Source organism: Canis lupus, chromosome 10 (genome assembly GCF_048164855.1).
Source record: "Canis lupus baileyi chromosome 10, mCanLup2.hap1, whole genome shotgun sequence".
Taxonomy (NCBI): Eukaryota; Metazoa; Chordata; class Mammalia; order Carnivora; family Canidae; genus Canis; species Canis lupus.
In genome coordinates, this window is record NC_132847.1 from 66,304,065 (window position 1) to 66,562,616 (window position 258,552).

The 258,552-nt window shown below is 45.5% G+C and overlaps 1 protein-coding gene, 2 long non-coding RNA genes and 1 pseudogene across 15 annotated transcripts; 2 read left to right on the forward strand and 2 right to left on the reverse strand.

Annotated features, from left to right (window-relative positions):
- Positions 1-1,090: 1,090 nt before the first annotated feature.
- LOC140641843 (uncharacterized) lies at positions 1,091-26,584 on the reverse strand. Of its 2 annotated transcripts, XR_012038462.1 has the most exons (4): positions 26,519-26,584; positions 9,984-10,445; positions 9,046-9,279; positions 1,091-4,854 (listed from the first exon to the last, which is right to left on the reverse strand). It is a non-coding gene; the product is annotated as an uncharacterized lncRNA (long non-coding RNA). The 2 variants fall into 2 exon arrangements; XR_012038461.1 differs by having other exon boundaries at positions 9,046-10,445.
- An 11,696-nt stretch (positions 26,585-38,280) lies between these two features.
- PTPN3 (protein tyrosine phosphatase non-receptor type 3) lies at positions 38,281-179,718 on the reverse strand. Of its 11 annotated transcripts, none has more exons than XR_012038463.1 (27): positions 179,697-179,718; positions 111,916-112,070; positions 106,489-106,596; positions 106,370-106,412; positions 103,779-103,857; positions 99,315-99,359; positions 95,954-96,006; positions 89,544-89,664; positions 88,342-88,429; positions 85,469-85,557; positions 84,340-84,403; positions 82,651-82,823; positions 78,778-78,912; positions 75,881-76,057; positions 66,115-66,301; positions 65,866-65,943; positions 64,584-64,640; positions 63,392-63,548; positions 61,609-61,769; positions 50,331-50,421; positions 49,945-50,006; positions 47,743-47,889; positions 43,226-43,354; positions 42,175-42,320; positions 41,539-41,674; positions 40,447-40,756; positions 38,281-39,705 (listed from the first exon to the last, which is right to left on the reverse strand). XR_012038463.1 is itself a non-coding variant. In XM_072842274.1 (27 exons), the coding sequence occupies exons 3-27, from the start codon at positions 112,051-112,053 to the stop codon at positions 39,628-39,630; spliced, it is 2,742 nt and encodes a 913-aa protein (XP_072698375.1). In that variant the 5' UTR covers positions 112,054-112,070; positions 141,629-141,768; positions 144,825-145,049; the 3' UTR covers positions 38,281-39,627. The 11 variants fall into 11 exon arrangements, 10 of the variants coding, with proteins under 10 accessions (XP_072698375.1, XP_072698374.1, XP_072698376.1 ...); XM_072842274.1 differs by lacking the exons at positions 40,447-40,756; positions 179,697-179,718 and adding exons at positions 141,629-141,768; positions 144,825-145,049; XM_072842273.1 differs by lacking the exons at positions 40,447-40,756; positions 179,697-179,718 and adding exons at positions 141,629-141,768; positions 143,602-143,724.
- Positions 119,817-120,124, forward strand: LOC140641060 (ragulator complex protein LAMTOR5 pseudogene; annotated as a pseudogene).
- LOC140641845 (uncharacterized) lies at positions 143,851-145,695 on the forward strand. Of its 2 annotated transcripts, XR_012038465.1 has the most exons (4): positions 143,851-144,058; positions 144,145-144,429; positions 144,789-144,865; positions 145,521-145,695. It is a non-coding gene; the product is annotated as an uncharacterized lncRNA (long non-coding RNA). The 2 variants fall into 2 exon arrangements; XR_012038464.1 differs by having other exon boundaries at positions 143,851-144,429.
- Positions 179,719-258,552: the final 78,834 nt, after the last annotated feature.

Below are 258,552 nucleotides of genomic sequence, written 5' to 3' on the forward strand. Positions count from 1 at the left end.
CCAGGGGAGGACAGGGACCCCAAGCCTTGGGCATGGAAGTGGAAGTGAAGTCTGTGGCCCCGGGCCTTGGGCCTGGGGGTTGGCAGGGACTGTACAGGGCCTGGGAGAGAGGAGAGAAGAGAAAGGAAAAGAGAATTTAAGAATAGACCAGAAAGAAAGGGAGAGAGAGGAAGCCGCCAAGGTGGCCCCGGGAACCAGCTCCCAGTAACAGAAACCCTGCAAACCGGTCTGGGCGGTCCTGAGCCGGAGCCAGGCCCGTCAGCTGGTGTGGCCCCATCCAGAGGGAGCAGCCCGGCCCCAGTAGCACTGCCCTCGGGCCTTGCCTGAGGCCCACTCACCCCACGGGGAGGCAGGGCAGGGGCTCTCCAGGCCTGGCCGCTGACAGCCTTTCCGGGTCTGGGACAGAAAGACTGGAGAAAACTGGGGCACACACTCTACTACAAAAACGCCATAGCACTTGAAGTGTGACAGAGCTGGGTTTCAGACTCTGCTCCTACCAGGGTGCCGAGACCATTCAGATAGGAAAGCCAGTGTCTTTAATCACTGGGGCTGGGAAAACTGGGTATCTGCATGCAAAAGAATGAAGTTGGACCCTATGTTATATCATAAATCAAAAATTAATTAAAAATGGACCAAAGGGACCACCTGGCTGGCTCAGTGGTTGAGCGTCTGTCTGCCTTTGGCACAGGTCGTGATCCCGGGGTCTTGGGATCAAGTCCCACATCAGGTTCCCCACAGGGAGCCTGCTTCTCCCTCTGCCTGTGTTTCTGCCTCTCTCTCTCTCTCTCTCTCTCTCTGTCTCTCATGAATAAATAAATAAAACCTTTAAAAACAAAACAAAAATGGACCAAGGACCTAAATCTAAAAACCCAAACTATAAACCTCTTTGCAAGCCTTTATATGCCAATCCACCCCCCCCCCCAATATATTCTCCTACCTTCCCACCGGCAAACTCTTATTCACCCTTCAAAACCCAAATTGCCCCCCTTGGTAAAGCCTTTCTGAGCCTCTCTCGATAGACTGGTTATTTCCCTCAATGTCGTCTTACAGCATCGTACTCATTGTGAAAACAGTACTCTCAGGCAATATCTAACAGAGGGAGTCGGTTTAATAATAAAGTTAATTTAACAATAAGTTTTTAAAAGTTTAATAGTTTAATAATAACCTTCTTAAGTAAACAACATTCTTTATTTCACAGAAGTGTAACACAAAGACATTTTAAAACAAAAGATAAAGCGTGATATGACGGTGCAATCAGCACACACGATAGTCTGTCAATATGAATATATCCTAAAATTTTAAGCAGACTTAGAATGGTCTGTATGACTTGACCTTCTTGCTGTTGGAAAGCTACTCAAGTGACAGTAAGGGTTGGTTGGAGGTGACAAGTCATCAGTAAGATATTTTTTTCTAAACAAAAATGGGATCCTCTTCCACATGTCATGTTGTTGCTTCCTTTTTCAAGCCACAAAATATCTTTCCAGCAGCCTCACTGATTTTTCAAATATATTATTTAAAATATTTCTTAAGATATGTCAGGGTTTATGGGTGCCTGGGTGGCTTAGTCGGTTAAGTGTCTGTTGATTTCGGCCCCGGTCACGATCTCAGGGTCTTGAGACGGAGCCCTGGGTCAGGCTCCCCTCTCAGCAGGGAGTCTGCTTGGGGATTCTCTCCCTCTCCCTCTGCCCCTACCCTGCTTGTGCACACACAGCCTCCTCCCTCTCTCAAAATAAATAAATATTTAAAAAGAAAGATATGGGGGTGCCTGGGTGACTCGGTTAGTTAAGTGTCCGCCTTCAGGTCATGATCCTGGAGCCCTGGGATTGAGCCCCACATTGGGCTCCCTGCTCAGTGGGGAGTCTGCTTTTCCCCTCTCCCTTTGTCCCTTCCCCTGCTTGTGCTCTCTCTCTTTCTCTAATAAATAAATAAAATCTTTAAAATAAGTAAAAATAAAAAGAAAGATATGGCTGTGTTTCATCACTGTGTATTGGTGTCCAAAGTGGAGTGACTGAGGGATGCCATGTTTTTGCCCACTTTGGGCAGCCTGCTGACTTTAGTGTGGGCATGACCTCTAGGCCAGGGCGGGGCTTCTCGAAGTACCTCCTCCAGGTCACCATTCCTTCGGCATGCTTGGGCACACAAGGATCATAAGGCTGGCCAAATAGGTGTGAAATTCTCTTGGAAGTTCACCAAGCATTTGTTAAAGGAGTACTGAAGGCTCTGAGAAGCCCTGCAGTTAAGAAATGGGCTTGATTTTCTTTAATCCGGTTGCCTTGTCTTTATAAGGACATGGTGCCTGGACAAGTATGCGTCCCAGTCATTGCGTGCAGAACAGCCCTGTAAAACACAATAGGGACTTGGCTACAATGGAAAAAGACTGCTTTTCGGGCGGGGGAGGAGGGTAGGGGTCGGGGATGCTGCCGCTGGAAATATCAAAAGCTGGGGCGTGCTTTCAAAAATGGGAGACAAGGAGAAAAATAGTAGGAGAAGGGGGTGTCTAGATGACATTACTTTGGGAAACGCAGGGAGAAAACACAGGTAGTAACTGCACCGATGGGACACATTATCTTAATGATTATCTTAACTATAATTAAACACAACGTAAATTAAAGCAGACTTTAGGCACTTTCAAACCTTTACTAAAGAAATGCAGGGGATTAGGAGGGAAATGCAAAATAATATTGTCGGTGCTGGCAAGGTTGTGGTAAAACTGACACGCTCAGTTAATCAACGATGCGGTGAAGTCACACAACCAGTTGGGAGGTAACCTGTGGCGAGAACCGCAAAGATAAGTATCTCCTTGACGATTAACCCCACTAGGAGCAATCTATCCTAAGGAAATATTAAATGGAAAGCCTTACACTGAATTACTACCAACAAGAGCAAAATACCGGCGGTCTCTTAGGTTAAAGTTTCAAACGGGAGGTGTGAGGTTAGGTACAAGTGTCCTGTGGGAGGTGACTAAGTACCTATGGAATTAAAACACACTGGATAGGAGTGCGTTGGAGTCTCCGGAGGAATTTTAAAAACACAGATTCCGAGGCTCTCCCCCATTTATGCAAAATCTCAGTCTCTGGCTGAGAGGGCTCTCTCGCTGAGCCACTCCGTTTAGCTCCTCTTCTCTCAACCCCCATCTGCCATTTCTGCTTCCAGTTTAGAGTCCAGAGAAAGGAAATCTCCATGGAGGGCATTCTTTTTTTTTTTCTTTTTTCTTTTTTTTAAGATTTTATTTATTTATTCCTGAGAGACACAGAGAGAAAGAGAGAGAGAGGGAGGGAGAGAGGCAGAGACATAGGCAGAGGGAGAAGCAGGCTTCATGCGGGAGTCAGATGCAGGACTCGATCCTGGGACTCCAGGATCACACCCTGGGCTGAAGGTGGGCACCAAACCGCTGAGCCAGCTGGGGATCCCCCCATGGAGGGCATTCTTTTGTGCAAGGTCATAGGTCACTGTCCAGCCTATGAAGCCAGGGGCTCTGGGGTCAATGCCCAGCCCTGATCCAGCCAACGGCAGGCGGTTGACCAGAATAGTACAAAACACAGTCCCCTGTGTCCGCCTGTCTGTCTCTGCTCAGCAGGACCTCTGCACGGGACAATCTGCCTGGACTGCAAAGGCTACCATGAACACATCTGCAGCTCCTGAGGGTGGGGGGAGGGCAGGCGCAGGGAGCTGATTATGTAATTCCAAATTTCCAGTTGATAAGAAATCAGGCTGAGTCCTTGGATTGGGCCACGATAGAAAACCTCAGCAAGGGAGCCTGCCTTTCTGGGCCAAGTGCTCTGACAGAGAGAAACAAATATTCTATAGCCATTTCATAAACAACCACTGAGACAATTAGCACGTGTAACCTCCAGTAGCATGGACTTTTGCCTCCTACAAATTGCAGAGAGGTTGCTTTCGTTCATGTCGGGGTTTTAAAGTAGCACTTTCCCAAATTATTTTAGCAAATTAGCAGTTTGGAACATGACGCCCAGCTTCAGCCATCCTTGCCAACCTCATCCTGCTCAGAGAAAGCCACACTCAGTCTTTTCAAAGCAGATAGCGTAACGTTGCTTCTTGCTGAAGTTTGGCCAGTGGGGTAGGGTTAGCCGAGGAGAGGCTTTGGCCGTGGAGCTGCTAGAGACTGATGAACCAACAAGGAGAAGCTGAATGTGAGGGAAGCAAGAAAACAGAGAAGTCCAGGAGGATTGAAGCTGGTCCCGTGCGAGTGCTCAAGGCCGCATGAGTCCCGTGGCCGTGGGCTGCCTGCAGATGCAGACCGCTCCTCTTACTGCAGAAAGTTCTGTTGGGCAGGGCTGTAGAGCAAGCCCTGGTCTCTTCCCACCACCCCATCGCTGAACACTGGTCACACCGGGCCCACCTGCTGGGTACCGATGTCACAAAGCCAGCTTGGCAATCTCTTAATGGGTTAGCATTTGTGCTTGGAAATCCGAAGAGCCAGGGCCACGTGATAAAGGTCATCTGAGTAGGGACACTTGACCCTGTCAAGTCACCGCTCACAGGTTTCTTGGATGGAGAGCTTCCCTGGATTTTCTCTCATTTTGCCAAGAGGGAGGGTCAACTGGGTCCTCCTTTCCTTCTTTCCTAGCAACACAACCATTGCTATAATTTCAACAAGGTGGTGATTGGTTTTTGTGTCCCTATAAAGGGAGAGGAACCTTGAAAGAGGGAAGGAGTTTGGGGTCTGAATGTTATGAAGGAATGGGGGACACCTGGAAAGTTGTAGCTTAAAAATAAACCAAACCTGGAATCGAGTCTCACGTCAGGCTCCCTGCATGGAGCTTGCTTCTTCCTCTGCCTGTGTCTCTGCCTCTCTCTCTCTCTCTCTCTGTGTCTCTTATGAATAAATAAAATCTAAAAAAAAAAAAAAGGAAACAAAATTTAAAAAAAATAAATAAACCAAACTTCCCACTCCCACTGGGTCAACTACTACTAAGTACCAGGCTGCCCTGGGAGGTCTTGTGGGGGGATCATGTGAACCCCTGTCCCATCAGGATAAGCCTCAGGAGAGAGTTCCACTCAGCAGAGCTGAGCCCTCACTGGCAGATTACTGGCACATGCCCTAGAGGTGCCTGAGGCCTCACTTTCAGCTGAGTCTCCCCTTATTCGGGTCCCACTTCTGGAGACACAGGCCTAGCGGTTCCACTGCAGGGATGTGGGGCCTGGGACATTGGCTTGCTAGATGCTGCAGGTGCCTGCTTGCTTGCTTGCTTTTTTTTTTTTTTTTAATTTTATTTATTTGAAAGAGAGAGAGAGAATATGAGCAGGGGGAGGGCCAGAGGGAGAGGCAGAGAGAGAATCTTTAACCACTCTCCCCACTGAGCTGGGAGCCCCAAGTGGGACTCGATCCCGGGACCCCAAGGTCACAACCTGAACCAAAGTTAGACCCTTAAAGGACTGAGCCACCCAGGTACCCCACTGCAGGGCCCCTTCTGCTTAATAGCTCCAAACCCAACTGCTCCCTCTTTTGCATTCCCAGCCTGCGTGAAACCTCAGAACGTGCTGAGCAGAGACCTTCTGATTGGTCTGGAGCAATCGAGCCAGCCCTGTTACAAAACACACTGATGATATCGACCAAGGTTTCTCATCTGAAAGGTTTGACTTTTTTCCAAGAGAAGCCTTAATAGATTAATTAGATCTTTGCCTCTCAGGGATTTGGCAAATAAACAATGATGCATTTATACCAATAATAGGTATAAAGAACTAGTGTTTTATCATCAAAATTAGCCAACTGGGGTTTAATATGAAGGGCAACAGGGAGTTAAAAAGTATGCATCGTGGGGAGGGTGGACAATGTTAGGCAGGGAGGTGAATTTACTGCATTTTTAACCCCCAGCCCTTCAGGTAAAATGTGGTCGAGGATAAATCTAAAGGCTTTTTATGCTTGGCCTCAAAGTGAGCCCATATTTCTTGCTCTTAAGGAAGCATAATGCTGCCCTGGATGGCCAAACAGACCTTGTTTCTCAGAGTTACAGCCCTCTCTAGCATTTGAATACATTGAAAATATTTATAAAATTCATTTGTTCTTGACATCTTAAGTCTCCAGTAATTTTTTTTTAAAGATTTTATTTATTTATTTGAGCGAGAGAGTGAGCAAGAGAGCAAGCTAGCAGAGGGTCACAGGGGGAGGGAGAGGGACAAGCAGACTCTGTGCCGAGCATAAGCCTGACGCGGGACTGGATCTCACAACCCTGAGATCATGACCTGAGCCAAAAATCAGAGTCGGACCCTCAACCGACTGAGCCACCCAGGCGCCCCCAGGAATGTTTTTTAATAGTAATTTTCCACTATGTGTTACTAGAACTAAGTGGAATGCCAAAATCGTCAGATGAAATTTCTGTGATTGAAAAATAAATTTTGTTTCTTATTACATTTTTATTTCTGATTATTTAAATAATGAAAGAGGGGATCCCTGGGTGGCGCAGCGGTTTGGCGCCTGCCTTTGGCCCAGGGCGCGATCCTGGAGACCCAGGATCGAATCCCACATCGGGCTCCCGGTGCATGGAGCCTGCTTCTCCCTCTGCCTGTGTCTCTGCCTCTCTCTCTCTCTCTCTCTATCATAAATGAATAAAAATTAAAATAAATAAATAAACAAAGAAAGAAAGAAAGAAAGAAAGAAAGAAAGAAAGATAGGAAAGAAGAAAGAAAGGAAGAAAAGAAAGAGAGAAAATGCAAGCAGCAAGAGGTCCAGCCCCTACATGGGTTAAACATTCCTTAACATGTGGTAACCAATATGAAAAATCTCCTAAAGTTTGTAGGAAATGAGAGTTTTCTAATGAGAAGGAAATTGTATTACGGTCTTAAGTGCATTTTGCTCTGTGATCCATGAAGGCCCAGCAAAGGGCTCTGGGGCCGATTCAGTATGGCCCCACTGTCTCCCCACCACCCCTGGCTCATTGTCTCACTCGCTGTCCTTTGACACATCACCTCCTCAGTGCCTCCAGCCCTTTGCACACAACAGTCCCTGTGCTTGTGGTGTCCCCTTGGCCCAGCCCTATTTTTTGACAGCTTGGCATACTCTTACTTACTGTTTAAAATGCAGACAGTAAGTGGGTGCTTTCAAAGTACGAAGTAGATCCACTAGCAAATATGACATACATAGCAGAGTGAACCTGTTCAGCTGGTTCCAACAGCTTCTCCAGGAAGCCTGGCTTCTCTGAGTCCTCAAGGGCTGAATCCCAGATGGGCCAGCTCCCTCCTCCCCCTGCCCCTTCCCCTGGCCCTCAGGAAAGCACTCCTGGGTTTCTGGGTACCATTCCTGAGCTTAGGCCAAGGTACCTCTGCAGATAGCTGTCAGGGTCTCCAAGGTGGCTGCTTTACCCTCCCTGTGGATTCCCACCCTGGAAATCTCTCTCCACAGGTCTTGCCGGATCCCTGGATGCACATAGAAGGCCTTGGTTCCTGGAGCCCTGCCCTAAGACTGCCTCTCCCTAGAGCCACTTCAGAAGGGGCCACAGACTTCCTGGTTGGCATTATAGCCACTCTTTGGGCCACAGTTAACTGTGGGATCTGGGCTTAACTCTCAACCTTGGATTGGCCTCTCAGTGGAAAGGCCTGAGGGCATGTTAACCCCAGTAAGTCAACATTGCATGAACTGCATTCTAGAACCAGAAATGAGGAAAGTGGTGGCCTACCTAGAGAAGGATTCTCTCCTGTAATTTCATTTTTTTTTTAAAGATTTCATTTATTTATTCATGAGACACACACACAGAGAGGCAGAGTCACAGGCAGAGGGAGAAGCAGGCTCCATGCAGGGAGCCCGATGTGGGACTCGATCCCAGGACTGCGGGATCATGACCTGAGCTAAAGGCAGATGCTCAATCACTGAGCCCTCCCAGGTGCCCCTGTAACTTCATCTTTTGAGTGACATCGACGAGCCAGAAGGAAAAGGGTATAATCCTTATTGAGCACCTATCTACTCTGTACTGATACAATTTTTTTTTTTTTTTTTTTTTTTTTGCATTTAATCCTCACAACCACCTAACTGATAGGATTGCTTCCCCCAGGCCTGCCTGTCACATTGGCAGGGCCAGTGTAAGTCCACATACCGCATACCACATGCTTCAATGTTTCAAAATTAAAAATCAAGCTAAGAAGTTGCTGAAATAAGTGCTAATCTCCTAAATTGACAAATATTTTCATAATGACCTGGGAGGCCAAGTTCCAATTTAGAATCCATAGCCTCATTAGAGTTCTGAGCTGAAGTGTGGGGAGGTGGGGAGAACCGCCCCTTCTCTTCTCAACCCGGACTCTGTCCTAAGCCACTAGGAGGACACAGCTGTGTGGAAACCAGATGTCTCTGTTCTGCCCACCTCCATCCCCGTCTCCTGCTCCCCAACAGCTGCCCTTGGCTTCCACCGGGCTTCACACAGGCAGCGTAGCATATCCTCATGAGCAGGGATCTGGGGAGCAGCCCCTACAGATCCTAAAAATGGGTACAAGCCATTTGGACAAGGGGATTTGGGGGATCTGGCTCCTTCTGTGTAGTCTAGATGGGGAGCATGGGTTTTAAGCAACAGGTCCTTTTGGTCTTATTAACCGCTCACCCAGCAGGGTGGCATTGAGGCAAAGGAACACCAGACCAGGACCCTATAGACTGAGAGGACCAGAGCAGGGAACCCTCTTGCCTTAGTCTAAAGAGTTTTTCTGACTTTATTAATCTCCTGCCCAAATGAGCGAGTCAACTATATAGCTGGCCAGGAGGGGGCCGATCCCTGGGAGGATGAACCCAGGTGCAAGAGGCAAATTCCCTAATCCAAGGGGAACACAAGATCTCATCTCAAGCCATGCAGGGTTGACAAAGCAGCACTCTGTACTCTTGATCACCCGCTGAGTCCCTAGATGAGAAACAGAACTCTGAAGGGTTGAACATTTCATGACTGTCCCGTGGCTAGTAAGTGATGGAGCTTGAACCCAGGAACCCACGCTGATCTAACCCCGGGTCCCTGCTCCTGCTGTGCCCTACACTACAGTGTCTGTGGTTGACAAGAGGAAAGGATGCAGAAAACAGAGGGCAGCATTTTGAGGCTCTGGGATGTGACGAACCTGGGCTTTCCTGCTTGCGAGGCGAACAAAAGTCCAGTCCAAGGGGCTCCTGGATGCTGGTGCCGCTGCCCAGGTAAGCTCCTGTTCTTGTCTTCCCGGCTATCCTACTGCATCTAAAATTCAGCCTCTTCCCCGAGGGTGCATATCTGATGTCCATCCAGCTTCTCGATCTGCTATCTTCCAGTTTTTGCTTTGATGCACTTTGACTTCGTCTCTCAGTCTTCCAAGCCAAGCCTGTTTAGTGAAAAAAGGGTGGCCCCAGATGTGCCAGCTCACAAAGCCTTTCTCAGATGGGGGTAGCTCACAGAGCACAGTGACTCAAGGTATTTTTTTCCCTCATTAATTCCAACTATTAACATTTTAACTTGTTTATAGATCTCTAATTGGCTTTGTCAGTGAAGGCCAGAGTACATTATAAAGCAAGATTTAAAGAAATCAGATACCTAAGTACAGACTAGAAATATGGCCATTAAATTTATATGGCCATCAATCCATTAAAGCCTTGGCCTTCTTTCATTATTCTTTTAAGCTCAATGGTTCTCAATCTGGGCTATGCACTGGGATCACCTTGGTTGCTCCAAGAACCATTGATGAATGGGTCCCACCCCCAGGCATTTTGATATGATTGTTCTGGGAGTGGGAATTTCATTTTTTTTATTTAAAAATTTTCCAGGTGATTTTAGGCAGTTAAGATTGAGAACCACAGATTATTATTATTATTTTATTTATTTATGATAGTCACACACACACACACCCAGAGAGAGAGAGAGAGAGAGGCAGAGACATAGGCAGAAGGAGAAGCAGGCTCCATGCACCGGGAGCCCGACGTGGGATTCGATCCCGGGTCTCCAGGATCGCGCCCTGGGCCAAAGGCAGGCGCCAAACCGCTGCGCCACCCAGGGATCCCCACAGATTATTTTTTTAAGGGAAATTCTTACCTGAACCCCATCTGTGTTGCTTTTAGCATTTAAAAGTGTGGGTCCTTGAGCTTGGCTAGATCCACCTTTCCCAAAGCTTCCTATTTCTGCCTACTATAAACATCCACTGTCTTCCTAGGTACCTGCGAGTACTCTAGCACACAGTCAAAACTTCCTATATTTATAGTTTAAGGAAAGGAGGTCTTAGTTTATCGCCTGCACAAATGAGCACATCAAGGCTGGTGACCCAGGAGGGGCCAATCCCTGAGGAGATGGAGTGGCAGGGAAGAGGAGGCAAAGTCCGTGGTCCCAGGGCAACAGACCATGCCATCCTAATTCTCGGGGGATGTCGGGTTGCCACAGCGGTATTCCACATTCCCAGGGCACTTTCTTTCTCTTCTCATCTGCATTTGCCCAGCCACTGTTGGCTGCATGGGTCTGGCAGGCTTTCCTTGTGTTGGACTCTTCTGCTATAAGAACCATCTAGAAAAGGTGGGAGGGGAAAAAAAAAAAAAAAAGAAAAGGTGGGAGGGATCGCAGAGGATCTAAAGCCTGGGGAGCCCCTGCCTCCACCTCCTCCAAGTAGGTCAAGAGTCCTAGTCACATGGCTTGCCACCCACTTGTTGGCTGGTGACCCTGAGCCTTGGGCTGAGGACAGTTACCCCCAACAGTCTCTCTAATACAGTCATTACAACTGCAGAGAACTAGTACAACAAGTTCCACAAGATCTGGCCTGGGGCTCTGGGAGCTCACGGGGACTGTGGCTCCCTGGGGCTGGGGTGGGGCCTGCTTCCATAGCCCTCTTCACCGGCTGAGCTTGGCCTTTGTGGTCACCCATTGGTCATCTAAAGATCTAAAGATTCATGACCACACTTGTCAAAATTACCAACTGAGCTCTGCTCCTGACCCAAGATGGGACCAGGCCTGAGAAGAAAATGCTCACATTGTTTCCTCATGAGATCAAGCATAGCTTTGCCAGTGGTGAGGGGAAGCCCTCAGATGCCTTTAATATTTCTTCCAGTCTTGGCAGGTTATTTTCATTCTTCACCAGGACACAGAAAACTATTGTTTTTGAGAACTCTCAAGCTCCCTCTAGTGTGTACAATATATTGGGCATTACTTGAGCGTAAAAACTTTGAAGGACCTAAGGAAGTAATTAGAAATTTGAATGAAGACTTACGAATTATAATAACCATTGCCATGCCAGTTATGATAGCAAAAACATAGAAATCACCTAAATAAGGGCAGGGGAAAAATAATCATGCCACATTACGGTATAGAACTTTGAAATATGATTTTTAAGAAAGACTTTAAAAACACAGGGAGGTCGGGGCAAGATGGAGGAGGAGTAGGGTCCCCAAGTCACCTGTCCCCACCAACTTATCTAGATAACTTTCAAATCATCCTGAAAACCTATGAATTCGACCAGAATACATAGCTGGAATGCTACAGAGAGAAGAGTTTGCACTTCTAACAAGTAAAACTAATTTTTAGCCACTCTGCACTGAGTAAAATGACTAGAAAGAACTCACCACAAAAGAAAGAATCAGAAACAGTGCTCTCTGCCACAGAGTTACAGAATTTGGATTACAATTTGATGTCAGAAAGCCAATTCAGAAGCATAATTACAAAGCTACTGGTGACTCTGGAAAAAAGCATAAAGGATTCAAGAGACTTCATGACTGTAGAATTTAGATCTAATCAGGCCGAAATTAAAAATCAATTAAATGAGATGCAATCCAAACTGGAGGTCCTAACGACGAGGGTTAATGAGGTAGAAGAAAGAGTGACATAGAAAACAAGTTGATGGCAAGGAAGGAAGCTGAGGAAGAAAGAGAAAAACAATTAAAAGACCATGAGGAAAGGTTAAGGGAAATAAATGACAGCCTCAGAAAGAAAAATCTACATTTAACTGGGGTCCCAGAGGGTGCTGAGAGGGACAGAGGACCATAAAGCATATTTGAACAAATCATAGCTGAGAACTTCCCTAATTTGGGAAGGGAAACAGGCATTCAGATCCAGGAGATAGAGAGGTCCCCCCCCTAAAATCAATAAAAACCATTCGATATTTAATGAAACTTGCAAATTCCAAAGATAAAGAGAAAATCCTTAAAGCAGCAAGAGACAAGAGATCCCTAATTTATATGGGGAGAAATATTAGATTAACAGCAGACCTCTCCACAGAGACCTGGCAGGCCAGAAAGGGCTGGCAGGATATATTAAGGGTCCTAAATGAGAAGAACATGCAGCCAAGAATACTCTATCCAGCAAGGCTCTCATTCAGAATAGAAGGAGAGATAAAGCACTTCCAAGATAGGCAGAAACTGAAAGAATATGTGACCACCAAACCAGCTCTGCAAGAAATATTAAGGGGGACTCTGTAAAAGAGAGAGGACGCCCAAAGAAATAATCCACAAAAAGAGGGACTGAATAGGTATTATGATGACACTAAATTCAAATCTTTCAAAAGTAACTCTGAACGTGAATGGGCTTAATGATCCCATCAAAAGATGCAGGGTTTCAGACTGGATAAAAAAGCAAGACCCATCTATTTGCTGTCTACAAGAGACTCATTTTAGACATAAGGACACCTACAGCCTGAAAATGAAAGGTTGGAGAACCATTTACCATTCAAATGGTCCTGCAGGGGTAGCCATCCTCATATCAGATAAATTAAAGTTTATCCCAAAGACTGTAGTAAGAGATGAAGAGGGACACTATATCATACTTAAAGGATCTATCCAACAAGAAGACCTAGCAATCATGAAAATTTATGCCCCTAATGTGGGAGCTGCCAAGTATATCAATCAATTAATAACCAAAGTAAAGACAATACTTAGATAATACACTAATGCTGGAAGACTTCAACATGGCACTTTCTACAAATCACAGATCTTCTAAGCACAACATCTCCAAAGAAACAAGAGCTTTAAATGTTACACTGGACCAGATGGATTTCAGATATTTACAGAACTTTACATCCAAAAGCAACTGAATACACATTGTTTTCAAGTGCACATGGAACTTTCTCCAGAATAGACCACATACTGGGTCACAGATCAGGTCTCAACCAATAACAAAAGATTGGGATTGTCCCCTGCATGTTTTCAGACCATAATGCTTTGAAACTCGAACTCAATCACAAGAAGAAATTTGGAAGAAACTCAAACACGTGGAGGTTAAAGAGCATCCTGCTAAAATATGAAAGGGTCAACCATAAAATTGGAGAAGAATTAAAAAGATTCATGGAAACTAATGAGAATGAAGATACAACCGTTCAAAATCTTTGGGATACAGCAAAAGCAGTCCTGAGAGGGAAATACATCGCAATACAAGCATCCCTCAAAAAACTGGACAAAACTCAAATACACAAGCTAACCTTGCATCTAAAGGAACTGGAGAAAGAACAGCAAATAAAACCTACACCCAGCAGAAGAAGAGAGTTAATAAAGATTCGAGCAGAACTCAAATGAAATAGAGACCAGAAGAACTGTGGAATAGATCAACAAAACCAGGAGTTGGTTCTTTGAAAGAATTAATAAGAAAGATAAACCATTAGCCAGCCTTATTAAAAACAAAAAAGGGGATCCCTGGGTGGCGCAGCGGTTTGGCGCCTGCCTTTGGCCCAGGGCGCGATCCTGGAGACCTGGGATCGAATCCCACATCGGGCTCCCGGTGCATGGAGCCTGCTTCTCCCTCTGCCTATGTCTCTGCCTCTCTTTCTCTCTCTCTCTGTGACTATCATAAATAAATAAAAAATTAAAAAAAAAAAAAAAAAAAAAACAAAAAAAACAAAAAAGACTCATTTGTAAAATCATGAATGGAAAAGGAGAGATCACCACCAATACCAAGGAAATACAAACGATTTTAAAAACCTATTATGAGCAGCTATACACCAATAAATTAGGAAATCTAGAAGAAATGGATGCATTTCTGGAAAACCACAAACTACCAAAACTGGAACAGGAAGAAACAGAAAACCTGAACAGCCAGGGAGGAAATTGAAGCAGTCATCAAAAACCTTCCAAGACACAAAAGTCCAGGGCCAGAAGGCTTCCCAGGGGAATTCTATCAAACATTTAAAGAAGAAACAATACCTATTCTACTAAAGCTGTTCCGAAAGATAGAAAGAGCTGGAATACTTCCAAACTTGTTTTATGAGGCATCACCTTAATTCCAAAACCAGACAAAGACCCCACGAAAAAGGAGAATTATAGACTAATATCCCTGATGAACATGGATGCAAAAATTCTCAAGATACTAGCCAATAGGATCCAACAGTATATTAAGATGATTATTCACCATGACCAAGTGGGATTTATCCCCAGTATGCAAGGCTGGTTCAACACTCGTAAAGCAATCAACATGATAGATCATATCACAAGAGAAAAAACAAGAACCATTTGATCCTCTCAGTTGATGCAGAGAAAGTGTTTGACAAAATACAGCATCCATTCCTGATCAAAATTCTTCAGAGTGTAGGGATAGAGGGAACATTCCTCAGCATCTTAAAAACCATTTATGAAAAGCCCACAGCAAATATCATTCTCAATGGGGAAACACTGGGAGCCTTTCCCCTAGGATCAGGAGCACGACAGGGATGTCCACTCTCACCACTGCTATTCAACATAGTACTAGAAGTCCTAGCCTCAGCAATCAGGCAACAAAAAGAAATAAAAGGCATTCAAATTGGCAAAGAAGAAGTCAAACTCTCCCTCTTTGCAGATGACATGATACTCTACATAGAAAACCCAAACGACTCCACCCCAAGATTGCGAGAACTCATACAGCAATTCGGCAGTGCAGCAGGATACAAAATCAATGCCCAGAAATCAGTGGCATTTCTATATACTAACAATGAGACTGAAGAAAGAGAAATTAAGGAATCAATCCCATTTATAATTGCACCCAAAAGCATAAGATACCTAGGAATAAACCTAACCAAAGAGGGAAGGGATCTATACCCTAAAAACTACAGAACACTTCTGAAAGAAATTGAGGAAGACACAAAGAGATGGAAAAATATTCCATGCTCATGGATTGGCAGAATTAATTTTGTGAAAATGTCAATGCTACCCAGGGCAATTTACACGTTTAATACAATCCCTATCAAAATACCATGGACTTTCTTCAGAGAGTTGGAACAAATCATCTTAAGATTTGTGTGGAATCAGAAAAGACCCCGAATAGCCAGGGGAATATTATAAAAGAAAACCAGAGCCAGGGGCATCACAATGCCAGATTTCAGGTTGTACTACAAAGCTGTGGTCATCAAGACAGTGTGGTACTGGCACAAAAACAGACACATAGATCAGTGGAACAGAACAGAGAACCCAGAAGTGGACCCTCAACTCTATGGTCAACTAATATTCGACAAAGGAGGAAAGACTATCCACTGAAAAAGGACAGTCTCTTTAATAATTTGTGCTGGGAAAATTGGACATCCACGTGCAGAAGAATGAAACTGAACCATTCTCTTACACTGACACAAAGATAAACTCAAAATGATGAAAGATCTAAATTTGAGACAAGATTCCATCAAAATCCTAGAGGAGGATCTATGAAGGCAAGGGAAACAAAAGCAAAAATGAGTTATTGGGATTTAATCAAGATAAAAAGCTTCTGCACAGCATAAGAAATAGTCAACAAAACTAAAAGACAACCTACAGAATGGGAGAAGATATTTGCAAATGACCTATCAGATAAAGGGCTAGTTTCCAAGATCTATAAAGAACTTATTAAACTCAACACCAAAGAAACAAACAATCCAATCATGAAATGGGCAAAAGACATGAACAGAAATCTCACAGTGGAAGACATAGACATGGCCAACAAGCACATGAGAAAATGCTCTGCATCACTGGCCATCAGGGAAATACAAATCAAAACCACAATGAGATACCACCTCACACCAATGAGAATGGGAAAATTAACAAGGCAGGAAACCACAAATGTTGGAGGGGATGTGGAGAAAGGGGAACCCTCTTGCAACGTTGGTGGGAATGTGAACTGGTGCAGCCACTCTGGAAAACTGTGTGGAGGTTCCTCAAAGAGTTAAAAATAGACCTGCCCTACGATCCAGCAATTGCACTGCTGGGGATTTACCCCAAAGATACAGATGCAGTGAAACAGCAGGACACCTGCACCCCGATGTTTCTAGCAGCAATGGCCACAATAGCCAAACTGTGGAAGGAGCCTCGGTGTCCATCGAAAGATGAATGGATAAAGAAGATGTGGTCTCTGTATACAATGGAATATTACTCAGCCATTAGAGACGACAAATACCCACCATTTGCTTCAACGTGGATGGAACTGGAGGGTATTATGCTGAGTGAGGTAAGTCAATCAGAGAAGGACAAACATTATATGGTCTCATTCATTGGGGAATATAAAAAATAGTGAAAGGGAATAAAGGGGAAAGGAGAGAAAATGAGTGGGAAATATCAGAGAGGGAGACAGAACAGGAGAGACTCCTAACTCTGGGAAAATAACGGGTGGTAGAAAGGGAGGTGGGCGGGGGATTGGGGTGATTGGGTGACAGGCACTGAGGGGGGTACTTGACGGATGAGCACTTGGTGTTATGCTATATGTTGGCAAATCGAAATCCAATAAAAAATATACAAAAAAATAAAAATGACTTGTAAAAAAAAAGACACAGGGAAATGTTCGTGATGCAAGGGTGTTAATGAAATTATATATACACTGAGATACAAATAGTGTAAAAAAACATAAGTAAGATGGGGAGGTACAAATAGGGGGAATGCAGAGGATTTTTAGGAAAGTGAAAAATATTCTGTACACTATTATATTGATGGGTACAGGCCATTATACATTTGTCCAAACCCATAGAATGTACAACACGAAGAGTAAACCCTCATGTAAACTATGAACTTAGGTGTTTATGATGTGTCAATGTGGGTTCATCAAATGGTAACGAATGTACCTCTGGGGGGGATGTTGATGATGGGGGGACCGGGGTATATGGGAAATCTTTGTACCTTCCTCTCCATTTTGCTGTGAATCTAAAATTGCTCTAAAACAAGGAAAGTATTGGGGCAGCTGGCGGCTCAGTTGGTAGAGCCTGCAGCTCTTGATCTTGGGGTTGTGAGTCTGAGCCCCATGTTGGATGTAGAGATCGCTTAAAAATAAGATCTTTAAGAAAAAAAAAGTATTTTTAAAAGTTCTGGAAGAAGATAAAGGTGATGCTTATACAACATTGTGAATGTATTTAGTGCCACTGAATCATATACTTAAAAAAATTGTTAAAATGGTGGGGCACGTGGGTGGCTCAGTGGTTTAGCGTATGTCTTTGGCTCACTCAGGTCATGATCCCAGCGTCCTGGGATCGAGTCCCACATCGGGCTCCCTGCAGGGAGCCTGCTTCTCCCTCTGCCTGGGTCTCTGCCTCTCTCTGTGTGTCTCTCATGAATAAATAAATAAAATCTTTAAAAACTTGTTAACATGGTAAATTTTATGTTGTTTATATTTCACCACAATTAAGAAGAAAACCCGTGTAACGTGTGCTCAGAAAAATCTTGGAAAGAAATCCTCCAAAAATGTTAGATATCTTTAGGAGTAGCATTATGGATGATGTTTATTTTTCTTCTTCAATCTCTGTCTGAAGGGCCCACACTATGCATGTAAAAATGTAATCAGGATATGGAATCTGTAATCTGGAAAAAGTTATTCTATCAGGGTCTCAGTAAGAAACAGATGATACACTCATATCAGAATAGTTGGGGGAAGGTTCCCTGATAAAGGGGTTAGCTACAAAGGTACAAGGGAACCTCAAGGGATGCTGTGAGACCTGAGGTACAGGAACAGTGAAGCTGGGGCACCTGGTGGCTCAGGGGCAGAGCTCTGCCTGAGCCTTTGGCTCAGGGTGTGATCCCAGGGTTCTGGAATCGAGTCCTGCATCAGGATCCTCACAGGGAGCCTGCTTCTCCCTCTGCCTGTGTCTCTGCCTCTATGTCTCTCATGAATAATAAATTAAAAATTTTAAAAACCTTAAAAAAAAGAAGAAACAGTAGAGCTGGTACCATCTCTAGGCTGAAAAGAAGGGGCAAAAAAGGAGTTAACAGAGAGCAGGAACCTTCAGTTGGGGCAAAAGCCCACTAAAGAGTCACGCACCTCCCTCCTGAGCTCCTGCTAGAGATCCCCGCTAGACAGGGCCCGCTCCTGGAGGCCAGGGCCCGCTCCTGGAGGCCAGGGCCCTAGACCGCAGCGCATACTGGTTGGCATTATGAAGCTCAGAGCAGAAAGGTAGAGTGACCGGAGGGGCACGTTGAAGACAGACAGTAGTAGAGTTTTTAATAGGAATGTTGAAGTTTTGGAAAGGACAGATGCTCCTCTGTCCCCTAGGAAGCTTCTGACTTGCGTTGTTTTCAGAGTTTCATGACCAGAGCAACAGAAGCAGTCAATGTTTAAAGAAGTCTTTCTCCTTTGCTGTGCATAAATTCTTGGGCCCTTTCCCAGAAAAGACTTTCCAGAATAATTGTCCTAGAAAGCTGCACATAGACTGCCTGTCTCTGAATTGCCACACATTGGCGTTAATTCACAGTTCCCATCACCTACCCGCAATGACGACGGCTAGTCACAAAAAAGCCCTTGGCGTGGAGTTAGAAGATTCTAGGCTCAATTTCCAGCTCTAGAAGGTTCTCTCCGGTTACTAGTGTTTACTTGAGGTGTTAAAACATCAGGTGGAATGACTCATTCACTCGTAAGTTGCCTAACACACATTTAACACACTTGTCCCAGGCTCTGTAGGGGCGGGTGCTAGAGCGATACAACAAACACTTACTAATGACCTCAAATGGATCACGTTCTAATGAAAGAGATCGGTAACACAGAGCTATAATTTAAGGATGGAATAGTGTAATTAATGGTAGCTGCTGCATCAAACAAACTTGCCAAGAATAGTGGCCGATCATGAAACAAAGCCAGGTTTTTTTGTGTTTTTTTGCCCATGCAAAGTCCAATGCCGGTTAAGAAGCCCCCTTCCGTCTCATAGCCACACCATATAGGACACATTACGGTCGCAGTCGGATAAGGAGAGGTGAAGGGGTACCTTGGCTCTTAACTGCCTTCACCCAGAAATAACACACATCACTTCTGTCCATAGCTCACTGTCTAGACCTGGGTCACCTGACCACCCCTAAATTACCATCTGTGGAGGTTGGGAAATGCAGGGGAGCTCACAGACACCTCGTGGGTGGGTCTTTGTCCCCGCGGGTAATGCGACGATACCAGTGAGCAAGGAATCATGTATTAACCAGGATTCTTTGGATTCAAGTAACAGAAACCGGCTTGAGTTAGCATAAACAAAAAGGGAAGTTTATTATAAGAGTTTTAAGGATTTGGGGTGGTCCTCAAGAACCAAATGGCAGAAATGCAACTGAACGTCAGGCAGGGATTAGAATCAGGAGATGCAGAGCCACTGCAAGATTTCTCTTGCTCTGGTACCATTTTGTGAAGAGAAAAGGGAGTAAGCTGGCTGTTCGCTTCATGGACAATCCATTAGGTAGGTGAGCTTTGCAGGGAGTTCGGGCATTCCTGATGGTGGATATTTAATCCACGTTAGGGAGAGAGAGAGAGAAAGGCATTCCAAAGGAGATGATGTCTGCCCAGTTGTTTTTTGTCATTTTAATATGTATTTTTATCGTGGTAAAATTGCCCTGAATTTTGAAGGCTAAGAAGGCATTTGTTGGGTGAAGACAAAGAGCAAGGTCTTTCCAGGCAGCAGATGCAAAGAAATGGACACACAAAAGAGCTTGGAATATATGGGAAAGTACAAGCTTATGGCTAGAGTTTAGGGTAAAGTGACAGCACTACTAAGTTGACTCCCAATATATGGTCACCCTTCTTTTTCCTTGCTGATAAGGATCCTTGATTTTAGATCCTAGAGGCATCTGTAGTACCATTTCCAAGGTGATCATGACAAGGAGATCTAGGCCAATTATGACCATTTTGTTCCTCACTTTTTAGATCCCTTTGGAGCTAGTGATGGCCATGTGATTTTTCTCCTGGCCAGTGAGATCTCAGCAGACTTCAGCTAAAGAAAGGGTGCTTCTGGAAAAGTCTTTTATTGCCATGACAAAAGAAAAGAGATGCAGCAGGGATGGCTCCTTGTCTTTTTTTCCTCTTTCCTGCTTTATGTGATGAAGCATTGACTGGAACCATGGCAGCTATCTTGAGTAATGAAGCAAGAAACGTGAGGATAAAGACGTCATGCCAGTAATAGCACAGAGAAAAAAGAAGGAGCCAGTGTCTCTGACAGCATCGTTGAGAGGCCAAACCATTGCCATCTATTTCTCACCTCTAGATTTTTGGTTGTGTGAGAAAAATAAACCCTCATCTGTTTAAGCTCTGTATTTCAGGTACTTGTGGATCACATCATGTCTCTAAATCGCTGATTCCCATCACATATATGTTTTGCAAATACTTTCTCCCAGTCTCTGGTTTGTCTTTGGTTTTCTTAACAATATCTTCCGAAGATCAAAAGCTTACATTTTGACGAAGTCCATTTTATCAATTTTATTTTTAAAGTTTGTGTTCTTTGCCTACACCCAAGGTCACAAGCATTTTTCTCTTTTTCTTTTTCCTAGGAGAGTTATAGTTTTAGCTTTTATATTTAGAACTGTGAATGCTTTTTTTTTTTTTAAAGATTTTATTTATTTATTCATGATAGTCACACAGAGAGAGACAGAGAGGCAGAGACACAGGCAGAGGGAGAAGCAGGCTCCATGCAGGGAGCCCGACGTGGGACTCGATCCCGGGTCTCCAGGATTGCGCCCCGGGCCAAAGGCAGGCGCCAAACCGCTGCGCCACCCAGGGATCCCTGTGAATGCTTTTGAGTTAATTTCTTACGTGGTTTGATATATGGGTCAAAGTTAAATTTTTCCATATGGATACCCAGTTGTTCCAGCACCGCTCGTTGAAAAGTCTATCCTTTCTCCATTTAAAATGCCTTGGCTTCTTTGTCTAATCAATTGACCACATTAGAATGGGGCTATTTCTAAAATCTCTATTTTTTCCATTGATTTTTGTGTCTACCTTTATGCTAGGGTCTCAGTGACTTGATTATAGTACATTAGAGTGTATTATACATGCAGTTGATTTCTTAATTTTATTTTCCAATTGCTCGTCTCAGTATAGTAATGCAATTAGGTTTTGTATCTTGGCCTTGACTCCTTTAATCTTGATGGATTCACTTATTATTCTATAGCTTTTTTTCTTCTTTTGTATATTCCTTAGGATGTTCTGTGCATACTTTCATGATGCCCACAGACACAATTTTTCCTGTATGTAACCTGCTGTTATCCTTGTCACTGTCAGGATTTATTCCTTATCACTGGCTTTAGTTGACTATAATGTAGCTCAGCATAGCCTTCTTCATGTTCATCCTGTTTCATGTCCACTGAGTATCTTAAATCTTGAAATTTATGCTTTTAACCAAATTTGGAGAAATTTCAGCCATTATTTTTTCAAATATTTTCTCTGCTCCACTTCCTTCTCTCCTGTCCTGGCACTCCAATTATATATGACAGACCACTTGATAGTATCTAACAAGCCCTGAGTCTCTTCTTTATTTTTAAAGATTCTATTTATTATTTATTTGACAAAGAGAGAGTGCACAAGTGGGCAGAGCCACAGGAAGTGGGAGAGAGAGAAACAGGTTTCCCGGTGAGCAGGGAGCCTGACGTGGGGCTGGATCCCAGGACCCTGAGATCATGACCTGAGCTGAAGGCAGATGTTTAATTGACTGAGCCACCCAGGTGCTCCCTGAGTCTCTTCTTAAAAAAACAAAAAAACAAAACCAAACCCACACAACCTCTTTTTCTCTGTGTTCTTCATATTATATAACTTTTGTTGCTCTACGTTCAAGTTCACTTACTCTTCCCTCTATTATTTTCACTTGGCTTTTAAATCTATCCATTACATTTAAAAAAATTAAAATAGTGTGTGTTTAATTTCTAGAATGTCCATTTCATTGAAAAAATCATTTTGATTTTTCTTTCCCTATTGAGATTTTCTAGCTTTTCATCCATCAGAAGTATATTTTCTTTTATTCCATTGTGAATAGTTGTAACAGCCATTGAAAAATCCTCATCTTCTAGTTCTAACATCTGGATTATCTTGGGGCTGTTTCCAGTTACTTTTGTCTTGAGAATGTGTTCCATTTTCCTTGTTCATTACACACTGGGTTATTTTACATTGTAAATTGGACATTATGAAAATGGGAAGTCATGTTGTACGATTTCCCTGCCCCAGAATCTGCCTGATTTCTGGTCCCCCTTCTAGTGATTTCAGGGAGCTGTTCATTGCATCATGCCCAGATTTTATAGCTGTGGTCTGTAGGATTATTCATCTAGCAAGATCTTATTTAATCAGATTTTTAATTCATTCATTTCGCCCTGACAGATCTCACCTCAAGGACAAGCTCTACAGTTTTCATGTTCTGCCACTTGGCTTCTCCAATGCTCCTGGGAAGGATGGTTTACACATGTGCAGCCCAGAAGGGTGGGGGAGTGTGGGCCTTCTGGGGCAGCCATCATATAGTGGGGGATGGGAGTCAATGGATAAATACTTCTCCATGTTGATTTTAGAGTAGATAATTCCTGTGTGCTCCTCAGGGGGGGCCATAGCAAGACTGAGGTCCAATGGCCCCAGTGGTGACTAACATAACATACTCTTCAACTGTCTTTTCCCACTTTCCCTGTTTCACTTTGTCTGGTACCTCTCACTTTTGGGGTCAACTCCCAAATAAACTATCTGCACTCAAGTTCTTGTTTCCCTTTCTGGAGGGATCCCAGGCTAATGCTCAGTTGTCAATCACGTTACTCCTCCTGTAGCCCAGAGCAACAGTATCTGATACAGATTCATATCAGAAGAAGATGAAGTACAAGAGCTAGGTGGGATTCTGGTTTTAAAGGCTTGCAATGCCATCTAAGAAGTTTGGATTCTATTTGGTCCAGAAGAAAGAGCCGAAGGATACTTGCTATGAAATGGACGTGATCCAACTATTTACAGTCTCTTATTGTCCCAAGATCTGAAGACTCTCTGACTTGCTATCTCTGAATTTCAGTTTCTCTCATTAATACATTGAGAAGAGTAGCACTTTCCTGTCTATTTTGCACAGTTGTTACAAAGACCAAATTAGATAATGCATATTCCACAAGGAGCTAAATGAAAGTAGGGTGTTACTACTATTACTTCGATCTGGTGTTATATGTTAGTGTGGGAAATAAACATTGCAATATTAAAAAAAAAAAACAACAACCCATATTTACCTAATAGAATTTCCAACTGGGGCAAAAGTAAATTTTGAGGGACTGTGCAATCCAAATATAATTTTAGGTTGTATCTACAAGACAACAGAATAATAAGCAAACTCTAATATACCTGTAAGGAATTGTGGATTCTACAACCAGGGGCTTAAACAGATAGCGGTGGGCCTTCTAAGACTGGCATGGCAACTCTCTGATGTCCCAGACTTCTATCGTTCTGCTGCCAACTTGAGAGCATGGCTTCTATCTTCCAAGTCCCAAGATGGTTATTGCAGCTTCAGGTCTCGTGTCGACTTTCAGGCAGGAGGAAGGGAGTGGGAATGGACAAGTGTGAGTCTTCAAGTTGAGTCAATGCTTTTGCTCCAAAAACTTTCTCAAAGTCTCAGCTAAGGATTTCTGTTTGTGTCACACTGGCCACCCTTTAAACAATGAATGCTGGGAAATATAGCCTTTTAGCTGATAACAAGTCATCCCCAAATAAAATTAAGGTTCCCTCAGTAAGAGAAAAGAAGAGAATGGGTACTGGGCGGGCAGTTACCTGTCTTGGTCATAGATGGTGTCTCAGAAAGAGCCCTGGGGGCAGCCCGGGTGGCTCAGCGGTTTAGTGCCACCTTCGGCCCAGGGCGCGTTCCTGGAGACCCGGGATCAAGTCCCATGTCAGGCTCCCTGCATGGAGCCTGCTTCTCCCTCTGCCCGTGTCTCTGCCTCTCTCTCTCTCTCTCTCTCTCTCTCTCTCTCTGTGTGTGTCTCTCATGGATAAATAAATACAATCTTAAAAAAGAAAGAAGGAAAGAGGCTTGGGTCAAATCCTGTATTCAAATGCTACTTTTGCTCTTATTTGTTGGCTGACAGGGCACATTGCTTTTTGAGATTCGATTTCTGCTTCTGTAAGATGCTGTTAACAACTTGTACTTTGGAAAGATTTGCACCATACAGAATCATTTCGGGGATTCTGCGAGTATTCCATGTAATGTGCCCAGAACGACGCCTGGCACAGGAGAGATGCTCAATGTTTCTGTTGACTCTAACAATACTCTGCGCCAGGTGCTAGGCTAGAAGTGAAAAAACACAACAGCACATAATCTCTGCCCTCCAGGAATTCTAAGTGCGTGTGTGTGTGCGTACGTGTGTGTGAAGACGTGTCGCACCGTGCCATGCTACTCCACGCAGATTCTTTCTTCAGTGTCCCTGCTCCTGTACCCCAGTCGCTGGGAAGAGTTGCTGCTGATGGCTCCCAGCTGTGCACTTCAGGGGACATTGCCTTCAGCTGCTGGGGACCACCTGCCCCCCATTAGGCACCCTCCTATGGGGTGGTCCATGGCCAAGGACTGGCTGATGCACGGATCAAAAGCCCAGCCCCTTTGTCTTGATTTTGGGACAACTCTCAAGGGCCATCCTGGCTCTGGAATTCCCTGGAGGATCAACTGAGGCTCAGTGGCAGCTGCATTTCATCGTTTTTCCCTCAACGCAGTCCTTCTTCCTTCACTTCTCCCTGGCCTACCTCCCGGAAGCTTCTCCAATACCTCTTGGGCACACAGCCTGCCTCAGAGCCCGTTTCCTGGAAACCCGACTGTGCTACATGACAAGGTACCCACAAGAGATTTCTCAGGTGTCTTCATTACAGGGGCCGGGCCTCGAGCTGGAGAGGCATGAGCCACCTGCTCTGGTCTCTCTCACCACCCCTCGCAGCTCCTGCGCACTGCCGCTTCCGAGAGCCAGGCTGGCCCGTGACCTCTGGTAGTCCTGGTGCCATCTCAGAACTTCTTTTACTTGACCTCCCACCGCTAACTCCCTCATTCTCTGGGCATTTCTGTACGAGTCCCTGCAAGAAAGCACCAGCTAGGCTCGGCCCACCTTTGCAGGTCAAGCACCCCACAGGCTGTCGGGGGGCCTCTAGATTGGCTGGTTGAGGGGTCATGCACTCACCACTGGTCAATCAACTGTGGTTGGGGGGAGCAGGGGGTGCAGAAGGGACCGTGGCCCAGGGCCTCCCCCTGAGCAGGGCTCAGCGGGGAAGGTAGGTGTCGTGGGAAAGGTGTCCAGTATATTATAAAGGGTGCTCCCGGAGCAAGTGAGGCCCCTGAGAGCCCGGGAAAGGGTGACAGCACCGTGCCAGGCAAAGCAAGAAGGCGGGGCTGCTGCCCCTGTGTTCTCGGCTAAGGAGAAAACCGGCTTGATCTGGAATGAAGGGGTGAGGGTGGCAGAGGGAAGAGCAGGTGTGTGTGGAATGAAGCCACGTGGGCTGGCATGGCCCATCTCAAGGGCAGTTGAACTGCAGATAGGGGACAACGGGGACGGAGGCAGAGGGGGGACCCAGGGCCACTGCAGGAGCGAGCTGGAGCCAGCGGGCAGTCGGATGTCCCTGGGACGGATGCGGTTCCCTGTTGTCACATACAGAACGCCTTGTGCCCCGGGGGGCCCCCGCTGGCCCGGGGAGCAGGTGATCGCAGTCCATGCGCCACCACTTTGCGTGTTTTCTTCCCCTGCCCGAGCTCACAGCAGCAGCCTCCTGCTCTGCAAGATCCCCGCCGTGGAGGTTTCTCCGCTGATACATCCCCACGTCCCAGGATGCTTGCGGCCCCATTTATACATTGCTTTGATCCTCTTACAGACTAGGAGAGAGGGTGATAGGTGTCATCTGCTCTTCCAGGCACAGTCTGTCGAGGTGGCCACCTGCCTCACGTGGCTGTTTGCATTTAATTCCTAACGGTCTGCCCCTCAGGAGCGCTCACATTCCAAGTGCTCAGCAGCCCCATGTGTCAGTGGCCTGGATGGTAGAGACAGAGCACATGTTCATCATCCTGCCCAGTGCTCCTGGGTGGTGCTGCCCTTGGCTGGGAACTTGAGCGTGTGTCTGTCCAGCTCCTTGCGGCAGGCCTCGACCTCACAGCAGGGCCAAGGACCTGGCATGTCATCAGTGAACCATTGTGGGACAACTGAGTTGACTGACAGTCTCCACTGACAAGGGGGGAAAGAAGATTCGGAGAGATGCTACTTTCAGGGGTGGTGGAGCAGATATGCGACCGAGCAGGGACTCCGGCCCATCCTTCCCCGGCCAGCACACTGCTTGTTCAGTCTCTCCCTGCCCCTGCTTTATTGGCCCCCAGGCTCTGACAGGAGAAGGTGGGTCCTCCGTTGTCACCCCAGCAACCTCCCACCACCTGATTGGAAAACCACTTCTAAAAAAATGGCTTATGATGTTTTCCCCTAAGGTGAAGGGAATAGAGAATGTGGCAAATACAGACAAGGAGAAAGAAAAGTTACTCATACCTGTTAACGCAAAAACTGGCTCAGTTAACATTTTGGTACATGTCCTCCAAATGTCTTTTCAGTACTGTTAAAAAACAAAATTCAAAGCAGTAAATTTACACATCTGGGGCGCCTGGAAGCGTCTGATTCCTGGTTTTGGCTCAGGTCTTGATCTCGGGCTGAGATCACAGCCTGAGGTTGGTCTCCACACTCAGTGTGGAATCTGCTTGGGATTCTTCTCCCTCTCCCTCTGCCCCTCCTGCTTGTGCTCTCTCTCTAAAATAAATAAATAAATCTTTTTAAAAAGCTGGCTTTATTAAATGACCCATGAATTGGACAGCATCCCATCTAGCAAGTAGAGAGATGCTCCGAGGAGTTGCACAAAATGGAAGGTTTTTATAGGAAGGAGGCTGGGCCAAGGAAGTTATTAGCAAGGGAACAGGATTGTATCCAGGGAAGGTCACTTGCCTTTAGGGGGAAGAGCAGAGGGTCCTCTCATGCAGATGACCTCATCTTCATTTAGGGGAAAGAGAGAGCTCCTGTGGCTGGTCCCCTCATTGGTGCTGATCAGAAAATTTCTGACTGGCTGGTTCAGACTCACCCCCTGGGGAATGTTGAAACTGCAATTAGATTAGATATTAAGCCCCCGGTTTGGGGATTTGGTCTAAATGATGCCATTTGGGGCACGTGGTTTTAACAATATAGAGGTGTATTGTTAAAAAGAGGTTTTCCACGAGTCTATGTCATTTGCTTTTGAAAACATATTTTTTAAAAGATTTTATTTATTCATGAGAGACGCCAGAGAGAGGCAGAGACAAAGGCAGAGGGAGAAGCAGGCTCCATGCAGGAAACCCAAAGCGGGACTCGATCCCGGGACCCTGGGATCACGACCCGAGCTGAAGGCAGATGCTCCACCACTGAGCCACCCGAGCGTCCCAAAACCTGATTTTCCAAGAGGTTTGTGGGGCCAGACACTTACGGCTTTCTTCTCCCAGCCTTTCTCAAGCTCCTGGGCCTATTTCTCTCTTCAGATGTCAGTGTAGTCCTGGATTCACGGAGGTTCTCCGTCCCTGTGAAGTGTGCCACGACCACTACACGGTGAAGCTCAAGGCAGGAGCTAATAAGATATCAAACCTGGGTGGTGGGTGCTGGAGATCTCAGGCCCGCCTGCGTGGGGAGTCCCGCCTGGGGCTCTGTGCTTGCAGGCAGATGAAAATGCGTTGCCTGCCTGAAAAAAGCTACGAGGCACAAAGGCTGCCTGGCTAAGGAAGCGGACCCTCAACAACTCGGCCTCTTGCTCTGGCCCTCGGGGAGACGTGGGGTGCCCCTCACCTATCCAAGTGGAGAGATGATTGTAAAAACTTGTCCAGAACGGGAGGGGGACATGAAGGTCCTTTATGAAGCCAAGGGACAGGGACACTTGTATAGTCGGAGGCACAGGGCACTCAGACACCCAATAAAGATGGGTTTGCAACACATTTCCAAACCCAAGTGAGGAAATCAGCCACATGCAGTGGGCTGCTGCAACGAATGGAGAATTTGTAACCCAAGAACTAAAGATAATAAGACGATGTGAAAAAAAACCTCTAAAGCAAGCAGGTTTACAGTTGGAGTGATAAAGAAGCAGATATGTTGAACCTTAAAACCAGAGCAGAACAGTAAGGGAAAAATAATGGGCAGGTTTGAAAAGTGTCTACATAGAAAAAAATTTTTTTTTAAAGTTTTAAGATTTATTATTATTTTTTTTAAAGATTTTATTGATTTATTCATGAGAGACACAGAGAGAGAGAGAGGGGCAGAGACACAGGCAGAGAGAGAAGCAGGCTCCATGCAGGGAGCCTGGTGTGGGACTCGATCCCAGGACCCCAGGATCAGGCCCTGGGCTGCAGGCGGCGCTAAACCGCTGCACCACTGGGGCTGCCCAGATTTATTATTTTAGAGAGAGAGAGAGAGAGAGAGAGAGCGTGTGTGCGTGAGCAAGCAGGGGTAGGGACAAAAGGAGAGAGGGAGAATCTTGAAGCCGACTCCAAGCTGAGTGTGGAGCCTGACACAGGGCTCGACCCCAGGACCCTGAGATCACGATCTGAGCCGAAATCAAGAGCAGGCTGCTCAACTGACCGAGCCACCCAGGCGCACTTCTACATAGAGATTCTAGGGAAGATACAATTATTGAAATACAGGGAGCCCATGAGTTCAGAGATGTGAGGAAAGAATGGGAACGGCCTTTTAAAGGACGGTTCTGTTCATAACAATCGTTGGCCTTCCCTATGGCCCAGGCACTGTTTCGGGGATTTCAATTGTATTAATTCACTTAATCTGCTCAGTCTTTTGAAGCGGGTGATAACCATTCCACACTGGGGAGGCAGGGAAGATTCCAGTGGGCCTGTGAACCAGCCATGCCCAGCACAGTCAAGGAATAATAATAGGGTGTATTGTATGTAAACAATAAAGCACTTTGCATGGATTATCTCATTTAATCCTCACTTAGTAATTTCATTAATCCCTCTAACAATCCCTCAAGGCTGGTGTTACTGTCACCTCTATTTCTTGACGGAGGCTGAGCTTACAGCCATTAAGAAATCTCCCTAATGTTTACACCTGTCACCAGGCAGTGTAGTTGGGATTTTAAAATGAGGCAAGCTGAATCCACAGTTCGAGCTCTGAACAACGATGCTAGGGAACCAGCGGTTGTTCATTTTGCCTTTAATTTTGTGTGTTACTTATTATTGAATGGGCAATACAGTTGGTGATCGGATGTTAGTCCTACGGAAACAAAAAATATAAAAATGACAAAAAAAAAGGTACAGAATCGTCTAGAGTGCAACATGTCTGTTTTTTGAAAACCAGTGTTCCAAGTTTCTTGGGTGAACTTCCAGTTATTTCATGCCGACAGAAGCAGGCGTCTCTACGTGCACGTATATACAAATCTATCTGCCCACATAGATGGATGTTTTTTCAACTTTTTTATGTAATTGGAAGTTTCCTCTACACTTGGTTCTTATCTTGCTGTTTTCATTTAACACTATCCTGGAGAGCATTCTGTATTAGTACAGAAGAATAATAAAAGAGCAATATGGAATATTTAGGATTACCAGTAATGTATGACTACAGAGTGATGACGATAAAGGGCTTCCTCTTTGTGCCTGCTGAATATCCCATTGTAAGTCTGTATTATAATTTCCTTAGACCTCGATGCTGGGCATGCAGGTTATTTTCGGCTTTTGGCCATTAGAGTGCTGTAGTGAATAATCGGGTACACGGGCTACTTCACACACGTGAGGAACACACTCAAGAGGTTGAAAGTGCCAGGCCAAAGCGATGTGCCTTTGTGATGTTAAGTTGTACTACTAAGCAACCTGTGACCAGTTAAAAGTCCTGGGGACCTTTTAGAAAATGATTTTTTTTCCCTGATTATAAAAACATACATGGTAGTTGTGGAAAAACCCTAAAAGCACCTTTAATTCATAAACCTAGAGAATATGGTGGCTCAGCGGTTTAGCGCCTGCCTTCAGCCCAGGGTGCGATCCTGGAGACCCGGGATTGAGTCCCATGTCGGGCTCCCTGCATGGAGCCTGCTTCTCCCTCCTCCTGTGTCTCTGCCTCTCTCTCTCTCTCTCTCTCATAAATAAAAAAATCTTTAAAAAAAAAAACAAAACCTAGATAATATTCCCTGTTAACCTACTGGTATAATCCTTGGAACCTCTTTTTATGCACGCACACGCACACACATACACAGCTTGAAGATCATGCTACTTACCTAGTTTGTATTGAGCCTTTTACCCTGAACATTATTACATCATCATTGTTTTTAATTTTATTTAAGTGTTCTTTACAAATGGCATTTTCCGTGATTGCATATTCTATATTATATGGCCATACCATAATTTATTTAACTTATATCCTTGATATTGGACACTTATTTGTTTCCAATTTTTCTATGTTTTAGAAGCCTCTGCAATGGGTAATACTGTATATAAATTGATCCCATTTCTGTTTGATTTCAGACACTTTTTATTCTAATCATCAGAATCAATGACTGGAAGTGGAATTTAGATAAAAGAATATCCATATTTTTCAAGATCTTAATACATGCTGTTAAACTGGTAGCCCTCCTGGAAGCTTGTACCCGTTTATGATCCAACACCTTCATCACACGACCCTCTTACCATAGAGGCTTATCCTATAGGAAAGTCAGCAAAACGTGGCATCTGTTGCTTTGCCCTTATGATTATACAGATTATGCTCATTTATTATAAACAAGTGGAAAAGAGTGAAACCTAACAAAAAATTCCCCTCCGGGCAATCCCACAATTATGGTCTAATCATGATTAAAATGTTGACTTTCTTTCTTTCTAGGCTTTTCTCTATTCAAATATCTCCCATAAGATTGTCATTAAATATGCTTAAAAACAAGACTTTTATTTTTGCCAAGTGGGAGCTGCAAATGGCATCTCTTATTTGAAAATTTTGTCATATTTGTTACAAATATTTTTCTCAGTTTATTGATTGCCTTTTTCTTGTGTTTATGGTGTCCTAAATTTTTATGTGGTCAGATCTAGAGATCTTTTTTCTTTCATCTCTCCTCCCAGCCCCTTTATAAACTTCTTGCCAGGGCAGCCTGGGTGGCTCAGCGGTTTAGCACTGCTTTCAGCCCAGGGCCTGATCCTGGGATCAAGTCCCACGTCAGGCTCCCTGCGTGGAGCCTGCTTCTCCCTCTGCCTGTGTCTCTGCATCTCTCTCTGCATCTCTCTGTGTCTCTCATGAATAAATAAATAAAATCTTAAAAAAAAAAAAAAACAACTTCTCGCCAGAGGGATATGGGTGAGAGGCGGTGTTAAGTGACATAAAAAAGGCAGCATGTTAGGGGGAACAGGGTCCTATCTGAGACCAGCAACATAAGGGAGAGGGCACTGGCTCGTGTTCATTCAACAGGCGCTTACCGACACCCACTTGTGCTGTGATTCTCTCGGGCGGGGAGAGAAGGTAAGCGTCACCAGGGGCTAACACAGCAGAGGGGGACATATTCCCAGCCATCAGAGGGCCACACAAAGGGAACCCACACTCACTAGCTGTCACTCCCCAGCCCTCTTCCTCCCAGCCCCTGGGATCTACTTGGTCTCTACGAACTCGCCTTTTCTGGATCATTCCTACACACAGAATCCTAACAATCTGTGACCTTCCACGTCTGGCTGCGCTCACTTGTCATGTTCTCAAAGTTCACCCATGGTGTCATGTGTGTCAGCACTTCATTCCTCTTCGTGGCCGAATAATATTCCACCGCAAGGACAGAGCAGGCGTTGGGTCTCTAGGCATCAGCTGAGGACGTCTGGCTGGTTTCCTGGGAGGCAGGCCACTGTGAAGATCTTTTGCAGTTCTCGGTGGGATGAAGCAAAGGCAGGAGAGCCTACCTGGGAGAGCGAGGCAGGAAGGGGACGATAAGGAATCCGCGGGCGCAGGCCTGCTGAGACCAGGCTCCTTTCGGCCTGAGCCCACCGGAGGCTGCTGGGCGCCGTCTGCAGGCTGGGGAGCAGCAGGGCGGCCTCCGGGACCCCTCGTGGCCACAGTGCCTGCAAAATACGGACACAGGGGACACAGGGGGCCCACAGGGCCCGGTAGGTGGCACCACCCAGGTTTGCTCCCAGAGAGGACTGGCCACCGGAGGGCTCTACCCTTAGCGTTTACCTTAGACTGTTTCTAGGCATTGCTCAGTTGTTTCTGTTTCCATTTTCTTGAGTTTTTATGGGTGACTTGGGCAGCCCAGGTGCCTCTCAGCACCACCTTCAGCCCAGGGCGTGATCCCGGAGACCCGGGATCGAGTCCCACGTCGGGCTCCCTGCATGGAGCCTGCTTCTCCCTCTGCCTGTGTCTCTGCCTCTCTTTCTGTGTGTCTCTCATGAATAAATAAATAAAATCTTAAAAAAAAAATTTTATGGGTGACTTGACGTCCCGGCCTCGATCACTATGAGGCCTGCTCTCATGTGCACACGTCTGGCCGTGGCCAGGTTGGTGTCTCGCTGCTGCCGAGGCTGCGCCCGGTTCCTCGCTGGAGCCCCAGAGGCCCAGGCCACGGTGACTCCACACCCGGGATAGAGTCCAGCCAGCGTGCCTCCGGGGCCAGGTCCCTTCACACCAGGCAGTTGTACTTTGTCCTGGCCGCATCAATACATATTATATATGTTTTAAAGATTTTATTTATTTGCTCATTACAGACACAGAGAGAGAGGCAGAGACACAGGCAGAGGGAGAAGCAGGATCCCTGCAGGGAGCCCCATGCAGGACTCGATCCCAGGACCCCGGGGTCATGCCCTGGGCCGAAGGCAGACGCTCAACCGCTGAGCCACCCGGGCACCCCTGCCGCATCAATATTTAGAGATATTTTACCTTGCTTTTCTTCTCTCACTTCTCCCTTTACCGCTTTACATCCTGTCTGTGCTCTTCTGCTACCGCAGCCTGACGCGCCCAGGACAACGGCGGATCACTGCGGACGGCTGCCTTCGTAACTGAGCGACCTGGAGAGCTTTAGAGCAGATCAGAATGTGAGCACCAATGGTACCAAACAAAAAGCATCTACTGTGGCCAACGGGGGTGGCCGGGACCCAGGGGGTCTACGTCAGGTAACAACGAACCTCTGTGCTCAGACACTGCTGAGACTCCTCAGGCTGGCTACGTGTGTCCCTAATGTTAGGCGCTTCAGACCCAAACAACAATCTCACCCCCTACTCCACACCTAGTCCCCCTGGCTGGTGGCACCCGCCCCCGCCCCCACCCCGCTGCCCAACCCTAGACGCTGGCCCATCCTGGGCTCCTGGGCAGACCCACTGGTTACAGAGTCCCCTCTCCTTCCTCTTACATATGTTGGGGCTGTGACCACGCACCTCATCCTCGCCATCTCTCTCCCGGACCTCTGCCATCACAGGTCCCAACGGGTCTTTCCTGGCTCTTCCTCTGGTTTGGACGACGATGCTGGAAGTCCTGGGGGCAGCCTCAGGAGAAATCCTGGAGCCTTTCTTGACCACGAGAGGAATCCAGAGGTTTAGGGACTGATGAGCATTGGATACAAGTGGGGGGGTGGGCGCTGCACAGGAAGACTGACTTGCTTAATTCAGGGGTGGGGCTCTGGGGTTTCTACAAAAGAGGTGAAGTTTGGGTTATCAGTTTACTCCTATTGCAATGACTTCTGCATGTAATGGGTGGGTGCTGATCTTGTCAGTGGGTGAGTGCTGTACTCCTGGGTGCTGGATCGGCCTCGCTTAAATGACATCATTACATCTGTTCCTGTGTGCTGGGGCTGGAGCAGGGTAATGCCTCCTAAGTCAGCTCTTCAGTAGACCTGCAGTCAAGAAATCTGCAGGGGAGCTGCTAATGTGCCCTAAGAATCATCTCCCCTTCTTCAGTCCAAAAACTCCTGAATTTTGTTTGAGTGCAATCCAAAATAAAGACTTCACTTCCTCTTTCTTTCCAGCTAGAATGCAGATATGATGACTGCAGCTGGAGCAGTCATATTGGACCATGAGGTGGAAAGTTGGAAGGTGTCAGCTGAGGCGAGGGGAGGAACCAGATGGGAGAGGCACAGAGAATGGCAACCACGCAGCCACTATACTAGCTCTGAACACCTGCGTTGATCTGAGAGAGAAAGAAACTTCTGTTTTGCTCCAGTCCACTTCACTTTGGTTTTTGGGATTCGGAATCTGGTCCTCAAAAGTGGGATGCTGCAAATAACATCTAAAATGTGGCATTGGCTTAGTGGAATTGGCAGGCCAGCAGATGGCAAAGACAGATATTGCCCTTTATCGAGTGATTAATGTGTCACTTTGATGAAAGTGTCATCTGTGGTACTTTGGAGGAGGGACCTCATGCTGACCAAGGCCACGATAATGGAGAAAATGGTGGGAGCGTACAGAAAGTGTGGGTGTTGCTCCCTCTTGCTGTTTGCAAAGTCCCCTAGAAGTGAGATTGCCTGGGGCTAGAGCCCTGCTGGGCGGGGGCGGGGGTGGGGGGAGTGCTGCAGCAGAGACGGAAGGGAGCCTGGCTTGCCAAGGGAGGCAATCTAGAGCCTGTGCTCAAAACTGATGGTCTTCAAGTACAGTAAATGCCAACTGCTGCTGTTCTTCAAAATGCAGCTACACAAAGTGGTGACCTTCAAGCAGGGGACAAGGCTAGGGGCAGCAAGCCATCTTCAAGACTTTTCCGCTAGGAAATAGGAACCAGGTAGCTCCAATGGTCAGCTGAAGGGTCTTGCCTTCCCACCCAAGCTTCTCTTTCTGGTCGCCTCTAGGTAGCCACATTTTAAGTTAAGACGTACGGGCAGAGCGCAGAACATCATTCTAGGCCAGACCTTCAGCTGTGGGTACTTGCTGGAATTCTGTTGACAAAGAAGTCACAACCTTGGGGCCCCTGCCAAGACTGCCCCAGGAGCAGATAGGCTACAAAAGCTGTCCCCAAGAACGCTGCCCACCGTGGTCCCACCTTGGATGTGGCCATGGAGGCCCACGGATGAGGAGGTCCTCCCAGGGAGCAGGACCTGGTTGTGAGGCAGCTATCGAAGGGACTTACTGGCGTGCCAGAAGTGATTTCATTCTTCCTGTGCAGTGGGCTTGGATAATCGCTGGGGGTAGCGTTTGCTGTTCTTCCCTCTTATGAGGGAATGGTTTTCCTCTTTCTACTTCACTGCTGTTTATGCGCTGTGCTGAGCGATCACTTGTCTCAAATTTATAGGTTATTAGACAAGAAGCCACCCAGAGTTGGAGATGGAGAAGTCCACAGAACACCTGAAGGTGATCTTAGCTTTAGCTTCACACCACAGGTGGCTGGTGAGTGGGTTGTCTACCTTGGGGAGAATGGAATGGCGGAACCAAAGAGTTGAACTATGGCAGAGATCATTAATTGTCCCTCAAACTCTTTCTTCTCAGAAACAGAACTCCTGAATTTGTTAGATACATGTTTGTTGGAATAAAAACCTTCCCTAGGCTCTCTTGCAGTAATTATAGCCCTGCCACTAAGTTCTGATCGATGTGATGTACAACATCCAGACGACACACCCCAGGGAAGCGGTTTTGTTTTCTCCTTCCTCTTTCCACCATCCTGCTGGCTGGAGCCATCATCGTGGACCTCAGCATCAGAGCCGCATACTGGGGTTGGCAGGGCACCAAGTGAAAAGGAACCTGGGACCCCAGGGATCATGGAGCCCCCCTGACAGCCCTGTGCGATAGAAAATACAGAAACTTCTTTCTGTAAAAGCTACTGTTGTCAATGACAATTGAACCTAATTCAGATCTAGAATTTGCCCCACAAAGTCAAGACAGAAACAGGGACTGTGCGTGGTCATTCGTGCTCCTGACCAGAGGGAAGGGAGGGATGGGCAGAGAGCACTCTCGTCCGTGAGAGGTAATATTTACTTAAAACAAAACAAAACAAAACAAAAAAAAGAGTGAAAAACCCTTTCAGAAATCAAGACAATTACTAGAATAAAAATGTCAACACACCGTAAGTGTTGCATAGCTTGAATGTCTTTATATTGATTAAACTTTTCCAGTAGTCACTGACAGAGCGCAAAACATCCTCGATTTACAGAAAAAAAAATATTGCTCGTTAAGATACTTTTCAAAACTACATAATACCAATCTTTCCGTTGCTCCAAACAGAATGGGTTATAAAGATGGTGGACAGTCAGCCATTGGACTCTCACGTGTTTGGCTCCTCAGAGTTAGGCTGAGGTCAGGGTCTTTGCGGATTCCAATCTCAGTGTAGAATGGCGAGAACCAGATGGTGGCAATCCTGGTCATTCTCGGCATTCAACCCTGCTAAGGTTGGAGGGACAATCTCTTGGAGACAGGTCATGGAAGTGGGATACCTCTCTAATAGCTATATGGCTTTGATTTGGGGGCTAACTTCAATTCTCTGGAACAATGACTCCCAGAATGATAAACATTCAAAGAACTCATTTAGTCCAGCCCAACCTCTTCCTTTTTTACACATAAGGAAATGGAGGCCTGAGGGCGACACATCTCACCAAATCTAGGTCTAGACCCCAGTGAGCTTCATCTGAGCTCCTCTGAGCCTTTCCTATTGATCCTGCCTCTCTGTTTGCCTTTGAAGGATGAAGCAGCCTGTTGTTTCCCACTCAAATGATCATTTCTGAGGAACAACAACAAAATATCAGGCAGCAACACAGGAGCAATGGCAACTAACCTAAAAGCATTTTTAATGTTAACTATCTGGAATTAAAACAAAAAAAAACTTAATTAAAACACATTTTAAAGTATAAATTACGATGGTAGGAATTACAGACCAGCATGTCCGTGATAGAACCCTCCCCATCCTGCCCCACCCAAATTGTGTTCAAGCTTTCTTTCTTATAAAGTCAAAACACCAAGTGCAGGTACTATAGTGACACAGGGAGGAGTGTCCCATCTTAAGTCAGCACATCAATGGGTCCCAGCAGATTTTCCAGAGAACAAAACACAGATGTAAAATGTCCTCTCTATTCACTCCCCGCCAAATTTCCCAGGCAAAGTATTCCCTGTGGTCTTGATGCTTTTCACTTACGACTAAAAAAAGGCTTAAGTGTAATTGCCTACATGTACAAGGTATTGAAGCACGAATGTTGAGGCACAGAATTTAATCGGCTGTATCTGTAGTAATAACTTATTTGTGTATTTCGCCCCTTTAGATAATTCTCTTGTCCTGTTCTTCCTCTGCATTTCATGAATTGTGTTCCCTGCTGGGTCTGAACTACTGGCCTGCATGATGGCAGAAAAAGGCTCGTGGCCAGCTTTTTAGAAATTTATGTACGATAATGACAGCATTTCCGCAACTATATTGAATAATTTGCTTTTTTAAGGAAAAAAAAACAACACTCCAAACGCATTTAGACTTCTTAAGCTTCTTGTACACAGGGTAAGGATGCATTTTTATGAAATAGCAGTGATTTGCTAGGCATCCTGATGACATTTAAATTTAGGTCAGCTTTCCACCTTCCCCTCTTTTTTTGGGACATAACTGATAGAATGTTTTGAGTCCAGATTGAAGAAAGGCACTGGTACGAGGATATTCCTTTGTGCTTCTGTTCTCGGCAAAAGAAATTTTCTTTTGTGGAAAGAGCCATATGATCATACTTCTATTTCATGGGTTTCTGGGCTAATGGCTGGTAAATTAACTTTTCCAAGTAACGCACCTGTGGCAGTGTCAGATCGCTACCCGCTGATGACAACTCCCGCTGAGAGCATTTTATTCAGTCCTCATATTCAGCCCATAGCCTCAGTATTATTTCTCCTGTTTTACAGGAAATAGATGAAAGGGAGGTCATGCTCTCAAGTGACCAGGCCAGGAGACAGTTAATCGATGAGTGGGACCAGGAACCAGATCTCCAACTGCGTTAATTCCAAGCTTTCCCGGCTCATTCTGCTAGCTTAGCACGAATTGGACAACGATGGGGCTTCAGGGTCCCCGGTCACGGTAGCGCTATGGCACTGCGTAACACTTCCCTCCCACCACTGCCGGTGAGCAGTAAAATATTAGTGGGCAAAAGATGGGAAGTATGCAACTAAATGTGCTAAGTCTGGAGATAAAGAACCTTTAGAAACCCGGCTCCCATCATCTAGGTCTTTATCCAGCCTGCAACCAGGAAACTACTCGATTGGTCCAGAGTTTGCAAGGCATCAAAATGGCTTCACTTCTGTGCACTATGATATAAAAGCATCCTTTTTCTATAAGTCCCATTGAGAAACTGGCTTAGCTTCCTCTTCCTTCGGGACACATAAAAGCCGCTATTTAAAAATACCACGTTAAAATTTTTATGTAATTTATTTTCCTTAAATAATAATTTGCTACAATCCTGTCACAAATTTTTAAAAAATTTAACACAGTATGAACAAAGGCAGAATTCTTTAGGAAAATCAAAATTAGGGTGCACTTAGAATAAATTAACATCAAATTGTGTTTATATTCAGATAGCCTGATCCTCTCCTTTGAAATGAAATGGAGACCATTCTAACCGAGGGTGAATGCACACATTTGTTCTTCTATACAGAGACTCATTCTTTATAGAAACTCAACTGTAATTTGAATCAAGTTAGGAATCCTGAGAAACACTTACCATGGGCGCACACACACACATCCACACACATCCACGGACAACCCTCTAGAAGCTGGGGTTCCCATGGTTCCATGACTAGATCTTTCCTCAGAAGGGCCAAAGATTCTGAATAGTTAGATGATATCCCATCTCCCCTCAGGAAAATCGTAATGTTTCAAGTTTAATAGCTTGAAGTAGCAGCAATCCATGTAGTAGATTCAGTAGTCGATAATTCCAGTCTTGGGTTCTGCAGGTGCAGCAAGAGGCAGGCGGAGGCGAGAAGCACCCACTCCTAAAACTAGCGACGGATGACAAGACGCACTGGGAGTCTTCGTTCTGAGTCTCAACTGAAAACTCGCCCGAACCTACGTTACTAATCCGGTCCAGGCCCTGTGTGAGCCCCCGAAGAGGGTCGCTGATGCAGGGAGCAAGCGGGGCGTTTCAGACAGGATTCTCAGAAACACCAGTATGGGAAGTGGGAGGGAGTGGGGATAGAGGAACGCAGGGCAGAAAGGGTACTGCCCGCCCTGCAGCCTGAATTCCCCCCACCCTGCCACTTAGTACATGCAGCAGGGTGCCCTTAGCATCGGCAGGTGAACGCCAATGCTTCCAGCTCCGCCCTGAAGCCCAGAAAGCTCAGCCCTTAGAGTCCTATACACATATACACACAAAACATCCAAGCAACTCCGAAGCGCCGCACCCTCTTGTTTCTGGAAGGTCAGCAGCATCGCTGGCATCCCCTCTCAACTGCCCAAGGATGGTTTACAGGAACATAGTAATGTCTAGGGAGGAAGGCAAATAGGACAGGCCCCAAACTGAGATCCCCTTTTGCTTATTTCTGAGGAATAACAGGCCTAAATGTTGCTGTAACTGCATGCGTATCTACACAGTTCCTATGTACACGATACCTCTTCTACAGAACTTTAAAGTGCCCGGCTTCAAATGTGCTCATTCCTCCCCCACAGCCTACAAATCCCTCTTGCTGCTTCCAGAGAGAAGGTCTGTCCTTAAGGAGGATGCCCTTGGGAAAGAGGAATGAACGTTTTTCACAGTTGTCTTAACTGGGATCCAGCATTTGGACTAAGCCCTCTTCATAAACACGAAGAATCGCTTCACATACAAACTTGTACTGGCTCTGGAAAAGAAGAGAAAAGCAAGCTGTCGGTCCACCCACAGCTCCATGAACACTGCACCGTTTCGCATCTATGCCCACTCTTTCACATCGCTCATAAATATGCCCTGAGGTCCAGCTCTGGGCCAGGCCACACCCTGTGCTACACGCCAGGGAAGCACCCGTGGAGCAGATACACCCGTGAAGCCGTCAGGCCTACATGTGAGGGCTGGGCAATGGATGGCGGAAACCACAGTGTAGGGAGGGACCAGGGGTCTGGGGGGGCGGGTCGGGGACACAACCCTGCAGGGTGACCATTCTAGTGTACGCTCAAGTGTGGAGACTCCGACAGCCCGTTCCGCGTGGCACAGTCAGGGCTCAGAGCCCCTGCCTGGAACCCCAGGGCCTGGGAGGCAGGGCTTGCATAGGTGGCTGGGACGTGGTTGTGCAGGGCCTTGTGCCGGGGTAAGGGGTCTGGACTTTGTCTTAAGGAGGGCCATTGAAAGCTGCTCTGTAGGATACGGTTCTTTCTATTCACCAACACCTAAGGAACTTACTTAGTGACGTGTACAGGCTGAAAGAAAGCATTTAGACCATGCTTCAGCAGCTAGGAAGATCTACCAGGATGCACTGTAAACATTTTTAACCAGCCGTCCCCATAACATGAAACAGGGCAGAGAACAATAGTGTCTGATTTTTTCCTCTTAACCATATTTCCAGAGTATAATATAAAACAAGAGCTCACAATTATTAGAGAAATCTTACACGCTCTGTCCATGAGCTTGTGCGGACACAGAGCTGGCTGTAACGTGGAATTTCCGCTCCTTTCTTTGCTGACTCCACCTCCTTCATCTGGAGTCACTCCTCCAGAAAGCCTTCCTTGACTTTCCAAAGTCGGCTTTCGCTGCTCTCCATTGAGTTCTCAGACTCCCCCCTGGACTTCCTCCATTACCGTTGACATTTATAACGGACTAATCCAGTTTTCCCACCACATACAAGCCCGGGTCTTTCCAACGTGTGCAATCCTCTAGACGAATGTGGGCTGGTCCCCATTTTGCAGATGCGGAAGTTGAGGCTTGGAGAGAGGTTAAGGGACCATCCAAAGGTCACCCAATATGTGGGGTAGCCGGAATCATGCTCTTTTTTTTCTACATCACCCCCCCCTCCCCCCGCTTCTCTTGAAGTTCCAGGGGGAAAACCACAAGATCTCCTCTTGAGGACACTTGCAGTGTCCATTACCCAGATGTGACACACCCGGGAGACGGCCCAAGGAGGAGAGGGTAGGGCCGTGTGAAACATCCATTAAGCCAAAAGGCTCACCCACAGACAGGCAGGTGGGGTAAAATCTTCGGGTGATTCTGCTTACTTCTGATGGATAAATGATGGGCCAGGGGCTTGACGATGTAGAATGCAACCAGGGGATATCCCTGGGTGGCTCAGTGGTTTGATGCCTGCCTTTGGCCCAGGGCATGATCCTGGAGTCCCGGGATCGAGACCCATGTCGGGCTCCCTGCATGGAGCCTCCTTCTCCCTCTGCCTGTGTCTCTGCCTCTGTGTGTGTGTGTGTGTGTGTGTGTGTGTGTGTGTGTATGTCTTTCATGAATAAATAAAAATCTTAAAAAAAGAAAATGCAACCAGGGCTGCTGCCTGGCTATGGGGTTGGCAGGAAACACGTCATGGAGGGAGGGAAACGGGAAGGACAGTGAAGGGGTGGGCTTTGGGGATCGCTCAGCCACTGACAAGCTCTGTGGCCTTGGTCTCTTGACCTGCAAAACCCTTCGGCAGGTCCAGCCCACGGCAAGGGCTCAGAAGGCGTCGCCCATCGTTACTACTTTTATCAAATGGCTTTCTACTCACTGATGTCTGCACCATCATGGCGCGCTGGTCTCGCATCTTCCGGACAATATCCAGTGGGTAAACAGGCAGGTTTCTCTCAATTAGGCACATGGCTGTTTCCATGGTGACCAGCACACCGGTCCGACCTATTCCAGCACTGGGGGGACAGAAGCGGAGACTTGGGATTTGCTCAGGTCGTATTTCTGCACGGCCCAGCTTAACTCCTAGCCAGTTCCCACGTTTACTCAAACAGAGCTTTCCTCCCCTGACCTTCAAGAATACAAAACACACATTCAGGGCGTGCTCTCCAACAGGCTGAGAAGGCCTCTCCTCATATATTCTGAGGCCAGGGGCTCAAACACCAATGAAAAGAAACCCACCTTTCAGTGCAGGCTGCACCCCACTCTCACATCTCACGTGAGGCGACCCAAGGAGAGAGGGAAAGCGGAGGGTGGGGCTTTCCTCCTCTGGTCTACATCCAGAGACTTACGCTTTCGTAAAATCCCGAATCTTTTGAAATAGTGAAGAAATAAAGTAAACAGAGCCTTCTGGTAAAAGCATATGGTCTCGGGGGATTGAGGGTGATCCTTGCCAACTCTCTCCAGGTCTTTCCCTACGGAGTCTGTGGATTCAAACAAACAAGACCAGCCACGGTACCTGCAGTGAACTAACATGGGTTCGCCATCCGCTCTCAGGGACCTCACATAGTTTACGAACTCCAGAAAGTCCGAGGAGTCATCAGGAACGCCGTGGTCGGGCCACGCGACGTACTGGAGATGCGTGACCGTGTGCTCCTCCCCGGTCTGCGGAAGATGCAGGGCGGCCTTGGTGAGTCAATCTGGAAGGCGGGCGGCAGCTCCGGGCCTGGCCCCAGCTCCGGTGGTGCGGTCTCCTGCTGCCCTTGCGCCCACTGTGCACAACCCTGCCGAGGCCCCTGCAAGCTCCCACTCACCCTCCACGGCTACTCTCCCACGCGCCCATCTTCTAGGACTCGGCTCGGGCCTGCCCCCCTCAGGACCTCTTGCTTCTCCTCTTGCACCCACTATGATTTCTCCCCTTCCACTCCTACAGTACTTGCCATCAGTGGGGCAAAATATACATAACGTGAAGTCTGCCATTAACTATTAAGAGTACAGCTCAGTGGCATTACATACGTTCCCAGTGTTGTGCAACCATCACCACTATTTCCAGAACTTTTTCATCTTCTCAAGCCGAAACTCTGTACCCACAAAGCACTAACTCTTCATGCGCTGCTCCCCGCAGCCAACCACCCTTCCACTTCCTGTCTCTGATTTTGACTACTTCAAGTACTCCACAGTCACACAGTACTTTCCTCTCACGACGGGCTAACTTGACCTCGTATGATGCCTTCAAGGTTTACCCCTGCTATAAATGCATCAGAAGGGCCTTCCTTCGAAAGGCTGAATTGATCCCACTGTATAAATATACCGCATCTTGTTCACCGGTTCACCCGTCAATGTCCATCGCATGTTCCCACCTGCGGGCTAGTGTCAACAGTGGTGCTGTGAACAAGGATGCTGGTTCTTTCACAAGTCGGCTTGTACGTTTACCGAAATGTGCACCAGGTAAAAATGGGGAACAGACCTGGAAGCACTGCCCTATCATCCGGGACCATGGTGGATGCTGATGTGGCACCTGCCTCTAAGCTGGGCTGTGCCCGACCAGTCCCTGCAGGGGCGCTGCTTACCTCAGTGTTGGTGACCAGCATTTCTCGGAACACGTAAGCGAGGGTGCAGTCCTCTGACTGACATCGGATGTGAAAGTTGCCATGTTCCATGACATCGGGAGGATCGGGCCAGTACTGGTGACATTTGGTCTGCAAGGGAACCACTGGGGGTGAGCTGACCTCCGCTGTGGGGGGTGCACATGAGCAGTCACCTGGACGGCCAGGTGGGGTGTTTGGCCAGAGCCCTCACACTCACACCAGGGACCGTGAGAGCTCCAGGTGGAGAGAGACTCAGGCAAAGCCAATCTGCTCTGTGCCTGTCTCCTGAGGGCAGCAGAGGAGCCTCCCCTCCTCCCCTGGAGAGCAGGGTGGGGGTGGGCCTGCCAGGGCTGGGGCTGGAGCCTGGAGGAGGAGTCCAGAGCTCATCCTCTTCATTACGCGGGTCCCGTTGCTGGAAGAACTGGAGAGGTCTCAGACAGGGTGTCTTTTTATTTTTATTTTTATTTATTTTTATTTATTTATTTTTTTTCAGACAGGGTGTCTTGATACAGGAGCGACCTCTCCTCCTCATTCATCCCCATCCCCCATCAAGCCCACTCCAGGCCACAGGCCCCACCTTCTCTGCTCTCCACACCCCCTTTCGCCTCACCCTCCTTCACCATCCATCCCCTGCCTCTTCGAGTAGGAGGCCTCAAGGCATAGCCGTTAAGAGCACACAGGGGGAAGTCAGAGCGCCCCTGGACTCATCTCCTCTACTGGTTAGCCTTGTGACTTTGAACCTGCTACTTGACCTCTCAGATTTTCACCGTCTTTGCCTGATAGATGGGGACTGCACCTGCTTCCCAGGTGGTGACAGAGGCGGGAGGTTAACAGTGTGCAGTACTAGGCTTACCCGGGGGTGCGGTGGGGGTGGGGGGCAGGTTATCATTGTTGCTACGGGCCCCACATCAACTTCACTAAGGATGATCAGAAATTCCTCAGAAATCTCAGTGAAAGAAGTCTCCAAACTGAGATGAACATCCCGTTACATTCAAGCCATATCCCCTAGACCCTCAGATGCCATTGTCCGTGACTCACGGAGCTGACGCATCTCCCAGATGGCAGACAGGGAACCTCGGCCTCACAGGGGGTAAGCGACTTGCCCAGGGTCGTAGGGCCTGCTGTGGCTTCCCCACCGGCTCCCTGAGCCCACAGCCTCTCCCTCTGTTTGATCCTCCCTTCCAAATCCTGACGCTTGGGCCACAGCTGTTTCAGCTCTTGCCTCCGGCTTCAAAGCAAAACTCAGGACCAAGCTGTCCATCCCATCATAGTTCCATCAAATTCTGACTCATTCAAATTTTTTTTCCTCCAAGCCTATAGTTGCAACATCTTACATAAAAATTATATTTGTGTACAGCTAAAAGGGGCTATAAACCAACAGATGCACGTAATTTGTCTAGAACAGCTTTTCTATTCTTATTTCTGAACGTCACAGTGAATATCTGAAATTAAAATATGCGGCTGGAGAGCTGGAGTTAAGAATTAACTTGTAAACCTTAAATATGGGTGTGTTTTGGTTAGTGGCCATTTCCCAACTTCCCTTAGACATGAAGGGGCGGCTGCGCCCCCAACCCAAGGCAGAGTCGACACCCACTGGTCTACACCTGCCTCATCCTCACAGGGTGTTTGAAAACATCATCAAAAGGCTGTGACTGCGCTGTGGCCCGTGAACTGGCCCTGAGCACTCAGAGGCATCTCACCCTCTCAACCCTCCGCCGTCCCCTGACCGGAGAATGTGGGTTCTGCTTGCCAGAGGCTGCTCCAAGGGCACAGCCTTAAGACAGTAAGTAATGTGGTGCTGAAGACACCCATACCACATACATAGATAGGGTCTCTCTCGTTATAAACTTTTAAGATTTATCGGGAATCGCAGGGATCCATGTGTCTTGCTGCTGCCCAAGACTAGACTTGGAAGTTCCCTTTGCTTATTACAACTGCCACCTGCCAACCTGGGGTGGCCTGCCTTCAGTTTCTCCCCACCCCCTGCATAGAGGGGTGGGGGTGCAGAGCACACCTGGGCAGCCCCCGGGAGGGTAGGACCAATATGAGGTGGCGTAGCTCTCTGCTACAGACTCCCGAGTGTCCTGCCCACAGGACAGCTGATGGGAAGGGTCTCTGAAGTGATCAGCCCATACAAGGCAGAGATGCAAATACCTACTTCCAGAGACTCCCAGTGAATGTGACCAGAACTAGACTCTACCCTTTGGTCCAATTTAGATTTTAGGTCTGTTTGCATCTCAAAGCACTGAGGGTGTAGTAGAAAGAGCAAGGCGTCTGTGGAATCCCGGAGTTTCTAATAATAAGCTCCACTAACCAACTGTGTGATCCTGGGCAAGTCACCAGACTTCTTTTGAGTCTCCGTCTCCATGTTAATGCTGGCTGTGGGGGGTGAGGATGCTAGAGCCTACCAGCTATTGAACAGGGCATGCCCAGCGCTAAATGGCACTTTTTAAGGACATTAGCTGGGCCTCAAAAAACCCTACGAGGTAGGCAGCATTGGTGTCTCTACTTTGCATATGAGTAAATGGAGGCTCTGAGTGTGAATCTGCCGCCGATCATACGTATCAGAAGTGGTGCACACATAGATCTAAGAAATAATTTTCACTCAAAGGAAGCATCCCTGATGGAAGGTTCGGGAGAATGCTTTTTCAGTAGAAAAGCCGTATCTCCATAGGTCTTTTTTTCTCTAGGAGGAAACCTGTGAACCTGAAGAGAGACTATAATGAAAAACATTTTGGGTGGGCATGAGAAAAGGCAGAACTCAAAGTGATGCTGCAGTGGGAGCCCCTCACAGGCTACAGGGCGACACAGGCGCTAGAGGAGACCCTGCACCAGCAGACATGCCTGCTGGGCGCAGCCGTGAGAGGGGACTCCGGCCAGCCCCATGCCTGTGGGGGGGCCCGCTCTGCTAAATGCACGGGTGGGGGGTGAAAGCACATGGGGCATGCTGAAAGCCTCATCTCTCAGAACAAGGACGGGGTGAAGCTGCTGACCTGGAGAGAACCCATGGGTGGTGGTGAGGACCAGATAAGGGACCTCAAGATAAAGGGCTCAGGTCAGCCGAGGGTGTGTAACAGCAGGAGGAGGAAACGTGCAGCCTGGATTTTAGAAGAACAGGTTTCTCATGATCGATAAACAGGAGGGCTAAGTCCCCAGGGCCCCAGATGGTGAAGGGAATGCTGACTCAGGACCGGGGGCCGGCTGGGATGCGCTCAGTCAGGTAGATGGCTGGGAGACAAAGCCCACGGTCACAGGGAGACCTCACAGGGGCTCAGGCTCAGGGCAGATGCCAACAAAAGGCAGGGAGGTGGGACGTCAGTAGGCAGGGCAGGACCCACAAGGGCAGGTGGAGGAAGCAGGGCCTGTGGGTTATAAGCTTTCACAAAGTCTGAGATTATTTTCAGATACCTAAAAGGCCAGTTACGAGAAGACAGGGGTAACTTATTCTGCATCTTCCAAGTGGGAGAAGCACATGGGGTAAAGGTCCAAAGTCATGTGGATTTCAGCTAGTTGTAAGGAAGAATTTTTTTTTTTTTTTTTTTAATTAGAGCTGAATACCCACAGGATGGACCCTGGAGGTGTTTTTGCAAGAGTCGGGAGCCCTCTGCCTGGGACAATGCACTGAAGTCCTTTGCAATCCACAGGGCTCTGCAGAATAAGTAGGAATCCTTATTTTGCTGTTTCAGGTGAGAGTGTAGACTGTTCTCAAACATACTAGTCGTTCTATCCTGCATAATTTGATTTTCAGCCTGGATCAATTTGGTATTCCGAACTATGTACCAAGGAGAAAGGCCTCGGAGGAAGCTGCACACAAATCATTCAAAGCAGGTGGCTCAAAGTTAATTTATATCTGATTTTGGAATGGGTTTCTGAATAAATGTTTCATAATGAAGTTATGTTGATGCATGCACAAGTTAGAGGATGCACAACACAGGTATCCCTTGCACAGTGACTTCTGTTATACAACCAGCGATCTGCTCCTCTGGAAATGCCTGCCCGCTAAGCACAGTGTGGTGCCCATCACTCTCCTAATCAAGCCCTTATTCCTCTTTGTGCATCGGGTTTTGAGGCAACCCAAGTGAAGGCTGACAGAGGTTACAACTTCTCCTACTTTTTTATGGCCACTGTGGCACCCCACACTGTTCTTTTCAGGACCAGCGCTTGTCCTAGGTGGCTGAGAATATAGTCAACACAGGGGTTCTGGGGCAGGTGAGGGGAGGGGAGGCAAGGGGAATTGCCTTCTGGCTTGTTATGATGGATCTAAGCTAGGAGTGAGGGGCTGTTGGATCACTCGTGAGCTCAGGGAAGGCCAGGGAGGGAGCAGGAGTGCTGAGGTGCCCATCACTGGAGGTGCCTATCAGTAGCTCTGTAAAGGAGTCTTATGGGTCATTTACAGGCTGGACCAGAGGACATTTAAGACCCTTTCCAGGTCTGAGATTCAGGTTCCACAGAGCACAGTGTGACATGGCCACACTGGAACTGGAAATCAAGCCACTTACCCGTCCTCGCTCTGTGAGAGTCGTCAACATGACAATGAGTGACAACTTCTGATCCCAGACGACTTGCCAAAATTGTGCACAGGTGTGTGGCAGGGGACCCTGAGCAGCAATGTACTTGTTCACAAGGTTAGCAGCAGGAATTTCCATCTGGCAAGAGATTGTTAAGGCATTAGTACCTGTCACTGCGACAAGGTGGACACGGAACTGGATCTTAAAGACTCTTCAAGTTGATCATTGATGTCAGTCACATCAGAATATCCTATCAATTTACAGCCAATAAGGAAAATCAAAGAAAAGGCTATTTCTAAAAATCCTTGAAAGACCCTTGGCGTAACACTAGCATTAAGCACTTATGCTGTTTGACACTCAGGAGGCAATAATCAAGAAATGTGCCTACAAGAGGGCAAGAATTTTAATGACCTTTACTGCTGTATCCTAAATATAATCCATAGTGGCCATCTGTATTTTCAGCAATACATACCAGCCCTCATGCTCCAAATCTTTCCCCAGACAGGGCTTTCTATCAAAATCCATTTACTTTTCTTTGAAGCACAGCCCATACAGGTTTATGCCACCGCAAATGCTGCACTTAGCTCTCTGCGGGGCCGCCAACGCTTGTGTCACTGAGTTGACCTCCACCCAGCCTTCCTGATGTAGGATCGACACAAAACTGCATGTGTTTAAGGTCTACAACACGACGCTCTGATAGACGCATATGTTGTGAAATGATCACCACAATCTAGCTAATGAACACATCTACCACCTCAGTTACCACTCGAGTTGATTAACGTTAAACGTCAAAATGTTTTCAACTGTCCTCAGTGTCTCTCCCCCATCCTGGTTGGTCTGCTTTGACTTCTTCCCTCTGAACTGAGTCATTTCTATGAAAAACGACGCAGAACCTGCTGAGCTTTGAAGTGACACTGTGATTCACTCATTCTTAGGTGGGGAAGGCAAACAGAGGCGCCTAATTCATGGTTTGGTTGATGCTTGGGTAAATGGCTTCATCAACCCTTAGTGTCCCTACATCCCCATGATCAGAGAGATTGGATCACCTGACCTTGCTGACCTCACCAATTCTGATGCTCTGCTGTCAAGACACCAGGAATGGTGAAGTGAGGATCAATGAATTCCATAGGTGTTTTGGAATAAATGGAATCACTGATAAGACCCATTTTTTTAGGGTAGTTCTTGATACTTTGCTGTAACTTAAGAACTTGAGAAATCCTCTGTTCATTTAGAGCAGGGGTTGGCAAACTGTGGCCTGAGGGCCAAATGTAACTGCCACTTTGCAAGCTCAGAGTCTTTCTTTTTTCAAAGATTTAACTTGTTTACTCAGAGAGTGTGAGCAGGGGAGGGAACAGAGGCAGAAGGAGAGAGAGAGAAGCTCAAGCAGACCCCATGTGAGATGTGGAGCCTGATGCAGCGCTCCATCTCATGACCTTGAGGATCACAACCGGAGATGAAATCAAGAGTCATACACCTATTTGAGCCACCCAGGTGCCCTGCAAGCTCAGAGTGTGTAAAACATATTTTTACATGGTGGTGTTTTAAATGGTCATGTTAGTACCTAAGTAATACCCTCCATTTTGCCACGGCTTGCAAAAACCAAAATATTTATCACTTGGCCCTCTACAGAAAAAGTGTACTGACCCTGGTTTAAATGAAGAAACTGAGATTCAGAGAGCCCAAGTAAGCTGCACACGATGCATTTTCAGGGTGAAATGAATGCCCTTCCTACAACATGTGATATCCTGTACCTTTTCTGTTGAGATTATATGCACAAGCAGATTTTTTACCCCTTATTTTTAGGTGGGATGTACGGTAATAATGTGGGAGGGGGGTGGAAACACAAAGTTACAAGCATAGCACTGGCAAGGGCCAAAAGAAAACAAAAAAAACCAAAACCCCAGAACAACAGAAAAAATAAAAAAGCCCAAAATGTCCACAGCTGAGGCCAGAAGGCATGTGAACTTTGGGGATCCGGGTTCTGGTCTCACCTTCCGTGAGCTTTGTGACTTTTCAAATTATTTAATCTCTGAACCTTAGTCTTGCCCTCCGTAAAATGGGACTACGCTGCCTTCCCTCAGTGGCTGCTGAGGGGCTGAAATGAGGGGGTTCGTCCACGGCAAGCCCCACCCGTGCCACGATCGCGCTCGTGACAGTGATCAACGTGCTCCGGGGTCCAGGTTCTTGACTTACGTTCACAGAACTCGCATTAATATAATCCTCATTTCCCTGCAACAAGACCCGGGTGGTGTCATCTGCGGGGGAGAAAAACAACAACAAAAAAATTTGCCGATTATCCCGAGCGTTATTTTTATCCTGCCAAGTAAACAAGAGTTCAGTGCGCAACCCCATCTGCAGCTCTCGCCTCATTAGCATCAACACGATTCCCCAACTGTTCCGAGTCTGACATGGCGGCAATAAAGACGGTGGTGTTTACAGACACAGTGAGAATCGTTCCAGAATACCAGACAATCTGTTTTAAAAAGGGAAACATTATCTCAGCGTGTTGGGGGGGCGGGGGGAGGCCTGGGCTGGTGGCGGTGGAGGAGGGGAGGGAGGCATTCACACTGGGTACTCACAAGGCAGCACATCTTTATAGCGGTTTTTGTCCAAATTTTGAGGCAGCTTTGCAAACGTGATGGCCAGACCGGGCTTCTTTCTATAGAGTTGCTATATAACAAATACAGAAGTGAGAAAAAAAAACAAAAAACAAAAAAAAAAAACCCAAACCCAAAACACCAACAACCCAACACTGCAAAAGACAGCTATGGAGGGAGTGAGGAAACCTACTTTAACAATAAAGTCTACCACTCCTGGCACTAGATCTTAGCACTTAAAAGCGATTAGATGCTTTAATTAATTAGTTGAGAGAGTGGGGGACGGGGGAGGCAGAAAATCTCACAGAGCCTGACAGGGGGCTCGATCTTACAACTCTGAGATCACGAACTGAGATAAAATCAAGAGTGAGATGCTCAACCGACTGAGCTACCCAGGTGCCCGTGGGTACTAGATTTTAAAAGAAAACTCTTCCTAATGAGGAATTTTACACTCCCATGAGAAACAGACTAGATTCACTTTTTTTTTTTTTTTTTTAAACCTAAGGATCTTTGGGGAAAAGGAAGTCATAGGAAGGGGTCTGAGTCATAGATAATGGAACGTTGGTAAGTAAAACCTCGCCTTTATGACAGTTATTTGACAAATGCTAGGAGCAAGTAGAGAAAGGAAAGGATCCTGACTCAAAGTTGCATGGAAACCATTTACATTAGTCTAGGAACATTTCCCTCTGGTTCAATGGAAGGAACCAGCTTCTTAACTAAAGAACAAGAGCATTTCATTCATCATTTCAGAAGTCTGTTTCTACAGCAAAAAACGGTAAACTTCATTTAAACAGGCATTTCCCTGTGCATGTAATAGCTAGCAAAAAAAAAAAAAATGCAATTCAAACCACCTTTGCACATCTCTAAGCACCTATGGGCACACTGGTGCGGCACCTGATAGGATTCTGGCAACGGCTCGTGGAGGTACCCTTACTTTGCAAGCAAGACACAGAGATCAAATATCTTGCTCACAATCACGAATGACAGGCTGAATTCAGATCTGACTCAAAGCTTGAGTTTTCTTTTTCTTTGAAACCAGACTATGGAGGTGTGGTTGTCATGTACGATGTAGTACATACTTCATGTATACAACTTGCTGAGTCGGGTGGGGATAAGTATATACCAGTGAAACCACCACCACCACAAAGGCCACAGACACATCCATTCCTTACCAGTTTCCCCTGCTCTTGGGTTTTCTTTTTTTAAAAACATTTTTATCTATTTATTTGAGACAGAGCATGAGTGAGGAGGAGGAGCAGAGGGAGAAGTAAACTCCCCACGGAGCAGAGAGCTCCATGTGGGGCTCAATCCCAGGACTTTGGGATCATGACCTGTGCTGAAGGCAGATGCTTAACCAACTGAATCACCCAGGCGCCCCTAGAGTTTTTTTTTATACAACTGTTTCTCATTCTTTGAACTAGAGAGTGAAAAAGCCTGAGTGAGCAGAGAAGAGAGGCAGAGATGGAGAGAGAGAATCTTAAGCTGATTCTGCGCTGAGGGTGGAGCCCCACCTGGGGCTCGATCTCATGACCCTGAGATCATGATCTGAGCTGAAGCCAAGAGTTGGGCACTCAACTAACTGAGCCACCCAGATGCCCCTTGCCAGTGGTTTTTTTTTTTTTTTTGGCCAGTGTTTTTTTTTTTAAATTAACTTTATGAAAGTTTAAAAACAATGCGATTTTTTTTTCAATATTGGAAGTGTTCTTTTCTTCCCCCTAGAAAATCTGGGAAATTCAGACAGGTTTAAAGAAAAAAATATTACCAGTAATTTCACAACCCCCAAAACAACCCTTTTCATATGTTTTCTCTAATTTTCTATGCATACATGCATACAAATAAACATAAGTACACATGTAAACATGTAAGACAGACGTGCTACATTTTTAAAAATAAAAAATGAGACTCAACTACATATTAGCACCTCCTATACTATGTTCCATGGAACCTGAGCATTTTGAAAGACGCTAATAAGTATTTTAGAGAGGGATCCCTGGGTGGCGCAGCGGTTTGGCGCCTGCCTTTGGCCCAGGGCACGATCCTGGAGATCTGGGATCAAATCCCATGTCGGGCTCCCAGTGCATGGAGCCTGCTTCTCCCTCTGCCTGTGTCTCTGCCTCATTCTCTCTCTCTCTCTCTGTGACTATCACAAATAAATAAAAATTAAAAAAAAAATAAGTATTTTAGAGAAAGTTTCAAGGTCAAAGAAATTTGGGAAATACAAGCCACCTGTAGGTTCTATGACTCTCCAAGAAGGCCAGCCCTAAAGTACTTTATCTTAATTCTGATTACCTGAGCATTTCTCAAGCTAATTTGGAGGCCATGGAGGAACTCACATCTCCTAAGAGGTATTCTGGGAAATACCACCATAATTTTGAAGGCTGTTTTTTCCTCCTTATTACAGTGGCTACTTCCCTGTGCCATTAAATCTTCTAAATATTCTCGATATAAAATGATGTTTTCCCTGTATTAATTTATATTCTCATAATTGAACTCTTTTTCTTTTTAAAGATTTTTATTTATTTATTCAGGAGAGACACAGAGAGAAGCAGAGACATAGACAGAGGGAGAAGCAGGCTCCTTGCAGGGAGCACGACGTGGGACTCGATCCCCCAACTGGGATCACACACTGAGCCAAAGGCAGACACTCAACCACCGAGCCACCCCGGCGTCTCTTATAACTTAACTTTGACTCTACTTTTTTGATTGGGCTGTTTTCAATGTTCTTATTCTTATAAATTTCCTGGAGAATTACTTCAAAACATATTTTTAGGGACTTTGATACGTATAACTAAGTTGCCCTACAGGGATGAATGAGAATGGTTAGTCCATCAAATTGTGGCCAAAATCATCAATGTGTTTACAATTTGAAGAAGGCTGAAGAGTATTTTCCCCCCAGTGTTTTTGCAAATTGTATTTCTTGTTTTGTAAACTGACCTCTGGGAGTCTGCGTTTCTCTTATTAGTTTTTTTTTTCACTAAATAAACAAGCTGCATAGAAATCACCAGGAGAGGATTAGCACTGAGTTTTGGCAACAGTAATTGTTTCAGGTCTCATGCATTTACCAAATGTTTAGAATTTGCAATCTCTCCCCCAGCTCAGCTACTGAACTTCACCATTCAGGTTCATAACCATCAAGTAGCCACTGAACAACTTCTTACACATTTGCCAGCTTTAATGGACAGAGACCATTCTAGAAATAAATTTATGATTTATGAGAAGGTTTGGTCTGATACTGTAAGGAGAATATCTGAGTCAAATTTCCCAAAATGACTTTTTGGTTCTAACTGCATGGAGGTAAAATCCAATTAAGTGAATATAATCAGTAAAGCTAAGCCGGAGGTTGAAAGATTTTTTTCCCCCCAAATAAAAAACCATAAATGTAATCAACTTGAGATGGTCTAACAGAAAAGCACAGATGTAACAAAAGGTGTTAAGTACAGTACATGAATAAATATATCTTAGCAATAATGATCTGTTGATAAGATTAAGGTACTAAAATAAAATAGCAGTGTTTAGACATTTTTAAATGTGCATACCCTGGGTTTATCTGACAGGAATGCATAAAGATTCATATCAAAGAAACTTCTTCACAGCAAAGTATTTTTTTATTAGCAGAATACTGGAAACAGCCTGAAAATTTCCCAATAGGGAGAAAGAAGTGTTGCATTAAATTATGGTACCGTCATACCACAAAACGATGGGCAATGAAAAGAATAAGATTAAAGTGCAGATTTGGAATGATATGCATTCATCTATTTTTAAGCGAAGAATGCAAATCACAGAATAAAGTGGTGATCCCTTCTGTGTACAACAGCACACACACATAACGCATATATAATGTATATACGTGTGCACTTTTGTGTATAAAACATATTTGCAAGAGCACCAGAACAAGTATGGAAGGACAGGCACCGAATTGTTTTTTGTAAATTGTAACAAACAGAGGTAAACAAGAAGGGAGTCAGGAGACAATTCTACTTTGGCTATTCCTGAATTGCCTGAATTATTACAATGCAAATTCTTTTTTAAAAAGTCTTAAAATTTAGTTAACATATAGTGTCATATTGGTTTCAAGTGTAGAATTTAATGATTCATCACGTACATACCACAGCCAATGCTCATCACAAGTGTCCTCCTTAATACTCATCATGCATTTATCCCATCGCCCACTCCTCCCCTCCGGCCGAATTCTTTCTTTTTATGATTTTTTTTTCTTTTCTTTTTATGATTTTAGAGAGAGAGAGTGTGTGTGTGTGCATAAGAGTGCAAGTGACTGGGGAGAGGGAGAGAATCTCTGCTGACTGCTGAGCATGAAGCCTGATGCAGGCAGGGCTCGATCCTACCGCTGTGAGATCACCACCTGAACGGAAACCAAGAGCTGGATGTCCAACTGACTGAACCACCCAGGAGGCCCAGCCAAAATAGTTCTTAAATTCAAATGACTAAATGAGGAAAAAAAAAAAAAACTAGAATAAATCTATACATAAAATTTTAAAATTCAACCAAAAGCTGGGTGAACAGGGAGATGATTTTGGGGGGCCTTTAGAAAGTAGGACAACACACTCATATTCATGTCTGCCTCGCCAAGATGAACACTGAACCCCATTTCTACTGAACTGCTTCCTAGTCATCCACTTAGCTTCTGAAGGTGTTAAGAGTTGGATTTCCACTTCCTTTAATTTATTGGCCTTTTCTCGAGATCTTGTGAGTTGCTCAGTAGGCTATGCAAACACTACTCTGAAAAGGGTGGTCCGGGGTGGAGAGTGAGGGGTTGGAAACCCAGATGTGTCTTCCCAGAATGGTGAGGGATGGAGGGAAAGAAATTAAAGTCCCACAGCCCCCTGTCTGGAGGCGACCTTTAGAGCAGGCTCTTTCAACTACTACTCATTATAAAAGTATACTTGGCTTCGGTTATTCCCAGGCTGAAGGTATGTGAGGCAAGCAAGAGCTCCCAGTCACGGCACCCTTCAATTGTGCCCTAAGACAAGAGCAACCGGGAGGCTGGAAAGGGAGTCTCAGGGGCAGAGGGTTAGAAGTTTTATAAAAAACTATTATTTTTTAAATCCTATAGTGCTTTGTTCTCATCTTACCGGACTGTAGTTCTAAGAAGCTGTGAAACCAAGGGTGAATGATAAAAACATCAGCTGAGAAAGGGTTGCCGTGGAACAACCATATTTAAGTTAGCACCAATATCAGTGGCCCTGGCCTCCAAAGACAGAAAGCTGAGCAGCGGAAACTAGATGTCTCCAACACAGTATCGCAGGGATGGGTAGGATGTGTGGCTTTCCAGCCTAAACATTTCTTCTTCTTCCAAAGATCCTCTAATATTAGAGAGAGGCCATCAGGAGAGGATTCTGATCTCCCCAGACTACTGGCCCAAGCAAAAGTGTGAAATGTGGTCGCCATCCTCGGACGAAGGCTTCAGACACCCCACAGGCTCTGATCCGTGGATGCTGGCAAGGCCCCGCACGGGGCAAGAGAACATTTTGTCAGCTCTCTCACGGGAGAAAAGGAGAATTCTCGAAGGCTGAGAACCCAAGGGGGTGGGGCTGGGGGTAGGGAGAAAAAAAAGGAGGGGGAGTTGAAGGGGCAACAGGCAAGGAGAGCTCAAACAGTAGAAAGGTTCCTTTCACACCCTCAGCAACGACCAGGATCTACTGAAGGGCAAGGATTTTTCAAACAGCTGCTTACAGCCTACTTCCCGTATCAAGCAACCAACAGCGGTCTTCATGGAGGCAGCATCTTGTTTGCTTTGTCCATTGCCATAAACCCTAGGCCAGGAATCCCTGGGTGGCGCAGCGGTTTAGCGCCTGTTTTTGGCCCAGGGCGCGATCCTGGAGACCCGGGATCGAATCCCACATCAGGCTCCCGGTGCATGGAGCCTGCTTCTCCCTCTGCCTGTGTCTCTGCCTCTCTCTCTCTCTCTCTCTCTCTCTGTGTGACTATCATAAAAAAAAAAAAAAAAACCCTAGGCCAGCACTGGACCTGGCACACGGTAGGTGCTTCATCAAAATGTGTAGAGCGATGGAGCAGTGGGATCTGCAGCTTGAACAGAGGGTGCAGACCACTGAGTAAAGCATGACAAGAGGCGTCACGGAGCCATACAGGGAAGCCGAGGGTGCGGGTCTTGAGAGGCTGTTTCCCTTGTAGTACTTTGTAGACATAATTCGCTACTCAGGGGTGATCTGTCTACACTGGGGACTTCCCCTCTCTTTCCCTTGGTAAGAGAAAGATGGTACCTGACCCAGCCAGAGGGCAAGGGACGCTGTCTGGAGGGGACCTGAAGCCTCCCCTTATATTCCCATAAAGGTTTGCTGAAATAAACACTATTGCTAGTAATTTGGGGACCTCCAAAAGCGCTACACAGTCCCAGATGTAGATCCCCCCAGCCTGGGATTAAGCATTCCTTTGAGTCCTTTTCACACATAAATACAGGATAATGAGTTGGGGTGACACTGCCTTTAAAGGGCTTCCGGAATTTCAAACGCAAAGCCCTCCCACTTGCTTTCTGTATTCTACAATTATGAAACATTTTCCTTAAAGAAAAAAAACCAGGAAAATTCTTAAATGCTTTTTTTTTTAAGGTATGAATTCTAATTGTAATTGCCTTCACTAATTCCTACGTGTGTCAATTTGAACCTCTCATTAAGTCTTCAGCTACCTCAGTCCTTCCAAATCGACTTTTATAGTAGTCATAGGAGCCAGTGAGTCACTAGTTTTCACACTAATGGATGTTTCCTGTAAGGGGGATGTAGGAGGGGCTTCAGGAAAAATGGGTCGGGAGAGAAAAAGCTCTGGGTTTCGTAGAGGAGGACAATGATGCTGAAGTGCAATGGGTGGGGGTTTCTGAGCTGGAGTCCTGAGGTCTCTGCTGTATCAGTGCAGAAAGGGAGGAGCACAGAGGTTCATTTCCTATTGTCCTCACTCCAAATGTCCAAAAAGAAGTCTTCACTGGACAAGAAAGAGGCAGAGAAGTTACACATCACTTGGTCACCGCATGGGAACGGGCGCAAAAGTCCTTTGCTGGGAAGCTGGTTCTCAAAGGACACCCCTCCCCTTGCTTAAATAGGTCAACCCAGGGAAAGCATGAAACGAGCCACAGAGTTTCCTTTGCAAAGAAATGAACCTGGGGCCGACTTAATGAGTTCCTTAACAAAAGAGCACCCTGGAGATGGTAAGACTTGGAGCGTGCAAACCCCAAATCTTCCCCTTTAACGTGAGACAGAGCGACGCCCTCGCTTGGCTGAACCAGGTAGAGTACTGAGGCAGTTAGATGCCAATCTGTAGCTCCCGGAGGGAAGGGCTCCGATTGGAGGCTGGGTGAGGAGCTGGGGGAGCACCCAGCAGTGGTGAGTTCGGACACTCGCTAGACGTTAACAGGTTCTAACCCTACCTCTGTCCCACCGGCCACTTGACACGAGGCAAGTCCCCACCCCCCCAGCCTCATTTTCTCCATCTACAAAGGTGCCCTCCTAAAGTTGCGAGAATCAACAGAGACAACATATGTGCAACATACTTGGCAGATTCCAAAGTGCTACAGAAATGCTAATAATTATTAAGCGTGATTTTATCGCAGCTGGGACCGAATGCTTTCTGGAACACATTAGTAATTGTTTACCAAAAGCCACGGGAGGGATGGGGAATTCCCCTAATGAAAAAAATGCTTCCAAACAAGCTTTGCTGAAAACCAGCTAGCCATCACAGGGGGTATTGCATCCACGGCCCGGCTACACCAGGGCAGGCCCTTAGCTGACGCTAAGGGGGTGGGTAGTGCGGGCACCTGCTAGGGACCAGCCCCCCCCACCCTGCTCCTGCCAAGAGCACAGCCCCCATCAGATATGCTGCCACCATCTGCCAATGGTACTGGAGAAACAGGTGGAAAACCAGAAAAGCCAAGACGCTGGAGTCAGATAGCCCAGAGTTCCAAACCCAGGAGACACGACCACTTCTTATATGGAGACTAAACGTGTTGTTTATAAATAATAATAGTTGTTACTCTTTATTGCATTCTTATCATGTGCTAAACCATGCGTTGAGTATGTATCTCATCTAACCCTTATAGCCAACTCATGAGCTCCCCAATTTATAGACAGGGAAGTAGAGGGTACAGAGAGGTGAAGGGACATGCTGCCTGAGGTCACGCCGGGAGTGAGCGACAGAGCCAGGATTTAAAGCCTGGCTCTGTGTGGCTAGATTGCTTCTCAGATCTTTTCTAGGTCTGATGCTGCTGGACTATTCTAATAACAACTCCCACACGTAAATGCCACTTTGTTGTTTCCAAAGTTGTATACTTGTTAAGAGAACAAGCTCCTGAATTAGCTTGTCTGGTTCTAATCGGGCTGAACCATTTACTGTGCAGTAAGCTCTCTGAGACTCTGATCGCTCATCAATACAGTGGGGAGAACAGTTCTGTGAGGCGATGCCCCCCACAAGGTGCTTGGCACATGCACTAAGTGCTCAATTAAAGGTTTCCCTTTGTAGTCATTTCCTGTTTGATCTGGTTTCCTTGAGCATTCCTCCCCTCTAAGGAGGTGTGGGAGACATCTTCCTCCTTCTATAACAGGGGTCGTTATATTATGTTCCACACTCTAGGGTTCCTTGGTTGGGGGGGGGTAGTGTGGGGAGATCAAGAAGGCAGGGCTCCAGGTACCCCACCAGCTCCATCAGGGAGCAGCTCTGGTGTTACCTATTTTGCAAAAGACCATAGTTAAAAAGAGGGTTTTTCCCCCACTTGATTTCTAGGAAACGTATAGACTGAACGAAACGTGCACATCCTAAAATGTAACCCTAAAATTTCTAAGGTCTCCATTTCTCATGCTGCTGTCCAACTGTAAGCTCTAAAGAGGACACTTGACATGGGCAGCAGTGGTACAGTCCCCACTCTGTGGTCCCCCTGGGGCAGCGTGTCCATCAGAAATCTCCCGCCAATCTTGTGAGGAGGATCAACAGCCAGGCCCCATCCCCATGCGTGCGGCTCATCCAGCAGCTGTGGGCTGAGCCCCATTTCACAAGCACCTGGGGGTATATTCCATGCAGGCGGTGGGTCAGTGGGTCACCCTTGGAGAGACACTACTCAAAACTGCAGGGGATGGCGGGTACTTGTCTCTCAAGTATTTTTGAACCTCTCAGTGAAGGTCGGTTGAACAGTGCTCAAGGAAAATCTTACGTGGGATTCCCATATGTAAAACCAAAGCGGAGCTGGCCGCATGGAGGGGGTTTCCCGGAGCACTGTGGAAGACCACGGTTAAGCTCTTTTTCCCTCTTTGAGGACCCACAGTGCCTCCTTGTGGACAATCCGATCGAGGACAGAGGTGCGCCATTCAAGGACTCCCAACACCTGGAGACTCCTCCCAGGACTCCTTGTGGCACTGCTCAACCCAGGTAGGTACGTGTGTTTCCCTGTACTACCTGACACCTTAGGAACTTAGTCTGCCTTCAGGCTGTGACCCTCCTGGCATGACCTTCCCTCCACACTTAATCCCATCCATCCTCTTAATACATCTCACCCCGGAGGACCTCCTGGAACCACCCCCGCCCCACCTCCATTTCCTAGGGAACATACGTCCTACGTAAGGAAATCTTGCCCTATCCTTGGTCTGTAGCTGTTTCAGGGACTCGTGATACATCCCCCAGATACACCAATTTTAGACCATTAGCTCCTTGGGGCCAGAAATCCTCTCTTCCCCTGTGTTCCTGACCCAATGTTTGGCATGTGGTGAATACCTAACACAGGCTCGCTGAATGAGCCCCTCCAAAGTGTCTCCCCGCCTTTCCGAACCATCCCCTCCAATGCCAAGTATTTATTCATATTCTGCAACCAGCTTTTATCTTCTCGTTTCAATGATTTTTGGAGAGTGTTTAAAAAGTTGAGTTTTACAGTGTTTACAATGTATATTTCAATTTTGAACTTTTTTGCAGTGCAGGGCCCGACAACATAACCTCTACGTTTTTGTCCTTCAAAATCTTCAATCAGTGTAGCCTCCTGCAGGACACTGGAAAGAGGGGCTGCTCCTCTTTGTAGATACTCAGTGCCTGTCTACTACTTCTACCAAGTAATGGTAGTACTCCTACCCTCTTACCCTGATTTCATTTCCACAAGATAGGAGGTTATTTTTTGTTTTTTGTTTTTCTCGGGGTGGGGTTAATTCTCATCTTTTATTTCTAGTTTTTTTTTTTTATACTTTCTACTATTGTTTGGATACACATTGCTCTAGTAACGCACATTATCTACATGCTACTCCTTAAGCCATTATAAACCTTTCTTTCACTTAAGAGTCTTTGCTTTATGGTGTTTGCTCTTCAATATTGAGGTCACTTATGCTTTCCTGAATCCATATGGGACCACATGCATTTGACAAACTTCTCAGTTTTGCTTTTGTGACTTTTCCCTTTCTGTAGCTTTCCAAATACAAATGGCATTGCTGACATCTGCGCTTGAACCGAATCTGGACTCTTTCCTAATTTATGAATCCTGACTCTGTAAGTAGTCGCTAATCACGATCTATTTTCTTTTAATGGTCTATGTTAGGTTATCCTCTTCTGTTATCCTTTATGGCATGAACTACTCTTCTTCTACCTTTAAAAAATTTAGAAGATACACACACTCCATTTTCATTCTGCTAGCAATCCATCCGTGGACTTAAAAACCGAATCTCCTGTGTTCCCACTTTGTTCTGGGAGGGCCCTGAACTGAGCTGTGTCACAGGCTCAATTCTATGACTAGAGGTTCCTCCTGCAGAAGGAAGACAGGGTCTGCCTCTGGATTCTACTTCCGTTCACACGGTTCTGGGGGACCCGGGCAGGCCGGCTGCTCCGCCCTTATGGGATGATGCTACCTACCTGCTCCAAACTACAGAGGGTGTCTGGTGGGGTCAGGGACTGGCTGGCTCCTCCGCCACCCTCCGGGGCTCACCCACACTGCCTCTCCAGCACCTTCCACTGCCGAGCATTCTGAGCTTTTGTGTTGGCAGCTAAATACGCTCAGAGTCCCTCCTCCTCAATTTCTGACACGTTTCTCCATGGCTACGGAGCATTACTAGGTAAGAGGGTGAGGCTGAGTTCAGCACCAGGCTGTGGTCCCGTTCCCGGTGTTCTGGGCCTGCTCTGCTGCCCTGTGCTCTGAGTCCCCTGCTGTGTTCCCATGACGAGCACAGGCTGCCTGGAGACTTGGGTCACTCAGCAGCATCCGAGCAGCCCACGGAGACATTGGGCTGCTGTGGCTTCCCCACAGGCCCAGGACATGGCCCTTGTGGCCTCTTACCTCAAACTGGATCAGCACCGTCCCGCTTTCAAGGCCCTTCTTTAGCTGGTCCATGGATCCCTCCAAGGTATCCCCACCCTCTGGGCAAATGGGGAAAATGGCCTCTGGGAAAAGCTGGTTCAGCTCATCGTCGGATTTGATGTCAGTGAATGAGTGGACAGCTGTAGTGAACAAGAAAGAGTGTGTCTGGCAGGGGTAGAAACGTTCTGGTTGATCGGTTTCCTCAAAAAGAATTATACTTACGACACCTGAATGCAGATGGTTTAAAACAGCTTATTAAACGATTAAGCTCATGGTAATCACTTTCACCAAAGACACTACTTCTTGAATGATTCAGTAAGTGCTAATTATACAAAATGACATACTAATCTTTCTGGTTAGTCTTAAATGATGGTGTTTTGTACTTAGAGCCTTTTGACAAAGGTAAGAGAAAGGGAAAGTTTTTTTTTTTTTTTTTTTTTTTTGAGAGCGAGAGCAAGAGAGAACACAAGCAGGGGAGGGGCAAAGGGAGAAGTGGGCTCAACCAACTGAACCACCCAGGTGCCTGGAAAGAATGCTTTTAAAGTGGGGTGACTGGGTGGCTCAGTGGTTGAGCGTCTGCCTTTGGCTCAGGGTGTGATCCTGGGGTCCTGGGATCAAGTCCTGCATCGGGCTCCCTGCAGGGAGCCTGCTTCTCCCTCTGTGTCTCTCCCTCTCTGTTTCTCTCATGAATAAATTAAATATACATATATATATATATATATATGTATATTTTAATGTTTTTAAAGAGACCTCACTTTTTTTGCTTTTGTTCTGACCTGGTTACTCTTCCACCCACCTGTCTCTCCTTCTATTAACAACATGGTCCCACAGAGCCCAGGCGACCTCTACCTCAAGGCCATTGTCAGGTGGGAGGCTGTGGCATCAAGGTTTGGGGGGCACGGGAAGGGATCTGGAGAGATCTGGTGAGGCCTCACACATGCAGCACAGCTCTGGGCTTGGAGATTTATGGAAGCAGAGGGAAAGCAGGTATGAGGGGGACCGGGGGCTGTACGTACACCTGTGCAACCAGAACAGAGATGTGGCAGGGCCTCGAGTTACACACACATTTACCTTCAGTATTTTTAACCTGGGCAGAAGGATCCAAGGACTCGGCTTGTTTTACAACAACAACAACAACACAAATAATTGTATTTAACAGCGGCCATCCTTCAAATGCCCACCAGGTATCAGGAAGCACTCTAGGTGCTTTCCAAGTATAAGCATCATTCCATCTTTGCTAGAACCCTGTGACAGAGTGGTTATCGTGCCCTTATTCTACATCGGAGGGAACCGACGCACATACTTGGGTAAAAACTTGCTCGAGATCCCTCAACCCAACAGAGGTGGAGGCAGGATCACCCCGGGGACAGCCAGGCTCCTGCCCCACTTCTGCTTTACCGACGTCAACAGAACCCAACACTTTACGAAGGGGCTGAAAAAGCAAACATGTGCAGGGCCAGACGGCGAAGGGAGGGGCGTAATGTGGGGGGAGTGGGCCTGGGAGGAATCAGGGCTCGTGTCCTGGCTAGAGGGGGTGGGTAGGTGCTGCCTACCTCCAGAGCACTGGCCCTGAGGGGCTGGGCCCCGCGTGGGCGCATCTTCACATTTTTCAAGTGAGAAGTCCCACATCCTGGTTGTCAGGCGAAAGGTCTCCATTTTCCAGTGCTGGCTACGAGCTCAACATTTTCAAAACCACGGAATGGGCCAGAGAGGGCCCTGCTTCCCTGAGGCCCCGTGGCTCCTCCCCTGCGGTGGCTGTTACCTTTCCTCCGGATCACCAGGGCCAGCTCCCGCGTGTGGGACTCCCGGCTGGCTTTGATGAACATCACCACCTGGTCATGGGTGTGCTCTGAGATGTCCCGGCCATTGATTAAGACGATTTGATCCCCTTCGTTCAGCTTAGGAATGCAGGTGTCCGCCTGGGTGGAGAGGAAGAGCGAGTTTCTTCGGTTACCATAACACAATCCTCAAGGGCAGGACGCGGGCGCTCTCGGAGCCCAGACACCTGAGACCAGGTGCGGGTTCTGGTCTCCCTCGGGGGCGGCCGGGCCATTATTTTTACATCCGCTGCTACGCGGACGTGGTCGCTGGTTGTGGGAGTCTAAAGAAGTGCTGCTCACGACCTAAGTCATGCGGCATTTCGGAATAAAGCTACGCAACGTACTGAAGCCATTTCTCTACGAGAGCCAACCTTCACCTATTACTGTAATGTCGTCACCGCGAGGCTTCTGATCTTTTGTTTTCTCGATGTGCTGCTAGAAAATGGCTTGTCAGCCGAACGTGAGCGTTTGTCTATCTTGCGGTGGAGAAAGCCTCTGTCAGCATAAATAACCCCAAAGGCAGAAGCCAGCACGGAGAGAAGAGTGCACTGAACAGTGTAGGAATGGAAGCCCTCCTGACCTGTGGGGCCATAAGCAGTAGGAGAAAGCAAACTACGTGCTGAAGGACCACTTACGAGTAAAACCCCCGAACTAGTTCCTCCTTAGGAGACGCAGTGAGTGACTCTTGGCTGCTCATCTGCTCCAGAAAAGCAAATCCTCTGAGGAGGCCTACACGGAGCGCAGAGGGCAGGGTGCTGCTGGTGGGACGGTGGGTGCACGTGCACAGAGTGAGCAGAGCAACACACTCTGCGCCTCAGTTTCCTTTTCTTGAGAGTACTTCTGAATGTTAAAGTGCACACCAATCACTCAGGAATCTTGTTAAAAATGCAGACTCTGGTTTGGGAGGTCTAGGGTGGGGCCTGAGATTCCGCATTTCTAATGAGTTCCCAGGTGATGCAGGTGCTACCCTGACTAGCAAAGTTCTGGAAAAACATGGGTTCCACACTTTCTTTCCATCTATATGCATGCATTTACACACCCCCTTTGTTGCTGGCAGAGAAACAGGACACAGAAATAGGAACGTTAGATTTAATAGAAAACAAACGTAGGCGAGAACGAAATATGTTCACTTACAGGTGACTCTGGGTTTATCCTTGATACCACAAGAGGCATCTTTTGATCCACTCCTCCCTATAAACATGTTAAATTAAAAAAAAAAAAACAACAGAAACACTTGAATAGCTCATAGCAACAAAGACATGCAGATACTGCTGACACATGGAGGGTTCAAATTCCACTTTACCCTATTCTAAGCCCAGGGAATCCTTTCAGAATTACAAGTTTCCTGACTCCTTGGGGTCTAGTGGGATAACCAGAAGCCTCTCACTGCCACCCCTACGATTCCATGAACTAAAGATGAGCTCGGAGGGGTCAACGTTCTTTTTAAAAATGCAAACGTGCTTAGAGGACTCTAAAAGCACAGCCTAGAAGTACTGCTGGGAAGGGAGTTTCCAGCATCATTGGAGAGAGAAGCTGTAGGAAGTCGTCACATGCCTGAGGGCAGGTTCCCAGCACGGGGCTGGGTACAGCACAGGGACTCCGTGGTGGCAGCGGAGACCACCTGCCCTCATTCTGCTCTAACTTTGTAAAGGGCCTGAGGGTACCCAACATTTTAGGTAAGGGAGTGAGGGCTCTGGTGCAACTACTGACCTCTGCCACCACGAGGCCAAGAGAGCCACAGACCATTTGTAAATGAATGGGTGTGGCCACGTTCCAATAAAACTTTATTTTCAGAAACAGATAGGATGAGGCTTGTGGGCCAAAGCAGGCAGATGTAGGTGAAGGCCCTGGAAATGGCCCTGCAACTTGAGCTGTTTCTCTCTCTCATCGGCTTTAGTGATGCCAACAGGTTCCCTCAAAAACCCCTCTTCTGGCCAACTGTGTGTCATCTCTGAGCCCTAGTACATATTTCTAAAACGGGTTTAAAAATACCACCTTCACCGATTATAAGCACTCAGTAAGGCGACATAAAGAAGCACACAGCATGGGGCGCCTGGGTGGCTCAGTTGGTTAAGCGTCTGCCTTTGGCTCTGGTCATGATCCCAGGGTCCTGGGACCGAGCCCCACATTGGGCTCCCTGCTCAGCGGGGAGTATGCTTCTCCCTCTGCCTCTGCTGCTGGCTGCTGCCTCCTCTCTCTCTCAAATAAATAAATAACATCTTTAAGAAAAAAAAAAAAAAAGAAGTACACAGCAAGTACCAAACACAGAGTAGGTCCTTGGTGTGAGGCAGCATTCCGGCCACTTTAAAACCTCCCCAGTTCTGAGGGCTGAGCCAGTTTCCTACTGTAGACTTAGGCACGCAACACACTCCTAATGGAAATTTAAAAGCCACCCTTAAAAAGACACACAACTTACCTTCAGATTAAATCCAAATTTTCCATCTTCATCTGGTGTGATGCGGATCAAAACTAGGTAGCCGTCACCATTATCATTCTGGAAAACATTGCAAAAATGATTAATTATGTTACTTCTCTCTCCAACGGGTGGTGAGGAGGTATTTTCTCTTGGTCCTAACCACGTAAGTTGCCCATGAGGCACCTCGGCACAGGAAAGCCTGAGTGGTCGCCTGGCCGCTCAGGTGCCACAGGACCCGAGCTCACCCACCTTGTCACAGTAGTACTGGCTGGAGTCCTCGGTGGAGCCCCCTTTGGTCACCCTGTGGAAGTCCTCTAAGAACTGCTGATCGACGCCCTCTGGTGAGCAGGAGCCTGGAGCATTTGAAGATGGAGACACAGAACTGGATGACTTCTGGGTCAGGCAGCTTTGTGCTGGATTGTTCTCGGATATACTCCTTCATTATGGGGAAGGAGGAGATATCTTAATAACTGGATTGACATTTTAGCAGAGCAAGCATTACTGACTTTTGGGGCCTGGCATCCCAGGGCTGTCATGAATCCCTGCAACCATAGAAGAGCTCCAAAGGTCAAGCCGAGGGCTCTGGCACACGTGGGGGCCCACTGGCCACCCTTCCCCTTGTCTGGCCAAATATCATCACATTTCGGGGAAAAGGAACAGGAGAGCAGGGAGGATCCAGGAGCTGCTGAAAACTCAGCTCCGTTCCCAGCTGCTCTGAAGGTGACAGGGAAATGTGCCAGCTACTTTGGTGGCTTAATTACTGAAGCTCACTCAGATGCATGCCTCCATCCCTTCTGAAAGCTTTTACCTTCCATTTCATTCCTGCTGTTAGCTCTGTTTCAGTAGGACTCTTGGCTGCCCCCCCCCCCCACGCCCAAATAGGACTAATGTTCCACATCCAAGATTTACATTAATCCTAGTTTGCATTACTTGCTGTGACCTCCATGAATTGTCTACAATGAGGTTATACTTTCTCGCCCTCTCATTTATGTCCTCCCGTGTCTCAGAGCCCACACGGGGTCCGATATGGTAGCCCCTAGTCATATGTGGCCATTTAAATTTAAATGAAGATCAGGAAGTTCCTTGGTTGTATCAGTCTCATTTCAAAAATGCTCAAGAGCCACAGACGGCTTGCGGCTCCTGTTTTGGACACATCATTTATAGAAAAATTTTCATCAGCATGGGAAGTTCTATGAGACGGTGCTGTCTTCGAGGATTACAGACTATCAGAACTGAACACACCTCTGAGGTCCTCGGTCCAACTCCCATTTCACAGATGAAGAAACTGTGGTCTAGAGAGGCAGTGACTCACCCAAAGGCACTCAGCTTTCCCCTCATTTCTCATACAGAATCTGATGGACTGGGGTCCCCAAGCATCGCTCTCTTCCAGGCCACGCCAAGTCTGTTCCTAGGGACCCCCTCCCTCTCCACCACAGAGGGCTACGGGATTAACCATCTCAGCTGTCACTGTGTAGGACACTCGACTTCTCTGCATCACACACACCTACACTATCTCCCTTCCAGAACCACAAGCCTAGCAGAAGATGCCTTAAAATGCCTACAGCCTATAGGGTTTTCCTTACCTTCTACCGACTCTGCCACATTCTAACCTCATATGGACTCAGGAGATGACTGAGGTCAGTAGACAAGGCATTCAGTGACACATAATAGGCAAAAGACGGTTGCTGCTGCCTCATTAAATTTTTATCTCCAACCCTTCTCCATGGATTTCTCATTAAATTGGGGCTTCTCGGTTTCCTAGCAAGTTCAAATTATCTCACTCTAAATATAAAATCTGTATCATATTCACACGATAAATCACAATCTCAATTTATGTGGATATAAAAATTCAGTGACAGACCAGTGTGGAAATTACACTGCAACATGCTAGAAAAGAGTTTGGCCTTATGGCTTTCCAGTTGCTGGGCGAGGGAAGGGGTGCAACGGATGGGAAGGCATTTCAGAGACAGGATATTTGTTAAGTAAAGCTATCTCCCAGTGGTAAGTTTTCAGAGTGAAAAGGAACAAATCTTTAATTTACGTAAAGCTTTAAAAAAAACTTAAAAAATTACCCCCAGGTAGGGTAACTCCACCGTTTTAATGTTGCTAAGAGCACCCCCTGGTGGCAAGAGGGGCAACTGCTTTGACAGTCGCTAGACCAACACCAGGCCAAACCCGGTTTAGGAAACACTATTTCCAGTTCTAGGGGTGGAGCTGAACCTTTAACATGAAGTTGCGAATAGCAAACACACTATTAGCAAACGTTTGGAAGACTCTGGAGGCTGATAGTCACAGAACGGGTGAAGGGCGTATCAACAAGGAAGCAGAAGAGCAGGGTGACAAAGCAGAAGAGAACAGACTGATTTCAGTAAAATTCTAATTTTATAGTCATTATATTTAATTCCTACATTTTGGATGTATGGCTTACATCACATAAAGTTTTGAAGTATTTTTCCTTTCCAGTATAAAATGTAACAGGTCTATCTAACGCAGCCCACAGTGCTAAAAATAGTATGTTCAAAGCCATTATGCGCCCAATCCTATTTTCTGAGTAGGGATAGAGAGGTTACTTTTGGAGAGCAATTTATTAAACATATGACGATTTTTTTTCTTGGCTGATCAGCTATGTGCAGACGTTCCCTGTAGGCTGCAGTAACGTTCTGCTCAGCGTGGAGGCTGGACAGACAGATGGTGAGGAGGACATCAAACGAGAAGCAACAAGAACGTGGCAGCTGGATGGATGCCAGGAGTGAAGAGACCAAACCAAGTGGGCTTCCTCGTTCCTTGGGGCAGAGTGTGAGGTGCTAGTGAGGGGGGGATGAGGGACGAGGGGAGCTGCCGGGGGTACCTGGGTTCTAGGGAAAGGAGTAGGGTGAGCCGGAGCAAGAAGACAGTGTGGGCTGACAAAGCCAGTATCGGGGAAGTGGTCTGTCCCCGAGGCAGGAAGGGAGCACTCTTCAGAGTGCTCAGGGGACTCAGGAGGGACTGTCACTGAGGTCTGGGAGCCAGAGCAGCCAGGGGGGGACTGACCACCTCCAGCTCCCTGGGGAGAAAGGGGCAAGGACAGACCGATGGGCAGACCAGGGGGTAGTCACCCTGAGGAAGCAGATGCTTCAGAACTGCAAGTGCCATCGACAGGTATCAGGAAGAGAAGCCATGCCAGAAGTCATTTCTCAGAAGAGAAGCAAAGCCAAAGAAGTTATAAATGGCAGGACTGTCCACGAAAGGAAGCCTCCTGCGTGATGCTTCTCTACACTTCCCTAAAGCCTACGAAAGGACGATGACCTCTACCCTCAAGCAGTGCTCCACGGAGGGTGTCCGGCTCTAACCGGGTGCCCGGGGAGGAGGCGTGTGCTGTGTCATGTGATGGGACAGGGGCCATTGGTGTCACATTGGTGTCACATTTCTCTCTCGAGCCTATGAGCTTCTTCAGGTTGGAACAGACCTTCATCCTCTTTCTCTTTTTCTCCTAGTACATATGACAGCCAGGCACGCGGCAAGTGCTCAAGCCAGGTGCTGAGTGCATGAAGGTGCTGAAGCATCTGGGCTTGGCCAAGTTACTCTAGAAGAGCACAGAACTCACTCGGTCCCCTGGAAGCAGAGGTGGAAAGGTGGGCTAGAAAGTTCCCCGCTCCTGCGAGCTCAGAGCTTCTGAGAGTGGCACATTCCTATAGGTCCCCTGAGGCTCTTGTTAAAATGCAGACTCTGATTCAGCAGGCCTGTGGTGGGCCTGAGGTTCACATTTCTTTTCTTTCTTTTTCTTTAAAGATTTTATTTATTTATGCATGAGAGACGCAGAGAGAGGGGCAGGGGCAGAAGGAGAGGCAGGGAGGCAGGCTCCCTGCGGGGAGCCTGATGCGGGACCCAATCCCCAGACCTGGGATCATACCCTGAGCTGAAGGCAGAGGCTCAACCGCTGAGCCACCCAGATGCCCCCTGAGGTTCACATTTCCAGGGAGCACTTAGGAGATGCTGATGTCCTGGCGCTGTGGCCAGAACAGGAGTACGAGGGACTAGAAGAAGGGACACTGGCTCACTCCCAATGCCATGTTTGTGTTGAATGGGATTCCTGGAGAAATTTTTCATGTGGATTCTTATCTTCACATCAGGGTCACTGAATGGCAAACAGAATACTCTTTTCAAGTGTGGGTTATGACTTGGAGACATTCTTCATGTGATAAATGCCAAGAGCCCAAGATCAAAATGCACGAAGTTGCTGAAGTGGCTCAGGGGGTATGGTGCACATGGGTTGCTTGCTGGGCTCTCCATCTCCTCACTAACGGAATCATGGGGTATGCATTCATCCCGCACCTCAGGCTGCCCCTCAGACATTAAGACATCTCAACAGCAAGAGAGCACTTGTTACACTTCTGTCAATTCATGCTTTAGTTGTCAGATAAGAGTTTCCTGCCATGTGCCCTGCAGCAGCACCCACCGCATGGCTCTGCTCACCGATGACAGCATCAAAGTAGATCTGTTTGCTCTCCTCGTGGCATATAAATCCCGGGTGATGCTGTTCCTAGGCTATGGGTACCTAGCATGGAGGCGGCAGACGGGGCGTCCCACTGTGAAGACGCAGGAGTTTGCCCTGTGACCATCTGTACATCTGTCTGTCCAACCATAGCAAGTACTCACTGAATATATACCAAATGCCAGGCATCATGCCAGGTCTGGGGGAAGGAGAGGTGAACAGGGCACTATCCTTGCCCTCAAAGAGCTCAATCGAATAAAATCCTCATGCTGTAACTGAGACGCTCAGACATCTGGGGAAGAGCGGGGAGCCAGGAGAGCCTTCACAGAGGAGGGGAGCACTGGACCCGGCCTTTGAAAGACGCATCAGCAGGAGTCTTAAGAGGTATAGGGAAGAGGGAAGGAGAAGGTGGTTGAGGCAGATTACTAAGAACAAAAAAGACAAAACAGCAGCACGTGCAGAGGCATGAAACTCTGAAAAAGCATGGGGTGGGGAGGGGGGGGCGGTGATGTGCGGGGGCACAGATTTCACAAAGAGAAGCCCGTCAGCTCGTGAAGGAGGAGAAACCCAAGACAGGAGGACACTAATGGGGCACTGTCGCGACAATCCTGTGATAGATGATGGTGGCTGACCCCGGGCAGTGTGGTGGCATGGGGCAGGGGTCCGATTCAAGGCAGGTCTGGGAGGAAGATTACCAAGGTGAGAGCCTAGCTGAGGAAGGGCAAAGAAAAGGGAGTCGAGGACGACTGAAGCTCCTGATATGGGCGCAAACAGGGTGGTAGCGAAACGTGGCCCCCCTCGCCAAGGTCAGGAGGAGCCACAGGTAAGGACAGAGAGATGACAGGTGGAGACGGGGGCCCTGGGGTTTAAAGTATCAGTCATATGGGATCCCTGGGTGGCTCAGCGGTGACTTTGGCCCAGGGTGTGATCCTGGAGACCCAGGATCAAATCCCGCATCGGGCTCCCTGCACAGAGCCTGCTTCTCCCTCTGCCTGTGTCTCTGGCCTTTCTCTCTAGGTCTCTCATGAATAAAAAAAAAAGTATCAGTCATACGTCCCAGCGGGAAGGGGTCCCCCAGATCAACGTGGTAGGGGCCACTATTTTTCAATTGTTCACCCCACTTGCAACCTGTGACCGCCAACCTGACCCAGTGAAAGACGCCTACTGGTGCACCTGGTGAAGCCGCCACAGGGAAGGCTGCCTTTGAATCACCATTATTTGCTGCTTGTAACATTCAGCTGCAAAATAAATGACAGATGCCTGGTGGAGGACAGGCGAGGTGCAGGGATCATGGACACAGAATGGCTCAGCCCTGTCGCTGGCTGGCCTCCTCCGACAGAGACCCTTATGTACACGGGTCCCATCACCGTGTCCAAATCCGGGTGTCACCCCCTGGTACGGGTCAGAGGTGCACTCAGAGAACAGTGACTAGCAGGCTGGAGGACGGACAGTGGCTGATGGAGCAGGAATTCATTTAAGGGAGAGCAGACGGGGTCGCCAGGGAGAATTAGAAACGGACGCTACTTGTGTTGTTCTAGAAGCTCCAGGCAGGGATCTGCGGATGGCAGTGCTCGTGCTGGGTCAGCGTCAAGGACAACACTTCCTGCGATGGAAAAATCGGGCAGTCGAGGCCCAGAAGAGGCTGCCACACCGCAGGAGAGCTCCCCGTTGCCAGCGGGGCGCCTGGGTGACAGGTGACAGGGCCCAGGGCGTTCCTGCACAGCCGCCGGGGCTGCCGAGGGCATTCCCAAAGTCCCTCTCAAGGCATGGAAGTTCTTTTTAGAGGCTTTTAACAGTGGTTAAATGCACACAGTATAAAATGTACCATCCTAACCTTTCTTCAGTGCACAGTTCAGTAGCATTAAGTGCATTCACACCGTTGCGTGCACAGTTTTGAGATAAAAAGTGACAGCTGCCCCGTGTCCTCTGGAACAAGGCAGGCTCTAAAGAAAGGGGCAAGCAAACATCGGGGCATTGCGACACGAAGCCCCGCTCCCTCGGAGGACCCGTCGGGACAAGTGTGAAGAAGCGCCCACCGCAAAGTTCTTGGAATACAGCCCTCCTCTGCGCCCAAGTGGGGTTTCCTCCAATCTCTGCTGTGCAAAGTCGCTTTCCCTTTAGGGAACCTCCTCCTCCCCCGCCACGTTTTCTGGGTGGTGGGGAGTGATGGGATTGAATTTTTATTTTATTTTTTGCCATGATGGAAACTTCCTTTTCTGTAGAGTTCGGCCTTCGCTCTGAAGCAAGCCAAGGGCCCCGGACGGGCTGAGCGAGCCCTGGGAGTAACAAGAGTGCAGCTGACTCGGGCACAAAGCAAACTGCCAAGGATTCATAACTATAATCATAAACTTTGCTGTGCTGCTATAAATATGGAACGAGCCGGAGGGTGACTCACCCGCTAAGATAATGTTCAGAGAGCCCGAGCCGCGCCGCTCTGGGTTCAGAGCCAAAGTCTATCTGCTCTTTTTCTTCCTTTCTCTTTCTTCTTGTTTACATGGGTACAGAACGTTACACTTAATTCTCCTTTCTACAAGGAACCCTCCGGACTGTCTGGTATTATTCATCTGACTTCTCTGACAGAATGCTTCTTTTCGCCTCTTTGCACAACCGGGCTGCATAAAACATGCCAGACGTTTCTTAAATGCCTTGCAAATAAATACTCAGGTAACTACCTGGCTTCCCCCCACACACACCGGGCACAGACCAGCCTTTCCTGCTTGCCTTGGGCAGGGGAGGGCCCCAAGACTCTCAGGGGAAGGGGGTGGCAGCTGCCTGAGGACCCAGCAGGCCGCAGCTTCCTGCCAGCAGGAAGGGGTAGCCCCCTGCCCCCCGAGGTGGTAAGGGCTGCCATTTTCAACTGCTCACCCTACTTGCAACCCATGGCTGCTAACCTGACCCCGTGAGGCGTCTACTGGTGCACCTGGCGAAGCTGCCGCAAGCTGCCTCTGAATCAATCACCTTTATTTGCTACTTTTAACATTTAGCTGCAAAATAAAAAGGGCTCCAGGATGACGCATCTTACAAGGTCTCATGGAGGAGTTTCAGAAAGAACTGATGTGCAATGCGTAGGGGTGCACGGGGCCTGAGATTACTTGAATCAAACAGGATTTAAGGAAGTGAATTTTCAAACTAACTTCAATGAATGTAAATTTTTTTCTTTTCTTTTTTTTTCTTTTTTCTTCTTTTTTTTTTTTTTTTGTTTTTTGTAAGTAGGCTCCACGCTCAGCACGGAGCCCAACTCGGGGGTGTGGACTCACGACCCTGAGATGGAGACTTGGGCTGCCATCAAGGGTTGGCAGCGTAACCAAATGAGCCACCCAGGAGCTCCTGAATATGAATTTAAATAGCCCTACATGGCTGGTGGCTTCTGTGTTGGACTGTGAAGGTCTGGCTGCTCCACAGTGCAGATCACAGCAAGAAAATCTGACGTGGGACACGTAATTGGGCTTCTCAGAACCCTCAGACCGTTCCCCAAACTTCTTGCTTGTACCTAAGTGGCAGACAATGCAACGATAGAGGCTGACAATGTGCCAATATTTGCTCGGCTGGCCTGGAGGCCCCTTAAGGCAAAGACTTGTCTAATTTGCCTTGACGTTCCCTCTGTGAGCAGCATAGCGTGTATGAGGTGTGCTGCTGCACTCAGCAATGCACGGAACCCTTGACAACATTCACGCCCCGCCAGGAAGAATCCATCTCTCTCTACCCAGCACCAAGTACTGCAAGCAGCACTTTCTGTGACGATGGAAAGAGACTCTCTCTGTGCTGGCCAGTATGGTAGTCACTACCTACATGTGGTGTTCTTGAGCCCCTGAAAGGAGGTTTATATGACTGAGGAACGGGATATAACTGTTAAGTAACTTAAATCTGAACACCCACTGGTACCTACTGGCTACTGCACTGGTCTGTGGAAGTCTAGATGGTCCACAGTTCCATGATGGGACTGCAAGCCACAAGAGGGAGGGCTGGCAGGGACAGTGTGACCGAGCTTCCCAGAACCCCCAGTCCATTTCCTAAACCCTCTTTCTCCTTTCCCCAAAGCCACAGGACCCCACCTCCGACTCCAAGGGGCTCAGGTCATGCCTGCCTGCCTGCCTTTCCTGCCCGGTAGATCTAGATCTGCAAAACCATGGTGTCACACAAAGGAACTCACGCCCTTCCACACTGTCACTTCAATGGGGCTGCAAGTTAAAGCAAGAGATAGTGATCATTTCAACAAAAGCATCATCCGAGCTCAGGTCACAAGGAAAGAGTGACCAGAGGATTATTTACCCAGAGGTGTTAAGAACACAGTTAAGCTGGAAACCATGTTTGCTGCGGTCAGAGACAACAGAGAGGTAACAACCTCACACTATAAGTGGGAAGATTTGCAATTCACCTGCGATGTCTAGAATATAATCAGGATGCATTTAATGCTTTAAGCCTAGCAGCTAGAGTGGCAAAAATTGACAGATTAATTGAAGTGCCCTCTCCCTAATCCCACGCTCTGAAGGGAGGTGTTAGGTTTCTATATATCAGGTATAGTTTGGGCCCTAACAGAATCAATACCCAGTGCCTCTGGCTGACTCCCTAATGGTTGATCCAGTCCTCTCATACTTCAGCTTAAAATGTCATTTTATTTATGATTAGGGCTTGTCCACTTCAAAAATTTGATTTAGGATAGCTTACTCTAAAATGTATGGATACAGAAGAATTGTGAATTCATTAAGAGAAAAAAAAAAAAAAAAAAGACCCATGAATAAGACAAAGAAGAGTAGGGACTACACCAGAAACCTGTACTAAGGGAAGTCCATGCAACTGACCCTTAACTTGGAGCTCTCAGTTCCCTGGCAATCAAGACAAAAAGGAAACTTCGTGAATTCGATACAGCTTACTGAATAATAAAAGAACCCAAGCCAGTACTTTTGGAGAGACAGTTTTTCCTGGCCTTAAGATGTGAAGGGAGTTTGTCACATTTAAAAAAGCAAAGCGGGGACATACAAGAATTTAACGTGAACTGCTGACAAAAAACTTAACAGAAATTCAGGAGACGTTCTACGCACGTTTTTGCTTTACACTAACAATTCATTAAAAACAACCCTCTCTCCCCACCCAACACCCTGAGTGCCTACTGTGGATCTGAGAAGGCTTTCTGTGGATGGGTCCACATAAGCATATTTCCAGCAATCCAGAAATCTTGCAGGGGTAAAACTCTGACAATCTAGAGAAATATTACTATTCAGGTTAACATAACTATACTTCTGGAATGTGAACTGATTTAAACTGGGCTTTGATCATCAACTGGAAACTTATTTAAGAAATCTAACACGTACGTGGACGGTAGGTCTTTGTCATACAAAAAAGAAGTGTGAGCTCGAGACCCCAGGCACACGGCTTGTCCTCCTGTGGCAGAAGGGACAGCCTGATTTATGCTGCCGTCCTGGCACAGAGCAGCCTAGGGAGCTGGCTGCAGGCTCCAGCTCTTGACTTAAACGGCTCTCTCTGGGCCTGGGCAAATTCCTCAACAGCCACCACAAGCAGATACAAAGAAGAGAACAGGTTTCTTACTCTCGGTGCGGGCTTCGGTTCTGAGAAACCTCGGATTCGCTGTCTTTTGGGGACAGGGAGCCCTTGTACGTGTAAAACACATCTTCGGTTTCGGTAATGTAGGTCATCTCGTTCGCAAGGTTATCTGCAGAAGAGTGCCGTGGCTTTCGGATTTCGTGCCGGAGCCGAGGACTTCGCCTGTGTGGGGAAAAGGTCGAGTGGGAAGTGTTGAAAGCAAATTCCACTGAAAAACTTTATCAGGCATCGGGATCTAACTTTGTGCCCTGACCTTTCTAAGGATGCCTTGGCAGACGCTGTTGGAAATGAAGAACCGGTTAACCCGTTAGTACACTGCAATCCACCAAGGGCCACACGAATCCTCGATACTCTCAGCCCCGCAGTGTAGCCTCCAGAAAGGAAGCCTCAGCCATATAAATAGGCAGACGAGACTAATTTATGCCCTTTGGGAAGTGGGGAGTGTTGATTTAGGGTGGGTTATTCTTCTGGGAGGACTCAAGCTCTTAATGCACAAAATAATAGGCTGTACTGACTACTGATCTGTTCTCCAGATTCATTCAAACACCAGTATTAACTAAAGGGTTTAGAAGCCAAAGGTTAGTTTTTGGCAAAACCGAAACCTTACTACAATTATATCCCTTCATGTGAATTTCACTTAATCCAAGAAGAAAGGTTTGCTTTTAAAAATATATCCTCTATGCCCTATGAGATGGGCACGGCAGCACCATCCCATTCCCCTGATAGCAGCAGCAGCTGTGTGGCTTCAGGCAAGTCACACCACCTCTCTGGGCCTCAGCTGTACCTACCTGCTCCTGAGAGTGAACCAAATGAAGCGATGTTCCCCGGACATCAGCTCCTGTAGTGGGTGACCCCAGGCTGCTGAGCCACCTTCTATTTTCTCTCTGTGTTTCCACCTCCTTCTTCCTTAGCCATTTCTCCTGGACACCGTCAGGGCCTCCACTATTCCTATTCCCTTGGGGCCCAGATAATCAATAATACTGTGTCCAGAGTAGGGGAGAAAGGCTTGTGACTCCTCAGGAGGGGACCTATAAATAGTAGTAGGAGCTCCAGGCCACGGGTGTGGCGACATCAAAGCCCGCTGTTCTCCTGGATGCTGTCCTGGGCCTCTGCTCTGGGGCCCTGGCATCGCTGCCTTGGAGGCTTTCAGACCAATTAAGCTGCTACTTTACAGAATAAACTTACCGTTTTAGAACGAAGTACCTAAATCTTAGGAAACCAGGACACAAATCTACGTTGTCATGTTAAGATTTCTGACACTAAATACCATCAGCATCTCTGCCTAGAGCATCTGGCCCCAGGGCAGGGTCCTCACCCAGCCGTCTTGCACAGTAGCTCCATTTGTGCCTGTTAGGATCTCCCTTGGTCCTACATTAAGCAGGGCACGGGATATGAGCACTGGGGGTTGTATAAGACTGATGAATTACTGACCTCTACCTCTGAAACTAGTAATATACTATATGTTAATCAATTGAATTAAAAAAAAATAAAAGAATATGAACTCTGACCCAGTGATACTAAACTCAAATCCCAGATCTAACCTTAGATTACTTATATTATTTCTCTGTGCCTCAATTTACTCATCGGTTAAATGGAAATAATAATAGTATATCCTCATACAATTGCTGTGAGGATGAAATGAGTTAGTAATAAGTACTCAAAAACACTATTATCATCATCACTGATTATACCTATTGAGGCAATAATAACGAATAATTGTTCTTTTCAGAACCCCTTTTGTGTCTGCTCATTTTGTATAATTTTCCTTAGACTTTCTCAGGCATTACTATTCAGTGCCCTAAAGAATGATGAATGTTCAAACATTCTTACTGCTTTTATCAAATTTACTGAATTCCATGGATTCTTTTAGAATTCTTCCGATTTCTAAGACATACTGTCCATTTCCATTTACATAAATTATTATACAAATTAAAAGGGTTTTAAGTTAGAGAAAAAAGAAAGAGAATCTCCCCCAGTCCTCCTAGATCCCTCCTTGGCAATTTACAGGTCCACCTGGGTCTTCTGTGAAATGAATACAAAGCCACAGTCTCTAGTCCTGCGTGGAGCTGGGGCAATGTTTCTGGCTTAGTTTCCCTCCTGCTGACAGTGCCTGGCCATTTTGGACACGTTCACAAAACTGATCCAATGTCTCTGAAGAACCATTCTAATAAAATAATGATAATAATTCCACCTCATTTAAAAAAAAAATCACTTACAAAGCACTTGTACACTGTCATTTGTGGTGATTGTTTGAACCCTCTGACAGATGGGAATACTGAGACCAGAGAGGTAAAGAAACTTGTGAATTAACAGAAAAGCCAAAATCTGAGTCTGGGTGATGCAGCCACACACGTCCTTCGCACTTCGCCAAGTGCAACTTCCTTCCTGTTAAGCCATCATGTTAAATGCTGGCAGGCTACTTCCCCACGTGCATTTGCTACTACTGTTGCTGAGGGCCACGCATCCTACACCGTATACCTTTACCACGTTCTCCCCTAGTTCATTTTGTGTGATGTTAATGGAAAAACAGCTTAAATAAATCTCAGCGGGCTTCCTACTCACAGGGCTTCCCAGAATGTTAATCTGCCAGTGAGCCCCTTAATTCCAAGAGGGGTGTTTTTTTCAGTAGGCTGTAGTTCTCAAATTCAGACCAGGCAAGTTTTTTAAAAAGGACATCCCAGCATTACACACTAAGGAAAATGTTCAGCTAGGCTTGCATGTTTCACAAAAACAGCCAACTGTTAGTTCTGTAACAGCCAAGCATGCAAACATAAACTCCGACTACAGGCCACATCTATATTGGGAAAACTTACAAAGCTGAATTTTTAAGAGACATAAAGTGTTTAGTGGTGGGTAATACAAAAAAAAAAAGGAGGACGTACCAGTTGGGAGTGATGGGAGGGGATCGAGAAGGCAGGCTCTTGGTTTCTAAGTGCTCCACTGATAATGATCTCCGCATGGCTGGGTTCCACACCATCCCTCCAATCACCTTTTTACAATACTGGTTATTTACAGACCTGAAAAACCAGATGCAAGGTTCACTTTCTACATGGACAGACGTGTTCAACAAGAAATTACAGCATATAATAAACAGTCTATCTATGCTCCCTTTCCGATGAAGGGCTGGTTAGCACCTGGATGACACCAGCCAAGGTTACAAGGAGTAGAGGTACACAGATCACAAGTGGTTCCTTTCTGTCCTGGCTTTTTCTTGTTGTTTCTTCTCTTCCGGTGAAAATATTTTCTTGGGCCTTACTACTGCAAGCAATAAAGCTGCTTTAAGGATATAACCAAACCTTTCCACGAGATGAGGAGGAATTTTCAGGATAACACGCATAAAGTTCGCATAATGTCAAGGAATGTTTGCTTCGCTCACAATGGCCTGAATACAAACATGAACCATCCTTCCAGGAAGGTGCTCTTTGCCATCCTAGCTGGCAGAAGCCATGAGCCCTAAATCACAGCACTCTTTGAAAGAAGGCCCGAGAACATGCTTCGGCAGCAGAGTTCCATGCCACGTGCTACATGAACGGGACACCCTGAGGCTGACTTTCATGTTTTATTGACACCTACAGAATTTAAATCTTATCTAATGAGACCCCTCAAGGAATGAACTACTTGAAAGGATGGCATTTGAAGTCAGTTTAAAAGAAACTCAGTTCTGACATTCCTAAATTTTAAACAATGTCTTAAGACCCCAGAAGAACACAAAAGTCCCCCTAGAATATCAATGTGCTAATTTACAGTAACAAATCTCCGTTGTCACCCTGCTCAAAATGCTCACTGCAGCATCACTGAGAGAATCACATCAGAAAGCAAATTAGCATTGATTGAGAACACTGCCTCAGAACAAGGGGAGCACGTGAGAGGACTCACAAGTTTAAGGTCATAGTTCCCCATAGTATGTGTCACGGATTATTATTTTTTTAAAATATTTTATTTATTCATGAGACACACAGAGAGAGGCAGAGACACAGGCAGAGGGATAAGCAGGCTCCATGCAGGGAGCTAGGTGTGGGACCCAAACCCGGGTCTCTAGGATCATGTCCTGGGCCAAAGGTGGCGCTGAACCACTGAGCCACCCGGGCTGCCCATGTGTTACAGATTATTAATAGATTCTCTTTGATTGGGGCGGGGAGGAGTCCCAATGTCTCTTAAGTTTGCAAAATTCTGATCAAGTTCCTTTTATGTGGAACCTCTATCAGGAGGCCCCATATGCAAATCTGTGTGTGTAGCTCTAGGGTTGGGCAAATCATGTAAACTAAGCCTCAATTTTCTCATCTATGAAATGGACACTGTGAGGGCTGAAATTTGCAATACAATGAAGTTGGTCTTAATAGTAAAGAACTGCTGATCCATGCCCCCCAACCACCGATATCCCAAATGACCCCCAACGGCAGATTAAAAATAGCTCAAGTTCTTGGACTCTTGAATGTTGGCTGGCCTGTGACTGCTCTGACCAAGAGTAGCTGTGCCAGTTCTGGGCCTGGCCTTGATGATGACTGCCTGCTTCTGCCTTAGGCCCTTGGAGCCTGAATTTCTGCACAAGACATCAAATGACCCTGCTGGAGAGTGCACATGAAGAGGCCCTGAGAGCAGAGAGAAGTGGAGGGTCCAAGCGAATCCAGCCTTCCAATCATTCCATCAAGTATGGGAGCCATGTTATCTTGGACCTACAGCCCAGCCCAGCCCAGCCCAGCCACCAGCTGCTTGTCGCTGAGAAACCCTGGTCTATACTACATGGAGCAAAAGAGGTGGCTGGCCAAGCCCTTCTCAATTTCTCAATTCACAAAATCTCAAAATAGAACAGAAAGATGGTTGTTTTTTTGTTTTTAAAAGATGTTATTTATTTGAGAGAGAGAAAGAGAGCGTGTGTGTGCGCAGGGGAGGAGCAGAGGGAGAGGACAAGGAAACTCTGCTGAGTGCGTGGGGCCCCATGCGGGACACAATCCCATGACACTGAGATCATGACCCGAGGCAGACGCCTAACCAACTGAGCCACCCAGGAGCCCCAAGAGGCTTGTTCTATCATACGAAAATAGGGGTAGTTTATTTTGCTATAATGGATAAACAGAACCTGCCCACCTCACCCCTAACTCTGTGTTGGCTGTATGTTACAGAAATGAGGAAATTCGGGACACCTGGGTGGCTCGGTGGTTGGGCATCTGCCTTCAGCCCAGGTATAATCCTGGAGTCCCAGGATCGAGTCCCATTATCAGACTCCCTGCATGGGGTCTGCTTCTCCCTCTATGTCTCTATCTCTCTGTATCTCTCATGAATAAATAAATAAATTAATAATAAATAAATAAATAAATAAATAAAATCTTTTTTAAAAAAAGAAAAAATCAAACAAATTCAAACTAAAAGTGATGCAGGTAGTAGGATTTGAACTCAGTTTTCTTAGCAAAATCCATGTTTTCAACTGCTCCCAATTCAATCCTGTCAGCTGGCCTGAAGGCTCAGATCCAACTAAAGTGAATACTATATTCCAATAAATTACATCTGTGACATGTTCAGGAAGGGCTACTGAATGTATAAAATACTAGATGATATTATAGAAGCTAGAAACTTTGAAAATATATTTGTTCTTGGTTCATCAGAAGTTGAGAGAGAGCACTTAGCACCATAAATACTATCACTGATGCTAACAGAAATACTAATTGAGTCTATAAAAAGCTACCTAATGATTATCAACATAATGGGAAAGTCACTGGAATAGTCTGATACAGTGCCACGTAGGAGATAATGGTTCAGACAGGGGGCATTGTTTCATTAGTAAGAGCCACATCAACAACACAAAATTATGAAAACAATTTTTCAAGTCAACAAACAGTTTACAATTAACTTGATAATTTCTGTTGTATCTTTACTTAGAAAGGCAGTCTTAGGGGGCACCTGGGTGGCTCAGTGGTTGAGCGTCTGCCTTTGGCTCAGGCCCTGATCCCAGAGTCCTGGGATCGAGTCCCACATTGGGCTCCCTGCAGGGAGCCCGTTTCTGCCTCTGCCTACGTCTCTGCCTCTCTTTGTCTCTCAGGAATAAATAAAATCTTAAAAAAAAAAAAAAAAAAAAGAAAGGCGGCAGTCTTAGAATAAATACACAAAAATACAAACTGGATTAGTTTAGGAAATCCACTTTAATCTAAAGGTAAAATTTTATAAGAGTAATTTCTTTCGCTGCACTGCTCATGAAATATTCTGATTATCACTCCTGTAGACACTAGTACACATGGGATTGTTATAAGATTTAAATATAATTAAGTATGTGCATGGTACAAAGGAAACAATTGCCAGTTTTCGTTATTGCTGTTATTTTGTGACTGTTATATGTATTATGTCCCAGCGTCACTTGACTCTGGGAAACTTCATCTCTGCTCATTCACTATTCGGGAGCACTGTATCGAATTAACATTCTGTGGGAGAGCCTGTCTTAGTACCACGACAACCCCCAGAGTCACTGCCACGTGCTTCCCTTACAGGGACATGGAGTGGGAGCAGTTGTAATTCTGGCTGCCTGGGCGCTGCCCGGGCAACAGAGTTGTGGAGGCCGAAAGGAAGGATGAGAACACGAGCAGTACCTGAGTCCTCGTGGAAGGAGACCCTGCTGTCCCTGGAGACACTTTCAGCCGTGCAGCTCCAGCTCCAGTGCCTGGGGTCCCTGGATGATAGCAACCCCTTCCCCCGAGGATGTCTACTACCCGGCAGTGACCAGGACATATTTACATCTCAGCCTACTGTGGATACTTAAGAATACTCACTTTTTCAGGTTCCTAGAGCCCATAGTCCAGTACTGAGACAGGACATTCTTTTCTTGAGGTAGTAGCTTCTTTGCCTGAAAGAATGTATGATGCTCGACACAGGATTTCCACAAGTTTTTGCAAGATCGGTAATTTAACATGTTGAAGGCCACGATATGTTCCCTGGATTCAGTCTGGGGGAGAAAAACAGAGTAGAGATTTCATCTCCACAGGTGAAGGAGCAGAGGCTCACAGGTGTTCTGTGTCTACACCAGGTAAGGTGCAACAGAGAGCAGAAAACCAGCTTCAAAATGTCCGAGGCCGTAAATCAATGTTACAGGAATATTCAGGAACAGGATCTGTTAACCATCTTATTAATGTGGTAAAGATGACCTGACTCTACTCTTTACCATCACTTGTGATCCTTCATGAAGACTCTGATTTTGAATGTGCTTACATTCCTAGGTTGGATATATTTGGAGCAACCAGAAAAAGGCTGTGTGATACATCTTTTAAAATTTAGCTCTGGGAAAATCTCTCCTGAAGAAACACACTCTTCCATTTCTCTGCAACTTGATATTTTATAAGCCTGTGGATTTCTCTATTTGTCCCCCGAGCACGGAATTAAATCAAGTGCTCACATATTTTCATTTTAATGATTTCCTTGATCTTCAACTACCTAAGCTTTTCTTTTGTTTTCAAATTAAATTACCACCTTCTGCATTTTGGGGCCACTTTCAATCTTGCAATGGGGTGGGGGTCAGAGGAGACCCAGATTCTAGTTCTAGTTTGAGCATTAGTGTCCTCATTTCCAAGCATTCACTGCTATATGGAGACATTTTAAGTACATATTATCTCTGAAACCCTGGAAAATGAACATAGCGACGAGAAGTAAAAAAATATAGAGTATAACAGGACAGAGTGTGGTATCGTGGAAAGAGCAGGTGTCTCTGATTCAAATTCAGAAAACTGTGGGAGCCTCAGTTTCGAAAACTTTGAGTCTTCTTCTCTATCCAGAGTCATCTGGAGAAGGGTGGTCACCTCTTAGGAGACATATGCGAAGATGACTGTGCATTTTATTTTTTTAAAGATTTTATTTATTTGAGAGACTGAGAGTGAGCATACACACAAGCAGGAGGAGGGGTAGAGGGAGACGGAGGAGCAGACTCCCCGCTGAGCACAGAGCCCGACACAGGGCTCGATCCGAGGACCCCAAGATAATGACCTGAGCCAAAGTCAGACGCTTAGCCAACTGAGCCACCCAGGTGCCCCTCCTGTGCACGTTAAACACATCAAGGGAAGGAACTCATCTTGTTGACATTCATTGCTACTCTGTGTGGGCTCATGCCAGGTGCTCTGACCAACGCTCTTTCGTTTAATGTACTTGATTCCCTGAGAGGCAGGTCCTACTGCATTCCTGGAACAAGACAGCTTGGGCTAAGGGAGGTTAAGGGACCTGCCTGGCTGGTCAGTGGAGGTGGAGGAGCGATGATCCAAACCCATCTCACTGACTCCCAAGCAAGTTACATCTCCAACCAGAGAAGCACAGGGAATTCTATGGGAACTCTGGATTCCGACTCCCATTTTCCGTCCACCACACGCCAAGCTCTTTCTCCCCCAACAGATGGCCAGCTGCCTTCACCTGCCGTAGAGCTACTGGCTGAGGTGGCTAAAACCTCAAGAAACAAAGCAAGCACAGACATAACTCACCTGTTTTTGTCGCTGATGTATAAAGAACTTTTTCCTTTTGAAAGAAATTTTTAGAATGTTCACCCTGCAAAAAAATAAAACACACAAAAGGCACATAGGGATCAGATGGGTGGCAGCTGACACCTCTCCATGTGTGTCCTCTACTCTGTGACCATGAGGAAGGCGGGCTCCTAGCTTCCGAGAATTTACCTCAGGGTAGAAATGATGGCAGCTCGTTGCCTCGGCCAGATACCAAGGAGCTGACTGAAGCTGAGGATCACATAAGGGCCGTTGGATTATGACGTAACTTTTAAAGAACAAGAACCATGGGCAATGTGCTCTCTTTGTGGTCAGCTGCTTTTGTGATGTTGCAGCTTGGCCTGAGCTTGCGTGGGTCTGGGGAGAACGGCTGAGGGCAGCGTGGAGCAGCAGCAGGAGGACAGGAAGCAGGAGGACAGACAGAGCTGGATCTACATCCCAGCTCTGGTACTTTGTGGCTGCGTGTCAACAGCTCCTCTATTATTTGCATAAGGACACGATTAGAGCTCCCACAGACAGCATTTTTATACACAAGTCCCCTACTAAAAGCTTTACTAGCAGTCCCTCAATTAAGCCTTGCAACAGTCCTGAAATCCATGATTATGCCCATTTTCGGAAAGCAAAACTGAGGCTCAGAGACCTCACCTAAATGCTCAAGATCATGCAACTAGGAATGCGTGGAGTCCCACATCAGAAGTCCATGGAGAGCACTGCCTTCTTCAGAGGGTCTTGGGAGGATTCAAGTCTGAACACTTGGTAAAGGGCCAACTACTAACTGAGGAACCACACTGACAATACAATTCCTGCCCAGAGGAAGTTCTCTGAATTCTGGCCAATGTGCTGCCCAGGGCTTGTACCAGTTTATCCATGTTTCTAAAGAGTATCCCAACAATAGGGTGACTGGGGGAAAAGGATGCCGGTGAAAACCCAACTACTGGTCCCAAGTACTGAATCTGGGTCAAGCCTCCCAGAGGTCAGAGGTAAAAACCTAGGGTAAAGTCTCTACCCCTCCTTCAGAAATAAAAGTTTAAAATTAGACATAATGTTTCTTTTGTTCGGCATATTTTTAAAGCATGATTCAGAAAAATAATTAGAACTGGTTTGCACTTACCAAGGATAGAAACTTGTGCAAATATATTTTCGGTACACGGCGATGCCCGCAGAAGCAATCCCAATCATTAGCTCTAAATTGTGCAGATCCTGTAAAAGGGAAGAACTCAGATTCACAGCGTGTCACAGTCATGCCGATGCCCTCTGGTAACTCAAGCACCCACGCTTTTATAAATAGCAGTATGTATAAGCTCCAAAGGGAAAACGTTATGGAAAACAGGCAAGGGATACTTCAGATCCAAATACTCAGCACCAGATGCTTCTAAAGCGAATGCACACTGCCTGGCACCTACACCTGGGTCCCAGCAGCTTAGAGACTCTGTTACCAGGCAGGTCCACCCATCATTCCACAGAATCTTCAAATGAGCATCCGATTATACATTTTCAACAATTAGATATCATGCTGGTATCAGAAAGGCCTCACCCTCTGCACAGCTTCCCACTAATCTCAGCTCCCATCACTAAAAAGGCGTTAGTTATCTATTGTTTTGAAGGGGAGGACTGCTGTCTTTAAATCCAACGAATAAATAAATATTGCCTATAAATCCAGTACACTCCACATTCATTAAGAGCCTGTGTGCCACGCATTGCCATTGACAATGAAAATACAGAAGATATGGTGACTAACTACAGGGTGTTTTAAAGTCATTTAAGAACAAGGTGAGTACAATAAAATTTAAAAATAAAAGGGCTCCTTCCCCTGAGTCATCTATATCCCAATTTACCCAATCAGATACTTGTAATTATATTTAAAAAGGAGGGGGGGGATCCCTGGGTGGTGCAGCGGTTTGGCGCCTGCCTTTGGCCCAGGGCGCGATCCTGGAGACCCGGGATCGAATCCCACGTCGGGCTCCCGGTGCATGGAGCCTGCTTCTCCCTCTGCCTCTCTCTCTCTCTCTCTGTGACTATCATAAATAAATAAAAATTAAAAAAAAAAAAAAAAAAAAAAGGAGGGGGGCACAGTCTGACTTAGTTACCACTGAGTGTGAATGGTAGGTTTGCCACTTACTAGCTGTGTTATTTTGGGCTATTGAGCCTCAATTTTTCCTTTTGTACAAGAACGATTATCAAATTCACCTCCCCAAGGGTTTTTATCAGGCTGAAATTAGAGAATATGGGGCAGGTGTAATGAACTTTCATTCTCTTTTGCCTCTCGAGACATAGAGGGATAAATCACTTGTGAACAGTGATGTGAACGTGGGGAATTAGAGAAACTGTCCAAAGAAAACAGTGCTGACACATGCAAAAGTCCGGAGAGCATTTACTATTGGGCAACCCACTGAAATCACATGCGTCTCATCCCCGGACGGTTACTGTTCACTAAATTCCCATGCCCATCCCCACATTTCTCAGCAGGGCCACATGACCAGGCACGGTCAATGTTCTAGGAGAAGTGATGGGTCTCTTCTGGGCTGAATCATTTTAGGAGCTGCTACCCCGCCTTCCAGCTTCCTCCTTCCTTGCCACAAGCATGAGGCCATGTGTGAAGCTTGTGAAGCCACAAGACGGAAGCAGCCTGGCTGCCAAGCAAGTCACTGCATGAAGGAAGGCTACTCTGGAGGGTTGTTGGGACCCATCGCAGCTTTTGAACTACTGAAGAATGAACTTTATGGTATTGAGTTATTGATACTTAGGGGGTTTCGGGTGATCCAGCATAGCCGAAGGTAACCCAACTCCCTCTGACACCTTGGGGGGTGTCAGCCAGGCAGGTAATCATCTGGCCTGAGGTCTCTCATGGGACGCAAGTGGTGGGGAGAGTACAGATCAACTCAGACACATATAAAGCCCACTTCACCAGTGTAGAAAGTTCTCGACAACATTCTACAACAAATTATTATTTGCAGATGTAGTGAAAATTAACCATCAAGTCCCAAAGTTAGTATTTTCTAAGATCTCATATCTTTTTCCTATTTTATTACTTAGGTCATAACTTGCCTATCACAGGGTTATAAAACTGAAGAGGCACAAAAGAAATGAAAGTGTGTCTATGAATTACAAAAATACTCTACAGATGTAAAGCTGGTCATTTACTCAACTTCCCTGAGCCTCCATTTTCTCAGTGTAAAATGGGATGATCAGCATACCGATTTCACAAGATTGCTAATAATCTTTAAATGAGACCTTGTGGTCTTGTGAAAAGCATCTGGAACAATGGCTAGTACCTATTAGTTGTTCAACCAATATTTGCTTCCTTTTGGACATGATGTGGGACAATTACTGGTAGAAAATATAAAGATTGGATGCCAATTAGTGCTGGGGTCACGTACTGAAGCTGCTACTTGTGTGCTATGTGACCCTTGAGAAGTCCCTGAGTATCAGTTTCTCCATCTGTAAAATGGGGTAATGAGGATACTCACCTCATGGCATTACTGAAATAAGCAAGCCACTGTGTCTGGCAGAGAGAAATTGCTCAGTCATTGAAAGATATTAGCCAATTTTATTTAAAAGGAACAATCAATTTAAAATAGTTTTCAATAATTTTTAGAAGCGGTCATATTTGAGCAGTTAGCTGTATTTTGAGCAGCACGGAGATGAAACAGTTAAACCCTTGGCTCATTAAAGCATCGCTCTAATGAGCATATACTTCCTTCGCTTCTTTAACCGTAACACGAAATCATCTTACAAAAACTACTTGTTTCTAATCCCCATGACGCCCCTACCCCATGGAAACATGAAACAAGCAACTGGATAAATAACCAACCAAACTCAACATTACTTTATAAAGTTTCTAAATATTGTTTAGGAAGGTCTTTTATTATTTATTATTATTATTATTATTATTATTATTATTATTATTCTGGAAAAGGCAGTTTCAAGAAGTTTTAAAACTTTCAGAAGTTAATTTCTGAACCCGACTGGGCCAAGGGTACCTACCCTACCGCCGTGCAGCTCCACTCCATAGAAGTCGAGGGTCCGTGCTATGTTGATGAAGCAAGATTCGGCTTCTGATTGCTTTAGCCCACTACAGAAGAGGAGAGAAGACGCAGAGTTTGCCAATCAATAGAGTATATAATTCCAACTTTAAAAATAAAATTCCTCTCCAAATTCATAACATTGTTGTAAGGTCATTAGATACCTTATGTTATAAATCTTAAACAACTTAACCCTGGATCCTACTAAACCAGGACCTTTTCTTGTCCACCGAATAGGACTTCATCTAGCTTGCTCCATCCTTTACTAAATACTACTTCTTACCCAGTGGGCTCTCAGTATCAGATCCAGAAGACTGCCACCTTTTGAAATTCCCACCTTCCTTGTTCCAAGTTCAGGTCTCTCCACCTTTATCTATTCTTCCGGCAGCCTCCAGCTCCCAGACGTCACTGGGCTATTTTAGGATGCTGGCTTCTGCCTGGGAAACAATTCTGGGAGGGAGGATTGGCAGTTGCCTTTTAGAAGGGACGCTGGCTGCTTGGCCTTTGTTTTTTCAGCCTTCCAGAGAATGGCAGGTCCCTTGAGACCTGGTCTTCCCGGTTGGGATGGCGCTTTTTTGACCTGGGACTGAACAGATGCCACTGCAGCTTGGACTAAAACGAGGCAAAGGATGAGGAGGCCGGGAGAGGGCCTGTCTGGTGGAGGGCAGGCTTGGCCTGAGGCAGCTGCGGGACACTGGGGCTCCTTTCAGGAATTTAGGGAGTTTTGTGACCCGATCCCAGAGAGGACGTGGGATTCACACAGCCTGGCGACCTTAGTCCAGATGCCTGGCTATTCCACGATGCTCAAAGGAGCCACCCATTTTATTAAATGTGGCCAACCGTTCAAAGGTCTGCCTGGTAGGTCATTCGTGGGGCGGTCCGCTTTAAAAAGGGCATTTCCCCTAGGAATTAACGGATTTCAGTGACATCCTAAAAAAGAACACTGTAAATCCCCCTAAACTCTTACTGGATTTTGCACTTTACAGAAATGCTAGTTATGCCAAATATATCTGCCATCATAACAGCTCAAAGATTCACAAACCCCCGACAGCTTAAAAGAGGATTCGTGAACTAAAGGAAGCAAACATCAAACATAAGGACGCAAGGTCCGAAATGCCCAGCCTGGGTTCCCAAAGTAGGCCACCACCCCACCCCTCCTCTCACCTGTGCTGCTCATGGAGCGATTCCACCTTCGTTAAAAAGTCATCGTTCTGGTCTGGTATAAACTGACTATCAGAAAGATAGCCCGGGTGATGAATGGAAGAATTATAGTCTCCAAAATGAGCTACCAAGACAGAATGAGGAAGAAATCGCCTTTTCAATACGGTCTGCATTCACGGGCATCGACAGCATCACAAGCAAAGCATGGGAAGCATTCTTCCGAGAGGTTCTACCACCACATGCCCTTGGTCTTCGCGTTGGCTTCAGATTCCACATGGTTATCGGACCCTACATGGGTCAAGTACCTCCATGCATGCTTCAGCTGAATGCTCTTTCCCTGAGGCCAGATGTTTAAGCAGTCTGACCTAGGTCCTGTTCTAAACCCACAGCAGTTTGCACTGTACCCCGGATACAGACACATGAGAGTGCCCACTCGGAAATGCCACGTCCTGTATGCCAGGCACCGTGCAGACAGGCATTCTAGTACCCCCAGGTGATTAGAGCACTGGACCAACCTGCTCTAAAACAATGGGTGTGGGCATCAAAGAGGTCACACTGACCTATTACTTGCACCTTGATTGGCTCCTTGGAATTTGGATAAGGTTGGAAGAAATGGAACCAGGATGTGTTCGGAGGCCCAGAGGGAAGGTGGGGGATGGCATGAGGGGGTGGGAGTGGGTGGGGCTCATGGGTCTGGGCCCTGGCAAGGCTGAGGGCAGAGTTCTTGGGAAGAAGGAAACATTCTTAGAGGAATCAGGGAAACGAGGAACTGCAACTGCAAGGTTACGAGGAAAGTGGCTTTCTAGAGGGATTTCCAGATGCATCTCTGGTCCAAACAGTACCTCTCCCTTGAGATCCTTGACTGCCATTCTACAAACATGCCTCATTGATATCTATGGCCATAGGTATTCCTGAGAGTTGTGCAGTAGCCAACCTGTACAAGCATACATGGTTGCCCTGAGGATTCAAACCGTCTGGGTGTCTGGACTGTTGAGACTGGGAAAAAGACCCTGGGTGGAACAGCCAAGGATCTGGCTTGTGGGACCCAAGGACACCTGCTTCCCTTCTCCACGATTCAGTTCTTCCAGCTTTATAAAAATAGGAGAATAAGTTCTAGTTTTGATGGGCAATTATGTGGTATTTCATTTTCTTAATAAGACACTTTCATCTTTTTCTTAAAAATATTAACCTTGATCTTTCCAGAGGTTGCAATGAATTCTTCCTGCAGCTGGTCTCCACGCCAGCGAGCTTCTGAGGACTGATGTTTCACAGTACCCATTCAACACAGATTTCTAAATCAAATAGCTCCATCTGTGTCACAAGGACGGGGATTGGCAGAAGCTGCAGTGATGCTTTGTGGCCAATCTCAGAAGGGAAGGAGAGGAGCCAGGGAGCTGCTTCGGGAGATTTCATCACAAAGATGAGAAGCCAGATGCAAGCATGTCTTTCTTTACATCCGTGTGGCCCTACTCATCCTCAACTGCCATCACACATAAGAGCTGCTCTTTGAGATCCATACTGTCGTAAAGGGAGGCTTCCTCCTTACAGTCTTCCCTGGGGGCTGGGAGTGAGGCAGACTCATCTGTGGGGCCTAGCACCTAGGCAGAGTACACGCACGGTAGGTGCTCAGGGATGCCGTGCTTGGAACTAACCCAGATAAAAGCTACTACAAAGTTCGATTTTGGAAGGGGAAGGCGGCAGAAAGTCAAGTGATCTACGCATGCAGATTTGGTCAAGGGCAGACCATTGGCCGTCAAGGCCAGCCAAATGCAGCTAAGCTATGGACAGAAACATCGAGGCTGGATTATACAAGCACCAGTGTGACGCTCAGGTGAGTCTGTACAATGGTGAAATGTACAACAGTACATCTGGGAAATAATTTAGATGCCCTGACACAGAGCACCCAGGGAGGAAAGCTTGAGAAAGCCATAAAGTTACCTTGTGTAAATTCATTTTAAAAGGGAAGAAGCAATCAAATTTTTTTTAAAAAAGGGAAGAAACTGGACCAGAGAAGGGACTTCCTGGTCACAGAAGCCACTTTCAGCAATCAAGACCAGAACCCAGGTGATGCATGCCCCAGCTGGTGCTCCTAACCTACCAGCCAGCCTGCCAGGTCCAAGGCTGCTGCTGGTGGGCCATTTGCTGAGGACAGCGGTCATGTCCCCAGAAGGCAGGCAAATGCTACAAGGGATTGTCCTGAGCCTCAAGGCAGAGTCCTATTAAATTTTACTCTGTAGGGCAGCCCCGGTGGTACAGCGGTTTAGTGCCACCTTCGGCCTGGGGTAGGATCCTGGAGTCCCGGGATCGAGTCCCATGTCGGGCTCTCTGCATGGAGCCTGCTTCTCCCTCTGCCTGTCTCTCACGCATAAATAATAAATTTTTTAAAAATCTTTATTTTTTTATTTTTTATTTTTTTTTAAATTTATTTATTTATGATAGTCACACAGAGAGAGAGAGAGAGAGAGGCAGAGACATAGGCAGAGGGAGAAGCAGGCTCCATGCACCGGAAGCCCGATGTGGGATTCGATCCCGGGTCTCCAGGATCGCGCCCTGGGCCAAAGGCAGGCACTAAACCGCTGCGCCACCCAGGGATCCCTAAATTTTTAAAAAATCTTTAAAAAAATTTTTACTCTGTAGGTTTTATAGCTCATGGAGATCCTCTTGGATCTTGATTTGGTCATCCATATTAGCTAACAAGTCCCAACCCCCAGGCCCTTCTACAAATATGAATAGCAAGGCTGTCTTTCGTTAAGTCACTGACAAATATGTGAACTTAAATAAATGGTCAATGAGCCTCCCAGTAGGGTGGTCTTCCTTTGAAATCTTAGTTGGCTACTCTGTGCAAAGTCCTATGCTAACCACTAGAGGGAAACAAAGTCAAACAGTCATCTGCAAACACCAGGAAAGCACAGGGACTTCCCACGATGTTTTCAGAGCCGTCAACCCATTAGATGCTCATTACAACCCAGTGACAGGCATTGCTTTTATCTTCATGAAACAGTTAAGGTAAGGGAGACTCAAGGAGGGGACCTGCCCATTTTGCTCAGCTGGTAACTTGGAGCCTAGAATCTGACCACAGTCCAAAATCCTTCATCTACTGACTACCACATACCCTAACCTCCAGGGTAATACACTTTCCTATTTGTGGAGAAGCAACGCATGCGAAAGCTAATTATAGCAGGAAGAAAAGGAAATGAGTGTTTATTTGGGAAATACATTGTCTTAAGTTCCATGCATTCTTCTGGCTAATATTTTATATTGTTCAGGAAAGAGAGAGGTATATTCTAGGCACACAAATGTGCAGCATTTCCAGAGGTTACACTCTTCTGCTGGGAAAGTCCTTTGCATCTTATAAGCCTTTTCCATGTTATTTGTCCATCTCCAACTTGATCTTGGAGGTTTTTCTCAGTGGTCATCACTAAGAAGCTTTTTTGGACGCACCCGCTTCTCACCCCACGCAGGATGCAGTGTATTCTCTATGCTCGCCCTCAACGCCAGCATCAGCGGGCCCACCTTTGCCTGCCCACCAGGCAGGACACCCCTCACAGAGAGAGGCCATGCTTTGTCTGTCTTTGTGCCCTGAGGTGGGTGCAGAGCCTGCGCGTGACAGAGGTCAGCAGACATTACAGGATAAATTATGTATTTCTGAAAACTTTATTCTCTGAGCCTCGTAAATAATTGAGGTCACCAGCCACCTACAGTCTTTTCAGTATTTACCTACATTGCTTTTTATCTAATAAGAAAATGTGCTTTTGGTTTGCTCATCACTGGTGGGGCTTATCATGCTACGACACACCCTGTTGGGACTATTTAGTGAAAGGGAGCAGATAAAAATGTAGACTATCCAGCAGTATCCCATCCCACAATTAATCTTACAGAAATGTGTGCAGGGAAGTTTGAGGAAAAATACATTTGTACCTCCTGATAGTGAAGGAATAAAGAGCTTATACTTAAAAAATGCTCGTCTGACAATCCATGATTTTATTAGCATGGTGATCTTGCTACTATTTCTGCTGAAACTAGTTTGTACTTTCTAGGTGCTAATACAGTCCTTTACCCTCAGTCTATCATCCTTGGCAGAGGGGAACCCGACCACTGACACTTAGAATAGGATTTTCTTATTTGGCTCTTAAATTTTACTCTAAATAGAGTTTATTGTTTACAACAGGCAGTTCTTTAGAAAGCTTTCTTCTGGGAAGACATGAAAACGGAGAGTTAACACTTGCCGTGTGCCACGCACAGTTCTCAGGGTTTTCCATATAATCACTCATTCTATCTTCACTACTACCCCATAGGGAAACACTGTTAGCCCCACTTGACAGATGAAAAAGCTGAGGCCTGGAGAGGCTCAGGGTCATAGGTGTGTATGTGGAAGAGCCAAAGCCCAGGTAATATGGCTTCAGGTGTGCTCTCATCGACTCAGTTAACGGCAAGGGTCCAACTATAGTTTCCAGTTATAGATCATCTCACATGTGTGATTGGACTCAGTCAGTCAGTTCTGAGTTGTCATCAACATCCTCACCTCCATCTTACAGATGGAAAAATGGGTGATTCAGGGAGGTAATACCACGTACGTGGCAAATGGAAGAGCCAGGCTTTAAATTTAGTCGGAATGCATCCGAAGCTATGTCCTTTCTAAAAGTGTTCCTGTCTCTCAAACCTGAAGCTCTCACTGTGAACAACAAACTCACTCTGGAATGTGGCTAAGTTTGTCTTTTCAGCCGATCAGCCTGGCAGAGACGGAATCCATGAGGTCTAGGGATCAGTAAGGATACAGGTTGACTGTGGCCATGTCATTTCCCACCCGGATGTAACATTAGCGGAGTCTGTTCCAGCTGCACTGCAGGGAGAGGGGAACTTTCAAATCTACCCAGACCCACCACTGTGCAACCTCTTCTCAGTTTCCCACTGAGGAGGAGATGCAGGCTATCTGCAGAGATTGAAACCAGGTCTTAGCTGACTAGTGAGTAGGGTCACTGTTAAGTCTGTCTTCTATCTCCCAGTATCACACAGATGGGCAGGTAAGCTACAGGCCCACTTTGCTCTTTACCTCTTTTATTCCTGTTCCTTGAAGCCAGGGGTGTGGACAGACTTAAGGTCACCTCAGGAGTTCTTGTCAGCCTTCTCTTGCTATTTTGCCGCTGAGACCAAATTAGAGTGAGTAATTTAGCCAGCACTTGCTCTGAGACCTGACCATCTTGTCCTCTCAACTCCCTACCATACAGCCAGCCAAAAGAGTTATGGTGTGGAGCTTACAGAAAGGTAGAGGAGCCTTCTTCAGTCTTGGGCTACCATGTAACTCTGTTAGTGTACTGCAGTGGCACCACACAGCTAACTCTGAAGTGATACCTTGCCCTCCATCTGGCTATATACCCTTTCTATATGGTGCACACCCAGCACCTACCACTGGGCCTGATGTGGTATATATGCTCAACAAAGTTCAACTGAATGAGTGAATTCTTAAACAAGTCTTAATGGGAAATTCCAACACAGACTTTCTATCCAATGTGCGGCTGGTCCAATTGAGATATGCTGTTAAGTATAAAATCTGGACTGGTTTTCAAAGACTTCACGTAAAAAAAAAAAAAAAAAAGGTAAAATATCTTGTTAGTTTTTTATATTGCTTACATATTAAAATAATATTCAGGGGACGCCTGGGTGGCTCAGCGGTTGAGCAGCTGCCTTCGGCCCAGGGCGTGATCCCAGAGTCCTAGGATTGAGTCCCTCATTGGGGTCCCTGCATGGAGCCTGCTTCTCCCTCTTGCTTGTGTCTCTGCCTCTCTCTGCCGCTCATGAATAAATAAAATATTTTTTAAAAATAAAATAATATTCAGGATATACTGGATTAATTAAAGTATTAAAGCTAATTGCACCTGTTTCATTTTCCTTTTTTAATACTAGGTACTTGAAAACTTAACATTATAGATGTGGCTCACATTATACTTCTACTGGACACTGCTGGTACAAACCAATAAATAACTCATTAACTCTACTGAAATTCTTTTTTTTTTCTACTGAAATTCTAAAAATAAATTCCTACGGTCCTAAGCAAGTAGCATGAGTGGCCTCCAGCAAATTCCTTAACTGTGGGATCCGGTTTCCATGTTTCTAAGAGGTGACTGTTAGAAATATCTGCCCCCTGGGGCTTGTTATAAGATCTAATACATGAGCAAAGGTCTGGTTAAGGCAATGTGTGATAGGTGACTTCTGCTGTATGGGCTCAGCCACACCTTCCCTAACCAACATCCCTGTGCCAGCGGAGCATGTCAGGGTGAAAGTGGGAGCGAAGCATGCCCAACGGGATTCCTGGGAAGAGGGGAAGTGACCTGGTCAAACAGGAAAGGCCAGGGACTTTCTTAATACATCGGTCAGAACAGTCTGTCCATCTCGGAAATGCTCCCTGGGTGACTTACATTGTACTGCATAGGATGCTAGAACCACTGCCGAGTTAAGGGGGCAGGTTAACCTGTCAGGAGAAAAAGATATTAGCAAAGTCACAAGAACCAACAACAGCCTTAACCATCCATCATGGGGAAAACCTGTCCCTTTCATGGATTAACCATTAAAAAAACATCATGGATCGTAACAAAGACAATTTTAGGATATAATTCAAATAGTAAAGATAAATATAACACTAAAGAGTCAAAATTAAAAGAGAACTTTGTTGTATTTAATGCACATTAATACAAATACCATGAAGCTAGAGGCCTACTGTTGGGCTGGTCAAGAGAGGCCAGGCTCATATCACTAAGAGGGAAAAGTGAGGAAAATTATACTCTTAGATCAATGGGCCACCTTCATATCTTTCTAGTAAAGACGTGAGACTTTTTGTAGGGCTTTCTAACTCAATTGTTGACTTTTGTTGACTCCGTGATTCTTGATTACCCACTTTCTAGAGAGGGGACACCCTCTTAGATGGGAAAAATAAAAAAGGATCTTAAAATTTAAAAACTCCTGTGAGTTCTAAATTGCTTAGTAACAGCTACTTAAGTTTCCTAAATCTATTTACCCTCCTGAAGTTTCTGATCTGTAGGGAATGGTCCATCTGCCTCCCAGTTTGCCTGCCACCTGCCAGAGACCCAAGGACTGGGGTTATACTTGAGCTCCCCGGCCCTCAGGCTCACTATCCTCCAAACAGCCCATTTCTGCCAATGACCCCAGCTCTAGCTTAGTCATACTTCGAGTCCCCCAGTTGCTCCCTTCCCTCTGTTCAACCATGAACGCCACCATCTGTCTGAGCTTGGCCAGCAGACCCGGGCCAGGGATCCCTGCCAGGTAGAGAAATGTGCTGAGGAGAGGCTGAAGAGAAGCAGCACGAAGGAAGGCTTGCTGGGTGGGGAAACCAGATTTCAAGAGCATTCTTCCCAGCAGCCCCGGGGGAAGTGGGGGAAAAGTACTGTTTCCATGGCAGCTCCTGAAATTCCCAAGATGTGAGTCACCCCCATCTCTCTGACTAATCAGGTTGGGCAGCCCAGGGTTCCCCTTCCTGTCTGCTGGGCTGGGACCTGTCCTGAAGCTGCACGAGAAGCCGGCCTTCCTCAATGGAGGGGCCCCCAACTTTCCTCAGGTGACTAGGTGTTTCCTGCTAGAACTGCTGAATGATCTCTCCATGTCTGGAGATATGTCCAGGGATGCTCACCAACTATTTGTTCATCTGGGGACCCAGAGAGCCCGTGGGGAGAGCAAACCCCAGCCACTTGCTGTCCGACCCAGATGGGCTTCAAAGACACTTAAGTCAGTGTTCCTGCTAGAGGCAGAGCAGATGAATGGGATTCAAGGAACTGAGGAGAAGCTACAGAGGTTCCATTTACGGGGAAGGAACAACTATGAAGAAGTCAGAAAAGAATATTTCCAAATAATAGTGTAAATACAAACTAAAAAGGAATGCTGAGAGCCTGCATGGCCACTCAACGATGCCCCCAGGCAGACCCCTTTCTTTCCCTCCAGGCTTTAGACTCTCACTCTGACAGACAGGGTCACCTGTTCTCAGCTGGAAGGAGAGCATGCCTCGGAGCCAGAGCCGCTGACACAGATGGTTGGAGCAAGTCAGGGCACCCAGGAAGAAGGCTAACTAGATCCATCCCGTCTGTTCAAAGACCCACAGCCACAAATGGCCAGGCCCACCCTAACACACCCAGCAAGTGTCTGGTAGCAGGAGACCCTCTCCTGAGAGAGGTGGTGAAGGCAACCAGCAGACCTGACCAGCTATGCCAGGGATTGAAGGCAGGAGATGCCCTTCAACAGGTGTGACTAGAGACTAACGGGGGTATTGTGTTTGGAGAAGAATGAAGACAGCCAATTTCCACTGGCTGGACAGAGAGCTCCTGGGGGTGGGAGGCCCGGCCTTATCTGACCAGCACAGCACAGAGCTCATCGCGTAACAGGTGCTTGCAAAACATTTGCTGGGAAAAGAAATTAGTGCCTAGGAGAGAGGGAGAGACAAGTTTCTTTTGGTGCAGAGGGCAGGCTGGACCCAGGAGAGGGGTGGGTAATTTCACCTGTGTCACCCTCACATGTGAGAAGGCTCTCTCACAAAAAAGGGGAGCTCCTTTCTGGGGGATGCTTAAGCAGAGGCCCAAGGCCTGCAGTTGTGCTAGAGAAGGGGTTCCTTCCTTCTCTGAGTGCGAGAAGGAGCTAAATCACAATAATTCTCGAATTCCAGGAGCTCTGAGCAGTCAACAGGTTCTGGAAGTCCAGAAAGCAACCCATGTCTTGTTTCTAAATGTTCCTCCCCCAACCCCATCCCCAGGATCTTCATGGCCCTGCCCGCAAATCTCCCTTCCACCTAGATGAAGCCCCTCCAGCCTCTTGTAGCCTTCCCTTCCTTGCACTGCCATGATCTTTGTAGATGCTGCTCTGGCCACATGCCTTCCGATTAAGAACCTCCAACAGCTCTCCTCTGCCTGCTGGACACAAGATGCTTGTCTAGCTTTGACAGGAAGAGCCTCCCAACTCTATTCTGTAAGCCTGCAACATGTGCTCTTCAGCTGAGACCAAGGGGGTGGCACAGGGCAAAGACCTCCAGCCCGCACTCCTTCTAAATCCTCATGGCAACTGGGGTCTGCAACGTCCATACTGGTCCCAATCGCCTCACGGGCTCCTGTCTCACTGCCCCCAACCTCATGGCAGGCTCCCTCATAGAGGCTTCTGAAGACCCTCCTCAGGAGAGCTGGCAGGAGGAAAGCAGGAATGAGGAGAATAAGCAGTGACTGTTTCCACAGTTCACCTGCTGCAGGTTCTCCCTTAGGTCAAGGAAAAGCCAGGATTTGAAGGAGGGAGCTCAGGGACAAGTGGCTTGGCATTTTTTCCCCCTTCCCGAGCCATTTCAGACACTCCTGGAGATGGTCCTGACACACAAGACGTGCTGACTCGCAGGCAGACACTCGTCTTCCAGCAGAAAGGCTCCCAGAGAGAAAAGGAATCACCTCTAGATAACTGAGGGGCTTGGAAGTGAATCTATATTAGGTCCAATCTGCCTTCTGGAATGAAGCCCATCTCACATTCTCCCTTCAAAATTTCTCAGGTCTTTACCAGAAAGATAACTGTACCTTTTCCCATAAAACTGAAGTTTTATCCATCCTCGGCTTCTCAAAATCAAGACTGAGTTAAAACCAGATGTCCAGAGCGTAATGCCGTGCAGGATGCTGCTTTCAACATCCACCCTTTGTTTAGATTTAATACTGTTACCAGAAATACACGCTCATTAGATTAAAAAACCAGGAATTTTAGTGCCCGGCAGCTGACAGGAAAAGAAGAACGTGAAATTCTCATTACCTTCCTTCACAAATATCCATCTTCAGTTGTAAGAAATACAAATGCCTACGAAACAATTGTTTTTATTAATTCATCATACTCAAATGGAAATACAAAAAAAAAAGTGATAAGGACAAGATCTGTACATGTGGAGGACAAAATGCATACACACACATTTCCATCTGAATTATCAGGCACTATTTTGTACGTTGCAAAGCTGCCCCTTCAGTAACAATGGTTCATGTGGCTGCTGACTTGCAGCCAGCCCCACGCCAGCACATGCTGTCCCAGGGATGGTTGAGCCCGCCAAAGATCAGCTGGTGCTGTTGCCAGTGGGCACCCCCACCCTGGACATTCCCAACCAAATTTGGGGCTTCCAAGAGCACAGGACCCACAGGCATCATGCATTGGCAGCCCCCATGTGCTGGGGGGCCGCGGTTCAGAACACACCCACATTCCCTCCGCATGAAGCTGCAGAGAGGAGGTGGGGCCATGCGGACACCTCCTTGGCTGGGTGCAAGCACCCAGCTAAGTTTTTTCCTGTGTCCCAGGAACTGTGGGTACTTGAGCAGAAACATAAACATCAGTCAGCTATCAGCTGCCAGGACCTCCGAGCTGAAATTGGTTGGCCCTTGTGAGCCACCAGCAATGTCACTTCAAAACCCAGGACCTGATTTGTGGGCAGCGCTCAGGAAGCCATCACGGGCTCCTCGCCCTGTGAACCTGCCCACCATCCAGGGACTGGGTAACAGCAGCAAGAGTGCTGCACCAGCCACGAAGGGCCATGGAAAGCTTTATATTTTGGGATGTGGCATACATGTGACACTTGGCTACTAGCTCCCACTCTTTTTTAAAGCCCAGATTCAAATGGGATAGACATTCCAGCGTCTGGCCAAGAGGACAAAAGGGGAACTTCTTGAAATATAATACAGATGCAGCAGGAGTGTTCTGGGGCAGGAGAGTGATAATTTTGGCAATTTAAAACACATGGGGTCTCCTTATTCCTTTATAGCTATACATTCAAAGGTCAAGGCTGGTGTTCCGAGATGTGACTACTTCACAGGGCATTACGACCTCCTCTCTGCACAGATGCAGGCCGGGTGTGGGAAATTTATAATATACTGCCTCATTTCAGCCTCCTACCAGCTCTGAAGAAGGCACCACCACCTCCTCTTTTTTGGGGAAACAGGCATTCAGATAGGTTACATGGGGTCAGTTAGATCTTATTTTAACCTGGACGCTCACACTATGAAAAACCCTGACTATGCTACAAATTTCTTCTGCATCTAATGACTTCAGCTTAGGGTCAATTTCCTGTTTCTGATATCATCACATAGCCTGTAGTTATCATCAACTATCCTTAACGTGTTGAAGACCAGCACTGAGACATCGTGTAGCATACATTTGCTGATTCACACTTACTCTGTATTGGAGACTATATTTTTCACCTAGGAGAACATCACCAGTCCTTTCTAGTTTGTTCCTATGTTTATCCAAGCTGACATTCAACCAGAATTAAGTGTTCTCTCCTCCTACAATGCTACTGGAAGAAAGTAGAGAAGGGAGAGAATGCTAGATAATCCGATGGTGAATCTGGCCCTCCAGTGACGAGCCTAATTGGTGTATCTTCCTAGGGATAGAAAGGAGAACATGAACCTGGATGTCACCATTCATCAAAGGCTATTTTGCCTGAGTCAACCCCATGACATCATACAAAGAGACTGTTATAGCGGGAGGAGGCCCAAAGTAAGGGGTCTCTTGGAAATCCTGCAGGAGCCTCATTTCGAGACTGCCAGTAAATGAAATTCGGTATACAACGACCTAAATTTATCAGGAACAGCAGTTGTGGAGGCTCACAGTCAAAGAGATGTCTAGCAATTAGAATAAAAGAAAACCATACAGAAGAGCTGCTCAGCGCATCCAACTTCAGAAATGTAAAGATCATTCCTAGAGTGTATCCCATCCGTGACCTCAACTTCACACACACACACACAAAAGCAACGAATGCCTCCCTGCCTAGAATTCTAGAAAACAAACAGAAAACAACAAATACTGCTTTCTCTGACACTTGAGAGCTAAATTTCTCTAAAAGGAACTTATTTCTGGATAAACTACAGATCTGGGGCTTAATAAGATACTGTGTGTCAGGAATAAAGGCAAAACAAGGCAAAACTCTAAGTTAAACACACACACACACACACACACACACACACACGTGAATTAATGGTGGAAGTCTAGCTCAGCATAAGAAAAAGATCTGTCAGTCCTGGCTGCCCACCAGCTCTATAGGAGCCACGTGGGTGGCTGCTGCTATGGCTCCTGTTACATTGAAATCTGGTGCCCACACTCCCAGGAGGTGACAGCTACACTCTATTCCACCCTGGGGAATACCATGCATCTTAAGTTGGAAGGTGGGGTGGTTAGGGTCAGGTGTTAGTCCTAACACAGTGAACTGTAGCAGGGATTCAAACAAACTTTGATCTTGGACTCAGGGAAGGACAAAAATTTATCTATTACTCATCTTGTGCCCAAATCTGCCTCTCTGCATCCTCCCCGCACTGGCCATGATCTACCACCAAGCACGTCTAATTCCCCTTACCCATGTTGGCCCTTCCAGATCTCAAGACAGCCCGGTTTCTCCCCAAGTCCTCCCTCCATCTCAAATGGTCCCTCAAATGACAAGGAGGCTCAGCAGGATGATTTTGTTGGCACCCAGAGGGAGGAAGCTTCTCTCTGGTGGGGTCGGGAAGTGGATGCCCAATGACCAAGAGGGCCACTGGAGACGGACCAGCCCTAGCAATCCCTCCACTCTAGTTCTACGTTTGGAGACCTCCATCGTGCCCACTGGCCGCCACACCCCCAGTGGCTCCAGCATCACGGGGGAGACAGAATGAGGGGTGACAAGGACTAGTTTAGGCAAGGTGGTTCATACCTGGCATTGGGACCTATCAGTTCGTCGTGAATTTAATGGATCACAATTGGAATTTTAAAAGAAGGAAATAGAGAAGACGAGAGACTGCTCTGTCCTTGCTAATGTAAACACTTGCTTCATAATACATATCTGTACTGCAGGGTGAAGCACAATGTATCTTTGCTGCGTGGCTGTGATTTAAAAGTCCACTGGCTAAAACCACACACATGTAGACACACACACCATATACTGTGTGTGTCGTCATAATATTTTTAATGCATCCCTTGAACAGAACTTGATATTTAGTAATGGCCTGGGGGAACCATAGTGGGGTGACCTCAAACGCCTATTCCTATAGACAGTGTCACCCCTGGGTGTCCATTGGCTTCTGAACTGAGCTCCTACACTAACCCCGTAGGCCACCAGCATAAGGAGCCATGATGGGGAAAACTCAAAGCACATGAACCCCCCACAGCTACCCAATGAGCCCTGCCGACATCTCTGACTCTGGCTTACAATTTAACTCAACAGTAAACACGGTTAAATCTCCAATGTCTGCTATTGTGGAGGGAAGAGGTGCACAAAGGCAAAACAGAATAATAGACTAATATTTAGCCTTTAAACAAACCGAAAGCTAAAATGTCATCATGTGAGGACCCTCAAAAAAATAAAACAAAACACCGTACTCGATGCCTGAGTTAATGTCACCTTCTTGGACACAGTCTCATGGGCACAGTGAACAAAGAATGGGAGTCAATATTCCTGAACATACATTGGGTTTTCTTTTTTTTTTCTGGTGAAGGAAAAAAAAACTCTGGAAGCTGCCCTCCCTATGAAAAATAAACATATCATTAATAAAAGGGCTCACCATTGCTGTGGGGGAGGGCAAGTAGAGGCGGGGTCACTGTTCAAACAGCAGTCACCTTCCTGTGCCCGCCCCCTCCATTCCAAACACTGTTCCCCACCCAGAAAACCCACGTGCCGGTACAAAACAAGGGCCAGGCCCTATGCCAAGCCCTGAGGGGTAAACAATCCTATCTGGGCTCTCTCCCTTATCTGGTTCACATTTTGCCTGCACAGCCTGATTCACCCAGGAGAGGAGCTGGTCCAGCCTGCATTCCTTTCTATTTCTACCAACTGGGGATCTGGTCGAGAATGCTCAGTTCAGACACCTCTTGTGATCCTAAAGGGCCCCCATGCTCGCCCCACAGAGATACCATGTTATCTTCCAAACCCTGCCTGCGTTAGCAAATGAAGCAAGGAGCACTTTCTTTGGGCCCCTGCAGGCTCCACAGGCAGGAGGGGTTTGGGGTAACAGGAGGGGCAGGAGGTGGTGGGCGGGAGTGTACTTGAAATTGCACCAAATAAGGAAGGAAGTAGGCCCAAGACAGAGAAACTAATTGGCTGATGAAAATTTCAATTATGTACCCCTCTGATTTTCACTTGTTTCATAACCGCTGGTGTGGTTATACCCAAATGCAGTGTACGGCCACAGTGATAAGATAAAGAGTACATTTTTAGTGGTTACTCATTTTCATATATTAAAAAGGAAACTTTAAAAAAAATGTTATTACCTGGTTTGTTCTTGCTGCAGTGTGTTGGGATCAGGTATAAAAAATCTTACTCGAAAATGCAGAGTACAGGGGAAACCTCCTACAACATTTTTCAAAAACAAATTTAAGTTTTCCCTTTAAAAAAGTCAATGCAGGTAAGCGGCTACTCTCCCACAAGTGATGCATTTTTTTTTCACTAGACCACAGCTTTTTTTCATCAATAGAAGGACGAATTTCAAAAGAAGGAGTGCACAAGACAATCGACTGTTTAGAAATCTCCAAGTCTGCAAAGAGTCAGATATTTTGCAACACGAGCACACAATGAGGTATTATCCCCTCCCTACTACATGGCTGTGTTCAAACAACGCACTCCGTCACTTGTAGCAGGAATTTCTTTCTGAATTCTTTAAATCGACAGATTATACAACATTCACAAGGAAATAATCTCACATAGATAGCGATTTTGTACTTTTCCCCCAAACACTTCCATGTATGTTCTTGAGCATAAAGACCAGTCATAGCCAAGACTATGAGTAGGCTAGGGTGATACTGATGGCACTGCTTTGCAGATAAGCCAACAGGCATAGACATGGGCCTTCAGCACACAACTGAGGACAAAATCAGAACTTTAGCACTGAGGTTTTTGATTCTGCTATGCCACACCTCAGTCTTTTGGATACTGGGAAACAGTTCATGCTTTTAACGCAAAGTAAATTCCCAAAGTGATGAACATACCGGCAAGTGTTATAGAATTAACATACTCAAATATGGCTTTATGCGACAATACCAAGAGTCAGTTTGCTTGTAGAGATAAAATTAGCCCATTTCTTTTGCTGGAGATGGTCACAGGAGAGGATCAGGTTGTGCTGCTAAGATTCCATGCTCTTCTTCAGGTCAACGGCACCCCTCTCCATTACACACTGAATGTTTGCTGGCCCTGTGTGCTCAGCGCTTCGCTGCTTCTGAAATTCAAGCCTTCTCCACCCTGCTCCTCTCACTGCTCCTGCCACGGAGCGGGATACCTCACCTTCTCTCTCTGTAGTACTTAATGTCAGTGTCTCTCTGGCATGTGTCAAAGGTATGGGGGGTGGTGTGTTCACCTACGAATGTACCTCTGCACAGGTGCTCGGGTACCAGTGGGTGGCGCTGTAACTCGGTATAGTCTGACCACCCGTACATCTGGGGGATAGCTCAGTCTTCCTACTGCCTTGGACTAGTCTTCCAGCTCCCCTCCTCACTGTAACTTGTCACAGTGTCTCAGGATACCTTTGTGCACCCAGAACATCCTATCATGTGCTCAGAACTAGCCTAGAACCATCGCTCTCCTTGTCTACATCCCCATGCTTGCCTGTCAGCTTTTCAAGTGCAGGGTCCCAATCTGATTTGGGCCAGGTTCTCAGAGCTTAGCCCAGTGTGTTACCAAAATCTGAGCTCAGGGCACATTTCCTGAATGAATGAGTTAGTGAGAGAATGAATGATGATACCTATTCATGCCTGTGGGGACTTAAGGCTCTGAGAATTCAAATGGGGGACAGATATTCACTTGCACCGTGGCTCTGTGGCCCCCCATGGGTAGTTCTGAATGCTAAGGGAGGTAAGGGCTTGGAGGCAGCAGTGGGATCATGGCCATGGGTCCTTCTCTCTACTCCTTTCCATCGGGGTGCTGGGGCAGGTGGGGGGAGGTGGCATACGTGTGTTTATGCTTGTATGAAATCCACCTGCTGTCTACCCCTCAGCCATTCACTGGCTGCCTCCTGAGGAGGGGGGCGCATTGTGAGGTGCCCAGACAACGTTGCAAGCATCCTTCCCTGAAGGAGCTTGCAGTTTCCAAGGAAGATAAAGGCAGGCAACTACAAGATGAAAGAGTGCTCTCGGGAGCTAAGCAGGTAACAACAAATGTAAGGGAGGGTAGGCAGAGTCACGGCCTCTAATAAAAGAGATGGCAGTCTGAGTGGCTTGAAAGAACAGCAAGATTTGGATATAGGAGAGAGACGAGCATTTCAAACAAGAGGGAAGGGACAGAAGGAAGATACAGAGGAATGTGTGCAGCCTGGCAGGGCAGCCAGATTTGTCTGGAGCATAAGGTGCAGAAAGGGGAACAGAGAGTGTGATGCTGGGAAACCAGGCTGAGAACAGTCTGGGCGGAGGGTGGGGACGGGGCATGCTGTGAAGCCTTTCCTAACTGGGAGTTCAAGTACAGCACTGGGGCCCACTCATGGCTGGGGAGCAGTATGTTGTATCTATGATATTACCTACCTATGTCTTAGGCTCCAGTGGGAGGGAGTGTGAGTGTGTGTGTGTGCATGCACATGTGTCCTTCCCACCCTGGCTCTCACACTGGTCTAAGAGAGGCCATCCTCCTTCCCTTATAAGAAGCAAGTAGGTTCCTGGGCTCTTGGCTGCCTTCTTTCACCTTTCCCTTTCCTGCTCATAGCTGAGGAGGGCTGATTGGGAAGCATCTCCGCTCACTGAGAAGTCAGACATATCATACCACCTGGACCACGGAGAATCCAGGTCCCAGATGTTAGGAGCACACTGAGGGTTGGAGGAGAGAAAGGGGCCACGATATACTAATGTTCGGTGTGCAACTGAAATGAGAAGGTCACACTCACCTTTTAACTGCTTCCTGATGGGTTTGCTTGATTCCAGCCATCTCTGTTGGGTAAGAAAACATAAGATATAAAACCAAACCATGTAGGAGTCCAGCATGTCTTAAAGGGCTGGTACTTACCAGAGAGTCGACTGAGTCATCGCCATGCTGCAAACCAAAATACTCCTTTTCAGTCACACCCAAGTGGTTGTATGCCATATCCAGAAGAACTTGACCGGTGTCTTGTTTCTAGAAGAAAAAAAAAAAAAAAGTGTCTAGCGGGTAAATTTTTTTTAAAAGATTTTATTTATTTTATTTTTTTTAAAGATTTTCATTTATTTGTGAGAGACACAGGCAGAGGGAGAAGCAGGCTCCATGTGGAACTCGATCCCGATGTGGAAGCCCGATGTGGGACTCGATCCCGGGACTGGGATCACACCCTGAGCCAAAGGCAGACGCTCAACTGCTGAGCCACCCAAGCGTCTCTTTAAAATTTTATTTATTTAAGAAAAAGAGAGAGAGAGAGAATGAGCAGAGGGAGAGGGAGAAGCAGACTCCCTGCTGAGCAAGGAGCCCAACAGGGGACTCGATGCCAGGACCCTGAGATCATGACCTGAGCCAAAGGCAGACATTTCACCAACTGAGCCACCCAGGTGCCTCTAGTGGGCAGATTTTTAAAACAAATTAATGTCTTTATTGTAGGGATGCCTGGGTGGCTCAGATAGGAAGTCAACTCTTGATTTCTGCTGAGGTCTTAATCTTAGGGTCCTGGGACTGAGCCCCATGTCGGGCTCCACACTCAGCATGGACTCTGCTTGAGGTTCTTTCTCTTCCTCTCCCTCTGCCCTTCTCCCTGCATGCGCTTGCGTGCTAAGATAATAAATCTTTTTAAAAGTCTTTACTGTAGGCAAAAAAGGAGTTAAAACATTTAGAGATTTTATATGCACTCATACCTCACAGTAAGAAATGCTTTAATAAAAAAAAAAAAAAGAAATGCTTTAATAAATGTCACATCAAGAAGTCACATGGTATATATGGGAAGTGGGGCTAAAAAAACCACATAAATATGACTTAAGATAGCATAGCTTAATTTTCTAAGACTTCTTCCTTCCCCTCAGCTGAGATTCCCAAGTGATGTCTGAATTGGAAAACAGAGATCACGACGAGAGTAAACTCTCCATGACCTACCCGTGGATTACCCAGAGCAAAATGCTAATCCCACATCAGTTTGTTGGCTCCTTGGGAGCCACGGCAGTGTGTACAGGGAACACAGCTCTACTAACGGTGTGAAAGAAGATGGCTAAGGACACGAAAATGCCATCCTAAACCCCCTCAAAGTGACTTGATACGTGACACCCTGAGGGATTATCTGCGTCTCCGCTCTCCGCCATCTGAAGTGAGAAGCCAGTGGAGACATTTGGCCACGCTTCACGTCCAGAGCAGGACTCGGCTACCGTCACCACTCGGAGCTTACGGAGCAGGCACGATGCTGAGCACGGAGACAGAGCCACAGTAAGTGTCCCAGAGAGGCCAGGCGTGGAAGCAGTGACCAGGACGTGGTGAGTCAGATGCGGTCAAGTGCCATGAGACACTCTGGGCCCAGTAAACACACAGAACAGACACAGATGGTAATTCAACCTGGGGACAAGCGGAAGCAACTCCTGACCCGGGAGGGGGACGGGTGACAGGGCTGTCACCCGTCCCCTTCCAGAGGAAATTAAGAAAAGGCAACATTAAGCAGAGGGCCTGGTACAAAGGCACAGGGGAGGGAGACAGCATGGTGCCGCTGGGAAATCGCAAATTCTCCTTTATCGGGCAGGCTTCTCAGGAATCTTTTGAACCAAGCCATTGACTTAAGGACAATGAGACTCAGAAATAGACTACGTAGAACAAGCAAATGACAGCTCCTCTTTTGAGTGCTTGAGAGCAGATGATGTACCTGGAAACAGGCCACTGGGACCAGGAAGAGGAGAATTAGGTAGCTGGCAGGCCCCCTCCTGCAACCTCTTCTTTGGTGGGATCTTGTATTATTCGGTCATAAGTGTGGGAACAGGAGATACACCCATTTCCCCAAACACATCCCCCTTCCTGCCCGAGGGCCCTGCACCTGCTGCTTCCTCTACCCAGGACAGCTTCCTTCACGAGGGAATCGTGACAGTGGGGGAAAGACAGCCCAGGCCACATACTGCAAGTCATGAGATGCTCTCCTCCTGAATTACGAGCTACTCTCCTGGTGCATCAAAGAGCTATTGGTTCCCCTTATTAAAATCTCTATAGGATTTTGTATTTAAAAGGTAAATAACTACTGAACACCCGCAACAAGCCATGATACGAGGTGCACTTTTCCTAAACCATCTCTACTCTCTGTAGCTACTCGTGAAGGCATCACCAGCATCCCCTTGGCTGTGAGCAAACAGAGGTGCTGGGAGGCTCCATGCCATATGCCATCAGCTGATGATGGATGGTCTGCCTGCCTGACTCCAGGCCCTTGGCTGTCAAAGCCTGCACGTCCCCATGGCGCCGCATCTCCCCTGTAGAGTGTGTAACTCACCCCCCTTCTAGTATTTCTGCCCAAGTTTCCAAGTTCTCAAAAGGAACTGAAATACAATAAGGCACACATTTATAAAGAACAAGCCTCTCAGCCCAGTTCCCCACCCCACAAGAGGTCATCTTTGCTACGCCAGGTCACTGTCCGTGACCAGCTTGCTCCCTGGGCCAGGCTAAGAACGGATGTCCAGGCCAGCTTCCCAATGATGCCTCAAGAGTTGGTGCCAACGATCCCTGCAAGTGGAAAATCTAACGCAAATGGGGTTTCAGCTGCCACCAGACCTCCAGAACCCTCAGGTTCAAGTTCAGCGTGAGTCAGCTTTGACCCGACTGCTGGCGGCTTGGGGAAGTCACACACGAACAGCGGTGCCTGTGACCAAGAAAGACAGGGCGCCCGCTGAGCGCCAGGCTGTGTTCTAGGATCATCGCTCTGGGCAGGCGATTTCCTCATCCCCGTTTACAGGGCTCATCACTCCTCCTTAAAGAGGTTCCTAGCCCAGATTCTCAGACATTGGCTCTTGCTCTCCTCCTCCCTTCCGGGACAGTCTGTCCCCATCCCCTGTAATGCCTGTTCTTCGTCCCTCTAACCTTCCGACGCTGAACCATGTTCCTATCTTCCTTGTCCTCACTTCTCAGGGGACCTCATCCAGGTTCGTAGCTTGAAATACCATCTCCGCCCTAGTAAGCCCCACATCTGTATCCCAGCCTAGACCCTCCCCGGAACCTTCTTCTTTGTGTATCACCATCTCTATGGGGATGAGGAACAGGCACCTCAGACGTGTCCATGACAGAGCCCCCAACCTGCCCTTCCTACAGCCTTTCCCATCTCTTAACTACAACTCCATCTTGCTGCTTGTCCAGGCCAACAACCTTGGGAGTCACCATCAGGCCCCTTTCGCATCCCAAATTCCACCTGTTGGCAAATCCCACAGGCTCTGCCCTCAAAAATATTTTCAGACTTGGTTTACTCTTAGCCACCTCCACACTACCACCACCGTGTCCACCAACCCTCTTCCTCCCCAACCCCCCTGGACTGTTAGAATAATCTCTTAGCCCTTGCCACCCCACCCTCATCAAGTCCACTTTTGACGGGGATCTAGAGTGAGATCATGAGTCAGATTATGTAAGGTCTTTGCCCAAAACTACCAATGCTTGCTGCCTCTCTCAGAATAAAGCCAGAGCCCTCAGGATGACCCATAAGGCTTCCCACAGTCCCCCTGACCATCCTGAAACCAATTACCTCTGACCTCTCTTGCTACTCTCCCCTTTGCTCGTTCCACTCCAGACATACTAGTGTCCATACTACAACTACACTGAGTAGGATCCTGCCTCGGGACCTTTGCTCTGCTCTTTTCAAAAACCAGGAATAAGCTTCCCTTCCAGAGAATCACATGGTTCTTTCCTGCACTTCCTTCAGGTGAGGTCTTTCCTGATCATTTCTGTAGAGTGACAATCCCACCCCTGTCCTGCTCTGGCATGCTCTACCCTCCTCATCCCACTTTATTTCTCTTCTAAGCACATACCACCTGATACACACTTCATTATGGTCCATTTCTTCACACGAGGATGTGACCTTTAAAAGGCCAGATACTTTGCCATTTTGTTCCCTGCTATATTCATTATACCCAGCGTGAAACCTGGCACATAGTAGGTGCTCAGTAAACATGTTAGATAAACATTCATGTTCTTGTCAGGAGGAAGATATATAGCGAAGAAATAGCTCCTAGACAGAAAACATACATTTTAACAAAGGAGCCAGACTTATACTGTCAGTTTATAGCACGTGGAAGAGACACTTGTGACCTTCTGAGAGCACCCACCATGCTGCGACCTCCTGTAAGCAGCACTCTCCTCTGGTCTATTCAGCCATCAAGGCCCATGGTGACCTGGGGCCAGCGGGAGGCAAAGTTAGAGGTGGGAATGGAAGACCCAGGGGCCAGTTACTGTTACCCTTTCAAGTCCTGGGCCTTCTATTACCCCTAGTTGTTCTCCTGTACCCACTCTTTTTTTTCCCCCACTCTTCTCTTTCTGACCCCTTTCCTTGCACACTGAACTTTCCAGGTTGGGGCAGATGCTGGCAGCCAGTCCAGACTTGGGGTTGACCCCTTCAGGCCTGGCTAGAGGATGGGAGAGGGAGGCAGAGGTCATTGGCTGAAGCAGTGACTGGGGTGGAGTGAGGCAGCATGGACTGCTACAGTTCAGGCATCTTATTGCAACTCAGGCAACTCCTGAGACTGGAGGCTGCGTTTCTGGTCCTGCCTCTGTCGTGGGCTTGAGGTGGGAGGAGCCAGGCTCTCCTGAGCCCAGCCATCTATGAGTGGAACTGTCTCACCACCCTTCAGATTGGACCCATCCACTCACACATGTCCTAAGTGCCCGGCTCTGGACCAGGCTCAGGGGGAAATGATACTATTTCTGTCCTTGAGGAGCTCACGGTTTAAAGAACATATAATCTAGTGATTATAACTACTATTAATGAAATGCGATATGGGCTCCACTAAAGCATACAGGGCACCATTATGGAAGAACTAATTCAGGAAGCTGACGAAGATGTCACAGAGAAGAAGTAACATCAAAGAGTCTCTGGGTTCATGTCACCAAGGGGGGGGGGGGGGCGGGGGAAGACACTCCAGGTGAACAGGAATGTGGGCAAAGTTTTTAGGGTTATTTCCAGTTCAATAACAATATACAAGAACTGAGATCTCAAGCTTTTATTTTATTTTTTAAATTTTATTTATGAGAGTCAGAGAGAAAGACAGAAAACTCGAGCCTGGAGGAGGGGCAAAAGGAGAGGGGCAAGCAGACTCCTTGCTGAGTGCAGAGCCTGATCTGGGGCTCGATCCCAGGACCATGAGATCATGACCTAAGCCAACATCAAGAGTTGGCGCTTAACCGACTAAGCCACCCAGGCACCCCCTCAGGGTTTCATTTTAAAATAGTTTTCATCTCTTGGCTTATAAAATGAAGAACAATTATTTCCAGTGGCATTAATTTAGAAAACATTGAATTTGGAGAACTTACATTAGCTTTGAAGGTCTGTACCAAGCCATCTAGGAAGCGGATGCTGCAGACGATTTCGGACCGAGTTTTCTCTTTGGGTAGTTCTGAGGTGCGTATACTATTAATTCTTCCACCCAACGCACGTAACCGGGAGGTCATAACTATCGCTGAATAACCTATAACAGAAGGTACACCTGTTAGCTCTCTGACAATCAAATTGCCTGTTACATGTGGATACACCTCACAGTCCATCCATCCCTTGTCTGCTTTGACCCCTCATAAAACTGAAGAACTCACAATGAATGTGAACCAGATAACAGACCATGTTTCCATTTGAATTTTGACTTCTAAGTGGCTCTAAGCAAAATTTATTGTTCAATTATAATACCTTAATAGAATTATATGGGTTATTTGTGTGTCTTATCTCCCCGGTCTAAATTTAATTTCTATTTCCCAGGCTTTTAATCTTTTATCATTTTTTAAAAATGTATATTTGTGTATTCTACTTTTTTTTTTACAGAACTGTGGTGTAAAAATGATCTAACATGAAGACGCTTATAAACTGCATTAAATAATTTACATTCATTAAAAGACACCACTTAAAAGACAACCCACAGAGATATCTGCAATATGCATATATAAAGAATATATAAAGAACTCCTATAAATCAATAAGAGAAAAAACAAAGCGATCTGTAAAAAATGGGAACCACATTAGTCGTCAAAGAAATGCAAATTAAAACCACAAAGTAATAGCACTATATGGCCCACCAAGAGTGGCTACAATAAAATCTGACAAAACCAAGTGGTAGCACTTGTAGCAACTGGGCCTTTCTGGCACGACTGGTAAGAATGAAAATTAGCATAACTATTTTGGAAAAATAACTGGCCGTATTTACTACTACTAGCTGAACATACGCATACCCTGTGACATAATTCCACTCCCAGGCACATTCCCCACAGGAGAATGTAGATTTATCCATTAAAAGACACGCATGAGAATTTTTATAATAGCCCCAAACTGGAAAAGACTCAAATGCCCATCAATAGGATGGGGAAATTACAGTACAGTCATACCACGCATGACCTTATAGCAAAGGAAATAAATGAACTATTGTTAGGCCAGAAACAAATGGATTCTTCTCATGTTATGTTGGCAAAAGCAGCCAGACATGATATATTACCAATAGCCTGAACCCATTCACATAAAGTTCAGAAACAGGCAAAACTAATCAATGCTAATAGAAGACAGAAGCGTGGTCACTTCCGCATCAAGTGAGGGTGTGTGTGAGAGAAAGAGAGAAGCAGAGAGAGAGAGATCTTCTGGGAAGCTTATAATACCCTATCTATTGATCTGGGTATTGATGATACCGGTGTACTTACTTTGTAAAGCTGCATCAAGCTCCATTCTTATTTGTGTTCTTTTCTGTATATTTTGATATCAAATTCACTCAAAATAACACACATATGAAGCGGGAGTTAGTCTACAATCTGACTTTGGTGTACTCAGGGAACAGTGAGGAAAGAGGTTTTCCCAGCAAATGCAATTGTAGAATGGAAGACTAAATAAGACTGAGGAAGTGTGCGACTGAGCACAGGGCCGCATCACGCAGGCAGGAAAGCCAAGGGCCTGGGCTAGCTCCACAGCTTAGGGAATGGAGAAGGTTTAAAATCTGATGAGGCTGGATGGAAGAACAGATAAAGATGGAGGACTTGAGTGCAATTTAATGTTCTTTTTTTAATTAATTCTCTGTAAACTTTCTATGATGAGCTGGACCTTTGCACATGCAATTCCCGCTGCCTAGAAAGTTCTCTCTGTTCCTCTTCAAGCCCCAGTACCCAGCACAGGCATCGCTTCCTTAGCAAAGTCTTCCCTGGTGTCCCTAACTACTCTCCATTTGCGTTACTGACTCTCCTCTCCGATGCTTGTCTAATTCCACAGTCATAGCTGGTGAGGTATGTAAGATCTCCTTCTGCCACTGGAAGCTAAGCTTCACAAGGGTAGGAAACAGCTCTGGTTTTGCTCACTGCATCTCCCAACACCCACCTCTGGGAGGCAGCCAATAAAGAGCTGAACAAAGGAAGGATGAAACGAAAACGGAAGCACTGGAGAAACAGTGCTACCTAACAGACAAACGTGGGTTGGTGGGAGCAGGAAAGGAGGATGGAATGAGGGTGGGGACATCCCGAAGACCAGGGCTCCTGGCACACAACACACCCTCTGGGGACCTTGATCAGGTGCAAACTAGGATTCAAGTGCATCTGAGTGATGCCCTAGAGTCTGCATTTCTTGGCCTCCCACATGGCTCCAGGGTCCACGCTGGAAAAGCAGCTCTAAATGTCAGGCAGGGCCAGAGATCAAGATCTGGGAATCAGTAGCAAGTGAGGGGGGAGGACAAAGCAGAGCCGTGCCTCTAGAATCGAAGCCTCAGGGAACCACAGGCCCATAGCTCAGCTGCAGGAAGCTAAAACCCAAAGGAGGTAGAGCCTCCAGGAGGGAAGGTGCACTTGGTCCCCTGTCCTCCTGCTCCTGAAGGAGCTCCAGGCAAACCTCCATCCTTCTGTAGTCAGGCACAGGGAAATCTCTAATACCAGCAAAACAAATCCTTGGGACGGGCCGCGGAAGAAAACTTACTGTCTCACTTACACAATCCCGCCCACCCCACCACCTCCACCTTGCTCTTTCCATCGAAAATGTCATCAGAGGCAGGGATGCGTTTTCTGAGTAATGGCAAAAGTCATCAAAAGACTACAAATGTGATCCATAATACCTTAACCGTACTGCATTAAAAATGTCAAATTTAATCTTTGTCTAAGAATTTCAGGTGGGCTATATATTTTTTAAAGATACAATAGAATAGAATCATTGTAAGTGCGGTTCCTGGTGGGAGGTACACATAAGTATCACCTGGGGAGCTTTCCAAAAAAAAAAAAAAAAAAAAAAAGGCCTGTCCTGGCCACACCCGTGGACGGTGATTCAGCATCCTGGGGTGTGGCACAGAATGACTTTTCCTCTGGGAAGCCCTCAAAGGAAGGGCCAGGCAGTCGATGGCCAGAGGAGTGGGTTTTCAGGGAAATTCAGGATGTGTCTCGGAGGGTCACAGAACACAGGTCCCACGGGATCGGAGCCACTCACTGAGGGTGCACTCGTGCAACAGGAGGGCAGTTCCTCACAACAGCTAAAACTAACCGCTAGTCACACCAGCACCCTGGATGGAAAAAGCCAAAGGTGCTGTTGAACAAGAGTTTCCAAGTGACAGTACCATGGACTGACGGGCTAATCGCGGGCACTGATTTTCAAACTGCTGCTCACCTGAGCAGCTCCACGTAGCTGGCACCAGTGTGGGTACCAGTGGGACTTAGTAACTTGACCATGATTAATGCCCCTCCCCCCCGCAGCACAGTCACATAGCCAGCTGACAAGGGACATCAGTAACCCAGAAGAGACACTTTTTCCTCCACACATCGATCTCTGCTAATAGAAAAGGGCTTGACACCTAACGACAACGTTCGGAAATAGGAATTTCATGAAAGTCGCAGAAATGTTCTTCCCACGGTTGTTCCTGCAGCAAGCCTTGATCAGAGCAAGCCTCATGCTGAACAACCAAGGGGCGTTTTCAGATGGTCTTGAAATTCTATCTTAAACAATCGGGTCAAGACAATGGATGCTGCCTGACTGGCCTGTTTCCTGTGCCACAGCAATCGGGGAACTCAGGCTTTCTATGGCTTCCTTTATAAGCCTCTTCATTCTAAACAAAGCCACAGCCCCAACCAGGAACACACCGGCCTCCCCAACCACAAGTGATTACAGCTGCAACTGACCCATTTTATAATATGGAAGCCAAGCTTGTTCTTCACATTTTTAAGATTTTATTTATTTATTCATGAGAGACAGAGAGGGGCGGGGGGCAGAGACACAGGCAGAGGGAGAAGCAGGCTCCATGCAGGGAGCCTGATGTGGGACTCGATCTTGGGGCTCCGGGATCATGCCCTGGGCCAAAGGCAGACACCAAACCGCTGAGCCACCCAGGCATCCCTCTTCACATTTTTCAAAACAAAAACCAATCTGTTATGGCTTCAGTATCTGTATGGCACAACAAAGGTTCTACTGTGACTATAGTTTTTATCAGACTGTATTTGCCAGACATATAGGAAGAGGCCACCTCTCACTTGGTGCACAGTTGGGCCCCAGTGCATACCAAGGGTGTTAGGGTTAGCATGTGTAAAGTGTCTAACCAATGTGAGACACCTACTAGGTATTCGATAAAAGGCATCTCATTAAAAATGCTAAGTTAATGCCATCAGGTGACAACTAGATTCCAGATTTTGTAGGCAATGCTGATTTCAAATACCTTCTAAGATATACAAATGTTCTGTTTCTTTTTTTTTTTTAATTTTTATTTATTTATGATAGTCACACACAGAGAGAGAGAGAGAGAGGCAGAGACACAGGCAGAGGGAGAAGCAGGCTCCATGTACCGGGAGCCCGACGTGGGATTCGATCCCGGGTCTCCAGGACCGTGCCCTGGGCCAAAGGCAGGCGCCAAACCGCTGCGCCACCCAGTGATCCCATGTTCTGTTTCTTAAAACCTGAATAAAGACAGCTTTTAAGGTTAAAAGATACAATAGCTGTGTGACAGTCCTATCAGCTGCTCTATAAACTCGGGTTCCAGGAGCAGGAGCACGTCGCCTGGAGTATGGCAATCTGGGGCACGTGTGTTGCTAGAGCCCTCGTGGGTAGGGGTGGGTAACAAGGCTTCAACACTATCCCTTCTGGGCTCCCTGTCTGCCCTGGAGCTTGGGATGGGGAAGAGGGTGAGGCTTGATTTCCCGAGTCCACACATAGACCTGGGGAACTCTATTCTTTCACAAGCTCATGAACCACAGACAAAAAAAAAGGGAGAGAACTATGCTCGTCTCCATTAGACAAAGTCGGAAAGCAACTCAATTCCATTTTGGTCATTTTAAAAGAAAGTGTTAAGGTTATTTCATACCCTTTTTTCCCCCCCAAAATAAGAAGTTAGGCCTCTAGTTGAAGAGTGCATGTTTCAGTTAAGAAAGGAAAGAAAGAAAAAAAGAAAGCAATCCTGATTTATTAACACCTGGTCTGTGAATAAACCTTACAAATGAACCACAAGTGGCTCAATACAGGAATCAACCGGAATACTCATCAAGCTGACCTAGGCCGATGCTACCATCTAGTGGGCTCGAGAGGAAAACACTTCACCTCCTACCCTAGGACTTCCTGTTTCCTTCCTGGAGGGGAACAGGCACAGCCACGCTCCCTCCTTCTTATCCCAGTTCAACTTCAAAAAAAATCCCTCACGATACAGAAGGCCTTCTTTGTATCCCAATTCTCTCCTTTTCCCTAACTCTTCTTCCCTGGTAAACTCAGAACAGCTTCTGGGAGGTGGGGAGGATATTTCTAAGCCCCAACAGATGCCTGATGGAGAGCGTGGAAAAGTAATAAACACTCAAGGATCATCAGCCATGCTAGAGAGATGACTCATCAAACACCAATATTGCCTTCTCCTCCTCTTCCCTGCAAATGCACAGCAGTCAGGCTGCATTCATGGTTTAACCAAGGCTTCAGGGGCAAATGCACACCACTCAAGACTTCACTGCATGCCCAGAGGAGAACATAAACCACCTCCCGACTGCTGGCTGACTGCATCTCGCATAGGATGATGGCTTCTAGCTCTGGTCTGTTTTACAGCCAGGCTTAACAGTTCCTCCAACACCTCTGAAGTGGGGGATTCCCTTCTAAAGATTTATAAATGCCTAGATGGGGGATTTATTTATTAAGTGCTAGATTAAGGGCAGATCAAACTGTGAGAATGTATGTATGCTCAGTAATTAAGCTAACAAAGAAATAGCGATTAAAACGAGACTTTTTAAACCAAAGACTTAAACTTCAATGTGCTTGATTCAATCATCTGGGGGAATTTGTTAAAAATAGATCCTTGGGCACCACCCACAGAAATTATGGTTTGGTAAGGACCAAGGAAATTGCATCTTAAAAGTTAATTTTTTCCCCCAACTTATAGAAAAACAGAACTCTCATATACCCTTATCGGCCTGGATCTAATTAACATTTTGCCAACACGCTTTCTCTCCTGCACACACACCACCCCTTATGCTTTTTACTGAACACTCAGAAGGTGTCAAGATCATGCCCCTTTACCTCTGAATATTTTAGCATGTCTCTCAAGAACGAGGGCCTTTCAAACCACAGTACAGTTACTGCACGGAGCCAATTTAACATTGATAAAGCACTTATGTAACACAGCCCATATTCAAGTTTTGCAAATCATTCTAACATCCTTGATTTCTTTCCTCCTGATCCAGGATCCAAATCAGGACCTTGCCTTGCGTTAGTTGTCAGAAAGAAGTCACATTTTTAATAAGCATCCCTATCTACAGCCAAGGGGCTTGGTTAGGTCGGTACAGCCCAGGCTGGGTCAGTTTTCCTACATTACAAATCACTTCCCAGAGCTAACAGGAGTTTCTGTAGCTTAGCAGCTGTCCCCTTACTCAGTCTGGGGAAGCCCTTCCTAAGACGCTGTTGAAATAACACCGGCTTTCCAGTCTATATGTCAGTGCTGGGATTAGCACTGTTGTCATAACAGAGGAAGAAAGCAACATGAAAATAATATTAGTTCAAAAAGGATTCTATCACTTGATATTACGTAACCAGATGTCTTGGCTTGTTCACTCAAATTAGTTCACAATCTTGCACAGTGACTCTTGACAATTTGTAATATCCAAGTTATAAAAAAGACAGCAGTGCCTTCTGTAATGTAGTTCCTCAGAAATGGGGGACAAAGTCAATTACTACCGTGGCGAGGAAGGAAAGTGACAAAAGGAAAAGAGATGCACATGTTTTGTGATTTATTAGGCTTTGCAAATATTTTTAACGAAACTCAGCTCAACCAATCAGTGATTTTAGTTTATTTTTAAAAAACCCATATACCGTAAAAAAACACTTCCAAAAAAAACACTTCCATATATACTATTTCATTTTATTAATTTTTTAAAAGATTTTATTTATTTATTCATGAGAGACAGAGAGAGGCAGAGACACAGGCAGAAGGAGAAGCAGGCTCCATTCAGGGATCCCCATGTGGGACTCGATCCTGGGACTCCAGGATCACGCCCTGGGCTGAAGACAGGTGCTCAACCACTGAACTACCCAGACGTCCCTTTTAATTTGTTTTTGAGAGAAAGAGAAAGAGAGAGAGAGAGAGAGAACGCTTGTGTGCAAGCAGAGGGAGGGGGAGAAGCTGAAGCAGGTTCCACGCCCCTCTTCACACCCTGCACAGAGCCCGACATGGGCCTTGATCTCACAACCCTGAGATCATGACCTGAGCCGAAATCAAGAGTTGGATGCTTAACCGGTCTGAGCCACCCAGGCGCCCTTCACTTTAATAATTTCAAATTATGTGCAATTGATAAAATTACAATTGGTACATGAAATCTAATTTTCCTCATGACCAATTTCCATAAATTTATCAACACTACTTTCTGGCAATCACCACCCCTGTCCCTTCTTGGCTTTTTTAATATCCAAAGTACGACACTGCATAACAATATGAAGATAAATACCCAGGCTTCTTTTAAAAACTAGTTTATAATGTAAACAATCACTACGAGTATCACTAAATTAGAAAAAAATAAGTCTATGAAGGGTGGCATTTTCATATTGCTAATTCAACGTTATAGCCAATGCACTCATTTTTTGGCATAGAGACTCAGGATGAATTTTTTTTTTTTAACAGATGAATTAATTTTTAAATAGCATTTTTAAAGCTTAAAGCTTGGTTTGAAAATGATCACAGCTGACAATGGAAGTATTGGTGCACGAGACTTATTTTTAATTTGGGGCATGCATAAATAAAAGTAATATTTATATTAAAAAAATAAATGCATCCTGGGCCTGGTGTAAGGCAGCAGGATGAAGGCCACTTGGAGCAGCACTTGGAGGATACCATGAAGAATCCATCCACTGTTGGGGAGTCCTGTGCACAGATTCACAAGGACTTAATCTGAGCTGCAATGGGACCCTGTCCGATGAGCATGCTGTGGTGGTATCTGTTCTAGCCCAGCAAGCAGCTAAGCTGACCTCAGACCCCACTGATATTCCTGTGGTGTGTCTAGAGACAGATAATGGGAACATTACGATCCAGAAACACGACGACATCACAGTGGCAGTGCACAAAGTGGCCTCTTGACGTCTCACCAATTCTCCAGCAGCCTGTCATAGGGGCTCCATCCTATGTTAATTATCTTGTAGAATGACTAAAGTTTCAGTAGTTAAGCCATTTATTTAGTGTGCATTGGGCACTTTTCTGTTAATTTTAGAGTAAGCTGCTTTTTGACACTCAATGGACTGACTTATCAGAATAGTAGTAAGAAAAGATCATGTTTTGAAGCAGCACATCCAGGTCACTTTATACATAGAATTTTCTTATGTTCAATAAATCTGGTCAGAGGAAAAATAAAGCTTCTATGAACACATTTATGAAAGCTCTTAACTCTCACATGTCACATTATTTGTCATCACGTGAGAGAAGATGCTCACTCAAGTCACTTCAATAGCACAGCTCAATACTCAAATTATCTTGCAATTATTAATCCTCACACTCCAGAAGTACAGTCTTGGGATCAAATCATTTGTTCCATAGATCCTGTAATTTGTTCAGGGAGTGGATCTCTAAACCGGAGCCCCCTGGGAAGCAGGGTGGAGTAATTTGTAGGATTAGTTGTATTCAAACAGAGACCGGTAATTAGCACCCTCCTTCTCCTACAACTTCAAAATGCCAAATAGTTTTCTTATTATGGAGTCGGGGTTTATTTATAGGTTCAACACCATGACACTTGCAAAACTAACAAAATGAGAGAGTTATACTTGATACTGGGAGGATAACAAGAAGTAGTTTTAAGCTCCCTGAAGGGCAAGATAAAGAGCTCTGTGGGAGCTGCATGCAGTTTGGGCAAAGAGGGAACGCTGTTATAAAGAGAAGCCAACCTCTTACGAGCAAAGTTTTGAGCAAAGTTTTCAGGATGGCAATGAGACCCTGAGGAACTCAACACAAAGTTTGCCCCCAAGCAATGAGAAAAATTCATGTTAGACTTGTGAGTCTAATAAATGAAGTCATTATCACCACCCCCTTCAAAGATCACATGGGGGAGGGGAGGGGAAGCACAACTCCTTAGTGCACAGCTCTCAAGAAGCCTGGCATGAGCCCCCCCATGCCTTCTTTCCAACATGACCTCCCCCAGAGAGGACCACTCTTCTGACTTTTAACACTATCTTCACGAGAATTTTTGAAAAGTAATCTTTACTCCCAAAATGGGGTCAAACTCACAACCCTGACTGAGGTCAAGAGCTACATGTTCTACTGACCAAGACAGACAGGTGCCCTTTCATGAGATTTTTTTTTTTTTTAAGTGAGATTTTTTTAGAAGGTCGGGTTGTTTTTGTTTATGTTTAAAAAATGTTATCATGGTACAGTGTTAAACTGCACCCCCATCCCCAAATTTCCCAGGACTCAGAGCTCCCAGGGCTGTTTTCAGCATGCATGTGGATGCCTCTGCCACCTGTGTAGTGTGGGCTACAGAGAAATGAGAAGGCTGGGATGTGGTCTCCCCACAGGTAAGGCTCTGAACAGTGCCTAGTGAACTTCTCCCATTAAGATGTCACCTCGGTGAACCCAGAAACTACAGAGGCCAGCAAGCTTGCCTCCCGGAAGAAAGAAGGGGGGGGACACCTGCCAGCCCTTAGAGAGACTGAACCAAACCATGCTGAGGAAAAGGACTGCCAGGACTTCCCAGACAAGCTGTTCTTACATCTTCCCAACGACTGGCCAAAGTCCCACAGAGTCCCAGTTGGACTGGGACTACAATTTCACAGACCCTTAATCTTGTTTATAATTACTTTTAGCCTTGATTACTACTTTGGCAAAGGAGTTCCGGACCATTTCTCAATGTTCATTTACTGGGCACCTGCTCTGTGTCAGGCGGGGTTGAAGGGGCGAGGCGGGGAGAGTAAGGTGCCTGGAGTTTCAGTGTCTAAGGGAGATGGCTTCCCAGGACACCAGAGGAACAGGAGAAGGGCTCCCAACCTGCCTGGGATGGCCAGTGGGACCAGTCCACAATGGTCTCGTGGGGGAATTCCGCAGAATAAAACAGTCTACTTGGTAGAATGGGTTCCAACACAGTACATATGCAAAAGCCAGGGGGGAAAACACATTTTATGATCTCCAAAGAAAGAGATTTAGCGGGAGTGTCTAAGGAGTAACTGGTATCCTAGAGAAATCTCAGGGAGATTAGGCGCTTCCAGGAGATTAGGCTTCGGGGAGGTCAACAACAATGGACCCAGATGTGGGCTGGAATCCAGCTTAACCACTTGGTAGCTGCATGAATTTAGAAATCACTCACCCATTTCCTTACCTGTAAAAGGGGAGAAATTTGCTTTCCAAAGTCTTAAGCACTGAGTATGTATGCGCATTAACTGGCACCTAGCTGGGTCCAATCGAAGGTACTTATTACTATTCTCATTAGACTGGTTTACTTAGACCCCAAGGGTTCAATGGGTAGAAGGTTAAGAGAAACAGGATTTCCCTTCAACATAAGGAAGAGCTTTGGAACAGTAAAGGCCACGCAACTATGGAAGGGACTGTGTCAGGAGAGAGGGAGCTCCTCGTCACCAGAGGTGATCAAGCAGAGGGGCTGGATCAGACCTTCAGTGAGAAGGCTGCAGAGGGCAGGCTGGCGCTGGGGGAGGTGGGATGGGTTCACCACGAGCTTCCAAGACCATGCTCCTATTAGGACTTCTGTTTTAACGATGCCAAGGTTAAGTTTCTGTGCATGTAAGCCCACTCAAGGCAGCGCTGTTAAAACTGGATTTCTCAGACTATTCATGGGAAATAATTCTGAAGGGAGACCTCGTTCTTGAAAAACACTAGAATGGCCCATCGTTGGAAGGGGGCGGGGGATAAAAGAATAGGCATGGACAAAAAGCAATGCATAAAGCTCAAAATACAGACAATAGAATGTTTTATACTGAGCCGCTTTCATCGAAAATTAAGCTACCAGTCTCTTTCCATTCTCCCTCTGGATAGTTCCATGAGGCCCCAAACAGACTGGAAAACAGGATGGAATAAATTTACTCTACAGGGACATGAATCAAGTTGCATAAACTTTACAAAAATACTGTGCTAATATTTGCCCTGGCGGCAGAGACACGCCCATTTGGGTGTCAGTCCCTGGTATTTCTATCCTGGGCTCCAGCCCCCACCCCTTTACAGCCAAAAGTAGCAGAAGCCTGCGGAAAAGAAAACAGCTAAAGTCACTTTGAAAGGTTTGAGATGTGCTAATCGCAACTCATCCCAGCCAAGGAGCTGGACTCTCCCACACCAGGACCATGCTGCCAGCTTTGTTCCTGCCAGGGAGTCTGAAGGCAGGGGTGGCCTGGCCAGAGAAACCCAATCCTCAACCACCAGCAGCCCTCGCCATCATTTTATCTCAAGGAAACTCAGAAAAATACCCTCCAGCCCTCCCCCTGAAAGCATCATCCCACTGGTCACTAACCAGCCAAGCGGCCCGGGAAGCTGCTGCTCCATTTCTCTTTAGTTTTCACTGATTTCTTTTCACGGATTTCCCAGCTCTGGAGCCCGCCAAAGGCTCCTCCCAGCTTTTAGAACCCCCTGCCTGTAAGGTTTTAACCCGAGGGGCCATCTCTCGGGGGTTATATTAGGTACGTAACCGGGCGTCTCTAGAAACCCAGATAAGATGTATTTTTATGCAGCCTAAATCAGCCGGGGCTTTAGGGTTTGGTGAGATGGAGTCAGAAGATTAATGAAAGGAAATCGCATAGATTCTAAAAAAGATTTATAAGGGCCTGCCAAAATGCTAATCAGAGTAACAGTGCTTAGGAAGATCTGAATGCAAATAATGTATCTGGTTGCTGCCCTGGGTTACATTTATTTGTACTGGGGCCTTCCACGCGCTAGGAGCTGGGACTGTACAAATACAAAGTCAGTTCTTTGATTTCAAAGAGCAAAAGCAACACCACTGCCATGGGGGCTCCTGGGGGCCCAGAGTAAGGAGTAAGCCAGACCTGAGCTCCAGTCTCTGCCCTGCCACCCGGAAGATGACAGGCCCCTGGGTCAGAAGAACTCTGTTTAAGTCTGTGTCCTCATAGGTGAATAATTCTGAGGAGCAATGCCCTCCTGCCTGGCCCACGGCAGGCACCGCCAGCTGCTGGGAGCACTGATGCTCCCACCCATTCCAACACCTCACTTGTAGTCCCTGGACCATTGCCATCCCCAGGCTTCTTGTCCTGAGGAACAGCCGAGGGTCCTACAGGGCTTCAGAGCTTCCTAAATACCTTTTTTGCATCCATTCCTCCTGACTCCATTCACTCTGCCATGGCCTAGTGGGCAATACTCCTGTTCCCATTTTACAGATTGGTAGATTAGCCATGCTCAGGTCACAGTCTCCAAACGGGGTGATGAGCCCAAGCACAGTGCAAGGCACCACACACCTGCCCAGTGAGTCTGCTGGCCCACGTGACCCGGAAGGAAGTTGAATTACTGGTGATTCACTACTGCTGGTGGGGTGGGGGTGGGGGGGATGGTGAGGCCCCATTTAAGCACGACACTCTGTAATTTACTGACTAAAGGTATGTTCTTACCTTTTGAGATAATCTTGGTAAACACTCCCTATAGCTCACATGTTGGTAGATTTCCTCTTAAGGAGGAAATGGTCCAGAAGACCTTTTCCCCCTAATTCTGCAACATCAGAAACCTGAGTAATGACTTGGGTATTTATTACCCTAATCCCTCTGTTCTAAGATGACACAATTGATTTAACAGGTGTTTCAAAAAAATTTTTTTTAAGAAAGAGCACAAAGTACCCCTGGATCGCCAAGGTCTTGCTGATTAGACAGGAGTTAAGACGCGGCACACAACTCTCAGGGTTGAGGAAACCGTAGTAAAGGACTTCCTCTCATTTTTGCAAAAGGTGTGGGCTGGAGTGCGTGTGCATGATATCTACAGGCCCGTCCAGCTCCACAGGCAGCCACCCCGGTTAATTATTAGCAGCAGGAGAACAGGAGTAGGTCACTTCATTTTTTGAGGCCAGGCCCTCAGGGTGGCCTGGGACCTCTGTGACCAAGGGCTCTCCTTCCAGGGAGACCCTGAGAGTGACAGGTCCGTCCCGACGCAGCCAGTGCCCCCTTCCACAGCACCTGCCTCCAGGGATCCTCGAACTTGGAGGAGTCCCGATGGAAACCCAGGTTCACTGCAGCCCTCGGGAGGCTGGGCTTCTTAGTGAACTTGAGCTCACCTGGACCCTTTCCCTTCACCTTCAGGGACGGGAGCTCTAAGCCAAGGATCTCAGGAGGACAGCTGTGGGGTGGGGCATTCGAGGTGTGCCAGGGTCTGGGTCTCCAGGAGGATCCAGGGAGGGCAGCTGCACAGCATCTAAACCTTGCTCTTAGCGAGCTGTGGGAGGTATGCAAGCAACACAGAATCTAGCTGCATGGCTGTGAAGGTCAAGGTGGCTCCCATCACCCGAAGGTAGCTAACCCTGGAGGGGAAGGAGGCGGCAGTTATGCGGACGAGCTGCCACACAAGGTGTGCTCCGAGATCCGTGCACATTGGATAGAACAAGCCAAGGGACGGTGTTGTCTTGATTGGGGGCTTTTTTTTTTTTTTTAGTAGTACATGTTCCTTATCCCATATCAAACATTTGTTCAGGTATTTCAAACACTTCATCGGTATTTTTTTGGTGACAGTTTACAATAGTCCACCTGGTAATATCATATAACCATGGCTAGGTGTCCAGGTGACTCTAGTTTGTAGGGCTCCGACTTCTGAAAGAGCTCATAGTAAATGTGAAGAGAGGCAGCACGTGACCAAGGGCTGCCACAAAGGTCAGGGAAGGGGGGGCCCCGTAGGAGCCCTGCTTTAGGGCAAAAGCACCAGAGACATGTGGCAGCAAGGGGACAGGAAGAGGCCCCTCCCCCCACCTCCCCAGGGAAAATGGCAAAACAGAGGAGGAGATAATCGATGAGGATTATCTGGGCAAAGCCTCCAGATGTACTGTTTTCTGGTCTTTTCCACCAGACAGAACAATCTTTTTGCACTTGGGAAGGACACATTTAAAGGGGATGGGAAGGTGTCCCTCATGAACCACACTCTACATCTGACTTCCATATCAAAGGAGAACCAGGCTACAGGTGGCAAGGATGGAGCCTGAGCTGATCCGGTGTGCAGGGAAATCGGAAGGGAATCAAACTGAGAGGCTCTGGGCAGTCATGCTCCTCCCAAACCTCACACTGCTTCTCCTCCGTCTTTCTTGTGGTAAAACAAACAGGACACAAAATTTGCCACTTTAGCCATTTTAAAGCATATAATTGATGGGCATGAATTACATTCACCGCATTGCGCAACCAACCACTATTTCCAAAACTTTTTTGTCACTCCAAACAGAAACTCTGTACCCATTAAGCAATAACTCGTCATTTCATTCCTCCCTCAACCTTTGGCAACCTCGACTTTGTCTCTATGAATTTACCTACTCTGGATATTTCATATACGTGGAATTAGACACTATTTGTCCTTTTGTGTCTGGCTTATTTCCCTTAGCATAGTATCTTCAAGGTTCATCCATGTGGTAGCAGGTGTCAAAATGCCATGCCTTTTTCAGGCTGAATAATAATAATACACCATTGTACAGAGACACATTTTGTTCATCTATTTGTGGGACACTTCGTTTCCTGTGTGGCTACTATGAACAGTGTTGCATTTAACATCTCCGTGCAAGCATTTATTTGAGCCCCCTTTCAATTCTTTTGGGTATATACCTAGGAGTGGAATTGTTGGGACATGGTGATTCTATGTTTAGCTTCTTGAGGAAACCAGACTTTTCTATGGAGGTTGCACCATTGTACATTCCCCATCAGCAATGGAAGGGGGTTCCAATTTCTCTACATCTGCTCTCGTACTTTTTATCCTTTTTGATTATAGCCATCTCAGTAGGTGTCAAGTGGTGTCTCACTATGGCTTTGATTCACATTTCCCTGATGCCTAATGATGTCGAGCATCTTTTCATGTGCTTATTGGCCATGATCTTCAGAGACCCATCTACTCAAAGTTCTCTGTCCATATTTTGGGTTATCTTAATTTACGTTGAGTTACTGAAGTTCTTTACATACCCTGAATATACCTTTACCAGATACAGGATTTGCAAGTATTTCCTCCTAATCTGTAGGTTGCCTTTTCTTTTTTGATAAGGTCCTTTGACGCACAAGTTTTTAATTTTGATGAAGTACATCTATTTTTCTTTTGCTCGTGCTTTCTTATATCTAAGAACCCACTGCTAACCTCAAGGTCATGATTTATTTATTATCCCTAGGAGTTTTAGGACTTTGGCTCATATTAGGTCACTGATCCATTTTGAGTTAATTTTTGTATATGGTGTGAGGTAGGGTTGCCCTGCCCTTTCTGACCTGGGTCCCTCCCCACCATGATCCTCTGGTAGGGCTAGCATTGCTGTACTATACCATAAAATGCATGAAGACAGAAATCTGGGTCTCTTAAAAATCACCACTGTGAGGGGCACCTGGGTGGCTCAATTGGTAAGTGTTGGCCCTTAGCTGAGGTCATGATCCCAAGGTCCTGGGATGGAGCCCCAAATCAGGCTCCCTGATCAGCAAGGAGCCTGCTTCTCCCTCTCCCTGCTGTTCCCCTTGCTTGCACTCTCACTCAGTCAAATGAATAAATAAAAATCTTAATAAATCACCACTTTGGGGTAGGCAGCCAACTGCCTGGTATGCATTAGGTGCTCGATAATTGCAAGATGGATGGGTGACTGAATGGATAAACTGGGGGGCATGTTCCATCCCCACCACCTTCCTGGCACTACGCAAGTACTCACAGCTAGCTGAGCAACTCTTGCTTGTAATAAATCTGACAGGCTACACTTACTAAGAACTAAACATCTATGGGGGCACCTGGGTGGCTCAGTTGGTTGGGGGTCCAATTCTTGGTTTCGGCTCAGGTTATGATCTCATGGGTTGTGGGATCAAGCCACATGTTGGGCTCCAAGCTCAGCGAGGAGTCTGCCAGAAGAGTCTCTCCCTCTGCCCCTTCCCCTGCTCATGCTCGTATACTTGGTCTCTCTTTAAAAAAATAAAAATAAATCTTAAAAAAAAAAAAAAGAAACATCTGTCAACGATTTTTTATACACTCTAATAAGTTAACTTGAAATAACCAAGATTTAACTAATGGCACTTAATGGAGTCCTAGCCCTGGAAAGCCCCAGCTACCAATTTCCTAGCTCACATTCCACATCGCACAGAAGAGGAGACCCAAGGGCCAACGGAAGTCTTGACTTTCCCAAGTCTGGGTTTCAGCTTCCACAACTTTCCCCACCCAACACAGGCGTTGGCGATCACCCGCCATAGATAAGCAACAAAAAGGTAGGAGGTTAGTCTGAATTGCTTCAAATAGCAGGAAAGCCTCCTAGTGAAAAGACTGAACCTTGGGTCCTAGATCTCATTACGCTACAAGGTCCATCTCCTGCCCTCCTAGAGAGCACCTCACTGCTCTCACTCTGCCCTTCTGCCCGTTCCCAGGTCATGCCCAGCTCATTCCCACTGCTGGAAGCTTGCTTCCCTCAGACATCCTCCACCCTTGCGCTCTCCCTGTGTCTGTTCGAATTTTACATATCAGGATGGGCTTCCTGTCATTCTAACTCCCTATTTCTCCCTACCATTTATCACCACTGGATGTATTATTTCTTGTCTCCTCACAATTCCCACATCCCTCCCTCCTACGGGAATGGTAGTTTCTTAAAAGTCAGGGACTTTGGTTAGTTAAGGGCTGTACCCCTCACCCCTGGAATAGTGTCTCGCACACAGAAGTATTCAGTAGGTGTCTGTGGCATGCATGAACAGAAGGTAAAGTGGGGAACAGCATGGCCAGTATTCACCAGACCGCTAAGCATTACAGCAGGCAGGGCAGACAGCTCCAAACTCATGGTTAGCACTGCCTGGACCCTGCAGCCACGAAGCCTGCAAGTTTACTTCTGGACCCACGGGCTGTCCCTGCTGGCGGGGGCTTGCGGGGCAGGGACGCCGTATGTGATCAAATGATCAAACACTCCCACACGTCTCAAGCAAGCCAGAGATGCTGGCAGCTGTTCCTCTGCTGACCTGACCAGAGAAAATGGAGCCTTTCCCCACAGGCGCTTAATAAATGCTTGTGAAATGCACACAGGAGTGAGTGAACAAACAACTAATGTGCACAGGGCTTACACCTGCACTTTCAGAAGGCTTGTGTCAGCAATAAGATCATCCCAACAATGCTGGGAGGTGGTCTGACGGACTTCATGCCTAGGAACCTATTAGTAGCCAGGATATAGCCAGACATGAAAGTCATCAGCCAAGATTTTCCTCCCAACAACGCTTCACATTGAGAATTACAATCAGAAAAGCTAATTTCCAACTGTAGAGGGCTAGGTAGGTAAATCACAAAACAGGCACAGGATGCCCATGAAGACTTCATAATGGCATAGTGACACAATGGAAAATGTTACAATATTAAGTAAAAAAGGTTTTTTTTTTTTTTAGGCTTTTTTTTTTTTTACAGTGTATCTACAGTGAATACAACTATGAAAGATAATTATAAAGGAACTCAAGGCCATAAATATAATTGCTAGGTTTTCCTATCCTTTCAGCCTTTCTGTATTTCCTAAATTATAATAAGCAATAATGAATTTGAAGAAAATCAAACTGATAGAACCTAAAAAAAAAAAAAAAAAAAGCTGTCACCTGATATTTTATTGGCCCCCAGAGTATGCAAGTCTGGCCACCTCCTTCTCCTTCTGTCCATCACTCCTCCTCTTTCCCGTCCTCCTCTCCTGTGTCTGCACTCACCCCACCCTGCTTCTTCCTCTTCCTCTGGCCTGCCCCCAACTCCCCTCCCAACCGCAGCCAGCGCTTGGGCCTTGTCAGCCACACCTGCAACCAATCCTCCCCCAGAAATTCTGCTCCAAGGCTGGGCTGCCCCACCCAACTCTCCCAGCTCTCAGACCCCAGGCCTGCTCCTCGACTTCCCAGCTCTGTGGCTTCGAGCTAGTTACTCAACATCTGAGACACCATCTCCAACTCAGGAGAATGAGGCTGACCCCAATTCATGGGAGCCTCTGAAGGTCCAGGGAGCTAACAGACCCCCACCTCTCAGGGCACTGAGGCCCAGGGAGCCAATGGACCCCCACCTCGCAGGGCACTGAGGTCCAGGGAGCCAATGGACCCACACCCCACAGGGCACTGAGGTCCAGGGAGCCAATGGACCCCCACCTCGCAGGGCATGGAGGTCCAGGGAGTCAATGGACCCACACCCGCAGGGCACTGAGGTCCAGGGAGCCAATGGACCCCTACCCCGCAGGACCCTTCTGTAGGGAGGTTCAACATGCTAAGGGCTATGAATATGCTCCAGCCCTGACGTGTTGATTCAATCTGCTGCTTCTGCCCAGGCTCATGAAGCTGAAATTTTTTATCCTTTGTCTGCCTAAGTCTGGGCACCTGTCCTCTCCTGAAGGGAGAAGAAAAGCAAGTTTGCTCCTGGACCTCAGACCAAGACAATGGGTGCCTGGCTGAAATCCCTATCCCCTGGTTGGCCTTCGGCTCCTTTAGAGAGCACGCAGCCCAACTCGCAGAGCTGATGCCCAAATCCCCAGCAGCTGTCCCTCGTGAGGCCCCATTCTATCTTCAGAAGACATTCCTGGCGTTTTACTTAAGGTCCTGAAGACTCCTTCAGTCGTCTTCCTTCCTTCACACCAACGTTCTCCCACCATCTCAGCTCAGTGCCTGCTTCCCCTGCTCTCTCGGTCACAGGGATTTACACACGCTTCCTTCTTGAACATTCTGCCTTCGTCCCTAATACCTGAGGCATTTAATGAGCCCCACCTGCGGCCAGACTCCACGCCAAGGGCTGGGGTTCAGGTGACCAAGAGGCTGTCTCAGCTCGCTGCTCTCTGGCTGTCACAGGCTGGTCAGAGAGAGAAACGCATGAATAATCAAATAATCGCCTTTCAGTGTGGCAGTGCTCTGAAAACAGCTGTGTGCCCCTGGCCGCTGGGCCTTGTCTAGGCTGTGACCAAAGCTCAGCCTGCGACGAAGGCAGCTTCTATGGAAATTCTTCTGGCAAAGCTAGACCTTGAAGGATGAACTATCAAGCAACGAAGTCAAAACTCAACGCTGATCTCAGAGCTCTCAGGGTCCCCTCCTGCCCCTCCTCCACCATCACCACAATCTGATTCCAATCTAGCCAGGCTGCAGACACCTGAGTGCACCTGCCACTCCAAGGTATCTCCATGGAGCTGAAGAGAAAGGGGTACAGCTGCGCTTATTTTGCTTTTTCTATATGTTCTCCAGGAGCCTCCTCCCTACCATAGTCACGTTCCAGACCAATGCCACTCAAAAGAGTAGTTTCTAGGCAGCTGGCATCAGCGTCACCTGAGGGCTTGTTAGTAATGCAGAATCTCAGGCCCCACCCCAGAGCTACAGGACCTGAAGCCTCCTGTATGCAAGTTAAAGTCTGAGGGACCCTGCTCTCCACCTCAATCCAACGTCCCCCTGGTCTTCAGCTTCCTCCTTTTTACTGTTGCCAGCTGCCATCTTTTCTTTTGGTGCCTTTATCATTCACACAACAAGCGGACTCCCAACCCCCAGAGCGCCTGTGTCTTCAGCTCCAAGGACCTTCCCATCTATCCCCCACCGTGGCACCACCTCGGGGCCCACCCTGCCCAGGGCAGCACCCACAGCTCTCTCCAGCTGCGACCTCTGGCTCCACCTGTGGACAAATATCACCATGGTCCTTTTGTCAAGCTTACTGAGGAGACAGGATGGCAGGCAGCAAGTGAAAACCTTGCAGCTCCTAAGTAAAACCATGATGCCACTGGGAGAAGCACTTCCCCGGACCTGGTGAGTTGGAGATACTTGTCATTCCCAGTGTGAAGATGAGGAAACTGAGACGTTAGGAGCTCAACTAGGGCCATGGAGTTAGTGGGGGAGGGGGCCAGAGAGGATCCCAAGCTTACCACCTGTACCATGAGAGAACAAGCCCTGCAGCCTTGCAGAGAAAACTGTGGAATGTGGGCTTTGGGCTGAGGCCGCCCATGTGCACTGGCCCAGGAGCCAGGTCCCACAAGCGGGAGATGCCAGGTCATGAAACACTTTGCTAACAGACTACAGAGCTTAGACTTACTGGGTGACAGGAAGGTAGCAATATTTTGGAGCAGGCTGGTCAAAAATGGCTACATCCATCCCACAATTCACCCCCATGTACAGGATTCTTTGCCCGTGGTCCTTGCTGCCCTCCTGGTGTCAGACTCTCCCAGGTACTCCCTGCCTCCTTGCCCTCAGCCCTCCAAGGCCTCCTCTCTCCCCTCCCACGCTGAAGCCCAGCTCCCAGAAAACCACCAGCACATCTCTCCCAATCGACTCCCTTCTGCAAAACCTTATTAAGAGTCATAAAATGAGGGCCAACGTGCTCCTCAACCAGGGCCAGCTGTCAGGAATCCCTTCCCTCTTCCTAGGATGGATAGCGCCTTTTCCAGAAGGGCCGGGGGCACAGGCTCCCCTTCCCACCTAGGCATTGCACATCACACCAACAGTTTTCCATGATGAGCTCCTCTTGGAGGAAGACCCAGATTCCTCCTCGCCTCCAGCTAACATCCTGAGGAGGTCCGGGCTGGGCCCTAGGGATGGAGCTGATTAAGAGACAGTCTCTGCCCTGCAGAAGCTAAGAGGGAGCCCTGACCCTGAGTATACAGCTCTTTAAGAGGAAAACATCTTCGAGACCCCTGTACTTTCACACACTTTGACTTATTTGGTAAGTCTTAAAAAATGGAAGCCTTTCTTTGTCTTCTAAAATGTCTTTAAAGTGCAAGTAATCACTGCAACAGTGAGTCAGCCTTTATGATTGAGAAAGTAAAGACGAACTGTATAAAAAAGAAAACATTAAAACTATACCACAACATTAAAAAAATTCTTGCATTATTTATAGATTGAAAATATGTTAGTAGAACTTTATTTGTGAAACATAGATCTATTCCAGAGTCTGGCTTCTCAACGTGTGGTCTGTGGATCAGTCTCAACACCACCCGGGAGCCTGTAACAAATGCAGACTGTAGGCCCAACCCCAGACATCCTAGAAGCAGAATCTGCAACTTAACACCAAAGCTTGGGAAGCCCTGGGCTTACAGCACTTGGCTTGTGGGGTTGGGGTTGGAGACGGGGGAATCAAGGCCAGATGGGGGGAACAGGGTGATCTTAGGTGCTTTTGTAGGGAACATTTTTTTGGCAGCAATATGAAGGAGGTATAGGTGTGAGGGACCTACTGGGGAGAAGGGGAAGGAAGCCAGAGTAAAGGCAAATGGGAGAAGCACAGGGACTAACCCACTTTTTTGCAGGGGTGGGGAGGGTGGGGGAGTGGGTAGAAAGGAAGGGCAGGCTGCAGGCTGGAGGTGGAATGTCTGAGGTGCAATGAGCAGGATCTGTCCAGTGCAGGTGTGGGGGTGAGTAAAGGATGTCCCTGGGTTTCTAACCTGGAAGACCTGTCACTTATGGAGAGGGTGTTTTTAAGGAAGAAGGTGCAGAGGAGGGACCTGGGGACGCTCATGGAGAGGTTCATATGTGATGCACATATGACCAAAACTGCCCAGAGATGACCTGGTCCTGTGAGGCCCTGATGATGGCATCTGGTGAGTCTACCCAGAAACATTTGCAGAAGGATGAAAACAAGATGAGCCATGGTGTGTGTGTGTGTGTGTGTGTGTGTGTGTGTGTGTGTGTGTGTAGGGGGGTGTGGAGCCACATCATAAAAGCCGTGGTATGAGGGAGGGGCAATCAGCCCGCTGCACAGAGACCCAGCAGGCTGAGACATGAGAACCAGCCACTGGTCTCGATGAGTGAGTGGTCTCTGACCATCATGGTGAGGGCAGTGCTGGTCAAGAGGCAGCTGGGGGACGCTGGGGTAGATAAAGTCAGGACTGCTATACAAATGCTTCAACACCCTGCCTGAGGTTGCAAGTCCCAACCAGAGGGACGCCTTTGTGTATGCCCATGTTCACAGTAGCATTACTTGCAATGGCCAAAAGGTGGAAGCAATTTAAGTGTCCAGTGACAGATGAATGATAAACAAAATATGGTATACGTGCATTCCACGGAATGGTACTCACCCTTGAAAAGGAAAGAAATTCTGACACATGCTGTAACACAGATGAACCTTGGGGACATCATGCTAAACAAAATAAACTAGTCATAAAACAGATACCGTGTGAGTCCACGTATGTGAGGTAACTAGAATCATCTAACACACAGAGACAGAAAGTAGAAGGGTGGTCGCTGGGGGCTGGGAAGTTAGTGTTTTAATGGGTACGGAGTTTGTTTTGCAAGATGAAGAGTGGCATGTGGTGCACGGGGGGTGACAGGAGCGTACCAACATGACTGCCACCTAATATCAGCCACTGAACTGTACACTTAGGTGCATTTTACCACAATCTAGAACAATTACATCTTTTGTCACAGGCATAGAAAATCTGCACTCACAGAACTGAGCAGGAGGTCTGTGTTGACAGGTGAGAGCAAATCTTTTTCAGGGGCCACAGACTCCTCCTGTAGCCAGCCTGGCAGTAAAAGGGAAGAGAGTGACTGGGTGGTGACCTAATGGTGAAGCTGGGCTCGGGGAAGTCTTTCTTTCCCAGGTGATGGGGCGACAGCCTTCAGCTGTAAGTGAAGAGGCAAGCCTGAACCAAAGGACACTCGTTTTCTCAGACTGGAGAACAGGAAGAAAGAGGAGAGGAGCCAGAGTGTGAAGGACAGGGCCGGAAAGGTGATGGAATCTGGGCATTTCAGGGCCACGGGCCGTCTGGAGAGGCAAGGTGAGGACAACAGGTAGGAGACCTGGAGAGCGTGGAATGGTCAGGGTAGCTGGTGTGGGAGTAACAGGGGAGAGAGCTGGCTACATGGTGGGATGGAGGGGAGGTGGCTGGGGGGCGGGTGGGGACAAGCTGGCTGCAAAGCACAGAGCACTTGTCTGACACTACCGCTGAGCCTCAGGTCCTCAAAGGACAGTCCTTGGTCTCGGGAGCACCTGGGGCCTGTTAGAAATCCAAGTTTTCAGGCCCCACCTGAGTCTGATTCAGACCCACTGAATCAGAAACTCTGGGAGTGGGGCCCAGCAGCCCATGTTTTAACATGATTCTGATGTGATAAAATCTAAGAAACCAGTATATACTACAGAAATTGAGTGGAAGAGACAAACCATTTCTCGTATGAAAATAGAAAAAAAAAAAAAAAAAAAAGCCTAGCAACTTCCACGTAAAAGAGCCAGAAATGATAACTGCTTTAATGCCAACACAATTCATTTCTGTGGTTAATAAAATTTCTGTTAACCACTGAAATATGCGGTCCACCTCATAAACTTCCTTAGACGGAGATCTAGAAAACACACCTCAGATCTGGGGTTGGAAATGTGGGACTAGTCCCTGCTCAGCAACTGGCTACTTGTGTGCCGTGGAGCATGCTACAGACCTTCTGGGACCTCAGTTTACCCATCTATAAAACGAGGGAGCTATAAACATTTCTTCTGAGGTCTCATCCAGTTCTGACACTGTGATTCCTTCTGTCCTATAAAAAAGCGACCTTGGACCAAGCGCTTTTACATAGCTGTGCTTCAGCAAGGGAGAAAGAATATCTTTAACTGGTAAAAACATCATATCACAGTTAACTAGAAAACCTTTCCAAAGTTCAGTAAGTGCTAGTGTCTCGCATTCTAAGAACGAGGACACTCCCTCACTGGCTTTGCCATTAAAGCCACCAATGCCTCGAGTTATAAAAATACTATCCTGCACTGGCCTGTGTTCATGAAGTCCACATGACTGGGATGGCCCAGAAAGTATCTCCAAACCTTCACATTTTTATCCTATGATACTTTTTAATCCAGGAAGGCGGGGTTTGTTCTCTTTTGCTAGGCAGAGAACGAGTTAAAGAGCTGTACCATACAGACCCCCGTGCCTGCCCCCTCTGACCCCAGTGTCTGGGGACAGGGCATTGCAAGTCTAGGCTTCCTGATAAATGGCCTCGTATTGACCTTGTTACCGGAATCCCGAGACGCTGGTTTCCTGCCTGGTTTCTCTGAATCCAACTCCCTGTCTACACCTACTGGTCATCCAATGCGCCTCCTCTTGTGCCTGGGTCCCTGATGCCACCTGCTTCCCTGCCTCTGCCAAAGGCCAGTAGCTTGGTTCTGATCTCAGAACTAGGGCTGGGAGAGGGATGTGGTGTTTGTGCAGGAAGGACAGTGGAAGTGTGAGCACCGGGGGAAAAAGATAAGGTCTAGGCAGGGAGGCTCTGGTCTCCCGCCCCACCTCGCTTATACACCCTGGCTCTTAAATTCCATTAGAATTTATCAGTGGGAAACACAGCTGGCTTGTTGGTCCATCACAGAGCCAGTCCCTCCTCCTCCGTCCAGCCCAAAGTATGTAAACGACCTCCCTAGTCCCCAGGCAGGAAGGTCCAAGCGAGGGGAGGGCCACAACAAGGCTGGTGTAGCAGGAGCAAAACTGGGCAGGGCAAGGGAAGTGTGACCACCACGAGGGCTAGCGCCACGATCAGGGGCTGGACAGGCGGTGCCAAGGAGGTTAGTTCTGTTTTTATCCAGGCAGGGGATTCCCAGTGCTAGAGGGCTTTCCAGGCTGATCTCCAACCTCAAAGTCACATTTGGGTAGGGTGATCACAACTCCAGATTTGCCTAGGGCAGCCCCAGCTGAAGCTAGTTCACGGGATGCAATTATTAATAGCCCCACTTTTATCTCAAACTGTTCTGGTTTAGGTGGTGAATTCTCGTCGCTTGATTCTTGGGGCCCCTAAGCCTGCAAAGGAGGCGTCCCAGATAGAGAAAGGTGCTGAGCACTCGAGGGACCTCCAGGCTGAGTCTCGCCCCTCCTCAAACGCCCCATTCTCCTCTCCAGCACCCCTGCCACGCCGTCACCCGGCGTCTGCTTGTATACTTCTAGGGACGGCAGGCTCGCTCGCCCCTGATGAAGCCTCTCTTTTTTTTGGGAAAAGCTGTATCATAAAAATAGCAGGATGCAAACCTATAGACAGTATGACTGCAACATCCTTCGGCAAGGAAAGTAGTGGCGGGGGGGGGGGGGGGCGGCGGGGGCTTGAAAACCTCTGCTTTTTCCCTTCCACCTCCTTCCATTCAATAAATATTTACGGGGTGCATCTGATGTTCCAGTGGTACTGGGGACAGAGTGGGGAGTTAAAACAGACTCAAATTGAAGGGCATTCTATACAATAAGTGGCCTGTGCTTTCCAAAAATGTCAAGGTCATAAAGGGCAAAGAAAGGCTGAGTAACAGTTCCAGTTTAAAGGAGATTAAAGAGACAGGATGACCTTATGAAATGCAGGATGGGGGGAGGAGGTGCTTTGCTACAAAGGACACTATGGAGACAGCTAGAAGAAACCCAAGTGAGATCTACAGATTAGATAATAGTATTGTTTCAATAATGATTTCTTGGTTCTGAAAATTGTGCTGGAGTTATATAGAAGAATGTCATTGCTTTTAGGAAATACACTGAAGTATTTTGAGGGAAAGGAAAAATCTATAAATAACCTTCAAATGACTCAAGAGAAAAATATATATATACATAAAGAGCAGAATAAAATAAATGTGATAAAACGGTAACATTTGGGCAATCTGGGTGAAGGGTATGAGAGTTCTTTGTTCTATTCTGAGAACCTTGCTGTACGTCTGAATTAGGTCAAAATAAAAAGTTAAAAGAAAAAAAAATAAGTCCCAGAGAAAGGTTGTTTTCTTTTTCTTTTTTTTTTTTTTTCCTTTTTTGAAAACAAAGCCAGATCGATCCTGACTTCAGAGAGCACCCCGTGTCGCTGGGGAGACAGGTACTAATACAAATAATTACACTAATTAACTGCAAAATTGCAACTGCGAGAACACTGTAAAAGGAGAGAGATCCGGAGGCATGAGCGTTTACAGCAGGCAGTTTTACCCCAGTCATGTGCAGTCACGGACTAACACCCAAAGCAAGAGTTGGGGGGTGGGGAGGCAAGGTTCCAGGTTCTCACAGCCCCGTGGCAGGTAAGGCAGGGCAGGGACCAAACCATACATGCCACACGGGGGCCTGCCTGCAGGAGATGCCCACACCAGTCTTCTCCTCTCAGAGCAATAGGAGGTGTTTCTGAAAGACCCCCGTGACTGCAGAGAACGGGCTGGCAGGTGGGAAGGCATGTGGAGTCCACCGGAGCGGTGGTGGCGACTGTCGCCTCCAGGATGAACATCGCTGATAATTTTTTCTGTTCCCTGACACTTTAATTTTCTACAGCAACCATGTATGAACTCATTGATAACCAGACCAGGGGACAGGGCTGGCGGGGGTGAAGCAGGCTCAGACTGTCACACCCCCTTTCCAGACCTGCTAGTGGTTAGGGTCAAGGGATGGCTGATGGGGGTGGTTGCTGCTTTGCTCACAAGTACCCTGGGTCTAAACTGAGGCTGACTCCACCTTAGGGAAGCATGGGGGGCAGGGGAGGTCAGGTCTTCATGCTCCACTCCCAAAGTCAGCCCAGCGCCTTCCATCACACAGCATCCAGCTGCCCACGGCTCCCCTTCTGGTCCTGGATCCTACTCCTTGGAATGTCCCTTTAGCCCTGAGACCTAGGACCTGAAGCCCTGGCCTAGGAGTGGACCATTACTCACCCACAGTGACTCTTGGCACCGAACACTGAACATACCATTTGTCTGGAGGGTCAGAGGCCCAACCACAAAGGGAGGGGACCCTTTCCTGTGCCAAGTTCTGTCATAGTGGGTTTTCATTCAGTAACTCCTTTAAAATAGACCATTTAAAGGAAATAGGTTCCATTATTATCCTCATTTTACAGTTAAATGATTTGTTCAGGAAAAAAACTTGGGTTCACATCTTGGCTCTCCTGCTTATGAGTAACAAGCCCTTTGGGTGGTCACTCCATCTCTCTGAGCCTCGTTTTTTTCACCCTACCGGCAAGGTAGGGCTGGTGGGAATGAACAAGATTCTGGGACTAGATAGTACTATTTATTCCCTTTTGAGGCACCAAGGGGCTCAGTACAGAAAATCCACTCCAAACTACACATCGCTTAAATATTTACTAAAAGCTTGTATATCCTGACAGTAAATCATGGGACCTGAATTTTCCAGGACTATCCCAACGTCAAATCCTCTGTCCTAACTTTCCACAGAAAGCATCAAAAGGTTTCAAAAATTCCACTCTCTCAGTATCCAAACAACACCTCCCAGGCCTCCTCTTACATGAAGAAGCAGCACAAACATTCTTTTTCAGACTACAGATCCTAGTCTTCCGTTCAGAAAATATAGCCGGTGGAGTCCTGCTGGCCCCCCGATGGAAACGGAGTCGTGGCAGCCAGTACTCCATCCCAGCTCAGACTCGGCTGGGCTGTTTCCCGGCACACTGGTATAAACCGCAGCCAGGAGAAGCCATACCATGATCAGAGCACCCCCCCCCCACCCCAGAGGGACTGGTCAGATGAGCTCTGCCCCCACCCACCCAGCAAGCTGCCGGTACCCAGGTAGGAAGCACAGCCGGAGGGTTGTTCCAAGGTTTAAATGAATGAGTTAATATTTAGAAAACATTCAGAACAGCACCTGGCAGCCAGTAAGTGCCATAACAGTGTTTCATAATGAAAACCAAAGGCATCCTGGGCGGAAAGTGCTCATGCCTCAAAGAACCCACAGGCATCACTTCTGGGAGAATAAGGAGAATGGGCCCTTACCCCTGGGTTGAGTGAGGCTGGGGCCCCTTCCAGACACAGGGTGGGGGTTGGCACCCTGACTATGGGAGGTAGGGCCTGCATTTGCCAAGGTCAGGATGCAGGACCTGGGGAAGTCATCACTTCTGAAATACACAAGGTCTCTGTGTCTCGGGGCCTTAGCACCTGATGTTCTGCTCACCCCCTCCCCCCCCACTATCTTTTTCTACCTTCAAGGCTGAATTCAAATGCCAACTACTCCTTATGGTGTTCCTTGATTTCCATCAGAATGAATGGCCGCCTCCACTGGCCTCTCCGGCATCTGGCTTTATCTCCTTTTAAAGTAATTGTGAGACACACAACTAGACAGAGCACGTGTGCGCAGGCCTGTCATTGTCTTCCCAATTCTACCACTTGTCCTTCCAAGATAAGGGTCTGACTTTCCTCTCGGTAACCCTAGGGCCTGACGCACAACTCAACAGGTGTCTGAATTTGCTGTGAAATCTGTGCTGTCCGCTGGCCTTTACCCCGGAGGCAGCAAGTAGCTTCAGGTGGACACACAACCAGAAGCTATGTAGATGCAAGATCTCTAGGTCTTGGAGCCCATGACTAGATCAGATTTTAGCCAGGGGCCTACCAAAGCATTCCCTTTCATCCCTCTTCAGGTGGATGAAAGGAGACACCTGTGAGACCCGAGCAGCGTCGACACTGACCAGATCCTGGCCTGCCTCTAAGAGAGCCGGTAAGAAGAGCCCAAGCTTGGGAAACATCAGCAGGCTGCCCTGCCTCCACCAGCGCAAGTCAAGGCCAGGGCAAGTGCCGACTGCCTTAGGCATTCCAGCCCCTGCAACAGACCTGGGAACAGATGAAGAGGGACTGGCCCCGCTTTCCAGGAACCACTGCTGTCTGGCATAAGGAAGCTGAGCACTGGGATTACAGTCACACGCACAGGTTCCCTTCCATAGCACAGGTTCCCTTCCATCGTACCACGAACCCTGAGGGCTCAGCAGGGAGGTAGGGGGCCAGGCCTTCCCGGTCCCTCAAATCCCCAAAGCTGGTGGGTTCCGTGCATCCTGGAAAACACAATTCCTTCTGTGCCTGGACCCAAGGTTCAGAAGGTCACAGTTGGTCCCTCTTGCTCCTGGCCCCAGGCTGCCTTTGCTAAACTTAGTTTTCTCAACTGCAAAAGTGGGAGAGAACAGCACTAAAACTGAACAATGTACGTGAACCTTCCCAATTCACGGTCAACAGTCAAGGAAGTTAGTCCCAATCCCCGGAGGCCAGTTACCAGCTGGGAAGCCCAACCTCTTTCAGGGATAAGATTTGCCTCTGACCAAGTTCCTGCCACTTGACTGAGGTTGAAAGCTACCAGAATTCTTCTCTATGAAAAAATGTGAGAGAAGACTTTTAAAACAGGAATGGTGAAGCCGTGAGTTTTCCTGAATTTGACTGTGTTAAGTTGGGTTCTTTCTCCTGCTCCCAGATGTCCCCGAGGACCTGCCCTCTCCTTGCAGGGAATTTCTTCCAAGTACCCTGAGTTTGCTGGGGTCCACTGGCCTACTCAGCATCCCCACCCAGGACTGCATCTAATATACAGAAGCAGCTCAATAAATGCTTGCTTGAACGGAATGCCACTCAGAAAAATGCCTTCAGTAACTTGACCTTTTACATTCCTCAGCTAATGCCTAATTTACATATAAGAGTCCGTTTTAGGAGATGGCAAATCACCAGAGACAATTCAGGATCAATACAGAGTATTAGGCATGTTTTATTCTACTCTAATTCTCTGCAAATTGGTATTCCATTAAGTGTATGTGGGATTTATGGGAGCTCACTATAAACTAGAATATTTAACTAGAACAGCCTACTCTCTGTCAGATAATAGCTTACCGTTGTTAATTTTCAACTAGTCAATCTCAGGAAGGTTTCCAGCTTCCAGTCTCCTTTACATGTTGATTTAATCGCCAGGAAAGTCATCTATTTGCAAGTCTCCATACAATAAAGAGCCGCTTGATGCAGAAGAAAAAGACCTGCCCATAGAAGCAGAAGACCTGAGTTATATCCCACCTAGGCCAATACCCTGTGATGGCTGTTTAAGACCTCAATTGCCTCATCTGTAAAATGGGAATAACACCTGGCCTCATGGGGCAGTTGTACAAATTGAGGTGATGCATGTGGATGCACCCTGTACAGTTCTATGAAGCTATAAAAGGCGAGTTAAACAAACATAAGATAAAATTCTCGAACAACTCAGGTAGGCCAACGACAGCAGGGTGGTTCTAAAGGGGGAGAGGAGATATTTTGCCCTCCTCCAGGAGACACTTGGCCACGGCTGGAGACATTTTTGGTTGGCACCATTGAGGGAGAAGGATTGCTACTGGAATCTACCGGCTAAGACCAGGGATGCTGCTAAACATGTTGCAATGCATTGGACAGGCCCCACAAAAAAGAAAAAAAAAATTATCCAACCCCAAATGTTAACAGTGCTGAGGTTAAGAAACCTCGATCTAAATAATAGGGAAAGTTGGGTAGGAGAGCTTTTTAGAACAGAAATCCTCCTAACCAGGCTGTTCTTCCTCGCCTCGCATCATCTCTTTAAACATTCGCAAGATGGATCATCTTGCAAAACAGCTCTTTTGTAAGTAAAGCTGAACTGCCAACTTCTGGAGTTTCTGAATGTATAAAACTGCTTTTAACTAAGATGCTCTCCGACTACAATTCGGCTAAATTGTTTTTCCGAAGCCCTTGACTTCTGCAGTTCTCCAGGGCACCAGACAGGGTCTGTCACTCTGCCACCAGGCCCTGAAGATGCTTTCGTCATTCTAATTTCCTGGTCAAATGGGAGCCACGAGGGTCTCTAAACGAATTAAATTCACATCACGCCAACTGCTCCCTTGCTTTGTGCTGGGCACGGTGCCAAACACCTCCACATAATTTATCCCACTTAATCCACCCAACCACCGAGTGAGGTGGGCATTATTACCGGCTGTTAGCAGGGGAGGAAATGGAAGATCAGAGAGGTTAAACAAGTCGCCCAAGGTCACCAGCTGGCCTGGGGGAGCCCAACTTGAACGGAGGTCTCCAGTTTCCGAGTCACAAGCTCTTTCCACCGGCTCGGAAACCCCAGGTGTCAAGTTGTCTCAACTTCCCATGAATTTTTAAGGCACCCGCAACTTCTCAGTAAGTTCAGGTCGCTGAAAATGGGAATTTCTTGGGGTGGGGGTGGGGGGAGGGGAGGATGGGGGGCTGGCCCATCTCCCGTGCACTCCCCCACTGCAGCTGTCTCACCGCAGGTACCTGATAAATCATTCCCTATCGCCCGCGGAACGGGGAGGATTTATCGGCGCTGGAGTTCGTGCCAGGCCCAGGAAATGCCATCTTTGAAAGCCGAGAGGCGGATTCGCCCCGGGAGCCGGGAAGGTCTGGCCGCCGCGCCCGGCTGGCTCCCCGCGGGGCCGCGCGCCCCCCGGCGCCGGGGGCTGGGGCTGGGGCTGGGGCTGGGGCTGGGGCGGCGGGGGCCCTCCCGGGTCGCCGGCCCCGTCCGCCCCTGCCCGGGTCGGAGCGCACGCCCACGCCCCGCCGCCGCCGCCGCGTCCCGCCCGGGACCGAGCCCCACCCCGCCCCGCGGGCTCCCTCCCGCCGCCGCCGCCGCCGCCGCCCCGCCAGGTGAGCGCGGCCCGGGCCCCCCCGCCCCGACGTGGCCCCGGGACCCCGGGGCGCGGCGCCCCCTGCCCGCCCGCCCGCCCGCCCGCCCGCCTGCCGCGCTCGCGGGGCCGGGTGGGGGCGGGGCGGCTCGGAGCGCGCCCCAGCCCCGGGGAGCCGCGCGCCCTGCCCGGGGCCGCCGGGGTCGCGCCCGCCCGTACCTGCAGCATCCGGGGGCGCGGGGTGCCCAGGTAGGTCGCGCGAGCGGGCGGCGCGGAAGCTCGCTCGCGCCGCGACCTGGCCGCCGTCTGAGCATGCCCAGTGCCGCCCGCGGGCGGCTCCCGCCGGCCGGGCTGGCCGCGACGGGCCCGCGCGCGGGGCGGGGGGCGGGGGGCAGGGGGCGGGCGCCCGCGCCGCCCCGCGGGGCGCCCCTGCTCCGCCCCGGCCTGGCGCGCCCCGACGCGCCGCCCCGCGCCCCCGGGCCCCGGCGCAGGCCCGCGGCGTCCGCTCCCTGACCATTTCCCGGGGACCTACTGTGCGCCCGGCCCGCCGTGGGTCTGTGCTTAGGGAGGTCGCGCAGACGGCGCTCAGCGCATCTGACAGGAGGACTCGCAGTCCGGGCTCCTCCCGCTCCTCCAGCAAGCTCACCGGCTTGAACCTTCTTTCCAGAATTTCTCGGTACCTGCCACCCCCCTCCCCTCTCCCCGCCCCAGTCTGGGCGCTGCTGCCCTCTGACAGCTCCTCTGACCCCGGCCTTCCTGCAGCCCCACGGGCACCTTTCGGTCCCCCAGACTCTCAGGACATTTGCACATGCCTTTCCCCTCCCGCTGTGTGGGACTTCTTTGCCCGGCCTTGTACGCGGCTGGCACCTTCTCCTCGTACCTGTGTCCTCCTTATCCGAGAGGCCTGGCCCGAGCACCTTTGCTAAATCAACACCCTGTTCCTGGACACTCTCCATGCCCTCATTTCATTTCCTTCACGTTGATCATCATCCACGGAGCCATTCATCGAAGAATTATTGATCACCTTACTCCCGCTTCTTCACGCAGGTAAACAAAGAGGCAAAGATCCTGTCCCCAGGTGGAGTTTGGGGGAAAGACAGGCAGGCACCAATCAACGGGTAAACCCGCAAGCTGTGCGGGGATATTAGAGGGTGGGGGGAGTCCCCAAAAGGGAAAAAGAACAGGGTAAGGAGGTGATGGTCTAGGGGACACGGTTCTCAAAGAGGCGATCTCATCAGCCTGTGGGAGTGACCTTGAGAAGGTGACGTTGCAGCCCCGCTCAGGGGACACCTGGTGCGGACACTAAGGGGCGACACCTTAGGGCTTTGGCAAGGAGGACCGAGTAGGAGGTGAGGTCGGCGAGGTGACGGTCCCTCTCCTGCGCTGACTTCTGTGTCTTCACTTAGGGACCCGCTGCAGCTGCGCGGCCCTGCCGGTCTTACCTGCGGTGTCCCAGCTCCCGTCCGGCGGCACGTGGCACACAGTAAGCGCTCAAACATTGTTTGTGGAGTGAATGAGTGAATGGGGGGATGGCCTGGGGTCTGGGGCCGCGCGGTCCCGACCGGGGTGCCCGCGGTCCTGGGGGCCGGTCTGCCCCGGGGCCACTCGGTGGCCGCCGGCAGCCCCTGGCACCTCCTTGGGTCCTGGTCCCGGGAGCGCCACCGCAGCGGGCGCGTCGGGGGGAATTCCGACCCGGGCGCGGAGTCCCAGGAACAGGACCCGCCCCGGCCCTGCCCCGGCCCTGCCCCGCCCTCCGGTGGCTCGCAAACCCTGGAGCCGCCGCGCCCGCCCCGCCCGTGGAGCCGGACGGGGGTTCACTGGGCATGCTCGGAGCCCGGGGAGGCGAGGAGGGGTCTCCCGGGGGCGCCCCCGCAGAGCCCAGCCCGCACCTCCTTGGTTGTCGATGCCTCCCGGAGGGCCTGGGGGCGCCCCCCCCCAAAGCGCAATAGGAAACCTGGGAATTCAGAGTCTCCAAAAGGCATTATTCCCTGCCCTCTGCGCTGTGTGATCTGGGCCAAGCCCCTTATCCCCTCTGTGCTTCCAATAACTCGAATACCTATCACTTGGATCTGGGCGGAATGTGGGGGCTGAACGGGATAAAAAAAAAAAAAGTGAACGTGTTTAATCCAACTTTAAAGATCCATGTCCTGGAACACCTGAGTGGCTCAGCGGTTGGGCACCTGCCTTAGGCCCAGGGCCTGATCCTGAAGTGCTGGGATCGAGTCCCACGTCGGGCTCCCTGCGTGGAGCCTGCTTCTCCCTCTGCTTGTGTCTCTCATGAATAAATAAATAAATAAAATCTTAAAAAATAAATTTTAAAAAAGATCCATGGGGCAGCCCTGGTGGCTCAGCAATTTAGTGCCGCCTGCGGATTGGAGTGTCATCCTGGAGACCCGGATCGAGTCCCACATCAGGCTCCCTGCATGGAGCCTGCTTCTCCCTCTGCCTGTGTCTCTGCCTCTTTCTCTCTGTGTCTCTATGAATAAATAAATAAAATATGTTAAATAAATAAATAAATAAATAAATAAATAAATAAATAAATAAATAAATAAAAATTTAAAAAGATCCATGTCCTGAGCGCCTACCTCAGTGTGTCATCTGCTACTAGCTTGCCAAGTGCTTGCAAGGAAACGTTAAGTTCACCGACATGTGGATTCTTGGAGTTGTCTCAGTTTGCCTTCCCTGACGGCTGAGGCAGTAACTACCTTTTCTTTCCCCACGTTCAACAGTCATGAGCTTAAACAGTGTTCTTATATTCAAGAGAAAACATATCTGCACACGTAAGGGAAAGAGCCCTAGATCTTTGTAAAATTGCGCGTTTCGATCACCATAAACAGAAGCAGGAACAAAAGGAAAGAATATTCCGCGAACTGGAAACTAATGAACGTCCGAAATCAGCAGAATGGTTAGGTTATGGTATATTCGTTGAAATACTAACTAGTTTAGACTAAGCTAGTCGACCATACTGCAGCAGGGGGAAACTTAAAGTACAATGTTCAGAGGGAGGGAAAAGCTGAAAACACAAATACACTGCATAAAGATTATGTCTGCACATTCACCCAGACTGGAAGGAAATACGGGAAAATGTCAATAATTTAATGGGAGGGGGGGAAGGAGTGTGGTTGGTTTCTTTGAGTTTATTGCTAAAAAAACACGAAAAACACAAGTTTATTATTGTCACAGTGTTGTGTTTGCAGTAATAAACAGCAAAAGACCAAATTACAAATTTGTGAAGTTTTGGGAAAGTCTAATCATAATAAAACAATAGTTACTATTATCAGGCTCAAGTACGCTTGACATTTTACACATAATGTGTCTTTAATCCTCATAGTCACTCTCCAGGATGGGTGTTTCTAGCTCAGTTTTATAGAAGAGGAAACAATCTAGGAGCCATTCACAACTAGTAAGAGACAAGGTTAGGACCGAACACAGTTGGTCTGACCTCAAAGCCAGGGTGTTAGGGTTTACAACACTGCCTGCCTGTGTAGTAGCTTACAATGTGTTGATCAGAAGAGAAACCACATATCCTTCATTTTGTGTCTTTTTGCCTTATTTTTTCTACCTTTGATGTGCTTGTAGGCTGCAGATTGCCTTTAAATGTTCTGGCTTCCTGTTACTATTTTATTGTTGGAGCCAAAATGTTAAAGTCCATCCTTTTCAGCTGTTGCACCTAGAGTGACATGACGTTATTTTATCAGCAATGACAGTTGATCTTATATCATAAGCTCCCAAACTTTATGGAAATGAAGCTTTTGGATGGACACATAATTTTCTTAGTGTGTGTAGTTGAACCCAGCCATATTGAGAGCAAATAGAGGCCTTGTCGGGACTAAGGCCATCCCAAGTCCCAGATCATGAGGCCAGTCCAGACATAGATTATTTTTCCCTGGGTAATCATTTGGGAGTCAAAATCACAGCATAATGGAACTACCTGGCCCACGGACTCCTCAGAACTTTACTGTGATGAAAAGATACAGGGCTGATAGTCCTGACGATGTTTGCCAAGAGAAAGCCAGAGCCCTAAGAGCAGCCCTCCTCCTACTGCTGATAAACAAAAACAAAACAAAACACCCCAGCTCTCTCTTTTAGTAATGCTGGTTGACTGTTCCTGGCCCAGAAATCCCTAAACAACAAGAAACACAGAAAGCCAATGGGTCATTTCATTGGAAAAGAAGGTGTGCCACGAAGCCAGTAGGCATCACTCGTAATGGGCCAGGTTCGTACAAGAGGAATGCAAGATGTGCAACTGGACACAGTTACTAGCATATTCCCAGAAGCTGCCGTTTGGACAGAAAATCTGGTGCCAAGCACTGCACACAGGCAATTGGCTGGGGGCATTTATAGGAAGGATTTCCTGGAAGAATCACTGAGGATTGTCATTCACATCAAACTCAGGAAGTCTGGGCACCACATAGACAGTTTCAATGATTTACAGGGCAGGGCTCCCAGCTGAGATGCTAATGCTCATCAATTATTTGTGTTGTTAATGCAAGCTCATGAAGGGCCTAAGCATCGCCAAATACATGGGCAAGTGGTGCTGTTAATGACAAGCGAAAAGAATACAATGTAAAATTATATAAATAGTATGGCCTCCGCGCTGAATTACCAAGTCAAACCACATAAAACGGCCATTTTGTAGGTCAATAACGGTTGAACATTGGCAACTTCCTATATTTCAACTTAATCCATGCACATAGAAAAAAGACTGGAAAGAACTGCACCAAAATACTAATGGTGACTCTATCTGAGCGTTGCATTTACAAGCAGAGAAACAAGGTATGGAAGGGAGCTTTTATAGGAGAACCTCAGGTCTTTGGGCATCTATTTCTTTGCTATGTCCCTAAATCTTATTTTACGGTAAGTTTCTTTCATTATCAGGAAAAGCGAAACAAGCTTTAAAAGCTGGCAAGCCAAACAAAATGGCGGAGAGAGGGGAAACAGCTACTGTGGAATTGTACAGACACCTGAGAGGTTCCTTTCACGGAGAGGGCAGGCCACCCTGCCCTGACCGGCACTGGCAGTTGACAGAATGTCTGCTCCAGGCCCAGGAGGGAGGGAGAGGAAGGAGTGGTCGGTCAGTGGCCTAGTCAGGAGCCTGTGGAGGGGTGTTCGTCTGACTCGGGACCCAGTTCATCCCCTCAGCCTGTGTTCTTGGGACTCTGGGACTTTGTGGATGTCCCTTTGAGAAACACAAATTGTTAGCCTAAAGTGGGATCCATTGAAAAGTGTCTTTCCATTGCAAATTACCACCACCAAAGGAGTCTTGTCCATTGTCCTTTGATGAACGAACTTGGCTTGGGTACAAGAGCAGCGTTGTGGATTCATTCATCACATTTTTAAAAAAAATTTATTCATGAGAGACAGAGGAGGCTGAGACACAGGCAGAGGGAGAAGCAGGCTCCATGCCCGGAGCCCAGTGTGGGACTTGATCCTGGGTCTCCAGGATCACACCCTGGGCTGAAGGCGGCGCTAAACCACTGGGCCATTGGGGCTGCCCCATTCATCACATGTTTATGAAGCACCTACTGTGTGTCGGGCACTGCTCTAAGTGCTTGGGAGACATAAGTGAACAAAAGAAACAACAATTTCTGCTCTCATGCTCTACAAGCAAGCCAGACAATGAACAACAAGCATGATAAACCGGTGAATTGTGTTGTATGTTAAGAGACCGAGGGTAAGGCTCATAGAAAGGGTACTCGACGTGAGGTGATTGGGGAGTTGCAATTTTATTTTATTTTAAGGTTTTCTTTATTTACTCATGAGAGACAGAGAGAGAGGCAGAGACACAGGCAGAGGGAGAAGCAGGCTCCCTGCAAGGAGCCCAATGCAGGGCTCGATGTAGCAGGCCTCTGTTATAAGAGAGTCAGCCATATGATCCCGAGTATGCATACATTTTTAATATTATCATGTAAATGCAAAAATAATGTAACCAGTTATCTCAGAGGGATCTTGGGCCTTCAAGAACACTTGAGTGAACGCTTAGGGATACACACACCTGAGTTGGAAAAATAATTTCCTGGTGCACACACTGTGGATGTACCAGAGGACTGGAAGGACCATTATAGGTCCACGGGGACTGCCCGGGTGGCTCAGTGGTGGGATGCCTGGGTGGTTTAGTGGTTGAGCATCTGCCTTTGGCTCGGGTCGTGATCCCAAGGTCCTGGGAATTGAGTCTTGTATCGGGCTTGCCATGGGGAGCCTGCTTCTCCCTCTGTCTCTATGTCTCTCTCTGTGTCTCTTATGAATAAATATTTTAAAAATCTTTTAAAATAGTAGGCCCATGGACCACCATATAGATTTGCTGCTACACAAGAAATGGAAAGGTAAGTCTAGGGATTTCGGAAACCTGCTCTGGAAATGGCAGCAGAAGGCTGTAGCTTTAGAGACAAAGAGAAATGATGACAAATGTGGGGAATGAGAGTTGGTATCCTGAACTGTGGCTGTTGGTGGTTAAGCAGTGGGTGGTGTCATCTTACAAAAGCTGGGGAGAATGGGTTTGTCAAGTCTCCCAACCACACCTTTAAGGTTCAAATGTCCAACAATAGAAGGAGAGAGAAAAAAATACCCAGGGAATATAGAATAGTCATACAGAGGTCATGGCTTCGAAAAATCAGCAACCTTAAGGGAAAGATTCAAGGAATACCCTAATAGAAGATTCTAAGGAGTAGAGTCTGGGAAATACTGAAGGCAGCATTTTTTAAACTTTGATCCAGAACCACACATCATGATCACCTTGAGAGATGGAGTCCTTGTGTAAAAGCAGACTTCTGGCCTCAGCTCAGAGCTTCTGATTCTGCTTGTGGACTCCAAGAACCTGCATTTTATAATTAACTATAAAGGGGTGCCTGGGTGGCTCAGTCGTTTAAGTGTCTGCCTTCAGCTCGGGTCATGATCCCAGGGTCCTGGGATGGAGCCCTCTCCCTGCTGAAGTGGGGAATCTGCTTTTCCCTCTCCCTTTGCCCTTCCTCCCACTCGTGTGTGCACACACGTGTGTGCTCTCTCTTTCTCAAATAAACAAATAAAATCTTTAAAAAAAAGAAATCTTTTGTACACTGAAGTTTTATAATCTCTGTCCTGTAGCCTCCACACTAAGAACCTAGTCTGATAAACTAAGAGGATGGGAAATTTTACCAAAAGATGACCGTGATCCTGTAGAAATCACTGATGCTTACTTAGATGGATGGGGCAAAGGACCACAGGCTCAGCTTCTTAACCATTTAAAGGGGTAGAAAGAGGGATCCCTGGGTGGCGCAGCGGTTTGGCGCCTGCCTTTGGCCCAGGGCGCGATCCTGGAGATCCAGGATCGAATCCCACGTCGGGCTCCCGGTGCATGGAGCCTGCTTCTCCCTCTGCCTGTGTCTCTGCCTCTCTCTCTCTCTCTCTCTGTGTGTGACTATCATAAATAAATAAAAATTAAAAAAAAAAATAAATAAAGGGGTAGAAAGAGAGGGGACAGGAGGTAGAGAGAGGGCATCTCCTGCAGGCAAATAGGGACCCCTAGTAGAGAGCTGGCAGGCTTTCTGCCTTCTACTCTTGACCTTGGATCTCTGACTCCATCCACCTGACCATGCTTTCCTGGGGCCAGGAGGAAGCGAACCATGTGACTAGAGAGGAGGTGGTAATGGTGATAGTCACAGTGGTGGTGATGTTTGCTGAGAGGAGTAGACACTAAAATAAACACATTGGAGTGTGTAGAGTACACACAAAACTGAAACTGAGAAGGTCATTACCTCCTGAAGAGGAATTGGACAAGTGGGGGCAGGGGAGGGATGAGTGTTTACCTTTTGCCATAAACCCTTTTGTTCCTTCTGAATTATGCACCATGTGATGTGTAACCTGTTTAAAAGTACATTCTCTGTGGGAAAAAAAATATATCATGATGCATGCATGATGGTTTTTAAAAAATTGTTTTTTTTACATTTTGAGTCCCTCTAAATTTTACTGGCCAAATACAAAGCCCAGGTTACTTGACAAATCAAGGCCGTAACTATGAATAACAGCAGGGCGTAGCACGGTGTAGCTTGCTCGAAAGAGCCATAGGTCACGGGCTCTTACTCCTACTGGCAATTCATGTGGCTGAGGGATGGAACAGAAAGAGCGCTTTGGAGGAGGATAAAGGAATAAGAAAAATCACTTCAGTGATCCCGAGGTCAAGAATGATACTTTCCTGACACAGCTGGTAAGAAAACGGCCGGGAAGTAAGACAGAGTAGCTACCCACGCCTTGCCTGGAAGTCACAGGCATGGAAAGACGATCATCTGAAATCTGTTCTTGCTTGGCTGACCATTCTATCCTCGGGGACACTAGAAACCTGATCTGACCCCCAAAGAAAACTGTGCTTCCAATCCCTGGTGACATTTCAAGAACAGGGGGCACTGTTCAGCCTGCCCAGTGCTCTGGTGACCTTCTAGTGTTGCGTGGATGACACACCACAGGATTTCCTCAACTGCGCCCCGGCGTCCTGCTAGGATGTTGCTCTCATTTTTTCCATGGTACACACAGTCACTGCATTGAAGTCCAAACAGATAGTCCAGCGATGCCTCCATAAACACGAGTCACATGGGAAGTTTAAGGAATCCGTGTTCGGCCAGGGACATCAGAGTTCCTAAGGCAAGCCATCCTCACATACAGCGTCCCGGTTAATGAGAGTCATATGATTTTCTGCCAACACACCTGGGCAGTGATCAGGGACAGACTTCATGTGGCAGCCACCAAGGCCTACCCAGATACTGTTCTTCTTCACCCCAAATTCTCTGATCCAGGGTGAAGTTCTCCAGCTATTATATCAGAAAACATTACTCTCTGTCCATTTCTTTATCTCCTTGGGCTTCTCCTAGTTTGGTCTTCAATGCCACCACCTTGCCCAGCCTTGTCATCCGGCCCAATCACTGGCAAATCTTTCTTGCTTCCTCTTGAAGAATGAAGGCGACTCATGTCAACCTCCTAAAACAGATCATTTGACCATCGCTGCCTGTTGAAATCCTACCCTTCTTTTGAAGTTATCTGACAAGCTACCTCTTCCTAGGTTACCCCAAGTGGTTATGAACAGTCTAATCCCTGCACCCCTGCAGTTTTGGTCTGTTCTTTCATGTTTCTCATCGTGTGCTGACTCCCATGTAGTTATTAATGTACATGCCCCTTTTGGAAGGCTCTTGGAAAATCTTCTCAATGGGGTCATGATGTCATGATGCCATGATGCCATGTGGGCTGTGACTATTATTTCTGAGCAAGGTATGCAAAGGGCCATGAGTCTCTTCTCAAAAATTGCCTGCCTCTCTGCAATAAGCAAGAAGTTCTGGCATATCTAAAATCCTTCTGGAGTTCTTTCTGGAATTCTGCTTGCGAGCTTAATAATTAAGTGGCCAATGGACAGAAAAGAGATACAGACAGATGTAGACACACAGGGAATATAAGAAGATATAGAAGATAAGCTAAGGGAGAAAAATGAGCAGTAGTGTCTCAAATAAAGTATAATTAATTTGTGCACTCTCAATTTCTACGTAAAACAAAGGAATTAGGACATTGCCCCTGCCTCTCCACACTTGGGAGTCACCTCCTTGTGCTGGCAGAAGGTCTACAGGTCAAGGACACACCCCTTTGTTGTCTACCTGGGTTGCTGCGTGAGCTAATTCCAAACCAGCTCTGGGGCCCATGACCTTCATCTTTGGGCAGTAGGACCAGGAACCACAGGGTGAATAAAATCCATCATAGAAATTACCAGGGAATAGAGGGGGCCTAAAAACTCCTTGATGTCTTGCAGTTTCAATTTCACTGTAATCTAGAATCATGATCAGTCTCAAGCTTGGGAAGCTGCCCCGGTTTTGTCAGCACCCATGAAAATATTTTATCCTTACATTATAGGGTCCAAAGGATTGAGGGCAGTCTTCATTTCTCTCTCGGTCATTTACAATCTGAGTAAGAGGAGGCTTTCTTTGACTGCATAGGCCGACTCAGGAGCCCCTCCTTCTGCATTTAGATCCCACTAGATTTACGCTTAACACATCACATACAGTTGAGCAAGCCAGCTGCCCCAACTGTGAACTCACATCATTTTTTTTTTTTTTTTATGATGGGAACCTAGATAGAATCTGGCACCTAATAAGAGTGTGAAGAGTGAGAAAATTAGTTGAAATTGGATTGCTTTATTGATGTGTTTCTGTCAGTCCAAGTCCCTTGACTTCCTAAGGCCAGCATATTATTTTCCATTACATTTGGTTCATTGGCATAAAAAAAATGTACATAATACTAGCGCATATTTCAAATGCCAATTCACATGAGAGAACAATTTCCCAACAGTGTTATCTAGTTTCTTCTCAAGTTCCCTGGGTTGAGGTCAGTCTTTGTAGTTAATGTTGGGTTCCTGACCCAAACACAGCCTGTGCCAGTTATGAAAAAAAAAAAAAAAGTCAGTTTTCCATGGTTTGGATAAAGAGGTGACCGTGGGAACATGTACAGCTCTGTCTCTGGTTCTGGTGAAGTCATTGAAAAGCCAACCCAGCCTGGCTATCCTGTGCGCCCACACGGAAATGAGGAGAGACAAGGACTGCAGAGCAAGAGGAAGTACACCCCTTCTGCAAACCAGCCTTGGTGTGTGGAGCCGAGGAGAGTACCCGTCCCATCCAGGAGGAAAAATATCTCTTTTGCTATTTATTAAGAAACACTGAAGTGATCTTGAAAACCATGCTATTCAAAGAAAAAAAAATATGGACCCAATCTATTCAGAGGAAAAATCCAAATGCAGATAAAGCCTTATGAATAGAAATGGATTATTTTAGCACTGTTGATAATTGCTAAAAATATGAAATAAGGGACTGAATGAATATGCAACCCTGTGTCCCACCGATTACCCTATAACTCTTAAAATTATTTTACAAAGAGTTTGTAATGACCTGGGAAAATGCTTGTGATATAGTTTAGATAAAGAGTGTAAGACAAAGCTGTATTCATAGCATAACTTTGTAAAAAAATAAATAAATTTATGAGCGTAAAAAATCCTGAAAGTATAGTAAAATATTAAGAGTAATGACTTCTAGATAATGATGTATCTATCCGATATCTTAGTTTGTTCGGGCTGCTACAACAAAATACCATACACTGGGTGGCCTATAAACAACAAACATTTATTTCTTACAGTTTTGGAGGCTGGGAATTTCAAGATCAAGGCATTGGTAGATTCAGTGTCAGATGAGGACGTGCTTCCAAGGTTTATAGACAGCTTCTTCTCACTTTGTTCTCACACAACAGAATGGGGTGAGGGAACTCTTTGGGGTCTCTTTTATAAGGCCACGGATCCCAATCATGCGGGCTCTACGTTCATGACCTAATCACCTGCCAAAGGCCCCACCTCCAAATATCATCACATTAGGGATTAGATTTCAACCTAGACATTTTGGCAGGACATGTTCAGTTTATAACAACTGGTGATTTTCTTCATATTTTTCAAATCTTCTACAACATATGTATAGCACTTCAAAAATAAGAATGAAATATTTTTTAAAATCTATGTGACCAGTAGCAAACATAAAGCTTTTTTCTCAGATAATCATATGGGAAGGTATTTTTATATCCGGGTGACTGTAGCATTGACCACAGGAATTTCATGACTCTTCTGTGGGAGGTTTAACTATGGTACCTATGATCCCCATGGCCACCTCACTCCCTTATACCAGGCCTCTTGGCAGTTCTTCTGAGTCCTAGAATCCCCATTGGTTGGGAAGCCCATGAGCCAGGGAGACACTTAGCATGATCAGTTGGATTCCCTCCTAGAAATTTAAACACAGCAGAAAAGATGTGAAGACACACAAAGAAAGCCTAAGATCAAGAGACAGCCAGAGGAATTGTGGTTGAATATTACACAAAAGACTTGTACCAAACTGACTTCCTGATGTACACACCCCTGTGTTGTCCCCTCCCACACAGAGGCTTAGCCAAAGTGACTTGATTTGGCCAATGGGACATCAGTGAACATGACACAAGTAGATGTTTAACAGACACTGGTGCACGAGGACTGGCCCTCTTGGAACCCTGAGACCACCACACTGTTTAGAAGCCCAGGATGAAGAGGAGAGAGGAGAGAGGCACAGCCATGCAGGTTTGTCTCAGCTGAACCCAGAGAAGACCAGTAAAAGAACCACTCAGCCAACACATTGTATCATGAGATATTTTTTAAAAATTAAAAATTGTCGTTTTCAGCCACTGTGTTGGGAGTGGTTTGTGACCAGCAATGGATAACTGGAAGGAACAGGAAGTCCTGTTACTGAGGACTCCGCCTTACATCCTTTCCATTTCCAAACTGCTTTTCTTTGAGATTTCCATCATCTCTACTTATCTTTTTAGTCTTTTAGCAACACTGTGTTATTTTAAGGCAGGTGGTGTCAAACCCCAGTGTTCAAAGACCTGAGCCGAAATCCAAGTGTCTTTAGGAGAGGGATGTTGTGGGTCTTATTCACCATGACACCCAAGTGGAATGGTGTCTGTCACATAGCAAGACCTTAGGACATATTTGTAGGTAAATGAACAAGCAGGTCTTGGGAGCTTATTTAAAATATAGATTCTAGGGGTGCCTGGGTGGCACAGTCAGTTAAGTGTCTGACTCTCGATCAGGTCATGATCTCAGGGTTGTGAGATCGAGCCTCACGTCAGGCTCTGTGCTGGGCATATAGCCTGCTTAAGATACTCTCTCCCCGCTTTCCCCGCCCCTCCCCCCAGCTCCATGCTCCCACACTTCTCTCACTCTCAAAATAAATAAACTAAACTAAAATAAAATATATATTCCAGGGCCCCACCTCTGGAGACTCTGACTCTGGGTTGGGTCCAGGAAACTGCATCATGATTTTTTATAAAATATTTTATTCGGGATCCCTGGGTGGCGCAGCGGTTTGGCGCCTGCCTTTGGCCCAGGGCGCGATCCTGGAGACCCGGGATCGAATCCCACATCGGGCTCCCGGTGCATGGAGCCTGCTTCTCCCTCTGCCTGTGTCTCTGCCTCTCTCTCTCTCTCTGTGTGTGTGACTATCATAAATAAATAAAAAAAAAAAAAAATAAATAAATAAATAAAATATTTTATTCAAATTCAATTTGCCAACGTATAGTAGAACACCCAGTACTCCTCCCATCAAGTGCCCTCCTTAGTCCCCGTCACCCAGTCACCCCATTTCCCCATCCTCCTCTGGAAATTGCACCATTATTAAGCCACCTGAGTGAAGCCAAGGCAGGTGGCCTGTGGGACCCATCTTCACCATCAGGGCCTCAAGTTACTCAAAATCAAAAGCCAATTGATCAATTTTCCAGCTGTCTGTGCACCAGAATCGCTTGGGGAGCTTGTTCTTGATATTAGTCCCTGCTCCTCACTCCTGACCTACCAAATCTGAAAATTGCTGAAAGTGAAAATCTATTATGTGTATTATTAAGAAACTCCTGGGTGAATGTGATGCAGCTGGTCCACAAGCGTAAGGGCATTTGGAAACCACTGGCCCAACCAACACAATTTTCTGAAAGTCATTTGGCCACCAGACACACTTTTCTCATTCTGGAGAACAGAGGACACATCCCTCCCTCAATTAGATATCTCACACTAATCTCTCTCTGGTTTTTGTTTTTTTTTTAAAGAGGTTTTCATGATGACTGTGAGAAGTATTTGTTAGGGACTCTTTCTAAGCCTAAATGTCTCATCTGTCAATCAGATGTTCCTAACACCTGCCCTCTTTAGTGCCTGAAGGACTAAAATGAGGTGAGGTGCATGACGGCACTTTGAAACTAAGCACACCATGCACGTGATTCGTGAGCCTTTAATCATAAATGTGTCATGCAGGGGATTATAGTATTTCCATTGACTTTTAGATAAGCAACCAGATTCATTATGGGTTATCTCATTCTCCTAAGGAAGGGAGAGCCAGCCCTTTGGGATCCCCACATAAAATGTTTCAGGGATAGGAAGCCCTGGCTACATTTCTAATTCCTTCATGTGGTGTTCAAAGCCATGTGTAATCTGAGCCCTGCATCACCTTCGTCTCTCCTGACCCCTCTCTTCCACACCTTCCTGCTCCCCCTCATCCCCACCCTGCCCCATGCCAGCCCTTCAGAAACGCTAATGCAGCATTGCTGGCTCATCTCCTCCACAAGCCCTGGCTCAAGCTGGGGCACTACGTCTGGAATGTTCTTTATTAATGTCCAATCCCTGTCTACCTGGACCTTTCCTGAATCTTTGGTGTCTGTTACTATCTTCCACCCTCTGGTCAGAATTGACCAGCCTCTGTTTTGAACCCCCACTGAACATCCATCCAAGATCCTATAGCACTTGGTTGCACTTACCTAGATCACTCTACCCTCTTCTTCACCTCGAGGGCAGGCACTTTTCCTGACTCCTCCCTGGGTCTCTGGCCCTGAGCACAGTGCCTGGCACAGAGAAGGGACTAACAAATATTTGTTGATTGCACGAAAGTTCCGGGCTGTCTTTGGGGAGGTCTTAACTTCTAGGGAAAGAAAAATGCTCCTGCCTGGCAGTGGCCACTTATGGCTCTCTGACTCTGATTTCCTGCTGTTGTCCTTTATCCCTCTCTCCTCCATGCCAAGACTTAGGAAAACCAAACAACTTGCAACAAGCTGCTTGCCTGACCTCGAATGGGTGGGACTATCCAGCAGGTTCAGGAGAGTTTTCCTAAGTGGGTATTATTATAAATGTGATGTTTGATATAAATGAAAATTTAAGATATTAGTGAGAAATCTCTTCTGAAGGCCAGTTTTGAATTGTTGGCGTCTACTAGCTACCTCCAGCTGGGTGTCCCAGAAGCACTTCAAACCCAACCAGTTCCAAACTAACAAATTGGCTCCAGCCCACAAGCCTGCTCCTTGTCCATTGACGATCTGCCCGGGGGCCTGGGCTCCCAGCTCCAAATCCTCCCTCTTTCCCTCCCTCCCTCTCTCTTGCCATCCAAGAAAAATGACTTCTTCTCTTTATTCTACCCCCACAAGATTTCTCACATCCTTCCCAAGCTCTGCTTTCTGCTTCAGGACCTCTTGTCTCTCACCGGAGCTCTTGCAAATAGCCTCCCAGTTGGTCGGCCAGCTTCCTCTCACTTTTTTTTTCGGAATACTGATAACAGGTTCATCTTGCTGAAGCACAGATTTGAACAAGGCTCCTCTGCTTGAAAATATACAATGCTTCCCCATGGCCTACCTCCTGGAAAAGTCTAAACTCCTTAGTCTGCAGGGTATTTGATAGCAACACATCTGTCTGATTGCACAGCATCTCCTGGGAAGTGAGAATGTAAGGAGGAGGCAGCAAGAAGCCTTCATTTGTTCACCAAATATTGATTAGCACCCGTGATGCGTCATACTCTGTTCTAGGTTCTAGAGATAGTGTGAAGTCTTTGATTTTATGGAGCTTAAATGTGAAGAGAGAAAGTGGAGTCACTGTCGTCTGCTTTTATGATGACCTGTAGCCCGAAAAGCAGGACTGCATGGATTGCATTGGCTCCAGTTCTTCCTTCTTCTCTGCATCCATGCTCTTTGCCACGTAACCTTGAAGCTCCTTATGCTAGAGTAGATGGATATGTCCCTGCTCAACTCGGGGGCCTGGCCGTGTGACTTCCTTTGGCCAATGGGTCAATGGGTTGTTAGCAGGTGTTACACAATTAGAGGCTTGAAATATGTCTGCATAGTTAAGCTTGTCCTTCTTGCATTTCTGCTTCTGCCATAAAAAGACTGCCCCAGGTAGATTGCTGGTCCCAGGAGAACGAGAAACACAAGAAGTAGAACCACACTGTGAAGGAATGGTGGTCGTTTTAAGATGCTGTGTGTGGAGTGGTTTGTTATGTAACATTGTTGGGGCAACAGCGGATCGATTCTTTCCTCCATGAGCTCCTCTCGACATCCTTGCACTGGGGTTGCTGTTCCAGAGGAACTGGGCTGCTGTGGGGGGTAGGGGTGGGGGTCTCTCATACTTCCTTTCCTCTGTACAAGTAAACCCTTCCATGTAAGGAATATTTTAATGTAGCCATTTACACCAGCACCTAAGAAACCTGAGTATGGGGGTCCCTGGGTGGTTCAGTCAGTTAAGCGTCTGCCTTCAGCTCAGGTCATGATCCTGGGCCCATGGGATCGAGCCCCTCATCGGGCTCCTTGCTCAGCGGGGAGCCTGCTTCTCCTTTTCCCTTTGCCTGCTGCTCTCTCTTTGTGTGTCAAATACATAAATAAAATCTTTAAAAAAATAAAAAAAGAAAGACAAGAAACCCAAGTAGGTCTTTTCCTTGCAACCCGAATGAGCCTAACTTAGGTGATGTCTCCTCTACTGTCACAGGTTCCTGAGGGAAGAGATACTGGCACAGAACCTGGTGTAGTGCATGGTATACCCCACTAGTTGTGAGTCCAGATGAAACTCTGGTCACCATAAGTGAATTTAATGAAGCAGTCTTCCCTAGATCCTGTCTCTCCGGAGATCTTTTTCCATGCAGGAGGCTATTGTAAATTCAGTTTATCTGTCCATTCCACCCCCACACCCTGCCATTGGTAAAAGGAAGACACTGTGCTGGGCCCTGAAATATACAGGCAAATCAGGCATGGCAGATCTTGTCCTAGTAGAGATCACAGATTAATAGAAAGATAAGTAGACTATTCCAAGGTGCTGAGATAAGATCTGTCAGAGAAATGAGAACAAGATAAGAAGGCAGTGCAGACTAATCCAGCTTGGTGGCTCAGAAAAAGACTTCAAGGATAAGATGACACTTGAGTTTTGATTGGCAAAGAGGAGTTGACCAGGTAGAAAAAGGAGAAGAACGTTCTGGGGAGGAAGGTTAAGCAAGTGCATGAACTTAAAATCCATGATGAGGGTGTCCCGGTGTGGGGGGAGGGCAGGGAGGGTGTGGGAAATGATGGGAAATGAGGTAGAAACTCAGGCCTGGCCAGGTGTGAAGAGCCTTGTGTGCTACAGTGAGGAGTCTAGACTAGGCCCTGAGGACACTGGGGAGCACTGAAGATTCCAAGCAGGGGAGTGAAATGTTTAGATTTTACGTATTTAAAAGATCCCTCTGACGGTGGTTGTGGCTTGGGAAGGAGCAAGGGAGCTTATTCGGTCATAACAGGAATACAGGGGGAAAATTTCGATGACCTGGAGTGTTGCTAGAAACCTAGAAAAGTGAGGGAATGGGAGAGTTAGGGGTTGAATGGATGGACCAGGTATCTGGTACCTGGCGCCTGGTACCTGGAGAGAGCAGTGTTGAGATGGCCCCAGGCTGCTGCTTAAACACAGGCCGCATGATGATACCACTCACTGAGGTTGGGAGCCTTGGGGTGGGGTGGGGAGGAAGATGTGTTCCCTTAGGGTCACGTGGGTCAGCAGGGGGCCTGGGGAGCCTCTAAATGTATGTCTCATAGGCAGCTGAACACCCACACTCAGGAGAAATAAGTATTTGGGTGTCATAAGGTGTGATGGTGGTTGAAATCATGGGTTTGGCTTGTTACTTTGCCTGCCCAGAGCTGCTTGCAGACGCACTGAAGAGTCATCTGCACATGGTAGGAATGACTTTGGAAGTCCTAGAAGAACCCCTACATGTATGTAAGAGGCTATCCTAGGATATTCACGCGGGGACCATCCTTTTTCAACTTCATCTGGCCAGAACTCTCCAGGGAGCCCAGGCCATGCTCAGTAATGAACGAGTGAAGTCCCCTGGTGCTCTGGAAGTAGCAGATGGAAAACCAGCTTTGTTAGACCTTGTATCATAACCTGATTCTGGGGGATCCCTGGGTGGCTCAGCGGTTGAGCGTCTGCCTTCGGCTCAGGGCATGATTCTGGAGTCCCAGGATCGAGTCCCACATTAGCTCCCTGCATGGAGCCTGCTTCTCCCTCTGCCTGTGTCTCTGCCTCTTTCTGTGTGTCTCACAAATAAATAAATTAATTAATTTAAAAAAATAAAATAAAAAAATAACCTGATTCTGTAGGTTCAAGTTACGAATTAACAGCATTCAAAATTCTCATAATTCCATACCTTCCAGAGATCCCCAGGTGATCTCTACAGTCACCTTCAGGTATTTTCTGAGAGTACAAATCCTCAGGCCCCACGGATAGATATGTTGATTTAGTTGGTCTGGGCCAGAGCCTAAGACTCTGCTTTTGAAACAAGCTTCTGAAAGGTTTCTTTAAAAAAAAAAAAAAGATTTTTATTTATTTATTTATTCATGAGGGACACACAGAGAGGGGCAGAGACACAGGCAGAGGGAGAAGCAGGCTCCCTGCGGGGAGCCCAATGTGGGACTTGATCCCAGGACCCCAGGTTCACGCCCTGAGCTGAATGCAGATGCTCATCGACTGAGCCACCCAGGTGTTCCCTGAAAGGTTTCTGATGCTGATGCAATGTGGGCCATATTTTGAGCAAAGCTACTCGTGCTGGATATTCCCCATTTCTCCCTCCAGATCTGCTCTTTGCTTTTACCGGTAGCTGTAGTCTGTGTCCAGTCAGGCTGCCTTCTGTGGCCGGCACCAGGGTGGGCATTGACCCCCACCCCCACCCCCCCGCCAAGCTGTGGTTTGGCTGCCGCTATATCCACGGCTCCTGTTGGGCAGCCCCCCTGCTGGCTGCCGCTCTCCCCAGATTCTATGCCAGCTCCCTTCCTGTACCCCTGCAGGCCCGGGGTAGTCACAGCTTCTCACAGCAGCTGGCCTCCGGGGGGCTTCGCTGTCTTTATTTCCTCTGACTCCATCCAGACATCTAAAGAATTCGTTTATTACGTGCTCGTCAATTACCTCTTGGAGTGTGCCCTCCGCTTCCTGCCAAGGCAGAAAAACAAAAACAGTGACTGGAAAGAGTCAGGAATTCTGGGCCCAGTTCAGTTCAGTTCAATTCAATTCAGCAAACATGTTTGCTGAGCGAGGTCCTCCGAGCCGGGCTCGGTGCCAGAAGCCGGGGACATGGAGAGTGACTTAGACCCAGTACCTGCCTAGAGAGGGCTCGCAGCCTAACGGGAGACAGAGCCCCGGGATGCAGGGCGGTGATGTGGCGGCCCAGGGTGACGTTGGAAGTGCCGGGGGCACCGCTGTGCCAGCACTGGCAGGACACAGAGGCTTCCCAGGAGAGGGGACATGGAGAATTTGGGTGGGCAGGAAAAGAATGAGATAGAAGTTCAGGTGGAGACAGAAGTGTTAGGTCTGCTTTGTCTGCTGAGAGGAGGAACAGAAGCTGAGCTCTTCGTGCCCGCTCTGCTGGGAGCCAACTCAGAGTCTTGAGATGTGGAGGGCGGGCCTGGGACAGGTGCTGCTCAGGGTACCCCTGCCTCCAAGTGTTCTCTGTGGCCCGGGAACCTCCCATTCTTTCCCAGCTTCTGTGATCTGGACTCCTCTCCTTCTAAAGCAGGTCTACGCTCCAAGGGTTGTCTGGGAGAAAAGAGGGGAGATTGCATGCAGTAATGTGTGTGTGGGGAGGGGGGCTGGTCCATGAGGTTAAGACAAAAGAGCAGCTCTGGCGGGTATGTGCAACACACTTCCCATTTGGGACTCCTGACTCCACAAATATCTCCATTGTCTTTAAAAGAAGACGAGTCTGGCAAACTCTTATTCATCCTTCAAAAGCCAACTGAGAGTCCACCTTCTCCGGGAAGACTTCCTGGAACTCCCTCATTAGTGCTCCTTCTTTATATTCATCATAGTCTTTGGTAATATGTACGATCACCGGCCTTTCTAGCCTGTTCAACGACTAGATCCTCGCACACATAGCTGTGACCTACTCGTCTCTTTCTTTCTGGGACCCCGCACTGGGCCCAGGGCATAACAGGGCATGAGAAAATATCTGCTGAACAGAACTAAAAGGAATTCTTGCTGCATTAGCAGAAGTAGTAATAATAATAATGGCGATATTATCAGCCCTATTAGAGGAATGAGGGACTGCGGCCCAGGGGCAGTGAAGGGGCTTGCTCATCCTGGTGGCACAGCCCATAAATGACAGGACACAACTGGGACTTGAACCCGAGCAAGCCTGTTGATTCCAAGGGCTCGAGTACACATGGCTGGGCTCTTCACCCACACGGGCGTGGCGTGCAGTGGCTGACCAGTGCTCCTCGGCCAGGAGACTGAAAACAAGAGCACCCGTTGACAGAATGATTGCTCCTGACCAGGAACTGTCGGAGCACTCCATTTCCAGCAGCTCACTTAACCCTGACCTCAGCTTCGGGAGGTATGTGTGCGATCATTGCCTGATTCTAAACATTAGGATCCAGAGAAGCGGTTAAGAAATGCACCCACAGAGAGGCAGAGCTTGCCTTCAAACTCAGCCTTGTTCGGGAGCCGATGCTCCAAACCACTGCACTTTCCCCAGGGAGCGTGTCACCAGCTTTAGATTCAGGAAGAAAGAGGAAGCACTTACATATATTGTATTTGTCGTTGTTGTTGCTGTTTTTTTTTTTTTTAGTGGGAGAGGGACAGAGGCAGAGGGAGAGAATCTTAAGCAGACTCCGTGCCCAGCGCAGAGCCTGACCTAGGGCTCCGTCTCACCACCCTGAGATCATGACCTGAGCCGAAATCGAGTCGGATGCTTAACCTACTGAGCCACTCAGGCGCCCCTCTATATCTTGTATTTATCTGCAAGAGGTTTATAAACCAAAACTATGCCTCTACATTATGCTGGGGGGGGTGGGGACAAGGAAAAGAAGAATATTTCTAGAAACATCCTGAATTATACAAACTGAGAGTCTTAGAAAATTTAGGACCTTGCAGAGCAAATTGCATGGGCCTGGCGCAATGTGCTTGTTCTGCTACTAAGCAGTTGTGTTATCCTGGGCACATGTCTTCCCCTCTCTGGATTTTGTCTACTTCCTCCTCGGCCTAAGCCTTTGCAAAAGCGTTTTCCTGGATTGCCAAGCCCCAGGCAGCTTGGCTCAAGCGCAGTCTTTCACTGCCCTCTGCTGTCCAATTGCAGCCCTGCCAGCGGTTTGAAAGGAGAGGCCACCTAGGTCTGCACCCAGCCGTGAGCAAGCAAGGGCGCCCCCAGGAGAAGCCCCCAGGACGCGAAGCAAAGGCCAGGCCTGTTGCATGCTTTCCAAGACTCAGAAGTCCTGCCCACACAATTTCAGTTGTTGCCCGAAGCCTCTACACCCTGACGTGGTGCCACCTGCACTCTGATGGTCCTCGGGTTGTGTGGCAGCTACTTGTGGACGCGTCGTTCATCCTAATAAGCACGGTACCTGGGGTTGCTCATTCTATATTCCCTTCCTGCCCCCCAGAAGAGTGTGTGACACAAAGGCCCTCAGTTCAGGCTTACTGAATGGCTGACGAATGGTGAGAAGAATGAATGAACCAACAAGAGAGAGGGCCCCCTGCAGAAAAGTCTAGGCTGGGGAGGAGCAGGAGTAGAGGGGCAGCTCTGAGCTTGGAACCAGTGAACGCTGGGCTGGCTATGCCTTCCCATCTGCCTGGAACACAGTGGGAACACTTCCCACTTCCCATGCCTGGCTTCACCTGGATCCCACTTGATCTCACCTTGTTCCTTCTGGGGTCAGCTCAGTAATGATTTCCTTTGGGAGCTCTCCTCTGACTCCCACTGGTCGCAGTGACATCTGTTTTCTATTTGGTACCATGGTGCCCTGAGCTCTTCCTCCCAAAACACTTAGCAAACTATTTCCGACTCCCATTTGCTCGTCTTCCTCAGTACACTTGCGCTCCCATGAGAGCAGGGACTGTGCCTCTCTTGTTCGCTCTTCCGTTGCTGGTGTTTTAAAAAGGTGCCCGTGCTTCCCCCCTGCAGCTTAAATATTCTTTGTTGAGTAAATAGTATGTGAAAAATAACATGAACGGGCTCAAGAAATCCAAGATCGAGATGAAAATCATAGAAAGGACTCAGAGAGTGTCTACTGTCATCCTCTCATTGTACAGATGGGAAAATTGAGGCTCAGAGAGGCCCTGCAGGTTGTCAGAGGCAGAGCTGGAGTTAGACGGCTCTGGTGTGGATTGTCTGGGTTGTCTTTGCTGTCTGGTTTATCTAAGAGATAAAGGAGTTAAGCTCTTTGGACCAGCAGCATTAGCACCACCTGGGACTTGTCAGGCTGCCCAGATGCACTGAGCCACAATCTTAGTTTTGACGAGATCTCAGGTGTTTTGTAGACACATACAGTCTAGGAGGTGCTGGTTTCAGTGACCAAGGGGACAGCGAGCCTGGCTTAAAAGTCATCCCAGTTTGTTCAGGAAAGCCAGTTTGAAAAGTGGGAAAGAGAACCTGGCCAAAAAATATTGTGGCATTTGGTGCATGCTGTAGGCAAAAGATCAGAAGCGTGTGCCCCCTCCCCTTCCAAAGTTCCAGGTGGTTTGGAAGTCCAGGGCCTGGCCTGATAGGGGACGATGGTTCAAATTCAGGTGAGGTGAATAAAGGCGCCTTGAATAAAGGGAAACTCCCAGAAGCACAGCTGATCAGCAAGCCTCTGCTGCAAATTTCCAGCTTTTTTAAGTTCTCCAATTAAAAAAAAATATTTATATATATTTTTTCAAATGTATATTCATTTATACAAATAATTCCAACCGTGCTGCTTGAGGTGGTGGTGACATTGTCAAATGGTGCAGCCTGTTTGGTAAACGCTACAACAATATGTAGGAACAACCATAGCATACTTTATCCTGCTGGAGCAAGTAATGCCATTTACAGAAAGTGATCCTAGGAGACTTCCGACAGACGAGAGAAGCTAGATGCATGAGGATGCTTATTTCAGCTGAAAGCGGAAAATAAGAAATGAAAAGAGAACAGTCTGAGCAAATCAGGATATGGGATCTTTCCAAAGACCGTTTACAATTATAGTGTAACTAATATGTCTCACTTCATCGGCTTGGGGTACGCGGGTAGTTAAGAGCATCATCTCTGCGTTTTCAATCCTGACTCTACTATTTTCTGTGTAACCTTGGGCACGTTTACTTAACTGCTCTATGCCTCAGTTTCCTCATCTGTAAAACGAGGTTACTAACAATACCTACTTCATAAGACTGTTGTGAGGAGTAAGTGCTTAATTTATTTTTAAAAAAAATTTTTAAGTGCTTAATTTAATTGAATTGATTGGAGTGCCTGGAATGGTCCTCTCCGTGAATGTATATTGTTATTATATTTTTAAGATTTATTTATTTGAGAGAGAGAGAGCATGAGTGCATGAGTCAGGGAAGGGGCATATGGAGAGGGAGAATCCTCAAGCAGACTCCCTGCTGAGCACAGAGCCTGATGGAGAGGGGAGGTGGGGGGGCGCGGGGAGGGGGGTCCATCTCACGACCCTGAGATCGTTGCCTGAGCTGAAATTAAGAGTGGGATGCTCAATTGACTGAGCCACCTAGGGACTGCTGTATTATTATTATTATTATTAATTTTATTTTTAAAAAAGATTTCATTTATTCATGAGAGACACAGAGAGAGATGCAGAGACACAGGCAGAGAAAGAGGCAGAAGGAGATGTAGGATCCCTTCAAGGAGCCCAACGTGGAACTCAATCCCAGGACCCCAGGATCACACCCTGAGCCCAAGGCAGATGCTCAACCATTGAACCACCCAGGTGCTCCTATTATTTTTAACTGTCAGATTGAATGACCTGATACTCCCACCCCATTTGCCTGACATAAGAATGCTTTTCTTTCACCCTCAGGGCCTGACCTCCTGTGATAAGTCCAAGACCCCAGGGATGTTTCCTCTGTCCTCCTTGGAGTCAGTATGGTTCTCTAGCCTCAAGGAGAGAAAACAAGAGAATTTGCCCAAAGGGCCTCTGCATTCCATTCTAAATGGCTCTTGTGGGTGTCTGGTGTTGCCATTGAAACAAGTGGTCCAGGGGCCCTCTTCAATTTTCCCTCCCCTAGAATCATGCTCAACCATGGGAACTGAACCCCACAGAGCCCTGGACTCCTAGCTCTTTCATGTACACACACACACACACACACACACACACGTAACTCCTCACGATGCCTGAGTCTTTATTGCTGAGGGGAAATGAGATCCTTTCCTTTATCTCCCAAGCCCTTGGTCTATTTACATTTACTGCCCTAGAATAGCGTTCCATTCAGTCGATAACCTCACTCGTTCCAATGGTGGTAACAGCAACCATTCATAGAGAGCCCAAAGTGGGCAAGTCGTTCTCCTGTTGTTTCTTTACAAACACCCATCCTCATAATGAACCTATGAGGTAGGTACCATTCTTCCTACCTCTCAAGTAGTCTATGAAGTTCAAGTATATTGAACGGTTTGCTGGAGACCCACAGCTGGCAAGTCAAAAATCTTAGATTTTAATCCAGGTGTGTCTAACTCCAAAGCCCACACTCAGAACCACTACCCTTATGAAGGGATATAAGCAAGAAATTCATTATAAATGGTAAATAACGAAGTAAAATTGCATCACCACAGTGAGCACAGTTGTGCAAAAATATGTCTGCATGTTGAGAATATTTGCTGTGCAACAAAGACAGGATTACGTATGCTTCTTCTCCTCTTAAGTAATTTCCCTCAGTGACAGCTGCCATATGGTTTTTACAATTTAAAAAAGTTGTCTTCCATCTGCCTTTAGCCTACTAAGTTCTTAGCGTTGGTTGCACATGAGAATCACCTTGTCTATTTGAAAAGATCCCCAGTGCCTGGGCTCCAACACAGATGAAGTAAATCAGGCTCTCTGGGGGTTGGGTCCAGGCTGCAGTATTTTAAGAGCCGATTTTAGCGTGCAAGTAGGATTGAAGACTAACTCGTGGAGAAGCTTCACCTCCCACTCTTCTTCCGGAGAATCTAGCTGCCTTGTGTTCTGCAACCCTATGCTACTTAACTCAAGCTTTCTGCTCTGTGCCCAGGAAGGGGCAAACAGTATATCTGTTTTTTTTTTTCCAATCTTTTTTGCAAGGAGGCCCTTGAGAGGACTTTTTGGCTGATGGAAATATCAGCCAAATGCCACATCTCAATGGCTACATGACTGTATACATTTGTCAAAACTCATGAAATTGTATAATGAAAATTGGCCAGTTTTATTTCATGGAAGCCTGTACTTTATTAAGACATTTTTTAAAAAGACATGAATCTTGGGAAGGAAGAAATAAAATGTATTTATTCACAGATTGTATGTTTTGAATGTAAGGAAATCTAATATAAAGTATTAAATAAGTAAATTGGCAAGGGAGCTGAATCGATGGTCGATGTACAAAACACGTTTATACCTCTACATACTAGCAGCAAACAACTAGAAAAAATTTTTACAATACAATTTGTAATACAGGAAACACAAAAGAACTAGGAAGGACTCCAATGAAAGATTTTGAAGACCAGTATACAGCCAACCATAAAACATTCCTGAGATAAATTAAAGAAAAATGAAATAAATTGAGGGATAAACCATGTTCATGAGTTGGAAGACATAGGATGGATAGGATATGAATTTCCCTTAAATGAATCTACAGACTTAATGCAAACTCAATAAAACTTCCAGGAAGCTTTCTTTTTTTTTTTTTTTTTAAAGTGGATATTGGCAAGTTTGTTTTAAAATTTATATGGAAGCAAAGGACGTAGAATAGCCAAGGCATTATCGAAGAAGATTAACATAGCTGAGGATTTCCACTACCAGGTATAAACTTATTATAAAGCTACAGAAATTAAGAGAGTGTGATACCTGGATAAACAAATAGGCCAATGAAATAAAATAGAGCCCAGTAACATTCTCATCCATATATGGTCATTTGATTTATGCCAAATGTTCAACAGTAAATCAATGAAGAAAGCATCAACTTTCAAAAAAAGGAAAAGAAAATGAAGAAACTGCACCCTTCACATAATGTACAAACATTCATGATGGACCATAAATATAAATGTGAAAGATGAAATAATAAATATTCTAAAAGGAAGCATTGCAGAATATCTTCGTGATCTTGGGAGGTATGCAAAGATTTTTAAAAATAGGATACAAAAAAGTATAAACCATAAGAGAAAAGCTTGATACATTGGATTTCATTAACATGAATGACTTCTATGCATCGTAAGTACTATTAACAGAGAAGGCAAACCACAGACTAGTCGAAAATATTAGCAATACACATATATCTGACGAACGACTCATACTCAGCATATATAAAGAGCTCTCACAAATCAATAAACAAAGGACATACGATCTAATTTTAAAAATAGCAATGATTGTTTCAGAAAAGAGGATATCCAAATGTCAGTTGCTTATGAATAGGTGCTCAGTATCATTATTTATTTGGCTAATGCAAGTTAAAACCTTATGATCCTCTGAGGGGATGTATGGGAACTCTGTAACTATAACTGCTCAAGAGAAAATCTGTTAGTTAAAAAAGTTATTGATAAGGGACAACAACAACAAACTCATAGAAAAAAGATCAGAGCTGTTATCAGAGGTGGACAGTGCAGGGAGCAGTAGTTGGAGGAAAGGAGTCAAAAGGTACAAACTTCTGGTAATAAATAAATATTAGGGATGTAGTGTACAACATGATCACTGTAGCCAACAGTGCTGTAGGATATATAGGAAAGACATTAAGAGAATAGATCCTAAGCATTCTCATCTCAAGGAGAAAATTTTTTTTGTCTTTTTTTTCTTCCTTTTTTCTTTTTTAAAATTGAATTTTAGGAGAAGATGTGTGTTAGCTGAACGTATTGTAGTAATCATTTCATACTGTAGGTACATCAAACATCATGCTATATGCCTTAAACCTATCCAGTGATGGATTATTTGGGTGGCTCAGTCAGTTAAGTGTCCAACTCTTGATTTTGGCTCAGGTCATGATCTCAGGGTTGTGAGATCGACCCCCGGCTCTGCACTGGGCCTGAAATCTGCTTAAGATTCGCTCTCTCCTTCTCCCCCTCCCACTGCCCGCCCCCATAAAAACAAACACAAAAAAACAACCAACCAACCAACCAACCAAAAAAAGAAAAAAAACCAAAAACTTATACAGTGATGTATGTCAATTATTTCTCAGTAAAACTAGGGATAAGACCCCCACGTGATCCTCCATCCTTCCCCACCCCATCTCTTGATATGATTAAAAGTATTAATAAAGGTAATGTTAACGAGGATATAGAGCAACGGGAATTCTTGTGGCTACAACCACTTTGGAAAACTGGCAGTATTTACTAAAGTTAAACATAAGTAAATCTATGTCCAAACATGCCACTGTGTATACCAAAGACAAGCACATTCCTATGTTCATCAAAGGACACGTATATGAATATTCTTAGCAAACTGAAAAAACTCAAATATTCATTAATCGTAGCATAAAAAACAAATTGTGATATATTTCTACAATGGAAAACTATGTATCAATGAAAAAGGACAAACTGCTACACACAATAAAGAGGATGAATCTCAAAGAGATAAATTGATCAAAAAGAAGCCAGATGCAAGGAAGCATTGTAATTTCTGGTTCCATTTGTATGAGGTTCAAAAACAGTCGAAACAAATCTATGATGTTGAAGGGCAGAATGGTGACTATCTTTAGGGTGGGGAGCCTTCTGGAGGGCTGGATGTTTATTTTGATCTGAGTGATTTCAACAGTCTATGTAAGTATAAAAATTGAACTATTCTATTAATATTGGTACACTTTCTATACATTATATTTTTTCCATCACTAAATAGAACTTGAAGTGGAATTTGAGTCTGTAGATGCACGTCCTTTGAATGCCATCTTTTAAAAATTGTGGTTAAATATATATTATATGAAAGTTACCATTTTAACTGTTTTTAGGTATTATATAGTTCAATGGCATGAAGTGTATTGCATTTTTGTGCAACCAGCACCACCTTCCCACTCTAGAACTTTTACTTCTTCCCAAACTGAAAGTTTGTACCCATGAAACACCAACTTCCATTCCTTCCTCTCCAACAGTGCCTGGCAACTACCCTTCTACTTTCTGTCTCTATGGATTTCACTACCCTACGTGGAATTATACAGTATTTGCCCCTTTTGTGACTGGCTTATTTCACTTAGCATATTGTATTCAAGTTTTATGCAAGTCATGCCCTGTGTTGGAATTTCTTTCTTTCTCTCTCTCTCTTTTTTTTTTTTTTTTAAAGACTGAATAGTATCTATTGTATGTATATACGCATTTTGTTTATCAAGGATGCCTGGATTTCTTTCCACTTTTTGACTATTGTAAATACTCCTGCTGTGAACGTGGGTGTACAAATATTTCTTCATGTCCCTGCTTCCAATTCTTTTAATACTTTTGGGTATATAGCCAGAAGTGGAATAGCTGGATCATGTAGTAATTCTATTTTTAATTTTCTGAGGGACTGCCATACTGTTTCCCATAGCAGCTGCACCAGTTTACATCACAGTGGTGCACAAGGATTCAAATTTCTCCACAGCCTTGCCCACACTTGTTGTTCTCTTAGTTTTGTTTTGTTTTTGATAATATAGTCATCCTAACAAATATGGAGTGGTATCCCATTAGAGTTCTTGATTTTCATTTCCCTAATGATTAGCGAAGTTGAGCATCTGTTCATGTGCTTATTAATCATTTGTATATCTTCCTTGGAGAAATGTCTGTTCTAGTACTTTACCTGAATCTGGTTGTTTGTGTTTTTGTCATTCTTTTTATATTCTCGATATCAATGTTTTGTCAGATGTAATTTTCAAATATCTTTTCTCATTCTATCAGCTACCTTATCACTCTGTTGATCGTGTCCTTTGATGGAAAAAAGTTTTTTATTCGATGAAGTCCACTTTGTTGATTCTCTTGTTGCTTGTGACTTGAGTGTCTTCCCCAAGAAAATCAGGGCCAATTCCAATAGCGTTGAAGCCTCATCGTTCTTTTTTTTTTTTTTTAATTTTATTTATTTATTTATGATAGTCACAGAGAGAGAGAGAGAGGCAGAGACACAGGCAGAGGGAGAAGCAGGCCCCATGCACCGGGAGCCCGACGTGGGATTCGATCCCGGGTCTCCAGGATCGTGCCCTGGGCCAAAGGCCCGCGCCAAACCACTGCGCCACCCAGGGATCCCCCTCATCGTTCTTCTCTGCATGCTGTCTTGATCCAACCTCTCATAACAGTTTCCAATTGTCTGCTAATTATGCATAAATATCTAGCTTTTCAACCTCCACCCTGCCTCTGTCATTAGCATGAATAGTTAAAACTCAGCACTTTTGCTATCAATTCAAAGGGCAGACATAGCTGCTCTCTGATGGAAGACGAAGATAGGCTGGAGTAAGTAGGTCAGGAATCAGAATGATCTTGATCTTAACCTTGGTCACACTGAAAAGGGACCTGAGAATAGTAGAATGGACAGAGCTTTGGAGATCAAGGGAAACTTGCTCAAAATGTTGGATTACAGCCTGCCTCTGCTGCTGCCAGCTGGGTGGCCCTGAGCAAGTTCTGCAAATCTGAGTTTCAGTTTTTATTTTTTTTTCTTTAAAATGGGGAAAATCTTACCTACCTTGAGAATGACAGACAATCTATATAAATGTCTGGTTCTTGGAAGCTGGGAGCTCTAATTATTAATTACATGGTGTTAGACCTGATGGTCACTTAGTGCATCTCCTCTACTTGGCCTCTGGCCTGTGAGCAACTCCTGAGGCCAGCCTAACACATCTTCATCTCCGGATCCCAACACCTGATCCCAAGCCTGGCACATGCATGGTAAGTAAGGACCTCGGTAGACGTTTGCTCAGTGAGTGAGTTGGAGGGTGAGAAGACATTCCCTTGCAGCCTGCGTGAAAGTCACGTGGTTATCATGGCACACGTGTGAAGCTCGAGTCTCGGAGCTCCTGTGGAATGCACTGCAGCCTTGACAGCTGCACCCTACTGACTTCCTGCATTCTTGCTCTTTCTACATGATGGATGCCAAATGATGCCCATCTTTCCCTCTCTCTTCTTCACTGCTGTTATTATTATTATTTATTATTATTAATTAATTAATTAATTTATTTTTTACTTTCCAACTGTAAACAATCCGGCCCAGAAGATAGAATTTTGGAAGGGGGTGATCCCTGGGTGGCTTAGCAGTTTAGCACCTGCCTTAGGCCCAGAGCGTGATCCTGGAGTCCCGGGATCGAGTCCCACATGAGGCTCCCTGCACGGGGCCTGCTTCTCCCTCTGCCTGTGTCTCTGCCTCTCTGTCTCTCATAAATAAATAAATAAAATCTTAAAAAAAAAAGAATTTTGGAAGGGGTTGTGGGTGCAGTGAAACCAGGTACCCAAATGTTCTGGCTTCAGTACTGGAAGTCTGGGGTCTGGGAAACCCCTCCCTCCTGGGGCTTTCTTTGGAACCATTGGTCACTCTAAAAAGACAAGGGGAAGCTGACTGGCAGATACACTAACTACAAGATCAAGACCTTTTGAATTTCCTCTAAAGTTCAGTTAGATGGATTCTGTATGGTCCCAATAGGTCACATTCAATTTAGTATTTGGTGAGCATGGAGTAGATCAGATTTTCCTTGTGGCTTCATTCAAATGTTTATTCTCTGTACACAGAAATCCCATTTGACTACCTTTAAAAAGTTACAGCATGAGACACAAAGATATGGAAAAACATTCCATGCTCATGGATTAGAAGAATAAATATTGTGGAAATGTCTATGCTACCCAGGGCAATTTACACATTCAGTGCAACTCCTATCAAAATACTGTGGACTTCTTCACAGAGTTGGAACAAATAATCCTAAGATTTGTTTGGAACCAGAAAAGACCCCAAATAGACAGTGTTGAAAAAGAAAACCAAAGCTGGGGGCATCACAATGCCTGACATCAAGCTGTATTACAAAGCTATAATCATCAAGACAGTATGGTACTGGCACAAAAACAGACACATAGATCAATGGAACAGAATAGAGAACCTAGAAATGAACCCTCAACTCTATGGTTAACTCATCTTCAACAAAACAGGAAAAAATATCCAATGAAAAAAAGGCAATCTCCTCAATAAATGGTGTTGGGAAAATTGGATAGCTACATGCAGAAGAATGAAACTAGATCATTCTCTTACACCAGACACAAACATAGACTCAGAATGGATGAAAGACCTAATGTGAGACAAGAGTTCATCAAAATCCTAGAGGAGAACACAGGCAACAACCTTTTTGAACTTGACCATAGTAACTTCTTGCGAGACACATCTACGAAGCCAAGAGAAACAAAAATGAACTATTGGGACTTCATCAAGATAAAAAGCTTCTGCACAGTAAAAGAAACAGTCAGCAAAATAAAAGACAACCTACAGAATGGGAGAAGATATTTGCAAATGACATATCAGATAAAGGGCTAGTATCCAAGATCTATAAAGAACTTATCAAAACTTAACACCCAAGAAACTAACAATCCAGTCATAAAATGGGCAGAAGACGTGAACAGACATTTCTCCAAAGACGCCATACACATGGCCAACAGACATGAAAAAATGCTCCGCACAACTTGCTATCAGGGAAATACAAATCAAAACCACAATGAGATGCCACCTCACACCAGTGAGAATGGCTAAAATTAACAAGACAGGAAACAACAAATGTTGGTGAGAATGTGGAGGAAGGGGAACCCTCTTGCACTGTTGATGGGAATGCAAAGTGGTGCAGCCACTCTGGAAAACAGTGTAGAGGTTCCTTAAGAAGTTCAAAATAGAGCTACCCTATGACCCAGCCAGTACTACTGGGTATTTGCCCCAAAGGTACAGATGTAGTGAAATGATGGGACACCTGCACCCCAATGTTCATAGCAGCAATGTCCACAGTAGCCAAACTGTGGAAGGAGCCACGATGTCCTTCGATGGATGAATGGATAAAGATGTGGTATATATACAATAGAATATTACTCAGCCACCGGAAAGGATGAATACCTATCATTTACTTCTACATGGATGGAACTAGAGGGTATAATGCTGAGTGAAATCAGTCAATCGGAGAAAGACAATTATCACATGGTTTCATTCATATGTGGAGTATAAGAAATAGTGAAAGGAACCATGAAGGAAAGGAGGGAAAAATTAAAGAGGAAGACAAACCATGAGAGACTCCTAACTCTGGGAAAAAAAAAAGGATTGCAGAAGGGGAGGTGGGTGGGGGGATGGAGTAACTGGGTGATGGGCATTAAGGAGGGCACTTGATGGGATATGTGCTGGGTGTTATATGTTGGCAAATTGAATTTAAATTAAAAAAATTACAGCATGCCGTATTTCTTGACATGGTACCATGGCTGAAATTGAGACTGAGAAAATAAGTGTATTAATTTTGGATCATACTTCCTTTTCTAAACCTATTTTCAGACTGCAATTTGCTTTCATCAAAACCAGCCTTTCTTCTGCGGTGAAGTATTTGCTCAAAGACAAGTCTTTAATGAGTAATCTTTAGAGAAAGAGGAAGCAGGTTAATTTTACGTTAAAATCTGTTGGATGCCAAAGGTGGTAGGATGTGCAAAAATAGGGGCTTTAGCTGTTTAAAAAAACACCCACAACTTTTCTTCCCAGTTACTGTTTCTGAGTTCACATTTCGTGGAAGATGGTTTTAATCACTTGACTGAAACATGATTAGGGAGGTAGTGTGCATCCTGGTATATCTGCTATGCTCTCTCCCTGGGCCAGCAGACTGCACATTCTGTTTCCATGGGTTCAGCCCCTCAGCCATCCACTCAAAATGTCTAGGTTGTTTGTTTGTTTGTTTTTAAAGATTTTTTAAATTTATTTTGGAGAGAGAGAGAGAGAGAGAGAGAGAGCAAGCACGGGAGTGGGAGGAGAGGTGAAGGGAGAGACAGAGAATCTCAGGCAGACTCCATGCAGAGTGAGGAGCCCTACTCGGGGCTCATTCTCATGACTGCAAGATCATGACCTGAGTGGAAACCAGGAGTCAGATGCTCACCCGACTGAGCCACCCGGCATCCCCCAAATGTCCAGTTTAAAAGGTCATCCACCTGCTTAAAATTCCTCACTGACTATCCCACTTCTCCCAGGATGAAGTTCAAAGATATCCCCAGTTTGCAGGAGCCTATCCTCAATGGATTCTATAAGCTTGCTTCCTGGCTCCCTCCCGGGTTCTTCAGAGCCCTCCTCTTAGTTACAGAATATAAAACTAACCATTTTAAAGTGAAGAGTTCAGTAGCATTAGTGCATTTGCAATGTTGTGCAGTCCATTGCTACCCTTTAGTTTTAGAGCATTTGCATTCCATGAAGCAGTCACTCCCTGTTGCCCTGCTCCCCAGTTCCTGGCCATCCCCAATCTGCTTTCGGTCTCTGTGGATTTATCTATTTTGAATTTTTTAAAAAAGATTTTGTTTATTCATGAGAGACAGAGAGAGAGAGAGAGAGAGAGAGGCAGAGACACAGGCAGAGGGAGAAGCAGGCTCCATGCAGGGAGCCTGATGTGGGACTCGATCCTGGGACTCCAGGATCACAACCTGGGCCAAAGGCAAGCGCTAAACCACTGAGCCACCCAGGCTGCCCTATTTTGAATGTTTTACATAAATGGAATCATACAATGAGTGAACTTTGTGTCTAGCTTCTTCTAAGTAATGCAGAATTTTTGAGGCTCAGCTGTGGTGGTGGCAGTGTTAGAAATTCATGCCATTTTTTAAAACAAGATTTATTTACTCACAAAAGAGACAGAGAGAGAGAGGCAGAGACACAGGCAGAGGGAGAAGCAGGCTCTCTGCAGGAAGCCCGATGCAGGACTCGATCCCAAGACCCCGGGATCATGCCCTGAGCCAAAGGCAGATGCTCAACCACTGAGCCACCCAGGTGCCCTTGAAATCATTTCTTTTTAATGGCTGAATAGTATTCCATGGAATGAATATACCACATTTTGTTTCCCCATTCACCTATTGATGGTGGACATTTGGATTGCTTCCATCTTTGGCTATTGTAAATAGTGCAGCATATACATGTGTTTGTCTAAGTACCTGTTTTCAATTCTTTTGGGTATAGGCCTAAAAGTGGAATTGCTGGGTCACATGATAATTCGATATTTAATGTTTTGAGGAACTGCCAGACTGTCTTCCTCTCCTTTCTCTTGTGTTTCAATAGCACCATATATTCAGGTGAATTTCTGTCATAGTACAATTAGAAGATGCCTTTAATCATAACAGGCTAGGGATCCCTGGGTGGCGCAGCGGTTTGGTGCCTGCCTTTGGCCCAGGGCGCGATCCTGGAGACCCGGGATGGAATCCCACATCGGGCTCCCGGTGCATGGAGCCTGCTTCTCCCTCTGCCTGTGTCTCTGCCTCTCTCTCTCTCTGTGTGACTATCATAAATAAATAAATTTAAAAAAATTAAAAAAAAATCATAACAGGCTATATACGTATCTGAGAGCAGGGATTGTGTCTTCTTCATCTGTGAATCTCAGGGGGGCCTAGGACTTCATGGAGAAGGTGCTCAGTAAAATGTTTGTGGGATCCCGGGGTGGCTCAGTGGTTTAGCGCCTGCCTTTGGGCCAGGGCTTGATCCTGGAGTCCCGGGATCGAGTCCTGCGTCGGGCTCCCTGCATGGAGCCTGCTTCTCCCTCTGCCTGTGTCTCTGCCCGCACAACCCCCCACCCCCGTGTCTCTCATGAATAAATAAATAAAATCTTAAATAAAATAAAATATTTGTGGAACTGGATTGACTCTAGGAGGACTAAATACAGTTTTATCCTTGAGGAAAATGTGGTGTATGCGGTAAAGCTTTGAATATGAGTAACGAGCTAAGTGGAGATGGAGAGTGGGTGAGGTGAAGAAGAGCCTGCCGACTCCTTTGGACAAGGGGAAGGGAACACCAGTGTAGTAGAACCAGTTAGAACCAGTCATCCATATGCCTGGCGTCTATTGCTGATTTGCCTTTAGCTAACTCATTATAATTCTCTGGCAAGTTAGAGTCCTCTCTCGGTCGAATGAAAAGGTTGCATATTTTAGTGATACTCAATTTTTTGGTTTCCTTTAAAGCAATGGGCACTGTTTTTCCTGTGAACTCAATGGGGTTGGGGTACCCCTTTGAGGAGACAGAGTTGAGAGGGAGGCCAGAATGCAGGGCACCCTCTATTCCTGCAGCCCCAAGGACCTTGGCAAGACCCCAAGATCCCAAGGTGCCAGCACATTCTGAGCTCCCCTCAGTAGCTGTGAGAGACCTCTGTTCCACAAAGATTAGGAAAGCATTTGTGCACCCGGTACATATTATTCTGTAAAAAAGTTTTCTGCCCCCCCCCCGCCCCCAAGCAATAAAGGGGAACTTAAGGATGGAGGCAGCAACGTGAGCAAAGAACAAAAGGTCTTTCTTTATGAAAAGTTCTAGTGAGTAGCGCGCTTGATTAAAAAGAGGGTATCCCACCTCCTTCTCACCTCCTCATCCTGAAAAAAGGAAGAAGCAGAGCTACTGGTGGTTGACTTCGTGACAGAGTTGTCACACAGTTTACATTCCTAACCGAACGGATTCCTGCACCATGAGAGCATTTCCTCTGAAAAATGTCCTGTTCTGAACCAAAGCCGAGCACGTCAAGGGCAGGCTTCGTCTTGTCCTAACCCTCCGAGTTTCCTTTTCTTTCTGTCTCTCTCGCTTTCCTGGGGGGAAAATATCTTAAAAGCAAGTGGGACATTTACACTGCACCCTCGCGTTGCCTTTTCTCTGCTTTTGAGTGAGCCCCTAAAGTCAGGGGTTAGCTGGGTCCCCCCCGCCCCCCCCCCCCCGAACCGTTTCCTGCCATGCCTGTGGCGCTGGCAGGCCGCAACCTGTCCCCTGGGCAATGGTCACTGCTGACACTCGCCTTGCTTTGGCCTCGTCCGGTTCTTTATTGCTGTGAAGCTCATTTGCAGGCCACACTGCTGAAAAGACACCGCCTGAACTTCCACATCTCTTCTCCTCTTTCAGGTTGAGGCACAGAAGTTACTCAGGCACTGAGATCGAAGATGGTTTACACAGATGTCTGACTTAGCCCAGCACACACGAGGTTCTTAACGTTAACATTCCTACCGGCTGTCATGGAAACATGGTTTGAGCAGTGCGACCACAAACGTTATTCCCATTATTCCCATTCTAGCATTAACTCTTTCTTTCTTTCTTTCTTTCTTTCTTTCTTTCTTTCTTTCTTTCTTTCTTTCTTTCTTTCTTTCTTTCTTCCTTCCTTCCTTCCTTCCTTCCTTCCTTCCTTCCTTCCTTCCTTCCTTCTTTCTTTCTTTCTTTCTTTTCTTTCTTTCTTTCTTCTTTCTCCTTTTCTCTTGTGAGGCTTCCCTTGAAATCCTAGAACTTCTCTGGAAACAGACCTTCTAAACCATGACCCCCCTTTGGGTGGCAAAGCCCTATTATAAAAATAGAAAGGATATTCAGTTTTATTAGGCCTCTGGTTTTCCTTGCTTGACATTTGCTTCCATTCCAGAATGGGCGTGAATGCAAACACCGCAATATTTCCACCATTTCTTTAAATGCTTTGTTTCCAGGAAACTTACGGTTTTCCGGAGAAGGATGCCCGCAGGACGATAATCCCTCTTGCTCGACCATGGTGCCCCGGGACGAAGGGAGCGTGGAATGCCCTAACGCTGCGAGTGGCGCTTCGAAAATGACTTAGAAAGGCCGCAGTCTGTCTGGTAAACCCCAGAACCTGTCTCAGGACTCTTGCCTCGATCGGCTCCCAAAGCATAATGCAACGTGATTATTTTCCTCTGGGGAAACCTGTGAAACAGGTCTTTGAGCTCCATTTAATGTGTCAGAGTTTTAATTGATTCTTTACCTCCGCGATCCACCCCATAATAGCAGCGCTGAGCACAGGACGTGTTTTACGGGAATAGTCACCCAGAGCTTAATTTGTTGTTGCATAGCAGACGGACGATTTCACAATGAAAATAAATCTGTTTCGTGCCCCGAGAATTTCTTCCCGGTGAAGTATGCTCTGTGATGTGGAGAGTGCAGTCCTCGGAAGCCTCCCAGTAGCACTACTGTGGTCGCAGGGAAAACTTGGTCACTGCTCCCTGTGGGCTCTTAAGACCTTTTGGTGGAGGAGAGGGGTACCCCACAACTCTCATCCTTGAGCTCATTTACTCTTGCTTCTTGAATCCCAAGACCGAGGGGATCCACATGTCCTAATTGACAGTCCATGTACAGCAACTTCCTATACCTTATCTCCATCTGTTCTCCTGATAAGAGGAAGGCGGGGCAGATTTCATTATGCCCATTTTACAGATCAGAGAACCGAGTCCTAACGAACCTTGCGACCTGCTCAAGGAACAACAGATAAGCACTGAGCGAGGGCTAGAGAGCAGATACTCTTTTGAGTAATTACTATTTTTCCCTGGAGAACAGCCAGGCCTGCTCTACCAAGGAACTGGCTGCATGCAACACAGTTTCCTTCCCCCAACACAATTGGTTCATTCATTCAATCAACAAACATTTGTAGGGAGTGTGACTCTGGGGACTTAGAATTCAGATCTGCCCACAAAGGTGGCTTTCTTCTTCTACAGCTTCAATTGCTTTCTCTCCCGGGCCCTAATTCCTTCTGGTAGTAGAAATTTGTCAATTCTAGGTTTTCTCAGCTGGCTCAGCACTTCCCCAACCCTCCCTTTTTTTCCATGGTTGTATATAAGTTCAAGCCACTGAAAGGAGTGTGTGTGTGTGTGTGTGTGTGTGTGTGTGTGAGAGAGAGAGAGAGAGAGAGAGATGGAGGATGTGTATGGCCTTCAGAGGTCAGAGGTCTTCCCATCCTGGCTGCTATTAAAATGTGTGGCCCGTCTGGTCTTCAGACATTTGGAAAATGCTGGCATTCATTTTTTTTTTTTTTTTTGGCATTCATTGTTATGTGGTGTTTTTGTTTGTCGGTTTGTTTAAACGTGATCTTGAGGCATCTGTAGAACTGCTAGCTCTCTTTCTTTCCGCTAGCTTCTGTGTCTTCCTTGTAACGGAGATGTTTGGTGGCTCTCCTGGGCCACGCAGAGGATCTGGGGAATGCCGGAGGGCTATCTCAGGCCCTCTTGGTCTAGCCTTGTCATATGTCATTTTTGTTCTAAAGTTGCTCCCTCCTATCCTGTGCATGGAGGTGGGCAGAGGAGACTGTTTCCCCATCTCTCCTCAGGTGTCACCTGGTGTGAGGCACAGGTCCCTTCTCCTCCAGGATGTACCAAACCAACCTGGGCTGTACCTGATATCTCTAAGCACAAGCATGCCCCTCACCCCCAGCCGTAGCCCAGGGGAAGGAGGGCAGTGCAATGTGGTGGCTGACAGGAAGCAGATGTAGGGTGCAACTGGTGCTTCTCGGAGACCTAAGCAAAGGCTACAATTCTACAATTTCCTCGTTATTCTAGCTATTTGGTGCTCACAATTTTGGGCAACTGATCTGAACTAAGATCCGAGTAGAGAACCAAAGGAAACTTAATGATAAAACAATTGCGGTTTTGTATCTTTGATCTCACTGGCCTTCTCCACCTCAGCTAGAGTGAGTAGGGTTATGTCCATGTGGCCCCTATGAAGCCAGTAGGGTTATGTCCATGTGGCCCCTACTCAGTAGTCTCTTGTAGGCACCACTGCATGTCAAGAAACACCAATCTGGCATCCTGATATAATCCAAATTTTTACCTCTGCCTCTCAAAGAAGCTCTGAGAGTAAGTTCTTTATAGAGAGCAAAGTCCCCCCTATTCCCATATGTTCTTTTCTCATTTTTTCTCCCCTTTCCCTTCCTATTTATCCTATCTGTCTACCTACCATCCATCTATCTATTCATCCATCCATCCATCCATCCATCCATCCATCCATCCATCCATCATCTATCATTGACTCATTGTTCTCACACCCAGCTTGGCTATTTCCCCAGTCCAAAATCCCACCCCCTAAATCTCTCTAACTGAACTGGCATAGCACCCCCCCTTTTTTTTCTTCCCCCCCCCTTTTTTAAACAGTTTCAAGCATTTCCTGTTTCATTTTCCTCTCTTTCTCTTTCTCCTTTTCTTCTTCCTATCCTTCCTCTAGAGATAGATGATAGTGGGCATCATTCATCTTGTCTGCACGATGCAGGTGTCGATCTCACCACCCTGAGATCATGACTTGAGCCGAAACCAAGAGTCAGACTCTTAACCAATGGAACCACCCAGGCACCCCACCAGAAGTTCTCCTGAAACTTATTAAGTTTCATCTTTTAAAAATCTTTGATCCTTCTGGACTTGATTTTAATGTAAGGAGTAATGGAGTTTGCTATATTGTTTGTTGTTTTTGTTATAGGACATCATTGGTAGGAAAATAAATCAGGAACCAGAGTGGGAAGACCATGGGATTTGCAGTCAGATTAGTCTGGTTGCAGGTGACTCCACCCTTAGGATTGTGTGACTTTGGCCATAACCTCCCTAATTCCAGCTTCTTCATTGGAGTAGTGGGGATAATTGTAGCATCTGCCTCATGGAGCTGCTGTGCATATTAAGTGAGATAATGCTAGTAAAGCACTTTGCACAGTGTCAGGCACCTAGTAGGGACTTGGTCCAGTTACAGGGGGTATGATGATGGTGATAATTGCTGTTATGTAAGTAATGAGGCGGAGTCATCACACTTGTGCATCAGGTTCACTGAGGGCTCCGGGAGATGTTGCTCAGCCACTGTACATGCTTCAAACCACATAGAAAGCTGCTTTCTACCCCAGAATATGTGTGAGGTTTTGTTTTTTCTTTTTTTCAAATATTTTATTTATTTATTCATGAGAGACACAGAGAGAGAGGCAGAGACATAGGCAGAGGGAGAAACAGGCTCCCTGCAGGGAGCCTGATGTGGGACTCAATCCCAGGACTCCAAGATCACACCCTGGGCTGAAGGTGGCGCTAAACCGCTGAGCCACCCAGGGATCCCAGGAATCCTACATTTTCTAAGATAGAGTTTTTCAAAGTCAGAACAGAATTGTCTGGTACCCTTGCTAGGATGCAGGGCCCCATCCCTGCTGTAAGAAATTAGAACTGTGGGCAGGGCCTGGGAACCTGCATTTGGCAGGCTCCCCAGGTAATTCTGTGCACCAACATTTGTGGAACACTTCTCTAGAAAGAAAAGGAAGAGGGTGGGTATGGGGATGGGAGAGGGGAAAGGGGAGAGGAAAAGAGAGCAGGAGACAAAATAGGAGAAGAGAGGAGACGAGCTACTATCGTGAATTAGAGTATCAACATCTCCCCTTTGTAAATCTTTCTTACCTCTGCCCCCTGTTACCCGCCATGATAAAATATAATCTGGATTCCACTTCTTACAGATCACTCAGAAAGCCCAATTAGTCAACCAAAAGCTTTTTTTTAAAAAGATATTTTATTTATGAGAGACAGAGAGAGAGAGAGAGGGAGGCAGAGACAGAGGCAGAGGGAGAAGCAGGCTCCATGCAGGGAGTTCGACGTGGGACTCGATCCTGGGAACCCAGGATCACACCCTGGGCCAAAGGCAGATGCTCAACCACTGAGCCACCCAGGCGTCCCCCCCCCCCTTTTTTTTAATATTTTATTTACCAAAAGCTTTTGAGTCTGGTTGTGGACCAGAACCCTGAAGAGAGACAGAGAAAAGAGACACATTGTCCAGTAGAGAAAGACACACACTCATGTCCTGAAATTCAGCACGAAGGTGCTGTAGTAGAGACACGCATCAGGGCATATGTGGAAGGCTGATATAGGGCCATTAGAAATGACTTCGGGAGGAGAGGTGTCTGGACTGAGTCTCGTAGAGAGTAACCATTCGTTACAAAGAGGGGGAAGGAATTAGCAGGGAGAGGAGAGAGTGGAGCCAAAGACTCACACCGACAAACAGCAGGGTGTGTCCACATGTGCTGGCTCAGTGTTGCTGGAGGAGGCAGTGTGAGGTGTTAGAACAGTGGTTAGGGGACGTCTGGGTAGCTCAGCGGTTGAGCGTCTGCCTTCAGCTCACGACATGATCCTGGGGTCCTGGGATCGAGTCCCACATGGGGCTCCCTACAGGAAGTCTGCTTCTCCCTCTGCCTATGTCTCTGCCTCTCTCTGTGTGTCTCTCATGAATAAATATATAAAATCTTAAAAAAAAAAAAAAAAGAACAGTAGTCAGAAGCCAGTATTCTCATAGCAGTAGCCACATTGTGAAAGATCCTGCAGGTTATGTCAAGGAACCACCCAAAAGTGGAAACAAGGGGTGAATTAGTAAGATTCTCATTTGCATTTTGTAATGTTATTTTTTTTCAAGATGGAAATAGTTTGATTTTTCTGATTTATAAACATGATCCATGCCAGTTGTGAAAACAGAGATAGTTCAGGAAGATACAAGGAAGAAGGTCACCCGGAATTCCAACACCAAGAGAAATTGCAATTAACATATGTGCTTATCCTTCCAGACTTCCCCCTAGGTGCGCGTACATCCACCCACACACATACACACGACGTGTTTTTAAATGAGGTTGTTTCATACTCATTGTGAAATTCTGCCTTTTAAACCTCTTAATCTTGACAATAGTGAGTGGACACCTTTCTCTGTCTAGAAATACAGATTTATACCTTAATCACAATTTCTAATAGCTCTGTTGCACACTTCTGACCTACCTCTCACTCCCCCTCCATGCACGGTCCACTTCCCATTTTGGCCTCGCTCTGAGTAGCAGCTCTTGGGCTCAGCACTCAAGTCCATCAGGCAGCTGGAGATGCTCCTTTGTGGGACCTTGATTCCGGTGGGGCTTCTGTGATGGTTAATTTTGAGTGTCACATGATTTTGCTTGGGCCATGGGGTGTCAAGATATTTGATTAAACATTATTCTTGGGCAGCCCAGGTGGGCTCAGCGGTTTAGCGCCGCCTTCAGCCCAGGGTGTGATCCTGGAGACCTGGGATCGAGTCCCTCGGACTCCCTGCATGGAGCCTGCTTCTCCCTCTGCCTGTGTCTCTGCCTCTCTCTCTTTCTCTGTCTCTCATGAATAAATTAAAAAAAATAAAAATACACATTATTCTCATTGTGTCTGTGGGGGTGTTTTAGGATGAGATCAACATTTGAATCAGTAGACTGAGGAGAGCAGAATGCCTTCCCCAGAGTGGTGGGCCTCTCCCGATCCACTGAAGGCCTGAATAGAACAAAAAGGTGGAGTAAGGGAGATTTTGCTCTCTCTGCCTGACTCTCTTGGAGCTGGGACATCAATTTTCTCTTGCTTTTGGGCTCAAGCTTGAACCAGAATTTACACCATTGGTTCTCCTGTTTCTTAGGCCTTCAGACTTGGACTGCAATTATGCCATTGGCTCTCCTGGGTCTCTAGCTTATCAACCGCAGATCTTGGGACTTCTCAGCCTCTATAATAAATCTTTTAAAATAAATTCCTAAATATGGGAATACATATTTAAATATGGATATGTTCTGTTTCTCTGGAGACCCCTGCCTAATGCAACTTCCTGCTTTGTTCTTCTGTGTCTTCCTGGCCCATCACCTCCTCTGTACCCAAATCCCTTGCTTTGTCCCCTCAGCCGGAGCACCCTGGATCTCGGTAATTTTCTTCCTATCCTAACACTCACTGGCTTTTCTGTGGCTCCCTGTGGCCTTCAGGATGAAGTCCCAGTTTTCCTAGGCTGGACCCGGGAGCTTTCTTGTCAACTTCTCCGGTCTCACCCCACATGGTCCCCATCATCCATCACCTCCAGCCACTCCTCCTCAGAATCCCCTTGTTTCCTATTTCTTGTTTCCCTACTGTTGCTCCTGCTGCTCCTGCTGCCTGGAATGCCCTCACCTGCCAAATGTATCTGGTTCACCTGGCTAACTCCAGTTCATCCTTTAGAACTCCACTCAGTCATCACATCCTCCAGAATTGTCCCCGACACAACTTAGCCTGGATCAGCTGCTCCTCCTGGTAGTCCAAGAATACTTTGTGTTTCTCTCTGTTGTTTCTTTTACCGGGTTGTATTAGCATTATCACGTGCATCTGTCTTCTTCATGAGATTGTTAGCTCCTTCACTCTTTAATTTTGTATTCCTAGACCACGAAATGTAATTGGTGCTAAGTACATGTTTGTTGAATGAACAAACCCACATCTTTGTAGAGGGGGCTCCTCAAGAGCCATCATACTCTTCTCATACCACCTACCCTGGTGGCTTGGATCTCTATGCTGTGGATCTCTGCTGATCACTGGTTTCTGCTGCCTAGATGTGCACCTGTCTGGGACAGGCCTTGAATTAGTGTGGACCTTGGCTTGTGATGCTTGCTTCCGCCTCTGCCTGCCTTCTCTAACTGATCTTCTGGTTTGGACTCCTATGTCTTGCCCTTGACAATTAGCCAGTGATGGTCTGTCATCTGGGTCTATTTGAACTTCAAGGCCCAGCTCTGCCATCCAATAGGCCATCTTGTAACCTCAAAAAGCAAAACAAACAAATAAACAAAAAACCTCGGGATCCCTGGGTGGCGCAGCGGTTTAGCGCCTGCCTTTGGCCCAGGGCGCGATCCTGGAGACCCAGGATCGAATCCCACGTCGGGCTCCCAGTGCATGGAGCCTGCTTCTCCCTCTGCCTATGTCTCTGCCTCTCTCTCTCTCTCTCTCTGAGTGTGACTATCATAAATAAATAAAAATTAAAAAAAAAAAAAACCTCAACAACCCTGCCATCTCCAAATTCCCTGTTTCACTTCACAGACATTAAACATTATTATCGATTTTATTCGATTATGACACCTTGATCAAAAAATGCCCTTCAGAGCAAAACAAGAACAAATGTGCACATTTGTGTGGTCCTGTGAGGTTTACAAGGAGCCTTCACATAATTTGTTTCATTCATTCATTCATAACAACTCTGGGTAGTGGGTTATTATCCCCACCTTACAGATGAGGAGACTGAGGCTCAATATAGTTCTATGAGCTACTTGAGGCCTCATAACTGGGGAGTGACAGAGCATGAACCTTGGTTGAGATCCCTGGATTCTAAAGCTTTCAACTCTTCGGAGTTTACCATGGCATTAAAACATTAGATATATCTGATTGTAAGCTTAAAAATATGCCCTCTCCAAATCTATCCTGGGTATTACTACTAACATAATTTTTTAAAGACTTAAATTTAGATCAGATTTCTTCCCAGATTAAATTATCTAGTGGACCCTGGTCCCTCACCTAGTTATGTGGTGTTCTGATGCATCTCTGATCTCAGTCCCCACATTCGAGCAATCAATCTCTGTGGCGCGGCGTACCTTGCTCTAAAGGCGAGTGGTGGTCCAGCCTTGGTGCTCTTTGGCTTCACCTCCTACCTCCACTGCATCTGCCCTTTGCCTGGGCAATATGTCCTTCCTGTCTAGCTTAGGTATTACCTCTACTCTGGACCCATTTTTAACACACCCCATCCTCACTGTCCCTACTACCTGCTTCATAGTGTCATGGAGTGAGTCACACACCTTTGTCCTGGCACCTCTAACTGTATGTGGTATTGTTTTGATTATCTGTCTGCCTCCCTCTGAAGACCTCTATATTCCTCAGGTTTAAAACAAGACCTTGGTTCTCCTGTCTTTATAGACACAGCCCTTAGCACAAGCCCAGCATGGATTAAGAGCGGGAAGTGGGAAGCAAAGGCAAGAAAATTAGGACATGTCCTGCTGTGGTCTGTGCTACGATCCTGGTGGGGATTTTGGGAAGGAAGGGTTCAGTCCATCAGTCATGCTGCTGTGGCCTGAGGCATCTTCCTCAAAAGGAACCAGATCACAGCCACGATATGCTGGTGGTTTCCTGTCCGCTGAACTCCAGAGCACGGAATGCAAGGCATTCTGCACCTGTCCCAGTTCCACTTCCCTGGACACTGCAACCTGCCCCACTCCTGTGCTTCGGCCACACCCAGCGCCTTCGTGTTTCTAAACACGCCCAGGCAGGTTCAGTTCCCCTTACTGAATGCATTGCAGTGCCTGGCAGCTGGAAGGCACTTTCCTCCCTTCCTTGCCAGAACATTCCCAAACATTGAGCTTTCAAGTCAAAGCTCATTAGGACCTCCTTCATGGGTTCATGATCCATCATTCTCTCCTTTGTGATTGCTCAAAGACTTGCTCGGATTTCTTCTACTTTGTCTTCTTTCTCTTTGCATGTTTTCCTCATTGCCAACGGTCCTATTTAAACCAGCAACCTTCAGGGGCACCTGGGTGGCTCAGTGGTGGAGCATCTGCCTTTGGCTCAGGTCCTGATCCTGGAATCCTGGGATCCTGGGATCGAGTCCCACATCCGGCTCCCTGTAGGGAGCCTACTTCTTCCTCTGCCTGTGACTCTGCCTCTCTCTGTCTCTCATGAGTAAATAAATAAATAAATAAATCTTAAAAAAAAAAAAAACAGGAAACTTCATTTCTCTTTAGCCCCTTATCTTGCTTTATTTTCCTTCATGGCTCCTAACACCACCTGACATTCTCTGATATATTCATATTTTCCATATTATTGCATGACTCCTCCCACTAGAAAGCAATGCTTCCAAATTCCTGATAGATATTTATCTTAGGGATTTAAGAACAAAAAATGGCAGTTTCATGGAATTTGGGGGGGATCCTGCAAAAAATGTTATTCTCTTTAAAAATCTAAAACATAATTTTTCATAACTTTACTTGTTTTAAAATGACGAGTGACCATTAATAGTAAACAAGGAATCATTTTTCTGGGGTTGAGTTATACCCAAAGCTTTAGAGATTTTCTGATTTAAAAACCTGACATAAAAAAAAGACCCCTGACATAATAAAAAAATACAAGGTTTGTTAATTGTGACTCAATGGCTGTGATAAGATTATGTATTTCAAAAACATGCGGAAATGATTTTTATCTGATATTTTTAAATAAAATATTAAAGAAGAACATTAACACAAATAAATTACTTTGTAAAATTCATCCTATGACTAATATTCCAGATGTCAAAAATTTTTTCATGTTTCATTGATTCAATTAAGAGTGAATCCAAAAGTATCTTCAGGTTGGGTACATATTCTTTCATACAAGCTCATTTTCTTAATAATGAAAAATATTTGTCTGTCATACTTTTTTCAACTTAAATATCACCTCCTTGGAGAAGCCTGGTTGGACTGTATGATTCAAAAATAGCAGTGCCTCATTCCTGGCTTTGTCTCAGTCCCCCTTCCTCCCTGCCAACAGGTGGTAAGTGCTAAGAGAAGAGCAGTGACAATTTATAACTTTTAACCGGGCCCTCAGAATTCTACAGGCTCAATGTGAGTCAACCTTGTAAGAAGGATGCTGATCCTTCGGTTAGTAGCCATAGCAATAATAAGTAGTAATACTAATATCAATAACAAGAGCGATTTTTAAAATTTTTTTATTATTTTTTATTTTTTAAGAGCTATTTTTAAAAAGATATTTGGTTCTCTGTGGGTTTTTTAAAATTTATTTTTATTTTTTACTTCTTTAAAATTCTAGTGTAATTAACATAGTGTTACATCAGTTTCAGGTGTACAATATAGTGATTCAATGATCCTGCGCAAGACTCAGTGCTCATTGTGATAAGTGTCTTCTTAATCCCCTTCACCTGTTTCATCCATCCCACCAACCCGCCCTCCCCCTGCCCCCCTTCCCTCTGATGACCATCATTTTGTTCTCTATAGCTAAAAGTCTGCTTTTTGGTTTCTTTTTTTTCCCCCCTTTTGTTCATTTGTTTCTTAAATTCCACATATGAATGAAATATATGGCATTTGTCTTTCTCTGACTGGCTTATTTTGCTTAGTATTATACTCTCTAAATCTATCCATGTTGTTGGTATGTGTACACCACATTTTCTTTATCCATTCGTCAATCCATGGATGCTTGGGCTGCGTCCATAATTTGGCTATTGTAAATAATGCTGCAACAAACATAAGGGTGCATATATCCTTTCTAATTAGTGTTTTTATTTTCTTCAGGTAAATACCCAGAAGTAGAATTGCTGGGTTATATGGTGGTTCTATCTTAAATTTTTTGAGGAAACTCCCCACTCTTTTTCCACAGTGGCTGCACTAGTTTGCAGTCCCACAGGGTTCCCTTTTCTTCACATCCTTGGCAACACTAGTCTCTTGTGGTTTTGATTTTAGCCATTCTAATAGGTGTGAGGTGATATCTCATTGTGGTTTTGATTCTCATTTCTCTGATGATGAGTGATGTTGAGCATCTCTTCATGTGTCTATTGGCCATCTATATGTCTTCTTTGGAGAAATGCCTGTTCACATCAGCTGCTCATTTTTAAACTGGATTATTTTTTGTGTGTGTTGAGTTGTATAGGTTTTTTTTTATGTATCTTGGATATTAGCTCCTTATTGTATATGTCATTTGCAAATATCCTCTCCCATTCAGGAGGTTGTCTTTTAGTTTTGTTGGTTGTTTCCTTTGCTGCGCAGAAGCTTTTTATTTTGATGTTGTCCCAACAGTTTATTGTTTGTTTTTGTTTCCCTTGCCTCTGGAGACATGTGGAGAAAAATGTGGCTATGGCTGATGTCAGAGAAATTACTGTCTGTGTTCTTCTCTAGGATTCTTATGGTTTCAGGTCAAACATTCAGGTCTTTAATCCATTTTGAGTTTATTGAGTTTGCGTATGGTATAAAAAAGTGGTCCAGTTTCATTTTCTTTTCACATGTAGCTGTCCAGTTGTCCCAATACCATTTGTTGAGGAGACTTTTTCTCATTGCATTTTCTTGCAAGAGCTGTTTTGTTTTTAGCTCTTATTATGCACCAGGCATTAAATCTTTAAAATGTTTTGTCTCTATGAGACTAGATAAAATTATTGTGCCCCATTTTGCCGGTAAGGTCACACAGAAGTTAAACAGCTTGCTCAAGGCCATGCAGCTGAGAAGTAGGAGAACCAGGAGCAGAATCCAGAATGCTTGACTCTGGATTGCATACTTTTCACTGTGACATCTTCCTGGCTCCAGAACAATTTTCTTCGACTCATGACATGGTGTATGTTTCCAGGAGAAAGGTAGGCACGGACTCACGGCCTCTACCCTGCGCTAACTATGTGGCACAGAAGACCGCTGTGTTTGGTTTTGGGCTCTACCAAGTGGAGTCCTCTAAGAGAGGGTCCGGAAATAAATCTTGAAAGTGAGACAGTCAGGGACCATGGGAGCAGGCCCCGAGTGAACAACATTTTGCACGTGGGGTACTTCCTGTTGGCTGTGATTGCTGAATTGCCTCTCTTACAGAGCAGAACCAGGATGTGGCCCAGTACACAAGCCAGACTTAAATCCAACAGCTGCAGCCATACCCGGCGGACATGCAAAAAACCCACAAGAACCTCCACAAACCTGAAAAACAGCTCCCCTAAGCACCAAAGAGCTGCATGAGTTGCTCTTGCCAGTATCAATGAACCAGGACGAGACATTTTTCTATCCCTTATATTTTTTAAAATTCAATTTAAATTCAATTTGCTGGCATATAGTATAACACCCAGTGCTTATCCCATCAAATATCCTCCTTAGTGCCCATCACTCAGTTACCCCATTTTCCCCTCAGTTCCCCTTCTCCAACCCTTTGTTTCCCAGAGTTAGGAGTCTCTCATGGTTTGTATCCCTCATTAATATAATGGCCCAGAGAACCTGAGCAGAAGTGTCTCCTAGAAAGTTCTCTAGAGAAGCATGGCCTTGGGATTGTTGGGGAGGCCAGCCTCACCACTCGCACCATGTCTCCTTCAGCTAGCTGGTGCTTATGTCCCCATAAATCCTTGCCTGTGCCTCTGATTTATGGGTCTGGCCTCGTTTCTACCCTTGTCAGGTCCAAGAACCCGGCTCTGGTAACAAAACGAGGGGCTGAGAGCCTGATGATGCTCTACCTGGGGAAGAGAAAGCACGGGATTGCTTCCTGACTTTGTTCAGATCCCTGCTCAGGTGAGACAGCCCTTCCCCGATCACCGTGTTTCAAACAGCAGCCTGGTTGTGCTGGCCCTTCTCCTGTTTAATTTTTCTTCTTAGCTCTTATTGCCGCCTGACGTCTTCTGATATGTTTGTTTCCAACCATAAGCCACTGTCTAGCTCCCCACTAGAGAGTAAACTCCATGAGCTCAAAGATAATTGTCCAGGACTATCCCTCCAGGGATGAGAAGAGTGCCTGGCACAGAGTCCATACTCAATGTATTTGTTGAGTGAATAAATAAATCATAAATAAATCTCCATCTGCGAATATTCTCGTGTGTTGATATCCTATTCTAGTCCTTATCCATGAATGGATCCAATTTGTATATACTTCTGGCAATACCACAGAAAGAATTTTATGTCCTGAATTTTCCATTGGTACCAGGCCATCCATGTCTTTCTTTCTTTCCTTCCTTCTTTCTTTCTTTCTTTCTTTCTTTCTTTCTTTCTTTCTTTCTTTCTTTCTTTCTTTCTTTCTTTCTTTCTTTCTTTCTTTCTTTCTTTCTTCTTTTTTCTGCATTTAAGCCTTACCTTCCTCTTTCTTTTCCCATCTACACTTTCCCAAAGGCAATGAATAGTAAAAGTCAATCCTCCCTTATCTTTCTCCCTGGTTGTACAATCATGCACACATATGACATATGTACATGTATGTTTTTTTCATTGTTTTTCAAAACTGGTATTTTATATAGCTCTTGCATCGCCTTTCTCACATAATGGAAATTCTTCTAGGTCAAGACATAGAATAAGCATTAAAAAAAAACCCCTCACATAATATTTCATGGATGGCATAACTGTTTCAGCAATTTATACTATAGTTCATACTGATAGGCCTTTTGATTGTTTTCCGTTTGTTGCAATTTCTCTATCAATTCTGCAATTTGCATTCTTCCATGTATATTCTTTTGACCTTGTGCTTCATTTCTATTTGTTGCCTTCCATAAGTGGGATTTCTAGAGTATGAAGGTGTGTGGTCAGAATAGATTTGCTAGATTACTTCCCCAAAGAGCTATGACAATTCACATTCTACCAGCAAAGCCCAAGAATGCTCTTTTCTCTCTGCAACCCTTTGTGGGGGCACAAATCTTCCCTGGACTTGTCAGCATTCCTGTAAAAAGCCCTCGCCTCCTGAGACAGAGGAATGTGCATGGTGCAAAGCCAGGGAATGTCTGACTTCACTTCTCCTAGGCACATTTTGCTTTCCACCGAATATGAGAATTAGATCTGTAGTCTTTTTGGTTAATTCCTCTAGTTCAAGAGGGTAATCAAACTTCTCCCTCCAAGAGGGACCAATGATTATAACCTGGACTAGACTTCTGTTAAGCTTCCAAAGTGTCAGGAATACTGGACTGCTATCTTGCCAGGTATTTACATTTCAAAGGGAATGAAGTCCAGACCTCAGAGACATCTCTTGATTGTAAAAGCCCAAGACTCTGGGTTTAGCTGGCCCTTGGAGAGAGTTGTTTTTATGTTCCGAAGGGCAGAGTGAAAAGCCAGGATCCTTCTCATCCCTTTTCCAAAGAACTAAGGTTTTTCTCCTTCCTTTCTAGAGAGAAGGGGGATGGCTGCCTTTCTCCTGTATACAAATGGAAGAAATCCTTTCTCCCACCCTTTGTCTGTGGAGTGAAACCTGCCACTCATGAGAGAATTGCTATGGCAGTCCCAGCATTGCCTGTGGGTCTAGGTGTCAGGGACTGATATAGGTGTCAGGGCCTGACACCGCAATTTACTCTGATTGTTCATCAGTAAAGAATGCCTTCCCCCATCCAAGCACCTCATATTTGTACCGTATCCACACAGAGAAAGTACAAAAATTGTGCAAGTGACCTGACATTCCAGACCCTTCACAGTTCTTGGCAAAGCAACCTGCCAGCATGGGCAATGATCATTGTTTAATTTTTGCCAATCTAATGGGTGAGAACTGGTTTCTCATAGTTACCTACATTTTGTTTCCCTGGCGGTCAGTGCAATGGAACACATTCCATTTTAGACGTTTCAGTTATCCTGTGGGCACATCTATGTATGTGTGTGAGCATTGCCTTTTCATAAACTCTGCTTATTTTTTTTTTTTTTCAAGGGTTTCACTGAAAATTTTGTCAGCCTGTATGGGCTGTTTTTCTAGTAGCAGAATAGTTATGAATTTGGACCTGACAGTGGCTCGTTAGCAAATGTTTTGTAAAAACTTTTACTTCCAGTCAACCTTTCTTCAGGGCTTGGTCCTCCTCCTGCCCTTCTTTCTTCTGCTTTCTCTGTGTTATCCAATGGGAAGAGGATCCTTAATGCCTGCCATTTGCAAGTCCAAATGGTAAAGCATGTCCCTAGCTGAGGGAGGGTCCAGAGTCACCTGGAGAGAAGCCCTTCCAGAGGGGGTGACTGTAGGGAGGGTGTGTCCATTGGCAATCTCTTGTCTGACACTGAGTCTGATGTGGAAGAGCAAAGCCAGAGGAAAGGTCCTGGTCGTTCTCTCTGCTAGAGACACTACCCAAGGAAAAGAGGTTCAGTTATCCTGTGATTGAATCCCCAATTGAGTTGGCCGCAGTGGCTTGAGGCTTGGAATGTACACTGAGTACTGCGTTGAGAAGAACTTCGGCACCTTGATTTCTACTTCATCATGGGTCAACTGGCATGTAGCCATACCAGCAGGGCTCACCCCTGTCTCTCACCCCAATGGAGTAGGGGGTGGTCACAGAAAAGCAAGCTAAGCAGGACCCACAGCCAGCAGGAGGCTGTGTCTGGACCAGACATGAAAAGGATGCAAATTGGGGCTGGGGGGTGGGGGGCACTGCATATCCTTTCGGAGCATGGGGTGGTGAGAGGGTGGGGCAACAGGCCATGCGCTGGGTACATTCCTTCCGTAAAGTTTATTTGTAGAAAGAAACCACATGGTAGCTGATCTGAGAATGAAGTCTCTTTTCCAGACGTAAGCTCTGAGTGTAGAGAAGCCAAGAGGAGCCCAAAGCTTCAGGAAAACACTAACCCTCCCAGAAGCCTAGTAGAAGCCTTGTTTCCAGGGACAGTTGGCCAAGACATAACAAGCTGGGGGCCAGGAGCACGCTCTGAAAGGTCAGTGACGTCCAGACTGCCCTTTGCCTGGGGCCTCGGCTGGGGACCTCACTCCCTGCAGTTCTCCTGCTGGACAGCCAGGATGGGTGGGGAGGCCCTCAAATCTCATTCCCCCCTCCCGGTTCTGTGGTGAGGGTTCCTGCCACACTCCTAGAGCCTGAAGAGAGAGGGGAGAAAGAAAAGAAAGACAAGCCAGGGTCATGCTTCTGCAAAGAAGCCTTTGGGGCTATTCCAGTGAATGGACTGGGTAGCAGTGAGGGCAGGGAGGCAAGGCACTGACTTTGCATCGTGCCCAGGTGTATATATGATAGAAGCACCACATTGTAGGCTGTCCCGGAGAACTCGCACCAGGATGGACATGTTCTGTGTTTGTGGTCTGGCCAGGCATGGCTATGGGGCACTTGGAATGGGGCTGTTACTACAGAGGAAGTGGATTTTTAATTTTACTTGATTTTCATTGACTTAAATTTAAATTTTTTTTTTATTTATTTATGATAGTCACAGAGAGAGAGAGAGAGAGGCGCAGAGACACAGGCAGAGGGAGAAGCAGGCTCCCTGCACCGGGAGCCTGATGTGGGATTCGATCCCGGGTCTACCAGGATCGCGCCCTGGGCCAAAGGCAGGCGCCAAACCACTGCGCCACCCAGGGATCCCTTCATTGACTTAAATTTAAATGTAAGTCACTACCGTACCGGCTCAGGGATTCCAACATTGGGGAGCCCTGCACCGAGCATAGGTGTCTAGAGCTTGGGCTTCAGAATAAGACAGAGCATCTTGCGTCCCTCAATTCCTAGTCCTGTGAACTCAGATAAGCAACTTCACCTCTTACTGCTTCAGGGTCCTCTAATCCAAACTGGGCCTTGTAGAACCAACCTCTCTATCTTTCCGGGAGTGTTGAATGACGTCACCCAGGGGAAGTGAAGAGAAACTAGCTTGCCTGCAAGAACAGGTGCCCGGCAGAGAGTGGCTCCTATTCCCAGAGGTCTATTCAAGTTCACAAACACGAAACAAACATCTAAATTAATTGTCAAGGTCCTGAGAAGCCACACCTGTAGTCAAGGTGGAGGTGCCAGGAGTTATCAGGAAATGTAGGTGGAGGTGGGAAGGGAGGGGATTCTTTCTGAGAAACAGGCTCCTGCTTGGAAAGATCCAAGTTAATGGGCTCGTGTATCTCTGACGTTTGAGGGTTCCCAGATGGTGAAGAGTTTCCCAAGTAGTCTCTACACCCTACACGGGGCTCAAACCTATAACCCTGAGATCAAGAGTCAGGTGCTCTACTGACTGAGCCACATGCCCCCAGATGCTCAGCTCTGTGCAAGCTTCTTTTCTGAGCAGCCTTCAGGACCAAGTCCTTCACTATACAAGAAAGACTGACAAACTCTAATGTGACCCCAAGGGACAGCAGGAGGTGGAATGGTGTTGAAATGCCTGTCCAATGTGTCTTGCTTGAGGGAGAGGAGATGCAACAGCAAAGGCTGGGGTAAGGTCCCTGCTTTCCGGGCCTGCGGAGGAAGGAAAGATCAGCCCCAGACAACATGCCTGTGGTTGGAAGCCACCCTCAGGCACAGAGAGGGCAAAAGCTTAGGAAGACTGCAAGGTCAAGTCTCATTTTCCTGGCTGTGAACCTAAAATAAGCTTCCAGCTGTTTTATCAAGAAAAGGTGCGCGGTGGGGCGAGATTTTACAGATGGGCGTTTTCTTACATTATGCAATTCAACTGCAACCTGCACTGCCTGCCAGTGACCTTTGTGCATCTACAAGGGGCTGGGAGCTGTGTTGAACTGTGTTAGGCCTAGGTGACAAGGTGACACAATGAAGGCACTTGCCTTCTGTGATGTTGTAATGTATAATATCTATACTTTGTAAGATTTTATTTATTTATTCATGAGAGACACAGAGACATAGGCAGAGGGAGAAGCAGGCTCCCTGATGTGGGACTCGATCCCGGGACCCAGGGATCACAACCTGAGCCAAAGGCAGATGCTCAACCACTGAGCCACCCAGGTGCCCCTATAATGTATAATATATATTTGAGCTTCATTCTCCTCTCTGGTGCAGATCTCCTAAAACCCTTGGAATTTCCTAAATGCCAACAGTGATAAAGGTGTCTTGTTATGTTAAAGAGGTAACTTCTAGAAGACCTTTAAGGATGGGGAGTGGTTGGCAGGAGAAGCACCCCTGAGATTAGAGGGTTGGAACTTTCAGACCTCGGGAGGGGAGAGGGGTTGGAGGTTGAATCAATTGTCAATGACCAATGATTGGGGTAAAAACCCGAAAGGATGGGTTTGGAGAACTTCCAGGATGGCGAACAGGTGGAGATTTGGGGAGATGCAGCCCCTGGAGACCCCTTGGAAGCTCTGCACCCTTTCTCCATACTTTGGCCTCTGCATCTCATCCATCTGGCTGTTGTTCAGTCATATTCTTTTATAATAAACTGATTGTCTAGTAAGTAAAATGTCTCCTTAATAGGATATCATGTGTCTCCATCACCAAGAAATTATCCCCACATCACAGCGGCTAAGAGAAAAGGTTCTCTTCTGCTTTCTAACCAGTGATGACAGAATGGGGTTGGGGATGATAATTAGAACAGACCTGGGTTCAAATACCTCCTCTATTATTTACCAGTCGAGTAAGTGACTCAAAGGCTCAGAACCTCAGTTTCCTCTTTCGTGAAGTGAGGATAATAATGATAACTACCTCATAGAATGTTGTAGGGATTAGGTGAAAGCGTTGTATCTCAAATGCTTAGCACAGTTCTTTGGACTTAGCAGGGCTCAGTAAGTGTTGGCCATTACTGATAATATTTGAAGAGTAGCGCCAATCGTAAGACAAATCTACAGTATCAGAATATAGACACTTATTAGACACTTATGAGTTTTTTTTTTTTTTTTTTTTTCAGTTATGAGGTTTTAGTAGTAAGCACATGGAATGTATTCGGGTAGAAAGCTGTGAAGTTTTGACTTTCTTGTGACCACTATAGGGAAGTGAGCCAAGGACACTCATGGAATATGACCTGGGGTCTTGGCCAAGGGCTGATGGTGTGAGTCTCCTTTCTGGTTTCCTGAGTTTTGAGTTGCCTCTTTATGCTGATGACAGCATGATGCGCCACCCCCCTACAGATGAAGTAACTAGGAATCAGTAATAGTAATCTGTGGCTCATGAGCCCCACCTAGAGGAAGGGGTTGGGAGGGGCCAGCTACTGAGGGAAGAATGTGAGCTCTAGATAGAGAGGTGCCTTGGGCTGGAGTTTGAAAGCCTCTTGCACATGTATCTGCCTGTAATTTCTCTTCCAGGCATGGCTGAGACCTGTTAGAATAAGCTTCATGCCCTCGTCTGTCCTGCTCGCCCAGGCCATGGTGAGAGAACACTCTGTACGGGGAGACAGTGGCTTCTGTGTGTGGGTTTAGCTTGCCAGGGATTGTGGCAATCTGTGCCTTGATGTGTTCCTGGCCCCTTGCTGCTTCTAAGGAGGGCAGAGCCTGCCTGTGTGGGTGGGATTGGGTGTCAACAACCTTCCTACCATGGCTATTGGTGTCCCTGACTCTGCCACCACCACCCTCAGTTACACAGCTGGCAAAGGGTATGGGTTGGTCCAGTAAACTCCCATTGAGAGCTCAGTTTCCTCTACATGGATAAAGAAGAGCAGAAAAAAAGGAAGAAGAAAAGATACTAATGAACAGTAAGTAACCAAGATGAACGTTGAGGTTCAGCTATGCGGGAGCAGAGGCCAGAGAAGGCGATGAGATATGTCCAGGACAGCTATCCGGCAAGATACAGCACTCCCTCCTACCCCCAGGATGGTTTTTGATGGCCTGTGATGTGATGGACAGCCTGCAGGTGCAGGGCACAGGTTGTCTTGTGTCATCCTTGGGACAACCCCATGATGCACTAATGACCTAAAATGGTCATTGTACCTATTTTACGGTTAAGGTAAAGGAGGCTTGAAGACTTTGAGGAGATTGTTCGGTTTGATCCAGCTAGTAAATGAGAGAGGGAAATTTGAACTCAGATCCGTTTGGATCTAAAGTTCTCTAATTCATAATTTGGACGTCACCCTCCACCACCACCTCCCCCTACCAAATCTCTGCTTTCCTTCTCAGAATATGAGGGGGTACAACTGATTCTAAGACCATCATTTTAACCTCAAGGATCCTAGGGGACCATCAAGCAGTACTGGAAATGGGAAAGAATAGGAAAGGACCCGGATCAATGGAGCAGCAGCTCTGTGTCTGAAGAGAGTAATTCAGGCAAGAGGTGTGTGCCCGGAGCTGGCCTGGAACAGGCAGCTTTGGGAGGGAAGCTCTGACAAGGTAGGGATTGGGACATGGAGGCGGTGCCTTTCCTCAGGCCACTTGGGTCCCCTAGAAAGGACATGGAAGATGTCCTCCCCTGTGCCTCTCTGCCCTCCATCCTAGCCAGGAACCCCGGGTTCTCACTCTCACTTCCTCCCTAGGAAAGACACAGTCCTGCCTAGCTGGCTTTGTGCCACCCGACTGGGCTCTCCACTCTTACAGCTATATTCCTCTTGCCTGTGGTTGCCTCTCACTTCATCCCTCTTCGTTCCTCTTCACTACAGGGCCAGCCCCAGCCCCAGGAGCTTCCTGGAAAAGCGGCTGGAGACTTGATCCCCTTTGTCCACGTAGCCAGGCTGATATTGCCAGTCTGGGAACTGTCATGAGTGACCCAAGTACTAAGCTCCCCCCACCCCCCCATGTGTTTTGAGATCTTCACATCTTCACCGATCTGGCAGCCGCAGCGGCTCTGTCTATATCCACTGCGCTGATATGAGGTTGGGGTTCAAACTGTCACCAGAACCCCAGCAGACAGGCTTCTCTGACCTCACCAGTTGGGGATGCTGGAGCATTCCGTGGTCCAGCCCAAACTCATACCTCATTGCATCTGCAAGACCCTGTAAGGACACTTCTTTTCTCCAATGGGAATCCCCAGGGATGTGTTTTTGTAAAAAAAAAAAAAAAAAAAGAAAAGAAAAAAAATCAGTTTTATTGAGGTATAACTTCCATGTTAAACTGCACTTCTTTTAGGTTTCATTTGTTGACTTTTGACGTATTTATACATTCGTAAAATCAGGATCACAATCAATCTATAAGAACATGTTCACCATCCTACAATGTTCCCTGTGCCTTTCCTCGGTCAATTTTCCATCTGCCCCTGGTCCTAGGGTTCCAGTGATCCGCTTTTTATTACCATAGATTTGTCTTTTTTTGCAGTTTCATATAAATGAAATCATACGATATGTACTCTTTTATGTTATGCTGAGTAGTTTCCCATTGGATGGATGTACTAATTTGTGTGTCCATTCCCCTGTTAATGGGCATTTGGATTGTGTCGGGTTTCTGATCAGTATGACAAACACTGCTATGAACATTTGCATGCTAGTCTTTGGGTAGACAAATGTTTTAATTCCCCCCTGGGGGGAACACCTAGGAGTAGAATTGCAGAGTTTGTGGCACATGTGTATTTAACTTTATAAGAAATTGTTGTCCTGCAAATGCTTTTTTCTGCATCGATTGAGCAAATCATGTGGGTTTTCTCCTTTGATCTGTTAACACTTGGCCCATGTGTTACCTTTTTTTATACATTGGCTGATTCGATTTGCTAAAATTTTATTACAGATTTTTAAGTTTGTATGATGGACATTGGTCTCCGTTTTTCATTTCTTGCCTGGTTTACGACACCAAGTTGTCCTGGTCTCATAAAGTGAGTTGGGAAGTGATCTCTTTTCCTCTATCACCTGAAAGAGTTTGTGTAGAATTGGTATTATTTCTTCTTTAAGTGCTCGCTAGAGTTTGTCAGTAAATATATCTGGGTCTGAAGGTGTCTTTGTCAGAAGGTTTTAAAATCACAAATAATTTATTTTCTATAACAGATATTGGGATACTCAGATTTCCTGATTTTTTCTTTTTTCCTAATTTTTTCTTGAGTCAGTTTTGCTAATTTGTATCTTTCAAGACAATTATCTACTTCATTGAGGTTGTTGAATTTATTGGCAAAAATCTTTTAATATTATCTTTTTGTTGCTTTCATGATTGCAAACGGGATGGTGGTGTTCCTTTATTTCTGATATCACTAACTTGTGTTTCTCCTCTTTCTTTTTAAAAAATTGATGTATAATTGACATATAACATTATATTAGTTTCAGGTGTACAACATAACAATCTGATATGTGTCTATATTGTGAAATGATCACCACAGAAGACTTGTTGACATCTCTCACTGTACATAGTTACAGGTTATTTTTTTGTGTGTGTAATGAAGACTTTTAAGATCTACTCAGCAACTTTCAAATATGCAATACACTGTTAACCATAGTCACCCTACTGTCCATTATTACAACCCCTCTTTCATTTATAGTATTGGTAATTGTGTTTTCTCTCTTTTTAACTTGGCAGTCTGGCTAAGGATTTGTCAAATTTTGCTGATTTTCTTCATGGACTTCGCTTTTGGTGTAATTGATTTTTGTTTGTTTGTTTGACCATATTCTATGTCATTGATTTCTGCTCTTATGTTTATTATTTTCTCCCTTCTACGTACTTTGCATTTATTTATTTATTTTTCCGTACTTTGCATTTAATTTGTGTGTGTGTGTGTGCTTTTTTCTGTATTGAGATGGAAGTTTAGATCATTTAAGCTATGGCTTATTTCATTAACTTTTTAAACTCACAGAAATGTATATTTCAGAAAGCAAGAATTTCCAATAATCCAATCCCCCTTGAGGTAATCGCCTTTTAAAAAAATATTTTATTTATTTATTTATTTATTTATTTATTTATTTATTTATTTATGAGTGAGCCCATGTGAGCAGGGGCAGGAGCAGAGGGAGGAGCAGAGGGAGAGGGAGAGACTTTCAGGCCGACCCTGCTGAGCATGCAGCCTGACTTGGCGGGGGGGGGGGGGGGGGGGGGTAGTCAGTGTCCCAAACCATGAGATCATGACCTGAGTCAAAATTGAGAGTCAGGTACTTCCCAACTGTGTCACTCAGATGCCCCCAAGGGAACTGCCTTTCCCCCCCCTTTTTAAAAAAAACCAACACTCTGCCCACCAAAGAGTCAACAAAGGGTTCGATGTTCTTCTAACATATCACATGCTCTTGAGTGTATGTGCTTTGCCTCATGGATGTAGATTCCTTCAGACTGGAATACCCTGCTCAACATTCTCCACATGGTATATTTCTGCTTACCAAGCTCAGTCTCAAATTCAGCCCCCTCCTTGAGTCTTCCTTCTGTTCTTCCAGTCAGAGTTAGTTGTTCTCATCTTTGTATACCATAGTGCTCATTGGATGGGAAGTGTAAAATTTTAATATGGTGCATCTATTTCAAAAGTACACACTCTTGTGTGCTCTGCTTCTTCCTTGGAACTTTTCTATTGGAATTTAAAGCAGTGATCTATGGTTCTTGATTTGCCATACTTTTTTTGGGGGGGAGGGGGTGGAATATAATTCACCAATCATATAATCTACCTCTTTAAGGTGCACAATTAATTCTATTTCTTACATGCTTTTAATCACAGATTTCTTTATGGAAAAGTGACATCTGTCTTGCTTTTTCCAGTTCCTGGCACAATGTTTAACATTTGATAGTAAGACACTCAATAAATGCTTCCTGAATAAAAAATAAGTGTTTACTATATGCTCCAAGCCAGTACTTCTCAAAATTAACATGTATAAACATCATTTGGGGAAGAGTGTTAAGATGTAGATTCTAATGGAGGATGCTGGAATGCAAGATCTACATTTCTAGCAAGCTTTAATATGATACCCACGCTGCTGATCTGAGGACCACCCTTTGAATTGCAAGGCCCGCAGTTCCCTTTATTCTCTCTAGAATAAAGTTAGTTCCCCTAAACTCTCACAAGAGGGCGCAATGGGCAAATATTTCTACGGCTATTTATAACATATATTAAATGAATTCATGTGACGGGCTTTCAGCAGCTGTTTTGCTAATTATTATTTATTTCATGGAACAAGCACAGTGCATATCTCAGTATACTAAAAATAGATTTTCCTTTACGCCATATTGTCTAAAGAATTTGCCAAGATTGTGCTCCTAGAAACTGGGACCATTCAGTATCTCTGTTATTGGAAGTGTCATATGAGAATAGTACTAAAAAAAAAAATTATTAGATACGAATGATCTGAAAGATGTGAAAATAATAATTGTGATAATACAAGTAAAAATAATAAGAGCGGTCATTTATTACGTGTTGTGATAGAGTACTAGCTGTCTTGGGTAGATGGCTTCATTTAATCCTTACAACCACCACGTGAAATAGGTAATAATGCCCTCGTTTTAGAGGAAATAAAACTTGATTTTTTTTTAAACTGATGTTTATAGAGATGAAATAAAATGCCCGAGTTCTGGAGATCATAGTTGGAGGGGTAGAACTTGAATATACTTTGTGTTTTTCCGAGGTCCAGGTCGTGTATGCTGCACTGCTTCTAAGGCATTTCCTCCTGGGATTTAGGGCAGGGGTCTGTGATTCTTATTTGCCATCCTTTTTAAAAATTGAGGTGTGATTCATATGCCATAAAATATACCCTTCTAAAATGCACAGTTCACTGGTTTTTGGTATAAATACAAGGTTGTGCAACCGTTGTCACTATTTCCAGATTATTTTTGTTACCCCAAAGAGAGATCCATACTCATTAGCAGTCACTCCTCATTTCCCCCTCCCCGACAACACCCCCCCTCCCTCCGGCTGAAACCATGAATTTACTTTTCTATCCCTAAGGATTGGCCAATTCCAGGCATTTCATATAAATCATACAATATGTGGCCTTTTGTGTTAGGCTTTGTTCATTGAGCATTGTGTTTTCGAGGTTCATCCATGTTGCAACCTATATCAATCCCTCATTCCTTTTTATGTCTGAATAATATTCCATCATATAGATATACTATATTTCATCTATCCATTTGTCAATTGATGGACACTTGGGATGTTTCCAATTTTTAGCAATTATGAATGATGCTGCCATGAACATTTATGCATAAATTTTTGTGTGAACATATGTTTTCAATTCTCTCGGGTATATACCTCAGAGTGGAAATGCTGGGTCATATGTGGTCTCTCTGAGCTTTTTTTTTTTTTAAAGATTTATTTATTTATTTATTTATTTATTTATTTATTTATTTATATATTTATGATAGACACACACAGAGAGAGAGAGAGAGAGAGAGAGAGGCAGAGACACGGGCAGAGGGAGAAGCAGGCTCCATGCCGGGAGCCTGACGTAGGACTTGATCCTGGGACTCCAGGACCGGTCCCTGGGCCAAAGGCAGGTGCTAAACCGCTGAGCCACCCAGGGATCCCTGTTATTTTTTTTTAAGATTTTATTTATTTATTCATGAGAGACACAGAGGGAGAGAGAGGCAGAGACACAGGCAGAGGGAGAAGCAAGCTTCCCACAGGGAGCCAATGATCCCAGGACCCGGGACCACAGCCTGAGCCAAAGGCAGATGCTCAATCACTTAGTCACCCAGGTGACCTCTTTACTGAGCTTTTTGAGAGACTTCCAGACTGTTTTCCTCAATAGTTGCTCCGTTTTACATTCCCACTTGCATTTTTCTCCATATACTTGCCAATACTTGTTATTGATTTACCGTGTTCTTGTGACCACAAATTAATGAAGGGGAAATCACCAGATTCTCAAACATGGTTCCAAATAATATGCCCTTAATTTTTTTTTTTTTAAGGAAATTAGTAAGCTTTTGTATGCTGCTGTGAAACAACCAGACTGGGATTTCTGTCATTACCAATCATTCTCGATCATTACCTGTAGTGTGATCTAGTCTTTCAGATTCTCAGTTGGAGATTTGAGATAATAAAACCTGAATTGTACCCCCTCCCATTCACCATAAAGCAAGCAAGCAACAAGCAAACAATCCTTACTCACTTCCCTGGTGGTCCTGGCATGAAGCTAAAACCAAATACCTACATCACAAGAAAGAACTTTCACAAATGAAAGAGTTGCCACAGAGTTTATGAAGCTTAAGGACTAGCACCCTCTGTTGCATGGGCCCTGGCCTCTGTCCACCCTGTAACCCTTCTCTGGAAGTGGCACTGGGGTGGCCAAGGGCATATTGAGTTAGAGCTAAAGGTTAGTTGAGTCCTAAATGACTTGTGCCTAGGGCGTCTGGGTGGCTCAGTTGGTCAAGCATCTGCCTTCGGCTCAGGTCATGATCCCGGGATCCCAAATCCTGGGAACAAATTCCAATTTGGGCCCCCTGCTCAGCGGGGAGTCTGTTTCTTCCACTCCTTCTGCCCTTCCCCTTGCTTATACTCTCTCTCTCTCAAATAAATAAAGTCTTTGAAAAATATAAATAACTAGGTGAGGCCTAGATATAGAGAAGGTCATAGCAGTATCTTTACTTATTCAACTACAAACTGTACTATGTCTAGTACTTATACTAAATACTGGTATACAGTTTTGTGTAGAGTAATTAGAATTTTATTACAGAGCAGACTTAAAATAAGCAAGGTATAGAAGAACTAAATAGCATACCTAACAAGACTGAGAAAATACATACACATCACACTTCATAGCCAACATACAGAATCTGTACATGTTGATCATACATTGTACATTTATTAGAATTGGCCAGGTTCTAGGCCATAGAAAAAGGTACAGTTCATTCTAAAGAGTCAATATCATGTCAACTATGTCCTATGATCATAATGTAATAAAATAAAAAACCAAGAACAATAAAAGAGTTAAACATTTTCCATTTCCTGGAAATTAACAAGGAATAAACCAAAACCAAAGAAAGGCCCCCCACATCTTTGGGTTAAAGGGATCATTATATGTCAAAATTCATGAGGCATAGCCAAAAAACAGCATTTAAAGGGAAAATTATAGTTTTTAAAAAAGATTTTATTTATTTGATAGAGAGAGAGCACGAGCAGAGGGAGGGGCAGAGGGAGAGGGAGAAGCAGATTTCTCTGCTGAGCAGGGAGCCAGACATGGGGCTCAATCCCAGGACCCCAGGATCAGATCTGAGCCAAAGGCAGATGCTTAACCGACTAAGCCACCCAGGTGCCCTGGAAGATTATAGTTTTCAAATGCATTCATCAGAAAACAGGAACATTTAAAGGCAAATAAATGAAGCATTTGGTTACAGTAGTCTGAAGAAGACAACAGAGCAAGTTCTCCTGTTGGGGGACAGAAATTATAGCACAATTCACACTCCGACTATATATACACAGGACACCGAGGGAGCCCACTGGAGAGGCAGCCAACCTGGAAAGATGACATATGAGCTGAGTTTGATGGACTACGAGGGATTAGATAAGGATATAGGAGAAAAGTTGTGGGGAAAATGAAGAGCAAGTGTACCGAGGTAAGAAAAAGTCGGTTGGTTGTGCCCAGCTGCATAAAGGCTCCTATGATGGAGTGGTCAGAGAGAAGGTGGGGGTCATATCAGACCATGACAACTTGGTTGTGAAATCGACAGGGAGGCCTAGCACATTTTTTTAAAAATAAGAGGATGATAAGCATCAGTATAGGGAAGTGGTTAAGCATATGAGCTCTATAATATATGGGCTTATGCAATCACTATGTTGTACTTCTGAGACTAACGTAACATTGTGTGTCAACTATACCTCAAAAAAAAGAAAGAAAAGAAAAGAAAAGAAAGAAAAGAAAAGAAAAGAAGAAAGAAAAGAAAAGAAAAGAAAGAAAAGAAAAGAGAAAAGAAAAGAAAAGAAAAGAAAAGAAAAGAAAAGAAAAGAAAAGAAAAGAAAAGAAAAAAGAAAAGAAAAGAAAAGAAAAAAGAGTATGAGTTCTAGGATCAGCTGCTGGTGCCAAGTTTGAATCTTACTCATTCCAACTATGAGTTTCAAGCTGTGTGTTCATGGGCAAATCACTTAACCTCTGCAAACCTTAATTTCCTCACCTCAAGTGGATAATAATAGTTGCTTGATAAGTGTATTGGGTATAGAAAGTACTTAGCACAATACCTGGCAGAGACTTAGGGTTTATTTCCCGTTCCAGTGCAATTACTCATAGCACACCCTATTACTATCAAAAGTGTCTGTTTGGCTGATAAATTACGTGGTCACACCTAGTTGGCAATTTGTGGGTCAACTCTATGTGTATGTGGATGTTTTAGGGAGATCATCCTGGATACACTTTGCAGAGCAGATTTGGAAGACACTAGCTAGACCAGAGACAGAGAGTCCTCTAAGAGGGTCTTGAATGACACAGGTGAGACTGGAGAATTCAGAATGCAGGTGTATTTTTTTTTTCTTTTTAAATGGAAGCAGCATTTATACAGCTGGTGGCTGATGTGATGCTCCTAGGCGTATACTAATGTTTTTGACTTAGGTGACCAAATGGATGGTGACAAGGTAATGACCAAGGTGGGGCTTTCAGAAGGAAGCACAAATTCAGGATGAAGCCATGTGGGATGGTGACTTTTGGATATGTTGACTTCAAGATGCTCAAAGACTGCAATGCAGAGGAGTTCATTAGAGTCAAAAACAGAATCAGAAGTTCAGAGAGAGGCCAGGTCTGGAGATGGAGATATGGGTCTTATCTGTATGTGAGACCAAATGAGATCACTCAGGAAGAGAAATGAAAAGTGAGAAGAGATGAGGGCTGGAGACCAAGCCGGGGGCACACTGCCAGTTAGGTGTCCACGAAGGATGTTGTTGCCTGGGAGCTGGGGAGAGCTAGGAGACACAATGGTCACAGAAGCCAAGGAGGCCAGAGTCTCAAGGAGCAGGAAGCTGTTGGCAATGTCAGTGCCACGAAGAGGTCAGATATAATGAGGGCACGGATGTGCCACTGGGTTCAGCCACATGAAGGTCATGTCTTCTATGGAAAGGAAAGGTTCTGTGACGTGGCAGACTGAAGATGGATCACAGAAAGCTTAGTGTGAATGGCAGTCCAAGGAGGAATGAAGAGTCAGGCTGTATTTATTCTTTTTTTTTTAAATAAATAATTTTTAAATTGGTGTTCAATTTGCCAACATATAGCATAACACCCAGTGCTCATCCCATCAAGTGCCCCCCTCAGTGCCCGTCACCCAGTCACGCCCACCCCTTGCCCACCTCCCCTTCCACCACCCCTTGTTCATTTCCCAGATTTAGGAGTTCTGTCTCATGTTCTGTCTCCCTTTCTGATATTTCCCACTCATTTTCTTTCCTTTCCCCTTTATTCCCTTTCACTATTGTTTATATTCCCCAAATGAATGAGACCATATAATGTTTGTCCTTCTCCGATTGACTTATTTCACTCAGCATAATACCCTCCAGTTCCATCCACGTTGAAGCAAATGGTGGGTATTTGTCATTTCTAAAGGCTGAGGAATATTCCATTGTATACATAGACCACATCTTCTTGATCCATTCATCTTTTGATGGACACCGAGGCTCCTTCCACAGTTTGGCTATTGTGGACATTGCTACTAGAAACATCTGGGTGCAGGTGTCCCGGCGTTTCACTGCATCTGGGTAAATCCCCAGCAGTGCAATTGCTGGGCCGTAGGGCAGGTCTGTTTTTAACTCTTTGAGGAACCTCCACACAGTTTTCCAGAGTGGCTGCACCAGTTCACATTCCCACCAACAGTGCAGGAGGGTTCCCCTTTCTCCACATCCTCTCCAACATTTGTGGTTTCCTGCCTTGTTAATTTTCCCCGTTCTCACTGGTGTGACGTGGTATCTCATCTCAGGCTGTATTTATAAAATTTCTCAGAATCATAGATTCAAGTCAAGTCCATCATTCTGATCATCAAAGTAATGTATCCTCAAGTTGTGATATGATCCTCAAAGCTGACGAATAAGCATCCACGGCTGTGATTTATCGTGCACTCAGATGGCCACACACTGCCTACGTTGTTATTTTACCCAGGCACAAGGCCCCCCCTTCTTGTCCGATGTGACACAGGGATGGGCACACGAAAGGGGCAAAGGAGTGCCCCTTTCCTCCCCTCCACTGCAGGAAGTGAAGTGCAGGGGAGCTAAGCGACCTGCTCAAGATCACACAACCACTGCGCAATAGAGCTGCAAGTTGCACTCATCTCTGCCCCACCCCAGAGTGCATGGCCATCCCTCTGAACCTCAGCTCCAACCTCAGGACATCCCCCCATTTTTAATTGCCTGAAAACAATTAGCGACTACTGACAGAGTAATCACTTTTTCAAATAAAAATGCTGAAGTTTTCACAGAATTGCCAAAGAAGACGATCACTTGTTTTCATAGTGCAACCTGGGAACCTCAGAAATGTTAAAGGCATTTAAAAAATAAACTCATTGTGCTTTCCTGTGTGGACAGCAAACAGTGGAAAATGACCTGTCTTTCCAACCTGGGCTCCGCTTTAGGGGAACAAGGAAACTTTGTGTATCTTTCAGTTCCAGAAGAAGGGGGGGCCTTGTGCCTGGGTAAAATAGCAAGTTTCATCTTAACCTTCAAGAATGATGTCTTTTCATGTCTTCAAGGGGTACCTGAGGCCCTGCCAAAACTCTTGAGTGAGAAACCAAACCCAACTCACCCTGGCCGGGTCTGCACCATTCCCAGCTGAACATGAGGCCCCTGCAGCGGGGTGAGTGCACCCCTGTCCTTGGGGCTCCGACCGTGTATTATTCTTGATAGTGCATGCATGTCATATAGAGCTTATCATGTGTGTGGAACATCTCATGATACAATTCAAAATGTACTGCTTAAGATGTAAACAAAGTAAGACTAACGTTTTTAAAAAAAAGAGATTTTTGAGGAGAGGAGTGGTTAAATAAAACAGGGTAATACATTTGATGGAATTCTGTACAATTAAAAGAGTGGACTAGATCTGTCTGAATCAATGTGAGTGAAGCTCAAAAATACATTATTGCCCGAAAATAGCACATTGCAAACTGGCATACTCAGCATGATATTTATCCAAATGTAAAAATAACAAAGAATCTACAGATTTTCTATGGCTATAGTCCATAGCCAATTACCAATCCGATAATTATGGGTATTTCAGTGTCTGGGAGGTGGTGGCTTTACTGGAGGAAATGGGTTTGGTGACAGATGAAGAGGACTTGTGCTTGATCCATAGCAGCTGTTCAAAAGTGTGGTCTGAGGATCCCTGAGAGTCCCCACGACTCTTCCAGGGGTCCTCAGAATCAAAACTGTTTTCATAACAACATCAAGATGTTCTTTGTCTTTTTCATGGTATTGACATGAGTCCTTAGTGCCCGGGCCCCAAACCGTAGGAGCTGTCATTGTGTCCTGTCCTGCCACAATTTTTTTTTTCTTTACAGATTCATTTACTTATTTGAGAGAAAGAAAGAAAGAGTTGAGCGAGTGGGAGGAAGGACAGAGAAGGAGAGAGAATCCTCAAGCAGATTCCCTGCTCAGCATGGAGCCCGAATGGGGGCTCCATCCCAGGACCCCGGGATCATGACATGAGCTAAAATCCAGAGTTGGCTACTCAATCAACGGAGCCACCCAGGTGGCCCCTCTTGGATACACATTTTAAAAATATATCCTGAGTAGGGGGTGCCTGGCTGGCTAAGTGAGTGGAGTGCACCACTCTTGATCTTGGGGTTGTGAGTTTGAGCCCTGCTTTGGGTGTAGAGATTGCTTAAAAATAAAAAAAATCTTCAAAAAAATATGTCCGGAGTATTGAAGTATGTATAAAGTACCTTTGCTGCATTCTGAGGTACAATGGTTGTCTTTATTAAAAGTGCTTGTGTAAAAAAAAAAAAGCAAAAAAAAAGCACTTGTATGTTTGAGTTGAGAACTCAATTAGTTCCCTCTCTCTCTCTCTATCTTTTTAAATAGAACACCATTTTTACTTGAAAGAATGATTGGCAGACAAATTGTGGTTATTCAGACTAGGGTGTTTGGGGGATATTTTCTTGGAAGTTAACAAAATGAACCTATTTAATCAAGGAAATAACTGATGGTATTTGCTACCAATGATAAAAATACAAAATTGCGACCAAAAATTTGAATTTTTGGAAAACTTGTTTCTGCAACCTTGAGCTTGACAGCTTCTCGGTTCTTAAAGAATTTTCTAATGAAACTTGTGGTAATATTAACACATGGGATTTTTTTGATATTGTATAATAATATGAGCCAACATTTAGAAGATCTGCATGAGGCACTGAACCAATATTTCTCAAAAGACTGGTGTTTTACTATAAAATCATTTTATTCTGTTTTTCTGCATCTTGAGCTTTTAAAAAAAATATTTGCTGCAAGATGCTTCTTTCTTGTTAGAAGCCTAGGTCATTAGAAATAAAGTTATTTTTGATGGCAACAATTCACATCATGCACAGCTCTAAGGAACTTTTACTTGCCTTTTTCTCCCAAATCTTATACTGCGTCTTCCTTTTCCCTCCACTTCCCTTCTTTTCCATTTCCTGCTTCTTTCCTGTGTCCCAAGCCAAAATGACAGGTGTATCTGAGGGTTGTTGCTGTTGCTTGTGTGTGTGCACTCACATATGTACATGCATGTATGTAGGGAAGGTAGCAGTTGGATCAGATAATTGTGTTTTGTGTTTTTCCTGTGTGTTGGCTTTAATACCCCTTTCCTTTGTTCTACTATTAAGAACAAACTCAGGTGCCTGGGCAGTTCAGTTGGTTAAGTGTCTGCTTTCAGCTCAGGTCATGATCCTGGGTTCCTGGGATGGAGCCTCCCGTGAGGCCCCCTGCTCAGCAAAGAGTCTGCTCCTCCCTCTTTATTTTTTTAAAATATCTATCTATCTATCTATCTATCTATCTATCTATCTATCTATCTATCTATCTACCTATCTATCTCTCTGAGAGAGAGAGAGCACAAGCAAGGGGAGCAGCAGAGAGAGAGGGAGAAGCAGGCTCTCCGATGAGCTGGGAGCTCGATGCAGGGCTCGATCCCAGAGCCTGAGATCATGACCTGAGCTGAAGGTGGATGCTTAACCACCTGAGCCACCCTTGCACCCCAATAAATACAATCTTAAAAAAAAAGAGAGAGAGAGCAAGAACCTTGGAGGTCAGAGAGAAGAAATTTGAGCATGGAGCTTTTGTCCCAAATGTCTTAGGCAGACATTTTAAAATAAGGAAGAAAAGAAGCAAATATAATGAAATATATTATGTATGGAAATATAATGCCAAGGCTATTATTTCTCAAGGGGTGGGCCAGTGTCAAAGTTGTGCGAGAACATACATTCTTCCTACAGCCTGACTGGGAGTCCTAGGAAGGGTAATGAATTTTTGTGGTTCCAAGTCATGCTAGCCTTTTAGTATTTTAGGGAGAAAACTGGTCACGGTACGGTAGGTGGGGAGCAATTGAAGAACCCACTATTTCCTGCCTCCTCCTTTGTCAGAACTAAAGCCCACCCCCCTTCCTCCCCACAAGGGGAGTCAGCAGAGGTGAGCTTGAGTTCATCATGCGAGCCTATCGTGGGTGGTGTTTGGACCCAAGCAAGGCAAAAATCAATCTCCTTAGCCCGGGACCCACGTCTAATGCAGCATTTGCAGCCACTTCTCAGGGACCTTTTGAGTTGTCCTTGTGGGTGTTAATAACCACGACCCATAATATCTACTGAACACTCACAGTGTACCTGGAATGCTTATTTTATGAATCTTGCCATAATCCTATAAGGTCATCACCCTATGGCAGTGACTGGCTGGCTTCCCCTTGTGGGCACACAGCTAAACTCTATTTCCCAGGCTCCTCTGCAGTTAAGAATGGTGATATGAAAAAAAAAAAAAAAAAAAAAGAATGGTGATATGATTGAATTTTGGTCAAAGGCTTGTTAGCAAAGTGTTGTGTGTTCCTTCCAGGCCTGGCTGACCACTCCTCCCATAGCTCTGGCCCTCCATGTTCTTTTCTCCTCCTCTATCTTATGAAGGCAAGCCTGGTGATGTTGGAACTATAAGCTGGGAGGAGTGTGACTTTTTTGTTTTTTTAAACATTTTATTTATTCATGAGAGACACAGAGGCAGAGGGAGAGAGAGGCAGGCTCCCTGTGGGACCCTGATGAGGGACTCAATCCCAGGACCACGGGGTCACGACCTGAGCCAAAGTCAGATGCTCATTCACTGAGCCACCCAGGTGCCCCAGAGTCTGACTTTTGAGTGACATCTTGGAGGACAACCACCACTCAGTGACACCCATTTTGAACTTCCAGCAAGCAACAAATAAAAGTTTACTGGGTTAAACCAGTGAGATTTTTTGGAGCTTGCTTATTAGAGCAGCCGTGGTACTCACGTGAACACTCATCTCCATTGTAGAGGGAAAAAACAGCCTCAGAACATTTTATTTGTCCAAGGTCTTACAAATAACAAAGATCTACGTAAGTTTGAATCATGTGTGTTTTTTTGGGAATGACGTGGCGAGAATGGCAGTCAGATAATGGTGGGAAGTGTGTGTGTGTGTGTGTGTGTGTGTGTGTGTGTGTGTAGTACACTTCTACCACTGTTTATGGGCTCTATGGTCCCCAAGGTCCCCCCGCAATTCCCAGCAGGAAAGAGAAATGTGAGTTTCAGTGACCACACGGTACCCTAGTACCCTAGTCAAGGGATTGAGGGCTGCACCATGTCCTTCTGCTCCTGGGCACGGCTGAGCAAGAAGCAGTGACCCCAAAAGTGGACTGAAACTTCATCCCCCATGTGGCTGCTGCTGTGTGGCTGCCTGACAAGATCCCAGCCCTTATCTGAGATGTAGGAGGCCTGGCCGAGGATGACGCTGACCTGCCGGAGAATGTAACTCTGTAAGATGTCAGCCTTTCCCAGGGATATCCGTTTCGGGAGGCTGGCAGGATGTGGAAGGGAAACAATCTCAGGCTGGCTTACCTGGCCCCACTCTCATCCTGCTATGTGGAATTTCCACCAGGGCAGGCAGAAAGCAAACACCGGCCCCCTGCCCGCCCACCGCTCCACTTCTTAGCCAAGTTGCCAAGGCCGGCCTGCCTTTCTTCTCATACCTGTGTCAGCGTGGAACCGCGTGTTTGTGAAGAGAGAAGGGACTCATGTAGCTTGCTAGTGGCATATTTGAGCCCCTACCATATGCTCAGTATTCTCTCATTGTTGCAGGATCGTGTTCCCAAGGAAACCCACTCTGAGACTCAGAGGCTCTCATGCAAGAAATTTATTGGATAGACCCTTGGGAACGCACCTGTAAGGGAGCTAAAGAGGCAGGACTGGGCGGAAGGAGAAGTTGAGCTGTGATTTAGTTGCAACAGAGACCCCAGCCGATCCCATGGGGAGCACCGAAGTGGAAGTGGCCTTTTGGAGATGTTCCACATTGAGGAAGAGGGCTGAGGCTCTGTATCCCCACCTGGACTGAGTTGCAAGTAGGCTGCTCCTGGTGGGGGTAGGGGGTAGGGGGTAGAGGTGGTGGTGGGGGGAGGTCATATCCTTGGGTGAGGCAGCTCCCTTTGGCCCTGGGGAAAGGCTGTGCTATGAGCTGGGGGAATGAGTGCCCCAGTTCTAGATCCTGGGGTGGGGGGTTCTGGACGGAAGACCATAGCATTTGCTATATTCATTTATACAAACACAAGTGCGGAGATTTAGGATGATGGAAATTGGGGCTCAGGGAAATTATGTCGCTTAGATCGCATAGCCATCAAGTGACCTAGAAAAATGTACGTCTCTGGTCTCAGACTTTTAGCTCGAAGTCTCCAAGTGGTCAGGAAGCACAACAGAGAAGCAGAACAAGGTTGGTCTTGAGACTGATGGACTTCCCAGTTTAGGAAAGTGGCCCGAGGAGGATGCTTGGCCAGGGCTGAATTGACCCCGGAAGTGTATACTGGAAAAGGAGAGACAAATCGGTGGGACCAGGGACAGGGAATAAAAGGACTTGGTAGTAAGGGCAATGGGACGGGAAAGCTTGGTCTTCCTGGAGGAGCTGAGGAAGCCCTGTAACCACTGAGAAATTAATTTTCCTGCTGTCAGGGCCTTGGGAGCAGCAGTGGGTAAAGGAGGAGAGAGGCCATCCTAAAAGTTCCTGAAGGCCACTTCCTTCCCCCCAGGAGACTCCCCCCTCACAGAGGTAAATGCCTTAGGTGATTGATGACGTTTAAGCAGGTGGCCCTAGCACCTGGGAGGCATATAGTCTGCCAGGAAAAGAAAATGTGAAAGACATTGAAATGGGCAAAAAAATGCCTACTGGGTGTCTTGTCTAGTGCACCCTTCATGGTTATCTGCATCTTTCATTGCTTCGGATCTTTTTTATAATTCTGTCATTTGTAGAAAACTGATAGTAATGCAAATGATTCTTGCCCATAGAAATGCAAATGCATTTTGTCCAGGGGAGATGCAGTTGGTTATTGCACTGTGGATGTGGACTAGGTTTGCATTTGTTTGTAAATTCATTTCTGCATTCCGGATTGACTCCCTCTGTGTGTTCTTTGAATGCTCCTTTGATCTGGTTGTAACACCTTATGGTGATTAAATAAATCTTTGACACGTGCTCATTAAAAAAAAAAAAAAAAAAAAACGAAAGGAGAAACCCCTCCAGGTCCCCTTTCTCTCAGTTGACTTGCCCTAAAACTGAGGAGAGTTGTTACACCTTGCAGAGACTGCAGGAAGAGGGCGGTGCTAAGGGGGTGGCCGAAACTCTGCAGGCTCATGTCAATTAGAGAAGCTCCATTTGTTTTTTTTGATAGCATCCTCATTAGATTTCAGTGGAACCATAGTGGCATGGGTTGTGTCCCTCTAAAAGGTGTTGAAGCCCTACCTCCCAGTACCTGTGAATGTACCATCGTTGGAAATAGGGTCTTTGCGGATGATCAAGCTAGGATGAGTCATTAGGGTGGGCTTTCATCCAACATGACTGTAGCCTTATAAATGGGAAATTTGTACCCGGAGATAGAAACCCACATCCAGGGAGAAGGCCAGGTGAAAAAGGCAGAGGTCAGGCTGATGCATCTACAAGCCAAGGAATGTCAGAGATTGCCAGCAAACGACCATGAGCTAGATGAGAGGCATGGAGATGATCCTTAGGAGGAACCGACCTGCCAACACCTTGACCTTGGACTTCTAAGCCTTCAGAACTGGGAGGCAATACTTTTCTGTTGTTTAAGCCACCCAGTTGTTGTATTTTGTCACGGCAGCCCTAGGAAACAAATACACAAGGCGGCTATAGCTACATGCAGTGTGAACCACCAGATTTTGGCTTGCTGCCCCCTCTTTACCATGAGAAGTAGAATTAAGGCTGTAGAGTGTTGTAGGACCTCAAGTACCTTAAATACAACCACTATGTGAGTGGGGAGGCACTTCATCTTTTTGGTTGTAAAACCCTTCAGGAAAATACGAAATCCAAAATAGCACGCCCAGCTGCAGTCTGACATTGTGTAATTATAGCTCTCCTGTTTGTTGTAGGCAAAAGAAGAGACCCTCCCCGTGTCTTAACAAAAGGAGCAGATTGTTGCCTGAATGGCACCCTGTTACCGTGCCCTCAATTTCCCAATCAGAACCGTCAGAGGCTGCACTTAATTAAGCTGTCTTCCCAGCCTCCTGGCATCCGACAGGTTCCCATAGTAATTACTGAGGTTTCCAAGTGGGACTGGCTTTCCTGCATTTCTGCACACTCTCATGGCAGGCAGGGGGGGTTTGGACTGCGATGAGATCTTGCCTTTTCCCGCAGCATATACTGGAATAAACACGGATTGATTCTGAACATGATTTTAGGAAACCTTGGCTTATCCAATTTTCAGCAAGAATAGGAGTACCGAAGAGGAAGACACCCAGGGCTTGAAGGGGGAGTGACCTACGTGCCTTCAAAGGGGTCCCTGGCTGTTCTCTAGGATGCTGGGGGCTGTGAGAGGAGGGTGAGCGGGTAATGAACCTGGGGAATCAGCCTCATGGTTCTCTTAGGCTGAAGAGTCTGCCAGCTGGTCAGTTCTCCTCTCCGCTTAATAATCCACGTGATGTCTATCAGAAGCCCACGCATTGCCTGCATCTCCTAGACTAATTAAACATTTGACTCTGTTGGAGATCTGCTCATTTGTTTTCCTGCAAGAGCTCAAGTCAATGACCAAAGCTGGATGATGGGGAGGGCAACAGGGGTGAGGCAGGAATAGGGAATTAGGATCCTGTTTTGCATCTTCCCTGCTTGCTACAGAGCACTTGGCCTAAGGGGGTACAGCTTCTCTATGATGATCATACCTCATTCTCTAGACCCCCTCTTTTTTTCCAACAGTCCTCTTTTTAGGCTTAGAGTTTTGAGGACCTAGCACACCCTCCCCATCGGAAGAAAAAAATCATCTAGACTCCTCTTGTGTCTTGTAAGATCTGACACTTCGGCCTTCAGGAGGTCGGTGGGGCTTCCTCTGGTGCCCCAGGGGGTGTCTCATGTGAGTTCCTGGAACTATCGGTTCTTTTGCCGCTTCTAATCTGTCCATGAACTTCTCTCCTGCCTTCAGAGGAGTCTCCTGATCCCTTTGCTCTTGAGATTTCACAGAGTGGCTCCTCCCCCCTGTGAGTGCCCACAGTGTGATCCGATGTCCAAGGCAAGTCCCCTAAGGGTGCACCTGATGTCATCACTAATGGCAAGGATTAGCAAGGAGGATTCCTCCCCACTGTGTACCATACTTTGCCTTTTTTTCTAATTTTCAGTTCATGTTAGCACTACAAAGAAAATATGTGCTAGACTTGCTCAGCCTCAGGCTCACCGCAAGGCCAATGACAACACATGGGGGAAAGGCTGGTGGTATATTCATGTTGGGGCCTGGAGCCTTGGCTGTGGAGTCCTGTGGCCACAGGGATAAGATGGGCTGAGATGACAGAGAGTGATGGTTTCATTATAGACCTGTCTCCATCAGGTGTCTGCACTTCTCCTCACAAAAGAGATAATATATGATGTATTTGCTTTTCCTGGCACAAAGTTAAACTATCCCCCAAGCCCTTCTGACCTGCAGACTTTGTAGCTGCTTAGTGAATGTTTGTTCAAACATTTGCAGGGTCAGATATGTCCAGTCACTCGCGTCCTCAGCAAAAACTTTCAGCGTTTCTCCTGTTCACTGAGAAGAAGCTTTCAGAACACACAGGCCTATTCCTAAGCGAATCTAGCAGAGACAGTAGGTTAGACTGGCAAAGTTGAAATCACAATTAAAGAATCTACTGGGGCACCTGGTGGCTCAGTGGTTGAGTATCTCCTTTGGCTCAGGTCATGATCCTGGGGTCCTGGGATAGAGTCCTGCATAGGGCTCCCTGCAGGGAGCCTGCTTCTCCCTCTGCCTGTGTCTCTGCCTCTCTCTGTGTCTCTCATGAATAAACAAATACAATCTTTTTTTTTTTTTTTTAAAGAATCTCCCAACAGGAGCTCATGCATTGTTTTGAGAACAAGAGAGATACTCCGAATGAGATTTTGTCCTGTGTTAATCTGATCCTTGATTTAGCTAATCCTTATGTGTCAGTTATGAGTAAAGGTTACCCAAGAATGTGGAAATCATGCAGGTCTGTAGATTTCTCAGTCCACGAGGAACTCCAGCCTGCATGAAACACAGGACATGATCATCATTCACCTGGCCCTGGCCTTGGGCCTGTCAAGAAGGCCTCACTCAGAGGGGATGCTCAGGGTTCCTTATAATGGCACTGCTGATGCATAGCAGTCAAGGTCTTGTCAGGAGATAGAAACCACATCTTATTTAAATTTAAATTAAATTAAATTAAGTTTTTCTTTTGATTATCGTGGGTGATGTTCAGGGTCCAGGGCCTAGTCCTAGTGGGTGGAATGTGGGGTTTCCTAGGAAGGGAAGCTGGACATGGCTGGAAGCCTCAGGGTGTGCTTGTGGCTTAGGGTGGGTGTGGGAATAAGTCTGATTCTAGACACAAGGGCAGGAAGAGAGTGGCCTGAGATAGGGAACAGATCCTTTCTCCAGGTCAGTGTGTGGCATTTTTTCTGGCCTCCATCTGATGCCCCAGGCAACCCTTTGTAGCTCAAGGCATGGTGTGTGGAGTCCTGATCTATCTTCTCTTTTTTGCAAGAACATTGAGGCTTTGCCCCTTGTCCCTGAGCCTCCCGACCACTAGAGGCCAGACCCAGTTCTCATCCTTCTGTGAACCACATGGCGTTAGGGTTTGCCCCTGGGTCGAGCTGTGCATATCTTCCCTTCACTGTATCTATGGATTTTCTTTCTTGCTAATTCATATGTATATTGAAAAGGTTCTTATTTTGAGAGACTTGTGCATTTTATCTTGCATTTCTACATGCTTGTAGCTGAGGTGGGGAGAGGGAGGAGATGCTTTTATGACCGGTCGGTGTTTTGTGGTGACCCAGGGCATCCAGGAGACTTCGGCCGACAGCCGGAGACACATAGGATGGGAGAGATAGGCAAAGGGCACGTTATAGTGTTTTGCCAAGGACTGAGAATGTGGTCTTCTGCTTGCCGCTGATAATGAGTTGTTTTTAATTATCTTTGTTTATCAAACTATAGTTTATTTTTTTAAAGATTTGTTTATTTATTTATTTACTCATAAGAGACACAGAGAGAGAAGCAGAGACATGGGCAGAGGGAGAAACAGGCTCCCTGCAGGGAGTCCAATGCAGGACTCGATCCCAGGATCCCGGGATCACGACATGAGCCGAAGGCAGATGCTCAACGACTGAGCCACCCAGGCACCCCTCAAACTATGGTTTATTTGATTACAACTCCATGCACCAAAGGGAGTCACCTAGAGCTCTAGTTATATTTAGACAGGACTTTAGGTCTCTAATGATGGAGATTGTGACTTTATTTATCTCAATGTTTGCCATGTAGTAGGTCCTCATATTTGTGGAACAAATGCACGCACGCATGTATATAAGGGTCAATTTGCTAGGACAAAAATCTTACAATTGGGGCCTCCCACCCCTAATAATTTAACAACTCTGATGACTTGAGGAGGTGCTGTGACACTGACCAGCAGCCCCAAATTAAGTCAAAGGTAAACAAAGGCATTCTTGACGAAGGGGACACCTGAGAAATATGAACAGCAAAACTAGAAAGAGGGAGCTTGCAGAGAAAACATTTCTCCAAGAAAGTGACCTATTGAAGGCAACTTAAAAAAAAAAAAAAAAAGAGGCCTGGCTGACTTTATGTTAGAAATGGCTTTATTGTCTCTCTGGAGAAAAATCAATAAGAATTTTAGAGTGAAAAGAGAGGAATCGTGGGTTTCTCAGAGCACATTGTCCGCTGGGTGTCATGACAGCTCTCCTCAGGGGAGGCTTTCACAGTGACAGGAGAAAGGTGGCTTCACGGGGCAAGTTGCAGGCCAGCTGGGGAGCAGACCTGCTGGACTGAATGGCAGGTTTTGCAAAACAGAGCTGGCTCAGAAAAATTATACTTAGGTGTTGTGGAGAAAGGAAAGCGATCCAATAAAAGAGATCTTTGATTCAAGAAGGAAGAACTTGATAATCACATCAAGTTGATGTGAACAAGTGAGCTGGGAGACAGGTGTGAGAACAGAAGCCCGATCAATGGCAGTCATCAGTGAAATGGGATCAGAGAGGAAGCCCTGGACAATGGACCACACTCGGGAGGAAGGTGGGGACAGGAAGCTTGGGAGGAAGGGATCCCAGGGGGCATACAGGAGAGAGTGACAGGGCCACAGCTTGGCCCCAGGCTGTTGACAAAGAAGGAAGAGTGATTCCCATCTGTTCTTCCATTCTCTCTCACTCAGGGGTATGGTCTTCGAACTGGAAAGGGTAGAACGGTGTGAAAAGGGAACTGCAACCATTCGGTTAAGGAAATAGCAGGTGCTCGGCCCAGATGAAGCATATTCTGGCGATTAAAGGGCTAGAACCACCATAGGAAGTTGCTGGCAACAACCTATGAGAAACTGTAGAAAATTGGTGCCATCCAGGAGATTGGAGGGGAGTCTCCAATCTGCTTGGGCCGCTGGAACCACGTACCATGGACTGGGAGGCTTACAAACAGAAACCATTTATTTCTCACAGTTCTGAGGAAGGAATTCAGGATTCAGGTGGCCTCAGATTTGATGTCTGCTGAGCTCCTGCTTCATAGACGACCTTCTTCTCCCTGTGTCCTCATGTGGCTAAAGGGCAAGGGAACTCTTTGGGGTCTTCTTTGTAAAGGCACTATTCCCGTTCATGAGGACTCCATGCTCATAACCTCAGCACCTCCCAAAGGCCCCACCTCCAAGTACCCTCACACTGGGGAGTGGGTTTAATGGAGAGTTTTGGGGGAGCAAAAACATTCAGTCATAGTGTGAGTTAATGTAATTTTCAGCAAGGCCACCACCGGCCCATATGAAGACTTTGTGTGACATAGCAAAAGGCACCTCTTTCTCAACATACTTTGCTTCCATCTATAGAAAAATTATCATAATATAATTTTTAGAGAATAAGACACTTCATGGCCTTCTGCCAGAACAATTTGGGTAATATTCGGGACTCAAATCTACAATATCCCCCAGGTGTATGGCCTCTCTATGTGTCGCTCTTAAAGTAGTGTATCACCTGCACACCTTGCCCAGAGTCACGGATTTTCAGGACAGGAAAAGGGTAGATGACAGAAATTATAGACCAGGAACGTGATGGATATGATCGTTGGAAGAATTGAAGAGCATTCAACTATCCTACCTGGGAACATTTAGAAAATAATGTGATGATCAGTAGGACTCATCAAGAATTTTGATTTACGGAGACAAGTTAACTTGGAGAGAGATTTCTAGGGCAGATGATAGTGCTCTGCCCTTGGATCTGCCTTATTTCTAGATGAAACATGCCTCAAATTTTCCGATGTGACATTAAAAAGTTAGGAATATAGAAATGTTGGGTAATAGAATTGGGGTGCCCCAAATGTTGACAGGTCAAAATGATAGAGTAATCTATTAAAATTATATTTAATTGGGAGAACTTGTAGACGTCAGCCCTTCCATGTGAAAACAATGCCTCAAGTACAGGATGGGGGAAAGGATGTGGTTTAAGGGAAGCGTGTGCAAAAAAGAATTTCTGTTGCCAGGAATCTCAACATAAATAACTGGTGGAAAGCGATCCCTATGGAAGTTTTTGGGGTCTGAAGCCACATCTGTAGAAGCAAAATCATTAGCATGATGGAGATTAGGGTCCTTTCTTATATTTAAAATCTCAGGCCATGATCTTACATGTAGTTTTGTGTTCTATGTGTGAAGGTGGGTATAACGAAAGTGGAGTAAATTCAAATGTTTGTGTAGGAAAGTGAGAACATTTGAAATTACAGTAGTGGCCCCAAACCTGCGGTTTGGCTTTGCGCAGCTTCAGCCCTGGGGAAGCAGATGCTCCTCCTTCTGATGAATCCTCAGCGGGTCATTAGCAGCCACGTGTCACACGACGTCCCACACCTGTGTCATCCACGTCACTTGTCTCTCACCTTGCAGCATCTTATCCTCTCACATCATCAAAGAAGGCTGAGTATGGCAAAGTGGGATATTTGGAGAGGGAGAGAGAGAGACCACACTTACAGAACTTTTATTGCAGTATATTGTTACCATTGGTCTCTTTTATTATTAATCATTGCTGTTCATCTCTTGCTGTGCCTGATTTACGCATTCAGCTTTTTTTTTTTAAAAGATTTTATTTATTTATTCATGAGAGAGACACAGGCAGAGGGAGAAGCAGGCTCCATTAAGGGAGCTGGATGTAGGACTCGATCCTGGGACCTCAGGATCATGCCCTGAACCCAAGGCAGATGCTCAACCACTGGGCCACCCAGGCCTCCGGAGCCACCCAGGCATTCAGCTGTATCGCAGGTATGTACCTATATCACAGGTATAGGAAGAAAGCTTTAGTATATGTAGGGTAATGTACCGTGTGTGGTTTCAGGCATCCAGCCGGCGTCCTGCAGTGTAACCTCCCACATAAGTGGGGACAGCTGTGTGGTGTGTGCAGCAGTCTAAGGAGTTGGAGGCATCAGCTTGTGACAGGGAACGTCATAAAAGAAGAAAATTAGTTGAAATTTATAATTCTCCCGTTGAATTGGTTGTGGTCGAACACTGTTTTGTTTGCTGAAATCAAAGTCATCCTTGGGAAGATAACCTTTAGCATTCTGGGATTGTAGGCGAGAGCTAGAGAATGATTAGAGGGCAGTTAGGGGGGAAAGACGTTTGGGAGAAGGCTTGTGTTGGACTGGGATTAGTGGGGAGGGAGATCCTCCCTCCATCACATCATCAAAACCTGGAAAAGTTTATATTACTCCTTCCTGATGATGGAAAATATTTGGGGCCACAGGCTGAGATGAAATGTTGAGTCCTGCTTCAAGGTGGGCTAGGTCACCTTGGAAAAGATCATTTTTTTTCTTTTTTGGTAGTGAAAGTAATGGTTACACAAAGCCAGAAGTTGGAAAAATTAGTGACCGTCGCTCCCTTAAATCTTTTGATCTTAACAATCAAAAGGCACGGGATTGTTGGGAGTGGGGTCCACTCCCACCCCGCACCTTTGTCATGCTATTCATTTGAGGAAGAAATATGATCATTTCTCCTGCAGGAATTCCTATATCCTGGATTTGGCCAGTTGCTTCTTGTGTGTCAATATCCTAATGAGTTGATATCCTGGCACAAAGTGACCAATGGGTATTATTATCATTATTTTTATTTATTTTTTGGATTTTATTGATTGATTGGGCGTGAGTGGGAGGAGAGGCAGAGGGAGAGAGAATATCAAGCAGACTCTGTGCTAAATGTAGAGACTGACGTGGGGCTTGATCTCACCACCCTGAGATCATGACCTGAGCTGAAACCAAGAGTCAGACACTCAACTGACTGAGCCACCTGGGTGCCCCTATTGTCATTATTTTTAAATGATCACATAACCTGGGCCGCACCCTCAGGTGGTTTTCTCGTTCCTTTCATTCTTGGCAGAGTTCCCTGGAGAGGCTCAATCTTTCCTCTGCAGGTTTCCACCATTCATTCCTTCCTAAAGCAGCTCCAGGTGGGATAGTTGATGGAGGGGGCTGTCTATCGGGGTGGTTAAGTGGACTGGCATTGGGCTGGTGGATCTAGGTCCACATCCTGGCTCCACACACTTAGCAGGTGTGTGATCTTAGCCACGGCACCTGACTCCTCCGAGCCTCAGTGTCTCCTCTGTATAAACATGAGGAAATAATATTCACTTTGAATCTTGTGTTAAATGAGATAATGTATGGAAGGCACTTATCACAGGGCCTGTTAAGTAGTTTGGGTTAGAAAAATGGGAACTGTTATGAGAAGCCTCTTGAGACAGGCTTTTACCTCACTGATTCATCCAGACACGTCGAAGTCCCTGCCAAACACCAGTCCTCTTTCCCTGCCAGTCCCACGGTGGTTTGGCTTGTTCAGTCCTGCATCAGCTTTCTCCATCAACAGATTAGGCAGCTGGGGTTCTTAAACCTACCCTGAAGAGAAGGCTACCCCCGTCGCCCCTTACTGTGCTCATCAATAGTATTTCTTAATATTGAAGCTATTTATCATGTGCTCATGCTTTCATTAAGCATATACGTTTTGGTGGATTTTGTGCATGGAAATAAAAAATATTTCTCAAAGTTGTGGCATATCTGCCTTTCCTGATTCACTCTCTCCATCCTTTATCTTGCTCTGTGTTGGGAGGTTGATGCTCTATGCACGACAGCAGAGGGTCCCCCCCCTCCCCCGCCCCCGCCTCTGGCTCCGACTGGGCTTGGCCAATGGGAGGCACGGCCTGGGGACCCGATTTTATTCCTGTCACTCCCTCCCTGCCTGGTCACTGTGGCTTGGCCACATCCCTCTGATGCAGGCTACAGCTCCTGTCTGGCAGCTCTCTCCATATGCTGTCTGGTTTCTTGTGTGCACTCATTCTCCATCAGGCCTGGGGAGGGTAACAGCTCCTCAGCACTTCAAGCCACCAGGCAGTGCACCATCTGCAGTTGCTTTTCTTAAATCCTCCCCTTCACTTGTAAATAGTACCTTAATTTTTATTTTTGGTAAATAGTACTTTGATTAAGCTCTCCCTGAGTTTCCCGATTCAATGTACCACCTGTGTCCTGCTGAGAGGTAGGACAAGGGGTAAAAGGTCAGCAACCACCTAAAATAATCACAAATGGCAGAGGATTCGTTGATCAAACTGTGGTGTAGCTATGAGATAAAATAATAGCGTCTGAATTCAAGTTTTTGAAAAAATACTTAATGACAAATTAAAATGGTCCAGTATTATCTTCAGGACTACCCAATTTTAGAAAAGAAAGTGTGTCTAATGAGTACGTAGAAAAAGACTAAAAGTTAATATGAATTCCATATAGGATTGTGGTCGATTTTAACCCAATTCATGGTTTTATGTTCCCAAATTAAAAAAAAATTAAAAGGTGGAGTTTGTAAGAATAAAACCAACACCTTTCATTACTTTTATATTATTGAGAGGAGTATTCCACTTATGGTTATGAATGTCAGTTATAGCAATACCAAAATGAGGTAGCCTGTTCTTTGGGCAGATGTTCTTTTCTATTTGTAGATTTTTATGATGTCTATAGTTTGCTTTAAATTACTTCAGCATGGATATGTGTGTGAGACAGAGAGAGAGAGAGAGAAAGAGAGGGAGAGAGATTGAGAATGAATTTGAGCTTCTAAGGGCTGTCGGTTGCCCTCAACCATAATTCACACTCCAGGGGTGTGAGTTTAGCATTTAATCTGAAAGTCCATCACCCAAAGGGAGCTGCTATAGCATTTAAGCTGTTGTATCTCAATCACCACCAGAGACTTTATTAATTAACATAATGAATGTCGGAAATGAGTTTTCATGGATGAACTTTATGTCTCACCAATCTGCATATAGATACTAGAAATAAGCTTTTCCTAGTAAAATGACATGTTCCCCAGATATGGAGATTGGCGATAATATTTTAGAGACAGTTGCCGCCTTAGCAAGTCCTATAGCCTGTTTTTTTGGGGAGGGATGGCCCTCAAGGTTTGGTACCTAAGTGGTCCTGTGTTGAGCCAGAGGGGGATGATTCTGGTTGCTTTCTATGTGAGGTGCAGTGAGAGCACCTATAAACCAAAAAGGGTTGTATGATGTTTTATGCCTACTAGTAATAAAAGTTTGTTTAATCAATAAATCTGTACATGTGAAAGAATTTAGTCTCAGACCTGCTTTCATAAAAACCTGGTAGTGAGGTTATGGGGGAGTAGTTCATCCCTACACCCAGAGCTTTTTGATTTAGACAAGACAATGAAAAAAAAAAAAAAAGACAAGACAATGAATTTAAGAGTTTTGGGTGACTAATGCAGCTTAAGTTCATTTATAACATACAGCATTTGGACTCTTTTTTTCCACATTTTATTTTATTTTATTTTTTTTCCACATTTTAAAAAAGATATTATTTATTCATGAAAGACACACAGAGGCAGAGACATAGGCAGAGGGAGAAGCAGGCTCCTCGAGGGGAGCCTGATGCAGGGCTCGATCCCAGGACCCCAGGATCACACCCTGAGTGGAAGGCAGACACTCAACTGCTGAGCCACCCAGGCGTCCTAAGCATTTGGACTCTTAAGACACAGATATTCTCTACCAAGATTTTGGAAAACTGTAGTTGCAAAAGAGCTATTTGAGGATGGAATCAGGATGGAAAGCACTCTTTGACCAGTTGAAAATAAATATAACTGAAGGGTATGCAGCAGAATGAGATGTTCATTAAATGCCAAAAAGTTTGCCTCTTGTTGACCACTGTACCCCACGCGTCTGTAGTGTTCCCAGCACTCACCTGCTCCTAAGACTAGGGTGTTGCAGGTAGGGATGTGATCAGAACCCCAGTTGGGCCGGGGCTTCCCAGAAGGTGGCTGTGTCTGGAGGAGAATGGAGGACCTTCCCAGGTCAGAAGAAGAGAGTGGTTATGAAAATCATTTCAGGACTGAAAGGGAAATAGGGGCCCCTTCCAAATATTCTTGGATATCTCCAAGAGAGAGCACATAGACGTAAGTCAGCCATGGCCTCGATGACTCCTGAGATTAAGATATAAAGCATCGGTAATTGTGGGCATGTCAAATGCGTTTCCACACTGAGTTCACTTAGGATTTCCAAGTCATGCCCTTATATTGGGCATCAGTTATGAAGTCACATATAAACAATATTTTCATTTACCAAAACTCTGCCTTTGTCCTGGAACTATTGAGGCAGCTGAACAACATCACCTATATAATGAAGTGGGGTTAACTCGTGCAGTATTGATGATACATTTCATGGGCTTGCCTAATCTGATAAACCTTGTAGGTGCACTTTTGTTCTCAAGGGCATCGACTTATTGAAGAAGCAGGGCTTTACCTTTTCTCTAAATCTGTCCGTTGACTCATCTTCCTCTGCCCTGGATGAAACTGAGGGTAGCTCCCACAGCCTTTCCTTTTTTTTTTTTTTTTAATTTTTTATTTTATTTATTTATGATAGGCACACAGTGAGAGAGAGAGGCAGAGACATAGGCAGAGGGAGAAGCAGGCTCCATGCACTGGGAGCCCGACGTGGGATTCGATCCCGGGTCTCCAGGATCACGCCCTGGGCCAAAGGCAGGTGCTAAACCGCTGCGCCACCCAGGGATCCCTCCCACAGCCTTTCCAATAATCTTCAGGTGTTAACACATTGTCTAATTTTCCAGGCATTCGTTAAGTCTAGGTCTGATGAATAGCAAACTTCAATCTTTCATCCCAGTTAAAGCCTCTTCTCCCCCACAGTGTGGCTCTCTGTCAGGCAGGAGACGGGGCTGTGGGGGGGATGGAGGTGTGGCTGCATTCTTCACTCTTCCTCACTCCCGTACTCTTTGTCCTCTTCTCTGTTGCTCTGGCTTCTACATGGTTCCGGCCAGAAAGGGAGGGAGTGAAGAGTCAAAATGCTTGCCTTGACTGCTATCATTATAATCCACATCGGTGCCCTCCGGGTGGGGCCAGGGGACAAATGCCCGTCTCTCTACAGGCTCCTTCCTGGAAGGAGGCCTCCTGTTCCTTGACATAGCACTTTCCTTGGACACTCCCTGACTCTCAGTGGCTCCCTCCATACCCTTTCTGGTGGGATTGTCCCCCTAGATGACTTGCCCTTTGTCCCTCTAGATGACTGAGCCTTCTTTCCTTCTGAGGGATCCCTATCTAACATGTGGGAAGCATATATGCATCTCTGACCCCTCCATATGTTTCAAGTGCTGGCCAGTTTTACTGCAGCCCCCTTTGACCAGCAGTCCCTCTGGCCAGCTGACCTTTCATGTGCTGACAATGTCAAGTGTGGGACAGGTCCATTCTCTATCACTAGAGTATACCTATCAAGCTCTCTGAGACCTGAAAGTAGCCTCAGCTCAGTAACCTTATGTGGCTTACGGTGAAAACAACTTCCCACGTCCTTCCTAGTTCCCAATGGGAAGGGAGGAGAAATGCCACAGTGCACCAAGTCTCTTTCTAAAAAAAACCTGCCCACTTCCTGATATCTGTGGCAAATCCTTGAGTCTGTCCCAATGTGAAGAGTGAAGGACCGAGCAGCCTCCCTCACATTTCCTAGCACATCCTAGGAGGGTGACCTTGTCCTATGGTCCTCAGCTGAAACTTCGATGAGAGAAGTCCTATTTAACACCCTGTAACTCGAACTGCACACACCCAGAGGCAGTTCTGAGTAAAACGGAACATTCCAGAGGAAGCACGATAATTAAGATCCTACTGCAGTAGACGTGGTTGAGTAATGCCTGCTCTCAAAATCTATTGGGCCAACAGCTTCACATTCCCTGTCTTTCACTGTGAAGAATTTAGAAACTTAAACACATCAAATACTCAGAATTACTTAGCTTTTGGGAAGTCTCTAGAGATCTTCATTTTTGCATTGACTGCCAGATGGTTTCTGTCAATATCTTGGGCACAGTTGGAGCTACCCCAGCCGTCTAGACTCTCTCTCCCATATCAGGCCAGGACAGGCAATTCACTGAATGGTCTTCATAGGACTATGATCTAATTCCATGGCTTCCATTGAAAGTCAGTATAATGAACAACCATTTGCAATTTCCTTTTAGCTATCCTAGAAATATCAGGGAAAAAGCAAGTTTCACGGAGAGATAACCAACTACCTTTATCTTTCTGTAAAACATCAAAGTTGTGAGATAGAGCTGGAGATTCCAGAGAAAAAAAAATGCAGAGAACATCAACATTGCCTTACGGCCTTACAACTCCCGTGACAACAAGAGAACATGTCAAGGGGAGATGTTGCAGGTGATTGCTCTGCCTCGTTTGGGGACAGCCTATTGCAAATAGATAGCAGAACAAACTTTTGAGAAGTTGTAATAATTGCATCTGGGCCGGAATGGAAGAGGAAACAATTGGGAATAGTGAGTTTAAATGCTAAGAACAAGAATGATGTTAGCAGCTACAGAACGTAGCCTTTGACCAAATCATTCTCCCTGCCCTGCCCATCCCCCCAACCTCCCTCAAAGTCTTCACAGCCTAGAGCAAGGTTTCTCACCCTTTATTCATTATGGCCCAGTAAGGAGCTTTTTCAGACATTTGTTTCCCTACTCTCCTTCTCCCACAAAAATTTAATATCGCATATCTGCTTATGTACTTATTGTATGTTTATCTGTGTTTTATACATAAAAAGAGTAAGATTTTTTTCACCACCTATATTCATTTTCTAGGATTGCCATAACAAAACTGTCATCAATTTGGTGACCTAAAACAACACAACTTTATTCTCTTATGGGTCTAGAGACTAGAAATCCAAAATCAAAGTGTTGGCAAGGTGGTGCACCTCCTGAAGGTTCTAGGGGAGAACCTTCCCTGCTGCGTCTAGCTCTGGTGGCCCCAACCATTGCTTGGCTTGTGGCTGCATAACTCCGGTGACAGTCTTCACATGGCCTTCTTCTCTCCGTGTTTTTGTCCGTCCTTTCCTGCATCTTACAAGGACACTCTGATTGGAGAGTGGTTCCATCCAGTATGATCTCAAGCTTTACCTTAATTATATCTGCAAAGACCCTATTTCCAGACAAGGACATATTCTGAGGTTCTAGGTAGACATAATTTTGGGGGACACTATTTGACCCAGTACAGATCCCAAGAACCAACATTGGCCCCTCTGGGGTTGATGTCATCCTTATCAAGAATGCTTAGACTAGAGAATAAATGATATTCAAAGGACTCTAGAACCTAAATGAAGCTTACTTGGAGAAGTGGGTTTCAACTCTCTGAAGGGCTTCTCTTACAGATCCTCTGTTGGAGACTTTTGTAGATTCCACTGAGGGACATCATGCTCCCTGGAGGAGCATCACAGCCCATTCACCTTCCTGCACCCCCGACTCAGCTGTTGGAAGCACTCTTTAGCACCTTGCATCCTCCACCGCAGCCTAGGTAAAGTGGAGAGAATAAGAGTATCTACTTCCAGAGTTAATTTTGGCAATAATCAAGGTTATGTGTGAAGAGGGGTGCTCAGTGTCTGCGATAGAGCAGGTGCTCAAGAAATTATTAGTCCTTATTTTCACTGTTACTCTCTTCCCCTCACTGTCTTTCCTGAAAGATGGTGCTCCTGTTCTTCCCCTGCCAGTTTCATGATCTGATTCCTCTCTCTAGCCATGAGTTTCGAGGCTTCTCTTTCCCATGAGTCCCACTTAGTGACGACTGATCTGACCTTTACAAGCTTCGGCTTTACTTCCCATCAGGAAATTATGAAAATGCCTGTCCTTGGCCCACAGAGCTTGCCTTGATATAAGCAAGGAGCTATGCACAAGGGAGGGCCAGCCCATCGAGGTGGGGAGCCACCCACATCATGAAAAAGCTGGGTGCATTGTCCTGTTGCATTCCCTTGAGAGGCCTTCTGTGTGACTGTTCTTCTGGAAAGGTAAGAGACCCATACATTGCCTTTACTGAGAAAACATTTTACTATGTGGTATGGTTATAAATAATCTGCTTTCAGCACATTTACCTTGGTATAGTCCTAATTTTAGGCTTTATATCTTTGCCTTTATACTTCTGCATGGCAGAAATAAAGGGGGAAATAGGTGCCCTTAATCCCATCAGCCTCAGAGGGACTCCTGTCAAGCAGTCCCTCTTGTATGACAGGAAACTCTTATCTTGTGGTTTTGATTTTATCGCTGATTAACAAGTCGAGGTTTGTCTTCACTATTTCATCCTCTCCCCTTGAGTTGCACCAAGAGTTCTTGGTCACATAGTACTATGTTTAGGATCATTTACTATTAATTTGTCCTACGTACCCTTTGGCAGAGTTAAGCATTTGTGGGGACTTGAATGCTGTTTGGGGACCACTGCTGAAGGACATGCTAATGATCCTTTCCTCCAGATAATCTATCATATTCCGAGTCCTATTGAATCAAAGACACCCAGGAAGGTGGGTTGCACTGTCCTGGTGGCATGCAGTTTGCTTTGGGGAATTGCTTCTTGATTTGATGTCTTCAGCCTTTAGCATGTCTTTAGTGTCTTCATGCACCAAGCCCTAGGAAGCTTCTGATTCTGTCAAAAAGCAATACTAGGATGTCATGCTTTCCTTCCATGGTGTCCTCTTGGGAAAGTTCTTATCTTTACTACTGAATGCTGGATCTGTTTTTTGCCTCATGGATGTTGGAATTGTATATATGATGCTGTTTCCTGTGTTGAAGGCAAAGCTTGGAACCAGTTTGTGGTTCCCTACATAGCCTAGCTGAAAGCCCCTCCTCTCCCAAGCTCATTCCTCTCCCTCTCCTTGTATTATTCTTACTTCTGCACCTTTCAAAATTTGTGCTTTTTTTGTTTTCTTTTTTCCTACTTTCCTCCCTACCTCCAACATGTCACTTGTCAGGAACTGAACTGGTGGACTCAGGGGGATAGAGGAGGCAGCTTTAAGCTATTTAAAAAAGGACTTTACAATGCTCCGAACTGCCCAACAATAAGCAATTACCACTTGTACCAGGGCTTCATAATTTACAAAGCATTTCTGCACACATGTGATTTTGTTTTACCTTCACGGCAATGCTCAATTGCAGGTATTATTTATTATCTTCACTGATCAAGAGTCTGAACTTTAATGAGAAATTCAGCCAACACAATTCACCTGCTAAATGGGAGAGGCAGGGATTACCTTCTGGTTTGTTTGCCCTTTCCGTGACCTGATACTCCCCACCGCCTGTCCCTCCTCTGCTCCCCATGTGGTAGGCATACCTTATCAGTCTGAATGTGCTTCATTTCACTCTGACATCATTTTTACCCAAAATGCAAATAATTTTCATGTAGTGTTATTTCTGTTTTTATTCTCTGTGATTTAAAAGGCAACAGAAATATGCCAAGTTTGTTTCCATTTTCACTCTTCAAGTTTTGCTTCAGGAGATGGAGTCTTCCACAGGGGCTCCATATGAACACTGGTTGGAAAACAGGCGGGCCAGTGTTGCCCATGACTCAACACTCCATTGGATTCAGCACATAGTTTTGAGTCACCTCACACCATCAGCTCCACCTGGGAGGTGAGCTCTAGTTTGCTCTTTTTGTGTGTCTATATTGTGTGTTATCTTAGAGAGAGGAGAATGGCATGTTCTAGAACAAAGCTAGTGCTTGTCACAGCATGCCCCACCAACTACTGTTAAGGCACTTCCTTCTCCAAAACCAGTATAAACTTGGAGAGCGTTAGTGTGTGTGTGTGTGTGTGTGTGTGAAAATTCCTCACCATGTCCCTATTTAGCATGAAGAAGTAAAATTTTCTAAGATATAATTTGTTTAAAGAAGGAGTATTAGGTCATCCCTTAGATCCTTCCTTAAACTTATTTTTGCTGAAATTTTGCTGAAATTCCCCAAACCCTGTGGCTTATGGGTGGTACTCTTCCTTAGCTTCTAGAGAGATGCCATTTCCCCCTATTTTTATGATTCTTTGGTTATTTCCATGGCGCCCTTGAATGAAAGCCCACGTGTGTAGTGTATCAAGCAGAGTGAGTCAGGTTGTGCTGTGGTAACAATACACCTCAATAAAACAAAGGTTTATTCTTTTCCTGGGTTCACTGTGGATCAACTGGGGGTCTGCTCCTCATCGTCTTTACTCTGGAACCCAGGCTGATGGAGCAGCCACCACCCAAGTGGTGCTGGTTATTGTGGCAGGGGGAAGAAGTGTCACAACTTATGCACTGGATCCTAAAACTTCAATCTTTCAAAGCAAGTCATTTGGTCACACCTCATTTCAAGGGACACTAAAGTGCAAATCCCACCATGTGCCTATGTGGAGAATCTGAAATAGTTGATACAAGGAGTTAGATCCCTGTAGTATATACTTTAATATTATCTGGAAACATCATCATTTATATTTTAGGCAAAATCAGGTTAAGTTTTAATAGGGTTTTGAAATCTTGAGACTAAATCTGCCACTTATCACCTTGTACTTTTGGATAGGTCACTTATTCCTCTTCTGAGCCCAAATTCCTTTATCTTAACATTGTGGTCATAGCCTCTGATCTGGCTACCTTTAGGATTGTTGGTGAGTTTATCAGTGAGATACTATATATGAGAATACTCTGAAATGTGAAAAAAGCTTTGCTCCTATTTTAAAATTTTTGTAAATTTTTAATTTTTTTAATTTAAATTCAATTAACCAGCATATACTATATCATTAGTTTCAGATGTAGTGTTCAATAATTTATCAGTTGCATATCACACCCAGATAGTTCCTATTATTATCATATGCCTCTTTTGGGTAGGATAATAATTCTAACTCATATCATTTAGATTAAGAGGAAACACACCTATTTTGAAGACAGGCGCCTTTTCCTGAAAATGATTTTCTCAGTTCTGCCCAAACATCAAGAACCATTCAAAATTAATGCACAACAGCAACAACAACAAAAAATTAATGCACAACACCCTGGAGAAGAGGCCATGGCCAAGGTAGCACCTGGCATGACCCCCCCTCCCCCCAATAGTTACTTCCATGGGAGTCTAAACTCATGGGTAACTTTGTTTTTAGATGCTTGTGAGAATATCTTTAATCAGATGAAGAAGGGTTGTTTCTGCCCTTTGTTGGCCCTTTATAAGTAGACAAGTAGAAGAGTGACATTTAGAGAGGAACACACAAATCTCTAACACCATAGATTATGAATGGATAAGATTTCCTGAGAGGTCTGAGGAATTTACTCCATATCATTCTCATTTTTCATGGCAGTTCATAATTATCTTCTTTGGGGCTCCCTAGAGGGGAGCATCGAGCATGGATGCTCTCCTTAAGCTAGCAAGACAATTTCCATCTACCCCAAATTTTACAGAACACCATGGAAGGTATGGTCTTTAGGTCTCTAAGACCCTACACTGGATACATATCTCCAAGTGGGTAGCACATGTACTTACAAAAGTTGGTCCTTTGTTCTTGGCTTTTTCATTCACTAAACACTAATTAAACACTTAAAAGGTGTTTATACCTTAGTATAAGGGCTAGTGACCTAGTTAGTATGGACATGAAATTAATAAGACCCAGTCGGCCTTTGTGCAGTTCACAATTGAGTGAAGGAGACAATTATACAAGTGATGGTTACTTACCACATGTCAGAGATGTCCAGAAGTAGCTTAGAAAAGGGGACCCTAACTGTCTATAGAGGTCAGGGAAAGCTCCCAAGAGGAAATAGAATGCAAATCGAGTCTTAAATGGCTGTCAACATGGAGGATTAGAATTGAGGGCAGAGGGATAGCATATGTAAAGACCTAGAGGGTGAGAAGACTTCATATTAAGAAATTGGTTCCCTGGGAGTCATGATGCCCTGCAGAACTAGAAAGGTGTGCATGACCAACTCTGTGCTGGGAGAACTGTCCTCCTCACAAGCAGTTACTATCATCCCAGGGGATTAACCAAAGGTGTAGTATATATACATTACAACCTAAATTGGAATTCAGGGAGCCCTTTTCAGGTTTCCCCCATTTCCTCCTTCTCTGATCCTCTGCCTTTTCCCTAGCCCCCTACTCTCCCTGTCAGGGTTTTGGTTCCATCCCACTGCCATGTGGCCAAGCCTGGGACACCATGTACCTCTTTGGCCCATGAGACTGCTGCATCTTGGGAAGATAGCAGTAGATCTTTGCATTTCTCAGAATGGGGCACCTACCAGACAAATCCACCTCTCTCTTGCCAATACCCATTACCCAAAAGGCTTAATTTTGATGCATGATTATGCTAGAAGGGAAGAGGTTGGGAAGGAACAAAGCAGAAGAACAGTACAGACACCCACGTCTATTCACGTTACCTTCTGAGGAGGAGATGAAAAATCTCAGAGAGCAGCCATGTCTCTGCATTTGTATTGTTCACCGCCTTCCCTGCCAACCTCCTGTTTTCATGGTAAGAAAAATAAACCCTGCCCCTGTGAGAGGGTGATACAAATTCAAGAGCTTACTTAGCCAGCTCACCCTCAATGGCAACTTCATGGATTCCATTAGATTTTTCCAGGTTATGTAAGCCAACAGCTGTGAACTCTGAGGTCAGCAGAATAACCAAAGGAAAAGCCAGGAAGAATGTATTGGTGGGGCATTTGGTCTAAAAAAAGAAAATTTACAGTTGTCCCTAGTAATGTAGAGAAAGGCTGTAGGATTATTACCTGGGCAAGAGTTCTATTCTTTTGCTTAGTGTCAGTCCTAAGTAACAGCCAATGTAGGCTGGAATGATCCTAAATCATTGTCTAAAAAAAATAAAAAATAAAAAATAAATCATTCTCTATATTTCCAGCTAGGTCCCAGCTGGTCATTTTCTGTCATTGTGCCTGCTGAAAATGAAAAAAAATTGCAGCTGACCCATAACACAAAGACTAGTGTATTCTTCGAGATTTGTTGATTTGATTTTGAAGATCCCAGAAGCTAGCCCTGCATTTTGAAATGGCACATTGCTTGACATGGGGTTTAAATTCCTCTTGGATCCAATTCCTCACCTACCACCCGGTTTCTTACTGACAGGTCCTCAGAGCATTTCTAACAGCAGAATGCTATTCTCCCATATTTTCCCACAAACTGGTAAATTCTTTTCTGTTCGCCACTTTACATGATGATCAAATGTAGTGACCATAACTGAATGATAGCTGTTTTCAAAATTCTCCCAACTGTGGCAGCATTTATGGCAGGAATTGTCAATTTTTTGCTGCCCAGTGGGTTCCTTTTTTTTTTTTTTTTTTAATTTTTATTTATTTATGATAGTCACAGAGAGAGAGAGAGAGGCAGACACAGGCAGAGGGAGAAGCAGGCTCCATGCACTGGGAGCCTGACATGGGATTCGATCCCGGGTCTCCAGGATCGCGCCCTGGGCCAAAGGCAGGCGCCAAACCGCTGCGCCACCCAGGGATCCCTGCCCAGTGGGTTCCTAACCCCACCACTCTTCTTGGCAGATGGCAGGTGTTCAATAAATATCGGATGATCTTATGTAATAGCTTTGCTTAAACATTTTCAAGTTTTCTTGTAGTCTTTTGACTACCTCCTGACTTCAGGATTTAATGATAAATCATTCTGTATAGTTTGGGGCTGAGGGATTCAGAGAATATCCTTAGGTCTGTGACCCAAGGCTTTCTTTACCCCTAGATACTTATAGTGTCTACTTAGATCAGAAAGGCTACCCCACTTCTTTTCCTCATTAGCTCTCACTTGAACTGTGACTGTGGTTTCTTATCTGGTCTCCTTGCCTCCTGACTCCCCCCTCATTTTAATCATTCATAACCCCATAGCCTAAATTCAAGACCAGCCACATAATGTGGAGGTCACAAGACAAGATGAAAATGCATGGACTCATATTCAAAATTATTCAAACTTTCAACACAACAGCAGTGCATTGCATCATGCGTAGGACCCTCCTATGTGACTGCATAGTTTGTATAGCCATGAAGCTGATCTTGCCTGAGATCTTTTTTTAAAAAAATATTTTTATTTTATTTATTTATTAGATAGAGGAGTGGAGGGGGAGGGGGAGGGAGGGGAAAAGAATCTCAAGCATACTCCTTGCTGAGTGCAGAGCATGATGCGGGGCTTCATCTCATATGACCTGAGCTGAAACCAAGATTCAGAGGCTTAACTGACTGAGCCACCCAGGTGCCCTTAGTTCAACTCTTTTTTCTTTTTTTTTTAAAGATTTTATTTATCCATTCATGAGAAACACACACACACAGAGAGAGAGAGAGAGAGAGAGAGAGGCAGAGACATAGGAGGAGGGAGAAGCAGGCTCCATGCAGGGAGCCTAACCTGGGACTTGATCCCGGGGTCTCCAGGATCATGCCCTGGGCTGAAGGCAGGTGCCAAACCGCTGAGCCACCAGGGATCCCCAGTTCAATTCTTTTAAAGTACAGTTTTGGTCATGGTAAGTCCTTGCTCAAAAACTTTCAACAGTTCCGTGTTGTTTAGAATTGTAATTTTAGGGACCTCTACATTCTAACTTGCAGTTGGTGACAGAGGTAAAGATAATTTTGTAGACTCCTGACCTTTGTAATGGGGGGTACAGATTTGGCAAAGAGAAACCCTGGGTGACCCAGCTCTTACACTCCATTGGTTAGCTGAGTCTAGAAAGGCCTGAGGAGTAAAAAGAAAACAAAGAATGCTGTTGTCTCTTTTATTTTATTTTTTATTTTTTTTTAATGCTGTTGTCTCTTGACAACCATCTCAGGGGAGGGCTGCATACAGGTGTGACCTGAAGAGACAGCAAAGAAAGGCAATCGATGCCTTTAGTCATTGCACATTATGAAATCTGTGGGAAGAAAGAGGACACATTGATATGCCAACCACAAATATGGTTTTCATCTAATTGAATCCATTCATCACTACATAAAAAAAGCTGATGCAATTGAAAAGTGAGTTAAAAGGAATCCATCTTTCCACAAACACTGCCTGGTGTGGGGTGGTGTGGTGTGTGTGTGGTGATGTAGATCTCATTTTAAAGAAAAAAATAAGTCCTGACTTCAGGTAAATGGAGGCTTATGTCATATGGTAGCCCCCTTGCAGACAGCTGATGGCCCCAGCACATGGAATTACTTGTATCTAAAGCCTCTGACTGAAAATGAGGATGTGGCTCTCGATTTATCATCTTCTTTCCTGATATTTAAAGGACTCTTTAGAACATAAACCAATACCAGTTGCTATTTTAACAAATCAGTAAGTATCTTCGTGGACATAATCTTCCCCATTTGGCAACATCCCAGAGCTCTCCTGTGGCTGCAGTGGTTGTCATATATGTGCTGGACACAGTCAGCTTGGAAGAGTATGGCTTATTTCACAGACTCTAGAAAAAGCAAGGGCAGCACTTGTTCAGAGCTGTGAAAACCAGACATCCTTCCCTCAGTATCTCAGCTTGGATCAGGGTTGTATTAGTTATTTATTGCTGTTTAACAAGTTACTGCAAATTTAGTGGCTTAAAATGATACACATTTATTACCTTGGTTTCTGTGCATCAGGAATCTGGGCATGGGGACCGTTTAGCTGATTCCTCTGTTTTAGGGGATCAAGTTACCAGCTAGGGCTGTGGTTTCATGTGAAAGCTCACATGGGGAAAAAGCCACTTCTAAGCTCATTCGGATTGTTGGCAAAATTCAGTTCCTGGAGGACTGATTGACTGAGTGCCTCAAATTCTTATAGCTATTGGCTGGAGGCTCCCCTGAGTTCATTGCCAAGTGGACCTCTCCAACATGGCCATTTATTTCATCAAAGTTTGCAAGCAGAGAAAACAATGAGAATCTGTTAGCAAAACAGAGATTATGATAATAATCATATATGCAAGAGCCATCATCTCCACTGTACTCTATTGACCACCCCACTCTCGTGGGGAGGGGATTACGCAGGAGGTGTGAATACCAGGAGATCATTAGGAACCACCTGGAATCAACCCACCACAAAGATGTGGTCCCTGGCTCAGGGAATCATAGTAATATTCTCTTATAAAGAATGTGCTGCATGTTCCAGAGTTTCAAAAAGTTTTGTGGATAGGTTCAGCAGACAACGTATATTCCCGGAGAAACTATAATGTCCCAGTGGCAAATTTATGTCCCTATATCAGCTGATTTTTTAATCTTTCCCATAAAACATTATTTTCTATTCCCTCCAAAAATCTCTTCTTTTATACCCCCTTTCATCATAATCTAACGGAGGAAATGTCTGGTCAAATTAGAACCAGGAAAGAGCTCAGATTCCTTGAGTTTGGGCAGAACAGTTTAGAATTAGCTGGTGGGCAGTGTTGTGTGTGCAGGGCAGCCTCCTGACCTTAGCTTTTCTCAGTTTCACTATTCCTCTCTCATGTTTGTGACGCCCTGAATCAGACACCCACACATTTCCAGAACTCTTTCTTTGTGGAGTAGTCATGACAAAACACTTTTAGGGAATTCCATGCTTTATCCTCTGGAATCTTAAAACCTATCGAATATGTTCCCACCAATTTTACTTGTAGACATTACTAAAAGTTGTAGATGACATTCTGCAACTTATATTTATAATTCTGCAATTTATATTATATATATGCCATTTTTTGATGACAAATATAAAGCACCTATGTATCTTTTTCAAGTGGGCAACAATCTCAGGAATTAGAACATTGTTGTTGTGGCTGTTCTTTTTGGTCATCAAAATGTGGTAAACTGATTAATTCAGTCACTCATTCACAGAGTGACCTTTACATGGTCATGGCTGCTAGTGTTGACAGTGGCCAGTGCCCTTGTTGGTCCTTGCTCTCCTCACTCTTCATGGCATTTCTTCTTAGCATACACTGTTCTGGCCTCTCCTGGAGATAGAAAGTATCTTATCTCTAGCACCTCTCAGGGTCCTAGCTGACTCAAAGCGAATATTCCTTGTATCTGAACAGAGTCAAGGGCAGTTCTTAGGTTCAGCCAAATCATCAGCTTCTTCTGCATGTTCTACTGGGGACTTAGGTGCTATATAGACCTGCCTGCACTGGGTCAGGCCCAAGAGTAGGTAAGGTTCCCCCTTTCATGACCTACTTAGGTGTAGCAGATGGAGAGGGAGAGGAGATAAGAGGGGTGTCAGGAGTCTGAAGTCTAGAGAAGATGGCTAGAGTTTTTTAAAGGAAAGATGGTAAATTTCAGAGCCTCTGAGAAGGCCTCAAGGAAGTTCTCAAGCAGATTAGTGTACATTAGAATCACCTGGGGAAAGTTTTTTAAACGCAAATTATTTCTCTCTCTCCCCAGATACTTTGATTGGAGTAGGAGAGGTCTAACTATGGCCTAGGCATCTGCATTTGCACTTAGCATTCCTCACAATTATGATACTGACGGTCTACACAGCATTACGTGGAAACAGTGGAATCTTTGCAAAATAGATAGATCACATGTAAAACTGTAAGAAAAAAAAATCCGAGGAATGAATTTACTATTTGTTTTTCCCTTCATGGATTTCAGACATATAATCACAAACATAATACAATCTACTTATTATATGTGACCAGAGGGGGAATGATTGCAATGTTTATTAGCTGCAGGAAGCCTAAAAGCTGAAATTAAACCAACCGGCTGCTTAATTTGATCATTTACCTCCTCCGTCTAAGGGGCATTCATTCATTTCCTCTTTTCTTTCATTCAAGAACACAGTCACCTATGCTTTATGAATGAAAGTCAGCAGCCTTTCACAGCTAGACAAATAATGCTAGCTTTGGACAACCAGACAATGTCTCCTTTATATCTGTGTCTCTAAATCATACCCTGAGTACCCACTGCGGTTGCTCTCCCTTGTTCTCAAAGTTTTGGGATTACAAAGACTCAAAGAGAGTAGGATATGATTTGCTAAAGAAAAGAGAGCACGGTACAAGATAATGAGTGATATGAATGAATGATATAATGTAACATAATATCTATCTATATATATTTGTAATACTTTTAAGACGAAACATTTTTATGATTTTTATGAAATATTGTCATGAAATATTTTTATGACAAAAAAAGAGGTAGAAGATAGACTTCATCCTATTTATGTGGTTTCTTTCCCCCTTTGGGGTTCTGAAGATGAGAATGGTGTGGAAAATCATTAATCTTTACTTTTTATATCTTTGTAGTATTCTACTTGTTAACAGTAAACCTATACATTTTTTGTATCAAAAAATGTAGAATATTACAGTGTGTATTATGTGCAAGGAAATTCTGGCTTTTGGGTCCCAGGTCCCAGGTGTATTAAAATTGGGGGAAGAGCATAGGTATAAAGGTAAATGTACTTCAGCTGGCTTCCTATCAGATACCTCCGCTCACTGTCTTGTGAGATCAGATTTACGAAAGATTTGTGAGAACCAACCACACGCTTTCTTCTTTCCTCAATATGTGAATGCTACAAAGGGTGTCACTGTCACCAAGAGGCCCAGGAGGGTGCTTTGCCAAACACAAAGCACCCCCCAAATGAATGATGATAAGATGACGGGATTTCTGATAACACTTCAAAAGTGCCCTGATTTTGGAACTGAGATTTTTGCTTGCTACTGAGTATGACCAACTGTTAATTGTTTAAGAGCTACTAGCAAAAGTCCCAGGGCCTAAGTTTTGAGGCAGGGATCAGGGTACCATTCATTCATTCACTGAATGAATTTTTACAGGTGGGTGGAAGGCCGAAAAGAAAAAGTTGTGTATTGATTTCATTCTGCTAGTGATACCCAGTCAACAGCTGGTTATTTTAGCTATGATAATTGTAAACCAATAAAATTCAATTTATACCAGAATAATTTTTAAAAAGATTTATTTATTTATTTATTCATGAGAGACAGAGAGTGAGAGAGAGAGAGAGAAAGAGAGAGAGAGAGGCAGAGACACAGGCAGAGGGAGAAGCAGCTCCCTGCAAGAAGCCCAATGTGGGACTTGATCCTAGACCTTGGGATCACGCCCTGAGTCGAAGTCAGATACTCAATTGCTGAGCCACCCAGGTGTCCCTATCTTAATAAATTCTTGAAACCAGAAAAGGACAAAGATTATATGATTCTATGTATATGAAATACTTAGAGCAGTCAGATTGATAGAGACAAAAAGTAGAATGTGGTTGCCAAGGGCTCGGGGGAGGAGGGACAGGGGAGTTAGTGTTTAATAGGCATAGAGTGTTAGGTGGGGAAGCTGGAAAAGTTTTGGAGATGGATGGTTGCCCAATGATGTGAATGTACTCAGTGCCACCAGGACTGTAGACTTGAAAATGGATAAAATGGTACATTTTATGTCATGTATAATTTTACCGCAATATAAAAAATTACTGAAAAAACTTGATGGAAAATACAAGATGCTTCCAGAAACCTCTTCAAAGTGTAGCATTCCTGATCTTATTACCCTTGTGGTGTGGTCTTAATTACTACAATCCAGAGGGAAAGCGCAAGGGGGGTCCCAACTGTCCCCCTGTGTCCAGGATGGAGAGGTTTCTTAGGAGGTGGGACTTTCAGTGTCCAAACTGGAGAGCCTCAGGAAAGCAGAAGCAAGTTGGTTACCTTCACAGTATACAGCAAAGGCCAGTCTTGAAGAAGAAAGACAACAGGATGGCAGGATTGCTGACCATGGAGAACAAGATGGGGGAGGGGGGGAAGCAGCCTTTTTTTTTTTTTTTTTTAAAGATTTTAGTATTTATTTATTCATGAGAGACAGAGACAGAGAGGCAGAGACACAGGCAGGGAGAAGCAGGCTCCATGCAGCGAGCCCGATGCGGGACTCAATTCCGGGACTCCAGGATCACGTCCTGGGCCAAAGGCAGGCACCAAACAGCTGAGCCACCCAGGGATCCCCCTTTTTTACTATTATTATAGATTTTATTATTTATTTATTCATGAGAGACGGCGGGGGGGGGGGCGCAGAAGCAGTCTTGATCTGAAAGCAAGCCCAATCAGGGATTCTTGCACTTGCAACAGTGGAAATGCATTTTCATTTTTTTGCAATTTCATTTGAAATCTGGATTGACTTGGCTTGTTTTACTTTACCTTTTTGATGATAAGTGCACAATTCAAATAAAGACATGGTGCAGACCCAGCCTAGTCTGAACTGGAAGCTTTGACAGAGATTACGCTGAGGGATGTAATGCACGATGTAGACACACTGTGTTCTGTAAGAGTCTGAGTTAACCTCCTCAGGTCTTCTGGAGAATAAAAAAACGAGTCAAATGGCTTCTTTTGATGAGCCATTCAGCTGCCCAGGGACAGAATCCTATCCCTGCACTGGCCTTTTGCTTTTTGGTGGCTGCCAGCCAATCAGCGTTGTACCCTAAGTATGGAAATTAAAGTTTGTATTCCAAAATGGCTTTTTTTCCCTCTTCTACTTCTTTCTCATATCTAAATCCTGTTCGATTGTTTTTTTTTTTCTGCCTCTGTTAGAGGAAACCAGCTTATTGATATTTCTCCCTGTGTACAAAAAAAAAATAGCATGTTAGTTTTACTGTAAGTCTTGGAGTTATTTTTTGACCATGATTCTGGAGGGTCCACTGTGACACAGCCCATCACAGAAACATGTGGATTAAAGTGTACCAGGTCTGTATCTTTTTTTTTTTTAGATTTTATTTATTTATTTATTCATGAGAAACACAGGGAGAGAGGCAGAGATATAAGCAGGGGGAGAAGCAGGCTCCCTGCAGGGAGCCCAATGTGGGACTCGATCCTGGGACTCCAGGATCATGCCGTGGGCCAAAGGCAGATGCTCAACTGCTGAGCCACCCAGGCGCCCCTCACCTGGTCTGTATCTTATCTGTACCTGGACCGTTGGGTCCTCGACTCATCCCTTGGTTCCTATGTCGTGTGGCAGTTGTGCTCTCTGGCTCTTACATGCTAAAGCTGATTCTTGGTCCCATCTCTCTCTGCTTCTGGTTCTTGCTCTGCTTGAACCGGGTTGATTGAACCTACTTTGGTGACAACAGTGGTAGGATCTGGGTTTTAATTTTATGGCCTGCTCATTAAGTCGTATCTGTCAAGTTGTACCTGAAGGGAGTCTGCAGTCTGGTTTCCATGACCTTCTTGGGTTGTTTGCATGGGGATTCTGATGGTGCCTGGCACTGGAAAATGCAGGGTTGAAAAGTTTTTAGTGTTTTTCTTGCATTGATAGCATTTTATTATAGCTTTGATAGCATTTGATAGCATTCTTTCTATTTATATGTATTTTGGTTTGTGTCAATTTGGGCTCCTCTGACTCCAAACATCAGAGTCTTAGTCTTTTTTCAAAACTCTGGTAATTTTTCACGTGTATTTATTCTGGACCCAATTGATTGGGCCAATATCTGCAAAGTGAAAATTGCTACACCCAAATTAAAAGGAAGCAGAATCTCTGCTTTCTGGCATAAATTATTTCAGGCTCATCTTGTATTTATTTATTTATTTACTTATTTATTATTTAAATTCAATTAGCCAACATATAGTACATCATTAGCTTCGGATGTCGTGTTTAATAATTAATCAGTTGCATATAACGCCCAGTGATTATCACATCACGTGCCCTCCTAATGCCCATCACCCACTTACCCCATCCCCTTTACCCACTGCCCCTCCAGCAACCCTCAGTTTGTTTCCTATAGTTAAGAGTCTCTCATGGTTTTTCTCCTTCTCTGATGACTTCCCATTCAGGTTTCCCTCATGTACTTTCTTAGTCCCAGATCCGGAATGAGTATACAGGGGTCAGATTTCATTTCTTTTGGTGATTGAATAATTCCAGAATTACTTTCTTCAGGAATTATAAATAAGGTCAAAACAAGATTTGTCACTATTATTTAAAAAAGGGGAGGGGCACTAGATAAAAAGGAATCTTTGTAGATTCTTTCTAAATCTATGAAGATTTAGAAGGAAAACTCACAAAATTACACAATATCAACACTAATGCTTCCTAAAAGGAGCAAATGGTGATCAATTACATGCTTTATTCTTTAGCTGATCAATATCCTTAACAAATATGGGCACCTGTATTTCCACTTTAAATTCAGTTCCCTATCACAATTAGCTCCTCTAACTTGCATAAAAACTGATACAAGTTCCCAGCTTATAAATATGAATCAGTTTCTGAGCAACTAAATGGATATATTTTGTTTACCTACAGAGCTAGCTAATAAATTAGATTATAAGGGTACTTAAAATCTAATGGGGCAAATACCTTTTCCAGTTAGCTTTTACAATTTCAAAATATTAAGTCCTTATATAAATGTCAAGTAAGAGAAACTAAAAATTCTACATATGATTTAAATAATTTGACTGTATAAGAGGTTTTTCTTGCTAAAGCTGTAACTCAGAAAAAGGTTTTACTGAAAGTTTCGTTAACAGCCTTGGATATAGGGTCAAAAATCAAATGAAAAAATTTGGTTTTAAACATGTTGGATGCTTTAACATATGGTAATATAAAGTTATAGAAAATATTTTCTTTTAATATTTATAATCAAAATACCTCTAAAAACTTGACAGATTTAATACATTTGTTTAAAGACATTATCTCTTTCCTTTATGCCAATGTTGGATATATTTTCTTATGGAAAAGGCTAATTAATTTGAATTTCCTAAATTCTTTTTTTTTTAAATTTCCTAAATTCTTAATACTGGTTTAGTTGGTTAGGTAAACTAACATCCCTTTATTTAAGATGACAAAATTACAAAAGCATGTGTTCAACTAAGTTAAAATTTAAAAGGTAATTTCTTTGTAGAAAGATATAATGTAGATAAAAGTAGTTCTTGCTTTTCTGCTTCAGGTTTTCTGTATCTGGAGAAAAAAATTGGTTGCTTTGGTTAAAGGGAGCAATTAATAGAAAAAGCTGATATACTGGTATAACATATTAAAAAATAAATATGAGGGGTGTTTGGGTGGCACAGTTGGTGAAGTGGCCGACTCTTGGTTTTGGCTCAGGCTGTGATCTCTGCGTCGTGGGATCCAGCCCCTTGTCAGGCTTGGGTTTCAGTATGGAGTCTGCTTGAGACTCTCTCTGCCCTGTCCTTGTCTTAAATAAATAAATAACAAATGTTAATATACAAGAGAATGGATGTTTTGTCTGTTTATCAAGGGAATTGTACAGTTTATTAAGATGGCAAACTTTGTATATTATATATATTTATATTTTACACATTTATACATATGCATTTATACAGTCTTATACATTTTACAGATGAAACCATCACAAACACATAGAAAGGCTGGAAATACTACAAAGACCTTTTATTTCCTGGGCAATTGGAGAGCAATTTGCCAGCCCAATGCCCTATCACTCTGTCTAATGTGTACAATATTTCTTATGAATAAAGCCATTTTTCTGTAAAACCAAGATACAACCATTGGAATTGGGGAATTAACCTTGAAATGTTATCAATCTACAATCCTCAGACCACATTCAAACTTTCTAATAATATCTTTTATAAGAAAAGGACCTAGTTCAGAATCATGAATTGCATCCAGTTGTCACATCTCTTTTGTTTCCTTTAGTCTGGAATGTTTCCTCACTCTTTCCTTGACTCTCATGACCTTGAGACCTTTGAAGATTATAGGTCACTTATTTTGTAGAGTATCCCTCATTTTGAATTTGTCTGATGTTTCCTCATGACTTAACACAGGTTAAGCTTCTTTGGCAGGAATATCACAGAAGTGATGCTTATTCTTTTCACAGCATCCCATCAGGTGGTGCAGGCTGTCACTTTGTCCCATTACTGGGGGTGTTCACTTCAGTCACTTGGCTAAGGTGGCGTCTTCCAGTCTTCTCCACTGTAAAGGTCTCTTCCCAGTAGCTCATTTGTCATCCAACTTAGCTACCTTCTTTTGCTGTTTTTCTCTTGCTCTGTCCCTCCCTTCTATTACTATTCACTCATGGATTTCTAATGGGTTATAATCTGTTTCCATCATTACTTCTATTGTCCCTAATTGTTCCCGAGACCAAATCAGTGCAAGTTGGTTCCTGTGCCTTTCTGATGTATTCTTCATTCTTCAAGTACTTCTTTGCTCTCTGGCATAAGTTGTTTCAGGCTCATCTTGTACTTTTTTGACCCAATTTTGAAATGAGTCACTTCTCCTGGGGGCTTTGGTGCCTTTAGTGGAGAATAATATCCAGAAACCCAGATTGGGGGAGTAGGTATCCTCACCACACTTTTGTTGGGGTGTCATTGTTTTCAGACCCTCTATGAACAGAGCCAGAGAGAATATGTTTGCACGTTTATATTCCAGATACATCTTACATATACACACATTTGTATCTATATTAATTTTTCTATCTGCCAATCTATATTTAAAGACCATACATTAACACCAATATCTCTAATTCCAGTCTAACACCACAGGTTTCATTTTGATTTTCACTCTTTGTATATTTATTGCTCCTTTTGCAGATACTGAGAAACGTGGCTCCCATTACCCATCTGCATTTACTTATTTGTTTGCTCTTCCTGACCAGTCTCCAGTCTATGCCACCATCCTCATTTTGACTTGACTGATAATTCAACTCTGATTGTAATCCTAATATGTTGTTTAATAATACCTCATATATATTCCTTGTTCTGATATACAATAACTTTTAAATATTTTATTATATAAAAATGTATATATATAAAACAATATAGAAAATATATTGTTACCTGTGCTTATTCTCTTCAGATAGTCTCCCTACTAGAGGTTTAAGAGTTAACATCTCTACCAATTGGGGATATCTTCAGAGTTGGTTGACATGGTATAAAAATAAAAGTGAAAGGTAATGACTTCTTGAAGAGGCACTTCAAGAGCTGAAGAAAATCTCAGTTATTAAAATTAAAGCCAAAGAAAATGCCTCAAATGACCGATATGCCAACAAAGTAACCATTGTGCATATGGGTTCCAGGATTCTGTGGAGGTAGAATGGGCTACGGTATGTTAAAAATCAAAATAGGCCAAACTTTTGGAAGAGCCTATTATTGACATTTAGATCTAATAATAACAACACACTCCACAACTGAAACTCCTCCTGTGCTCTTACCCTGTGAAGTTGCAGGAAGACCCATGGGACTTGCTTGACTCTTCATCTAACAAACTACTTCCTGAGGGTACTCTGACCCAGTCATTAGTGAGATTGCATATTTTTCTTGGGTTTGTTGGTATCTCATCTTGCTCTTCCTCAAGTTTTCTGATTCTGACCTCAGATTGTCCCTGAGTCTGATGTCTTCCCCTCTCCTCTGTTGACTTGGAAGTCTCCACTTGATTTGGTTATTGACCTGGCTCCTGCAGTGCTAATCAGGCAAAGGCCTCTTTGATTTTCACAAGGTAATTGAAAGGCACATGGTGCAGAAGCAAAACACATTCTAGAACATTTTGCCTTATAGCAAAGGAAGTCAAAGCCCAGAATTATTATATTCTAAAAGGCATTGATTGTTAGCATTTTATTTATGGGAGAATCCTATGATTTATACAATGTTGTATTTGGTCTAGTCAATCTGCAACTTCATACTGTGACTTTAATATTCATTTTAAAATTGATATTATTCCAAAGACTAAGTGGTACCCAAGTATTTTTCCCAAGACCAGTCACAGTGTCTGAATCTGAACATCAGAGATTCATTTGATGATGAAGGGAGCTTGAAAATATTTTTTGGTCCTTAAGTGCCCTCCATGGAAATCTGAATCTCCACAGGAGGATTGTAAGACTGGGAGAGGTTCTGGGGTTCTTGAGATCAATTTCACTTTTTAGAGCAGCCTCTCCTTGCCCACTATTTTTGTTTAAACTTCTCAAACACTTTCTCATGTTTTGGTTTTGCAGTGCTGTGCAAATGAAGCTTATGAATTATGGAAAATTAAAGGGGAAGTTATTTATTGTTGGAGACAAACACAGTTAGCTCAAGTTCATCTTTGTAAGCTGCTTAAGAGCTCAAATTAAATAGAATACCTAGAGGGAGAGTTATCTGTAATGTGAAATAAAACCATGGGTGAAGGCAGGGGCCCAGAGAGTGGAGTGGGCTTGAGAGGCTTCAAGGACAACTGGAGAGGCAGAAAGGCCACCCTTGGCAGAGGGTCTGACAAAGGGACATATGCACTTCAGGCCACCATCTTTCATATAACACCTACAGTCGACATCTTTGTTAACTGGGTTTTGAGCCAATCATCTCCAGGAAGAGAAGCTGCAGAGACTGCTGCCACCTCTGAGCTCTGTGAGAAGTACCCCTGTTCCCCTCCTGTTACTCATTTGCTTATAGGCTCCTTAAGTAGCTTGTTCTGACTTGTCCTGAAACCCATAACTCCCCTAAGAAAACTTGTATATGCCCTGGCCTCTCCCCATTCCTAACAACCAACATTATCCGGACACCCTTCATTCCGAATCCATCACCGAATAGCCATGCAATAAACTGTGTGACTCTGCAAGATGCTATAAGACAACCATGTGATTTGGGAAATTCAAATCCATCACTGTGGATTCCTTAAAGCAGAGGTTGTGTAGAAGGCCACAGGATTATTTAGAAATTTTTAGTAGGTACTCATATTTTCTTGGGGGAGATTTTACAAAAATAATTTTTTTCTTTGAGAAAATTCAGAAGATCTGGACATACCAGACCTATATTCCTACATAGCGGTAATTGGCTGAGGCTGAGTAGAGGTTATTACCTCTAGATGGTGTATAGATTGGTCACATTTTCCACAGTTCCCTATTATCACTCTACCAAGCCCACTTTATCACTTAAAATATGTGCCTGGTCTCTGTATGCTGAGTTTGCCAAACTAACCTATAACTATCCTTAGCTAACATCTTCACTTGGTACAAGTAAGTTCAGAGAAAATGGTTCAGAGAGGATAGGAAAGCAGTAGGGAGGTTCTTTTTTTTTTTTTTTTTTTTTTTCAGTAGGGAGGTTCTACAGACAAAATTATCCTCTTTCAAAAAGTTGTACCAGACACTCACTCCTTACAGGCCATAAAACCTTATCCTGATCCTGACTTGGACCTTCTTACAGACTCACGTTTCCTGTCCAGATCTGCATTTGTGTCAGCCTCAGTGGGCACACATTGGAGATGTGGGCAGGAATATTCCCTCTCATTCATTGGAAAGAGACCAAGGTATACTTCCATTTTCCCTAAGCAATCTGAGAGTTCCAGGGCCAAGAATATTAGCTCGGGGAAGCAAGGAGAGAACCTACCCTTGCCCCATACCTCCTCTCAGCTTCTGTTTCCAAAACCTATGCCTGTGTAAAGGAGAATCAAGAAGAGTGTGGAGATGCCACTGTACCATCTCTTTCCTAAGATCTGTACCTCAACCCTGGAGTACCCTCGCCACCCCCTGTTCTTTTCATGTTGCAATAAGTTTGTAGGAATATAAGGAAGCAAAGTAGATATGGAAAAACATGGATTCTAGAAATCTGAGAAAGTAAAATAAAACTTATCTTTCCTTTAAAAGTAGGTCATGTTCATATTTGGCATTTCAGGGTGAAATCTGATGGGTGTCATTGACTTAAGTGGAATGGAAGTTAAGTTGCTGGGTTGAGGAGGTCAAGACACTGTGAAGAAAGGATTTTCCCAAGACATTCACATGAGCATTTAATCCAATGATGTGATGATGGTATCTGGCTTACAGAGGAATTCTGGGAGTGTCAATGAATGTGAGTAACCGGCAAAGGTAATGGAGGGAGTAGTTGGTATGGTTTACTTGGTTCAAAGGGAGATATTTAAAAGTTTTATCTGAGAATAGAAGTTTCATGGGGAAGAAGTGGCAACTGGGAGCTAAGAGGACACCTGGCCTAATTTACTGATCTTTCTACTGATGGAAAGTTTGCTACCTGAAAATCAAGTGATTTCTTATTGAGAGTAACTTACCTAGTTCTCTAGATTAACACATAACCAAATAGCACAACTTTGGAATAATCAGTTACTTTACTGACTTTCCCTGAGCCCTCTGATACTATACTTTCATAGCTCTCTGGAATAGTATATGGTAGAAAATTAAATTCCATTGTCCTCAAATGTTGCTTCCCCTCTCCTGACTTCTCTGCACAGCTCTACTGTTAGCAGCTCAATGTACAAAATACAAGGTGGTCTTGGTCTAGAGGGAAATGATAAGCTGCTTGTTTGTTGAGGTCAGAATCCTCTGGTGGCACCTGCAGCCTCCTCTGGAATGCTCTGGCTCAGTTGGTCTTATCACCTTTCAGTGAGTCATTTGAGCAGTGAGAATCAGGCGTAATGCCTTTCTCTTACCCACACATTCTGTACCCTGGCATATTTCTTGACCCTTTTTCCTTTCTTTTCTTTTTTTTAGAGATTTTATTTATTTATTAATGAGAGGAACAGAGAGAGAAAGAGAGGCAGAGACACAGGCAGAGGGAGAAGCAGGCTCCATGCAGGGAGCTCAATGTGGGACTCGATCCCGGGTCTCCAGTATCAGGCCCTGGGCTGAAGGTGGCGCTAAACTGCTGAGCCACCTGGGCCGCCCCCTTTTTCCTTTCAATACCAACTCCGACTGCCCTAATTTAAGACCTTATAACCTGTCTAAACTATTGCAACAGCTTTTTAACTAGCTTTCCAGCCTTCAGTCTTGTCCACCCTAAAATCCATCATCCATGCTGTCACGGAGTGCCAGTACCTTGCCAACATGACACGGAAGCAATAACACAAGACTGAGTGGGAGAAGTCATGATGCCAAACCTCCAGATAGCCCCTTCCTCGCAGCACATATTGTCTCGATATCCCAGAGGGGAGGAAACCTAAACTGTTTGAAATGTGGCAAACATAAATTATGATTACAGATGAAATCAGCTGTGTCAATCATGAAACATGAGTATATTCTGTGCACATCCCAAAAGTTTTGAAGAAATAGGATTATAAATTAGGAGAGACCATGAATCAGCTTGATAATCTGCTGTGATTTGGAGGTAAGGAGGGGTGTTGTGTTTGCCAATGTCATCCTGTCCCTTAGGTAAGTTTCAATACCTCTGGTGACCTTCTTTTTTTTTTTTTAAGATTTTATTTATTCATGAGAGACACAAAGGGAGAGAGAGACAGAGACACAGGCAGAGGGAGAAGTAGGCTCCATGCAGGGAGCCCAACGCGGTACTCGATCCCGGGACTCCAGGATCAGCCCAGGGCCGAAGGCAGGCTCTAAACTGCTGAGCCACCCAGGGATCCCCTGACCTTCTTTAGTGTCATCCTTAACACTTCCTTTAGGACAACTCCAGCGGATATCATTACATTGGATTGTATATAAATGGTGCCTCTGGAGTTGTGGGATACTGTAGTCCTTCTCTTTGTACACTCCAGTAAATGCCAGAAATATGTAGACCTTACCCTGCTGGGTCTTGTTTCTTTGTCTTTGATTTTTCTGGCCCCTCCTGGAAGATCTTTTCAATACTTTTTCCCACATCCTTGGATACACAGACACATACAGACACACACACACACATACACACACTTCTGGTTAAGTGTTATTCATCTTTAAAGACCTAGCATAGGCATCAAACTCTACCAGCAAGCTTTTCCTATTTCTCTACTCATCCTCACCTTTGTGATCACATTCACAACATTGTATTTCAATTTTGACTAGATATAAGTTTTTCCTCCACTAAACCCTAAGATACTTAGAGCAGACACCATGTCTCAAGCATCATTGCAGTCCCAGTTCCTACCGTAGTAGGAACTGACACCATCTTTCCTTTGACCATTTGCTAACATTCCTTTCTGCAGTTCAGATTTCCCATCCCAAGGCTTGCCCATTCCCTGGATGATGAGAATGGAACTATATACTTCCTTCACTGGAAACCTTGCCCTACCTACTGGTGTATGATTTTTTTCCTAATCCCTGAATGGCATTAAACACAATACTTGGACCCACACATATTCCCAGGGTCTAGGTTTGTTGAGTATTAATACCAAATGCCAGTACCATTTTTGCATTAATAGTAATACCAATCAATAGGTGAAACACTGAAGAAGTCTACACCAAGTTGTATCACCTGAGCATTATCCAGTTCCTTTTTAAAATGTTCTCCAGCATCCAAGCATCCAAGAGAAACAGATCTGCATACTTTCTTGCCTATCTTTGTGTGTGTGTGTGTGTGTGTGTGTGTGTGTGTGCTTGAGTGAATGGGTCATGTTCCTGATCCCTGAGATAGGATCATACACACATGAACACTATTATACAGAGCAGTCAATGCAGACTTAGAGAAAGAAACACTTCTATGAGAAAGACTTGGATTTGATAAAAGGTACATCCAAGAAAGTACAATTTCTTGGGGTCTTACATAAGATGATTTTTTTTCATTATTTTATTTAACAAGTATTTATTCAGAGCCTACTATGTGCTAGGCACTGTTCTAGGGGATATATGGGTGAACAAAATAGAAAAAGAAATCTCTGTCCCCATAGGGCTTATATTCTAATGGGTACTTGATTGCATTTGCAAAAGCAAAATGTTCTGCTCACATTTCTTTTTCCTAGAGTCAAAGAACATTTTACCTCAAGAATAAATCCAAATTTCCAATTCTCAGAAGGGAAAAGTGGTTTTCAACTTTCCAATGATCCTCCCCGAAACAGGTTTAAAAAAATCTTGAGGTTCATATTCAGTCGTGTTACTTTTAACATTGACATTTAATATTTGTATCAGGAGATGAAAGTATTTAATGAGTATATAGATAAGCCAACCTTTAAGGATACCACCAAGTAACCAAATAGCTTTTCCAGCTTCATTCAGGATAATGAATGATAGAGCTGATAGGATTATACTAAATTAAGTATTAATGGCCTTATATCAATTAAACATCACCAAGGTCTTCTGGTTCCCAGCTCAACCAATGTGCAGTGTAGCTGGATGACATTGAACTGGTTTTTCTCCAGTGTGTGGTAGAGGGGCGGCTTTTCCTTGGCAAAGTCCCCTTGATGAGTCCATGGTGTCACTGGCGTTATCTCTGAGAGGTCATTGTTCGTCTTCCATCATAGGTCAGACTTGGCAGTAGTGAAATAAATGTTCTTGCTACATCTGTACATACATAATCATGGGCTGTTCTGAACACATACGTCATTTGGTGGGTGGGTGAGAGGATTCTAAAAACAAAAAACAAATAGGCCTTTTCAGCTTTTTGAACTAAAAGAAAACAATAAATGTGTTTCAACAAGAAGGATGATCCCAGGTCAATTGTAGAAGTTTGTGTTGGCTGATGGACTAGGTAAACCCCAGAATCCCTCCCATTTTCAATAGACTGATTCTAAGAATCATCCATGATTCAGAAGGCAGTGCTATTAGTGTCTTGTCTGAGCGTAGTCATAAATATATAGAGAAGTCAATAGAAGGACTATGAAGAAGAGAGATAAACTTTGCCCGTGTTTAACCAAACAAAAGAACTCCTTGCATTTTGCCAATATCCTTCCCGTCACAATCTATGGGTTAATTTTACCCAACGTCAGAATTACATGGAGCCATTTGAGGTGACATATTTTTAGAGAGGACTTATTAATGGTGGAAGAAGAGTGAGACTTGAAGTCTAATAGTGCCTCCTCCGTATTAACTCCAGCTCTATAAGCCAAGTGGGAAATCTACAGATCAATGAAACTCAGTAAATTAATTACACTTCCCCATCCCCCACATGCACAGCTCTAGATGAGCAAATAACCCAGTTTCTGTTAGAGATGTGTCTTTCCTACATACCTCTAGTAGTAACATTATTTACATGGAAGTAAAAAGGTAAAGTGGTGTGTTATAAAATATAAAAAAATACATAAATCTCCATAGGACCTGTTACTTCTAGGATTAGAGTTAAAATCCAGTAATGCCAGGTAAATTAGGGAACTGCCTGTGTTTCTATTTTAATGATCAGTCTAATGAGTTGCTTTGGATTTGTTCATGTATTTGAATTATACCTTGAGCTTAGCAAAGTGATTGTGCCTATTTTTATTCCCTTCCCACCCAGTTAGACATTGAAAATTATAGTAATATCTCCATTAACCAAACATGGATGAGAAATGAGACTGAACATGAATCACCAATGCACTTTCCAAATAACTCGATTCTAGCCTAGCTGAAATATAAACATTAAAAACCTAATATGAAGGGGAACATTTGAGAGCCTGTTTAGTCTTAAACACAGGTGCTGAACATGATTATCTTGTGATGTTCTCAGGAGCAACTTTGATGTCTACGACTGTCAGGTCCTACACTGAATGATTCCACGCTGGTGTTTTTGTTTCGTTGTCCTGTGACCATTTTCATACTTTTCTTCCTCATTTTTTTTTTTATTAGCCGTCATGGCCCAAAGTGACACTTTCCCGATCCTCTCCAACCTCTCCTAATGTGTGTTTCTAATTCTAGTGACCCAGGAACCATTTAACCAAACATACTAAGTATTAGTAGTCATATTCAGAATTTTGTTTTGAATCAGGGAACACTGAGGAAACACAGGGAGAGGCAAGGACCTGTTCTCTGTACTTCATACACCAATCCCAGCCCATAATTTTGCCTGTAGTCTGAGGCAGATCCCACAAAGCCCATGCATGGTGCCCAGTTTGAGAATTCCAAAGCTTAGACATTATGATGTTAGATAGAAATCATGTTGGGGTTTCTCTCAGAGCTGCTTATTCTCTTTTTAGGTCAGGAGGTTGAGGACTTTGGTTTTGGTTTTATGAATTTGACCCTTGTTGACATGCGACTCATGCAAGTATTTAACTACTCTAAGCTTCAGGGGCAGCCTGGGTGGCTCAGCAGTTTAGTGCCTGCCTTTGGCCCAGGGCGTGATCCTGGAGACCCAGGATCGAGTCCCACGTCAGGCTCCCTGCGTGGAGCCTGCTTCTGCCTCTGCCTGTGTCTCTGCCTTTCTCTCTCTGTGTCTCTCATGAATAAATAAATAAAAAAAAAACCTACTCTAAGCTTCAGTCTCTTCATCTACAAAATGGGGATAATAATAACTGTCCATAAGACAATCACAGGCTAATATAAAATAATGTATATGGGAGCAAGTGGCAAACTCCAGGCCAGTAGAACTTAGCCGGAGGGCCACGGGCAATGGGTCAGCTTCAGGGGGGTCTGCAAATCATCTGATATTATAAGAAAAATTGAGTTTGTGCCACTTGATTTTCTTGGGAGAAGGATCCCTAGTTTTTGTCAGATACTCAAGGAACTCATGACCCTAAGGAGGTTAAGAATAATTGCTTATAGCATGGACCTTATATCACCCTTTTATTTACCGGTTCTAGACTAAATTTCAGATGGGTAAATCTGTTAAGGTATTGGCTTCCAAGTTAGAGAGGTGTTAAAGTGTATTTGGTGTACTAATAGTATCTAGTGAGCTCAACTTAAATGAGTAAACTATTAGAGAATGTGTATCAATGTATCTTTTTTTTGTATCGATGTATCTACATAGCCATACTCTGTTACTTTGTATGCTACTTTACTATGTTATATTATTGATATATCTATATCATTTTAAAGAATAAATAGTATATCATCTAGTGTAATATTCTTATTTCATCAAAGAGACTAAACAAGTTGATCTTCACAGTCTCGACATCTGTTTTAGTTTCAGTTCTTCAAAGGGATGCTGTGAAGGTAGAGCTGTTATGATGTTTGGGATTTCAGAGGAAAGTTATAATGTAATAATAATGATATGGCAACAGTAATAATTATGATAATAGTTTATACTACTGTTAATTGAGTGTCTACTAAATACCAGGCACTGTACTAGACATTTTGTATACACTATGTCTAATTTTCAAGCCAATCTTTAAAGATAGGAATTATTGTCCTCATTTTATAGATGAAGAAACCTATGAATTAGGTTAAAAAACATTTCCCAAATCACAAAGCTAATAAATGACTAAGCTGGAATTTTAACCGGAGTCTGTTTGGCTAAAATCTGTTATTTTTTCCTACAGTTAAATGTAGCAAATGATATATTTCCGACTCTTAATAAGGTATAGGCCAGCCCTGTAAAACGAATTAATTCTTATTTTTCTACTGCATTTGAAAATTATAATAGTGAATATCTAACTTCAAAAAAACTTGGGGTGCACCTACAATGCAATTTGACCTTTATCTTAAAGTTAAGAGATGCCCGTTGAAAGGTGTTAGGTAAGGGGATGATATAATTAGATCTGTGTCTTTGGAAGATTGCTCTGGCTGTACAGTTGGATGAGTTGGAACTCAGTAAGGTGGGACTAGAGGCAAAGAGGCCAGAAGGGAGGCTGTTTTATCAGCAGCTGGGGAGATAGATAGGAGTGAATGGGCTCCATGACTCTTCAGGTGGCAGCCTTGATAAATCTTGATTGACTGGATATAGGAGGTGAGGATGGTGATGAATTCAAGAAGGTGCCCAGGTTTCTGTGTGGACATTTCCCTCTCTGTTGTTAGGAGAGGCGTACAGGTTACTAGGAGGAGATTTACAGGTGAAAATGATAAGTGCTTTTTGGACATATTGGGTTTGAGGTGTTTGTGAAGATGTTACAGTGGACTTTGGATATTCCACGTAGTGACAAGTGCTGGAGATTTAGTTTTGGAAGTGAGTACCATAAAAGCAGCTAATTAAAGCCATGGAAGTAGATAAAATTGCTCAGGGAGGGTATGTATGGTCAGAAGGGAAGAGAGTTTAGACCAGATCCTGTAGAACATTAACATTTAGAAGACAAGAATCAGAGAAAGGGTAGATAGAGCTGTGGAAATATGGTCTCGAATAGGACAGTTCCAGAATGGAAGGAGTGACCTCAGGTATTTACTCAAAAGAAGTGAAAACATATGTTCACAAAAGCTCTGTACTTGAATGTTTATAGAAGTTTATTAGTAATTGCTACAAACTGGAAACAGTCTAAATATTCATCAACTGGTGAATGAATAAATAAATTGTAGTGCGCTTGTACAATGTACTCAACAATGAAAAGAAACTGCCTCTCCACACAACATTGATGACTCCCAGAAGCATTTGCTAAGTGAAAGAAGACAAATATAAAAGGCTACATACTGTTTATATGACATTCTGGAAAAGCAAAACCACAGAGACAGAAATCAGGTCAGTGGTTGCCAGGAGCTAGAGGCAGGAGAAGGGGATTGACTAGGGATTCAGAGGAACTGTTTGGGGTGATGGTAGTGTTCCTTATCTTGATTATGGTGGTGGTTACATGAGCGTATAGTGTATCCAAACTCTTTGACCTGTACGCCTGAAAAGGATGAATTCAACTGTATATGAATCATGTGTCAATAAAACCAACTTAAAGAAAGAAAATACAGATATGAAAGGGAGTGGTCAGAATGCCAAACGCTGCTCATAAAAGATGCAAGAAGAGGCCTGAGACAGGCCTGTTGCATCTGGCGCCAGTGACTATGGGGAGCAGTGTTAGTGGCATGGGAGAGGCAGAAGCTGGACTGCTAAGGGTTGAGGAGTAAGAAAATACTGCTTCTTCCACGGGAATGGAGCCCTGGATTTCTGGCGAGGCTCACGGCTATGCAGAACAAAGACTGTCTGCCCAGTCTCCCTGGAACCTGAATAAGGCCATGTGACTGAATTGTGGCCAAAGAGATGTAAGTGAAAGTGTCCTGAGGAAGCTTCTGGGAGTGTTCCATTAGAGGCAGCTGGTGCGCTTCCTTGGCCTCTCTTCTTTGCTCCTTCCACCTTTGTGGAGGCTGGAATGCAGACATGATGGCTGGAGCTGCAGCAGCCAGCTCTGACTATGACATGACTTCAGGAAGGGAGATCACACGTGACAGAACAATATTTTGGAGGAGCCTGGGTCTCTTAGCTCTTTGAGAGATACTAAACCAGTCCAGGACTGCGTACCTCTGAACTTTTAAGAGGTAAAAGTCTGCCTCTTAAAATCTCTTAAATCTCTCTCCTGA

Excerpts from the sequence above, each read along its gene's own strand:
- PTPN3 (XM_072842274.1), bottom strand. The coding sequence starts at position 112,053 with ATGACCTCCCGGTTACGTGCGTTGGGTGGAAGAATTAATAGTATACGC. Across the intron at positions 96,007-99,314 it reads ATGGATATTTGTGAAGGAAG|GTTAACCTGCCCCCTTAACT; the intron begins GTAATGAGAATT and ends TTCTCCTGACAG. Across the intron at positions 88,430-89,543 it reads TCGCTCCATGAGCAGCACAG|TGGGCTAAAGCAATCAGAAG; the intron begins GTGAGAGGAGGG and ends CCTCTTCTGTAG.